Source organism: Pristis pectinata, chromosome 8 (assembly GCF_009764475.1).
Source record: "Pristis pectinata isolate sPriPec2 chromosome 8, sPriPec2.1.pri, whole genome shotgun sequence".
Lineage (NCBI taxonomy): Eukaryota > Metazoa > Chordata > Chondrichthyes > Rhinopristiformes > Pristidae > Pristis > Pristis pectinata.
In genome coordinates this window covers 15466445-15748186 of record NC_067412.1, presented here as the reverse complement: position 1 = coordinate 15748186, position 281742 = coordinate 15466445, and the positions used below count along the sequence as shown (strand labels likewise).

Genomic DNA, 281742 nt, shown 5'->3' with positions numbered 1-281742 from the left:
GGACGTGATTCCTGTCGGCACGGGCAGCAAACTACTAATGGTCCCACTTGTGCTCTCCGATACCTTTGCAACATCAAAAGGGCTGAATCTGGACTATGTGTTCATTGCTGGGCACCAGACTTTAAGAAGGATGAGAAGGCTTTGTTGTGGATTCTAAGGGCAATACCTCCAGGGATTGGGGCAGTCCAGGCATGTGCACAAACTGAAGGTAGCTAGATCAGGAGTTTAAGGAAGCAAATGGGTTTTCTTGCATTGATCAAGGCAGGTAAGAATAGAAGGCATTGATAGAACGCTATGAAATACTGTGTAGACCACATCTAGAACACTGCGCACAATTCTGATCACTGCCTCACAGAAAGGAACTAGAGAAGGCGCAGGTCTTGCAAAGGTGTTGCTGAGGCTAGAAGATTTTTGATGAGGAAAGGCTGGCATATCTGCAGTTGTTTTCCATGGAATAAAAGAATGAGTGAGTCAATGAGCGTAACTTTGAAAAACTACACATAATTAATGGGAGAACCTATCTTTCTTGGCATAAAGGTCAATTAATAGGGACACAGTTTTAAGGTAGCTTGTCGGATATTAGGGATATGAGAGAAATTTTTATACTTGTATGGGGCACTTGTTAAGGTTGGTGGGGAGGGGGGAAACGTTGTTCTGAAAATGGTACCTGGATGAGTACTTGAAGAATTGGAACCAAGAGGGCTATGGACTGAGATTTGGGAGTGTGCCATAAATTATTGTTTTATTGACTCATATGCTTTGAGGAAGTTGTGCTAGTTGCAGAATCCCAAATGATTTTTGCTCATTTTTTGATAAAAGCTTCAAGTTAAATAAAAGCCATCAACCCAGATGACAACAGTGAATTTGGAATGAACCAGATTGGGGATTAAACATTTTTAATGGTTTAACTGATCAATTGTCAATTTACTTATTTGCTCAATTATCTCAAAGAGAGAAACTAAAATCAATTTTACCAGATACTTCTAATCTCAATTTTTCTTAATTTGTGGTTAATCCCAGTGCAAAATCCCATAGAAATTCTGGGCAAATGCAAGTATAATAAATGGTTGATACTTTCCATTCCTGCAGCATAAAATACAGCCCAATGACCAAATATGTAAACATTTAATTTAAAATGTGTAGCACATTTTCACGTTTACTACACAACATCTTATTTCTATATGATTCAAATCAGAAAATGCAGCATCTGCAGAAAGAGAAAAATGACATTACAGGTCAATCGTCAAACTGAAAAGAAGGCCTGGAGTTTGCTGGTTTTACTGACTGTAACACATGGAACAGCCATCATTTTTCATTCTGTGTGCATACCTGTCAGGAATTCCACATGAATGGGAAAGTCCCAAACTTATTAGTCAAACTCTGCTAGTAATTTCCTGGCAGTTTTGTACTGCTGGACTGCTCCCCATGGTGTCCACCAGCAGAGCAAGAGTTGACTCTGATTTTCTAGCATTTATGCCAGGCAATCTGGTCTCAAATCTTATGTCAGCTTAGACCTGGTGCAAGATCTACAGGACCATTCATTTAAATGAGCGTTGTAAGGCTGTAGCAAGGAAATTAAGAATAAGGTCATTGCAAATCAAAAACAACTGAAGATGCTGGAAATATGAAATAAAAACAGAAAATACTGGAAACATTCAGCAGGTCTGGCAGTATCTGTCGAAAGAGAAACAGAGTTAACACTTTAGGTGGAAGGGCATTTATCAAAACTGGAAAAATGATCTGCTGCAGATTTTCAGCATTTTTATTTCAGAGTTTGAAAAAAATGGACTTGAGTTGGCACATATTTTCATTGGTAGCTGGAGATATTAATGACTTCATCCCCAAATCTGAATTGTGTACAGAGCTACAAAAGTCTGTTCAGGGATGCTGAGCCACATAAGGAGATATTAGTGTAGAAGACCAAAGGCGTGATAAAAGTGATAGGATTCAAGCAGAACCAAAGGAGGAGAGAGAGGTGGGGAGACAGGTGGAGGTGGTATTTCTAGAGCATAAGATCTTGGTAGCTGAAGGCACCTGTGGTGGAATGATGAACATCAGGGAAACCCACAAAGCCAGAAGTAGGGAGCACAAATATTGCCTGAGTATTGAAGGGCTGGAAAGAGATTGGTAGGGAGAAGATCTGGGGGGGTGGGGGATGGGGGGGGGGGGACGAGGAGGGAAGTGAACTGAAAATAACTGAGAGAATTTTAAGTAAAAGCAAAAAATGCAGGAGATACTTGGAAGCTCTGATGAAGGCTCGTCAACCTGAAATCTTAACTCCACTTCTCGCTCCACAGAAGCTTCCTGATTTGCAATTTCCAGAAATTTGATGCAATTATCTGTCCACTTACTCTCCCAGAAATTTTATTTCAGATTTCCAGCATCTGTAGTTTTTTGCTTTTCAATATTAATTTTTAAACTGTTGCCAATATAGGTCAACAAGCAGAGGTAGGAAAGGACGATTGAGTTGGGATATAAGATAAGATATCTTTTATTAATCACATGTACATCGAAACACAGTGAAATGCATCTTTTGAGTAGAGTGTTCTGGGGGAAGCCCGCAAGTGTCGCCACTCTTCCGGCGCCAACATGGCATGCCCACTAGTAGATATGGAGAGATCTGATAAGAGTTAGCACTGCTCTAATATTGCTGGATTGCAGGACTTAGAATTTTATGCCAATGACTTTCATCAAGGAGTTATAAGCATCGATGTTGCAGACTAAGGTAATTGAATTGCATTTCTGGGAGACTAAGTGGAGAGGTTGAAAAAAGCCCATTTAAGCAAGACAAAGCTATTCCTTGCATTGTAACTTCAGTGGTAATATGGTGGGGTATAGCTTTTCCTAATCAATGTTTGCTCTTGAGTTGGCAGATAAGGAATCTGCCAAGGAAAAAACGCTATCAAGGTGAAGCAATAAATCATTAAATAGTTACAAAAAAAAGAGAATTCAATAAACTATATGTGTCCTTTTGGCTTCTTTAAAAAGTAAACTAACAATATACAAATAGTTTTTTTCACCCCTGTGTCAGATGTATTTAATCATAGTAATTGTGTTGAGGACCACATTTGATTAAACTCTAATCTGCCAAGCCTGGGCATGTACAATTGTCAAAAGATAATGAAAGGATACTTCAGGGTGATTACTGGGTTGCAATCTAATTGAGGGCTTCAGACAACGTAAAAAAGGATGAGAGTGTAAATGAATGGTTTCAAACCATTATCCAAAAAGCAACATTAGATTACTACTTTGAAAGTAGGTATTATATTTTTATAATATATGTTGTTAATTTGTAATGCTGACGGTGATTTTAGGGTATGGTCACTGACTGTCAGCACACTATGGTTTAGACTTTATTTTTGAGTGTGCTTGAGTAGCTTTGCATGTCTCACTGCACTCCAGGAACCATTTTATTGCATTTGATAGTAGAAAACATCATTTAATAACTATGAAAATGCTAATTTTATTAGATTTTTAGTGTGTTAAAATTTGAGGACTTTCTAGGATTAGAAGCTCAATTGATCCATGGTGGTTATTTTTGTGAAGTTCATGGAAGATTTATTCAATTTTTGATTGTTTTTTTTAACCATTAGTTGTGATTAATGTTTGAAATTGAAAGATGACTCCATTTTGTTGATGCATGGTATTCACATTGAGAGTTTGTTCTGCGGTAATTAACAGATTATTAAGAAATCTTCTAGTAATGATTTAAATTTACAGGGACTGCTGGAATAAAACGAAATTCTGAATCTGAAAGAAATGCACAGAAGGCAATAAATTTTAACCCCATATTTCTAAATGTTAAAACTACATACAGTTCTAGATCTTGTTATTCCGTTACTTTTTCTGGAAGTAGCATGAATTGAGAAGGTTATTTTGTTTATGAGTTATATATTGCTATAATAGTTGATGCCTTTCGTTTGTAACTTGTGTCTTGAAAGTTATCTGTAGTAATATTTCTAATAGGCTCAATAGTTGTCTATTACTTCCATTAAATCATTCCATGTGGATATTTGAATACTGTTATACTGTTTATTGATTTCAGCATAATAAATTCAAAAATCTTTCACAGTTTCCAAATTTCCATAACTGTTTAATTTAGCTGAACTATATTCAATCTTGTATTTTATATATGTTCTTTATTGTTTATTCATTTAACAGTAATTTAGCTATACAAGCATAACTCAGAGCTGATGTATGTGAAAATATCTGTGGATTGACCAGTACTCCCCGAGCCACTTCTTGTTGTCAATTCATCTAAACACAATGCCATTCCCTCATAAATAATAACAAATAATACATACCTGATGGCAATTTCAAGTCTATAATCGTTTATGTTATGTTATTTTTCAATTAACTTTTGCAAACTACTTGAGCTTTCCTCTTACAATTTCATGAAATTGCTGCTTTAATGTTTCCAATGTGGCTACCCTGACAAAGAAATCAATGGTGAAGTAATCTGTTTTCAGATCCAACCTGGTGTAAGTTATTGGTGTAGATTCCTCACTCTATCTGGTGGGGAATTGCTTCAACTTTGCGATTGCTTTTTGGATTCCAAGAGAAGCAGCTTTGGGAAACCTCTTACTGGTTTCCACATACACAGGGAAATCTTGCAGTTGTTGACAGTTATGCAAAAAAACACACTGCAAAATTCAGGCCAGTATTTTATTGTTAGCTGTATGCACCAACTATAGTTTTACATTTTGAAGTAAAATAAGCACCAAATTTATTATTGAAAACTGTTGAATGGATCATATGCAATAATTGCAATAAATCTTGGGCTATTCAATCAGATTCAGGTTTTCTCTGAACCCTTTTTTAGCTAACTCTCAGCCCTGCAACATCCATATTTCAGTAAATAAAAACAGCCTTGTAAAAAGAAAAAGACCAACTATGTTGTACAAAATCGATCTTCAGGGCTGCTACCTGCATTTCAGATTATTGCTGGAGGTTGTCATTGTGTGTAATAATAGAGGTGAGCGTCTTCTGGCCCGATCAGCAGGGATGAATAAGCAGTAAGGCACATTCACACACACTCCAATAAGCTTGTTTCATTTCTATAATATTTTGAAGAACTCTTTATCAGTGGCTATAAAGTTTTACTGTTTACCTTGTACGTAAGCGGTTTATCATATTTTTTGAAAGGAATATTTCAGATTCAGTTCCATGTATCAAATTGCTGGAGCACAAAGGTATGTCCATCAACTTATATTTGAGGGCAGGATGCAATGACATGGTAATCAAACAATAAACCATATTTGCAAGCAGAGCCGCATTTGATTTGCATTAATTGCCTATGTGCTGTTCAGGTCCTTTTTAGGACTGCCCATAACCTTTGAGGCTGGTGAAACACCAGGAGTCTTGCTATTGGGCCTTGTATGTCAGTGTTACCCGTTCAGACTTTATTCAATTTGTCATCAATGTTGAAATTAATGACATAGGGTTACTGGGACATTGAAGGGTTCCTTAAAGCCATTGGCTTGTTGATGGGAGTTTGCACCTCTTAATGGATGTGAGGAGGAGTGGTATTTGACAGTAATGGGAACCATTAAGTTGGAGTTGACTGTAAGGTTCCTGTAACTGCATGGAAGCAAATTAGAATGCAGTACTTGATGATAGAGTATGTATTTGCAAGAGACAAGATCCTTGGTGTCCCCACATTGGCACCCCTTCAAATTTGCAAAATATATTAATTTGCATTTTGATCTTGGGCACTGGTGGCTCAGAAATAGGGCAGCTGCCAAGGGGCAGTCCAATGTATTTTGGTGTTGGCTCATGGTGAACTTTTCCTTGAAGTAACCTTAGGTATTGTGAATGAAGGAAAATTTGCAAGGTGAAATGTGGTGACCATAGATTTTTGCAAAGTTTGGTTGCAGCCTCCACTGTGGGAAGTATTCAGCCACTGCAGTTAGTTTCTCCTTCAGTGTCCTGCAGATGTCTAAAGGCTTTTGCTCATGTTGTGAGAGGTTGTTAGCAGAAGCAAATTACCTTGATGTTGTCATAGGCATTTCATTCATAATGATATTGAAAAGCTTTGGAATGAGGACTCTCCCCAGCTAGTCTGTTGTTGAGGGCACATGGTTTAACTGGACTGCCTCACACCGGCAGCCACCCAGAGAACTACTGATTGCCTTAATGGGATTTGAAGTTTACCCTGCCGATCTACTGATCACAGTCATCACCTCAGCGAATATCGGTTTACAATCAGATACAACATCGCAATTGCTATAGTGCTCTAGTAGTGCCTGACAATGCAATTAATCAACAACCCTTCAACTTGATAGTTGGTTTGGACCTTCTAGGTTTGGATAAAGAGGACAAACCTGACTTATAAAAATGTAATCATACTTGTATCACACTTCGGTGGGACCTTTGTCTTCGCTCCCTTCACACATTTAAATGTTGGCTTTCACAGTAAAAGTCCTCTTAATTCAGGTTCGTCTGGATGACTGGGATGTTCTGGATGTCCATCTGGCCTACTGCACCCTGCTTGCTGCGCCAGTTATTAGTGGAAATTGAAGGATTACTTGAGACCCAGGTCCATTAAGTGTTGAAGGTTTATTGTTTTACACCAGTGGGGAGCAAGCCACTGAAGATCTCTGGCAACTTCTCCACAGAACAAAGGAAAACCTCCATTATTATACCTTTTTCCTGTCCAACTCGCTACAGAACAATAATATTCCTGTTTGCTGCAGAACAACAATTGATTACATACTTTACATGCTTACCCAACCAGGTGTCTAATAAGGTATAAGGGAACTGCTTAACCATCTTATGGACAGACTCTGGAGAACTTTGGGTTGTCCCTAGGTTTTTACTAGACACTCTGTTCTGGCTCAGGGACAGTGAACAATGGCCATAGTATTCAGTGATCTTGTGTATCCAGCTTGAGCTGTGTCAGCACTGATACCAGAGGCTCAACTAGTCAGTCTGTTTGATAAAGGAGTGGATTGTGCTCAAGTCCCATAATACTTGTCAGATCTCCATTTTGTAACATAATAGGAGACTATTTTCCATTTTGTAACATATCTACCTATGTATTTCTACATGACTACATGTGCGATGCTGCTTTGGCCCTGACCACTTCAAACAATAAACATCTTCATGCTATGGCCAAACTCTAGCCTTACCTACTCCCAGGAAGGGCTCACTTTTAGCTGCTTAGCACTCCTTTTAGCCCATGCTTCACATTCCTTGTCAGATGAAGTGTTGTCAAATTCCATCTGCAATAGAGCTGGAGCATACCTGTCCAAGACTTGGATCACACACATGCCCTCATGGACAGAACTACTGTAGTTGCGGAACTCTCATCTTCAAATGGTTGTATTGTAGCCATCAAACTACTGTTTTCCATAACTATTTTATTCTCTAGGAACACATGATTGGCAAGAAAGGAGGAGGGAAAGCTAACTCCAGTGGAGTTTTCCACCTGATAACATTACTGGAGCATGATCTTGTTATAACTAACACCCTGTTTCATCTGAGAGACAAGGACAAAATCTCTTGGCACTCCCCAAGTCCAGGCATTTGAGGCCTGTTTTGTTTCATCATCAGAGTGAGAGACTGCAAGGATGTCTGCATCAACCAGACCAATGACTGTTGGGCTGACCATTGCCTAATCTCTCAGAAATATTGCTGCAAGTTAATGTTGAAGGTCTTAAGGACTCCATAAAGATAACTCTTCTCAAACAATATTTCACAGACAACCTGACAACCACTGACCAACAACAGTTGCAGAGTATCTGGTGACTGTCATAAAGTTCACCATAATTAGCACCTGTGAATGGCTGCTCTACCCAAAAACAACATGACTGGTTTGATACAAATGAGCAGGAACTCATTAACTGCAAATACAAGGCCTACTTGGGTTGGAAATTTCACCTTACCTCAAGGGAAAATAAATAGCACGAGAGACATGAACGCTGAGATCTAACAAAAAGCCTATGATTTAAAGAGCAGATGATGGTCAGAAAGAGCGCAGGAAGATCAGCATTTTGCTGATAATAGACACAGGTTCTTCAGCACTGTTAAGACCATTTATTACCCAAGCACCCATAGGTTTATTTGGAGCCAAGAATTCAGGAAGACAGAGATACTCAGTGCATGCTTTGAAGGATTACTCAACCATGAACCTGTCCATGACATGAGAGCCTTTGACTCCATACCACAGTGCCCTTTATTCCATCTTTTACAGCCTTGCTGCCAATGAGGTCAGAAAATCATTGTGCCAACTGAGAAAGAAGGTGATGTTGGAAGCAGATGGTATCCCTGCTGAAGTTCTAAATGTGGTGGGGAAGGATGTCTGTCACACATTGATAACCTCACCTCCCATGTCTGGGAAGAGTCAGACATGCCATGAGATCTCATTTCCTTGCAGGCTGGCGTCATGAATGGCTGCATCATTGTCCCAGCATTTTCCTGAATACTTCTTGCTACAATGTTGCACGTCACCTTCAAAAATATTCCCTCTGGAGTCTAGCTGATTTACAGAACAAATGGGAAACTGTTTAACCTATAGTGCTCCCACTCTAGAAGACAGGAGTATGTAGCTGAGCTCCAAGCCATCGTCAATACGTTACCAAAGCACACGAGGAAATGAGCTTTGCATGAATCTTCTACAAAACAAAGATTCTCTAACATCCTGCTCTTCTGTACAGTACTGGCCCCCAACAAAAGAAGTCCTTGATGTAATCCTGGAAAAAAATTCACAACTCGGGAGCCATTTCTTATCATAGGCAGATGTGGAGGACTAAATTCACCATTGCCTGTGATGTTCCAGCAGAGTCTTTGGAAAAAAACTGCTTGAAGATCATGATCTCAAGCTTGTACAAAGCTTGTGGTCTACCTGGAAGCAATGATTCCTGTCTTTACACTTTCAAGACATTTAGTACCTACACCTCGCAATTCAAAGTATTGGAGAGTTGCCACCAGTGTCTCCAGAAAATCCTCCAAATCCATTGGTAGGATAGGTGAAATGTCAGTATCCTCTCTCAGGCCAACATCACCAGCACTGAGGCCCTAATAACTGTTAGTCAGCTTTGATGGGCAGGCTGTTTCAGTTGTATGCCCGACTCACATGCACTTGTATAAGTTTGGGATATCAAGTAATTTTGTCTGAATTCTCTCATTCACTGATCCATATACAGTACTAAATGATCTGGCAATGCCTGATCTTGAAGGGTCTTTTTGCCAGTATCTTGAGCCTGATGCTGGAATCTGGAGCAACAAACAAGGTACTGGAAAAGAAAATGGCGTTCTCCAAGTAGAGCAGTGATAATCGATGGAGGGGCTTAGAGGGACCCGAACAGACAGACTGATGACCTTTCAGCAAAGTTGGCCAGTTCTCTTACAAGCTAGAAAGTCTGTTTATCTGCAATTGAAGAATTCATTGTTGGGTCCTGAGAATTGTAACATGCTTAATTGGAAGATGAGATAAGTTCAAGATGTTTCTTGAACTTATGTTAGCCTGACTTGTTGAGTATTTCCAGCATTTTCTGTTTTCCACACAGTTCTGTTCTCTTGGAGTACAAGATGTTCCATGTTTACTCCTTGCAGTGAACATTTGCATAATCTTGCCACTTTCATTGCATCTTGTACACTTTCGATTTACGGGTTTCACATTGTATCACAATTCTGTAGTATCACAGTCTTCAAGAAGCTCATGTCTGCCATTATGCTTATCTCCTTGAACATCTTATGACTACTTTTCTATTAGTCCCCATCAGAGAGGGTCACACATCACATGGCATTTGAAGGAGTTTGCCTAAAGGTCGGTTTAGCATCATCCTGCAAAATCCTTCCTTGCTTTTCACACTTCCATATCATGGCCAGTGCCTTTGCTGCAGGTTGGCTGCATATAATCTTGCAGTACAAAAGTTAGCAACTTAATGTTCTCACTGAGTCAGAACTATTGAATACACATGTCTTTCATGATTTTCAGGTAAATAAGTGCTAAGCAATGAAGATGTTGTCATTTTGTGGCAAGTACGTCACACTTAAAATAAGCAAATAAGTTAGAAATTTAACTTTGGAAAACCTTTATTGAGAGGAATTGGATAGTTTGAAACAATGGCAACATCATGCCATACTATAATGTAGGAAACCATAAGTTAACTTGCATTATAATTTATGCTTTAGGATCTATTACAGTTTTGTTTCTATTTCTCTGGTTACAGGTACAGTTTCTAGTTTCCAATAATCAGCTCTCCTCAATTATAAATAGTTTCAGATTTCTAATCGCCTCCTCATCTCAATTATTATCATAGTCTAATGATTTTATAAAGCCACTAAATATTATTATTGCTTCAGGTTTCTGTTCTACCCCATTTCCACTTTTTCCTCTCCCTCCTTTCTTGTGTTTATTTCTAAAGTAAATTAAATGTTTTTACTAGTTTAGAAATATATAATTTATGGAATTAAAACATTTTAATGGCAATAAAACAACATTGTCTGTTACTGTAATGCTGTTTCAAATGTCTCATAAACATAGCAATCTTCAATTGCGAGGTCTCCAGAAGAGTATTGTTAGGTTTCTCTGTGTAACTCCATGCTGTCAGTTTCAATGCTGTAAAATCTGATTTGTTTTTTTAAAAAAAATTATGATTAATTATATATCATGCTCAGCAATGAATCACTTCACTTGGCTGCTTTTCTTTATTCCCACTATAAAGAGTGTCTTAAAAATGAAATGCAATAACATAACAACACTATTGCAAGATCTCACAGCTGTGGTCAGTTAGCCTGGTAAGCTGTGATCTTGGAAACCAGGCCATAATGGGGCATATACACTATACAAGAAGGACTTTTCAAACTACTGGAGAATGCTGTAGCTTAAAAATGGATGCTACAATGATGACAAGTGGGAGAAATCTCCAGAGGGGCTTAGAGGGACCCGAACAGACAGACTGATGACCTTTCATCTAAGTTGGCCAATTAAAGGGAGTGGGATGGAGAATTAAAGTGACAGGCAACTGAAAGCCCAGAGTCATTTTTGGGGACTGAACGGAGGTGCTCTACATAGTGCACCCAATCTGCATTTCGTTTCTCCAGTGCAGAGGTATCCACATGGTGAGCTCTGAATGCAGTATACTAAATTGAAAGAAATACAAGTGAATTGCTGCTTCACCTGGAAGGGTGTTTTGAGTCCCTGAACAGTGGGAAGTAAATGTGTAAAAGGGAAAACATTGCATCCTCTGTATTTGTGTGGGAAGGTGCCGTGAGGAGGGTATTGATGGAGGTGGAAGAGTAAAGTAGGGAATTGTTCCTCTGAAGTACTGAAAGGGAAGAGGAAGGGATGATGAGTGAGGTGGTGCATCACATTGAAGTTGACAGAAATTACAGAGATAATCATTGAATATGGAGGCCAGTAGGGTTGGATGGTGAAAGCAAGGAGAACCCTATCCTTGCTCTGGGTGGGAGAAGAGGGTGTGAGACCAAAAGTGTGTAAAATAGTTCAGATGTGATTGAAAGACTTGTCAGCTATAGCAGAAGGGAAACAATAGTTGAGAAAAAAAAATGAAGACATTTTGGAAGGCAGTATGAAAAATGACATTATCAGCACAGATAAAATGGAGCTGGAAAATCTGTGAAAATGGAAGCATGTTGGGACATGATATAGTCAAGATAATTATATTAGTCTGTGGGCTTGTGGTGGAATTTTGGTTGCCAGCCTATCTCCACTGATTGAGATGGAGAAGTCAAGAAATGAAAGGGAAGAGGCAGAAATGGACCATGAGAAAATTAAAGCAGGGCATTGGTAGCAAATGTGATGAATCATTTGAATTCTTTAAAAGAATAGGAAGCTGCAGCAATAGTAAATTATGGATTCGAATCACAAAGGGACAGACATAGTTTGTACACTATGGTTTGCATAGCAATGGTGGGGGACTGATTGGGCATAAACTCAAAGAAGGTGCAAAGGCTCTTCATGCTGTTATGGTGTGGGTTGGAGGGGTAGAGGAATCTGATATCTATGTTGGTAGCAACTAGGAATCAGACCTATCATAATGGCAGATAGCGTCAGAGGTGTCCTGGATATAACATGGATATCTAATTCTTCTGAAGGCATTTACTAAGGAAAGAGATGTGTCTGTGGATTTGAGTTTTGGTCAATACTTTATTGAAAACAAGAATGGAAACAAGCCGTTAAGTGTGTACCAGGTATATTAAAAATGTGAGCTTTATCGTGCCTTTGAAGAAGTAAGTTATGAAGAGCACAAAGGAAACTGATAGGTTATGTGAGTGGACAATGATCTGGGTGTCCTAGTGAATGATTTGCAAAAGACTAGCATGGAAGTAATAGGGAAAGCTAACAGAAGGCTTTTTATTGTGAGGAAAATTGAGTAGAAATGTAGTGCGATTATGCTTCAGTAAAAGAGGTGGTGGGAATGCGGGTTTGAGGTTATAGTGAGCCTGCTCCGCCATCCAATAAAGAGGGCGAGTTACCTACTCGTGCTCCTAATTTGTATGAACATATATAAGATGATAGATGAAAAACTGCAACGCATTTTATATAGGTATTTGAGAAGTACCTACTAGAGTAACATTAATAGCAGAAGTAGTGGCATACATAATTAAGAATGTAACCACATTGGAATTTTAATCTAAAGTTGTTGTGATTAAATAAACAATATTATTGTTTAAAAAAAATGTAGTGGCCCTATGGGGAAGGGCCACAGTTTAGGACCTTCCTGCCAAGAGTTAAAATTTGTGGGGAAAAAAAACCCTGATCTATTTACTGTAAGTTTGTAAATGGATGATAACTGATGAACTGCTAATGTTAAGTAATGGAAAAACATTACTTGTTATGAAAATGTTGACTTGAATGTTCTGTATTTATATATGTTATTTTTTTTATGGATAAAGCATATCTTGAAATAAAAGAAAAAAGCCCAGAGGTGGTAGAGGGCCAAAGGGAAAGTGTTACAACAGAATTGTTTTGAGTTACTTTGGTTTTCAGCACACAGCCCACAAACAGGCAATACATTTGGAAGACTGGACAGGGAGAAAATTGACGAGAAAAGTATTTAAAAAAAATTGAAGATGACCACCTGAGGGTGCTCCTGTATAATGCAAGCAGGGTCACATGGTAGAATTATAATTTTAGTGATTTTCCAGTTGGATTAGTTGCTTTACCTCTTGAATATAGAGGATTTCTATTTAATTGAAGAAAAGTTGCAGTAACTAAAGGAAAGTAATAGTCCTTTTCTCATCCTTTCATCTCTGTATCTGGTTTTAATCCTCCAGCACTTTCTCTTTCAGCCACAAGGGTAGTGCAATTTGAACTACAGATGCCTCTAAACTACTGTCGGTTCTATCCTTCCAGACTGCTTGATTGGTTCTCTGGTATACCACAATCATTTTCCTGTACTCTCTTCCTCTTAACCCCACCCTTCTATGTTCCTTTCCCCAGCTCCTTTACCTGCCTCTCATTTCCCTTGGAGTGATCCACCCTGATATTCTATTGAGAAACTAGAAAAAAATTGTCCATAGGGGAACTTGATTCTATTGTGATTCAAGAATTGGTATTTGCTCTGGCAGTCATCTAATTGCAGTTCTTACAGACTGTTTCTAAGGAATAATTTTGGCCATTTCTTTTCAGACCTTGGACTTATCACCCTGTCCTAGTAAAACATCTGTCTTAGCTACTACAGCATGATTGAATATTTCAAGGTTCCTCCTCTGCTAGAGATTTATTTCATTTCTTACAACTCCCTTTCCCTCTCAGGCCTCAAGTGTACCTTTGTGAAGCAACACTATTTCAACCTGCTCATATGAATATAAATCATTATAATCCTGCCATGTCTATGGATGCCTGCCTTATTTACTTAAATAATTCTCTCTCAAGGACATGAGGTGGGGTTATTGGAATAGCAAACCAGTGGACAATTCTGCTTCCAATTCTCAAACCGTTCTTAGCAATGTTACACTGTGATTATACTTAATTGCTCATCATGTGTGAATCCTGGGTTTCTGAACCAGTTCTTTTACTTCTTTCCAACATCCTGCAAGTACTTCATAGTCTTTTTTTAAAATATTTTTTGCCATGCTTTCATAATATAGTTCCACCAATCTCATCTTGTCACTATGATTTTTTTTCACTTTTAAAATGCCAGGTTTCATAAAGTTGCCATACATCTCATGATGCTTGTGCATCCTCTTGCTATTGAAACAAACCATTGTCAAATCTAAATATATATCAAGATGGTTCATTCTTGCTGGAAAATTGGGGTGTTAAAGTTTACTTGCATTCCAGTTCATCAAATGCCATTCCAGTTGATAATGGTATATCATCACCGGAGCTAAAGGCTTATGCACTAAAGGAAACGTATCTGAGGCTGCTTTTATATGCAAGGAAGGTCAACCAATTCATGTTCTCATTATTAGATATTCCTACGAGCTGTGAAATATTAAAGGAAAATTGATCCTTTCAACAACCATTGATCATAACCAAGTGCAGACACATTAATATAAATGGAAAATGGTTACAGAAAGTGAGATTTGATCTTTAGTTTTGACTGATTATTGCAACCAGTGAGGGTTAAAAATCGGTTCCATTCTGCTGTCAATAAAAATATCTTGCAAGGCCCCTTATCTGTTAGCTGAAAATATCCCTTTAAATCAATATATTCATACTACTTTACCCTCCAGCAATCCTAACATTTTCACACCAGTCCAATTTAAAAGATTAATCCCACTACATCAGAAATTCAGTCACTAACCACACAATTATGAAGAAAAACTATCACAAGTGACATCAACAAATAAATTTTTTAAATTTCTAAGCAGGAGACCAAGCAGGGAAAAGAAAAATAATGTCCCCATTTTTAACTGAGGCTAAATGTAGAGAAAGGACAGCAAGCTTTAGGTTTGCACAGGCACTGACAAATGGTGAGGGGTATTTTAACTACTGGCCTTGTTTAATCAGATTGTCTAATTCCAGTCTAAGATTGACATTAATCCCATAATGCAAGCAGGAGCAAGTGAGTGGATCAGGTATTTACCAAATGTGGGATACTCTCTGTTAATAGCAATTCCACTGGGGGTAGGAGATGATGATGTGAAAACAGTCATGTATATGAGGGAATATTGGGATGTGGAAGGCCCTAAATCTCCTTGTGAGGCCCAGAAGGCCACACTTGCTCTTCCTGATCCATAAAGAAACATATACAAAAGCTTACCTTTTATTTTATGTTGCTCTTTGGTGCCTACAGTCACCACAAGATTAACACCAGGCACTTAATATGCACCACACATTAAAAAAAAGTATTATAGTCTGAGTTTTGTTATTGTACTTGAAGTAAATATAGCTGTGGGTGTGATAGGGATCCTCACATTCTCTGAAAAATCCAGATTTGAGGGTGAGTGTGGCATCAAGTTTGAGGCTGTTTTAATCTCTTCTCAGATATCTCATCCTTGCTGATGCTGACAAATAAAATTGTGCTACAATTTCTTCCTTATCATTCAAGCTTTCTTTGAAAATACACATGAAAGACCTGTTCAGGCCTCATAACCCTTGCCCCCTCCCATTAAAGTAATAAAAAAAATTAAACTTAAATGATTGCCTACTTCCAAATCAGGAAGACTTGCTGAATGAACTCTCCCAAGTGGCCATTTACATTTGTGAAAAATCTCAATTTAACCAATTAGTGAGAAATAACTGAATTGCATTTTCAACTATTTTCTGTACATTTTTCTCATTTGATTGCAATAGAATGGAGTGGAGGTTATGTAACTGAAGCTCATCTTCAAAAGCCAGGAAGAAATACTGCTGTTTTCTGCCAAAGTCTCGAAGAATTTCATCTCTCAGAGATGGTGTGTTTTTCAGAATGCTCCCTTGCCTTGTACTTGTATTTTATCGGTCATATTGCACCCATGACAGTTGGTCAATGCAGGTCAGAGCATTCAAGCAATTCGGTTTTACACTTTTCAAGTGAGAGAGGCTGGTGTAAAGATTGAAGTGCTGATGGTGAGTAATTTTAACTACAGTTAAACCAATATTATTTGAGCATAATGTATTCCTTAACCAAGTGTGTTCATCCAAATGGATTATTTGGAGATTCAAATGAGTCCTATTTTAGTTATGGGTAGGAAAGAGTTATCACTGGAACAGTAAACACTTCTCATTTCCTACAACTTGGTAAATTTTCTTCTATTGTTTATTTGATGGTAAGGGCCTTTTTTCAGCTTTGCCCATATAATGCAATATAGCAAATAAGCTTATTTGAAAAGATTGGATTTGAATAACTCTTGCAGCTGTTAAAGATTTTCAAATACAAAATGCACAGATTTTGTACAAAAAAGAATTATTGAACATACATGTTATTGAATTGTTGAATCCATTACTACCTGAGTCCTGCCGATCTTGCAAGATATGTGAGATTTTCTGCAGAATATCAAGTGTTGCAGTACTTTGAGGACCTTGAACTTAAACTTTAATGGAAACCTGACTCTGCCATCAGCAAGTTGGAAAAATGCGTCAGCTACCAGAAATCCATTTTCAGGAATGCACAACTTCACTATTTAGTGAATACATTTTCAAAGAGAAATATTGATGTTAATATAAAATAAGGTATCAGCAGATCGAGTAGCATCTCTGGAAAGAAAAATAGAGTTAACATTGCAAGTCAGTGATGTTTCATCAGGACTGAAATCAGTTTTAAACAAAAGAAGTATTAAAAGGGCCAGACAGAACAAACTTGAAGGTTCATTTTCAAACAGTATGTAGAAGAGATTATAAAAATAATGCTGCAAGACAAAAGGGACTAGAAGAAATCTGGAACATAGAAGGGTGACTGATGACTTTATAGATTATGAAATTATGAGGGCCATGGATAGGATAGATAGTCAAAACCTTTTTCTCAGGGCAGGGGAGACTGGAAATAGAGGGCACAGGTTTAAGGTGAGAGGGGAGAAATTTAAAGGGAGATCTGAGGGGTAGGTTTTTCACACAATTGGTGGTGGATATTTAGAACAAACTGCCAGAGCAGGTAGTGGAGGCAGATACTATTACAACACTTGAAAGGCATTTAGACGGGTACTTGAAAAGGAAAGGAGTACAGGGATGGGATGGGGGGAAGGGGGCTAATGTGAGATTAGCAACTAGTCAACCTTGCTGACTATGATGCCTAAGGGGCCTATTTCTGGGCTGTGTTTTCCTATGATTCTACGTTTATCTGGAAGTATTTAAAGTGATGTTGAGCCCTGAAAGCTATAATGTGTTTTATAAAAGGTGAGGTACAGTTCCTTAATGCTATCTTGAGAAGGCATTCCAACCCTGATCTTTCTCTGCCTTTGACTCCCTACATTTCTCCAATGATGCCTAAAATAAGTTCAAAAAACAGTAACTCATCCTCTCTCTGGGTATGTTGAAGACCTTTTTATTGCCTCTCCGAAGGTGGTTATACCTTTCTGGTTGAATTTGTTTCTTTTTTTGTCTTCATTGCTGTGTTTTAAAGTAATTGTTACCTTGAAACTTAGGTCTGCACTCTATTCACACATTATCTTGTTACTCCATGCCTTACCCTCTCTACAACTTCACACGCTTGTTTTCTCACTTTTTTACTTCTGGTGAAGGGCTGTTGAGCTGAGACATTAAGTCTGTTTCTCTCTTCTCTGATGTTGCTTGACCTGCTGAATTGTCTAGCATTTTCTGTTTTTGTTTCAGATTTCCAGCATTCACAGTTTTTCGCTTCATTTACAGAATTGTAATTTGGCTTTACTGTTAAAGGATATTCAAAGAAAAATGCAGGTTGAATAAGAAAAAATGCTTAGTTCATCATTATAGCCTCCTGGTTTTTGAAGAAGATAAAGTATCTTGGAAAGCTCTTTAATGTGATGACATTGTATTCCTGTTAAGTGAACCTGAAATAAGTTCTAAAGATTTAATGTACTTAACATTAAATGAACTAATCTTATATTTTTTCACAGAGACCAAGTGTTTTATCAGAAACTCGCATCAAGTTCTTGGCGCATTTGAATAGTAAACTTTAATTAGATGTGTTGGTGAAACTGCTGTCCTATGAAATTTTCATTTGTACCAAAAAATTCAACTATTTAATTGAAAATCATAAATGACATAACTGATTAATCATGTAAGTCACATGGAGTGATATTGTTGGTTTCATAGACTAACCAGAAATATTAGGTGGAATAAAATGTGCCAAGCATATTCATGGGATAGCACTGATAAGATATGTGGGATGGTAAGATATTATGGTATTACACACTTATTTATATTGCAGTCTCCATTTATCTATTTATTTATTTAAGATTTGTTTTTCCATTTATTCACAGTATGTGGATGCTATTGGCAATGGCTGCATTTATTATCCATCCCTAATTGCTCACAAATGGATGCAGCAGTTAACAATCAACTAAATTGGCGAGTCTGGAGTTGCATATTGGCTGGACTGGGTGAGGGTCATATTTTCCTACCCTGAACTAGATGGGTTTTAACAAATCTGGTGTTTTCATAGTTACCATTATGGAGACTAAATTTATTTCCATTCAAGACTTTTAAAATTGTTTTATTTCCTTTCATTTGAATTCCCCAGCTACCATGGTGATAGCCAAACTAATGTTGGTACATCAACAAACGAGATCATTGACTGTAAGTTCAGTAACTCAGCCATTATGTCACCATACCCCACAATGTCACACTCAGTGTTGGTGTTGCAAAAATGTTCTGTGATATCTCATCACCAGAACTGTCAATATCTTGGCACCAGAGTGCAAATAAATGAGCATTGTGTCAGCAAATGAGTTGGAGTTAGGATAGAACTTATAGGAGATGCTTATAGAACAATCTGTCTTGGAGCAGAATCTATTTCAATGGTGCACAACAGCAAATACTCTGCAGCAATTAGAACTCATGACAGAAATTACCACAGTGATAAGAGCAGACTGGCTTTTCCAGAAAAATGCAATGAGTGGAGGATAGTTAGATGAAACAAATTATATGTAATCTTAAGCACTTTGACAAGAGAATCACTCAATAATTTCCAATCTGGCTGAGGTCAATATATGCAACTAAAACTTTTTGACATAAGTACACAAGAGAAGTTAAACTCCTCTACAATGTCTACAACTTTACATTGTATTCCGTATCTTGCATCAGCACATATATTTCTATACTTTTTTTACAATTTTATCATGTGCCCATCTGATGGCAAAACTATAATACCTGGGAAACATGTTGGATGTAGTGTCTTGAGTCACATCAAAAATATCCTACTAACATGAATTGAAAGTTGACTGGGTGATAGGAGGAGAGATTGGAGGGGTAAATTTTTCACATAGAAGGTGGAGGTTATCTGGAATGAGCTGTCAGGGGAGGTGGAAGAGGCAGAGACAATCACAATGTTTAGAAGACATTTGGACAGGCATTTGAATAGGAGAGGTGTAGAGGAATATGGGCCTACTGCAGGCAGATGGGATTAGAAAGATTGGCACGGATGAAGTGGGCCAAAAGTACCCATTTCTGTGCCATTTGGTTCTATGCTTCTAATCCTTTTTCAAGAAGGGAGAAAATAAGAAGCCAATTTGGCCACAAATCAAGCTTGCGATCACCTTGAGGTCCGAAAAGCCTCCAATTATAAAAATATAAACTCAAGATCAATGTTCTTGAGGTAGCTGCTCTGTGATACAAAAGCTGAAATTTCAGTAGGTTATAATCAGTCTTTTAGATCCTCCTTCTTTCAATTATAAATCAAATAAGCACTGGGTATGGAGACTCTGTACTATCAGTTGCAATTCCATTTCTTGTTCCTGAATGCAGTTTAGGATAAATTAGAAGATAATGCACCATTTTATTTCCTATTTGTGATTTTAGTAACACCTATTTGAACATTACATGGAAATAGCCAGTTGCAGAATATTACATTGCACCCATGATTGCAACAAACTTGGAGGCAAACACGATGGAAAAATGCTCCAATTGTTATTAATTTGATTGGCATTAAAATAGTTACGTTTTTCATTTATGGGACAAAATTAGTACTTGAGTAGCATGTGACATAATTTATCACAGCAGCAAGCATGCATCTTCCTGATTATGTAATGTATACTATTTTCCTAATTCCCTTATGCATTGTAAAATTTAAAAAAATATGTTCCAGTGAGTTAAATAATCATATATTCCTATAATGATGACAGGAAAAATAGTCACATTTATTCAGTTATTTAAATACCCCTTTTAATTCCATTTACTTAGAATTGGTGGCATAGTTGTAGCCATAGGTGATAGTAAGTAGGAAATCAATAATTTAATTGTGCAATTCAAATGAGATGCATAAATCTTCAATTTTCATTTCAATAGTTGATGTAAATGAATCTTTGGAATAAATTCTAACGGTATTCTATGCAAATGTTATCTTCCCACTCAATTCTATTAAGTATATTATCTTTATTATTTCCACTGTATTGGTTGTATGGACTGCTGCTGTGATGTTATGTCTTTAATATTAAATATCTATTTCTTCTTTCTGTTTCATTATTCACCCAGAACAGAAAGAGTCTGCCTTTTGCTGAGCCTTCCTAAATTCAAGCATGGCTTACAGACAGAGATATGTATTTGCACTTCCAATTTTGTGCCCTGCACACAAAGGCAGGAGACTGTGAAGCCTTGGAGTTTCAGTTCTCACTTCACAATGCATCTTAGAATAAATTAGAAGATTATGCCCCATTTTATTTTCTATTTATGATTCCAGTAACACAAATTTGAAGAGGTAGCTTTGTGATGCTGAGAAAAATCAATTGAATGTAATGTAGTTTGTCACTGTGATCTCCTTTCTTTTTACAGTCACGTGTATACCAAGGACCAATGAACATTGGTTACTATGGACATATGTGGTTTCCCAGTCATATAATTCCCACAGAGCTATCACATTACTCATAATAACAATTATCAGGTAACAAAAAAGGCAGTATTCCTTAAGCATTGTGTTACTGAACTATTATTTACTTTGCCTTTTCCTTTATTGCCATTGCCCTACAGCACTGTTGATATTCAGAGTCTCTTGGCCACAAAATTCAGCAGTGCATTGCCTTTTATTGGATTTTAATTTGGATGCTGATGTATCCAATTTACACACAGTGTGTATGTGCGTGTGCCTGTTGGTAACATGAGTCATGCTGACATACTTCTAGGGAGGGTGCTTGCACTTGCAAAATGCAGAGTATACAGATTGTGGTGCTAATCGGCATGCAATGCAGACTTAAAGAGTGTACTGCTAGTTTAGACCTGCAACTGAAATTAGGCATTTAGGACACATGGAGGATCAAGTGCATGAAAGACCCCACATCTGTGCTACTTAACAGAATCAATAGTTCCATGCAGATTGGCTACTGATGCAAATGAAGTGGTGTTTGGAGTTTGCAGAATATGGGAGTGATGTTCCAGGAACTGCTGGAGTTTGTGTTGACCAAGGTTTTTACAATATCTGATTGCTTCCAAATGTGCTCATTTGTATTAGGCACTCTTCTCAGAGTGTAAGCAGACTGAATGCATACAGAGCAAAAAGAAGGTGGAGGACTGACGGGAAGAGCCCATGTTTATGAAGAGTTTTCTGTGAGAGGAATTCAGACTTCATTCTCAACATTGAATAATGCATGTGGGACCTGTGATTCAGCAAGGTGATTATCTCTGAAATACGTGACAAGCTCCATCCACAGTTGCAACTGCAGAGCTATGAGAAGATCACAGGTAGAAACTGTTGATGTCAAGGTGGTTTTCAGGCTCCTTTCAGATCACAGCTGAAAATGTCTGCAGTGTACCCCAGTTTGCTGTGAACTTTTGCATAAGGGAGGATGCAGAAACTCTTTATTCCTAGACAGCTGGATTCATTTCATTCCTAAAACAACTGTAGGCAGAGTGAGCATGCAGTTTCGTCATAATGCAGGCTTCCCAGTGGTGCACATTGACTTTACTTTCAAGGGATTACATATGAATTTGGCGATGTACCACAATTGGAACAGGTTCCATAAATAGTGAATCATATTAGTGAACACCTGGTGTCCAATCAGCGGCTACAATAATTTCTTTTTGTGGCAGTCTGCTGTGGTGTTGATATTAGAGCCTCTGTGGCAAGCAGTCTTGGGCCTATAAATCACAGCTTTGGTTTGTAACCTCATGATATAAGTGACAGAAGCCTGCTTGGCTACTTGATGAACAACAGCAAGTGCACCGATAAAGTGGCAGTGATCACAAATGGCTTGATTTGAGGAAACGGTAAATTTGTGAACTGTAAAGCCACCGTCACTGCTCCAGGGTGATGCCTTACCAGTCCTTATACCCTTTAGGAAGACATTGCTAGATTCCTGTGATACCTATAAGTCTCTCTAAACACTTATATCCAAAGCCATGAAAGCAGCAATCTGAACCTTTGCCATAGCACATGCATATATTAGAGTCATAGAGCAACACAGCACAGATACAGGCCCTTCAGCCCAACAAGTCCATGCCGACCCATCTAGTCCCAAGTTTCTGCGTTTGGCCCATACCCCTCTAAGCCCCGCCTCTCCACGTACCTATCCAAGTGCTTTTTAAATGATGCCTGCCTCAACCACTTCATCTGGCAACTTGTTCCATATACTCACCACCCTCTGCGTGAAAAAGTTGCCCCTCAGGTTCCTTTTAAATCTTTCCCCCCTTGCCCAAAATCTATGCCTCCTAGTTTTGAACTCCCCTACCCTGGGGAAAAACTGTACCTGTCCACCTTATCTATGCCTCCCATAATTTTAAACATTTCTATAAGTCGCCCCTCATTCTCTACATTCCAAGGACCTAGCCTGGCCAATCTCTCCCTCTAACTCAGGCCCTCTAGATCTGACAACATCCTCGTAAATCTTCTCTGCACTCTTTCCAGTTTAACCACTTCTTTCCTATAACAGGGTGACCAAAACTGTACACAGTACTCCAAGTGCAGCTTCACTAACAACTTATACAACTGTAACATAATGTCCCAACTCTTATACTCAATGCCCCTGACAATGCCCTATTGGGTGCAATTTGTTTATGCTGCAATGTCAGCCTTCAGATGGTGCATCATAGCTAGATCCCAAGTATGCTAATAGAATTGCTCATTACATATATGTGCTGGAAAGCATGGGCTCTGTTTCACGTGAGGCCCCTGTTTTACATGAGGCCCCTGTTTCACGTGAGGCCCCTGTTTAAGAAGGTTGGTTCTCTTTGATCCTTGAAATTACAGTAGACATCTGGTAGATCTGCTAATGCACCAAGCATCCCATTGGCTGTCTTCTCTAGTCTACCACATTGAAGTGCTCATCCACTGTCCACTGAGGGAAAGCTTGTGTATAACTTTGTCCAACAAGTAGAAGGATCCCGTGATACTGTTTCCTTCTTCTCTGGCTGCAGACTGCTTTTATCCATGGTTTCATCATGTGCATATTCTAGCTCTGAGTCATCCTCAAAATTGTCAGTATCTGAGCTGGGAGTGCTAAATTAGCCTATGGTTCAATTCCGGCTGCTGCCTGTAAGAAGTTTGTACGTTCTCCCCGTGTCTGTGTAGGTTTACTCTGGGTGCTCCGGTTTCCTCCCACATTCCAAAGACATATGGGTTAGGAAGTTGCGGGCATGCTATGTTGGCGCCGGAAGCGTGGTGACACTTGCAGGCTGCCCCAGAACACTCTACGCAAAAGATGCATTTCACTGTGTGTTTTGATGTACATGTGACTAATAAAGATATCTTATCATCTTACTCTCTGACAAGTTTTGCACCAATGCCTAAACAATTAGGAGTTTTTGGCTTTCAGAAAGAGAAAGAGACAAAAGTAGAGTCATAGTGAGGAGAAGGCAAAAGTAACTGTTAAACATCTGCAGCAACTGCTGCTTATTACATCAGGAGGGATTACAGGATGAGGAAAATAATAATGTCCATGTTTTTAGCCGCCACTTGCCTTGCCTTCAATCATAACTGGTTCCGTTATGTAAGGTGTACTCTCCTCCAAATGAATGATGCAGACTTTGTCCCTCTTGGTCTTGCAGCTGATACCTTGAATATCACTTTTTTTCTGCAGGAGGTAGGAATGAGTGTCAGTGAAAAGTAAGGCATGGGTGTTAAGGCTGTTATGGTTGAATAGCTCACAGATTGTGCACACTGTCAAATGTGGGTGTGTGGCTTGCAGTATTGTTATGTGTGTAAGGGTTTGGTATAACCCACGAATGTTAACTATGTGTCAGGAAGAATGGCTGGTGTTTAAATAATGGGAATGCTGTGCATTGAACAGTGTGTGTGATTCAAGATGCATTTGGTAGGATAAGCATGTGAAGATGTATTAATTGACCTTGATCACTTGTGTGATGCTATTGAACTTCTCACAGCATTGTTTCTGGCCTCTCACAGTCAAATTGTATCTCTTCTATTCTTCCACTAAGGCCTCCAATGCAGAATTGGAAAACCGTGGAGCCTGTTGTATACTTCATGCTTTGCCTGATTGACCCGGTTGTGCTTACCATTAAACTCAATCCCCACCACTTGGAGAAGATAAAGTACACTCTGTTTTAAGAGGTACGGAATGACTTTAAATCGTGCTTTCTCATGCTTTCTACTTCTGAATCGGTTCTTAGTTTGAGCACTGCCTAGTCTCGAATGAATGGGAAAATTTTAATTGTACGTCATGATCCTTGCACCAGTTTAGTTATTATTCAGTTTATCCTCCACTTGACTTAACCACCTCATTCTAAACGCTTTTGGACAAAGACATATTGGCTCCTTGCCAAGAACTATTCTTAAATTTATGTGAAAATTCAATGATTTATTATTATTTATTTTTATGATCCCTTGTCAGAGTGCAGAACGTGTGTGTGTGTGTGTGTGTGTGTGTGTGTGTGTGTGTGTGTGTGTATTTATTTATATATATACTGAGTATTTATTTCTGGGAATACAAGCATGGTTATGAATAAATGTAAATCTGCACAGCCCATTGTTCACAAGCAATCATCAAAGTTCATCGTACAGTGTGAAACATTTCAAAGTCTCATTGCACAAATCTTTGAGCAATGCTAAGTAACATCTCATGGCATATATAAATATTCATTAAAATGCCAGGTGGTACTTTCATCTACATCCTTCAGCAGTTAAATGCTCATTGAAAAACACAAATAAACTCATTGCACAGAGAGCCAAAATTCAAATGAGTTAAAACTTCAAACAAATGTTTGGTTTAAACTGGGTTATTCATTTTAAACCAGTAAGTGAAAGCATTGGTTTCACTTGACTTATGACTAGGGGCTAAGTATGTGTGATATTATTAGAAACAATTTCATAAAATAATTATACAAAGCTATATTTAAAAGTAGCTAAGAGATAACAGCTTAATATTTTTTGGAATATTTTAATTCATTTTACTCTCAATTTGTAGATGATATCAAATCGGGGATAATCAATACTGAAGAGAACTGCAATAAGGGAAGAATAATGAACTTGCAGACTGGCAAATAATTAGCAGGTGAGGCTCAACACAGCTAAATTATGATGGCGCATTTTTCTAGTAAGTATAGAGAAATGACTTATTACTTGGAAGTCGTGAATCTTGATCTAGTAGCGTACCAAAAGGATCTTGGAATATAACTACCCTAATCAGTAAAAGCTGAACCAAGCAATTGGGTTTATTTCTTGAGGGATAAAATTGAAAAGTAGGTAAGTTATGCTATATATGTATCATACCTTGGAGTACTGGATACAGTTCTGATTTCCAAGTTCTAAAAAAGATAAGGGACATTGGAGAGGGTGCAATTAAGATTTTCAAGGAAGCTACATGTCAGGAAAGGACAAACAGATTATGGCTCTTTTATTTTACTAAGAGAAAGCTGAGGGGTGAGGTCACTAAAATGATAAAACATTTTGATGGAGTAGATGCAGAGAAAATCTTTCTATGTATGGAGAAGGACATAGGCCAGGAAACTACAGGCCGTGGAGCGCATTAGTGGTGGGAAACTTACTGGAGGAGATTCGAGAGACAGGATCTACTTGCATTTGGAAAGACAAGGACTGATTAAGGATAGTCAGCACGTGAATGAGAAAATTTATTTTCATGAATTTGTTCAAATTTGTTGAAGAGGTGATCAAGAAGATTGAAGACAGGGCAGCAGATGTTGTCAGCGAGGCTTTTGACAAGGTCCCACATGGTAGATTGGTCTGGAAGGTTAGATCACATGGGATCCAGGGTGAGCTAGTCAATTAGATACAAAATTGGTTTTGTGGTAGGGGTCAGAGGGTGGTAGTGGAGGGTTAATTTTCAGATTGGAGACCTGTGTACAGTGCTATGCTGCAGGGATAGGTGCTGAGTCCCCTATTACTTGTCATCATATTAACTGTTTGGATGAGAATGTAGTTGGCATAGTTAGTATGTTTGCAGATGACACCAAAATTAATGGTATAGTGGATAGTGAAGAAGATTATCTAAGTTTACGTTAGGATCTAGGTCAACTGGGAAATTGGTCCAAGGAGTTGCAGATGGAATTTACCTTGGACAAGTGCAAAAGGTTGCATATTGGTAAGTTAAACCAGGGCAGGACTTACATAGTTCAGAAACTCTCTTCATTTCTAACTTTTGCTGTAGTAACAGCTCTCGTGACCCAACAACTTTGGCTGGAAAAACAACTTATATTTTCTGACATCCGTATTAGGTAGTTTCAAAAGCTGCTGATAGCCATTCTTTAAATCCTAATAGATTACTACTTGCTAATCTCAACTGAAAGAGAATCAGGATCTGCAAATATATAGAGAAGAAACATGTCTAACATCATTTGGTAAAAAGGATTATTTAAATTTACTTTAAAATTATCCCACTAATTTAATAATACCACCAACCATTAATGCTGCAGAAGGCAATGTTTTTTATTTCCAGCAAATAAAAAAACAAAGTCAGTGCAGATATTTTTGTGCATTTTTTTTGAAAGACCACAGTATACAAAACAGATTAGAGAAACATTTGGTAGAGTGCTAGCTCAGGAGCATATCTTAACAGAATGGAAGAATATACATTTAGAACTGATCTGTATTTGTAGTTTTATTTAACTGAATATTTAATTCAAAGCATAATTTTGTGAAAATATTGATATCCTGTTTTGAATGCTACATAATATTTTGACAAATATTTTAAGAAATAAGAATGAATTGAGGTCTCCCAGTGCCACAATTGGTTGGTTTATCAAATCACACTAATGGGTAAATGAATGATTTAATGCTTGTGGTTCTTTATACAATCTTGATTTTAGACAACTGGGAGGGTTATCGTTAAAGGTATTGGAAATTTACTTACATTGGCACAGGGAACACATTCTTGTGGTCAGTTGTAGAATGTAGAAATCAGTTGGTAGTTATAATACACAAAAAAAATGTTGCAGTTCCAAGAAGATGGTCCAAGGAGAAAAAGTGCTGAAACTGACACACAGAATTTATTGGAGTCATAAGAGTGACCTTGTTCAACCTGTGCTATATTACTCCAGGTATTTTCAGTTCAGCAGATGAATCTTGGCTGACATCTATTGCCATCTGCATGTGATTTAGAAATTTATTCTGAACCTTATAGCCTAGAATGGTTTAGATGACTGGAACCATCAACATTCTGGCTAATCATACTTTCAAAGCACATTCTCATATTTCAGCAGAAAGTAGAACAGCTACCCTAATGGAAATATATACAGCAGTTTGTACTAGCAAGATAAGTTTATTGATTCATACATGTCCAAAGAACATAGTGTCAGGAACAGGCAGATTATCAACAATTGCTTAGCAGTGTTAAATTTTCAATGATGTTGGTATTGTCATTTTCTGGCAAAAACATATACCTAATATTTATTTTTCTTTATAGCAATTCTGTGATTAAATTATTTTCTTTTGAGCTCTCACTTACTTTGGCAGTTATGCCAATGCATCTATCTGTAGAGCCACACTGCCCATGATCTACTTCAATGAAAAAGGGTCAGAAGATCGTCTATTTTTCTGTGCCACTTTGTAATCACCCTGGGGTGGATTTTCCAGCTGCCACTTTGAGCCTGATGTTATCCCATCCCAAATCATGTGGATGGGATTATAAACATAAAATTGTTTGATGTCTTTCTGGGTGTTTATCCTGCAATTACCCAGGAAGTTCAAGGTAGAACCTTATAGGGGAATTTTTTTTGATATGTGGTAGGGGAAGGAGCATAAGGCCTCAATCATCTCATTGTTATATTAAGTATTCTTTTTGCATGCCAAGGCACAACATTGGAACTGGTGCCAGCCCCACCTCTTTGAGCAACATTGCAGCAGGATAGGTTAAATACAAAATGTACCTGGGATCACTGTGGACAAAATCATTTCACTTAATAAATAGGAGCCTAAACGTAAGAACAAGCATAAGCATTTAACCTATAAAGCTGACTTTGTACTTGTACTTATAGTGATGTTTACACAATAAATATTAAGCTGAAAGAGTTGAAGCTAACTGGTTTCTCCCTCTCTCACTTTCTATGTAATGGAGTGACAGTTAAAAATCAAATGTAGAATTCCTGAATCAAGAGAAATTTGCAATATCATGAATGTATTTTTGAGATCTGTTTTAATACCATTAGAGACCTCTTATGTTCTGGAAACGAAGCCTTATTATTTTTCCTATTACTGTTATGGAATCCTATCTTATATATCATCACTTCTGCTGGACTTAAATCTTCTCTACAACTTGCAAAAATAAGGGGGAGTAGCTGCACTAAAAGTGAACTATAGTAGCATGATGTACTTCACTTATGAAGTTCAGTCCCATTGACTTCAATGAAGTTGAATTTTGGAAATGGATCACAACATGCACACAGTGTTGTGTTGTATGTTTATTGCATGCAACCAAAAGTAAAATTCTTCCCCAAGGAATTTTGACATCAAAATATCTTCAATATATTATTATATCAATTTCAAAACTTACTCATTTTAATGATTCATCCATGCATTTTTTGATGCATCCCATCTATCAAAAATAGCAGTTTGTAAGCCTGTGACCTTGCTTGTGTTCTGTATTCTATAAGTGCTCTTTTTTTGTTGTCCTCTAGAATATTACTTGAAAGAAAGTTCTGAGATCAAAACAGCATGATGGTTAACAGACTTGGGGAGATCAGTCATATCTGACCTTTATGGTGATTGACAACTATTTTTAATTGTACTATTAAGGATATTTCTTGAAATCCTTTCACTCTGGAGGCAGAAGTTGATTGGCAGCTCCTTGCCAAGGCAGCAAAGTATATTTAGCCACTTTTTATCAGTTCAACCATTATCCCTTTTCTGCTGTAGTGCTGTCAATGGAAAGCTGGAGACAAGGAATAAACTAGAGAGTAAGCTTTTGATCAGCTGTGATCACGGTCTAAAACATCACTGACAATTATAGTACAGAATTTACAGCTCAGCAAAAGGAAAATTATCCACTCACTCTATTCTTAACAGATCTTTGGTGTAATGAAAATGAGCTTTTCATTTCAGTCCACCACAGCACCTTTCCTCTGGATGCTAATATGCAGCATTAGTTGTAACAGTAACAAGATGCTATTCATTTACATTAAATCAGGATGGATAATATCTTGAATGTCTTTCCACATAACCTGGACATATGATCAATAGATCTAATGGCAGTATTATATTTGAATTTTCTTGCCTCCTACAGGGCGTAGGAAGTCTTTTGGAAATCTAAAAAAACCTCTTGATTGAGAGTTTTATTTTGTCCATTTCTACTGATTGATATCTTGCAGAATCCTAACCTTCAGTGATCATTCTGTGGGATCCTAACCACCTTTCAATTTGGCAGAGAGGTTTGTGATGGTGGGACCTTGTTGATCTCCAAATCTTGAGCCACACTCAGCTTCGTGTTCGGAGACATTTGCAGTTTTTTATCTTTCAGGCCCAGAAATGTACCTCTGGATTAGAAGAAGAAATATTTGAATGAATCCCAATGATAGAAAACCAGTGTGGGCTTTGCAGATATTCAACTGAACATAAACATTATAGTTCATCTGATTTGCCAAATAAAAGGAATCTGAGGATGAATTATAAATTGCAATATGACATTGTGTTAAATTCATAGGGCTAACATTTTCAGAATAATGCTGTGTAAATGATGCATGTCATTATTAATGAACGAATCAGTCAACTACTTGTGAGGAAATGGCCCCATGAATTGCAAATCAATGTAGGTCACAGTTAGCTTCACACTTAACTTCCCATATTAAACTTGCACAGAAAGTTGCCTTGCAATTGGTCGCATAAGTGCTCCATATAATATTGCTTTAATCATTCTCTCTGGGTCAGGAAATGAATAATTGAAAGTGTTACGTCTTCTTCCTTCAGGAAGATGATAATTAATTAATGATATCTGTGATGTTCCTCTGCTCCATGCTTGGAGGTATTTGGACTGGTGCAATGGTATCCGGTGGTACACAACATCACTAATGTGATTTCTGTGCACCAATGCCAAGCCTGCAGATAGTGCAAGCCACTCATACAGAGGCAAGGTTATTGTAAGTTAATAGGAGCATTTAAACTTGCATAGTTAAGTTGCTGAGCAAAAGAGGTAACATTATTAATGTGAGTCTTGGTTTCACTAAGAACCTGAAATGTTTGTAAGCATAAGCAAAACCATACAAGAAGAAACGTACTTTTGAGTCTTATTATTGTTTATGAAAGCTTCTTTTCAAGCCTATTTAATAGGTCTCTAAATGACATGTGATACCCAGCTGCAAACTGCCATGGCTTTTTACTTAGCTGAAGGCCAGAATGTGAACTTAGGAGAACCAAATGCCATTTGACACACATACATAGCATATTCCAGCTAATTGGTAGAGAGGATAAAATGTGAAAAAGACGATTTGGCATATTCCTGTGGAAGCTTGTGTGTGGTAATAGTGAAAAGTGTGGGTGAAAGCGGTTAATGTGAATTGTGTAGTGCATTGGAGTTGGTATTATAATAGGCAACTAGGCCAATATTCATAGGACAATATAGGAACAAAAATAGGATTGTTTTTCATTATATGCTTAAAAATAAAGCAATATTATATAAAAAAAATTAAAACTTTTTTTTTACTGTTTTAATAGTACAGAAAGCATTAATCAATGAAGGTAATAAAACAAGTATTGCTTTCATCTATCATGAAGCAGCAGCATCTCGAATGTTATTTCCCCTCTGCTGCAATGTTGAACACCTCATAAAATCAGGTCTGTGCTTCAGGATTTCAAATTAAAATTGTTCATCAAAAATACAACCAGCTCTATTTATTTAAATTTCTGCTCGAATAGAATAATTTAATCCAGCTGCTGATGACCCCTTGTTTTAACATTGGAAGTATGGTTGTGGTTACTTGGGACTAGATACAAGTACTAGGTAACAAAACAATGCAGATAGGGATGCCAGGGTTCTGGATCTAGGCTGTACAGTGGTGAATTTAGCAGTGAGCCTGGACTCCTGGCAGGCCTGTTGTTGAGAATGAGGAAAGTGTCAGAGTTGAAGCTTGTGTGAAGGTGTGAAGAAAGTTCTATACAGATGATGGAGAGAGTGTCAAAGTAGATGTTTGTAAGTTACTAAAGAAAAGTAGAATACATTATACATATTTACTCTGCCTCTTTTGCTATTAAGTTGTATGTTTCAAGGCTAGTTAGGAGTAGGTTTATGCACATTTCAGGCATATTGCTGTTAGATTTTAAAAAAACTAAAATGGTGGAGCATTAAACTCAATTAGTTTCCACTCACTAAAATTAGCACTCATTTCTTCAAGCCTTGATCACATTGGTCAACAGCCCTATTAATGTGATGCTGTGCACCAATAAGAAATTAGACTCAAAGTGCTTGGCAAGAGATCCAGAGGCGACGTGCAGAAACAATCTTTTACACCGCAAATTGTGGTGATTTAGAATGCATTACTTGATAAGGTGATGGAAACAGATTTAATTATAACATTCAGAAGAGTACACAATAAATTCTGATAGAAAAAGTAAAACAGTCACTTGAAGAAATGTTCCAGAAAAGTTATGTTGTATTGTGGCGGATCTGTTTGCAGCTCAGGGAGCAGTGTTTTTAAATGAGGAGTATCCCTTTAAGTGGTTAGTATGCTTATAAATAGTGGTTGGAATTTGGCATTACCAAACAGCTGGCTGTGGTTGGGAAGGTCATTAATTGAAGCACTAGCCAAACAAAAGATATTGCAACCTCTCAGAAATAACAGGTATTTTAAATGTATATAGCAAACCCTTGGGCTGCCTTTCCCAGTTCTGGCTTTATCCTTTACCAAGATGGCATCTTATGCTAAATGGGTTATGGCATATTTCTGCTTAAAACCTCTCTTGGCCACTTCTTGGGTCCCTGAGGTATATTTCAGCTTAAAGCCCCTTTTGGCTACCTTTTTGGTACCCTATTTGATAAAAATTGACCCAGATAACCATCTGTATAATTTTAAAAATATAAGAATAGTCCATTTCTAACCTGCCATATCTTGCTTCATGGTGTTTTATACTACCGTACTCTTGTGTAGGAAATATATCTGTATATATGAAACCATTAGTGATGTTATGCAGCGATGAGATGAAAACTAGTACTAAGTAGTCCTGCAAACTGTCACATTGTTAGGAGGCAAATTGAAAATTTAAATTATTAATTTTTTTTTATTTACTTTCATGTCACATTATCTTAAGGCATTGATAATGTAGGACAGAGTGAAATAATAAAACTCCTGATATTCTGAAGCAAATTACCCTCCTCTTTCACAATGTGCATTATACCTCCCATTAATCCATCTTGGATTGATTTGTTAATGTTGATGGGTTCTCAAAAGAAACTTGTAAAATACTGTTCCTGTAACAAGCACCTAGCTACCATGTAGTCCTTTTATGTGACTGTCAGGAAGGGCCTGATTTGATTAACACTGGATTGATATTTGTTATTTATTTGAATGCCTAGAATCTATCTCTTCTGTGTCCCAGTACACCTTACAAAACATCCTAATAATAAACCACTTAAGTAGAAATAGATTTTTATTTGTTTCTTTTTTTCCATAGGCAGTACACAAGATCTGAGAATACATTTATTTATTGCATGAAATGTCTCTTCGCCTTTGCTACCCTTAATAAATCTATACTTGCACAGTGGAAGCTTTGATTAGCTTACCATTTGTCACTCTGCAACCGCTTATCATTTGCCTGCCTGCCTTCCCGACTGAGGCACATTGCCAGCACTAGCATTAGCTACACACTTTTTGCACTGGATATCCAGTGTCTCTGATGCTACTTAAAGACAGCCAGCACCTCTCCTGAACTTGAGTGCGAAGAATTGTATTCTTGCAGCAGACAGCAGGGAAAGCTTATGAGCAAGCACCAAAAAGACTTTGGAGGCCTTGGTGCAAGGCTCCTTTACCCATTAAGAACCTCTTTGGGGAATAGTTTCCACGGAGTGGAAAGAATGAACAAGCTGGTCACTGCTGAGAACTTGGCTCCAATGCTGCTAAACTTCTATCACCCTCCCCAGAGATGGCTGGGTGAAATTACTGCTCTCTGAGACTCTGGTCACGTCACCTAGAGATTTGTTGCTAATAGTACTGCAGTACCACCAGTGTGATTCCCTTCACTCTTTTTCACATACTTTTGTTCTTCTTCATTCTTGTTCCCTACACCTTCACATTAGACTCTCACATTCATAGGTCATAGAGTTGTACAGCACAGGAACAGACCCTTCCACCCACCACATCCATACTGACCTTTTGCTCATGTATACCATTAGGTCTGTTTGCTTCCATGCATTGCCTATTCAAGTTCCTGTCTAAATGTCTCTCAAACATAGGGATTGTATCTGATTCCACCACCTCCTCTGACTGCAAATTCCAGATATCAACCACTCTCTGTGTAACAAAAGCTTGTCCCTCAAGTTCCCTTTTAAAATTCCATCCTCTCACCTTAAACCTGTCTGCTTGTTTTTGATACCATTACCATTAAGGGGAAAGTATCAAAATGGTTGTTGTCCTGGGATTGATTGGCCTCCTGGAAAAATTACAGATGGATACTAAGAATCCTCATAAAATTTCAGGTTCATTCCTGTTGTACCACAAATGGAATGTGGTGAGCTAGCTTAGTGAATTATTGGCAGTAAGCCCAGAGTGTTTGCTGGAATACCTTCTGTACTTCTGCTGTTCTGATCTCTATTGCCAAATCAAAAATCCTTCCTCATTGTCATATATCTAACTAAGGTAGTGAGCCAATGCTACTCCATGTTTGAGCTGCTTGGAAGCTTTAAAGTGGGATCAGTCTCCTAAATCTCAGCTAGATTAGTGAAGTTCAAGCTATGCTATGAAGTTCAGCATCTATACTTGCATGTTTTTATAAGATAAATTCTGTAGTAATGTTCTCTGTACAGTTCCTGTGGTTGATTTCCCCAGTCTGGTGCAGCATTCTCCTGTTGAGTGATATGAATGTTTCTCTCCTGTGCACCTTTAGTACCTCAAAGCTGTATAATGGTTGTGATTCTTAGTTATTTGACCTATGAGGTAATATTGCTTACATATTTTTGGTAGGAGTTTTGACTTATGGGAATGTATACTGGAAACTGGCATATAAACCACATGTTTTCTTTCATCAAGTACAAAGGATGTAAAATAGGGGCAAAGTTTCTACCAGATTCTCATTATGCATTCATGGCAGTAGAAATCCATCGCTGTCACCCAGATTTGTAAATTACCTTTTTTTTCCATTTTTAGCAGGATGGGTTAGTAAGTTTGCTGATGATACAAAGGTTGGTGGTGTTGTGGATAGTGTAGAAGGTTGCTGTAGATTACAACAGGATATTGATAGAATGCAGACCTGGTCCTGAGAAGTAGCAGATGGAGTTCAACCCGGAAAAAGTGTGAAGTGATGCACTTCGGGAGATTGAATTTGAATGCAGAATACATGGTTATGGCAGGACTCTTAGCAGTGTGGAGGAATAGAGGGATCTTGGGGTCCACGTCCATAGATGCCTCAAGGTTGCAGTGCAGGTCGATAGGGTTGTTAAGAAGGCTGTGAGTGTTGGCCTTCATTAGTCGGGGTATTGAGTTCAAGAGCCACGAGGTAATGTTGCAGCTCTACAGAACTCTGGTTAGACCACACTTGGAGTATTGTGTTCAGTTCTGGTCGCCTCATTCTATGAAGGATGGTGGAAGCCTTAAGGAGGGGTGCAGAGGAGATTTACCAGGATGCTGCCTGGATTGGAGACATGTCTTATAAGGATAGGTTGAGCGAGCTAGGGCTTTTCTCTTTGGAAAGGAGGAGGATGAGAGGTGACTTGACAGAGGTGTACAAGATGGTAAGAGGCATAGATCGAGTGACAGTCAGAGACTTTTTCCCAGGGCAAAAAATGGCTAACATGAGGGGGCATAATTTTAAGGTGATTGGAGGAAGATATAAGGAGGATGTCAGAGGTAAGTTTTTTACACAGAGAGTGGTGGGTGTGTGGAATGCACTGCCAGCAGAGGTTGTGGCGGCAGATACATTATGGACATTTAAGAGACTCTTAGATAGACACATGAATGATAGAGAAATGGAGGGTTATGTGGGAGGGAAGGGTTAGATAGATCTTAGAGCAGGATAAAATGTCGGCTCAACATTGTGGGGCCGAAGGGCCTGTACTGTACTGTGCTGTAATGTTCCATGTTCTAATTGAATAAATCCTACAAGACGACAGTCAGAAACAGGCAACAGCAACTATTTGCTTACTTCCATATCTAATTCTGTAACTCCTCTTACTACACAATTTTCTTTGTTTGTGCTGTTCCTTTGCAGCTTTCATTTTAAGTATTTCCAACTGGTTTGTGCATTTTAAGCCATTTTTTGCTACTAAAGGGCCTTATTCCAGTCCCAATAAATCTATACTCTGGAAGTCCAGTAATGAAGCAAGTGCTGCCTTTTGGATAAGATATTAACGAGAGGTTCCACTGCCTGCTCAGGTGCACCACAAAGATCCTATAGCACACTTTCAAAGAGGGTAGTTATGCCAAATATTCCATACAATATTTATCCCTCAATCAGTTTCACTAAAATAGATTGTCTGGTTGTTATTACCAGGAATTTGCTGTGTGAAAATTGGCATTTTTTTTGCATTACAATATTACAGAAAAATATTTCTCAAAAAAACATTCCAGTCATTAAAGGACTTTGGGGCAACTTGGTCTTTGGAAAAGATGCTATAAAAATAGGTATTTTTTTTCCCACTTTTTCTTTTTGATTTGTGAATGCATCATTCCATTTTAGTTGTCCACCATTTAATTTTGTTACTGTTTCATGCATATGCACCACAAAGGCAGCTTGGGTGTGTGGAACCTTTTATTTAAGCCTTAACCTTTCATGGGAAATACTGTGCTTCAGAGCAAATATTTTTTTATTTTAATTGTAAATATGCTACTGGACAATGTATATGATTTCACTTTGCCTAATATCAACTTTAAATGATTGATAAAATTCTATCACATATTTACATATTTATTAATAATTAGAATTATTTGGATGCAAGCAGTGTACATGAGGTATTGAAAGTCTGTAAACAGTCAGACAGCTCCCCACACATCATTGTTATGGAACTTTGGTTGTTTCTAAGAAATGTGTTCCTTAGAACACACTATACCTGAATGATACAAGTGTATGGCTACTAAATTGTAATGAGGTGCTATGCGCTGAGCTAAGAGTGAAACACGCAGTCGGAGGTCTGAACTTGAGACTGATTTATTTTCAACTTCCCGCTCTAGCTTTTAAACCCATTACGGATTCTGCCCTCTCCGGGCGGAAGTGAACGCCCGCGATATGTCACCAACTCTTCCCGCGCGTGGGCTTTCTCTCATCACTGTCGAATAAGAAGGCCCAGCGCCATTTTGTGGTCGGCCTTACTGCCAGCGTGCTTTCCGTTCTCGGAGCCGGTTCACTGCCTCGAAGGAAGGTCTCTACATGACCCCCCCCCCCCCCCTCCAGAACCGGCGATACCCCTCCCAAAAGGTCCACAGTTTGGGACAGTCGCTGTTTGGGCGGTCTGCCTCTGCGCCGTGGAGCCTGAGTCTTGACAGTCTGCGACAAGTCCACGTGGGCCGATTTGAGCCGGTCCACCGTGAACACTTCTTCTTTCCCCCCGATGTCCAGAACATATGTGGACCCGTTGTTCCTCAGTACTTTGAACAGTCCCTCATACGGCCGCTGCAGAGGTGTCCAGTGCGCGCCCCTTCAAATGGAAACAAACTTACAGTTCTGCATGTCTTTGGGTACGCAGGTTGGGGTCTGTCCATTTCGTGAAGTCGATACGGGGGGCCAGGTTGCCGAGCCACTCGCGTAGTCTGTCCAGGACTGTTGCCGGTTCTTCCTCCTGCCCCCATGGGCTGGTATGAACCCTCCTGGGACAACCAGGGGTGCTCCGTACACCAGCTCAGCCAACGAGGTGTGCAGATCCCTTTTGGGTGCTGTGTGGATTCCCCAGCAGGACCCAGAGGAGCTTGTCCACCCAGTTGGGCCTGTCAGGCGGGCCATGAGAGCCGACTTCAAGTAGCGGTGGAAGCGTTCCACCAGCCCGTTCGACTGTGGGTGGTAGGCAGTTGTGTGGTGTAAATGTGCTCCCAACAGGCTGGCCACGGCCGACCACAGGCTGGAGGTGAACTGGGCGCCTCTGTCGGAGGTAATGTGGGCTGGTAACCCCGAAGCGTGCTACCCAGGTTGCGATCAGCACTCGGGCACAGGAATCGGTGGTGGTGTCAGTGAGCGGGGGCCACCTCTGGCCATCTTGTGAATCGGTCGACCATAGTTAGGAGGTACCTCGCTCCTCTCGACACAGGCAGGGGCCCCACGATATCCACATGAATGTGGTCCGAACCTCTGGTGGGTGGGCTCGAACTGCTGTGGCGGTGCTTTTGTGTGCCGCTGCACCTTGGCTGTTTGGCACTGCACGCACGTTTTGGCCCACTCGCTGACCTGTTTGCGGGGTCCGTGCTACACGAACCTGCTGGAGACCATCCAGACAGTTGTCCTGATGGATGGGTGTGCCAAACTGTGTACGGAGTTGAAGACTTGCCACCACAGGCTGCCAGGACAATGGGGCGAGGTTGGCTGGTAGCTATGTTGCATAGGAGGGTCCTCCCACCTGGGCCTACTAGGAACTCTTGCAGCTGCAAACCTGAGACTGCGGTCCTGTAGCTGGGCAACTCGTTGTCCGCCTGCTGTGCCTCCGCTAGCGCTGCGTAGTCCACTCCCTGGGACTGAGATCCTTGGTCGGGATGTGCTGCCGAGGGGAGGAAAACAGCGGTAGAAGTTGACCATACCAACGAATTCCTGCAAGCCTTTGACCGTGTTGGGCCGGGCAAAGTGGTGGATTGCGTCTACCTTGGCGGGCAAAGGGAGTTGGCCCCTGTCTTTGGTAATTCTGTGGCCCAGGAAGTCGATGGTGTCGAGCCGGAACTGGCATTTGGCCGGGTCGATGGTAAGGCCGAAGTCACTCAAGCGGGAGTAGAGCAGGCGGAGATGGGACAGGTGTTCCTGGCGATTGTGGCTGGCTACGAGGATGTCGTCCAAATAGATGAACGCGAAGTCCGGTCACGTCCTATGGCATCCATCAGCCGCTGGAACGTCTGTGTGGCATTCTTCAGGCCAAAAGGCATCCGGAGGAACTTGAACAGGCCGAACGGGGGTGATGAGCGCTGTCTTGGATGTCTTCAGGGTGTACCGGGATTTGATGGTATCCCCGGACAAGGTATACCTTGGAAAAGATGCTCGCCCCATGCAGGTTTGCTGCAAAGTCCTGTATGTGGGGTACGGGGTAGTGGTCTGGGATTGTGGCCTTGTTCAACCGACGGTAGTCGCTACTCTGTCTCCAGCCCCCGGCTGCTTTGGGCACCATGTGCAGGGGGGAAGCCCATGGGCTGTTGGACCTCCGTACAATCCCCAATTCCTCCATTTGTTTGAACTCCTCCTTTGCCAGGTGGAGCTTGTCCGGGGGAAGCCGTCGTGCACGGGCGTGGAGGGGTGGTCCCTTGGTCGGGATGTGGTGCCATACTCCGTGTCTGGGTATGGCTGTTGTGAACTGCGGCACCAGAACCGATGGGAAATTCGCCAGGATTCTGGTGAATTCATTGTCCGACAGCGTGACGGAGTCCAGGTGTGGGGCCAGCAACTTGGCTTCGCCCAAGGAGAACGTCTGAAAAGTCTTGGCATGTACCAGTCTTTTCCCGCATAAGTCAACCGGTAGGCTGTGGGCCCGCAAGAAGTCTGCCCCTAGGAGTGGCTGGGCCACAGCAGCCAGTGTGAAGTCCCACGTGAACCGGCTGGCACCGAACTGCAGCTGCACTGTGCGGGTGCCATAGGTTCGTATTGTGCTGCCATTCGTGGCCCTGAGGGTGGGTCCTGGCTCCCTGTTGCGGGTGTCGTGCCCCGTCGGGGGTAAAACGCTGATTTCCGCTCCAATGTCGACCAAGAAGCGGCGTCCTGATTGTTTGTCCCAGATGAACAAAAGGCTGTCTTGGTGGCCAGCCGCTGTAGCCATCAGCGGCGGCTGGCCTTGGCGTTTCCCGGGAACTCACAGGGCGGGCGACACCGGTGGGCTTCTGCGCCCCACCGTTGATGGTAGAAACAGCACTGAATGTTGGCTCCCTCACTGCTGCCTCTAGGTTGTGTGCGCTCCGTTGCCGGGCCGGGCCTGGTCTGGTCTGCCGTTGGGCGCGTGTCTTGGTGATCTGTGCGACGGACGCCTCGCTTTCCCTCTTGGCCTTCCACAGCACGTCTGCCCAGGCCGTCACCTTCCGGGGGTCACTGAAATCTGCATCAGCGAGTAGCAGATGTATGTCTTTGGGCAGCTGCTCTAGAAACACCTGCTCGAACATGAGGCAGGGCTTGTGTCCGACAGCTAGGGCCAGCATTTCGTTCATTAGTGCAGGCGGTGGCCTGTCTCCCAAACCATCCAGGTGCAGCAAGCGGGCGCCTCGCTCCCGCCATGACAGGCCAAAGGTGCGGATGAGCAGCGCTTTGCATGCTGAGTATTTGCCTTCCTCTGGTGGCAACTGAATGAAGTCCTCGACCTGGGCGGCTGTCCCCTGGTTGAGGGAGCTCACCACATAATAGTAGCACGTGGAGTCGGAAGAAATCTGTCGAATCTGGAACTGGGCCTCTGCTTGATCAAACCACATTTGGGGCTGCAGCGTCCAGAAAGTTGGCAGTTTAAGTGAAACTGCGTGAACAGCTGAAGGGTTGATCATCTTCGGTCCAAATCCCGTTTTGCCCATCAGGGTGACCAATGTAGCGAGGTGCTACGCACTGAGCTAAGAGTGAAACACGCAGTCGGAGGTCTGAACTCGAGACTGATTTATTTTTCAGCTTCCCGCGCTAGCTTTTAAACCCGTTACGGATCCTGCCCTCTCCGGGCGGAAGTGACACCCGCGATACATCACCAACTCTTCCTGCGCGCGGGCTTTCTCTCCTCACTGTCGAAGAAGAAGGCCCGGTGCCATTTTGCGGCCGGCCTTCCTGCTGGCGCGCACTCTGTTCTCGGAGCTCGAAGGTAGGTCACTACAGAATCTCATTTATCTCCAGGTTCCCCAGTAAGATAAAATTTAGCAATTAACACAAGGAATGTACTGCTTTTTACATATCAAATTCTTGTGAGCAGCAGCCACTTGTCTTTAAGCCCTTCCTGTCACATAAAGGTGATCAGCTAAGTAATAGCGATAATATTTAAGGAACAAGGTTGACCAAGTGAGGGATCTGAAAAAGACTAAGTTTGATATGAGCTTCAACAAATTAATCCAATTTCAACACAATGCAGAACAGATACATTCATTCAAAGCCATGAATTGTTTTTTTTTTAATCAGAGGCAAGTAGTCTTCTGGCAGCCTGACCCTACAGCAGTTTTGTAATCTTAACTTAAACTCATCAAAGATATTTCACCCTTTCAGAAGGGTATTGTGGTAGTTAATCGGGCATCCAGATTTTTTTTTACAGGAGCTAAGCCAGCTCTCTGGCTTAATTGGAGAACATGTTTTTGAAGCACAGTGTTGGCTCAATGCTCACCCTGGATTTCTTTCATCAGATCTAATTAGAGATAATATATTTCCTCCCAAATATCCCAACATAACAGGGAAGGTATATTCTATGACATTTCACTAATGCACAAATTCTTTTGACATAGAAGGCCATTGAGTCTATAATGATTCTCAGAGCAATTCTGTCAATCCCATTCCACCACTTATTTTCCCCCATTGTCTCTCACATTACCATCAACTCCCCCTTAATTCTCCTGTCACCCGTTTACACTAGCGCAATTTACAGCAGCCAATTAACCTACCGACCCACATATCTTTGAAATGTGGGAGGAAATCAGAGCACCTAGGGAAAACTCTGTGCAGTCACAAGGAGAACATGCAAACTCCACACAGACAGCTCCAGATGTCAGGGCCGCTGGAGCTGTGAGGCAGCAGTGCTGCCTGCTACTATGCTGCATACTAATGGGAGTACATCATGTGAGGCATTGCCATCATTTTGTGCTCTAACAGTATTGTGGACTAGAAATGTGGGTTTGTTTCTGATATGCTGGTGCCAAAAGTCAAAGGTCAATTTATTATATGGACTAAGACAGATTTAGGCCAAAAGCTTTTCAGCTAGTCCCAGGATCTGCTGACCCAGCTACTCCCTGTTAGACATTCTAAACCAGCTACTGCTGTTTTTCATGTGCCTTCCTATCACTATCATCACCTTTTCATACCAGGCTGTCCCAATGAAGGTAAAGATCTTGCATGTGGCCACCTATCATGTAAAAGAACAAGCCACCAATAAGAATGCAAGAATTTCATGGATGGGTGCAAAACTGAGAGCCTACATGAGCCTAAAGCCTCTAAGTGAAACATGCTGGCTCTGAACTTAGTTTTCTTTCGTGTTTCTGCTCATGGGAGACCAGTGTAAATGAATGTGTTCAGCTATTTATATTTTATATTTGTGCATTTGACATAGTTCCTCATGGTAGGCTGGTCCAGAAGATTAAGTTGGTAAATTGGATTCAAAATACAGTCAGTCATAAAAGATAGAGGTGTGAGATGACACATTTTGGGATGTCAAATACAAGATTAAATAGCAGGATCCTTTAGAAGCATTGATATACTGAAGGATCTTGGGGTGCAATCCATAGTTCCCTGAAAGTGGCAACACAAGTGGATAGGGTCCTTGCCTTCATCGGTCAGAGTATAAAAGTCATGTTGCAGATATATAAAACTTTGATTAGGCCACATTTAGAGTATTGTATGCAGTTCTGGCACCATATTATAGGAAGGATGAGGAGGCTTTGGAGAGGGTGCAGTAGATGTTCAACAAGATGTTGCCTGGATTCGAGTATAAGGAAAGGTTGGACAAACTTAGTCATAGAGTAATATGGCATGGAAACAGGCCCTTCAGCCCAACTTGTCCATGCTGACCAAGTTGCCTATCTAAACAAGTCTTATTTGTCTGCATTTAGCCCATATCCCTCTAAACCTTTCCTATTCATGTACCTGTCCAAATGCCTTTTAAATGATGTTATTGTACCTGCTTCAACCACTTTCTCTGGCAGCTCATTCCATATATGCACCAGCCTCTGAGTGATGAAATTGCCCCACAGGTCCCTTTTAAGTCTTTACCTTAAACCTAGTTCCTGATTCCCTAGCCCTGGGAAAAAGACTGTGTGCATTCACTTTATCTATGCCTCTCTTGGTTTTCTACACCTCCATAAGGTCACCCCTCAGTCTAATACACTCCAAGGAATACAATCCTAGCCTGCCAAGCCTCTCCCTATAACTCAGGCCCTCAAGTCCTGGCAACATTCTCATAAATCTTTGCACTCTTTCCAACTTAATGATGTCTTTCCTATAACAAGGTAACCAGAATTGTACGCAATACTCCAAGTGCAGGCTCATCAACATCTCGTACATCTGCAACATAACATCCCAACTCTTATACCCAGTACCCTGACTGGTAAAAGCCAGCATCATCCTTGGCCCACTTATCCAGCTGATCAAAATCCCCTGTAATTATTGATAACCTTCTTCACTGCCTATGATACCACCTATTTTAGTGTCATCTGCAAACTTACTAACCATGCCTTGTACATTCTCATCCAAATCATTTTATATAAATGTCTAATATAAATGAGTAATTTATGTAAATCATTTATATATCGGATTGTTTTCTCTGGAATGTGGGAGGCTGAGGGGCGACCTAATAGAAGTATATAAAATTATGAGAGGCATAGATATTGTGGATCACCAGTCTTTTTCCCGGGATGGGAATTTCAAATACTAGAGGGCATGGGTTTAAGGTGAGAGGGGGACAGTTTAAAGGAGATTTGCAAGGCATGTTTGTACATAGTGGTAGGTGCCTGGAATGCACTGCCAGGGGAGGTGGTTGAAGTAGATACTATAGCAACATTTAAGAGGCATTTAAAATGACAATTCAAAGGACAGTGAATAGAGGAATATGAACTAAATGCAGGCAGATGGGATTAGTTTAGATTAGCATCATGGTCGGCTCTGACATAGTGGGCTGAAGGGCCTGTTCCTGTACTGTACTGTTCTCTGTTCTTTCTTCTATGTTATATCCTTTCCAGGATTCCAACAGTACTGGCAGAAGACTTGAAGGACCAACATTGAACTTTTTTACTGCCAACTTTCAATGGAGGTACCATCTGGAAGCTGTCAGGTATTTAAAACTGCTATTTAAAATTAAGTAATGGAAAATAATCAGGGAAAATATTATTTTATCACATATGCTTTAAAACTTATGTTTGATCTTTTGTACAAAAATAAGTTCTAGTTGCTTTCATTACCTTAAACCCTTTTCCTCTAGAAAACTTACTGTTGGTGATGGCAAGGTTTACAAACAACAAGTCCAGGTGTGCTTTGTAAATAGCCTGTTGTGCTTTCCATCATAAATATTGAAAGTTGGCAGCACAAATTTATGCTGGGAGCTCTAACCTACTGCTTGAGTTTTCTCACCATATCTTAAGGCTTAGAATGTAGGCACAGGTTTTTATCTGCATTCACAAATGAAAAACAGTGTTGTAGAAACTTAAAGCACAGAGAAATAATATTTGACTGTACATTGCCCATTTTTCAGGTGCCAATAGGTTTCATAAAAATAGATACGATTCTAATGCCCTTTACAAGATGAAAATGTGCTACCTCCTGTGTCATTTCTATCATGAGGGGTCAAGTGCAGCTGATGCCATAATGTGTTCTGTATTTGTACTGTGTGTTTATAAGCACATGAAATGATGTTTACTGGACACTTGAGTATGAAGTCTTCCCTGCTGGAACTGAGTATAATAATATCAGACCTTGAGGCTTTGTACCCTTGTTGTGAGGATGTATTTTGATTCCATTTTAAGTTGGTCTGCAGCTGCTGTAATAAAGCAGTGTACTTGCATGTACGTGAATAAGAAGGTAACTGCTGGTTCAAAATGTCATCCATTAGTGCATACCAAATCGAGCTTGAATGGATCATTTCTCAATGTGTATAACATTGCATTGTGTATTTTTATATAATTCACAACATTACATACACCGTGTTTGGAAAATCAGTTAAATAACCTGTTTGCATTAGGTATTGAACAAGTTGATTTTTGCCCTGGATTTTCTGGCCAGTAGGTCGAATAATCATAGGGTCCAGCTGTTAATAGCAATAATGAGTTTTAGTTCTTAAGCTGCTTTATGTTCCACATGCTTTTCTCTCCTAACATATGCAAAAACATAAAAGAAAATGACACTACATTAGTCTGCTACAGTTGCCTTCAAGCTTACCTGAGAGGAAGCATATGGCATTTCAAAAGTGATGGGTGTGAGCAATGTAAAGCCAACTTCAAGATGTGAACTCCAGCTGCGGTAGTTTTCTTGGGGAATGTATCAACCTATACATAGTTCTGATAAACTTGTTCATGGTATTCATTGATCTAACCAATGCTTTGACACTATCAATCATGAAGTCTTATGAAAACTACTATCTAATATTGGTTGTTCATTAAATTTAACCTTTCTCACAATGGAATGATAGTCACCCTACTTTGCAACAAAAGCATCTGCCATCCATGCTAGACTCACGTGCCAAACCTTTCTATCTGCATTTTAATTTTAGTTCTATCATGGTTGCTTTCCACCTGGATTTGGGATTGAGCACTGAAATGGATGGTCGACTCTTTATCCTGTGGTATTTTCATTCCTAAACAAAGACTACCAAGAGTGGTATCAGTGACATTCAGGATTTTAATATTTGCTTAATGAAGCCAATATGAAATGCAACTAAAACCTGTTCTCAGCTACCTAACATAGCCTGGATCTCCCTTACAATTAGGAAGGTTAAGGTGCATCACCAACTTGTCGCTGTATTGGTATTGGTTTATTATTGTCACTTGTACCGAGGTACAGTGAAAAACTTTTCTTGCATACCGATCATACAGGTCAATTCATTACACATTGCAGTTGCATTGAGTTAGTACAGAGTGCATTAATGTAGTACAGGTAAAAACAATAACAGTACAGAGTAAAGTGTCACAGCTACAGAGAAAGTGCAGTGCAATAAGGTGCAAGGTCACAACAAGGTAGATCGCGAGGTCATAGACCATCTCATTTTATAAGGGAACTGTTCAATAGTCTTATCACAGTGGGGTAGAAGCTGTCCTTAAGTCTGGTGGTATGTGCCTTCAGGCTCCTGTATCTTCTACCTGGTGGAAGGGGAGAGAAGAGAGAATGTCCTGGGTGGGTGGGGTCTTTGATTATGCTGGCTGCTTCACCAAGACAACGAGAGGTAAGACAGAGTCCAAGGAGGGGAGGCTGGTATTCATGATGAGCTGGGCTGTGTCCACAACTCTCTGCAGTTTCTTGCAGTCTTGGGCAGAGCAGTTGCCGTACCAAGCGGTGATGCATCCAGATAGGATGCTTTCTATGGTGCATCAGTAGAAGTTGGTGAGAGTCAAAGGGGACAAACCAAATTTCTTTAGCCTCCTGAGGAAGTATAGGCACTGTTGAGCTTTCTTGGCCGTGGCATCTACGTGATTTGACCAGGACAGACTGTTGGTGATGTTCACTCCCAGGAACTTGAAGCTCTCAACCCTCTCGACCTCAGCACCATTGATGTAGACAGGTGCCTGTACACTGCCCCCTCTCCTGAAGTCAGTGACCAGCTCTTTTGTTTTGTTGACATTGGGGGAAAGGTTGTTGTCATGACACCATTCCATTAAGCTCTCTATCTCCTTCCTGTACTCCGACTCATCGCTGTTTGAGATACGGCCTACAACGGTGGTATCATCTGCAAACTTGTAGATGGAGTTAGAGCAGAATCTGGCCACACAGTCATGAGTGTATAGGGAGTAGAGGGCTGAGGACTCAGCCTTGTGGGGCACCAGTGTTGAGAATAATCGTGCTGGATGTATTGCTGCCTTTCCTCACTGATTGCGGTCTGTTTGTTAGAAAGTCAAGGATCCAGTTACAGAGGGAGATGTTGAGTCCTAGGTCTCTGAGTTTGGTGACAAGCTTGCTTGGGATTATTGTATTGAAGGCAGAGCTGTAGTCAATAAACAATAGTCTAAGTGTCCTTACTGTCCAGATGCTCCAGAGCTGAGTGTCCTCTCCCCTTAAATTGCCTTTGGTGAAGAATCTCTGGAAGTTTTCAAGCAGTTCCCATCTCTCCTAAACAGTTGGCTGTGTAAGGACATCCTTCAGAAAACTAGTTTGTTGTGCCTTTACTGATAGAGATCAATGGATGTAAACTCAGGTCATGTTCACAATGCAGTGGTTATCCCTTCTCATCCATAGCTGTGAAATATGAGTGACAGATCAAAGCCATCATCAGTACCTAGAGTAGTACCAACAGCATTGTCTCACCCAGATTCTTTGCCTCTGATAGCAAGACAGTTGCCCTAATACACGGTGCGGTAGTGTATGGTACAGTACGTCAGGCACAGTAGTGTAGTGGTTAGCGTAATGCTATTACAGCGCCAGCGACTCAGTTTCAATTCCGGCTGCTGTCTGTAAGGAGTTTGTACATTCTCCCTGTGTCTGTGTGGGTTTCCTCTGGGTGCTCCAGTTTCCTCCCACATTCTAAAAAAACGTATAGGTTAGGAAGTTGTGGGAATGCTATGTTGGCGCCGGAAGTGTGGTGACACTTGTGGGCTGCCCCCAGAACACTCTACACAAAAGATGAATTTCACTGTCTGTTTCAATGTACATGTGACTAATAAAGATTTTGTATATTCGTAATGACAGTGTTCCCTGTATAGGAACAACTTTGAAATTTTGACAACTTTAAAATTTTAAATACCCTTGTTGAAACAAACTAGTTCACATCAATATTCTAAAATGATTGAGGACAAAACCCAGACAAACAGGGAACAGTCTTTTACGTCAGTATCAGCAAGGGTAGCTCTTTGGATATGCAAATTCCTCGGGTGGGCTGAGTTGTTGATTTCTTACTGCTATTCTCTTTCTCATAGACCACAGCCTAAATTCAGAGCTTTAAGCTTGGTTCTCTCAAGGCATGATGAGGAGAGGTACAGTATTTCAGCCTATTCATGGAAAATGTCACTGACTGTACATGGCCGGCACAGCCATCCATCCTGTTAATGTAGGTATAGTCTGGCACTCTATCTGCAGGCATTGCTATGGTGTGTGTGTGTGTGTCTGTCTGTCTGTCTGTGTCTGTGTGTGGCAGAGGGAGGGAGGGGAATCCAATGAAAGTACAATCATGCTCTACATTACCTTCCCCCCATAAGTGTGACAAATGCTTCCTAATCTGGAGCACAACCATTGTTCCCAATTTTTGAATATTTTCCTCAGTTTCTTGTTCGTGAGGATTTCCTTCAAAAGAAGCTGTAGTCAAGTGACATTATGAGAAAGAGAACAACAATAAGGAGTCAACAACTCAGCCCACCTGAGAAATTTGCATATCCAAAGAGCTACCCTTGCTAATACTGACGTAAAAGACTGTTCCCTGTTCATCTGGGTTTTGTCCTCAATTATTTTAGAATATTGATGCAAGCTAGCTTGTTTCAACAAGGGTATTTGAAATTTAAAAATTGTCTTATTACTTAAAATGTGCTCCTGTTGTAAATGTATAATTCTACGGAACAGTTCTTTCATAATCCAAATGTTGAAATAACCAGTTGTAGCAATTGAAATTATACTTTAATACCTGGCATGCAATTTATAATTATGATTTTATAATATTAAAGTTGTAATAGCTGGGACAGGAACGACAGGAGATAACACTGAAGTGTTCTTGGCTAAGGGAGAGGGAATATGAAAATACCTTGAAGTGAGACCTCTCATCCACAAAGTTACTGCCGTCAGGAGAGTGGAACTCCTTCCACCACAACCCCCCCCCCCCCGCCCCACCCCCAAAACATGCTGATAGACCACTACTGAGACAATGGCTGCAGTCAGGGAAGTGAACTGATCATTCATGAGAAGTTATTTCTCATGGTATAGTTTTTGTTGAATTGCCCACTGGAACAGTTGTGATATAAAGGAAGGGTTATCTCATTCTACAGTGGTGTAGATGGAAAGGAAAGGTGATCGTTGTGTCAGCTGTTACATCAAAATTGCTATAAAATCTCCACCTTAAATAAAGGCATTTCACTATAGAATAAGGAATTTTGGTTTGTTGTCATTTACTGAAAAAATCCCAATCAGGACTTCGGCAAGGCTGATAGTAATCATATTATCAGCTGAATGTAAATTTAGAGAGCAAGGAAGACAGTAGATATAGTAGATATCATTCTTTTATCAAAGGACAACTGGCGATGATTAATAAACAATTGCATGAGCCTGGAATGATTTAATACTGAAGTTAGTTGTTGCAAAATGCACGTAAAAAGGAGTACTATGGTTGAAATGCAATGTGTGATGGGCTGAAAGATCTCACCAGTCTGTCAATGAAGCATGGCATTAGTCCTAAACCCTGTAACATCTTGAGATAGGTCTCCTGTTTCCACCAAATTATTCATTCTGATAATGAGGAGGTGCTTTTAAAGGACAGAAGAGGTCACCAGATTTTCTCCTTGATTTGGTTTGATGTAGAGGCACTAAAAAGAGGGAAAGGGGAATAAGAACCATTTTTTAAAAAAATATAGATTTTAGGAATTATCTATAATTGGTTAGAAGATTAATTAAGCAGCATAATGCCAGCAATTTCATAGAGAAGGCTTATGAAAGATATTGAAGCTTGGAAAGGGTTAATATTGAAGTCTTTAAGATGCTGTATATCTCTCCGTTTCTCTGCAGAGCAGCAGTGTGCCTGTAGGTCCCTGTATCAGTGCTGTAAGTGTAATTATGTTCGGGCAGGGCCCACCATCTTTCATCAGAGGGAGCTACTGAGGCAGCAGCTGTGTGAAAAATCCTACAGTGAACGTTCGAGCCATGTCATTCACTCTATATTTGTTTGGACATGATTGGCTGCACCTCTTCTAGGAGCTTGTTGGCATTCTGTTGTGTAGATGTTGGCTATTGAAGGACATTGTGCAGAGAGGGCCTGGATCGGGATCGGTACTGCCTTGCAAGCTCTCCTCAGTGCCTGTGAGTGCTTGTGCTTCTATCTGAGTGCTGGGAGAGGCAGAGAATTCTTGCCTGGTGTGTGTGCAGCAAGCTCAAGGTTGTATATGGATAGGAGCTCTCTGCTTCAGCTCATACAGGAGCAGGTCAGTATGTCTTTAGTCACTCTCCCAGACTTGGATCATCCTGTTCCAGAGTTCTCATCTTTCATTACCATGAAAGCCGTCTCATACTAATGAATCACAATCCACATTTTATATGGCCTTTTACATTTTATCTGTCTGATTCAATAATTAGCTAATTTCAGGGCAACGTGACACTGAAGCTGAGGGGAGTAAATGCAAAAATGTAGGAAAGCAGGAGGCGACTTAGAAAAATCAAAAGTAAGAGGGAAGTCAGAGACCAAATTATTAAACCAACTGGACTTTACCCAGAAGGGAGACGGGAGGAGGTAAACAGAGGAGGGATGTCCTGAATTAGAAAATTATGAAAAAGAAAAACACTAAATTTAAAAGAAAGGGAAAAGGTCATTGATGTGAGGAATTAAAACAACTTAAGAAGGGAATGAAAAATAAGGGCTATAGATAAGAAAAGAGAAAGGAATCAGAAAGTGAAAACAAAAAATGAGAATCCAGTGAAGCAGCAGACTGATGGAGAGAATTTTGAGCAGAAGACCAGTGAAATGCAGACCCCCACTGAGAATAGGCTGAGGACTCTCAAACTCTTAATACTATTTTGGCATTGCTTGTAAATGAGGCTTTATTCAATTGTAAGGTGCCTTCTATATTAGCAAATGGGTAGAGTTTTTATGAAATTAAACAGAATTTAAGAAAAACCTGACTCTGCCTATTACCCTGATGCCTATTTATTATAACTCATGCTTGTTAACTCTAAATTCCCATACATGACTGTTTTTTTCCTTAATTTTACCTTACAATCTTTACAGTGCATTATATATTACTGTTTTGTATTGCTTCAAGAAGAGGGCCATGCCAATGGTAATTTAACAAAACATACAAATTAGACTAACCAAGCCACAAGTTAAGTGATCTTATGACTCCTTCAGCTCTGGATTAAAGTGTCAGAAATGTTATGCTAAAAGATTCATTAATACAGCAATTGCTGATCGTCGTAAAAAAATACTGTCTTCCAAGAAATATTATGCTTGAAATGATTGTTTTAAAAGGAATTTGTAATCCATGTATCTTGGTTCATTTAATCACTGATGCTACAACTGATTCTATTTTTGAATGCCTGATTATGCATTGTACAATTTTTACAAGGACTGTCAATGTGTGAAAGATGACTGACATGTTCTGGCCTGATATTTTTCAGCAAGCTATTACATAGGTGGGTAATTGGGGAATGTTTTATTCTGCAATCAGAGTTATGTTCTGATAGCAATGCCTCAATCAGAAATTGTGTGTAACGATAATAATGAATAAAAAAGCCACTTGGCCAATCCTAGTTCCTTGGAATGTGAATGAATAAGAAGTAATTTGGTAAATTGGATTTCTGTGTTATGGAAGTGAATGAATTCTGATTTAGTCCAAAGAAATTTTACACAGAGAGTTTATGGGAAATTACTTTGCCTGTTGAAATCTTTTGGAATGGGAATGTCAGGGAATTGACTTGGTTTGTTATAATTCTGGATTACAATAATAAATGAAAGGTGATCATTGGAATGTTTATCATTTTTGTAATATTCATTCTTAGGACATAGGTATCACAGGCAAGTTCAGCATCATCAGTTGCCCTTGTGATATTGGTGTTGGACAGCCGTCATGAATGATTATAATCCATGTGATATTAACAATGTTGTTTGCTAGGGAGTTCCAGGGTTTTGAACGAGCAATGGTTATGAAACAGCAATATATATATATATCCCACTAGGATGCCGTGTGACTTGGAGTTAATGGTCCTCTCATGTACCTGCTGCTATTTTCCTTCTAGTTGGTTGCGGTCAATAGCTGGAATTGAAGTAAGAAATTTGTTTGCTTTCCTTTTAAACAAAATCCTAAGTTGGTGCCAAGATACATCAAAATATCCCAATTATTAAAAAAATTGTCAATAAATTAAAATGTTATTGTACGTCCCATTACTTCTAACTCATTATGCAGGCTGTGTTTTATCAGTAGTTCTGGACCATGTGACATGAAGACGAAACATTTTGCACAGCGATATCATTTCTGGATAAATCCCAGATGTGAGATTTGTAGCTGCATACCCAAGGCAAAGACTTCACTTTTATTAAACTTAACAGCCCATCAATTCTTCTGCATTTGGGCTCAAACACACATGTAAAATGGGCACAAACAAATTGTGACTTAAATTGCAAAATTTTGAGTGTATTTGTTTTGTATATATGTTCCACGACACATTCACTCTCCTTAATCCTTTATGGCCATCCATTAAGTGTTTCAACAAATCTTCTTTTGTTCAAACATGTCTTTGATACTCAAATGTAAGTATCCCATAAATTGTCCCTGTTTATTGGTTATTTAACACTGTCTAAATTTTCAGATACAGCAAGAAAAAATAATAATTTCTCTTGACTTTTAATTGCAATTTTTTGAGGATTCTTTAAAAGAAAAATATCCTGACACCTGCTCCATTTTGTTTCTTTTAAAATATTTTTATGTCAAAATAGAACCTACATTAAAAATTTAGAAGCTAAGTCAATTGCAGGCTCTTGAAAATGCTGTGCCAGATGTGCACGAATGAATGCTTTGAAATTCAAAGGAAAACCATACAGATGTGTGTTTGGTATTTTGGTCTCCCATTGTTTCTGCTGATCTGAGCCAGTAGGGAAGATATGTAGGTGGTGGTATGGTTTGACACAAGCAAAACGGATGCGTCGTTGAGCAAATGTCAGGTGCAATTTTTGGATTGTACCTATGGAGCACAGTCTAGGCTGATACATGTGTTTTTTTCAGTATAAAGCTTATCTATCTGAAGTCACTAAAAAGAATACTGCATTTTAGCATGGGAAGAAATGCGCCAATCTACATTCCAAAGGTGATTTCAAAATAAGGAATAGAACTAGGAATCCCAAGCAGTATGACTAAATTTTCAGAGAGTAGAAAGTGAGTATACCACAAGCTGAACTGGATAAGGTAAAGGAGAATTTTCTAATTTTTTTTGGAATTGAATATATGGATGTCAATAATTTTAATCAAGAAAGGTATTGACAGAATTTGGGAACAAAGAAAAAGCAATAGGAAGGGATTATTCCTTAAAATTGAAATGATCTGTATGGAACAATAAAGACATTTGAGATTCCTGGTTGACAATACATTGAAACTGTTGCAAAAGTGAATAAACCCGTTCAGATTTTGGTCTGTGCTAAATTAAGCTAATATAATGGTGATCATGTCACTTTATAAAGTATGATTCTACTCTGTTGATTTCTGATCTGTGGAGTAGAGTAAGTATATGTAGTTCTAGAGAATATTCAAATCTGGGCAGCTAGAATAATGGAGCGAATGAATTGTGATAAATTGAACATGTTGCTATAAGAGAGTTGAGTGGCTTTTTACCATTGCTACTTTGGGGATTCTAAGGGGACAAGATAAACTAGGTGATGGTGAATTGTTTCACCTTGTCCAGAATAGTGGAAATGGAATGCTTTCATCTGGTGTTAATAGGGTGTTAATGGCCACAGAAAGGGAATGAATAGCTTTACCACCCAATTAATAGCTGCAGTGCAGCCAACTCCATGGAAATCAGAATCCTAAAACATAAGGAGAACCTAGATATGATTTTAAGATTAAGATCAGAGCAGGCTTTGATAGATTCCATTTGCTATGAAAGAGAAGAGATCCCCCAAAACTAAATGATTTGGTTAGATTTTTGATACAGAAGAACCTGAGCCACTGTAGCCCTGTGCTTCGATTGTGACTGTGATAGTAATTTACCTGGCAGCTCCAAATAATACATAGTGTTCAAGCTGGCAAGCAGCATTGGGATACCTATGTGGGCTTCACTTCCCTCCCTTTGGTAACAGTAAAAGTAGGTGATGCTAATTTGATTCAAATCAAAATCAGACCGATATATTTCCAAAAAGTAGTATCTTAAAAATAAGTGTACAGATAACTTGTGGTCTGATGTACAGTAAGTGTAGCATGCTTGGGTGGAAGAAGTAACTTTGGATCTGTAGTTCTCAATGCTTCCTATTACTGTGATTTCCTTCACCTCATGTCTTGCATTGGAGGTAGTAGACTAGTTGTTAGAGATTTATTTCCACAATTAGTCAACAATTTTATTATTATTGTAGCATGCTACTGCTTGTAAGTAAATGGCACATTTAATGGACCTTTATCTGTCCTGTTGCCAAGCAATTTATATGTTCTGAACCAACAAAGGAAAGAAAGTTTGGTTTTGGAAGTAGTCCTTAATGAGGAGATGATGGAGAAGCAAATGTGCCTAGAAATTGGATTTCACCTTTATTGGTGGTCTAAAACATTGCTGTGTGTTGTGCTAGCATCAAAGTTGGACAACCCCAAGAAGAGAATGGTTGCAAATAAGTGTGCAATAGCATTAAAGTGTTTTCCACTCAGTAAAAATTGTGAGCTGTTTTGGTTGCATAATAGCACTCTCAATTTATTGCAGCTGCTTCTACTTTGCTGCGAAGCAATCGGAGGAAAGCTTCAGCCCTTAAAGAAACAGATAAAGTCTTGTTGACAGCCAGACAGCAACAACACATGCTATGGTTGCTTTAGAGGAGAGAATGGCTAGAGAGGGCATGGATAAAGCACCTAGGTTCTCTGAGGAAAAACATTAGGGTTCTGGTGAATGAGATACACATCTGGAAACATAATCCAGAGACAAAAAGAGCAGTGTTGGAAAAAATATCATGACATTATCACATTAGTCAAGGTAACCTCAGTGTTCAATAATCACTGCTGTTTAAAGCTAATTCTCACACCCACACACACACCATATTACACCATCCACACAAGTACATACACACATCTTCCATCTGCAAGTGCATATACACATATGTACAAACTGGAAAAGCTTCCACCTGTGCGTGCACACACAGCCCTTCACCTGTGTACATACACACTCTCCATCCATAAGTACCACAATCCCCTCCACCTCCCCATAAATAGTTAACTCTCACACTTAGTCTACAAATGTACAAGAGAGAGACCATTCTCCTTTCATGCAAAAATTGCCAGGAGGAAGGCCATACAGACAGGAGAAGTGCACTCTTAGACACAGCACTTTACCAGGTTTGAGGAGAGGGATCTCTTCCTCATATGCAGAAAAAACAGAGGCACCCATTAAATGAGCTTCTCTGTAGTTAAATTCTCCAAGAAATACTATTCTTGTTTGAGCACATTGGGAGGTGTGTGAGCTGTCTCCAGTGAGTTTTGGAGCTGCTTTTTCAAGTATCCCATTGTGAGTTGAGTGGGCTTTTAAATGGCATTTAAACTTAATAGGTTATGCTCCTTTTTTTATTGTAACTGCTAAATGATAGCTCTGTTTTGAAACAGGGAACTCTATGTCAGAAAGACTTCAAATGTGAGTTGCATGACAATTGATATAATTGGATATACATCTGATGCTAGGAAAATATTGGACGTGGTATTGAAGTAATTTCATCCTGGAGTATTGTGTGTAGTTCTGATTCCATCAGAAAATCATGATGGTATAGGTAAAATCATATATAAAATCATGATGGGTATAGGTAAGGTGGATGGTCACTATCATTTTACCATGGTAGGAGGGTCTAAAACTAGAGGTTTAAGGTGAAAGTGGAAAGATTTAACAAGGACCTGAGAGGCAAGTTTTTCACATTATGGGTGGTGGTATATGGAATAAGCTGCCAGAAGAAGTGGTAGAGACGGGCACAGTTACAAAATTTAAAAGACATTTGTACAGGTTCATGTATAGGAAAGGTTTAAAGGGATATGGGTCAAATGTAGGCAAATGGCACTAGCAAAGGGAGGCAACTTGGTCAGCACGGGCAAGTTGGGCCAATGTGCCTGTTTCCGTGCTGCGTAACTCTATGACTCGGAAGTGATTGCTAACAAGATTTACACGAGATTGCATGTATTTTGGATCACATTGTCCCGGTTTTATCAGCACAATGTAATCCAGTTTCTAGAACTAGGTACCCCTTTCTTTGTATTGAGCCTGAGCAGCTGAAAGTACTGTCATCTATGTACAAACAAAAGGAGGAAAGATACATGAAGGAGGAACAGAAAATTAAAAGCAGACTGTGTATCTGCAGGAAGTCACAGAAATAATCTGTATAAGTCCGTATTTTCTCAGAGGTGAATAGATGCAGTTTTTTGATCCTAATTTATAAATCTCAGTGATCATGGTAGGTCAGAATGAATTCATTTTGTTGAACATAACCCCATTTTATAAGTGCACATTGGAGTTTTCACCTAGATGGAGGGATTCTGATCCATTCATATTAATGGCAGGTGCCCAGAGGATAGGATAATTTTATGAAAGGTAATTTCCTTGACTGTCTACCTGCAACCACAAAGATTTAAATTGGGGCCATAGCACTTCTTACAACAGAGTGTGCATACAATAATGGGAGCTTACCACTGCTTCAAGATAGCCAAATCACAACAAAAAAAAACAGAAATATCATTTTCAGAAAGCTCTTCATTCTGAATCTTAGAATGGCAAGATTGTTCAATGAGGAGAGATTAAGCAGAATTTAGAGATCTCTGAAATAGACTGAAAAGAAGCATTCACAGTCAATAATAAACTCAAAACAACACATTTCTTTTGGTGTGTATTAAGCCACTCCATATTAACATTTTAGTTTATTCATGAAACTGAAAGACTAGGAATAATATTTTTACCCATTTTGCTCAGCAGCTTAGTTATGTTTCTTTAAAGGCAGGATCCATTTAACATGCAGTGAACTTACTTTTGCATGAGTGGTCTGCCTCTCTGTGCGAGAAGCATGGGTGCATGAAAATCACAGAAGTTGCACACCGTTGGATGCCAGAGCACATGCCTGAGATCCTCCATGTTTAAGATGCATGGAGAACCCAGAAAGGAAAATCACACATTTTGTGAGGCAACAATAACCTACCTAAAAGAAGAAGACGGCACACCTTTAATTGTTCACTTTCTGAACCAGAGAGATTAACATATTGTTATGTGGAGCACTTATGTTACTAATTGCTAGGCACCTTTCTGCTTCATGTTTAATATGAATCAGAAAGGGAGTTTAAGTGCGAAGCTAACCATGACATGCATCGATTCACAATTTGTGGGGTCATTTGCTCACTACATAGTTGACTGATTTGTACATTAATAACAACAAGCATCATTTACACATTATTATTCTGAAAGTTTCAACCCTCTGTTTTTAATGTGTCCTGTCATATATTGTAACTTATGATTCTTCCTCACATTCCTTTTATTATACAAATCAGATAAACTGTTCTACTTTCATTTAGTTAAGCATCTGCAAAGCCCAGACTCTTTTTGTCATCATGGTTCATCCAAGTGTATATTTCTTGGGTTCAAAGCTAAAGGACTACCAGTGTCTGTGAACACCAAATACTCTAATTATTGATCAAGAATTGGAAATCTGCAAGATCCCACCATACAAAATTCTAATAGGCCTTGAGAGGGTAAATACAAAGATAATATTTCCCTTGACTGGGGTGTCTAGAACCTGGGATCTCATGAAACACAGTTATAAAATAAAGGATGGCCATTCAGTATTGAGATGAGATGTAATTTTTTCACTGAAAAGGTTGTGAATTTTTGGAATCCTCACCCAAAAGGTCTGTGGAGACTCAGTCACTGAAGTTGTTCAAGATGGGGATTGATAGATTTTTGGATATTTAGTAAATTAAGGGATATGTGTTTAGTACAGGAACGTAGCACTGAGGTAAAAGTATGCCATCTTCTTTCAGTATTGTTGCTTCACAATGTGTGATTTTCCTTTCTGGGTTCTCAATGCATCTTAAGCAAAGGTAGTTCACTGCAAGTCAAATGGATCCTACCTTTAAAGAAACATAACTAATCAGCTGTGATCTTATTAAAGTACACAGCAAGTGCAAGGGACCAAATGGCCTACTGCCGCTTTCTATTTCTTTTGTTCTCTTAAAATTTCCTTTCCCTGCCATTCGGAGATTATTCTAAATGATTTTTTTGAGTTAAACTCTCTTCCTACATACAACTTTCTTTTATCTGGGCAACATCTCTATTTTTTTAAATGTTTACTTCATTCTCCTTGTCTCTCCCCATCGGCCAATCCATGTTCTTTTACTTTCACTTCCAACTGACAGAATGTGTGCAAATGAACTCCTTTTGCACACATTTTTTGCACTTCATAATTTGATGAAGATAAAATCAAGATTTTCTGCACTACTTTTCAGCATGGGAATTGAGAGCTTGGATTTGCAATCCTCAAGCAGTGATTACTGTCAAAAGAGCATATTTGGATAGGCCTAGTTTCTACAGTATTGTGGGGCTCTAAATGGTTCTCATCTGTTATGTATCACACTTGAAATGCAGAAAGCTGATTCAGATTTTTTCCAGGTCTTATTAGTTTTAGTCCTAATCTTTGTAAATCATTTGTGTTTTTAAAATTGGGTTTAATTCTAATATGAGAAGGTTTAGCAATAATGGGGTTAGAAGGTTAAAATTCGGCTGTGAAACTATTCCCCGATATATTTTATAATTTTGAAGGACATTTTTAAGAACATGGGAAAGTCTGTTCCATGTTTAGTGAGATCAAGATTGATCTTTGACCTCAACACCACTTTCCTGCACTGACCTATGTCCCTTGATTCCCTTAATATACAAAAATCTGTCTTGATTGTACTCAGCGGCTGAGCCTCCACAGCCCTCTTTGGTAGAGAATTCCAAAGATTCACCACTTTCTGGGTGAAGAAATTTCTCTTTATTTCTGTCTTGAATGGCTATACACATGTTATGAGACTGTTCTAGGTGCCCCAGCTAGAGGAAATATCACCCGTGCATTTACCTGTTATGTCCTATATATTTTCTGTGGATTCTTCAGCAGCACTGCCTTTTCTTAATTAGAACTGATTGTAACAGACAACCTTGGATGTCAGTTAGCCTGTCGCAGGAGGCCAAGCTGAAATGCTTATTCTTCCCTATTTTACTAACTGAGATCAGTAAAGGGAGCAGAGTAGAATAATGAATCTCAGATAGGTGAAGAAATGAATTAGTTTAGAGTAGAGACTGCACTGGATTTATTTTTAGAGTATTGCTTTTGGAACTGGATGATTTATTAAAATGTAAATGGTTGAAAATTGTTAGAGACATAACTAATGATTGCTGAAGGGCAATAGAGGTCTTTAGCCTCTAATCAGCGGGGTCTTCTGGTAAATCACTAAATCTTAGCTCAAATTCTATTAGTTTCACACCTGCAAATTAAGTTACCACTTTGTTTTTCTGCTAAATTTAAACCAACAGACTTAGAATGGCTAAAGGGTGATGTATAGTCTAAACTGCAGCATGGTTATATACCACATGCTGGAAGGTTGATGTGCAAAAGATTTATTATTTTAAAGTGTTAGGATCCTTGTGATGTAATCATATAGGTTTTTCAATTGCTTGCAATTTCTGGTCCCTTGATCATACCGGATATTGCAGTGGTACGGGAGTTGACCAGGTCAAGTGAATGAGTGAAGGTGCCCACACACACAGGAAATTGCTGTGTCCCCCTCTGCTGCATTGTCTCTCACCTCCAAGGTAGCCTTTTATGCAGCTGTTTTGTAGCTGACATTGGCAGAGTAATTTTAAGGTCTGACACTTACAGAGTATCATAACTTCAATTCGCCCTTACGGAATTCACAAATCACAACCCAAAAAATTTGAGATATTGAATAAGATTCACTCTTGTGGAATTTAAGTAGAATAAAAAATAAATAAACACAAAATATATGTTTTTTCGACTTGCATTTCTTGATGAATGTGCAGACGACGCAGCTTTGCATTACGGAAAATTGCGATACAGACCGCTTTCTAGGAGTGTAATGCCCATGATGTGGGGGTTGCATGTACTTACAAGATTTACGTTAAATCAGCTTGACATTCCTTTATATATATTTGCTGAGCAGATAGTCTGAGGGCTTTTACCTGGGTTCTAGCCCCCCCAGTGTTCAATGGTGGGAGGGCCTTAAATTGCAGCCTTTGCAGCAGCTGCACCAAGCTTCTGTGTATCCCTCAGCCTGTCACCTTGGACCTTGGAATGCACCAGTCTGCAATATTCACTTGTGGACAGCTCCTTGGACTGGACAACCAGCAGATTTTGGGTAGACCAAAGGGATTTCTTCACCAAGTTGATAATCTTTCAGCAGCAGTTGGTGTTTATGAAATATAGCCTTGTGTTTCGCAGCTGCAGGTGATAAACTTCAACACCACGTCTTTTTCCAGACCTTGGTAAATACACATTGCAGAAGGAGATAGAGGACAATCTCATTTCCAGTATAGCTACCTTGATGGAAATGGGTGGTGGTGATGAGACTCGAGATGCACATGAACTATCTTGGTATTTGTTTGATGGTTCTGGCAATGAGACATTTTGCAGATGATTGACTAATGCTCTGAGAATCATCGAACAGGATCCACTATCTCTTTTTCATGCATTCAGTGTCTTCTCCACATACTTAATGGACAGGTGATATACCATGAATGGAACTCTACATCAAAATCCTTTGCAAAGCTGACAGAGAGAAATTCAGCACATAATGACACTGGGTGATTGTGCACCCACGGTCTCTGCATGGCTTGATACATCTGTGCACAAAGGTAGCTATCAGGATGAATACCTGAATGGGTACTTTTTTTTACCTTCTTTGGATAATTGCTGCTGTGCAGATACGATTTTGGGTCCGAGGGTAGGGAAATGGTTTTCAAATGTGTTTTGTGTACTGTTGGATGCCATTATGGATGTACAGGTGCCTCTGTGTGTTGTGCATCATATGCATGGAGGAACCAGCAGAAGTTCGCAAACTTTGAAATCAGTACAATAAGTCTCCGATCACAGTTAATGATCGGTTTTTCAGTGAAATTCTATCATGTAGCATAACACAATAGAATTTCTAGACCTATTGCAAGACTCGGTGGATAGAATGTTATTAAGAAACTTGGGCACAGTTACTATGGCAGTTCACGGGACTTGTTATTTTTTAGTCATTAAACTTGCAGATAGTAAAATGTTAGCATAACTTGCAGATAACTTAAAAAAAAGCAGGGCTTCAAACCTCAATAGATGTAAATATTGCAACAGTCTCAAACAATTTCTTGAGTCAGCATATCAGCCACTAAAATTATTGTAAGTAGAAACAAAGTATTTCTGCAATAAGTTGTTGTAAATTAGATGCTCACTGTATCATAGTCTATGGGAATGAAAGTGTCAAATTGAAGCATACTGTAAAGATCAGGATATTCAGCAGGCCCTCTGTTTATGTGCTGTCATTAAATTCGACATTATGCAAACTATGCTAATTGTATTTTACATCCAAAAAAATTACTTGCCTTTGCAAATCAAAAAAAATATCTGTTGATTAATGACTGTAGCATGTACAGGAAATATGTATGTGATGGAGAAGGTTGTTCTGATGTTTTCATTATTAGTCCATAGAATTAGAATTTAGTTAGTTGTAAATTGGACCGATGTGATGATGAGTCAAAATAGCCTGGGAGTGTGCCTGGACCATTGAATGTAACTTCCATAGCACTATATTGCCAATTCTATGGCTTAGATATAATTATTCATTTTTTACCTTATTAGGCAATATAGAAGCTTCTGCATCAAGCTCATTTACAAACTAGTAAATTTCAATGCAAGACTTATTTTTGAAATGATGCTTGGGGTTTATGTATATATCCCTAAACTGTTATGATTTCTGACTATCTCTGTGCTGTGATTATATTTGCCATCAATTGTGGTAGTTTACTATTAGTGGAAATTCCACACTCGATGTACTGTATTAGTCAAGTTTTGCTGAAATATTGAAATTGAATGTTGTACTTTTCAGTCAGAACCAAGGAATAAATACAAGAGGTGAAGAAGATAACAAAGGCAGCATAGGCCATATTAGAGACCAAAAATGTAACCACATCTTCTGCCTCAATAAACAAGTTATCTCTAACTGAATTCTTCAAGTTTTTTCTCACTATAGAAGGGGATGATGTGGGCATACTAGTTTCTGATAGAAATAAAGGAGAAGCATTATTGGGTTTAAATAGGTACATCTTTAGCTCTACATACAATGTATGCCAGGCTGTTAAAGAGAAGCAAGGCAGGAAATAAAGGCTCTGAGCAACCCAATCCCTTTTATCTACAGTAGAGTCAAAGGACAAAGACAGATAAAGTACCATTGTTTTAAATGGGAGGGAAGGATTGTCTGAGTAATTACAGGTAGTAAGTAAATTGGAAAAAATAGTTCTGAGGGGTATATAAATAATCATTGAGAAAGAAATTGATTAATGAAGGTGAGGCAGTTTGGATTTGTTGAGGAAAGGTCATTTTTAAGTAATTTGAATGAACGTTATGCTAATGTAACAAAGAGCACTGGACAGACTGCAGGGGAGGATTAGCACAGATTTGCTGAGGTTGTAGAAGCTTTGAGGAACAATTCACAAAGCTAAAATTGTTTTCTTTAGAACAGAGGAGACTGAGGGGAAGATTTAGACGTGTTGTATGGAGTTACAAGAGACTTGTATAGAGTGAAGAGGAAGGAACTTATTTCCTTTAGCAGAGCAGTCAATAACAGAAAGCATTCAAGGAGTTGCTGAGTGTTTTACAATCAAAGCATACTGGAACTTGCTGCCTTAAAGGTGATGGAAGGAGAAACCCTCACTGGTACTTGGATTTAACTGGTACTTGGACAAAGAATTGAAATGCCATAACTTACAAAGCTGTGGACCAAGAGCTGGGAACTGAAAGAAGTCTGAATGACTCCCTTCTTCAGCTGATACAAGTATGATTGGCTGAATGACTACCTCCTATGCTACACTTTTTTATATTTCTATGATAATGAATGTGGTTGAAGACTGTGATTTGGTTTTGAAGACATTTAAACATATTAAAAGACTATCTCTAATGATCTGACAACTTTGCACATGCTAATCTTTATGGGTCTTGTCATTTGTTATTTGAGCTGCTTCTTTGAGGTGGATTTTAAGAGACTGCAGATGCTGGAATCTGGACCAACACACAAGAGGTTGGAGGAACTCAGCGGGTCAGGCAGCAGCTATGGAGGGAAATGGACAGTCGATGTTTCGGGTCGAGATCTTTCATATGGACTGATGAAGCGTCTCAACTTAAATTGTAAACTGTCCATTCCCCTCCATAGATGCTGCCTGACCTGCTGAGTTCCTCCAGCATCTTGTGTCTTGCTTCAAAAATACTGCCAGACAAAAGCAGGTGGATAGACTGTTAAAATCCACACTTTAATTTGCCATTGATGTTCCACATGGATCTTGCAATTTCTTATACTCATTAGTCCCGAAGAAGCAGCTGAGTTATCCATCCCAAGCTGGAAGGTTCCTTTTAAAGTGGTTATTGAGTTTTGGTGATAGTACTGGGTTCCTAAATCTAAGTCTTATTTTAACTCCAGCATGCCACATAAAAGGTTAGTATATAAGATTGAAGCACATGCAATTGTACTGGCACAGAACAGGAACTGGCCGAAAGAGAGGAAATGAATAAACAGGTCATTTTCTGAGTGCTGGGCAGTGACTCGTGGAGTGCCACAGGGATCGGTGCTTGGTCCCCAGATGTTCACAATATGCATTAACGATTCAGATGAGGGACCTAAATGAGACATCTTAAGGTTTGCAGACGAAGCAAAGGGAGGGTGAATGTGAAGAACGCAAAGAAGTTCCAATGTGATTTAGATAAGTTAGGTGAGTGGGCAAATTCACACCAGATGCAGTTTAATGTGGATAAGTGTGAGGTTATCCACTTTGGCTCTAAATCAAAAAGACAAATTATAGGTGTTGCACTATGGGAGGACAACCTGGGTAGGACTTGCACAGTGAATGGTAGGGCTCTGAGGTGTGCGATAGAACAGAGAGACCTGGGAATACAGATCCATAGTTCCTTGAAAGTGGCATCACAGGTAGGTAGGGTCATAAAGAGAGCTTTTGGCACTTTGACCTTCATAAATCAGGGCGTTGAGTACAGGAGTTGGGATGTTATGTTGAAGCTGTACAAGATGTTGGTGAGGTCGGATTTAGAGTATTGTGTGCAGTTCTGGTCACCTACCTGCAGAAAAGATATCAATAAGCTTGAAAGAATGCAGAGAAAATTTACAAGGATATTGCCAGGACTTGAGGACCTGAGTTATAGGGAAAGGTTGAATTTGTTAGGACTTTAGTCCCTGGAGCGCAGGAGAATGAGGGGAGATCTTATAGAGGTATGCAAAATTATGAGGGGTATAGATAGAGTGAATGCATACGGGCTTTTTCCCCTCAGCTTGGGTGAGACTAGAACTAGAGGACATAGGTTTAGGGTGAAAGGTGAAATACATAAAGGGAGTCTGAGGGAGTGTGGAACGAGCTGCCAGTGGAAGTGGTAGGTGCAGGTTCCATTGTAACATTTAAGAGAGGTTTGGATAGGTACATGGATGGGAGGGGTTTGGAAGGATATGGTCCAGGAGCAGGTAGATGGGACTAGGCAGAAGATCAGGTCGGCATGGACTAGATGGGCCGAAGGGCCTGTTTCTGTGCTGTAGTTCTCTATGTCTATGTCTATGAGTGGGGAGATTGATGCAAGTATCCTGCTAGTTGATTTTCTATCAAAATGTTTGGAGAAAATTCAGAGAAATCGTCTATAAATCTCAATGAATGTGCATTTCATTGGGAAATAAAGATTTAATGGGAAAAGTGATCCACCATGTCTAACTAAGAATGTTAAGGTATTAGATTGAAAAGCTTACAAAAATGGAAAGAGTAACAGCTGACCTGAGGTTTAGTAGAATTTTAGATCGAAGGATGAATAAATGTTGATAGGGTGAGAAATAAGTAATAAAATTAACAAGGAGAGTAGAAACCAATTGTTGGCTCTTCCACAAGTAAGTACAAGAGGAAGAGTGTAGCGAAAAGCAAATGCTGTCTACCATAAGCTGAGACAAAGAATTAATAGGGAGTAAAGAAATGCCGGAGAGGTTTTTTTGGTGTCTGTTTTTCCAGTAGAAGACTCTAGAGGAATATCAAAAGGATATAGACACCAAAGGACGAGAGAGTGAGGAATTTAAAAACCTAAAGAAAAGCAAAGTGATTAGTCCAGGCTCACAGCGATGTTGTTGACTCTTAGCTGCCCTTTAGTAAGCCATTTTGTTTAGAAAGCAATTAGGATGGACAGTAAATGCTGGCCTTGCTAACAACATCTAAACAAATAAATAGAAGAATGCAGAGGCAATAAAATGAGATTAGTGTAGGATTAATGTAAATGAATACTTGATGGTTGACGTGGACTCAGTGTGTCGAAGGGTCTGTTTCTGAGTTCTATGACTCCATAAAAAATATTAGGCAAACTAATGGGACTAAGAGTTGACAAATTCTCAACTCTGATGGCCTACATTTTAGAGTTCTAAAAGAAATGACTTAAGTGGTAGTGAATGCATTGGTTGTCAATTTACAAAATTCTCTAAATTCTGGAAAGGTTCAAGCTAATTGGAAAACAATAAATATAGCACCACTATTCATAAAGGGGGTGGAGAAAGCAATGGACTAGTTAATCAATCATTCATCATCAGGAAAATACTGGAATCCCTTATTGAGGAAGTAATAATGGAGCACTTAAAAATGCATAACATGATTAGACCGAGTCAGCATGGTTTTGTGAAAAATAGATTGTGTTTAATATATTTATCAAAACCGTTTGGAGATGTCACTGTTAAGATAGATAAAGGGAGCCAGTTGATGTAATATGTTTGAATTTTCAAAATGCATGTGAAAAGGTGCCACATAAAAGCTTACAGCAGAATGTAGAGACTCATGAAGCTGACAGTAGCCTATTATAGATAGAGAATAGAAACAAAAGGTAGGGTTAAGGAGAATGAAAGAGGAAGGGAAATGTTTTTAATCTTCCGATAACTAGTGGGCCTCCCAACCTTGTCGATCAGTTGCGCTTAGTCCATGTGATTCTTCCAGTGTAGTCCCGGGCTCAGTTTTACAACAGAAGGTTATCTCCCAGCTGATTGATAAGGCCTTGTCCAGCCACTGTTTACCAAGCCAGCAAGTTGAGAATGAGGGCATTTAGAGAAAAAAAACAGAGACTTATAGAAGCTGTGAAATGCAGGGAATATGTATGGTGTCCTGAATAAATACTTTGTGCCAGTATTCGCTAGGGAGAAGGAAGGAGAGTTGGGGGGGTGTACTTGCTGGCCTGTACTCGCCTGTACTCACTGGAGTTTAGGAGGACGAGGGAAATCTCATTGAAACCTACCAAATGTTGAAAGGACTGGATAGAGTGGACGTGAAGAGGATGTTTCCAGTAGTGGGAGAGTCTAGGACTGGAGGGCACAGCCTCAGAGTAAGAGGACGTCCCTTTAGAACTGAGATGAGGAGGAATTTCTTTAGCCAGAGGGTGGTGAATCCATGGAGGCTAAGTCATTGTGTGTATATTTAAAGTGGCGGTTGATAGGTTCTTGATTAGTAAGGACATCAAAGGTTACGGGGGAATGCAGGAGAATGGGGTTGAGAGGGAAAAATAAGTCAGCCATAATTGAATGGTGGAGCAGACTTGATGGGCCAAATGGCCTAATTCTGCTCCTATGTCTTATGGTCTTATAGATGTACATTGATAGTCTGGAATGTGTGTATTAGGAAAGAGGAAGTGTCAGAAATATTGGTGGACAAAATCCCGGGGCTTGATAAAATCTATCCCAGGGTGTAATTGGGAAGCAAGGGAAGAGATTGCTGAGGATCTGACTGAGATTTTTGCATCATCTTTAGCCACGGGTGAGATAGAAGACTGGAGAGTATTTAATGTTGTTCCTTTTGATCAGGTTAACTTTTTGACCAGCTATTTGGGAATACATTATTATACATGGACATTCTAAACCTGTATGCCAGATTGAATAAGGTTCAAGTTTACCAGTTAGTCTGCTTACGAATACTTTTGTATATGTGTGAACACAATAGGTGATGTTGCAAAAAGAAATCCTCTTAACAGGCTCAACCAGAGTTTCTTTTTCCTTAGCAATTGAGTATTTTCCCATAACTCTTTGTTCCCTTTATAGCTTTATTCACTGTTTTCCTTTTCAAGTTGTATCCACTAAGTATTTATAACCTTTAGTTCACTAGCAAAAGAATGGGGTGATTACTAGATCTTGATCCTTTTCATGCCTTTCAGTGGAGCTTTTTTTCTTCAGTTGCATTGTTTCTTGTATTATTTTTAATAGCTTTTTCTTTGGCTCTGTAGCCCTTCTAAAATAACATGGAGCAATTAGCTGGACATCTTTTCATCATGGTGGCTTGCATGTGTATGGAAATCAGATCATCCAGGTATAATTCTATGACTTGTATCAGGCAACTGCATTATTTCCTGAAAATACTGATAATTTGAAATACAGGAAGTCCCCGGGTTACGAACGCCCGTAGTTATGAACTGACCTCTGTAAAGCCTATTATTTTTAAAAAATCGAGTTACACACAATGGTTCGTACTAACGAACAGGCAGACTACTTTGCTCGTTTTAAGTGGTTCATCGGCCTGAGGGAGAACAACGCCACGCCATAATCATGGCTTCAAAGCGTAAATGTATGATGTTTTAGGTAAAATATATACTAAGACAAACATTTGACTAATTGACGCTAGATGTGAACTGTACGTAACTGTTCCAGCTTACATACAAATTCGACTAATGAACAGACTCGAAAATGGAACTCGTTCATAATCCGGGGACTTCCTGTATTATGCATCAAGTTGTAAAGTTGGCTTCAGGTTTTTAAGGCCCTGGTCTCAATTCTTTAATTTGGAGTCTTTACTATTGGCCTACAACTTTCAAGAATTAAATCAAATGAATGGCATGAATCCTTGAGAGACACTATGACTAGAAACCATCCCTGAGATTACTTTTTACTACCATGAAATAGAAGAATACAGAAATAGGAAGATAATCAAATAACTTATGCAATTCTTTTCCCTTTGTTGTATGTGTTTCCTGTTTTAATCATGTTAGTTGTCTTGGTAAAATAATTATTTTCCCTAAGGTATTACTCATTAATTTACAAAATAAATTTGTGTAAAACAATTTAATTTTATTGAAATAATCTCTTAAAAGCTCTGCTATATTATCATTTTACTTTCGGCATTTGTAAAGGCATTGAAATTAACAGTTTCTCAAATGTAACATCTTTGTCCATGGTCTTAATAACAAAACTCAATTCTGTCCTTGAGTGTGGCCATGATCTCTTCAATCCAGTTAGAATATGGAACTTAGTGCCACATAGAATAATTGTGATTCCTTTAAAAGGAAGCAAGATAATTACATGAGGAAGAATAGGGTATGTTAATTCTTGCTTACTATGAACAGCATTGTTTGTACATTTGGCCTCCTGAAACAAAGATTTTGTTGTAAATGTCATTCTAGATATGTGCTGCAAGATGTACTACATAATTATATAAAGTCTTTTATATTCCAGATTTCACAACTGAGCTACTTATAAGAGCATGCATGTTGATATTATAAACATGTGTAATTCTAGCAACTGTAAAGACATCCTGAGAAAACCTATTCATGTTAATCAGATATAAGAAGATTCAGAAATATGCAATGTAAAATCTACTGAAAGCAGTGAGGTGAAAGTGTTTTTTTAAAAATAATCTATAGCAACTACACAACAACAATGATCATTGTTATGTTAAATATAGTAGAAAAATGCTGCAGCATGTTGAATTGCCCCAGAGAACAGCAACTTTATGCTACCTCACTTGGAGCCTTCTGTTGCCATTTCAAATGATGTGTATTTTGCACTTCACACAATCAAGGGCATGATGTTGACCAGAGAGCTGCTGGCCTGCCTAAGGGGATCCCAGTCAAAATGTTCAGCGTTTTGCAGAGCAGCCGTATGAACGCCTGGGTGGAAGAAACTAATGTGCATGACAACCCAAATGTTCGTGAATACTTCATGCAGAAATGTCTGTAACCTAGCCCAAAATGTGAGCCAAGCCAGTGTTTGGAAATGAATATTTTCCAGATAAAATGTCTAGAAATCAAGGTAAAAAGCAGACTGAACCTGAACTCCCATTTTAGTTAGACCTGGCCACAAACCAGATTATAAACTAGTTGTATCTTTACTAAAATCAAACATATATGTGAACTAAATTTCTGCCAAAATATCCATTTCATATTTAAAGTGTTGTATGCCTCATTTTAAACTCTTCATTTTCTTGCTGCTCATGTAAAGAAGAGCTCCTCCATGCCTTCTTAGATTGCTTGCGCAATATTTTTATCACTCTGGGCATAGAAGAATCTAGACCATTAGTTAAAAAAATAAAGACAATAGTAGAAAATGACTTTTATGTGGGTGGCGCTTTGTGTTTCTTGTCAAATACTATTTGTTGTCATGGTAATTGATGAATGAGCATGATTCTAGCTAGACCTACACAGCAAAATGAAATTTGTTAGGGCATTTTATCTCCTAACTTCCTTGCTTTCTCCTTTTTTGAAGGACATTCATATTGTGGTGAGATTTCATGGAATGTTATATTGGTATTTCACTCATGGTAATTACATCGTGATTCTTTCTACGTGAGCCTGGACTAAACCATTAAGGGTGTGTAATCACAGGCTATTATATCTAAGCTCTGCATTATCTAACTTGACATCTACAAGAATGACAACTTACACTTATATAACATCTGACGACTATTATCATACAAAACTTGATATTGAGGCAAATAAGGATATATTAGGTCAGATGGCTGCAGACTGAGTTGAATAAGTAGGTCAAAGGAGTAAAGAGATGGAACGATGGCAAGGTTTCTGGAGGGAGTTCTATTTAATACACTTCCATCAGTGTTACTGGAAGAACCCAGCTTGTTCTTTTTCTGTAACCTAGAGATGCTGAAACTAATTAAAATATGTCAGCTGCCACCCTGATTATCATTGATTAATTCATCACATTACACTGGTGATTCAAAGATGTTGCTTAGTATTACAGTAATGTAATTTAAAAAAAATACAAATTAAGTTTTGTGAGTTAGTTGAGATAGTGTGCATATTCCTCTCTGGCTCTGATGATATTTGTAAGTCATTCTTTCCTGTGTCTGTAGAGCATCATAGCCGAGGAGGAAGAGGGCATATACATATATTTCTTGCATAACTCATATGAGGATTTTTTTCCTCATGTTCTATTGATGAGAAAATAAGATATTCATTTTATTTATTGGTGATCATGTAATGGAGTATGGGCTTATGGTTTTTAGTGGGTGGGTTGTGTAAGTATAGCCATCCATAATTCCTTAAATTTGCTGATTAGTTGTTTTTGGGGAAGGATGTAGGTCTTTGCCATGATTTTCCACAAGGCCAGATCCCATTTTCAATTGGCTCTCCAGGGAGTGCCAACTGAAAGTGTTGTCTATCCCCAAGCGAAAAAGGAATACTTAAGAGTAAACAAAGCTGGATTGGGCACTAATTGGATATAACATTAACAAAGGCTTTTAAGATTTAGTGTATCATGTTACTAGCTGAAGTTGAAGGGAAGGAATGATTTAAAATTAGTCTTCAGCTTCGATGAGTGAAGTGGCAGCTTCCCGTGCAATAACAAGTCAGTGATAGTGAGATGACAAAGTTAAGCAAAATAACAAACAGTAACAGTCAAACATGCTTTAATAATTCCTCCTTGATATGTCTTTCAGCTTGATCCGGAGAATACTGGTTTCATTGCTGTGGAGCACTTTTCCAATCTGCTTCAGAGCCATGAATTACAGCTGGATCCTACGAAACTTGAGATGCTGTTTGCTCTTGTACAGAGCAATGAACAGGGCCAGATCTGCTACCACGAGTTTGTCAACCTGGTGAGTAACAAATTTATGCAGAAAATTTGGCACAGTGCCAAAGTGAGCCATGTTATTGATTGATACCACTGTGAACTGAATGTAGAGATACAAGTTATGAGCATGAGAGATGATATAGGATACCATAAAGTGAAAACAGACTTATGAAGGGTACAATTTTTATCTCCTTTCCTTGGTTGCTTTGTTTATCACAGGTGCACTGATGTGATTTTGAACTAAATTGGTTGATTTTTTAAAAGTTGCTGAATGGTGTGTTGTATAACTATGTAAGTGCATGTATTCTGACAGAAACATTCACTGCAATGATTTTAAACTGTTATTTGATACAATGCTTCCATTTGTTTTTATGGGTCTTACTGCACACAACTTGCTGTTGACATTTTTACCAGTGGTGATCTTCATGTCATCTGCTGGTTGAAGAGCTGATGAAGCAGGGAGCTAAGTGTAATGAAGCCTTCATTGCTTTAACTATATTGCTGGCATTTGAGGGTGAAATTGAACATTGGCAGGGAAGCAAAATGGGTGCTAGCAAATTATCTGCCAGCCCTAAAGAACAAAATTTCACTCCTCTGACTTAATGTGCAAGATTATAGAAAAATGATGTGTACATGATAGCAGAAGGTGCCTAATTCACAGGAACTTAATTTCCAGAAGGAACAGGGCAACAAAACAGCTTGTCTGTAATGTTACCGCAAGAGATGCCAGGGAAAAATTAAGTGAGGCTGAGCTCCTGAAAGAGGCTTAGCAGGTGGGAATGCCAGATGAAGATAAAATTGCACTGTAGCCCTGATTTTCTGATTGTATACCTAAGTAGCAAGGTTTCAATAGGAAGCATAATTTCACCAAGTTTGCACTATGGTATCAACTTCAAATGTTTGATTGCAGTGTTAGTGCTGGTGAATAAAATGGATTTTCACTCTTGCAACAGTAAAGGAAAGCTCCCTGTTAAATATCTCTCCTATTTGAACCTGATTGCCCACAGTTCTTACTGGTTTTAATATATTTTTCCTAGTTTCTTACTACATAGAAATAAAGTGATTTGGCCCATTGAATCTATGCTAGCTGTCAGAGCATTCTCTCCCACAATTAGTTTCCAATAACCTCTTGTCTCTCACATGCACATCAACTCCAACTTGATCTTCTTATCACCCAACTATACCGGGGTAAGTTACAGTAGGAAATTAATCTACCAATCAATACATCTTTGGTATGTGGTATGGGAGGAAACCAGAGCACCCAAATATTTGTTTTTGGTGTTGCCATGCAGTCACATGAGAATGTGCAAACATCACACAAACAGCACTGGAGGTCGAGTTTGAATCATGGTCATTGGAGCTGTGAGGCAGCAGTAGCACCTGCTATGCCACTACACACAACTTGAAGAACATTCTCTCTGTGCTGGATTTGCAAGTTTGTCTTGCAATTGCAATTTACTAAACCATTACACCACTGTCCCACCTTTTATGCATTCTCGATTGAATGGATTTTAAACCATTTTGTTTGAATGCATTCAGAAGTGCATTAATACTCAGGCAGCAGGCCTTGTGTAGTGCTCAGATTTACCACTAGGTAGAAAAGAGCTGTTGTCCATGGAGGAGAAACTGAATCATGTTATACACATATTTTGTACATTAAATCACCATTGGTGGTGCAGGGAGAGTAAAGAGAGCCAAACTTTGGATCACAATCTTCCTTGGAAGAGTGCAGGCTGCTGATTTATTTCCTGATGAATTCTCCATGTGCAAGGCACTATTTTTTGATGGGTTGCATAGCTCACATGCTGAACAGTTGATCTAGTTTTCATTGCCTAAATTGCCCTAAAGAGTGATGTTTGAAGTGCCTCCCCCCCCCCCTTTGAAAATGCTGACCATGCGCTCTCTCTTCCACTTTGCTTCTCAATTGCTCTGAGAGCTACCCGTAGGCCTGCTTGACATTGGAGCTGACAAGGCTTGGTCAGGTCTCAACTGGTGAGCTGCATTGGAATATCCAATTGATGTTTCCACTCCAATGCAAATGAAGCCCTAGGTCCAATTTCAGTTCAGCTTGAGGCTGAGATCATCAGCGTGCATTGGGATTGCGCTACCTGTTCTACTCCAGAAACTAGTACAAGCTTGAAATATCTTCACCCATGCCTGTTGGGTCTGTTCTGAGTAGCTATAATGTGTCTTTGAACAATTGCCAGCTTTTTAAAATTGTTTTTTTTCTTCTTCATATGGGTTAAGACTCCAGGAACCTCTCAGGAGATTGTTGCTAAAAGACTGAATCACATTCACAGTGAAGTACTGGAGTTCAGAATAGGGTCATTGTGAAAATCGGATTCTGCACTCCAAGCCCTGAAATATCCAAGGGTAGCAAAATGGGAAATGTACTTGTTAAATACAGAATCATACAGAATTGGGTATTATTAAAAAAATGTATCCTTTGCAAATAGTATTAAAGATGACTTTAAAGTGCCGATCAATAATTCATTAAATCAAAGAAGGCAAATACTCAGCTGAGGGAGAGAAGTGCATGATCCTCTGCATTCAGTTCTAAAGTTTGTGTTTGGGGAACTGAATGAGAGATGCAAGGCCAGGAATAGAAACAAACTGCAGTCGTCTCTTTTGTAATACACAATAGATCAATTGGATTGCACAGGGAAACCTCACCAGTCACATTCAACAGAGAAGTATTCAGATGCAAAACTTTACACATGTCTGGCAAATAGAAACCATTATTAAGAACACTTAGTTCCATTGTGAGAGTTGCTGTCACTGCAAAAAGTCCAAAAGAAGTTTCTTTTAAATTAAGGATTACAGTAATGTTAAACATCTCTTAAATAATTTACAGAAAATTACATACATTTATGCAGATAATAAGCTGAGAATAGAAACACTAAATAACAAGAGAAGACAGAGACACAAGAGACTGCAGATGCTGGATTTTGGAGCAAAAAACAAGCTGTTGGAGGGACTCAGCTGGTCAGGCAGCACCTGTAGAGGAAATGGACAGTCAATTTTTTCGGTCTTGACCCGAAACATCGATGACCCAAATAACAAGAGAAATTTAGGTTGTACTACCCAAGTCATCTTCTTCCGTAACATTTGGACTTAGATTGTTTTAGCTTCCTAGCTTTTGTCCCTAGGAAAAGTCTACTTACTCTTATTTATCTGATAATTTGAAGCTGAAACTGTGACATTTCAATATTTTTTTGCTGTTGCCTCTGTGACAATTATTTACTCAAGTTTGCTGCCTCTTGTATGTAATTTTGTACACTAGAGACTGAGGAGAAAAATGTTGGTAAGTAAACCTGTCTGGAGTGAGGATGTGCTCCAAACCCATATTGTGTAGAAACAGCTCCAATTCATTAAAAGGAGACATTATTATGCTTCTCCATACATTTGGTGGAAGGAGTACTCCAATATTCAGGCTTCTATCTCTGTAATGCTTTGTTCTGAACTCAATGTTGCATTTGCACACCAGGCACTCCTGATACATGGGGAGATATCATAAATAATATTGAAATGGGGCCTTGCCCACATATGGACATGACACAATTTTAAATATGATCTGATGCCAGAAAAGACCCAGAAATCAGTTATTAACCCTTTTTGTTTCGTCTTAGGCTAGGAAAAATGAGATTTTGGAAAATGAAGTTCAGTATTTTCACTAATGCCACTGCAGAACACATATCCACTGCCCTAAATTCCATGATGTTGATTTTCACTTCCCTCACTCAGTTGTAATGGGGTAGTAGTGCCACAGAAACGCAACAATATGCTTATTACCCCATTCCCATTCTAATTTATCCTGCTGCCATTTTGGTCAGAGTCCTTGTATCGGCAACCTACAGACCTATCTGCTTTAGGCAAGAACTTGCTTTTCATTTGCTAATGGTAGTACATGACGTACAAAGGGCTCCTGACGCAGTTTTGACAGATCAGTGAGTAGAGCATCCACCTGCATTTGAACTATCCATTGGCTACCAGATATGGAGCTATTTTCATGACATTACTGGAATTATTTTCCTTTGAAAAATTACTCCTTTCAAGGGGATGATCAAAGCACAGACATTCTGCCCCCCACCCCTGATTATAATTAGAGATCAATTAACACTTAAGCTGCCTTAAAATGTACTATAAGTGAACCACTGAGGTACAGAATGCATCAAATGCTTTTTGGCACATAAATTCTTCAGGCTTCGTTCCCTTGTATTCCTCTATTACTATGGTCTGGGATTTGTAGGAACTCTGGACAAATATTTGTCCTAGTTCTAGCTTTTTGCTGGAGCTATAGCTGCTGCTTCAAATGAACCAATTAGTACAGTCAATTTAGGTTGGATGCAAGAGGATAAAAGAACCTCTGCAGAAATTCTACCCCTTTTTTTAAACTATTTATCTATTTAATATTAGCTCTTTCTTTAGCAGACTAACACCGCTGCCAACATGCTGAATTAGACTCAGCTCTTCATGAGCTTTTGAACAAGTACAAATTGAATTTAAATGAATTCCCATCAGCATTCACAGTTTATTCTCTTTTTTAATGGAGAAAATATTTTTAGGCTATTTTGATGCCTTGGTTATTTTTTTCAACAATATAAGTTTATGACTTATGCTTTTTGCCTGTACCTCTGTTATTCAAGAATAGCTAAACATTTTAATGCTTGACCCAATTCTCTTGAATTCTTTCTGGCAACTACAAACTTTCCCATCTCAGACGCACACAGTTTTCCTTCCTCATCCTCTCCCTCAACTTCACCACGTTTCAAGTACGGCAATGAGACCTTCTTAGAGTTGCTGTAGAGATGCTTCTCATTGGGTATCTCATCTTAAAGGTTAGTTAGTTTATTCTTGTATCCAACCTAAATTGACTGTACTAGTTGGTTCATTTGAAACAGCAGCTATGCAGTTCTAAGCTCACAATGATGCTTTAGTGTGTAAAATTATTTTTAAAAATTTATTCTTGGGGATGGACATTGCTAACAAGGACAGCATTTATTGCACATCCCTAGTGATTTTAGAGAAGATATCAGCTAGCCTCTTTTTTTGAGCTGCTACCAGCCACATGATGAAAGGTACTCCTTCGAATACAGTAGTTGTAGAAATTTGATACAATGATCATAAAGGAATGATGATGCAATTTTCATTTGCCTAATAATTAGAATAAAAATTGGGAGTGATGGTGTCCCCAGTCATATGCTTCCATTGTTCTTGATGATGGGACTATGGCTTTGGGAGATGCATAGCAATGCTGCATTCTATAGTCACAGGACACTGGCACTGAACGTTATTAATAATTAAGCTGGTGGATAGCATGGGAAACAACGAGATTGTTTTGCCTTGGATGGTGTTGAGTTCTTGAGCATTTTAGCATCCATCCACCCAGATAATTGGACAGTATTCTTTACACTTATGGCTTGTGTCTTGTAGGTGGCAGGGAGAGTAAGAGAGTTGGGAAGAGGGGTTCCCATTGCCAGAATACCCATCCTCTGATTTGTTGTTATAAGTATGGCATTAATGTAGTTGCTTGAATTTCTGGTTAATGGTGACCCCTGCCCTCATCCCCTCCATCTCTCCTCCAGAACATAATGTCTCCATTGTTTCAGAAAACGTGGCTGCAGGGCAGGGCTGCAGGTAAAACTGAAACACAGGGACCTAAGGCCCCGCCTCCCTACCATCCTCCTGGCTAATGCACAGTCTCTGGAAAATAAAATTGAAGACCTCAGAGCAAGACTGCAGTATGAGAGGGACATCAGGGATGTTGTGTACTCTGCTTCACAGAGACATGGCTCACCCCCAGCACTCCAGACACAGCGCTCCAGCCCGAGGGCTTCACCATTCACCACATGGACTAGACCGCGGCATCAGGTAAGGGCAGAGGTGGTGACGTTTGCTTCATGATTAACTCTTCGTGGTGCACAGACGTGGCAGTTCTGTCTCAGTCCTGCTCCCCTGACCTGGAACATCTGGCGGTCAAGTGTCGTCCATTTTATCTGCTGAGGGAGTTCTCCGCCGTCGTCCTGGGTGAAGTACATTCCACCCCTGGCAAACATCACGCTGTCACTGGAGGAACTGAGCACAGTGATCAGCAGTCATGAGACAGCGCACCCTGAAGCCTTCCCGATCATCGCAGGGGACTTCAACCAGGCTAGCTTGAAAAAGTCTCTGAAAAACTACCACCAACATGTCACCTGTAGAATCAGAGGAGCCAACACACCTGATCACTGTTACACCACCATCAAGAATGCTTACCGTGCCATCCCACACCTGCACTTTGGTAAGTCTGATCACCTGGCTGTACTTCTACTCCCAGCATATAGGCAAAGACTGAGGACCTCCTCAGCAGTGGTGAGAACCAGGAAGGTATGGTCAAGGGAGGTGGAGGAGCGTTTACAGCACTGCTTTCAATCGGTAGACTGGACCATATTCAAGGATTCATCATCAGATCTAAATGAATATGCCCCAGCTGTCACTAACTTCATCAAAACCTGCGTGGATGAGTGTGTGCCTTCAAAAACATACCAGGTCTTCCCAAACCAGAAGCCCTGGATGAACCAGGAGATTCTCAGTCTGCTGAGGGCTAGATCGGTGGCATTCAAAATCGGCAATCCAGAACCTCAGAAGAAGTCCAGATATGACCTACTAAAGGCCGTCGTGAGTGCGAAAAGGCAATTCCGAGTGAAGCTGGAGATACAATTGGATGCACAACTGCTGTGGCAGGGTTTGCATGCCATTTCTTCCTACAAGGTGAAGCTAACAGCATAAATGGCAGCGATGCTTCACTCCCCAATGAGCTCAACACCTTTTATGTATCATTTGAAAGGGAAAATAACACTACACCTGTGTGAATCCCCACAGCATCTGGTGACCCTGTGATCTCTGTCTTGGAGGTCAACATCAGAAAACTGTTCAAGAGGGTGAACCCTTGCAAGGCGTCAGGCCCCAACAGTGTACCTGGCAGGGTACTGAAAATCTGTGCCGACCAACTGGCTGGAATGTTCAAAGACATCTTCAACCTCTCACTGCTGCAGTTGGAGGTTCTCACCTGCTTCAAAAGGGCAGCAATCATACTGGAGCCCAAGAAGAGCAGGGTGAGCTGCCTCAACGACTATCGCCCGGTAGCACTCACATCTACTGTGATGAAGTGCTTTGAGAGGTTGGTCTTGGCTAGGTTTAACTCCTACCTGAGCAAGGACCTGGGCCCACTGCAATTTGCCTACTGCCACAACAGGTCTACAACGGATGCAATCTCACTAGCTCTTCACTCGGCTTTGGTATAGTGAGGTGACCAGAACTGAACACAATACTCTAAGTGTGGTCTAACCAGAATCTTATAGAGCTGCAACATTAACTCGTGGCTCTTGAACTCAATCCCCCGACTAATGAAGGCCAGCCCACCATATGCCTTCTTAATCACCCTATCAACTTGTGCGGCAACTTTGAGGGATCTATGGACTTTGACTCCTAAGATCCCTCTGTTCCTTCACACTGCTCAGAATCCTGCTATTAACCTTGTACTCTGCCTTTAAGTTCATTCTTCCAAGTGTATCACTTCACACTTTTCCAGATTGAACTCCTTCTGCCATTTCTCCGCCCACCTCTGCATCCTGTCTATAACCCGTGGTAACCTATGACAGCCTTCCACACTATCCACAACACCTCCAACCTTCATGTCATCTGCAAACTTACTAACCCATCACTCTACTTCCTCATCCAAGTCATTTACAAAAATCACAAAGAGTAGGGGTCCCAGAACAGATCCCTGCAGAGCACCACTAGTCACTGACCTCCAGGCAGAATACTCTCCATCTACTACTACCCTCTGCCTTCTGCATGCAAGCCAATTCCGAATCCACACAGTGAAGTCTCCATGGATCCCATGCCTCATGACTTTCTGGATGAGCCTACCATGGGGAACCTTCTCAAATGCCTTACTCAAGTCCATATGCACCACATCCACCGCTCTACCTTCATGAATTTGTTTTGTCACTTCCTCGAAAAACTCAATTAGGTTTGCAAGGCACAACCTGCCCCTCACAAAACCATGCTGAATATCCCCAAATAAGACTATGCTTCTCCAAATGCTCATAAATCTTGTCCCTAAGAATCCTCTCCAATAGCTTGCCCACCACTGACATAAGAATCACTGGTCTATAATTCCCAGGATTATCTCTACTATCTCTCTTGAACAACAGAACAATATTTGCCATCCTCCAATCCCCTGTACCATTCCTGTGGCCAGGGAGGACGCAAATATCATCATCAACGTCCCAGCAATCTATTCCCTCACTTCCCATAGTAATCTGGGGTACATCCCATCTGGCCCCAGGGACTTATCTATCCTAGTGTTTTTCAGAAGCTCCAGCACTACCCCTTTCTTAACCTCAACATCTCCAGCACATTAGCCTGTTCTATGCTGCCTCACTTTCATCAAAGTCCCTCTTCCTCGTGAACACTGAAGCAAAGTATTCATTAAGGACCTTCCCTACTTCCTTTGCCTCCAGACACGTTTCCCCCTTTATTCCTAAGTGGTCCTACCCTCACTCTAGTCAACCTCCTGTTCTTCACGTATATGTAGAACAGCTTGGGGTTTTCCTTAATTCTACTCACCAAAGCCTTCTGATGTCCACTTCTAGCTCTCCTAAGTCCCTTCTTAAGCTCCTTCCTGGATACTTTATAATTCTCAAGAGCCCTGCCTGATTTTTGATTCCTAAACCTTAAGTATGCTTCCTTCTTTCCGTTGACTAAATGTTTCACCTCTCTTGTCAACCATGGTTCTTTTACCCTACCATCCTTTCCCTGTCTCAGTGGGACAAACCTATCCAGAACCCCATGCAAGTGTTCCCTAAACAGCCTCCACATTTCTGCTGTGCATTTCCCTGAGAGCATCTATTCCCAATTTACGCTCCCAAGTTCCTGCCTAATACCATTGTAATTAGCTGTCCCCCAATTAAAAACTTTCCCATATTGTCTGCTCCTATCCTTGTCCATGGCTATGCTGAAGGTCAGGGAGTTGTGGTCACTATCTCCTAAATACTCACCCATTGAGAGGTCTGTCACCTGACCAGGTTCATTGCCTAGTACTAGATCCAATATGGCGTCTCTGTAGTCGGCCTGTTCACAAACTGTGTCAGGAATCCTTCCTGGTCACACCTAACAAATTCTGCCCCATCTAAATCTTTTGCACCAAGTAGGTGCCAATCAATATTAGGGAAGTTGAAGTCTCCCATGACAACAACCCTGTTATTTTTGCATGTTTCCAAAATCTACCATCTGTTCTGCTCCTCAGTGTCCCGGTGGCTATCGGGGGACCTATTGAATACTCCCAATAGAGGAGTATTCTATACTTCTATAGGCCCCCCAATTCACAATACCCAAGCATAGATATTGTCCAGGTTTTGCTGCATGTAAGGAGTCATGTATGGACTGAACACTTTGGAATCATCACTAAACATTCCTACTTCTGATATAGTGGAGTGAAGATCATTGATAAAACTTGGATGCTACTGTGAGGAGATCTAACCTCGGAAGTAAAATGAATGGCTCCTAAAGACCACTATGAGCATCATATGTATTAAATTTAATTCCACTTAGTGGAGAATATTCATTTATTTACATGTCTTATTTGGTACAAGGCTGTAATAAATTCTAGAGCTGAGTGGTCCTGGCAGAGGCCAAACTGAACATTGAAAAGAAAGATATGTTGGTCATGGTCAGGATTTAGCTTTTCTGGAACTTGTATGTTTTACATATATATCAAAAAGCAGATAAAATAAATACTTAAGGAGTTAAAGTAACCGGTAACAACCACTTATAGCTCTGGCACAGATATTCCACTTCCCAGCTCAATAGAAATAGGGTTTGCGTGTAGTACTCTGTCCTCTCACTGGAAACTCATGTCTTTAAAGCTATCCCTGATCATCCTGAAAGGACCCAGGCAGCCTTTTCGAAAACATTGGAGGAAACAGGTATACTCGGTGGGAGTTTTGGCTGCAATCATTGTTAGTTGAAGGATTCCTCTGATTGAATGATTCTACTATATTAACACTCTGGTTCCACTCCACTCATCTCCATCAATATGGATTACTTTTCAGTTTTGAATGGTGAAAAGACTGTACCTAACTGGTATCATTTATTTCTCCTGCTGTCATTCATTTTGTGTTATGTAAAGTTACCTTTCGCTTCTTTCAGTTTTTGCCTGTGTATCTGTTGTACTTTTCACTTAACTAAATGATTCAAAGGCTGGGCAACTTACTTATGTGATCGACTGGAGAAACTGGGGTTGTTTTCTTTGAAACTGAGAAGATTGCAAGGAGATCTAATAGAGGTACTTAAAATCATGAAGGGTATAGATAGAGTAGATAAAGAGAAGTTATTCTCATTGACAGAGGGGTCAAGAACTCCAGGGTATAGAATGAAGGTGATTGATTAAAAAAAACTAAAAACGACACGGAAATTTTTTTTACATACATTGTGTAGTTATGTTCTGGAATGCACTGCCAGGGGTAGTAGTGGAGGCAGATCAATTCAAGCATTTGAAAAAGAGCTGGATAAGTATCTGAAAGGAAAGAATTTGCAGGGTTATGGATTGCTCTTGTATAGGACTATTGTGAACTCAGTCAGCTGAATGAGCTCATTTTGTGTGGCAACAGTTCTATGGAGTTGAAGTTATGTTAACGTTTCATGGAAATTGTCTTCAGCAAGTGCAGTTCTCAGGCCGGTTACTATGGAAATGTGTGAGGCACACACTACAATATTTTTTCAGGGGCTAACCACCCATGGAAATGGAATACTGACTAGGAATTCTTTGAGTGCTGATGGGGAAGAAGAGCAGGTCTCCTCCTTCAAAGAATCTAATCTAGGAGAAACAGAATAAATATAGAAACATGGACTATATGTTCTTTCAGCCCTGGGAATGGACAATTCAGGATCTTAAGCATACTGATTCTTGTGCTACTAAACCCAGCATTGCCTTACATAGCCAATAAATTTACTGTTGAGAACAAGTGGTACATTGTACATTGATAAATGAGGTACCTGCCATATTGGGTGGGACTTTAATAATATTGGGCCTTGTAACTGTATCCTCCATTTCTACTTCAAATAAGGTAGAAGAGAAAGGATTGTGTTAAATTAAAAAATAAACATTGAATGTTTAGTAAATGACTCTGTAAATCTGTGTCTACTTATGCTGGAATATTTGTATGGGCTGAAGTTTAACCACTGTGTACCGGGATTAGGCCAGGGGAGCCACCAGCTGGCAGGAAACCCAAAATAAGCAATGCTGTCTTAATCAGAAGCACTTTCTCCTAGCCACTGCATAAATAGAGTATTTTCAGCTTTCCTAATAAATTGGGTAGGTGTTTAAACTCTTTCGGGTTGGAAATGGTCATTGCCTGGTACTTTTCTGGTGCAAATCTTATTTGCCAGTTTTCAGCCCAGGCCTGAAAGTTGTCTAGACATTGAGGCATGCACCAGACAGACTCATGTGCTGAGCAGTTGTGCATGAGTTGAACATTGTGCAAACATCAAAATGAACAACCCCAGTTCTGACCTTATGATTAAAAGAATATCATTGTTTAAGTAGCTGAGGATGGTTGGGCCCAGGTCACAGACCTGAGGAACTTCTGAAGTGATATCTTTGTGTTGCAATGATTGACCTCCAGCAATGACAGCTATCTTCCTTCGTATATGGCATGACTCCTTGATGCCCATGACTTAAGTTTTACCAGGATTTCTTGATGCCACACTTTGTCAAATGCTACTTGGATATCAAAAGCAGTCACTCTTAACTTCAGCTCTAGAATGTAGCTCTTTGATTCTTTTTAGACCAAGATTCAAATGGGGTCTGGAACCAGAAGCACAAGGTGGCCATCCATTAGTAGGTGATTGGTGAGACTTGAACCCTGGTCTCTGGATATTAGTCTGGTAATTTAACTGCTGCACCATCACTGTACTGTACTTTATTTCTGGAATACAGTGATGTGCATCATGCAGGTTGGTAGAGGATCTCTTTCTTATGGATATTTTGTGTAGGGCCCATTTTCCCATATGCTTTAATGAATGAGTCAACAATCATTTGAACTTGACCTCTGTGCAACACAGATCCAATCCCAGTGCAGAATGATGTCAAGCAAGTCTGCCATTGCTCTAACCTTTCAGTCATCTTTTCTGCAATATTGCACATCACTTCCAACATGCTCCTCACTGGAATGGAGCAAGTCTAAAAGATGAATGGGAAACCTTTCAACTTTTGTTGTCTCCACTCTAGAACCAAGGTTTCTCATTGAGCTAGAATTTGCAGACCAACACTTGTTTATGTGATAGTTCAGTAGCTTTTTAACTTCTGTGAAATGGTGAAAACGTGCGATAAATGGCAGGTGCCATTTACTACATTTCCCTGGGATTTCCAGTGATTTCCCTATTAAAGAAGCAGCAACAAAACCCCTGTGGAAATTGCAGGGGATTGTGTTTCCATGTGATAATAAGATTTATCATGGCTGTGTTTATGTTTTGCACACTCATATTGTATTTCTCTGTATTGGATTTCTTGTTCTCTGATTGCATGTCTTTGCTTAACTTTATGCCACAAAATGTCTGCAAGAGTTCCCTCTGATTTCCAGCAAAAATTAGTTTTTTAACTTTGAGAAAACCCATTATAATTCCACGTACATATTTCTTATGTGAATAAATCTACAGAATTTTGTGTCCCTTCACAGCTCCTATTATATTATAATACCACCATCTCAGATTAGCTTTTAATTTACAACATCAGTTCAGAATGAAGTCGATATAAAGTTTGGCTGTGATATTTCAACTCGTGGCAATACCAAGAAGATATCATGACATCACTACAAAGCTAATGAATACATTAGTACCAGATGACATTAAGAAGCATCTCATGACTGAAATATATAGCTGCAGTCCTAATAGCACATTTATTAAAACAATACAAAAAAAGTGAAATTTGCAGCTTCCTTACTTTTAGTTGGAATAGCCTAGAAAACCTCATATTGATGTTGACCTTGGCAAAATAGCCTGCACTGAGGGCTCAGCAGCTGAAAAGCCATTGTTTCTCGGTCATTTCACCAAAAGATTATCTGTTTATTTATGTCATTGGTGTTAGTGTGTCCTAACTGTGTGCATTTTTGCCATGATTCTAAATACATCATTGATTAATAAACACTGGGATGATCTGACATCATGAAAGGCAATAAGTGAAAGGACAGAATGAGTGACCATCATATGTCTGAATGCAAGGCTGCATGGTGGTGTGACTGATGTTATATATGTGGAAAAGTTTGTAAGTGACTACATGTGTGTGAATGTGTGACTGACTATCTGTGTATAGATGGGTAGATGGGATTCAAGGCATTAAATTTATTTGAGTGGGAATGACTTTGGCTTTGTGTGCATGAGTATGTGTGAGATAGAGAGGGTGGTACTCCACTACCTATTCTGATCACCTCTGAGTTCTTCTGAACTTTGCACCACCACCACTACCACCTTCCACAATCAAATGATCTCTTTCCTGGGCCATTTTCACTTTCCCTTGCTCCACCCATTCCCCACATGGCCTATCGATCACCACCCATGCACATTGCTCTCCACTTCACCTCACCCAAAGCCTCTGGCATCTTTTACCATTGATTCTTCCAATCTCTTCCAGTGATTCCTGATTCCATCCTCTTATCCCTTCCTCCTCTACATGCCCAATTCTGGTCTGATGTCAGTGGCCTCTCGTTATGATTGGCTGAGGCTGGGAAAGGGAGACTGGAAAGCAGGTTCTACTGTTAAATTCAACAGACCCTGAGGGAAGCATGTTTATTCAGGTTTCCTAACTTCAAAACACCAATCCACCTCCACTCCTTGACTCTTTTTCCTTGGCTTTAAGCCAGCCCATTTACTCTTCTACATTAATCAAGCTTTTATCCATGTGTTTAAACTTCCATTTTTATCTAGAGCTGAATTGTTCTGACAAACTCCTTGTGTAATATCTTATTAAATGCCATCTGAGAATCTATATTTACTGGGTATAATTCATAGTAACCTTCAGAGAAATAGTGTAAGTGAGAAAATAAATTTTTTTTTCAGTTTCTCTGGGGCTACTAAAGGTGCTGGCAAAGTTAAGGTGAAAAATGGGAGAGACCCATAAGATTCCAGACATGTATACTGAGTGAATTCCTTATGTCTTGCCAATTGGCCATTTTCCTACATGACATACCTTACCAAACACACTATATACTATTTGTGGAGTACGAGCTGTGCAGACCATCACATGTTCTCAAAGCACCAGACTGTCTGGGAACATCACCCTGAAGGTGATTGGGGAGTACCTATTATATAAAGCACTTTGTTAGGGAATCTAATTCTGCTCTTCTCCAGAGTCTGTGGAACCTTGATTCTGAATTATTCAACTATTGTATCATTGTAAAAAGTTTTTGTAAAATTATCTGTATCTTGTCAGCAAGTTATGTGGCCCATTATCATTCCACGTCAGTAAATTGCAGATGTTCATTAAAATGTATGTGCAAAAAAGAAGTCTGTCAATGGTAAATCAAAGAAACACAGATCCTAAAATTATTATGTGTTGATTTTAATTCTTCTCCCCAGTAGATGGGCAGTTAAAAAGAGTATTCTAATGATCATTTCTGATATTAACCTGCAGGATTCTGTAGGCAGATGTGGCACGCATTTAAACCTGGCAGGAGCTTCATAAATTTTTGGCCAGTAAGGGGAGAAACTACTACAGCTTTCAAACCAGGCAGAAGTGTGTCTGCAGTTGGTCCGAGGACAGAAGACGCGCTTTAAATATTTCTGTTCTCACAAAGGAAATCTCGCTGGGCTAAACTGCTTCATTTCTCTCCCACAAAATCTTCCCTAAACAGTACCTTCCACTTATGGCTACTGTCAACTATTCTGCACCTGATTCCTCCCATTGTAAGAGTCAAGTGAGTTGGTTAAAATTGCCCACGGCTCCTGCTGCCTCTGCTTCTTGCAAAGTCAATTCATCAGAGCAGTTTCCTGCCAGAAATGCATTCTGTTTAAAATTGGGTTCTTTGATTTGGAATTCTTAAGAAACATTACTTATCTGATTCCAGTAAGTGCTATGGTAAATGTTTCTGTCTAAATTGAATGCCTGAATAAAATATTAACCTGTAATGTACATAAAGATTTTTGCTAATTATATTAACAGAATGAAATCTTGCAACTCTCATGAATATTGATAGATAAACCACATCTGGTTTTCTTTCCAAATGTTAAAATCTCTACTTTTCTTAGTGTCCATTCTGAAATAAATATTATTTGACCGATATTAGTGGTTTGGATATGTGATTTGTACTGTTCAGCAGATACCTTACAGGGCAGTCAGACTTAATCAGTCATTTTAGCTTATGGATTTACAGAACTGTTGTGCCACAAACAAAGCCATTTAGCTTATTGAATCTTTGCTAGGTCATTATACAGCAATCTATTCAGTCCCATGACCCTGCAAATTATTTTGCACACATTGCCATCTAAGTCCCTTTCGAGAGTTCTGATTGGTTTTGTTTCCACCACCTTTGTAGCCAATGAATTTCAGATGTGTTGCCACTCTCTGTGTAAAGAAAAGTATTTTTCCTTATAATGCCTTTCACCCATTACTTTGAATCTGTATCCTTTGCCTCTCAGACCATCTTCTAGTGGTAACAGCTACTTTCTATTTACCTGATCTAAATCTGTCATGATCTTTTATACTTCTCTGAAAATTCTTTTCAGCTTTCCTTACTCCATAGGACAACTCCACTTTTGTGCCTTTCCTTAGGTTTTCATATTCTTTTAAAGTATGCAGATGGAATAGGATGTCATATTCCAGTTATTGCCTAACCATTGTTTTATGAATGTTCAACGTGACCTCCATGCTTTTGCACCCTATGCCTTTTTTTTGTCTTTTATTTTGGGTTATTCTTTAGTTTTCTTTGGTATATGGCAAAAAACGATGATTTAAGTTGTTAACAAGATTATCAGTTAGTTGCATCAACTTTTGTATCTTTAAGCCTTTAAAAGTGCAACTAAATCAAAGTAATAATAAAGAAATTGGTTTTAAAAATTAGAAAATAAAATTAGGATCAACCAATACAATGGAGAAACAATTGACGCAATGGCCCTCCATTCTAATGGTCAGTTTCACAGATTAAATAATTTCCTATATTTTGCTGGTTACATACAGGTTGTTCACCAGCTGAAATTCCTGCAGCATGTAGTGAATTAAGCATCTGTAGGTAACAGTACATGTAGTCAGGAAGAGCTGAAAGGATTCCACAGCACAAACATTTGGGGTTACAGAAGGCAAGAACTTGTATTTAAATGACGCTTTACATTTGTTCAGTACAGACATTGTTGGCTGAAGGGCCTGTTCCTGTGCTGTACTGTTCTATGTTCTATGTGTAACCTGAAGACGTCTCAATCAATAAATCAAGGAAGTATTGTCAGTGTTGATGAAGCAAAAAATGAAAGGTTTTATGAAAGGCATTTGAAGGAAAGCGATAAAGGAAAAGTTTCAGAATCTTTACTCATACAAAAATATTTATTGTTATTTATCTCTTTGAGTGAGTGATGCGTGCATTGTATTCCAATTTTAACTTGTGTGGATATCTTGCATATTACATATAATTCTCTGTTTAGTATGTTGGATCGCAGTTAGTCAAAGAGCAACAAACAATTCCACATATTTCTATGCTTCTATATTCCCCTAATCCTTGTTCCCAAATGGAAGACAAAAAATGGAAAAATTAGTATCCAACTTCTACGCATATAAATATTCCTACCTTGGATGGTGCTAAGATTGAAAAGCCAATGAGCTGATGGGAAATTGAAGGAGTCTTTTATTGTTATAAATGCATAAATATGCATGGGCACAGTGGCACAGCTAGTAGAGTCAATGCCTTGCAGTGCTAGTTACCTGGCTTCAATCCTAACTTTTGATGGTGTCTGTGTGGAGTTTGCAAGTTTTCCCTGTTACTGTGTGCGTTTCCTCCCCACATCCCAAAGATGTTCAGGTTGGTAGATTAATTGGCCACTATAAATGGCCTATAGCATGTAGGTGAATGGTAGAATCGGGGGGGGGGGGGGGAGGGGGGGGGGGGGAGGGGGGGGGAAGTTAATGAGAATGTGGGGAGAATAATAAATGGGATTAATATAGGATTAGTGTAGGAATTAATGTAGGAGTAATATAAATGAATGGTTGATGGTCGGCATGGACCCAGTGGGACGAAGGACCTGTTTCCATGCTGTATTTTCTATGACTATAATTATGTGAAGTTTGTACATTTGGAATAATGACTGGTGCAGTGATGAGGTAACAGGAAGTACCAGAGAAACAAAGGACTGCAGATGCTGGAATCTAGATGCTGAAAAACACGATGATGCTGGAGGAACTCAGCAGGCTAGGCAGCATCTGTGGAGAAAACCAATTCTAAACAACTGCTGGAAACCCAATTCTAAACAACTTGTTTGCAGGAATGTTGAAAATGTAATTTTTAAAAAAGCTGGCAGTGTATGGCATTATACTGTTCCCAATGCAAGTTAAAGATTAAGTCCATTACTAGTTTTCTGTCAGTTATTTCTCTGTAATATATCTGGCTTGTATACTGATGGTGAATCTATAATCAATCTCCCAAACTATCTTTGCTTTGGACCAATGAATGAAGGCTAGTACTTCCGGGATTAAATTGGCAATTGAGGCACTTAGATGAAGTGTCAGAGGGCATAATCAGGTCAAATGGGGAAAATACTGAGAAAATGGTTTTTGTATGGAAAATTCTAATACAGATTTAGAAGGTAAATGTACTGACCTTGATGTATCAGTGATATTCTTAGTTGGCATGTATGTTAGTAGTAAAAGGTACATCAAATTTCTAAAGTTACTTAAGGTGATTAGATTTGCCTCCCAAACTAGTGCATTTAGTTCAGGTATGATAAACATTTATTGCTGTGCTAAACTCAGTTTGGAATGCACAGCATTGCACTAACACCACTAAAAGCACCATTACTGTCTAGAGACCAATTTTCCAACTGGTAAATGGGCTGTAAAATTGCTTTGGCTCTCCTGCCCCTGTATATCTCGGTATCTGTGTGCTTGTTTGTAAAATTCAGGAAGCTTCTGATGGAATATTTGAAATGTGTGGTGAAGGAGGTGGCTGTCAGTGGAAGTAGTTCAAGAGAAACCACCATTGTGCTGGATTCAAATCTTTTCTGATTGTTTGATGGAGCAATTTTTATTACTGTAGTTTGTGTCATCCAACAGAGCACTCTGTACAAGGGAGAGCTTTTCATTGGGGCCTGGGCTATAAATTCACAGAACTGACTGTGATTTCTGATCCTCCATTCCCTAAATGATTAGTGTGAGGGACTTACTGCTAATTAAAACAAAATATTTCCTTGATTTTCTGATGCAGTGTAATGATGTGGAAAATCTTTCATCAACTTTATTTCTGATGTCTTTTCTCCTAATTTCTGAGCTATAATTGATTTCATAAAATAGTATTTCTCTATAACTTAGTTGGCTAATGATGGGCACAATCTCTTCTTATTCAAGTATAAGACTGTTGTTAATCACTTCACTAATGTACTAGCTTTATAAACTTAGCATCCGGAGCACTTTGGTGTGCCAAAACCCTTTCATTAATTTTGCCAAGTTAGAACATAATGTCTGTGCTATTGCATTACAAATGTTGTGTTGTAGGCACATGTCCAGGAAAAATAGGAAAAACAACCAGTCATTAACAGACTTGTAGTTCTTAGGCTCGTTTCTGTAAGGAGGACCAATATTTTGCTTTCTTTTAACAGAGGATATACTGAGTGATGATTTCTCTTGCAGTTCCGCATTATTCTGTCGCAATATACTGTTCTGTTAACTGTATCTCTTCTACTCTATATCTCTTGTTTCTATATTCTGCATCATATTATGAGCCTTTCATTTTTTTTTACTCTTTACTTACTTATTCTCAGAATCTGAATTATTCTTAGGACCACTACAATTTTCTGTGCATAGTTTAGGATTCAGAGGAATATGAATCAATAAGTCATACATTAAAAGAAACATGTAAAGTTTGGATGGCAGGGTGAGAAAATAATTATTGAAGATAATTTTTGCCACAAATGCTAAGTATAAAATGAAGCATTGGGTAATCTGATACATTCAATTCTAAAGTGTTAGATAGGTATTAAAATTGTAGTTTAGTTTCTTTTGATACCTGGTGCCCAACCCAATATGGGCTGTGGCTCATTTCTTGAGCAAAAGAAGAATGTACTGGTGTGATAATGATTTGCCTCAGTTGTATCTCCCTTAGAACTTGATTTGCAACAACATACTTGGCATTTTTAAAGAAGTATTTATTTTTCAGGATGTGATCATTACTACCAAAGCCAGCATGTATTGCCAATACCTAATTGCCATTGACAATGTGGTGGTGAGCCACCTTTTTCTACTATGTTGATCCATTTGGTGAAAGTACTCCCACTGCTGAGTAGAGAGTTCCAGGATTTAGACCTGGTGATAATGAAAGAATGGCGAAATATTTCCACGTCAGAATGGTGTGGAAGTCATGGGTTTGCAAGGTGATGGCGGAGTAACCTTGATGTCAACTGTTTTGCATTTTGTAAATGACAAATACATTGCAGCCATGATATGCCAATGGTGGGGCTATTGTACAGTTAGGATGTATGGGATGCCAGTCAAGCAGGCTTTGTCCCGAATAGTGTTGAGTGTTCTCGGTTTTGTAACTGCACTCATCAAGGTGAGTGGAGAGTCTTCCATCACACTGCTGATTGAGCCTTGCAGATGGTGGGAAAGGCTTTGGGGAGTCAGAGTTGGAGAGTTGCTCATCACAGGATAGCCAGTCTCTGAACGTGCTCTTGATAATATTTATGTGGCTGGTCCAGCTCTGGTCAGTGGTGACCTACTAAGCATTGACATAGAGGACTCAGAGATGGTAATGCCATTGAATGTCAAAGGTAGATGGATAAATTATCTCTTATTGGAGATTGCCATCTGACTTCTGCCACCTTTACTTCTTGTGGATCTGTCTTGCTAGTGGGACATGGTATATCCAGGGATTGTGATGGAGGAGTCTGGCATAATTTCTTACAATTTTATGAGTATGAGTATGTCAGATTGTGGCTTGACTAGATTCCCAGTTTAGACATCGGCCCCCAGGTATTTGTGAGGTGGAGTTTGGAAGGTTGTTGGCTCTGGGAGTGAATTTGCAGTTTTTGAATTTGGTGCCTAGATTGTTGCTTGGTGGTCCATCTAGTTTTATCCTTTTACTGTTCCAACATCATAATTTGATATAACTGAATGGCTTGTTGGGACCTTTCGGGGGTAGTTAAGAGTCAAGCACATTGCTGTGGGTCTGGAGTCATGTATAAATTGGATCAGGTAAGAATGGGAGATTTCCTTTCCTGAAAGACAGTAGTAAACCTGGTAGGTTCTCATAATAATCCTACAGTTTTTCAGTCTCCATTACTGAGACTAATTTTTATTTTAATTTTGGATTAATTAATTAAGATTATTTAAATCCCACCACTACTATAGTGGGTTTTGAGTCTGTGTCTCTGGATTTTTAATCCAGCCTCTGGATTACCACCATACCCCTTCCATGCAGAATGCCACTATAAGTCCAGTCTCAAGCTGATTTTGTGACAAAATATTGAATCCCTTTAATGGCTGTAGGTAAACATTTATGATCATGTCTTAATCTTTCCAATTTAATACTTTGTGGGGAAGTTCTGCTTCCTTCTTTTCAAATTTTGAGAGGATCTCTGGTCAGGGAGTAAGAATTCTTCCAATTAGAAGTAGCAACATAGGAGTGTTTTCCTTTGTTCAATATTTCTAGCAGGATTGCTGTAAAAGAATGTTTTCATTGCTTTGTCAGAAAGCCTGAACAAAGGAAATCTTATATAGAGACATTCCCCACAATGCCCTACACAGCAACAACAAAATATTTAAAAAGAAAGATTTGCATTTATATAATGCGGTTCACGGCCTTTGGATGTTCCAAGATGCTTGGCAGCCAATAACAAGTTTTGAAGTATTGCCATTAGAGTCATAGAGTCATAGAGCAATACAGCACAGATGCAGGCCCTTCAGCTCAACGAGTCCATGCCGACCATGGTGCCCACCCAGCTAGTCCCAATTTCCTGCATTCAGCCCATATACTTCTAAGCCCTGCCCCTCTCTGTACCTATTCATGTGCTTCTTAAATGATACTATAGTACCTGCCTCAACCACTTGCTCTGGCAGCTTATTCCATATACTCATCACCCTCTGTGTGAAAATGTTGCCCCTCAGGCCCCTTTTAAATCTTTCCCGTCTCACCCTTAACCTATGCCCCTAGTTTTGGACTCCCCTACCCTGCGGAGAAGACTGTTACCATCCATCTTTTCTATGCCTCTCATAATTTTAAACATTTCTATATGTTCGCCCCTCATTCTCCTACATTCCAAGGAATAATGACCTATCCTAGCCATCCCCTCACCTATAACACAGGCCCTCTAGTCCTGGTGACATCCTCATAAGCCTTTTCTGCAATCTTTCCAGTTTAACCATGTCTTATAACAGGGTGACCAAAACTGCGCACAGTACTGCAAGTGTGGCCTATCCAATGACTTATACAACTGCAACATTATGTCCCAACTCCTATATTCAATGCCTTGACTGATGAAGGCCAGCATGCTAAATGCCATTTTCACCACTCTGTCTACCTGTGATGCAGCTTTCAATGAACTATGCACTTGTACTCCTAGGTCCCTCTGTTCTATTATATTCCCTGGTGCCCTACCATTCATAGCATAAGTCCTAGCCTGGTTTGACTTTCCAGAATGCAGCACCTCACACTTGTCTGTATTGAATTCCATTTTCCACTCCCCAGCCCATTTCCCTAACTGATCAAGATTTCCCTGTAATCTACGATACCCTTCTTCACTATCAACAACACCTCCTAATTTCGTGTCATCCACAAACTTGCTGATCAAGCCTTCTGCATTCGCATCCAAATCATTTATATAAATAACGAATAACAAGGGTCCCGACACTGACCCCTGCAGCACACCACTAGTCACCAACTTCCTTTCCGAGAAATAACCTTCAACCAACACCCTCTGCTTCTTACCTCCAAGCCAATTTTGAATCCACCTAACTAGTTCTCCCTGGATTCCAGACCAGCCTATCATGCAGGACCTTGTCAAAGGCCTTGCTAAAGTCCAAACAGGGAACATCCACTGCCTGACCCTCATATACCTTTTTGGTTACCTCTTCAAAAAACTCTATAAGATTCATCAAGCACGACTTTCCACACACAAAGCCTTGCTTACTCCTCCTAATCAGATGCCTTTCCAAATGCTGGTAGATCCTGTCCCTCAGGATTCCCTCCAGTAACTTCCCCAGACTACTGATGTTTGGTCTGTAGTTCGCTGGCTTGTCCGTGCTACCCTTCTTACACCACGGAATGTCATTAGCCAGCTTCCAGTCTTCGCAAACTTCACCAGTGGCTAACATTGAAGCAAGTATCCCCACAAGGGCCTCTGCAATTTCTTTTCTAGCCTCCCACTGTTACAAAATCAGTAACAAAAGAAACACACCGAGTCATGTATAAGTGTTTAAAAACTATTTTATTAATAACTACTTATGATAATAAGAAAAATAAAAGTAAAAATGTTAGAATGTTAGAAGTAAAAATGTTAGATCTTAAACATTAACCCCAAAAACTAAACTCGAAGTGTGTGTGTGGCAAATTCCCAAACTCCAAGTCCAGGAATAGTTCTCAAAGTTCAGTTCCACAAGCTGTAAGGTGAAACGTGAGCAAAGGCTTCTTCAACAATCGTCGTTGACTGAAGATAAGACGTAGATGTAGAGAGAAAATAGGGAGTAATTATGAAATTCAAATGTTCTACGATGGAACTCATACGACACCTCCGTGTCTATTCAGCAGTGACTACTCCACTGCTTCTGCCTCACCCCGAAAAGGCACTCGAATCGTGGCCGTCCACACAAATACCTGTTTCCTTCTACAGGTCAACAACAAAGTGAACCCCATTGCTTTCTTCCGAAGCACCTGCCACCCCGAAAGGCATCTGAGATGTAGCCATCCACACAAATACCTGTTTCCCTCTACAGGTTAACCGCAAAGTGGACTCCACTGGATTACTCCAAAAATCCATATGTGGATTGTAGTGACAGACACAGTACTGTTTTTCATCCATTGATAGAGACTAGCAGGCTGGTCTCCCTCTCTCTCTCTCTCTCTCTCTCCCCTCTGACTGATTCCGACTGACTGCTTCAAAAACGTCATTACATCCTTTATCTTCTGTTGTCGTAACCACGCCAACACACACAGACACACACCACTATGCTCTATCTTAAAGGGACATTCACCAATAGTAACAGTCTGTAACACCACAAAGTCTGAGGATGCACTTGGTCAGCCCTAGGGATTTATCCACCTTAATGCACTGTAAGGCTGCAAATACCTACTCCTTGGTAATATGAATGTCCTCCAAAACATCTCCACTTGTTTCCCTTATCTCTTGAGCAACCATGATTTTCTCCTCAGTAAACACTGAGGAGAAATATTCATTAACAATCCCACCCATTTCCTGCAGCTTGAGACATAGGCAGTCCTGCTGATCTCTAAGGGGACCTACTCTCTCCCTGGCCATCCTTTTAATATAGCTATAGAACCTTTTAGGATTTTCCTTAACCCTACCTGCCTGATCCATCTCATACCCACTCTTTGCCCTCCTGATTTCCCTCTTAAGAGTTTTCTTAATCTTCTTATAGTCATCAAGGGATTCACTCGACCCCGACCTCCTAAACGCAATGTTTACTTCCTACACTTTCTTGACCAGAGCCTCAATATCTCTCGTCAGCCAAGGTTCCCTAAACTTGCCAGGTTTACCCTTCACCCTAATAGGGACATAGAACAGTACAGCACAGTCTGGGCCCTTCGGCCCACGATGTTGCGCCGACCCATATAAACCTACTCCATGATCAATCTAACCCTTCTCTCCTACACAGCCCATAACTCTCCATTTTTCTTACATCTATGTGGCTATCTAAGAGTCTATTAAATGTCCCTATTGTATCAGCCTCTACCACCACCCCCGGCATTGCGTTCCATGCACCCACCACTAACTGCTGCTCCTGAACTCTTGATATCATACTCCCAAAAGCCTCCCACTTGCCATTCGTTCCTTTCCCTTCAAACAGGCTCACCCAATCGACCTCTGCTAGGTCCTGCCTAATTCCCCCAAAATTAGCCCAGCTCCAGTTTAGTGCCCTAACCTGTGAACCTTTCCTATCCTTTTCCATCGCTATCTTAAAACTAATAGAATTATGGTCACTAGAGCCAAAGTGCTGTCTGACTGCCACTTCAGTTATTTTTCCTGCCTCGTTCCCTAAAAGAGGAGGTCCAGTATTGTACCCTCCTGAGTAGGGCCCTCTATATTATTGACTCAGGAAACTTTCCTGGACACATTTCACAAATTCCACCCCGTCCAGCCCTTTACACTTCGTGTGGCCCAATCAAAACCAGTGAAATTCACATCTCCAACTCACACAACCCTATTATTCTTACAACTATGAGTAATTTCTCTTCATATCTGCTCCTCAATTTCCTGCTAACTATTGCGGGGTCTATAATACAGCCCCCACTAGAGTGACCCTCCCCTTCTTGTTTCTAGATTCTATCCAAATGGTCTCACTGGATGATCCCCTAAGAATGCCATCTCTAAGTACGGCTGTTATGTTCTCCCTTAACAAAAAGGTAACACCCCTCCTCACTTACCTGTACATCTGTCACGCCTGTATTATCTGTATCCTGGAATACTGAGCTGCCAGTCCTGCCTTTCTCTCAGCCATGTTTCTATTATGGCTATAACATCCCAGTCCTCAGAGCCAAACCACACTGAGTTTGTCCGCCTTACCTGTTAAACCTTGTGCATTGAAATAAATGCAGTCTAACTGAGTATTCCTTTCCCTCCCTTCACTGTGCCCCTCGCTATCCTGATTACTAAACTTGCTCTTGCTGGCTACTGCTTTATCCCATGACTTGCTCCTGCTCAGAGTCCCAACCCCTGCCAATCTAGTTTAAACCCTCCCGTGTAACACTAGTAAATTTCCCTGCAAGGATATTGGTCCCTTTGGGCATTGTTGTAAAGTACAAATATGACAGACAATATTTACATAACAGGCTTCCACAAATAGTATTGAGTTAATGATCAGATAATCTGTTTTAGAATTTAAATGAGCAACCAAAGCTGGAAAGAAGGAGGCTGCGGGTGACCTGATAAAAGTATATAAGATTAAGAGAGGCATAGATAGGGTAGATAGTGAAAATCTTTTATCCCATGGTAGGAGTATCAAAACTGGTTTAATCCATATGTTTAAAGTGAGAGGAAGGAGTGTTAAAGGGGATCTGATGGATAAGTTTTTACACAGATATCTGGAACGAGCTGTCAGAGGAGGTGGTGGGATCAGATACAATTACTTTGGTTAAGAAGCATTTAGACAGACATTTAGACAGGCAAGGCACAGAAGGATACAGTCTAAATGTGGACAAATGGGATTACTGTAAATGGGCAAAATGTTCGGCATGGACGTGGTAGGCTGAAGGGCCCATTTCTGTGCTGTATGACTTTATGATTCTATAATGAATATTGGACCAGTCACTGGGAAAAACTTCCCAGTTCTTCCTCTGAATAGTATGATGGGATTTAGGCTTAAATATTAACCTCCAGTTACTGGAGCAGACATGAAATCAAAAATATCTCACTTGGATTCAAGAGTGTTAGCTACTGAGCTGCAACTGGCCCCAACTCATTGGTCAGGTGTAATACTTAACAGAATTTCTGAGTCCCCAGTAAGAGATGGCAAGTGCTTACCTCTGATTTTCCCTACGATGGTGTTAGTTGATAGAAAACTTCAGACGAAGTAATTATCTCTGAGACCTTGCTGGTAGCATGGTATCTTAGAAAATTCTATCCATTGACTTCTGAAGTATCCAAACTCTGCAGAAATGTTCAGGGTAGGAGTCAGATGCTGACAAAGCTAGCTGCTATCTTCATAAATGTTGCAATACTGCTATACTTGTCATTAGGGAGATCTGCCAAAAGAGCTCATCTCCAAACTGGAGAGACAAAGCAGGAGATGAGATGCTGATGTGAAATGCTGCTATAAACAAAATGAAAACTTATTCCAAAGGCATAATATGTGGGGAAAAAAAAGAAGAGGTCTAAGAGAAAGGCTGATTTTCTTCACTGCTTGTTATGCAATATATGACTTAAAAAGAACTTTAAGTCTTGGTAATCTAAATATGAACAGAGAATGCCGTAAGTGTATATCAAGTCAGTAAGCTTCTGCAGCTATCTGCTGTTACTAATGAAGCTGTTTTTATGTGGGCTTACTCTGAACAAATGTGTACATTCCCATGGAATACCTGACCAATCATTGCACCTATCTGAACAGGTAATTAACATTTGTGGAACCGATAGGAAGGCACCTAAGTGATGTCAAACGTGAGCAGCTCGTTAGGTCAGTGTCGTAATTCAAACATACGGTTTCAGTCCCTTTCACTGAGACTATGGCAATATGGACACTCCACCGTCAAGCTTGAGGAATTTCAAGCCAGTAATTTTTTTTCAATAATGCCAAAAAATATAACAGCATTGAATAAGACACAACAACAATGACATTTCCCTCAGACTTAGTGTTAAGTAAATAGATATGCAAGTATGTTATTAGACCAGAGATCTTCTGAATGACATGCTTATTAATAACAAAATCCTTTTTCAAATTCCACACTCTCAAAATGTTCAATGCTCATAATTTGCCTTAATATGCATGACTACTGTAAGCAGGAACATTTTCTATTGTCTTTCCTCCCCAAATGCTAAACAACTCAAATTGTTGGTATGTATTTGGTACCCTTCTTGACAACCAGGTTACCTTTTAACCTCGAAGACTACTTAAAAATACTGTGTACCAAAGTTGGGTTAAACCTACCATATTTAATCACATATGTTCACTGCACCTTTTGTGTATAATAAGTGAGAAATCTCATTATCCAAACTGCATTTGCAAAATATTTATTAGAATATTCAAAAAATAATCACAGATATACTCCCAGAACTAGAAAGGGTTCAGAGAGTTACAATTTTTATAACATAATTTTAAATTATTTAAATTAAAAAGTATTTCTTCTTGATGTGAAATTCATGGTATTTAATTTATTAGAGTAAAGCAAAGCATTTAAAACATTTCCATTCAGTTTCATATTACCAGTGACTGTGTTGTCAGATTTGAGAACGGATTTCAGCTCATTTAGATTTCTTTAAACTTGAACCATAACAGCTTTACTTCTCCAACAGAAATAAAATAAAACAAAGTAAGAATTTGGCCTGTTTAGCAAGGCTCAGTAATACAGTCTCGGCTAATGATAGCAAGGAAACTTGGTGTCAAGGAATTGCTGCTGTTGATTGTTACTTCTAAAGTGCAAGCTTTGGATAGTATTGTGTTTGTGCATGGCTGTCCTCCAATCATTACATGGGCTGGCACTGCTCATCTGCAGGTGTTAGTGGTCTCTATCAGGATACTGGAGTGCTGCTGACACCTGTGGAATCGGACATCTGTACACATTCTCAGCATCTTGAGCAAGTTCAGCAAAATCTGAGGAGTGAAAATAGCTCAAAATCTTCTGCCAGAACTGGGATCAAGGATGACTATTCAATACTTCGCAAGAGTTTCCAGCTACTGATAATGAAGCAGACAGATGTTACTTAAAAATTGAGAGTAAACCTTTCTAATAATATTATTGAGCTGGATTCTCACCGGATTGTTGTTGGTCCTTACCAGCACCTCCTGGTCATTCCCCACACTACTGTTTCTTGCTGTGTCGTTCCCAGTGACATTGAAGTGTCACTGCAGAGCTGTTCTGCAGAGCAGGCCAGAAGTGATGAGTAGGCCTCAGGCAGCACAACTTGAGGCCCCAGTCACAGACTGCCCTGATGGCTTTCAGATAGTTCAATAATCTCTTTACTGTTTATGATAATGACGATAGGAAACAGTAGGAAAAAATTAAATTAAAAAAAACATTTATTTGGGTACAAAATGCCATTAATTAAATAAAATATAAATGTGTGAAATAAAGAAAAACAATTAACTTCCATATGTATACCTTTTTAATGAAGGTTGGTAACCCCATTTAAATGAATGGGACTTTGCTAGGTGGAGGAAATGAAAACTGAAGCTACCATAAGATGAAAGGGAAAGAAATTTAATGCCGAAAATGTGAGGCACAGGGCTGGAATGGCTGATCATCTGAAAATGTTGAATTCATTACTGAATTCAGAAGGTTGTAAAATTCCTAGTGCGAAGATGAGGGGCTGTTCCTTGACTTTACATTGACTTTCATTGGGAAAAATTAAAACAGGCAATTAGAAACTCAGGGTCAACCATGAAGACTGAACAGAGAGTCATCAACTGTACTTGACAGGCTAGATGCAGGGAAGATTGATCCACCTGGCTGAAGAGTCAAGGACTTGGAGCAAAGTTTCAGAGTAAGAAGTAGGCTGCTTAGAACTGAGACAGGGAGAACTTTCTTAGAGGTTGGTGAACTTTTGGAATTCACTAACATGGAGGGCTGTGGGAGCTCAATTGTGTTCTTTAGTCCAGGTAGCAGAGAAAGTGGGTATGAGGCCACTGAGTTAAGATCAGATTAAGCTTTGTCTGTAACAACAAACAATCTTCTGGAGGAACTCAAGCGGGTTGAACGCTATCTGTGGAGGGGGAAAGGAACTGTTGAAGTTTCGGGTCCAAACCCTGCACCAGGACTAAGAGTGGAGAGGAAGGATAGATATTGTAAAGAGGAGAGGGAGAGTGGTGATACAGGGGGCCAGTGGTTGACTGGTGGACTGCAAAGTGACAAGGGATGATGAGCTGATAGAGCCAGGTAGGAGAGGATGGAGTTGAGAGACAGGCAGGTAAAAAAAAGGCAGATGGAGTGAGGTGGTGGGAGGGGAGGTGAAGGTGGAGACAGCTAGGAGGGTGATAAGCAGGAACACAAAGGCCATCAGTGCCAAAATCTGATAAGTAAGGAAGGTGATAATGGGAACCATTAGGGGAGAGGTGAAGGGCATGTGGAACCAGAATGAGATGATGGGGAGGGAGAGGGCACCAATTCCATTAGTTCTGAATCGGTTCAATGCACATTGAGGTTTCTGTTGTGAATGATCTCAGCTATTATGTGGGGAACAATGCCAATGATCCTGAACTGGGTCACCTTTGCAGCACCAGTAAAGTAACAAGTAACCTTAAAACGGCAGAAGCAATCAAGGTTGTCAGAAAAGCTCCCACTGAAGCCTCTGAAGCAACTGGGTTATCAAAGGATAAGAGTAGGCTAAAATAGGAATCAGCAATGAGCGGGACAAGAGAAGGATTAACACCCAGAACCAGTGAGGTAGGACAGCTGATCAGCTGAAACATTGGGACCCAGTCCTGGGCTGAATAACTGAGACAGATAGACAGATATCTAAAGCATTGGATGGCATGTCCAGGCTTGCAAAGATCCAGATCTGCAGTTGAAAGTAGTGGAATCTGTGATACCAAGTCAACTAGATTGTTCCTGTGTCCTCTGAGCATGACGAAATTAAAATGAAATATTTTCAGGTACTCAGCACTGTCTCAAGTAATAGAATAGACTGAACGATTCCTTTTAAATTAAAAAAATTGCAGATGCTGGAAATAGAACATAGAACAGTACAGCAGAGAACAGGCCTTTTGGCCCACAATGTTGTGCCGACATAGCTATTCCCTCCTACCTGCAGAATGCCCATATTCCTTTATTTTCCTCTCATTCATGTGCCCATCCAAGCCCCTCTTAAAAGCCCCCAATGAATTTGCCACCACCACCCTATTAGGCAATGCATTCCAGACATCCACCACTCTCTCAGTAAAAAAAACGTACCCCTCACGTCTGTCACCCCTCAGCCTCCGTCGCTCCAGAGAATAGAGTCCAAGTTTGTCTAGCCTCTCCTGATAGCATATGCCCTCTAATCCAGGCAGCATCCTAGTAAACCTCCTCTGCACCCTCTCTAAAGCCTCAACATCCTTCCTATAGTGAGGTGGCCAGAATTGTAGACAGTACTCTAAATGTGACCTAACCAGAGTTCTATAGAGATGCATCATAACTTCTTGACTCCTACACTCATACCCTGATTAATAAATGCAAGCATTCCATAAGCCTTCTTAACCACCCTGTCTACCTGTGTAGCCACTTTCAATGAGTCATGGACTTGCACCCCAAGGTCTCTCTGCTCTTCAACACTGTTAATGGGTCTTGCCCTTAAGAGTGTACTGCCTCTTGACATTAGTCCTACCAAGGTGCAACACCTCACATTTATCCGGATTAAACTCCAACTGCCATTTCTCTGCCCACATCTGCAAGTGATCTATATCATGCTGTATCTGTCGCCAGTCTTCTACACTATTCACAACTCCACCAATCTTGGTATCGTCTGCAAACTTACTAACCCATCCATCAACATACTTATCCTGGTCATTTATGTACATCCCAAACAGCAGAGGTCCCAGCACAGCTCCCTGCGGAACACCACTACTCACAGGCCTCCAGCTCAAATAAGTCCCTTCAACCACCACCCTTTGTCTTCTACAGGCAAGCCAGCTCTGGATCCACACAGCCAATTCTCCACTGACCCCATGCATCCGAACATCCAAAATCTAAAATAAAAACAGAAAAGTGTGGAAATACTCAGTCCTCTCTCCAATTGGTCTGTGGCCCAATGCAAGCTTGAGGAACAGTACCGTATCTTCCGTCTGGGCATGTGCAGCCTTCTGGATTCAAAATTGAATTCTATAGCTGTAGGCAACTTGATTTCTTGGTCCTTATCAGTAAATATGATATTAGTTAAGCTTGTTTTTTTTCTCTCTCTGGAAGTGAAGGACATGCCCAACCTGACCTGCTGGTGTGTCCTCCTGATCTGCATTTCACAGCTCCCACATTTTTGTGTCTCTGTTATTTTGTCTATGTTCTCGCTCTCTATCTGCTCCCATTCACTCATTGACTTGATAGCCTTGTTTACAGCTTATCACCCTGGTTTCACCCTGTCAGAGACAACCCCTCCCCCACACCCCTGCAGCTTGACAAACTTCTTTTGTCTCCTTTTCAATTTTGATGAAAGTGGTTTATTGTTATTGTCATGTGTACCGAGATAAAGTGAAAAACGTTATAGGATGCTTTCTGTGGTGCATCTGTAAAAATTGGTGAGACTCATCAGGGACATACCGAATTTCCTTAGCCTTCTGAGGAAATAGAGGTGTTGGTATGTTTTCTTGGCCATAACTGGACCAGAACAAATGGGTGAAATGTACACCTAGAAGCCTGAAGCTCTCAACCATCTCTACCTCAGCACCATTAATATAGACAGGGGTGTGTACTCCGCCCCACTTCCTGAAGTCAATGACCGGCTCCTTTGTTTTGCTGATATTGAGGGAAAGGTTGTTGACACCATGCCACCAAGATCTCTATCTCCTTCTCATTCTCTGTCTTGTTGTTGTTTGAGATCTGTCCCACTATCGTGGTGTCATCTGAAAACTTGTAAGTGGAGTTAGAGCAGAATTTGGTCACAAAATTGTGAGTGTATAGGGAGTATAGTAAGAAACTGAGGATGCAGCGTTGTGGGGCATCGGTGTTGAGGATAATTGTGGAAGAGGTGTTGTTGCCTATTCTTGCTGATTGCAGTCTGTTGGTCAGGAAGCTGAGGATCCAGTTGCGGAGGGGGATGCTGAATCCTAGGTCCAGGAGTTTGGATGTGAGTTTGTTTGGAATTATGGTATTGCAGGTGTCATTGTTATCCAGTGGTAGGCGACTTGCAGTGGGTCGAGGTTGTCTGGGAGGCTGGAGTTGATGTGTACCATGACCAGCCTCTCAAAACACTTCTTGATGATGGATGTCAGAGCCACCAGGTGGTAGTCATTAAGACACGTTACCTTGACCTGAAAAGTTGACTCTGTTTCTCTTCCGTGAACAACTCCTTGCTGAAGTTCTATAATAGCTTCAACGAAAGCCAGTGGGCACTGATGGAGAATCTGCACATTTATCAGAAACGACTGCATGAAGAGAAAATCCGTTAAAGAAAGTGACAATATCATTGAATTATTATCTGTAATCTTAAGAATGTGTCTCCCTGAAGTCGTGTTAAGTTATTTCTTTGCAGTGATAAGAATAAGTATTTTAGCTGTTCTGATCTTCTGTTTCAGACATTGGATTGTTTGGGATGTTGTTGTCCTAAGTCACGTTCAGCATGTCATCTTCAGCACCGATTCAATGAGTGTTTTCTCATGTTGAAGTATTTCTGGCCCAGTGACTCTGAAACATTAATATATTGTTAATTAAGATGCCTTAAGATAATTTTCCACGATTATCATCAGATTTCAAAGGATTGATCAAACTCTTCCAAAAAAACAACCACCAGAGATTGGATGCATTTCTTCAGAAAAGAACTATAAATTGGAATCACAGAAAAAAATCTAATTTTTTTCATCTTTTTGAGTTGTGGGCATTGTAGGTAAAGCCAGTATTTATTACCTATCCCTAAATGACCTTCAGAAAATGCAGACCTTCTGGGGAAAGTACTCCCGCAATCTTGTAGTGAAGGGAGTTCTAGGACTTAGACCCAAGGAACAGTTTAAAGTACCTAAGGCAGGATCTTGTGCAAACTGGAGGGAACATGCAAGTATTGATGTTGATTATCAAGGATAGGTGGTTAGACTCTCTGACGGAGATGTTCCATGTCTGGCTCTTGTGTGGCACAAATGTTACTTGCCATTTATTTACCAACACATACGTGAATGATGTCTAGGTCTTGCTGCATATGGGCATGGATTGCTTTTGTTTTGCATATTTGCAAATGGAACTGAACATTGTGTAATCATCAGTGAACATCCCCACTTCTGACCTTATAATAGAAAGGAGGTCATTGATAAAGCAGATAAAGATGGTTGGGCCTTGGACATCACCCCGAGGAACTACTGTAGTGATGTCCTGGTGTAGGATTGTTGATTTCCAAAAACTACAACCATTTTCCTGTGTGCAAACTGTGACTCCATCCAGTGTTTTCCCCTTGCTGGCCAATGGTTTCAGTTTTACAAGGGTCTTTGATGCTGCACTCATCCAATGGTGCCTTGTTGACAAAAGCAGCCAGTCTCACCCCAGAATTCAGTTTTTTGGCCCTTTTAGGCCAAAGCTGTATTGACGTCTGTCCTGGTGCAACACAAACTGGGCATCAGTGAACAGGTTAATGAAGAGAAAGTGCCACTTCTTTCATTTTGCTGAAGATACAGAGTAGCCAGATTGAATTTGTTCTGCTTGTTGTGAACAGAAATTTTTCACGATGTTACATAGATTCCTGTGTTGTAATTTTACCAGAGTAGTTTGACTGGATATGCAGTAAGGTCTGGAGAGCATATTGTCAGTACTTACAGCCTGGATGTTGTCCAGTGCCATAGACTTTGCTGTATCCTGAGGTCTCAATGAATTAAATTGACTGAAGACTGGTTTCTGTGATGTTGAAGATTACAGGAGGAAGCTAAGATGGAAGGAAAAAAGCGCACTCAGGAATTATGTAAAAGGAACAGAAATTACCCAAACCTTTGTTGGGGAGTCTGTCATGGACTCAGAAGGACCAGATTTCTCACTGTTTTGTAGATGAAGCCTTCTGCTTCCTTTGAGGAAGGGAGCCACTTCCATTGTCTTGGTGTCCACCTGGCAACATGGTTGAAGAGGGTGCCCACTCATTTGTTTGTCCTGCCACTTTTGCTGTCGAATCACTTTAAGAATAAGAACTCTTCACCTAAACAAATTTGCACTTTGCATGTGACTCCCAACATGTGGTTAATGTGTATAATTGTCCTAAAGGCAAGATAATCACATTGTATATGTGCATGATGGCATATGTGTCATGTGCACACAAAACTCACCACTCGGTGTTCCTGAATGAAGTTTGTGTGGATCCTCCACACATGCCATTGTAGCACGTTTCATATGCTATAGAATTTTTTAAGCCAAGATATTTTGGAACTAAGTAATAAAACAATAGATAAATTGAGAGGGTAACACTACTCCTCAATGGGGTGGGGAGGGGTGTGGAGAAGAGACTAATTAAGGAGGGTGAATGAATGGCAGAGATGTTGACCCTTCAGGGATTTTCTCTGTAATCTTCACCAGGAGGCTAGGCAAACTGCCATAGAAATGGAGAAAAAGACTGAAAGAAGCTGTCTAAATAATTTGTTTCAGGGTTCTGATGGTTTTTTGTTAAGGTTAATGGGGAAGACAAGAGAAACTATGTGGAATTTTTAATCCTTTTATATACCCACAAATGATAGTGGATTTGAGGAGTATATATGAGATAATTGCAGAAACGAAATTGCTTCTGAACAAAGAACTGATCTCATGATGGTTAAATATCCAGGTTCCTCTGGTATGCACTAGGCATTGAAATATGGACTTCTGCCCGCAGCCTCCAGCACTTGATATCTCATAACTTCTGTTCCCTTTTTTTTCTAACAGCCAGTAATGATTCTGCTATTCATTTTATCATTTCTGAATTCTAGCCTATTGCAGATCTTCTCCTATTTTTTTTCTTTTCACCTCGTCTTTCCCTATCTTTCTACTTTACTAAAACCTGTGACATCTTTTCCAGTTCTGATTAAAGATAACTGGACTGCAGTGTAAGTGTTGCCTTTCATAGATGCTGCTATTTCTGCCCTGCTGAACATTTCCTCATCTCATACTTATATTTTAAGAAATAGAGGGTCCTGCCACCATATTTCAAGTAAGCAGTTGTGCTTTTGGACTGTAAAGTAGCTGATATTTTTTTAAAAAGCATATGTCCAAACATGAGGAGAAAGATAAACAGGTTAATTATAGACTGGTCTCATGTAAGCTGTGTATAAGTTTAGAGTTCATAAATCATGATAAAATTAGTAAGCTTTGCAAGTACATGGGTTAATCAGGAATAGCAAGCACAGATCTAATAGAAGCATGTTAAATTTAAGGCCATGATTTTAACTCCAGCCAGGTTTTGGTAGGTAGATAGTAAGATGAGTTGGCAACTCAGTTACTGGTGTAGATAACAGGTCTGAGCTTTTCTAATTCCCAGATCTCATTGACACACTAATGATTGACTTTGCACTTGGAATGGTGACACATTAATGGGCAGGAAGTGGCGGTTGCCCAAGGATGTTATAAACCACTTGATTGATTCTTAGAAAATTGTTCAGATCGGAAACACAGTCTGAAGGTCATAATACGTTTCTTTATTCAATAGCCTTTCTGTTTAAACAAATGTCATCAGAAGAGAGAGTATCTTAATTATAGCAGAGTGCTTGGTTACAGCCTGAAGAAATTGACTCAAATGATAGCATCCTCACATCAGATAGTATTTCCTGAACTGAACTTATATTCCTTTTCAAATTTTCTCTTACCTTTCTTACCATGTTGTACAATATTCTTCCATGTTTAACTTTTCGTTTTTCAAACTGACTGCTGGTTTGTTATCCATTTACAATGGAGTGTGTGAAAAACTCTTATTACAACTCGAGCACCATTTAGAGCCTCCTCAGCTGCTGCTGAGAAATCAAGCAGTGTTTAGTAACGCAACTAAATCTGATGATTATGTTCAAATCTCTTGTCAGCAGAATCCAAATTTAAAGAAGGAAAATACAGATACTGTAAATTAAAAATGGCTAGTTGGCTGCGTGCTTTCTTTTGTTGGGCAATGAAGGAGATGTCACTGAGGGACCAAGGGTCCCATTCAACGGTGGGCAAATGACAAATGATATGGGCATATTCCAAGGACTTTCAGCAACCCAATTGCTCTAAGCACTCCCATGACTGGGAGTAAACAAAAGGGGCCTACCTTTACAAGGGAAGCTTTTTTATTGACAAGTCTGCATAGCAGAGACTTGGGATGGATCTGGTAAATCACACTAATTATTTCAAAGTCATCAACAGGCAGGATTTTCTGCAATGATTCATCCTCACAGCAAGAGTTGACAACAGCCTCAGCTGTCAGGAATTGATGAAAGGACAGTGTTGTCAGTGTTCACAAGATGTTGCATTGGCAGCTGAGGGGAATGGGGTCGAGGAAGAGGAGAGACTGAGGGAAGCTTTTAGTGAAGCATCTTGAAATGTTTACATATTCCCTAGTTGTGAATCTACATGTATCTTTTGCACCCAGATATACATCATTCAAGCATACACACACAAGTCCTGATGCAGGGTCTCGACTTGAAACATTGACTTACGCCTTTCATCACCACAGATACTGCTTGACCTGCTGAGCTCTTCCAGCATTCTGCTTTTTGTTACACAGACCAGGTTGAATGCTTGAGTTCAAAGGGGTTCGGCTTCCATGGATATTCACCAAATTATTTTTTTTTAATATTGCAGTATATAAGCTGAAAATTTCTTGTGGAAGTTCAATCCCCTCATTAACAGTAACCCAAATGTGGTAATTTGAAGTTAAGTATTCACTTTGATTAGAGATGGTTGTACCAGGTCAGTTCTTTGCAGAAGTTTTGCTGCGTTCCCAACATGCTACCAATGAATTATGGATGTACAGAGTAGAAAATGGCAGATATTTGAGCTCCACAAGAGGTAACATTTGATTTTGACATCACATCATCACGCATCTCATCCCCTTAGGGGTGCCAGGCTCTTTGTAGTTACAAACATGCCATTCTTTTTATATACAAGTTACTTAAACAACTTGAAAAGAGAAGTGGAGAAAATATGCAAGATTATGTAGAAGGAAAAAAATAGCAGCACTAATTTTTGTAATTCTTCCAGGGATTCTACACAGGGATGAAATTTTCTTCCTGTGGTGCTATCTGAGATATTGGGATTTGGGCATTGACAGAGTTGGCAGAATTTATTGCTCTACCTATTGGCCTTGAGAAGATAGTGAGGAGCCACCTTCTTGAACTACAGTCTTAAGTACTCCCACAGCACTGTTTGGCTGGAAGTTCCAAGATTTAGACCCAGCGATGATGAAGGACTGGCAAACTATTTCCAAATTAGGAAGCTGTGTGACTTGGAGGAGAAACTACAGGTGGTGATGTTCCCATGTGCCTGCTACTCCTGTCCTTCTTAGTGGTAGAGGTTTGAGAGACACTGTTGATGAGTGTGAGTGAGTACCTGTAGTGATGGTATACACTATAGCCACTGAATGCAGGTAGTAGAAGAAGTGAATATTTAGGATGATTTATTTAGAATATTTAGGTGTGGATCTAGTAGGTTGCTTTGGCCTGGATGGTGTTGAGCTTCTTGAGAGTTTTTGGTGCATTCATCTAGCATGCTCCCTGATGGTGAAAAGGTCTTTGGGTATCAGGAGGTGAGAGACACTCACTGGAGGATACCCAGCCACTGACCTGCTCCGGAAGCCACAGTATCTATGTGGCTGGTGCAGTTATGATTCTATTTTATGATTCTGTTTTAAAATAATAATAGAAAGTTCTGCTGGAGAAATGGGTATCTTTGAGAAAGTTGAACCCTTTTCATTATCGATGATACCTACAAAATAAACATTGGGCACTTGATGGAATACATTGTTTTTACTCAGCAGGAAGCAGAATAAACTCATCTCTCACTCTAACATAATACACTCCAAAGCCATTAACACCAGAATTCATCACCAATATTGTAGAGATTTGAGCTTGGCTGAAAATCCTCAGTAGGTATTGTTTCACTGAACTCACACTTTCGTATTTGTGCGTGGCATAAGTCCCATTTCCAAAAAGATGGAAAGATGTCAGTAATTCACAGGATTGAGAAACAGCGATTTGTTTATTCACCATTTGGTGTCTAGGATTGAAAGTTGATCATTTAAATTCAGACCTATTTTACTGCTATGTTTATTTCTTAGATATAATCAGCAATGTAACTAGAATAAATGAAATATAGAAGAATTCGAAACACATATTAGCTTATCGTATTTGAACATATATCAGTAAGAGTAGTACGTTACTCAATTTACAGTGTAAACCTTGCTTGTTCTTTTCTAGAGTCAGCTATTGTCTCTATCCACAAGAAGACTTTGTAATATATCTTTTATCCACTTGTGAATACAACATGCTAAAAACAAGCATCCTTTTCTTACTTATCAAAAGCTATTTGTTTTATGTATGTTTAATCATTAAGAAATTAATGTGAATTACTTCATTGGAGGGGAGTTTGGAGGTGGTGTTTGACCCAAGGGGATACATATGACTGAAAGTAAAACAAATCTGAATTTCCACAATGTTGGCAGGAGATCAATAGAATCCTAGGGAAGTGAAGTAATCAGCTAAAATAGCCATCCACACAGTTTCTCTGGGCCTTCTGCTAGGGGACATACATTGGGTGATTAGGAGAATCCTGTGAGAATTATTAAAATGTTTTATTTCACTTTCAGTTTTCTTTTTATTCATTTACAGGATGTAGGCTTCACTGGCAAGACCAGCATTTATTGGCCATCCCTCCTTGCCCTTGGGAAAGTGATAATGAGCCACCGTATTGAGATATTACAAACTTTCTGGTGAAGATCTCACACTGTGCTGTTGAATAGGGAGTCCTAGGATTAAATCCATGTAATGTAGAAGGAAAATTGTTTCATGTCAGAACTGTGCATTGCTTGTTCCCAGGCTTCTGCTACCTTTCTTTCATTTCTAAGCAGCATAAGTCATGAAATTGGGAGTTGCAGCCAGAGCAGCCTAGGCAAGTAATTGCAGTGAATTTTGTCTATAATATACTGCATTGCAGCCAAGATGTGCCACAGGCAAAGGGAGGGAATGTTTAGGGTGATCAATGTAGGGTGGTTAGTCGGTGGGTCAGTTTTCTCAATTTAGACACCAGTCCCAGATGTTCACGAGGAGAACTTTGTAAGGTCAACTTGGCTGGGATCCAAATCTGAATGCAATCTTTGGTGTTTAGGTCAAAGCCACATGACCAGTCTGATTTTTGTTTTCTTCTTCTGCTTTAATTTAGCAATTTTGGTACTAAATGGCTGGTTGGGCCACTTCAGAATCAACAACAGTACTGTAGGCCTTGAGTCAGCAAAAGGTCAGAATGGGTAAGGGCAGCAGATTTCCTTCCCTGAAGGACACAAATGTAATCCAACGGTTTCATGGTTACCGTTAACTGAGATTGTTTCAGTTGCTTAATTAATTAATTAAAATTCTCCATCTGTCATCATTTGTAGCCACTTCCCTGTCCAATTAAGTATCACACTACTGTTTCCACTGTAATTTAGTTCAATCAAGCCCCCACTTCTCCTCAACCCCCACACCTCTTCACTGAAATAAGTCCCTCTAAGTTTTCTCTCTAATGCATTTTATTTCAAATCTCTAACATTTAAAAGTACAGTAATAATTTCAGTCAGGTCTTTGGTCCATTGGCTCACGACTACTGTCCCTCCATGCTGTGAGGCATAATGTTGAACTCTGTGAAATTATGTAAAATGGGCATGTCCTATTGGCAAGCAATTTAAGATCTTCCCTGAATTTTATTCCCATGGTGGGCAAACAAATTTATCTTGTTTTTTTTTGGCTACTTCACAATAACACATTAAAAAAAGCTGGTCTGAGAAAACATTGATTTAAAAAAAACACTGTGGATGCATATGTGCATTTGTGTTGCTGTTTATGCAGTGCTTCTGCATGTGCTGCAATGGTTTTGAGTTTGATCTTCCCCCAAAGCTCTGTTTGCACATTAATATAAAATTACTCTCCAATTTGGGGAAAAAAATGCAAGTACCAGAAAGTGCATAGCTATCATCTGAGATAAAGATACAGTTCAGAAGATACATTTCATACATGATACATTTCAGAATCTAAAATGTTAACCTTTCTCAGATCTTACTTATTTACTGTGCCTTATGTGTTTTTTATATTTCAATTTTATGACAGTGACATTTCTTCCTTCCATCACTATGTCCCATGGTCAAGATTTTCCAGTTGGTCACTCAACTGATGTGCTCAACAAATCCCTCGGTTCTTGATTCATCCTCATTCAGTACCAAGGACAAGCTATAAACATCTTCCAACAATCCTTGATGATAGCTCAACAATAGTTGGACAGAACAGTCGTCAAGAGGGGCTTTCTGCTCCACTGTGACCACAACAATAATGTCACTTTGTGAGGCAAAAGTGTACAAAATGAATAATTCTGGGACATTATTGTACAACACCCAGATTGATCTAAGAATTCAGTTTGCCAGTGGGTGTGCAAATGTGGCGGTACACACTGGTTTCAGTTGGTGATATAGGAAACTGCTGTTTGTCATAATCTAATAACTGCAGAAGCCTTGATTCACACAATAACTTGAAATGTAATACACTTAAAATTAAATAGAGTGAAAAACAAAAGATATAAAAGTTGAATATATTTAACCATTGAAGATTAAAAGGTATTGGTGTTCAGAGACACTTGAGTATTCTTGTACATGAATCACTGCAAATTAACATGTAGCATTTAGGGAGGCAAATATTATGCTGGTCTGTATTGCAAGGAGATTTGAACACAAGCACAGTAGTTTTGTTCCAATTATATAGGATCTTGGTGAGACCACAAATGGAATATTATGTGCAGTTGTGGTCTCCCTACCTAAAGAAAGATATACTTCTGATAGTGTTTATGCAATGAAGGTTCACTGGATTGATTCCTGCAATGGCATGTTAGTCATATGAGGAGAGGTTAAGCAGACTGGACTAGGGCTCTCTTGAGGTTAGAAGAATGAAAGGTGATCTCATTGAATTATACCAAATTCTTAAGCGACTTGACAGAATAGGTTCAGAGATGATATTTCCTCTGGCTAGGATGTCAAGAACCTAGGGTCACAGGGTAATCCATTCAGGGCAGAAGTGAAGAGAAATTTCTTCTGCCAGAGGATGGTGAAACCAAAGAAGGCTATGGAGACTCAGTCACTGAGTACTTTCAAGGCTGAGATAGATTTTTAGATAGTAAAAGAATCAAGGGATATAGGTTAGTGCCAGAAAGTGGTACTGAGCTAAAAGGTCAGTCATGATCTTATTGGATGGAATGGCAGGCACAAGGTCCAAATGACCTCCTGCTTCTATTTGTTACATTCTTATGAATTGTTAGCTCTGGCTGTGGTAGAGCTGAGAATATGAACCTATTTGAAAAATCCAGGAGTATCAGTTATGTGTTTCCTGGCTTTGCATTAATTGAATCTCTTGTTCTCTTGAATCTCTTGGTGGTTAAGAAGGCTTATGGAATGCTTGTTTTCATTAATCGGGCTATTGGCTATAGGAGTCAAGAAGTTATGATGCATCTCTATAGAACTCTGGTTAGGCCGCTTTTAGAATATTGAGTGCAATTCTGGTCACCTCACTATAGGAAGGATGTCGAGGCTTTAGAAAGGGTGCAGAGGAGGTTTACTAGGATGCTGCCTGGATTAGAGGGCATGTGCTATCAGGAGAGGCTGAACAAACTTGGGCTCTTTTCTCTGGAGCAGAGGAGGCTGAGGGGTGATCTGTCGGAAGTGTGTAAAATTATGAGGGGCATAGATAAGGTGGACAAGCAATATCTTTTTCCCATTATTGAGCGATCCAATACCAGAGGGCATGTATTTAAGGTGGGGGGGGGGGTAGGTTCAGAACAGACGTGAGGGAGACGTTTTTTTACTGAGAGAGTGGTGGATGCCTGGAATGCGTTGCCTGATAGGGTGGTGGTGGCAAACTCATTGGGGGCTTTTAAGAGGTGCTTGAATGGGCACATGAATGAGAGGAAAATAGAGGGATATGAGCATTCTGTAGGTAGAAGGGATTAGCTATGCCTGCACAACATTGTGGGCTGAAGGGCCTGTTCTGTGCTGTACTGTTCTATGTTCCTAACAAAGATCAAGATTCTTACATCAATAATAATTTCACTTCAAGCATTTCTACATTCTTCTACATCACTAGTGATTTTGTTGTCAGCGTTTAGCATCGATTCCAAACCAACCATTTTCACTCACTAAAATTAGACGAAGCAATTTCACAAAAACAAAGAAAGGAATCAGTTTGGTTAGGGAGACATAGTAATGCATTCACACTCTGCAGAATGTCAGAATAAAAGCTTGCAATAAACAATCTGTTTCTGGATAATTTCTAGATCTCAGCTAAACCATTTTGTAAAAGGAGGTAGGGAGAGATTGCAAAGTGAGTAAACATAATCTGGAGAGGGAAGGAAGTGAAAGTATCCCTAGTTTGAGTGATGCAACTTCCAGTAGTTGGATACTTTCACCAGAAGGATTGCAGCAGTTCAAGGTGGCAGCTTGCCAACACGTTCCTGAGCAAATAGGGGTGGGCAGTACGTGTTGGGCTTGCTAGTGACACGCATAGCTCATGCAAATTAAATTCAAACAAGATGTTGGAGGGGATACATGGGCAATTTCAGCTTTTGGAATAAAGACAGAAAATATTGAAAATACTTGACAGGCCAGGCAGTATCTCTACTGAGAGAAATAGACATATCTTCTCTGGTGAATGATCTTTCATCAGAATCAGACTTGTATTTTCATCAACAAAAGTTGCAAGAAGCAATTGTATTCATCTCTTAGCTCTTCTCCTCATTGTTCCAATATGGAAATAGCTTTGTACTCATCTTGAAAAACCTCCAGTGACTGGTTATGTTCTGAGCAGAGGCTTCAGATTTTGATCAAAGGTCTAAATACTTCAGCTGTACCCAACAAGTGATGTGTTTGTGGGCAAAAAGAGAAATGTTTGATGGTAGTGACTTTCTAACCTGGCCTCTGGCAAATCTTGAATGAGGTCAGGAAGAGGTGAACAAACAGTGCCTTCAGTGGCTTGTAGTTACTTTGTGATGCCAGGAAAAGTACCACAGTGTCTCTCTGCTTCTAGTAAAATATTTTTTTCTGTTACCTTTTTGCTGGTATCCTGCAATGGTTCTTTTAAAGACTGCTGAATTGGCTGCTTCAGGCTTTTGAAAACTCACTGCAGCAAACAAATTTTTGGTCACCTATCCTGATATCACTATCAAAAGTTCATTGTCAAATTTAATAACACTTGTGAAGCACCTTGGAATATTACATTACATTACTGATGCTATATAAATGTAAATTCTAGTTGTTGTTATCTGGATTCTGCTTTAACTGTATCTCTGATATGTATTTCCATAACATAATATTAAAAGTAAAATTAATATAATTAATCTTTGGTATTAGTACCAAACCCATGGAAGAATATTGGCCACCAGTTATACTCAGATTTCCATATTTGGTTGAATTAATGGTATCTAAATGCGTGGAGGTGCAAACAACTGTGCCTGATATCTTACATGAGATTATCATTATTGATGATTCATAAGTTTCTTCCTCTCTTGTTTGTTGGGTGCTGATCTTAAACTTGTAATGAGTAGTCAACAACTCAATGACCAATCATACCCTGAGGCAATGAACCATGAGACCAACTGCACAAAAATCAAGGCAATAACTTTCAGTGCATTGACTTTCATTTTTAATGTCTGAAGAATTCAAATTATTAAATTCAAATTATTGGAAACAAACAGTTAAGTTACCAAACTATTTAAATAGGTCACTATTGAGGAGCAAAGGCTCTGGATCTTCTATGTCTCTGCATAACTGTACAGCTTCATAAATTAGATTCAGAGTGGTGCAGTAGAAGGGGAATATATTGCTACTAATCTCTCCCATGTGAAATGAATTGGACTTTCACTTTCACTTGCACTTGCAAAGCAATAATCCTCCATTGATCTGTCAAGACTGAGGAATTGCTTTACATGCTATTTATGCATATTGAAACTCAGTTCTTTGATATATCACTACTGCAACAAACTAGACAGTGGACAAGCAACTGCAGGAGGTACAACACCTGTTCTTTCACCTTTTCTCTTCCCACCATCCAGGGACCCAAACAGACTTTTCAGGTGAAGCAGTGATTTGCTTGCACTTCTTCCACACTTGTGTACTGCATTCAGTGTTCACAGTGTCGCCTCCTCTACACTGGAGGAAGTAAATACAGGTTAAATGACTGCTTTGTCGAGGACCTGCATTCGGGAGTGATCCTGAGCTCTGGTTGTCTGCTACTTTAATTTCCCATCCCACTCCTGCTCTGACCTCCCTGTTTGTGGCCTCTTGCACTGATACAACGAGGTTCAATGCAAGTTTGAGAAACAACACCTCATCGTCTGTCTGGGCATGTTGTAGCCTTCTGGACTCAATATCAAATTCTCCAAACTTTAGGTAATTTGCTTGTTTTTCTGTCAGTATCAGAACTGGTTATTTCTGTCTGTCATCCGTCTGTAATCTTGGCTCAGTTCTTTCTCTTTCCGCTAGTATAGCCGAGCCTGCTGGGCATATCCCAAAGCCCTGCTATTAGTGAATGTTACACAGACAACAAAGCATAATCTGATTCTAACTACTACATTAACTCATTATATCATATCCTATTTACTCATTATACCCTATCATATATATTCCCCTTTATCTCCCCATTCCTCCCCCACTTTCTTTGCTACAGAAAAATAGATTTTTTCTCTCTTTTCCAGTTCTGATGAAGGTCTTAGACTTGAAATGTTAACTGTTTCTCCTTCCACAGATGCTGCCTGACATGCAGAGTGCTTCCAGCAGTTTCTGTATTTATTTTAGATTTCCAGCATTTGCAATTTTTTTGATTTTTGCAGAGAGTAGCCATCTCTTTTACATGGCATTATCCCCTAATAAAAGAAATGGAGCACTCTCCAGTCAATAGTAATGGGATTTGATTTAAGTTCATCAAAAATTTATGCACTGTACAACCAATGGAAAACATCAGCAACTAAACAAGTCCCATACCTTAATATTAACGACAATCCTTATGTAGTTCATTCTTAAATTCAGGAATCTGCTTACTTAATTGCCTAAATGCATTTGCAATTCTTGCCTGATCTAAACAAGGTCAACATTAACACTTAAAATGAAAGTAAGGATTTTTTGTCAGTCTAGAGAGATTTGCATTTTGGGAATTAGCTGTTTCGTCCATTTACAATGATCAGATTTCATTGGGTGGACTGAGAGGCAATAAATGCCTGGAGTCATTAAGCACTCCTAAATCAGATCTAGCAATTTAGATAAATAGGAAACTTTTAATTATATTTCCCTAAAAATATGCCTCAATTGCATCCTTAGATAAATACACTTTATTTCACAGTATTGTAAATTTTATATTTCTCATACTTGGCATTTTGAGACACGTATAGTACTTACCAAACCAGGGAAATATTTGTGTGGCGGACCTTCAAATATTAGATTGAAACAAGTTTCAATTTAGGCTTGATTTGATCTATTTTCTAGCCATTACAGGTTATTACTAAATGTATAGCATCATGTAGTCCTGCACTGGTTTTAATTATGTGCTCTCAAAAACATGAACATTAAAGAGATATTGGGTCAGCAATTGTAATATACATTTAAAATGCACCTTAAGCCTCTTGTGCTAGGAGGGGGACACCATCAGTTTTGTGTGAGACACCCAAGTACCCAAAGGCATCGTGTATGGTAAAGTAGGCATTGTATGAGAAACTTGCATATAAAGGCCTTGATCTCCCACAATGGGCACAAATGAAGATTGTGGAGTAATTGTGTAGGAGAACTGATTGAGGGATGTGGTTAGAGATGGGTATAATTGGGGGATGGTGTGGAGAAGACGGGGCATCGGATGAAGAAAAGATTATAGTGTGAGGAAATTGGGGGGAATACAGATGTGGATCTATAGGAAAAGATGTTTGGAGATTAGAGTTGGTTGGGAGTTGATTCGGTGAGGTGCTGATGATATTAGTGGTGGTATTCAGTGAAATAAAAACTGAAAGCAAAACCTACCTGGAAGAAGATGGATGCTTTAGAAATCCCGGCAGGGGCCAGAAGGAGCCGGGCCCTTTAGTTTGCCACCTGACTGGGAAATAAATTGCAATTCCTTCATCATCACTGGTCTTGATACTGGAACTAATAACCCAATGTTTGTGGGAGTAGCTTTACCAGATGGAAAGCAGCTGTGCAATAATGTGATGCATCTCCATCTTCACAAAGACAATTAAGAATGGACACCCCGAGTCATTAAATGAATGAATAAGACTTAACACTGAAGGAGGTCTCAACCCTCTGGCTCACATCTGCTTTAGTGTTCGAGGTGCATGCTCAGTGCCCTCTGTATGGACATAGCCCAAAAAAATGAAAGCAAGCATCTAATACGCAAAGTACCTGGTCCTTTTTTAAATATTTCACGATGAAGCACTTAAAAGTGTTGTGCTAAGTGATAGAATTTCTCAATCTTTTTTTAAAATATAATGTTCTTTACATTTACTAAAAAACAAAGACTTGATTTACATTGAACAAAGCTGGAAAGCTTTCTGTCACCATAAGTTTTCTAAATATGTAATCCAGATCAATCTGCAAAAGCACATTACTTTAGTAATGGTTAGATATAATGCACAAGGAGTAAACAGCTCTAAATTCATAACTGGACCTTTTAGTTCAGACCTTATCATCTCTCCTGGGAGAAGTATGAAGAGTGGAGAGAGTCCATGAAGAGGAACTCATTGATGTGAAGGCCAGAAACTCAACTGGACCAACAACATAAATGCTGTTCAGAAAGGTGAGAGGCAGGGTGTCCTTTTGCAAGTAACTCAGCTCCTGACACTCCAAGGTCTTTCCACCATTTACAAGCAAAGATCAGGAGTATGATGGTTGGTAGAGTGCATATTTAACACCATCCAGTACAAATCATTCTTCTTGATTGACACTCCTTTGACCATCCTAATTACTCATTCCCTCCACCACCAGTGTACAGTGGCTGCATGGTGTACCATCTACAAAATTCTTACTTCTCATGCTTCTCCAAAATCTGCAACCTCTGCCATGAAGAAGGACAAAGTTTTCAAGCATATAGGAACACCACCACCTGCATGTTCCCCTCCAATTCACACACCATCCTGACTCATTGTCGCTGGATCTTAATCCTGGGACTTCCTTCCCAACCAAACTGGGGAGAACCTTAACCAGAAAGACTGTTGCTCACTACCAGCTTCTTAAAAGCAATTAGATAGTAAGTTCTGACCTTGCCAGTAACATTCTGATCATGAAAAATGAAAAGATAAAAAAATTCTTTTTCTTAAAATAGCACACTGTCTTTGAATGGCTTTAAGAAGGGTAGAAGAAAGGAAGCCTTATTTGGTTCACGTATTGTTTTTCTGTTTCTTTCACCTGCCTTGGCGTTCTGTTATCTTGCATTATTCTGTGCAATGAATTGAATTGTTCTTGCAGTAAAATGGTATGTTACACAGGGAAAGTGCTGATACTCCACTAATCTCTTTGCAGCTCTTCCTGTCCCCAACCATGTTATTTGTTAACTGCTGCAGTGTACATGAGTTCCATAGGCTGCTTACCCTTCTCTGGTCAATCTGTGACTTAGTGTGGAATTTAGATAGGCTCTTGGTTTTTCTCATGTGGATCTTAAATATACTTTCCACTGCTAAATATTGTTTTTTTTGACATTGATTACAAAAATGTTTTCTTCCTTGCCCCTCTTTCTGTATCTTACATTGGTTATATGCAAGAAGACAGAAGGGCAATTAGCACCTAATATATTGCAGGTTATTCTTTGCAACTGATGATTAATGAGAAGCAGATAACTTTTCTAATAGTACTCCATACTCCTCTGTAGAGATGACTAGCCTTCACAGTTGCCGCCAATCCCATTTCCACCGAACACACAGACACACACACGATTTTTAAACCACCTAAGGCAGGGTTGTTAAAGGAATTACTCTGAAACTAATGCATCGGATCTCTTGACAACAATCGACTATAAATCCAGTTTAACTAACCCATACACATAAAGTTAGTATGTGCCAACAATTTCTGAGTGTCAGTATTATAATTGATTAAATAATTAAAATTATTCAATGAGGGGAAAGAGGAGAAGCTGGCTGCAATGTTTTCAAAAGAGGTAAAAAGGTGGATTAAGCACAGTAACTACAGACCAGTTTAACCTTAGTGTCTAGAAACAATAGTCAGGGGCACAATTAGCAGTAATTTGGACGGTATAGTTCAATATGGAAAAAGTCAGCATCTGTGGAGGGAAAGGAACTGTTGAAATTTCAGGTCAAAATCCTACATAAGGACGGAGTGTGGAGAGGGAAGATAGGTAGTATGAGGAAGATAGGTAATACAGTATAAGGAGGAGAGCGGGTGTGGTGAAACAGGGGTCAATAGGTGATTGTTGGACTGAGGATGGGTGAAGGATGACAGTAGATGGAGCCAGGTTGGGGAAGGGGAAGGGTGGAGTTGGGAGACAGAGGCAGGTGGATGATAGGTGGAGGCAGGCAAGTGTCAATAAGGATGACTGCCCATGCATTGAAACATTTCAACTCCCATTTGACAGATCACTTAACGTGATTTCAACAATATGATTCAAATGAACAGTTAAAGTAATTAAAATAATCAACATAATGTGAGCAAGTACCTTGCCTTATCCATCTAATTACTTTAGCTACTTGCATTAGTTATGATGGATTACTATGTTCATTGGGAGGATCCCACTCACTCTTCTTTTCTTGGTAAGGCTTTGGAATGGGAGGAACCCCTTATGTTCATGGGGACAGGAACCTGCTGGTTTATACTGCATCAACAGAAGGACATGTGCTGAAACAGACTTTTGCTCGTGGTTCAGTTGAGAGTAGTTCAGCATGTTCTCTAATGTAGTGTCGAAGTGCAGAATCTGCTGGTGGTCAGGTGGTGCTGTTGGACACAGCCGTAAAGCACAATGTTCTTGAACTCGGGCTCCATGCACTTTTTATCAGCTCTACACCATCCATGGTGTGACTGATCCACTTAATATCTTCTAACATAAAAAGATAAAGATTTTTTTTGACTTTTTAAATTATTTAACTCTATTTTCAACCTTACACAATGAATGCTGGGGCCCTGGGAAATAATGAGGATCAGAAGGATCTTGGTGATCTCTGCATGCAGCATTGCAGGTAGATAGATTGGTAAGAAGGCATACAGGGATACTTGCCTTCATTAGCCATGGCATAGAATATTGAAAATTATGCTACAAAATGTGAAACATTAATTAGGCCATAGCTGGAGTACTGTGTGCATATCTGGTCACCACACTGTAGGAAGGATGCAATTGCACTGGAGAGGTACAGAGGATATTCACCAGAATGTCACCTGGGATGGAGCATTTCAGCTAAGAGGAGAAACTGGATAGACTGGATTTGTTTTCTTTTGGAGTGGAGAAGGCTGAGAGGGTAACCTGACTGAGGTATACAAAATTATGAGGGCCATTGATAGGGTAGATAGTGAGAAGCTTTTCCCCTTAGCAGAGGTGCCGAGAACCTGAGGACATTGGTTTGAGGCAAGTGGTAGGAGATATAGAGGGGACTTGAATATGAGGGCATTTGAGAGGATGGTTGAAATCTGGAACACACAATCTGCGGAGTTGTGGAGGCAGGTACTCTCACAACACTTAATTAGTATTTAGATGAGCCATAATACAGAAGGCTAGGGGTAGAGTATTGGAAAATGAAATTGGTATAATTAGGTACTTGCAGGCCACCATGGATGCCGTGGATCAAAGGGCCTGTTTCTGTGCTGAATGATTTTATGTCTCTTTGACTCTATGTCTATCTGAGTCCTTCTTGGTAGTATGGTGGAGGGAACCTTTATCCTCTTTTTCTTCTTCCACAATGATGCGAAGGTTTGTATTTATAAAGTGTGTGTGTGTGGGGGGGGGGGGGGGGGGTGCATTCTCCCTCCTCAGCACTCGATCTCTTAAAGAAGTTTCAGCAGTGAACAAAAAGATGTACTTCCAGCAGTTCTGTGGTTTAGTACTGAGGCATCCCAACATGAATTGGATCAACAGGTGTGTAGTATTCTGCTCCTAATCATCTCAACCTACACATTAACAAGAGAAATTGCAGGAAACCAGTTTACAGCAATCTTGATTGAATATAGTATCCAATCTGCATTGGAATGAATATGCACAGGTTAACTGAGCACTACCTTTCATGCACCTATCTAACAACAATCTAATTTTTTTTGGTTGAAGGAATCTTACTAAAAGATTGGACTGGATCTAATCCTCCTGATGCAGCAGTTGAAGTTATGTATGGTACCCAGCAGAGGGTGCTAGTGTGTGCAAATGGCATTCAGAGAGTAGGGTCAGGATTTCAACAAAGAGTGGAAAATCTTGAACCATAAAGGGGTTACAGCAATGCGTATCTGACCCAATGTAAGAGAGAAATTACTAATTCAGTAAAAAATACGAATTTTGAGTTTGCATCCTTTGCCACCTAAGAATTTTAAGACCCACACTGAATCTGAGCCTGTCCAAGGAATAAACAACCATGGCCTCCAAGCGGTCAGTGCAATAGCCACATAGATTGTGGATGCATTCAATGGCACGTGCATTCTCAGGCTGGGACTCAGAATCACAGACAAACCCATTTTGGAGCTGGAACCAAAGACACATCCAAGCTGGGACTGAGAATCACAGACACATCCAATCTGGGAATGCAGCTACATTCATCTAGGAAGTGGTTAGTAACATGAGTGCAGGTACCTTTGAATGGTCAGAGCCTGATATATGTGAAATTTGCATGTATAAGTGGATTATGGAAATCTGAAATTAAAAACAGAAAATGTTAGAAAGGCAGCATCTGTGGAAAGAGAAAAAAGTGAATATTTTAGGTCAGAAATCCTTCATCAGAACAGTGAGATAAAAAAAGGTAATTTTAAGTTGCAGAAAATGTGGGGGGAATGGATAGGACAAAGGGAATATCTGTGATAGGATGCAACTTGGTGAAATTGGTTAATGGGGCAGTTAAAGGTGATTATGCTTCTTTGTCTGTGTTATGAATTGCTAATGGCAGGACCGTGGGACATGCTCAGCAGGTCAGGAGAGAGAAAAACTGAGACATAATCACAGGTTGCATAGCAGAAATGGCTACTTCTGATGCAGACAGAAAAAGTGAGATTTCTAAAGTTGGAGAACTTGATATTGTCCGGAAGGCTGCGATGTGCTCAGATGGAAGTTGAGATGTTGTTCCTCAAGTTTGCGTTGGATCTCATGGTAACAAGATAGTTCAGAGTGGGAGTGGGATGGAAAAATCAAAATGAAAGCAAAGGAAAGTTCAGGAACGATGCTGTGGACTGAATATAGGCCCTCTGCAAACCACACGATCTGCTTTTGGTTTCTCCAGTGTAAAGGAGACCACGTTGTGAACATCAAATGCAGTACTCTAGATTGGAAGAAGTGCAAGTGAATCACTGCTTTGCCTGGAAGGACTGTCTGGGTCCTTGGATGATAGGAAGGGAAGAGGTGAAAGGACGAGTGTTGTAACTCATGGAGTTAGATGGGAAAGTGCCATGACATGGGGAGTGGTTGCTGGGGACTAGGGAATTGCAAAGGGAAACGTCACTGAAAGGGGAGGGAAATGAGATATGTATCTGATTGTGTAACCTTGCTGAAGCTGGCAGAAATTGCAAAGGATAATCCATTAACTGCATAAGCTGGTGGGTGGAAACTAAGAACCAGGAGTACTCTATTCTTGCTCTGTCCAGGAGGAGAAGGGATGAGAGCAGAGGTATGGGAAATAGATGAATGTGGCGAAGGGTTCTGTCTGCTATGGTAGGGGAAAAGCCATGGTTTAGGGAGAAGGAGGCACCTGTGTGGAAAATCTCATCATCAGAGTAAATGCATCAGAGATGGAGGAAATGGGAGAATGGAATGAAGTCCTTACAGATGGCAGGGTGGTAGTAAGTATAAGCAAGATAGCTGAGGGAATCTGTGGACTTGTACAGGATGTTTGTGTCTACCATATCCATTGAGATGGAGGTGGGGAGATCCAGAAAAGAAAGTGAAGAGTTGAAGATGAACTATGTAAAGGTGAGAGCAGTGTGGAAATTGGCAGTGAACATAATGAAATGATCTTTTTACTACACTCTTCCTCATTTCTAAAGAAGGTCTCTGATCTTAAATGTTAACTCTGTGCCTCTTTCCACAGATGCTGCCTGACCTGCTGAGCATTTCCAATATTTTCTGCCTTTACTTTGGAATCCCCTGCTGAAAGAGGAACCAAACTATGCTGAAATAGAAATACTCCATCAATTTTGAGCATGTGATACATCTCAAGATTTCTTAAGCAAATGAATAACCTTGCACCAAGGTTGGATAAAAAGGGACTTTGCAGTGCGAAAACCATGCTCTCAATTACTTTTATTTCACAGGTTCATTGCATTACATAATAATAATTGTTCAAATGTATCACTTACTATCTCAAAGCTAATTTGATTAACAAGAACTTGAGAAATCTTGCAATTCTTGGGAATTGATCAGCCACATGTTAAGGTAGCAGTGTTAATTTATCCTCTGTGTTAAGAACTTAGTTCCTTCTCTCTCTGTGGAACTAGCGTCATTAATAATTCAGACCCGCATTACAGAAGCAATAGATTTTCTGTTCCATTGGGAATTATGAGGTTTGTTTCTATATTTGTTCCTTTTGGATCTCTGTGATCCTCACTAGTAATCTCCCCCAGGTATAACCTTGTGAATTTTTACAGCTGTTTTAACTGCTAAGTGTTCAGCTGCCATTTTTTTTGTGTTCTTCATGTGCCAATCAAACATGCGAGTCCTCTACATTTTATTCTGCAGAATCATTTAAAATAAATGAACAAACCAGCCATAAAGTGGCAGATCTTAACTGATTAATTTTATACTAGTAATGTAAAATAATTCCAATGTTTGTCAGGTTAACTGTTAAATGCCTTTTGGATTCAAAAAAGTAATAGTTAAATACATCAAGGAAAACTACCAGGCTAATTGTATGGTATGCACTTGGCATTTTAAACAAATCCAGCTGGCATAGTAAAGGTTGATTATGATACAAGTATCAAAAGCATCCACTAGAGAAGCAGCATACTGCTTTATTTAGTGGCAGCTGGATTAATGATATACATCTCCAATTTGAAAAGAGCCTGTCAGAGTAAAACCATATTCCCGTATCACTTAAATAGATTGTCCTTAACATCTGTTATATCCATAAACCTTGCATTTACAAAGCCTGTACTGGGCAGGAATCCAGGTTTGAGAAGAAGAGAGAAGTGACCACAACTCCCTGACCTTTAGTATAGCCATGGACAAGGATAGGAGCAGACAGTATAGGAAAGTCTTTAATTGGGGGAGGGCAAATTACGATGGTATTAGGCAGGAACTTGGGAGCGTAAATTGGGAACAGATATTCTCAGGGAAATGCACAGCAGAAATGTGGACGTTATTTAGGGACCACTTGCATGGGATTCTGGATATGTTTGTCCCACTGAGACAGGGAAAGGATGGTAGGGTAAAGGAACCATGGCTGACAAGTGAGGTGAAGCATTTAGTCAAGAGGGAAGAAGGAAGCAAGGCTTAGGAAGCAAAAATCAGGCAGGGCTCTTGAAAATTATAAAGTATCCAGGAAGGAGCTTAAGAAGGGACGTAGGAACACTAGAAGGGGACGGCAAGTAAAATTAAAGAAAACCCCAAGGCATTCTACACGTACATGGAGAACAGGATGACGACTATAATGAGGGTAGGACTGCTCAGGGATAAAGGTGGAAACGTACCTGGAGGCACAGAAAGAAGGGGAGGTCCTTAATGAGTACTTTGCTTCAGTGTTCACTAGAGAGAGGAACTTTGATGACTGTGAGGTCAGCGTAGAACAGGTCAGCTGGAGCATGTTGAAGTTAAGAAAGAGGTAGTGTTGGAGCTTCTGAAAAACATTACGATAGGTAGGTCCCTGGGGCCGGATGGGATATACCCCAGGTTACAACAGGAAGTGAGGGAAGAAATTGCTGGGGCATTGATGATGATCTTTGCATCCTCCCTGGCCACAGGAGTGGTATTAGAGGATTGGAGGATGGAAAATGTTGTTCCATTGTTCAATAAAGGTAATAGGGATAATCTTGGGAATTATAGACCAGTGAGTCGTACGTAAGTGGTGGGCAAACTATAGGAGAGGATTCTTAGGGACAGGATTTACAAGCATTTGGAGAAGCAAAGTCTTATTAGGGATAGTCAGCATGGCTTTGTGAGGGGCAGGTCATGCCTCATGAGCCTAATTGAGTTTTTCGAGGAAGTGACAAAGCAAATTAATTGAAGGTAGAGCGGTGGATGTGGTGTATATGGATTTTAGTAAGGCACTTGACAAGGTGCCCCATGGTAGGCTCATCCATAAAGTCATGAGGCATGGGATCTATGAAAACTTGGCTGTGTGGATTTGGAATTGGCTTGCCCACAGAAGGCAGAGGGTGGTAGTAGATGGAGCGTATTCTGCCTGGAGGTCGGTGACTAGTGGTGTTCTGCAGGGATCTGTTCTGGGACCCCGCTCTTTGTGATTTTTATAAATAACTTGGATGAGGAAGTGGAGGGATGGGTTAGTAAGTTTGCAGATGACATGAAGGTTGCAGGTGTTGTGGATAGTGTAGAAGCTTGTCGTAGGTTACAACGGGATATTGACAGGATGCAGAGGTGGGCGGAGAAGTGGCAGATGGAGTTCAATCCGGAAAAGTGTGAAATGATACACTTTGGAAGATCGAACTTGAAGGTGGAGTACAAGGTTAATGGCAGGATTATTAGCAGTGTGGAGGAACAGAAGGGTCTTGGGTTCCAAGTCCACAGATCCTTCAAAGTTGCCGCACAAGTTGACATGGTGTGCTGGCCTTCGTTAGTCGGGGGTTGAGTTCAAGGGCCATGAGGTAATGCTGCAGCTCTATAAAACTCTGGTTAGACTACACTTAAGAGTATTGTGTTCATTTCTGTTCACCTCATTATAGGAAGGATGTGGAAGCTTTAGAGAGTGTGCAGGGGAGATTTACCAGGATGTGGTCAGGATTAGAGAACATGTCTTATGAGGAAAGGTTGAGCGAGCTTAGGCTTTTCTCTTTGGAGCAACGGAGGATAAGAGGTGACTTGATAGAAGTGTATAAGATTATGAGAGGCATAGATAGACAGCCAGCACCTTGTTCCCAGAGCGGCAATGGCCAATACCAGAGGACATCCATTTAAGGTGAGTGGAGGAAAGTTTAGGGGAGATGTTAGAGGTAGGTTTTTTACATAGAGAGTAATGGGTGACTGGAGTGCACTGCCAGGGGTGGTGGTAGAGGCTGATACAATAGGAACATTTAGAAGACTCTTAGATAGGCACATGGATGTAAGAAAAATGGAGGGTTATGGGCTGTGTAGGAGGGAAGGATTAGATTGATCGTGGAGTAGGTTTATATAGGTCAGTGCAGTATCATGGGCTGAAGGGCCCATTCTGTGCTCTCATGTTCTATGTTCTAAGTAGTCAAAGGAAGGTTAGGCTCATTAGGAAGCAGCCTATCTAATTTATGTAAGAAATCCTGGTCAAAACTCTGAGGAATTCTGCAGCTATCTTGGGCATTCTACCCAAAATATTGCCTCATGGTGCAGGGAAAGATTATCAAATCTTTTGTTTTTTTCCATTCCTAACTCTATTATTTGCCATCAGACGTATATTTACAGGAGTTAAATTTAAGTTGTATTCAAGAGCATAAAGTATGGAATGAGCAAATGAAGCTTCCTGATTCCAAAAAGTGCATTCAATAAATGAAAATCTGAAATAAAACAGAAAATACTGTGGATCAGGCAGTATCCGTGGAAAGAGGAACAAATCTAATATTTCAGAATGAAGGGTCTTTGTCCTGAAACATTAACTCAGTTTCACTTTCTAAACATGCTGCCTGACCTGTTGAGTGTTTCCAGCATTTTCTGTTTCTACTTCAGATATACTCAATATGCTCTCTCAGCTATTCTACTCACTTAAATCTCCCAACTGTGTGAAAACTAGTTTGTATCCAATGAGGGAAAGATAAGTAAAGTTTGACACTGATCCAAATATAATTGAGGGAAAATTCCAGCAAGTTAATGTAATATTATATCTTTTATTATTCTGCACCTTTTCATTTTACATATGAGATTCTCTTGGTTTGAACATGATGAGAATTTTATTAGCCTGTGGCTCTTTCAAGTTTCATTCACAGAATGAGGGATTTCACTGGCAAAGGCAACATATATTGCCCATCGCTTGAGCCACTGCCATGAACTACTGCAGATGTCTTTGCTAAATGTACTCTCCTAAAGTACATTTGTAGATGGTTCACACTTCAGCCATGCTGCACTGGTGGTGGAAGGAGTGAATGTTTAAGATAGAGGATTTGTGTGCCAATCAAGCAGATTGCTTGGTCCTGGATGGTGTTGAGCTTCTGGAGTGTTTTTGGAACTGTGCACATCCAGGCAAGTGGTAAGTCTTCCTGATTTATACCCTGTAGTTGGTGGACAGTTTCTGAGGAGTCAGGTGTTGAGTCCATTGCCACTGGATATCCAACTTCAAGCCTGCTTTTTTAACCACAGTATGTAAGTTGCTTATTCAGTTAAGATTCTTGTCAATGGTGATCTCCAGGTTGTTGATGGCGGGAGGCCTCAGTGATGGTAATACCATTGTATGTGAAGCAGAAATAGTTGGGCTCTGTTGTTAAGGACAGTTGTTGCTTGAGAACTTATTTAGCATGTTACACATGCCTGAGTGGTCTTCTGGTCCTGCATTATACAAGATTGGATTGCATCGTAATCTTAGTAGTTGCAAAAATTGTGTAATCATCTGTGATCAGCCCTACTTCTGAAATGATGGACAGAAGGTTATTGATGTAATAGATGAAGAGGGTTGGACCTAGTACACTGTCCTGAGGTTTGACCTCCAACAACCACAACCATCTTCCTTTGTGCAAAATTTATCAAATGTGCATTCTATCAAAGAAACTATAGGCTTTCTGCCATGTCAAAGTACACATGATATTGATGTGAAGCCCCTGTTCTGTCTCATAAACAGTCCTTTGGACCGTTCATCTGACTGGGCCCATATTGGCATCTGAGGTGAAGAAATGCCTATTTTACATAAACTCAGATTGCCTTTACTTTGCAGAATAAATCATCTCATGGAGAATAAAGTGAATTAAAAATGGAGGCTACAATGTAGGATTAGTAATATAAATCATAAAACACACTATCCTGCAATATAGCATTCAAAATATAGCAAGGAACACAATGATAAATTCTGGCTGTGTTCACATTGAGACACATACAGTATGAGCCATAAAGTACTTGACACATTTTAGCTGTTCCCCTTTACCCAGTGGTGCAAAACCAGAAATAAAAAATAAACCTATCATGTAACTTCTGTACAGACACCTATGCTTAAAGGCTGTTTGCTGCTGCTTTATTGCATTGTCATCAGTCTAATTTGAGTAACACCTGAGGCGAAAATTTTGTCATTTGCTACTGCAGTCAGTCCCTGTTACACTATACATGTTGCCATTGCATCTTTTTCCTTTTATTCTCCTGGGTAGCATTCAAAAGTAGACATTCTTGGTGACAATAACATTATTGAAGAATAGGATACGTATTATTGGGGAATCACAGTGATTTTCCTTTGTTCTCAATTATCAAGAATTTAATGTCTACATTTTAAATTGTATTGAACCCAGTTAATTACTTGAGGCCTTAGCTGGCCATTTGGATAAAATGGACAGTTCCTTACATTAAAGGATCTTTTACCAAACCCTGGACAATAAGTAGCTTTGAAAATTTTCAACATTTGGTTTAGCTGTAAAATGTTAATCTAGTAAACTAATCACTATTGCTTGCAATAAATTCCTCTTGTGATTAGTTTAGTGATTAGCTTTCTAAATTGGTAAAATAGGCTAACCTAATCATTCAATTGGAAGTATTTTCTGCTGAAAACAGACCCTGCATAACTGTATACCATTTCAGTATCTTGCAGCTTTGTTTAGCTGGATCTTCATTATTATGTCTCTTTTATTTTAATAGAACTAACTTTCTTATAATTGTACAGAATTTTAGTGAACAGTGATTATAAAACTGATTTGGTAGTGGTTAATCATAAATTTTCCTAGGAATTATAGTGATCTCAACCCTGTACTTTTGAGTGCACTAATCTTGTTACATTGTCAGTTGTCCTAAAAATGTGTCAACTCTAGGAAACCTTGGTGGTCTTCCAGGTTCTGTTTTAGTCAGTCCAGTGCCATCAATACTGGGAAGGTCAGCTTGAGCCCAGAGGAAGCATGATGCAGAGAACTGATTTAGAACCACTCAATATCACTGGATGTAAATGACTGCATGCTTAGCTAGCAGTGGGTCTTCTGGGGATCAGTCAGCACAGAATCTGTTGCAAAGGTGATCCAAGGTCCTGTTTCCTTTGAAGTAAATACAACAAATCTGGATTGCTACTGCATGTCTCCATAATTACGATGTGAAATAACTAGAGAGAGAAGGAGAATCTAGAAAATCATTAAAATTCCAGTGGCACCTAATACTAAAATAAACAAAATTCAGAATGTGATTAGGAAGCGCTTTAACAGTCTTCATAACCTCAGACTTTTGTACCCCTGTAACGATTGCCCCATAACTGCACCTTCTATCCTTGTATCATTAAATTCAAAAGCAGCTGTTTGATCTCAAAACAAATATTAATAAACCACAGTGTTTTACATAAATTTAGTCACAGTACAATAACTTCACACAGAAACTCTTATGGCACTTAATGTCATAGAGAGTGTTATTAATCCCATGCCCAAAGGCTGTCCCTCTATTGAATCACTCCTCTGCGGATGATGTCTCATAAATCCATTTTATACATGCTCTGGAACCTTTACATAGATCTGCTCATCCTCAAGCTGTTGGCAGCCTCAATGAATGGTATTCAGAACTGACCCAGATGGTATTCACAGATCAGCTGTCTCTCTTATTCAGTGATTCTCTCAACAAAATGCTTTTTTTTAATTGGATTTAGCAGGGGACAGAGTGTGGGGTTTAGAGGAGTGTGTCCCGTAATTATGAGTTTTTTTTTCTCCCTGGTTGCTACATTATTTGTAGTCATGTCAACATGTTGAGCTGTTAAAATAATCTAATAGGTTGCTATGCTGAGACCTTAGCAACAGAGCAACCAATGGTTGTATTTTTTTAACTATAATTTCATCCAGATGGTATGGGGGGAAATCAACATATAGGTGGAAGGCTATTGTGCTGTAAAAGAAACAGCTCATTTAAAAACATTCCATTGCTTCCCTTTATTTTCTGAAGTCTGTAGCACTTATCTTTATAGCCATTATATACAATCTGCTACTGCTGAGAGTTAGCTTTTATTCCCAAATCTTTGGGAAGAGGAAATTAAATGTCAGTGACAGAACTGTAAAGTACTCACTGCAAGGTGTAACAGTCAAGCTTTGTGCTCAGAGCTGATTGTAATACCTTGCTTGGCCCTAATGTTCATCAGATCAGGAAACACAGACATAAAGCATGTTATTTTAAATGTTTTTAATAGATCTTGTAATTAAATCAGAGTTGTACATGATTTAAGTGCTAACTGTGAGAAATGGGAATCTGTAAGTGCCAATGAAAAATCAGTTGGCAGGACTATTTTCTAGATCAGTATGTTTGTAACACAACAATGAAGTGGTACTGAAGGGTTCAGTGCTGAACCCAACCATAGGAAATAATGGAGCCAAAGGGTAAGTATAGGTACGTATTTAAGAAACATCAACTGTGACACAGCTGGGTTCATTATAAAAATTGACATGCAGTGATTGATTGGAAAAGAATATTTCAGTGAGATATAAATTTAGCCATTGTGGATAAATTAGATAAATTAGAAAATTCAAATTGAAACTAATCTTAAAAGGATAGCATACATTTAATCTATGAGCAATAAAGAAGTGGAAGCAGAAACCAAAGAAAAACAAAAAACAAAACAAGCATGTAGGAAGGCAAGTCTTGTTAGGGGATGAAATATAAATGTAAGGGAATTCTGCCTAACTATACAGGATGTTAGCAGTACCACTTCTGGAGTATTGGGTGCAGTTTTATTCTTCCTACTTAGGGAGGGATATAGCTGCACTGGAGACAGTGCAGAGACGGTACACTGGATGGTGATAAGGTTGCTTTGTGAGGAAAGGTTGTGTGAGTTGGGCCAATACATTGTATTTTAGAAGAATGAGATATAGTCTTATTGAAACAAATAAGATCCTGAAGGGGCTTGATAAGGACATTTCCCCTTCTGGGGGTATTTAGGAGAAGGGGGCATAATTTCAGAATAAGGAGTTATAGAACATAGAACAGCACAGCACAGTATGGGCTCTTTGCCCCACGATGTTGTGCTGACCTATAGAAACTTACTCCACGATCAATCTAATACTTCCCTCCTACACAGCCCATAACCCTCCATTTTTCTTACATTCATGTGCCTATCTAAGAGTCTTTTAAATGTCCATATTGTATCAGCCTCTACCATCACCCTCAGCAGTGCATTCCAGGCACCCACACTCTCTGTGTAAAAAAAAACCTACCTCTGACATCTCTCCTAAATGTTCCTCCACTCACCTTAAATGGATATCCTCTAGTATTAGCCATTGCTGCCCTGGGAAAAAGGTACTGACTGTCCACTCTATCTATGTCTCTCATAACATTATACACCTCTATCAAGTTGCCTCTCATCCTCCGTAGCTCCAAAGAAAAAAGCTCTAGCTCGCTCAACCTTTCCTCATAAGACATGTTCTCTAATCCTGGCAGCATCCTGGTAAATCTCCTCTAATGAGGCAACCAGAACTGAACATAATACTCTAAGTGTGGGCTAACCAGAGTTTTATAGAGCTGCAACATTACCTCATGGCTCTTGAACTCAATCCCCCAACTAGTACACCATACGACTTCTTAACCACCCTATCAACTTGCGTGACAACTTTGAGGGATCTGTGGACTTGGAACCCAAGACCCTTCTGTTCCTCCACACTGCTAATAATCCTGCCATTAACCTTGTACTCCACCTTCAAGTTCGATCTTCCAAAGTGTATCATTTCACACTTTTCCGGATTGAACTCCATCTGCCACTTCTCCGCCCAACTCTGCATCCTGTCAATATCCCGTTGTAACCCATGACAACCTTCTACACTATCCACAACACCTTCAGCCTTCGTATCATCTGCAAACTTACTAACCCACACCTCCACTACCTCATCCAAGTCATTTATAAAAATCACAAAGAGCGGGGTTCCAGAACAAATCCCTGCAGAATACCACTAGTCACCGACCTCCAGGCAAAATACACTCCATCTACTACCAGCCTCTGCCTTCTGTGGGCAAGCCAATTCCAAATCCACACAGCCAAGTTTTCATGGATCCCATGCTTCATGACTTTCTGGATGAGCCTACCATGGGCACCTTGTCAAATGCCTTACTAAATCCATATACACCACATCAATTTGTTTTGTCACCTCCTCGAAAAACTCACTTAGGCTCGTGAGGCATGACCTGTCCCTCACAAAGCCATGGTGACGATCCCTAATCAGACTATGCTTCTCCAAATGCTCGTAAATCCTTTTGGGAATCGTTGGGACCGTACAAGAAAGTAGAGCTGTGGCCAAAATCACATCAGCCATAGTCTTACAGCAGAGCAGCTTGAGGGGTCAAATAGTCTCCTAATTCTTATGTTCTTAAGATTTGCATTTCTAGGGCACCTTTTTATGACCTTGAGTTGTCCAACAGTGTGCTGCAGTCAATGAACTATGCTCACAGTTGTGATGAAGGAAACATGGCAACCTATTTGCACAGAGCAAGCTGCCACAGACAGCAAGCTGAAAACCAGATAATCTGATTTGCAAGGTGGAGCTACAGGAATTACTTCAATGCTTTTCTTTGATATAGAGTCTTGGGATCTATTACATTCACCTGAGAGAGCAGACAGGTCCTCAGTTTAAGAATATATGCAAAAGGCATTCCTCTAAACTGGCATCAGTCCTTCAGAACTAATCTGGAGTGTCAACCTGGAGTTTTGGGCTCAGGTCTCAGAAGGGAGACTTGAGCTTAGAACTTTGAGTGAGAGGTGAGAGTGTTGTGTGGAAGCCTCAGACCAGTGTGGGATCTTCAGACTTCTATATGTGGGGCTAAAGGTAACTGACTGGGTAAACAGGTAGGTTGTTTGGGAGATTGTGTGCTACTTCCATAATTTACGCTGGGCTTCTATGTGTTCCTGATGAGTGGACTGAAGTTCTCAGTGCCATCCTGAATTCTTTCACCATTTTGTGTAATGGGGGGCAGATATCTTACACTTTTTGAGAACAGGCTTGAATTGTTTCATCTGACCAAAGTCTAACTGACACAAAGCTTGGGGTAAATTGTCTGTATTGGGGGTTTGGTGTTTGTATGCAATTGAAGTGTCCTGTTCATCAAAGCTAACTAAGTGTAAGTAGGACTTCAGTGCAGAGGATGTTGGCGTGTGAAAGGACACTGATACTGGTTCGTTTATCCTTCTAGTGAAGTTGGATATTTTGCAGTGACAGCATTGGTGGTGTCTTCCCAGTGTCTTGAGGTACCTGCTGTTGGTAATCTTTGTCTCAGAAGTGCACATGAGGATAGGGATCAATAGCTGCCCAATAGATGATAAGATTTTTTTTGCATGATTTTTTTTGCATGATTTGAAATCTTGATCATCAAATATTCTTCAGATGGTACAAGACTTCAGTGGTGCACTGAAGGTGATGGTGAATTTCATATTGATATCTGCCTTCATTGGGAGGTGAATATATATGTGTTTTCCAGGGTCATATCACAGACATTTATTATCAGTGAGCCATACTATACCATGGGCCTTTGTTCGGTTGATGAGTGTAAGGCACATTCCCTTATGTGCTACAGTGAACAAATCAATGATAATTTGGAGTTCAGCTTCTAAACATGCATAGGTAAGCATCATGTGGTCTGTAGCTCAATGACTTCTAGAAGAAGGTGTACTTAGAACCTTGTTCTTTGAGCTTGCCATCTCCTACCTGTTGTGTCTCACTCTGTGCAGTGATGTCAATGTGTCTGAGTTCCTGGGCTGTGGTAGTGAACTGCATTCAGGCTTGTTACTTGTGGGGCTGGCCATGAGAGTCCAAATGTACCAGGTCCTGAACTTCATATTGAGGAGTGGAAGTTGCCTGTGCATGGGTTCTTTTAACATGGAATGCCAGTTGCACACCAGCTGGCATAGACTTAACACAGTGAGGTCTTAATTCAGTGGCAAGCTGAGGGGTCCAAAATGACCAGAGACAAGGTGACCAGGTTCTTTTTCATGGTCATTAACACACAGACATGTGTGGTAGGTGAAAATGCACATAGGTGCTTGTCAGTGAACTTACATGTAACACACACATACACACACACACACACACTTGTGTGCCCTTGCCCAGTGCCATTGCCTTGCTTCCCCTCCACCCACCCTCATAGCAGTTTACCAACAACCGAAGTATGGCCAATTTCCTTTCATATTGCTGGATTGCATTTCCTATAAATCAGTATCAATATTAGAACATTGAACATTACAGCACAGTACAGGCCCTTTGGCCCACAATGTTGTGCCAACATTTTATCCTGCTCTATTATCTATCTAACCCTTTTCTCCCATATAGCCCTCCATTTTTCTATCATTCATGTGGCTATCTAAGAATCTCTTAAATGTCCCTAATGTATCTGCCCCCACAACCTCTGCCGGCAGTGTGTTTCATGCACCCACCACTCTGTGTAAAAAAAAACTTACCTCCTTATACCTTCCTCCAATCACCTTAAAATTATGCCCCCTTGTGTAGCCAGTTTCGTCCTGGGAAAAAGTCTCTTAGCTTTGTTTCAAATAAAAATAGCCATTAAGGCAGAATATCTACACAATTTTGGCCCCATTATTGGAACCAGTTTAGGTTCAATTTTTAAGAGATCAGGGCTTAAAAAATAGTGGAATTATGTATTTAAAAATTGGCTTACCTGGAATGAGTAAGGCTCCTTTAGATAAAATTAAAAACGCTTGGGAACAAGACTTGCAGATTTCAATTTCTGAGGACACTTGGAATAAAATTTTTAAATTGGTCAATACTTCATCATTATGCGCCCATCACTCTCTCCTTCAATTTAAAGTGGTCCATCTACAAAGTGATCACGTGTCTAAAGACAAGTTATCCTGTTTTTATTTGGATGTATCTCCTTATTGTGATAGACACAATAATGGAGAGGCTTCTTTAATTCACATGTTTTGGACATGTCAGAGTCTTAAAAAATATTGGACAGAGGTGTTTCAAACTTTTTCTGTGCTCTTTAAAATAAATTTTAAACTTAATCCTCTGACTGCATTATTCGGGATTGTTGGAGAAAAAGATATAAGTTTGGAGGCTTCTGACCTACACATTCTGGCTTTTATTTCTCCCATAGCCAAGAGGGCTGTGTTGCTTAAATGGAAGGAAGTCACTCCGCCTACTTGTGCTCAATGATTATGGGATGTTATGTCATACCTAAATTTAGAGACGATCTGTTGTTCAATTTCTGAATCTAACTTAGATTTTCAAACGCTGTGGGGACCTTTTTTGAATTATTTTCAAAACCTTTGATTTGGTGGCTAAAATACAGATATTGGCTGATATTGCCATGTGTCAAGGGTTTTTCCTTGTCCTTTCCTTTAGTAAACAGCTTCGGTCTTGGTAGTGGGTTTAGATTTTTTTTAATAATAAAATTATTCCAATTTGTTCATTATTAATTAATTATCATGTGTGATTATTAATATAGAGTATCGTGATTTCAAGTATGATTTAACACAATGTATTTAGTAGTACTTTTACCTTTTTGATTCATGTACTCTGTATTTTCTTTGCAGAATTAATAAAAATATTGTAAAAAGAAAAAAAATTGGCTTACCTGGTTTAGAATAATATTGTGCCATTCTGGACCTCTTAGCTTTCAGTGGGAGATTAAAATCTTGACTTTCTGATAGGATTTTTGTTAGGGCTACAAACAAGTGGAACACCCAAAATTCATATACAGCAAGATCTCACTGATCTGAAAGAACACCAACCTTCACTAACCCCAGATTAAACTCTTAAAAACTACAGATGCTAGAAGCCTGAAATTAAAACAGAAAATGCTGGAAACATCCAGCAGGTCAAGCAGCATCTGTGGAGTGAGGAACAGATAATGCTTTGGGTCCGGGAGCCTTCATCAAAACTGGAAAAGAGAGAAAAATGTTAGTAATAAAGAAGATGGGAGAGAGCTGGGTGGAACAAAGGGCGAGACTAACTGACTTAATGTAGCAGTAGGAATTGTTGTTTGAATCAGATTAAGCTTCTTTGTCTGTGTAATATACGGCTAATAGCAAGACTGTGGGACATTATCAACCAGTCAGACAATATAAATAGTAAAAGAAAAGTTGAGCCAAAATGATGACAAGCAGAACTAGCTATTTCTGCCTTTCTGTCTGTATCTGAATGTTTACTGTTTCTCCTTCCACAGTTGCTGCTTGTTCTAAGTATTTCCAGTATTTTCTGTTCTTATTTTGCTAATCCTGCTTCTCTGAAACTCTGCTTTTTAAGGGCCGGATTGCATTCTTTGTTCTCAATGAGATCTGTTACCTCCTGTGACCCAAGGTAGAGCCTCATATGTGTGCCTGGATGGTTTTGCCTGTGGTGGTCAGGATCATGGCCGTTCTCATCCCCCTACCTTCAGGATCATTCCAGATTGCTGCCATTGATCTCTGACATTTCACTGTTTGCTGCTAATTGCTATACTAGGCTAGACTCTGAGAGAAGACCCCATCTACTTTTCCTTCAGGAAGCAGAACAGACTTCAGGATTCACTAGAATTGCAAGCTTCGGTTTGCATGTGCATACTTGCCCATTGCCTTCTTCTTGCCTTCCTTCACCCTTGCTCATTCCTAAATTTCTTCTCCTTCACTGTCCCTTTGTGCCCTAACTTCCTCCCAACCTTCTTTAGCATCCCCACCCCCCACCGCATTTTCCAACCCTTCCTCCCCCCCGTCTCTCTATCACCCTGTGGTGTGGCCTCCTCTTTCCTCCCAATCTCTTTCCTTTTGTCCTCTGTTCTCCACATTTTGCACTTTTCCCCTCCTAAGATCTCTCCACACCCTTCTTCACTGTCCAGACCTGACAACCTCACACCTTTGTTGCTGTGCAGAATTTCTCCAACAATGGGTGAGATGGATGGGGAGGGGCAGTTGAAGTTGGCAGCCTTGAGTTAGTGGACATGAGCTGGGATGAGCCCTGGGCCAGTGCTGTGGCAGTAGGGTAGGGGATCAAGGTCCACAAAGGGGGCTGGACTGGTTGGTGGAGAGGAGTCCCTTCCCTCTTAGTTCTCTCCTCCACTCTCCCCCTTCCATCTTATATTCTCCACTCCCCCCACCTTCTCTCTTGATTCTCTGACTCTTCTCCATCCTGGCTTTAGCCAACTGTCCAGCAGCTTGCTGCCTATTCCAGACACTCCTGAACCTCTCCCAGAAATGCCTTTGGAGGTCCTTCGGCCAGTCTGTTGCCTGATGTTGGCAGGTTGTGGACTCCTGGTACTCTGTGGATGGGTTGGTGGATCTTGGTGCATGGTTTCCTAGCCAATGGAAGTGGATTCATCCTGCAGCAGTGGGACCATCTCACCTGCTGCCATCTTTAGCATCCTAATCCTACTCATTATGGCAATGATGTGCTATGATGGGATCAGCTTGTGTAGGACTGTGGCAGATGGGTGGTGGGCAGGAACAGAAGTTCGGGTGGCAGGATGTTTTCTGCCCTTACAAAAAGAAGGCATGATGAAAGAAGTAGCTGGGGGGGGGTCTCACGGAAGGACACAGTGATGTTCAGGTTGGTTTTTACCACCAGATCAGAAGAGTCAGTTAAAGTTTGGAACATCATGAAATAGATGCGAATTCATGGGTTAATTCATCCAATCATTTTACTTGTTGAGTTGCTATTGGGCAGGAAGGATTAAAATGGATCCCCATATCTCTTTTGTTGTTTCTCTTGAAAGTTGTTTTTGTATGTTTGTGTCAATGATCATATAGCACCCAATTTCTGAACCTGGTGCAGCTGGGTCAGCCCCGAAGCAAACAAAATAGATTTACCAAAACTAAACATTGGGAATTGCACCAATGATTTACAACCAAATGTTTCTGTAATTATGTGAACTCCCTAGATTTAGATTCACTGTCTAGTCATGCTTATCTATGAGTCTTGCCAGTATAGAATGATGGCTGTTTCTATATGAGACTACTGATGTAGGCAGTTTTATTTTAAGTGAGCTGGAAAACCATGCTTTCAGGGCCATACAATATTTACATGTATAATTCACCCATCCACCTGGTATTTATACATCAAAATGTGCCCGCCAGCAGTGTTCTCCCTTAATAGCATAATTAATTCAAGGTTCAACAGTTAGCAACTTAGTGTTAACAGGCATGAAGGCCCTGTGTACTGGTGCTATGTAGGCAGTATTTCCCATGTTCCAAAGAGAGAGTTCTAAATCCGATGACCCTGTTGAGAATAGGAAAAAAATTATGACAGTAGGACAGCAAGCAGGGTGAAGTCACTCTGTTTTGTTGCTGTTCATGTTCTCTTCTTGCTCCTCCCATGATGTGACTTACTATGATGAAAGAGTGGGAAAGGAAATTGATAAAAAAATAAAGATGTCTTTGGAAACACAAGAGACTGCAAGTGCTTGAATCTGGAGCAACAAACTGGATTGATTCTCTCCCATGTTCGTTAGTTTTTGTTTGTGAACTATAAATGTGCATCAAAACTATTATGGATTGAAATGAATACGAAGGGGAACATATTGAGGCAGATCTGAGCATCATACCTGAAGCTTGCCGTCTTTCATTGTTTTATTTTATTAGGCTGTAGACTCCATTAACTGCGTGGCACATTCTGTATTTATGTGTGCCTGATATATACTGATACTGTAAAGACTGAAGAAAGTTGTGCAGGTGTACATCAATTATCATGCTCGAGTTAATTTAAGTGTATCAGTTCAGAGCATATGTTCCGGTTGGTCAGGCATTATTTCCATAGTTACAGCTGCAGAGCGATGGGCTGTTGCCATGGAAATGATGGCAAGCTAATTAGAACTTGCTTTGATAAGGCATATACTGAATGAGCTTGGTGATTGCTCTCCCCCACCCCCTGCTGGATTCATCATATCCATATGAACTTGCTCATTATTTTCCTTCTTCCTCCCCACTCAAAAAAAATCAGATGATTTTCATTTTATTTCAGAACTCATTTTGCTTTAGAAATCATTGAACAAAGAGAAGTTGTTCATGTTTTCTAGATTGTGTCTTGCATGTGAAATATTTAGATTGCAGGTGCTTAGGAACAAGAAATTAGTATTTAAAGGGTACAATAAATAGGGAGCATTTTTTTCCTCATTGGAAGGATGGTACTCTAACCTGAAGGAGCTGCGGATACAAATTCTATCCCCTACATCAGTATATCAAGGCTGCTCAGAATTAACACACCATATTGACATTGAAAGAAGGAACTTACATTTTTCATACCTTACACAACTACAGCCCAAAGCACTTAATCATCAATTAAATACTTCTGAAAGATGATTAGTGTTGTAAGGAATGCATCAGTTTTCACATCAGCTAGCAGTCCATCTATTTTAGTGATGTTGGCTGATGGTAAATATTGGCCAGCAATGCCTCCCATATTTTTCTTTAAAGTAGTCCAATCGGATTTTTTTCCTTCTTATTTGGAGGGCAGATGGGGCCTTGAAACAATATCTCACTTAAAAGATGGCACCTCTGACTATACAGCATTCCCCCCCATGTTGTACTGAATTGCCAGACATGATTGTGTGCTCAAACCTCTACTGTAATTATTTGATTTGCAAGGATCAGAGACTTTTCTCCTTTGAACAGTGGACCGGCAAAGTTAAGACCCTATTCAGGATTAGGAACTTTGAAGGATCAGAGCAATGAAATACATCTCTAAAAATTCATATTTTGGTCTGAAGTATTTCCCTAAAAAATCATATTTTGGTCTGAAAAGGTTTGAATCTAAAAGAGTCACTGTTTATCGTCTATGTATTGGGCTATCCCATCCAGATGCTAATAACACAAGATGGAGCTACAGAATAAAAAGCTCATCCTGTATACCGGATACTAATCCTTTTAGATTAAATAAGAGTTTACTGTGTTATGAAAGAAATTTAAAATTATAAGGAAATTAAGCCTAGAATTCATTTGCACTTCACCTAAAAGGTATTGTGCAAACAAATATCAAGTTAACAAAGCCAGCACCAATTTTGCATGCACCCTGGGTGAGAAAGCTGGTGTTGATAAGGATATATGTCTTGATGACAGAAATTCATGTACCCCCACTGATTTCCTGAAGTGCAGGACCCAAAATCTGTTTACGGCAAGATTTTCAACAACATTAATATGAGTTACGACAGGAGCTGTTTTATTACAGAAAATAGCTGTTACTAATGCTGAAGGCTCAATCTAAGTGTTATTTGAAGGATTAGACACATCTGTTTTACAGTGCTAGGGAGAATGCTGCATAACTTCCTCCCAAACAAATTTTAGGCAGACTGATCCAAACTGGGATCCTGGTTACCCCACAAAACTAAGTGGTCAGAAGAAATTCTGTGGTTCCACGTTCATCCAATCAGAAATTAATGGAAAACCAGAGAAAGACATCTGACAAAAGAGACTCATGGCAGGAAGACGTCGAGGGGGTGCCTGTATGGGCATGAGTGCTCTTTGTGAACATTTGTATGTCTTGGAGTCCTGCAGCTATTTGCCCCTTCCATGTGTGAATGCAAAAGTTGCATTTATCTAAAAGGAATCCTCATCTTGCTGGCAGAGCTTCTCTTTACATTTGAATGTGTTCGATAATATCAAAGTGTTTTATGTGGTATACTCAGCAGAGATAGCCTGCAAGGAACTTGAGACAAAGTTTGAGAGTAAGGGTGATCACAACTTTGATGACGAGAGCAGTGCAGGCACTTGTGTAATTTGTTAGCAAACCTTAAAGGGCAACAAAACACAAATGACTGTACTTCTCTCAAAATCAAATTAGAGTTAATCTCACTCTAGATACCTTGCACATATGATGTTTTGATAGTCACCACTGCATTGCTGAAATCATGAAAAGCTCTTTTGGCAAAATGGGGAACCTTCAATTTTTGGTGATGGAACATATGCACATCCGGAACATCTGGAAGGGGCATTTAGCTGTAGTGCAGGACTCCCAAAAGCACAAAGATTCACAGAGGACACTCAAGCCCTTACAAACATCTCTCTGGAAAATTCCTGCCATTAGGACCCCTTGCTCAAAGAGGCTGCCACCTATACACACTGTACTTCAGAAGCATCCCAGCACCAACCCCACCACTCCTCCATCCCCAAGAGGACTCATGCACTCATTCCTTGCCAGTGCTGCCCAGTAGCTGAAAGAGTGCTGGTTGTATTGTGGTGTAACCCTTTAAGGACAACTTCCTAAGATCAGCACTGGCGGAAGAGTACTACTGACTGGTAAATTCAGTCTTTAACACCTGCTGCTCCTGAACCAGTGCAATGCCTTACAAGGTAGCCCACTAGTGCTGGATTGGAACTGGCACTGACAAGTTTAACAAATCTTGTGATTTTGTTTTAGAGCTTTTAGAAATATTGTTAAGGACATTGGTAATGGTATTCTCATGCCAAAAAAACCAGTGTAGATGAAATTCTAGGCCTATAACTTAAATCTTTCAGAAATAATTTCTTTGAAGCAAGGTTCAGATCCTAGCATGGCGATATTGGCACTTTAATTTGCAAATTGGAATCTATGGAAGCTTTCCAGCTAAACTCCTTGCCAGCAGCTGCTGATAGGTGATGTGAGCTGCCACATGAAACCTCAACAACATGGTTGATAGACGCTGAGTAATTAATGACTGCAGTTATGTAAGGAGAGCTGGAATGTGGCACCCCAGAGGATTGTGTTTGTTGTTCTGACATTTTCAAATAACAATGTTTGACTTGGAAAGACCATTGTGACACTTTAAGATATCTACAGCTTAAAGGGAGCAGGAACCCCTGGATAGCTATTATCATCTCAAGATCCAATTGATTAAATGAAGGTTTTGAAAAGCTTTAAGCACACAAAGCTCTACTTCCCAAAGAACAGAGTTCTTGTGTGTGTGCAAGCTGCTGTTCCATGTGAAGGTGTTTGAGAACCAAATGTTTCTTGGGCAATATGGAGGTATTATGTTTTTGGTTCCTTCCAAGGCCTTAGAATCAAATATAGATGTTGTAGGAAATCCTAAAAATATGAAAAGAAACTTTTTCACTCAAGAGACCATCTAGTAATTTAACTGGTTATTTTGACTCATGAAGCAGGGGCCCAGGTATTGGAACCATTAGTCAGAGATTATTTGTACTGTCTTCGGGTAATATATCCTTGTCCATACATTTCTGGATTCTAGCACAAGAAAGAATAGTGAAATTTCACCAGAAGTATGACATGACTTTCAGAACGATTTTCTCTCTACTTTTCTCAATCATATGGTAGTGAAATTGTTCTGATTGTTACCAAACTGGTAGTTATTCATTCTTTATTATCAAAATTAGCCACATTATTAAGCGTTTGAACTAACTGATATGTCTTGTAGTTTATACTAACACTCATTGTAGAGTAGGTATGAGGAAAGCATTGGTTTTCAGAGTAAGGGGTATGAGTGAAACCTGGAGGTCTTGCTCAGTACTTTAATTTCTTGAAACTGTCATGTAAAGATACTCATTGCCTGCTTGTTGATTTTAATATATTGGTACTGTGGAAAGTTCGATAGTTTATTTAAAGTTACTTCAGATCAGTCTAGAAAATTTCTACTGAGAAAGTATACCCAGCATTGGTTTGGAGTATGTGAGTGTTAATCCGTGTGGGGGATGGAAGATGAGAGTTTAAAAGATCCAGCGCCTGCATACTCCCATATGTATATATGGTGTGTGTATGTGTGTGTATGTGTTGTGTGAGAGAATATATATGTATGCGAGCATGCTGTGCACGTATTGATCTGGAATGCTGCCTTGGATGGTGGCTTGGTGTTCACATAATTGTGTCAGTTTGCACATGTTTGCTTCTGTCTGATGTAAATATGTTTGTGTCAGTCTACTGTGTGGATTAAATCTGATCTGTGTCAGTCTGGTCAGTGTACACTTGTGTCACTTGGATGTGTGCATGTGTGCCTGCACGTCAGTCTGGTGCCGATTTTTCTGATGTTTCTTTGTGATTTTGTGTTCGCTATTTTCACAGGCCCCCTTCATCTCTTGTTGCAGATGAGCAGCAAGCGCTCAAGCAGCTTCCGAAGAGCAATATCCAATGGACACAGGAACCTGCCACGTGAATTCTTGCTCGACGAACCTGGACTAACTTTCTACAAGCGTTTGGTGAGGCATGTAGCATATGAGATCCTGCCGTGTGAGGTGGATAGGCGCTGGTACTACAGCCAGTATCGAGGCTGCCCACCACCTCTCTTCATGACAGTCCTCACCATCATTCAGGTTAATATCAGGTTGAGTACAGTACCTCCAAAACATTGTTTCTATCTTTGTTCACACTCCATTTTTAAACTCAATATTGATAAAAGCAAACACTAGAAATTAACTCTAAAAAGACATTGCAACAAATTCCTGTAATCTTTTTGCTGTTCTATATGAAAAGATTAAAAAAATTCACCAATGCTTTAAATACAAAATGGGTTGGGAATGAAATTAGTTATCCTGGTAGCATGAGGAAATGAGTTGCTGATTCTCTACCAGTGAAGGTCAATCCCAACTCCTTTATCTTTTGCCATCACTTCACACAAATTCCAAAATCCATATTGAAATCCATAGCCGTATGTGAGGAATCAGGCTATTGTTGATTATGTAAGTTCTCTCATCTTGGAGTCATTGTATAATCCTGGGAGATTCCTCTTTTACGCGTGTGTGTGTGTGCACGCACGCGCGCGCACACACACACACACACACACACACACACACACACACACACACACACACACTTGTTGGTAACTGCTTTATAATTTGGTTAATGACTGCCAATCAATCAAGTAAGATGTAGTGTTTAAAGGACAGGAATTTCTTTTTAAAAGTTTTTGATTCCAAGTAATCCGAAATGTGGCCAGGTTCCTGCCAAGAAGTAGCTACTTGCCTTACAGTCACTTTTTTCCCAATTCAAATGAACAGATTGTTGGCAAGGAAATTTGAATGAGATGTGCAAGGGCTAAATGTCCCATAGATTTTTTTTGTCATCTCTACAGAGTTACTGTGTTGCAGTGGAAAAAACAGGGAAATAAGAGAGAATTGGAAGGTGTTATTCCTTTTTATTAAGAATGAAATTATTTTTTATTAATTGTGCAGAATTAATATGACAAAACTAATATGATCATTGAAGTTTGAATAATCTTAATACTTTTCATATTTGAAATTGTTTCTGTATCTTAATCTATCAACTGAAATTTTGCCCAACTTGAGAACTCTGGAAACTTTGAATATTGTATGTACTCTAAAGGATAAAGTAACTGAAACTGTGACTGCAGCCAGAATATATCCTAATGTAAGATATTAAATTAAAAAATGAACTTTAAATAAATAGGTGTTAGATTCCTCAGCAAAAAAGTATTACAAATATAGTAGATTATAAAATAATAATGAAGAACCTTTTTAAAACTAAAATGCTATTTCATCACTTAATCTTGTTTGTATGTTCCGGACTTTCTTTATCACTCTATAAAATATTTAGAAAAATAACTATGTGTTCTCTCATACCTGGTTTGTTGACTGAGATTCTTTACAATAATATATTCCTTCTACAACATGAATATGTTGAGGGGATGGCACTCAAAGAGAGTCTAAAATGGATAACCACAGATAGAGTACATTCAGCTTCGACAATACACAAAAAGCGCTGGAGAAACTCAGCAGGTCAGGCAGCATCTATGGAGGGAAATAAACAGTCAATCAGTGTTCACTTAGAATGAGACTTCTTTTGCCTACAGTGCAGAATGGCTATGCTTGTCATATTTAGTTCTTTTTATACTATATTGAAAATATTATTTTGTTATTAAGAACGTCATTTAACAAAAGCAATTATCAGCCTACAATCTATATTAAATAATATGTCATTTATTAAAAGTGGAAGACAAGAATTGAAACTAAATTAACAGCTGAGGTATGTAAGATATTTATTTATTAGTTACATGTACATCGAAACACACAGTGAAATGCTTCTATTTGCGTTACTGAGAGTGTGCTGGGGGCAGCCTGCAAGTGTCACCATGCTTCCAGCGCCAACATAGCATGCCCACAACTTCCTAACCTGTACATCTTCGGAATGTGGGAGGAAGCTAGAGCACCTGGAGGAAACCCACGCAGACACATGGGGAGAATGTACAAACTCCTGACAGACAGTGGCAGGAATTGAACCCGGGTCACCGGTGCTGTAATAGCGTTACACTAACCGCTACACTACCCGCTTTGAAACTATTTGCTAACTAAGTTAACTATCTAATTAATTCCTAGTGGATTAGGATAAATTGACATATGTTAAGTTTTTCCTCATACACTTACCACTGACTTTGAAGAGAGCTGCCCACAATTTACCTACTTTTGAATTTACTAATTTTTGATACCTCTTTCAGTCAGGCATCCCTCACATCCAACAGCAAGGATACCTCACATTCAACAGGTCTGATGTCGTTAAGCAGACTGAGCAGAAATGCACATTTTTAAAAATTCTCATTCAGCAAATGACACATTTTACAGAACACTGAAGACTGAAATATACATGTAAGATTAAGAAAAAAGATGAACTAGCATATTATATTTCTAAAGTTTTTTATTATTTTATGATTCATTATGTTCAGATACTTCTATCTGAGAGATCTATGACCTACGTACATAAAGTCATTTTTGTTTAGACCATTGAGTAATTATGGATTACTTTTTCATTATAAACTCCCTCATGCATCAACATAGGACGAGTTCATAAATATCTCAATATATCAACTCAGTTGATTTAATTATGATGAAGAACTCTCCAAAACAGCACAATTTATGAATGAAGGCAGATTTACTGATAGCAACTTTGGTGTTTCTATATTAAATTGCATGAACTTGGAAATCTCAAGGTTGCATTTGCTTTTGCATTGTAAGGGATGGTGAATGGCAATGAAATTCTGTAACAATGTGAAGACATGCATTACTTCAGAAAGATTTTGATCTTGCAAAGCATTTTATTGTAATCCCTTTAAAATGCACAATTTATTTTGAGGGCATTCAGCAGGATTAATTTGATTTTGAATGATAGTGCACCATTAGTGTTAATGATTCATCTGCCACATGTCGTACAATTGCCTTCATTTCTATTTCCATTGAAAGGATACACATGCCAATGTTGCCCAGAATCAAAATTGCCCTTTCTGTTTTTGTATGTATGCACAACAGGGTTCCACAAACAATAAATGAATAGATGATGAGTTCATCTTTGTGTCAGTTCAGCTTGAGATTGGAATTTGGCCAAAACATTCTTTTTACTTTTTCTAAGTGTGCAGGCAGTTATTAACGGAGTCCATGAGCTTTATATTTAATAAGTTTGCTTGGGGGTTGGACTGGGCAGAACACTTCCTTTTTATGAAGTGGCCAAAAAATAAACGACAACATTTAAAGGACATTTGGATAAGTACATGGAGAGGAGGGGTTTAGAGGGATATAAGCCAAGTGCGGACAAATGAGACTAGTTTGGTGGGCATCGTGGTCGACATGGATGAGTTGGGCTGAAGGACCTGTTTCCATGCTATTTTACTCTATGACTAAATCTTTCTGCTGAAGGCTGGAGTATGACACAAAGGAAAATGCAATATATAAGGTAATTTGGAAAGAGTTTAAAAAGTTAGTGAAACTGCAAATTATTATTTTGCTTTTATTTAAATTTATCTTTTATACAGTTGGTATTACACTCAGAATCAGAATCGGGTCTATTATCACTGACTTATATATCGTGAAATTTGCTGTTTTGCAGCAGCAGTTTTGCAAGACATAAAAATTGCAATAAATTACAAAATAAGTAAATCAAGCAAAAAAAAGGAATAACAAAGTAGTGTTCATGGGTTCATGGACCATTCAGAAATCTGATGGCACCGAGGAAGAATCTCTTCCTAAGTTGTTGAGTGTGGGTCTTCAGGCTCCTGTACCTCTTCCCTGATGGTAGTAATGAGAAGAGGGCATATCCCAGATGGCGAGGGTCCTTAGTGATGGATGCTGCCTTCTTGAGGCACTGCCTGTTGAAGATGTCCTCGATGGTGGGGAGGGTTGTGCCCGTGATGGAGCTGGCTGAGTCTACAACCCTCTGCAGCCCCTTGCGATCATGTACATTGAGCCTCCCTACCAGGCTGTGATGCAACCAGTCAGAATATTCTCCATTGTACATCTAGAGAAATTTGCAAGAGCCTTTGGTGACATACCAACTCTCCTCTAACTCCTAACGAAGTAAGAGCCACTAGCATGCCTTCTTCATGATTACATCAGTGTGTTGGGCCCAGAATAGATCCACCGAGATATTAACGCCCAGGAACTTGAAGCTGCTTACCCTTTCCACCGCTGACCCCTTAATGAGGACTGGTGTGTGTTCTCCTAACTTCCCCTTCCTGAAATCCACAATCAATTCCTTGGTCTGGCTGATGTTGAGTGCGAGGTTGTTGTTGCGACACCACTCAACCAGCTGATCAACCCCACTCCTGTATGCCTCCTCGTTGTAATCGGAGATTTTACCAACAACAGTGATGTCACTGGCGAATTTATAGATTACGTTTGAGCTGTGCTTAGCCACACAGTCATGAGTGTAAAGAGAATGGAGCAGGGGGCTAAGCATACATCCTTGAGGTGCGCTTGTGTTGATTGTCATCGAGGAGGAGATGTTATTACTGATTTGTCATATCACTTTTATAATTTTATAGATGGGGGCTTGATTTGTAGAGACTTTCTGAGTGAAGAAATTGAGTGAATGGAATACTAAGATTATCAATGATATTTCTCTTTCAGATTATTATATTTATCTGCTATGGGGCCATGCTAAACAAGTGGGTTCTGCAGACTTATCACCCAGACTACATGAAAAGTCCTCTGGTCTATCATCCTGGACATCGAGCTCACGTCTGGAGGTTCTTCACCTATATGTTTATGCATGCAGGGTAGGTTGGACAGATTTTGTTGCAAGCCTTAGATTGAGTACCTTGATTATGTTTATAGCCAGATGAATGGAATGTATGATTACAGTCAAAACACTTTTAAAATACATTAGAACACCAGAAAATCTAGGAGTTTCATTAGAAGCTACAATAAGCAAGATACTATCTGGACTTTGACTTTTTGCAGTGGTGTTACATGAGTGACTGTAGTAGAGTGCCTATTTTAAATCCTCCATTTTCATTTTAATTAAAGTTAAGGGAGAGATCTCTATCACTATTGATTGAGTTTTTTGAGGTGACAAAGGTGATTGATGAAAGTAGAGCCTGACTTCAGTTGTAGGGAAGATACTGGAGAGTATTCTGAGAGACAAAATCTACCATCACTTGGACAGTCAAGGCCTGATCAGGAATAGTCAGCATGGTTTTGTGCATGGGAGGTCATGTCTAATGAATCTTTTGGAGATTTTCGAAGAGATAACTAAGGGTATAGATGAAAGTAGGGCAATGGATGTTGTCTATATAGACCTTGGTAAGGCCTTTGACAATGTCCCACATGGCAGGCTGATCAGGAAGGTTAGGTCACATGGGATTCAGGGAGAGCTAGCGAGGTAGATTCAGAATTGGCTCGACGATAGGAAGCAGAGGGTGATTGTTGAAGGTCGATTCTCCAACTGGAGGCCTGTGACTAGTGGGGTGCCCTAGGTGTCAGTGTTGGGACCTCTGTTATTCATTATGTACGTAAATGATTTGGATATGAATGTACATGTCATGATTAGCAAGTTTGCTGATGAGACTAAGTTAGGGGGTCTTGTTGATAAGCAGGTTACAATGAATTACAAAGAGATCTTGATCAGTTAGGGAGATGGGCTGAAGAATGGCAAATGGATTTCAACTTTGATTAAGTGTGAGGTGATGCATTTTGGACATTTGGACCAGGGTAGGACCTATACAGTGAATGGCAGGGCACTGACGAGTGTTGTGGAACAGAGAGACCTGGGAGTATAAGTGCATGGTTTGCTGAAAGCGGCCGCACAAGTAGACAGGGTGATGAAGAAGGTGATTTAGCATGCTGGCCTTCATCAGTCAGGGCATTGAGTTTAGGAGTAGGGACATTATGTTGCAGTGATATAAGTCGTTGGTGAGGCCGCACTTGAGAGCATTGTGTACAGTTTTGGTCACTCTGTAATAAGAAAGACATTGTCAAGCTGGAGAGGGTGCAGAAAAGATTTCTGAGGATGCTGCCTGGACTAGAGGGCCTGAGTTATCGGGAGAGGTTGGCCACACTGGATCTTTATTCCTTGGAGCGTAGGAGAATGAGGGGTGACCTCATAGAAGTTTATAAAATAATGAGGGGTATGGGTAAGGTGGACGGTCACAGTCTTTTCCCCAGGGTTGGGGAATTCGTAACTAGAGAGCACAGATACAAGACAAGAGGGGCGAGATTTAAAAGAGACCTGAGAGGTAACTTCTTTACACAGAGGGTAGTGAGTACCTGGAGTGAGCTGCCAGAGGAATTGATCGAGGTGGATACAGTTGCAACATTTAAGAGGCATTTGGAGAGGTACATGGAGGGGAAGGGCTTGAAGGGTTATGGGCCTAATGTGGGCAGCTGGGACTAGCAGGGAGGATACTGTGGTCAGCATGGACCAGTTGGGCTGAAGGGCCTGTTTTCATGCTGTATTACTCTATAACTCTGGATGTTGTCTACATGGATTTTAGTAAGGCATTTGACAAGGTCCCTCATGAGAGGCTCATCCAGAAGATTAAGATGCATGGGATCCACGGTGACTTGGCTGTTTGGATTCAGAATTGCCTTGCCCATAGAAGACAGAGGGTAGTGGTCGATGGGGCTTATTCTTGCTGGAGGTCTGTAACTAGTGGTGTTCCGCAGAGATCTGTACTGGGACCTCTGCTGTTTGTCATCAATATAAATGACCTGGATAATAACGTAGATGGGTGGGTTAGTAAGTTCGCAGACGATACAAAGATTGGTGGTGTTGTGGATAGTGTAGAAGCTTGCCAAAGGATACAGCGGGATATAGATCAGTTGCAGATATGGGCAGAGAAATGGCAGATGGAGTTTGATCCAACCAAGTGTGAGGTGTTGCACTTTGGGAGATCAAATATAGAGGGACAGTGCACTGTTAATGGCAAGACCTTTAACAGTGTTGATGTACAGAAAGATCTTGGGATCCAAGTCCATAGCTCCATGCACAGGTTGATAGGGTGGTAAAGAAGGCATATGGCATGCTTGCCTTTATTAGTCAAGGCACTGTGTTCAAGAGTTAGGAAGTTACGTTGCCGCTTTATAAAACTCTAGTTAGGCTACATCTGGAATATCGCATTCAATTCTGGTCGCCCTATTATAGGCATGATGTTCTACCTCTCAAGTGTGTGTGGACATCCATCTCATTATCTGTCTACTCTCCCCTGCTGCCACAATTTTTATTCACTCAGATTCCAGCACTGGTAGCCTTTGTGTTCCTGCTTATCACCCTCTTAGCTGTCTCCATCTTCACACTCCCTTCCTCTCCGCTCCCCCTCCTCCTCCTGGCTCCATCTGCTCTTTTTCTTGCCTACCTCCATCTACTATCCATTTGCCTCTGTCTTCCAGCTCCACCTCTCCCCTTTCTTATCTGGCTCAATCTCCCCATCATCCTTCACTCCTCCATGGTCCACTAATCACCTACTAGCCCCTGTCTCACCACCCCCATTCTCCTTTTTATACTGGCTACCTTCCTTCTCCGTCCAGTCCTGATGCAGGGTGTCAACCCAAAACGTTGACAATTTCTCTCCCCCCACAGTAGCTGCTCAGCCCTCTGAGTTCCTCCGGCTGGTTTTTTTCACTTCGACTTGCTGCCCAACTTGGAATAGTCTTGTGTTACCACAAAAAGTTTATACAGAAGCCATTAGCACCAATTGTCCTGTAGCTTCAAATGCTAACAGAATGCAGGGATTCCCTGGGATACGAATGACCTGGCTTTCGAAAATTCGACTTTATGCAAATTCTTCTGTACATTTTTAAGGCATTTTTCAAGCTGGTAATAGTAATACACGTCCTCCCCAGCTTATGAACACCTGACATATGTACAGCCCATACATACGATTGAGTGTTTGGGAGACTGGTGGGATGCACTTGCTGGCTGCTGCAGGTCAGCAGGCATCTTCTGTCGTGTGGGTACTCGATTTGCAGCCACATTTCCAACTTGCGAACTGTTCAGGTTATGAACAGTTCTCAGGAACGGAATCCTCTCGTAACCTGGGAAGGACCTATAATAATAAAATGTTTCATGGTATTCATTAATGATTGGATACAGTATATATTCCATGGTTTAATTATGGGTGATTATTCAATGGAAAGGAAGAATTATAGCAAATACATATAGAGTGATACAATATGTGTAGCCATAGAAAAAGGATGTTTCTGACTTATGGAGAAGTCAGCTCACAGACATTTCTCAGGAATGGAACCCTTATGTAACCTGCAGACTGCCTGTGTATAGTATTCATCTGCAGGAGTGAACACAAAAAGAATTATCTGCAGATGCCCATCCAAAAGCTAAAAATTGTTATCACAAAAGAGCTATAACAATTCTTCAAGCCCATGCTGGCTTTTAGTAAGAGCAATCCACTTAGTGCCATTTCACTGTTATTTCTCTGCAAATTTGTATTTGAAATCCATTATTGAATCTGCTTCCACCAACCTATGATATGGTGCATTTCAATTCAGGACTGATAGCAGCATGCAGAAGATTTTCCTTACATCTCCTTTTGGTGTTTTGCCAGTCATTTTTAAGTATTTGTTTTCTTATTATTGACTTTGCACCAATTTAATGTTTCTTTTTATTTACTGTGTAAACTTATACTGATTTTGAACACACCTATCAAATTTCTTCTCAATCTCCCTTCTCCAAGGGGAACAACTCCTGCTTCTCCTGCCTGTCCAGATAACTGAAGTCCCTCATGCTGCAACCATTCTCATAGATCTTTTCTTGCCCTTCACTTGCTTTCATAACTTCAGTGGCTAAGATTGGGCACAACAGCCTAACTGCAAGTGAACCAGTGCTTTAGAGAAGTTCAATATACTTCCCTGTTTTCAGTGCCTTTAATTATAAAGCCCAGGATCCAGCATATCATTTTAACAATATCTCAACTACTCCTGCCACTCACGAGGACTTATGCATATTTTATGCATGCTTGTTGTGTGCTAAATTTTATCCATGTATTCTACCAGGTCTTTTGAAGTTTATCACTCTCTTCCTCACTGTTTAGCAAATGTCCAAATTTTTTATCATCTGCAAATTGTCATAAATCCAAGTCATTAATATGTACCAAGAAAAGCAATGGTTTTAGTACCAATCCCTAGGGAACACCATTACAAACCATCTTCCAGCCCAGTAAACAATCATTCGCCATTACTCTTTGTTTCCTGACTCTAAGTCAATGTCAAATTTACTTTGTCATTCCTCCTTCATTCCCCAGGCTTCAATTTTTCTGACAAGCCTATAATATGGCAAGTGCCTGATGAAAGCCCATATATACATCATCAACCATTTCTATTACTTCATGAAAAAAAACATTTATGTTAGATAAATATGATTTGTCTTTAACAAATTTGTGCTGACTTTCCTTTATTGATTCACACTTGTCCAAGTGACTATTAATTTTGCCTAGGATTATTGTTTCTAGCTGCTTTCACATTGCCAAGGTTAAACTGACTAGCCTGCATTTGTTGTGGTTATCCTTATAACCTTTTTTGATCAAGATAATAAAGTGAGAATGATATGTCAATGGGGGACATTTAGGGAACAATGATCGTTGCATTAAAGGTTTAGATTCGCTACAGAAACAGATAAGGAAAAATCCATAGTCACAGTACTTAAATAGGAGAAGGTTTAGTTAAGAGGATTAAACTATACTTGGCAGGATAAATTGGAATCAAAGATTTGGAGGCAAAAATATAATCTAACCTTTAAAAAGATGATTGTTCATGCACAATCTAGATATGTTCTTACAAAGGGTAAAGGTAAGTTAACAGAAAACAGAGCTTCCTAGATGATGAATGAGAAAGCAAATGTGATGAAGCAGAAAAAAGGGGTGTATGGCAGATGTCAGGTTGATAATGCAAGTGAGAATCAGACTGAATACAGAAATATCAGAGCAGAAGTGAATATAGAAGTCAGAGATGCAAAGAGAGAGTATGAGAACAAACCGATAGCAAAGATAAAAGAGAATCCAAAAGTCATAAATAGGTGTAAGAGGAGTAATTAGGTAGCAACAGGAGGGGCCATTGGCAATTAAGGAACAAAACTGAACAGAGGCACAGGGCATAATAGAGATTCTTGTATGAGGATGAAGATGCTACTAAAGTTAAAATAAAAATGGAGGTTGTTGAGATACTAGATGAGCTAAACTTTGCAAATGCTTTGTCTCACTTGTTCATCATGCATGGAGCTCTGCATTTTATTGATATACCCTCCCCCTTGTAGTAATGAACCTGGACGATACATGGACCCTCATCTCTTAAAAGGCTCCTGTTGTTTGTTTACAGTTTAGCCTGCTAATCTTTTGATTCTGCATTATCAGCAAAATATTTTTCAATCCATTGAAATAAGCCCTCCACATTTAAATCATGTATTATGGATTGTTCCTGATCTGTTTACAAAGCAATCTAAACCTTTCAATGCCATGATCATTATTCCCTAAATATCTCCCCAGTGTCATGTCATTTCCCACTTCAGAATTTAGCAATGCCTCCTTCATTGCGCCCATGCATACATGTACTTGTGCATATGACAATAAACTCGAGTTTGACTTTGACTTTGGGCCTGAAAGAGACTGATCAGGAAAGTTCTGGACACACTCTTCCATTTCTCATACGTCTGCTCTCACCACCTCTCACCCTTTTGAGAGCAGAAGTGCGGAAAATGGAATCTGGAGCAAGATTTTTAACTTAACCTTTCACCAACCTTCACATTCAACCTCTGTAACTCCTGCCACTTTCAGTGTATTGCCACCACCAGATACCTTCCTCTTCTCATTCACCATTCTGTTTGCAACTCCCTGGTTTACTCTTCCATTTCCATCAATATCCATTCCCCTTCTCACAGCATCTTCCCATGCAGCTGTAAGAGATACAACAACTGCCCTTTTACCTTTTCCCTCCCCACCATCCAGGGACCAAAGACTCCTTCAAGAGTCAGTTGTACATCTTCTAATTTAGTGCATTCCATTCAGTGCTTAGGAAGTGTTCTCTCTGCACTAGAGAAGCTAAATGCAAATTGGTTGATTGCTTTGCAGATCACCTCTTTTCAGTCAACAAGTTTGCCTATTACTTTAATTCTCTATCCCACTCCCACTGTGAATAATCTGTCTTTGGCTTCTTCCACTGTTCCAATGAACCCCAATGTAAACCTGAGGAACAGCAATTCATCTTCCAACTAGGGATATCACAACTATCAGGACTTGGCAATGAATTCAAGAATTTCATTACTGTCCATCGATGATGAAAGGTCATCAACCTGTAATATCAACTCCATTTTTATCTCTCTACAGGTGTTGCTGACCTGCTGGGTATTTCCAGCATTTGCTATTACTTCAGATTTCCACCAGCTGCAATCTTTTGTACCTCATGGTTCTAGCAGATTTTTTTCTCTCTCCCCTGTTCTCATTAATCTTTTTCTATTTACATATCATCCAAACAGATTAGCTTCAATTAACAAGCTTTTTCACCCTCTCTCAGTTGGCACCATCACCTTTTGCATCATTCAGTTTCTCTTGATCTCTACTGTATCACACACTTTTTTTTTGTTTCCATCCCTTCCTCATTTCTGCAACTTAAGACATGTTTTATTTCTAACTTTTCCAAGTTCTGATGAATAATCATTGAGTTGAAGTATTAAGTCTGTTTTTCCTCTCTCTACAGGTACTACCTGACCTGCTGAGTTTTTCCAGCAATTTGTTTTTCTTTGAGAAATTCTTCGTGCTCTTTGTTATTTATTCTATTATTAGCCCAGTCTTTATCAGGATTGTTGATCTCCCAACATTATTACTCCATAGTTTTTGCATTTATCGGTAATGTCCCTGAAAATTTGCTCCTCAATATTCTTCCTATTATAAAATATGTTCAATAATGTAATGACATCTATATTGTTTCTGAACTCTAACCATATGCATTTAGTCCATGATCCCACAGCATATCATCTCTCCACCACTTCAATATTCTACTTTTCTTCCCTCCTCAGAAATTTCTTTTCTTTCCTATCTTTCCCACTCACCAACCTTATTTTCCATGGTTTATTTGTCTACTCATGTGCAATGTAAACCTCTCTTTCATCTTCTCACATTCCTTCTTAGCCATATGCCATTTAACTGTACTGTTTGGGATTCCTGGACTTTCATTTTCTCTCAATCATTTTTAACATTGTCCCTTCTTTCTAAAGCTGTGTGCCATTGTCCATACCCCTGACAGATTGGATCAAAGCTTTAGTAAACACCTCAACCCTATGAAGCATTGAATCAAGATCTGTTGAGGTGTGGCTTATCCAGCTTGTGTTGATTTCTGGAACCAGGACTCTAAAGCAGTTTCTCCTGCAGGGTTCTTATATTTCTGCGATCACTAGCATGTAGCCTCAGTAATAATCTCAAAGTCCTGTTTCTTAGTCTCTTTCTAGCTCCCTAAAATTGCCTGCAAGACCTCATCCCTCTTTCTACCTATTTTATAATTGGCTTGGATGAGAGTCCATGTGGCAAAATCAGCTTTTGATCAAGTTTCAGAAACAAGGATTCAGACTCCTCTGTCTGATGACACTTTCTGCACTTGTGGTTGTTCCAGGTACAAGAAGCATTGTAATTATCACAGGGCACAGATGTGTATTTAACAGGACTGAGGTCCCCTTCCTTGCCTCACACCAACTGAAATTTTCCATCAGACTCCTGATATTCTGCTTCCAGATTCCCTGAATCCTGTCTTATTTAATTTCATGTCAGAGCTTTTATTTAATCAATTATTTTAGATATATTAATCAATTAGTTAATCAAGTTTAGATTATTATTCATTAAAGTATTGCCTGTTCTGTTATCTCATTTTCTTTAATGTTATCTATTGCTCTAACTTAGAGTAAAATTAAACTGTACTACTCGTCAACCAATGAACCCCCTCAGTCCTGTGATGTCATTCCTTTAATTTTTTTATCTGTCTTCAAATCTATGGTATGTATTTCTCATACACAAAATGGTGTGACATAGAAGTACGTAAAGCCTCTGTCCCATTTTAACCACCGAAAAGCATCTAGTTCCCACCAAGGCATGGGTTCCCGATACCACTGTACCTTAAAGAGTACAAAACACAAAGGACACTGAAAGACAATTATGGACTCTGTGCAGCACTGTAGGTCCCTAATTACACATCATGATTAGCTTTCAGAAGATATTCTGCAGCACACAAACTTTGTTCTATGCAGTAGAATTTCTAAGCTATTCCTATGTATAAAGGTAAACTACCACTCCATTCACAGAAGCAGATCTGAATACAAAAGCCAGCTGGAATTTATTGATGAACAATGAATCTGAATATCCATTCAGATTTAAAATATTTTCTATAATAAATAAATATTTTCTTTGTGCAGGATGCCTTGCCAACTGTGTACATGTAATGAAATCTGCAGAGTAAATTTAATATTCAATGTGTGTTGTCTGTTGCATTTGGTATACTAGGTAATTGTTTGAAAGCAGATACAGAGCTTTAATATGTGTTAAACAGAGAGGGCAAGCAGAGTGAATAAATGATGTACAGGCAGTCAATGGAGAATCACTCTACTGGTGAGAAAAAGATGACACATGTGAGAAAGAAACCTTGCTGCATGTGAGGTAAAATACTTGAGGAATCTTTTGTGTTGAGCCTGTTAGAGGTTTCATATGTATGGAATTCCTCATACTCAGTAACACCCTGAATGTGTCACTTTAAGGTTCAACCAGTGATTGATTGCAACTTTGACAGTTTGTAATTGAAAATCCTTCTACTGCTAGTGGTTCGGCTGAAACAACTCCACATTGTATCAGCATTATAGTTCCAGTGGAAGCCTATCTTTGTTCTCAGGAGAGAGATACTTTCAAACATACCTTCAATCTGCTTTCAAACAATTACTTTGTACATGGAAAGTCACACTGAATATTAAATTTGTTCTGCCAATTTTACAAATGCATATTGTTGACCAGGAATCTTATGCATAAATAATGTTGTTTATTGCTAATAACACATGCTTATAAAACAGAAGTTCACATATCCCATCAGATTTTTCATTCATTAATTTCTTTTTGTTTTTGTGTCTGAATTCCTCAATATGCACTCCTGCCATACTGGCCTCTGCAATATAACAGGGCTCGTAGTTTACCCCTCAATGTAAACAAGAATATCTTATACAAAAGTACTTAGGATTCAACTTTTAATTTTTAATTTATAGAAATCAAGCATGGAGTTGCCTGTCCCTACCCCATAATGATCTGTCTTTAATACAGTTTTAAATTGCAATCAGCAGGGACTAGTGTCCAAACTGGTCTGCTCCTCCAAATTTGGAAGTAATGCTATCTGGCCCTGATTTGACATTTTAATGAGGATGGAAGAGCAAAGCAATGGTAATTTCCTGCTAAGGCAAACCTATTGAGAACAGCAGCTAGAAACAAACAAGGACTGGTGAATTAGCTTTTAAAGCATATTTTTCTCAGTTTCCTTGTGGACCAAGAGGTGCAAACTTGAATTGTGCTGAGTCCTGGAATTGGTCTTTTTCAGCCCATTATTAAGGATTGGATACCTGAATTTTACCTGATTTACTGCTCAATTTGTTTGGGATGTTGGCAATTAGATTGATAATAATACCTAGTCATTAAAATGCAATCAAGTCTGTGTACTGTCACCCATGGATATGCACACTGCTGGCTCTACCTTGTTTTTGCCAGTGAGTTAACATCTAGCCTTTTGTAGATCATATTATTAGGATGGCAGGTGAAGGGGAGGAAATTCCTTGTTAAAACTTTTATCGGTAGAAAATAGGCCTATTTTGTATTTGTGCTATTCCACGTACCTGGTAACCATAATAACTATCAACTAGAATTAATAAACTTTTGGGAAAATAGGTATTTTCATAAAGAATTTAAATATTTAACTATTTGATTTTTGAGACACTTCTCATCCCCATTAAGAGAAAAGGTTTAAGTTGGGCTTACCTTGTTTTTTGAGGTCAATAGTTTGAGGTCACGTTGCTGATTGCCTGCTTTCCTGGATGACCTGGGAATATTTCATACAATATTAGTGGCTGAGGACCTTCACCTTACATTATAAAATAGCATGACTGTCTTGAAGATAGCTGTTGAAGATTTAATTAATTTATACTTATCATTTTATGCCCTGTGTTAAATCAAAATAGCAGGCAATTTGATGCATCCAAGGGCAAAAAGCTGTTTCAGCACTTCAGTGTAAATCAATGTCATCGACCCTTGTGAAGGGATGCTTTGTATTAACTACGTATGCTCAACCAAGGAATAGACTCAGCACATATTGTAAAAGGATGATTGCATTTTGAATTTGTACTTAATCTTCAAAATTATAATGTATATACTTAACAAATCTCTGAGACTTTGTTTCTGCTCATGTTTTCTGTTTTTAAATTATGGAGCATAATTTGTCAGCGATTAAGTGTTTAATGAATAGCATTTTACGGATGTTCAAAAAATGATGGCAAGCAGAAAACCTTACATTCCATCCATATTGATGTGATTCCTTATGCCTCCCAATGCATTCGTCCTACATCAACCAAGAACCATGTAATCTCCTCAGAGAAGCAAAAGAAATGATCTAGAAAATATTTCCCTGACCTCTTAGCTAATAACTCATACCCATCCTAATTAGTGTTACTTACTCTTTACTTCTGCTATGATGTAAGCCAGAAATAGGGTTCACTGTCATGATTATGGTAAAGGGAGAAACCTATCTTTGGCTTTGAGAATTTAAATCTCCAATAATGAGATAATGAGAGTGGAATCTAGTTACATTACTGCAGGAGAAAATCTAGATAAACTACATGCTTATAGCCTTCAGCCAAACACTGCATTGTAATGAGAAAGATAGTAAGGTACGAATTCGTGAAAATAAAAAAAATCTTGCAGATGCTGGAAATCTAAAATATAAACAGAAGATGCTGGAAGTATTCAGCAGGTCAGGCCACATCTGTGGGAAGAGAAACAAAGTTAATGTTTCAGGTTGAAGATCCTTCTTCAGAACTGAGAAGTAAAAAAGAAGCTTGTTAAGCTGCAGGAAGGGTGAGGGAGGGGGACATTTCTGAAAGGGTAAAACTGGGTGATCATGGGGATAAGCTGTAAACAAGGTTATCTGCTCAATGAGTGCGTGGGAGCAGTTAGAGAGTGAGAACATAGACAGAAGATGTAGTAATTATGAAATGCAGAGCAGGAAGGCTGAGCATGTTGTCCACTCCCAGAGAGAAAAAAAGGAAAAAAACACAAACAAGCTGAGCCGTTTTCACAGGTGGATGACTTTTTCCCATGGAGTCTTTTTCCCAGGGTGGAAATGTCAAATACTAGAGAGCATCGGTTTAAGATGAGAAGGGAAATTTTAAAGGAGATTTGCAAACGAAGTTTTTTTTTACGGAGAGTGATAGGTGACTGTAATGTGCTGCCAGGGCAGGTGGTAGAAGCAGATGTGATAGCAACATTTAACAGACACATGAACTGGCAGGACCATGTGATAGGATTAGTTTAGATTGGCTTCATGGTCGGTGCAGACATGGTTAGCCAAAGGGCCTGTTCCTATGCGCTGTACTGTTCTACATTCATGTTACCTGAAGTTGTTGAATTCAATATTAAGTCCAGAATGTTGCAACAAGTCCAGAGAGAAGATGAGGTGCAGTTTCTCAAGCTTACGTTGGTTCTCATTGTAACAGTACAGGAGGCCACAGACTGATAGGTCAGAGTGAGAGTGGGATGGAGAAATAAAGTGGCAGGCAACAAGAAGCTCAGGGATGGCCCTGCAGACTGAGCGCAGGTGCTCATTGTCACACCAGTCCTCACTGAGGGGTCAGTGGTGGAAAGGGTGAGCAGCTTCAAGTTCCTGGATGTCAACATCTCAGAGGATCTATCCCGGGCCCAACACATTGATGCAATCGTGAAGAAGGCATACCAGCTGCTCTACTTTGTTAAGAGTTTGAGGAGGTTTGGTATGTCACTAAAGACTCTTACAAATTTCTATGGATATATAGTGGAGAGTATTCTGACTGGTTGCATCACAGCCTAGTATGGAGCCTCCAATGCACAGGACCGCAAGAGGCTGCAGAGAGTTATAGACTCAGCCAGCACCATCATGGGCACAACCCTCCCCACCATTGAGGACATCTTCAACGGGCGGTGCCTCAGGGAGGCAGCATCCATCACTAAGGACCCTCACCATCCGGGACATGCCCCCTTCGCGTTACTACCATCGGGGAGGAGGTACAGGAGCCTGAAAACCCAAACTCAATGATTCAGGAACAGCTTCTTCTCCTCCATCATTAAATTTCTGAACTATCCATTAACCCATGAACACTACCTCATTATTCCTTTTTTATTTGCACTATTTATTTATTTTTGTAATTTATATATTTTTATCTTTTTGCACTGTACTGCTGCCACAGAACAACAAATTTCACATCATATGTCAGAGCTAATAAATCTGATTCTGATTCTGCTCCTCAAATGATCACCTGGTCCATGTTTGGTTTCTCCAAAATAGAGGAGACCACGTTGTGAACACAGAATGCAGTACACTAGATTGGAAGACATGCAATTGAATTGCTACTTCACCTGGAAAGACTGGTTGGGTCCATGGATGGTGGGAAGGGAAGTGGGGAAAGGACAAATGTTGCATCTCCTGTGATTGCAAAGGAAAGTGCTATAAGAAGGGGGGTGATTGGTGGGAACGGAAGCGTGGACTAGGGAGTTGTGGATGGAATGGTCCATGTGAAATGCTGAAAGGGAAGATGTGTCTGGTGATGGGGTCTCTTTGAAGGTAGAAGAAATTGCAGAGAAAGATCTGTTGAATGAAGAGCCTGGTGGGGTGGAAGGTGAAGACCAGGTGAACTCTATTCTGTCCCAGAGGAGATGAGATGAGAGCAAAGGTGCGGGAAATGGGTGAGATGCAGTCAGGGAGTGGTGGAGGGGAAGCCATAGTTCAGAAAGAAGGAAGACATTTCAGAGGCACAGGTATGGAGAGTACAAATAAGTGTTTGGGTTCCCCAGCCTATAAAAATTAATATCACTTGACAATTCTGATTTTTGTCCTGGCTCTTCTAAATGCAATGATCCATCTTGGGGTACAATCCTACAATATTTTCATTAAAGGCACCGTTTTTCATGTCTGGGATGGATGGTAGGCAGTTTGACTATTCAACACTTGGAAGGCATGCATGAGTTCAAACCTGAATAATCTTCATTGGACAGTGATCCAAAAAAATTCAGCTTTGCTTCCGGTGGGAATGTGTCCTGTTTGTTGTGTTCTCATTTTCTCCTCTTTGAAGGTTTCCCATTGTTTGACCACATCCTTTTATGACGACCAATTCTTCCTCCATAGAGCAGCAAACAATCTGCTGGAGGAACTCAGTGGGTCAAGCAGCATCTGTGGGAGGAAAGAAATTGTCAATGTTTGGGGTCAAAACCCTGCATCAGGACTGAGAGTGGAGAGGCAAGATGGGAGACAGCTGCTGGAGGGAGATAAGCAGAAACACAAAGCGCTACTGGTGCTTATAAAAGTAAAGGAGGTGACAATGGGAACCATTAGAGGAGAAGGGAGAGGTGAACGAAAGTTGAAACCAGATGTGACGGATGGGGGGGTAGTGGGAGGAAACCTGTGTATGAGGTGAGTGGATGGAGCCAGGAGGGGGAAGGGGACAAGGATGGGTGAAGGGGAGCTGGAGAGCCTTCCCTACCTCCCTACCTGGCACCACCTGCCTGTCATCTTACACCCCCCCTCAGTCCACCAATCGCCTGGGAATCCTTTCTTGCCACTCCCCTTCTCCCCTCTAAGCTAAAGGACTGCAGATGTTGAATCTAGATGAAAAACATTATGATGCCGGAGGAACTCAGCAGGACAGGCAGCAGCCGTGGAGAAAAACAGGCAGTCAATGAATACACCCATTTTCATTCACTCTCTTTTTCTGTCATTTCTCTATTTATTTATCAATCCTTAAATCTCATTAAGGAGATACATTGTTAGTTCAATTATTCACCAATGTCCCAGGTACTTAGCTGTCCTTGCCGAACCATTATCAGCTTGCATTTCTATCAAATTTCTGGGCGAAATAATTTGAAATCTACATTTTTAGCTGTTGGGCATATTGTGAAATAGTTAGTCCATCTCACTGAATACTTGAAACTGTATTGGCTCTTTGCAATTTAATTGTACTGCATGCAAAATATATGCCTCAATCTACCAATGAAATTGATCAACTGGAAATATGACTGTTTTTCAAATGAATTGCTTGAAAATGTAATGGCAAGACTATTGCTTTATAGCATGTTGATTGGCTTGTGAGAATAACTGCCTGCATTTCTTGTGATTTATTTTGACCTCGGATTGGACTTTGCTGAAACCTAAAATCTTAAATGTTTTTAGTGTAGCGGTTACCGTAACGCTTTACAGCACCAGCGACCTGGGTTCAATTCTGGCTGCTGTCTGTAAGGAGTTTGTACGTTCTCCCCGTGTCTGCGTGGGTTTTCTCCGGGTGCTCCGGTTTCCTCCCACATTCCAAAGACATATGGGTTAGGAAGGTGTGGGCATGCTATGTTGGCGACACTTGTGGGCTGCCCTCAGAACACTACGCAAAAGATGCATTTTACTGTGTGTTTCCTTTGAACATATAGCTGCTGAATATTTTAATTCTGCAGCAACATCTGCACATCAGATTATAAAAATACAGCAGGTAAAGAAACATGGAGTTTTAATAAGAATTAAACAAAACTGGGATTTGAGCTCATTGAATGCCAACAGTTACAATGTTCATAAATCCTGTAAAATTAAATGAGTTTCATTAAGTAACGAGTAATTAATACAAGCTTTCTGGTTACCACAGGTTGGAACAGCTGGGGTTCAATGCATTTTTGCAGTTGATGATTGGAGTGCCACTTGAGATGGTCCATGGGATCATGCGCATCGGACTGCTGTACTTGGCAGGTGTATTAGCAGGTGAGGCAGCAATTGATGAATCTACACACTTCAGTTTCATTCAGGTAAGGCTCATATACAGAAGTATAAGTAAACATAATAATATCACTCAGGTAAGGAAGCCTTTTTAAATACATTTTTGGGATATGGCTGGTGTTGGCTAGGCTATATTTATAGTTCATCTGGTTACTCTGTGATGGGGAACCAAATGAAAGTAGTAGGTATAGAATTCCAAAATTATACCCCAACGATAATGAAGGAATGTCGGTAAATATCCAACTCAGAATGGCACAGAACTCTGAAGGAAACTTACGGGAGATGATGTTCACATACTACTGCTCTTGTATTTTTGAGGTTCTGAAATTTTAAGTGCAATTAAGTACAGATCTTGTTGCACTGGATCCTGTAGACAGTAGTTACAACTGTGGTGGAGGTACTGGACAAAGACTTCATGGGTTGGTTCTGGAAATGAGGAGGGAGCTCTGATCAAATGGAGCATGATCAAGAAGGTATTGAGCTTCTTGAGTGCTGTCAAGGCTGTATTAATACAATCAAGGAGTCAATATTCTATCACAATCCTCAGTGCAACACTTGTATACCACTTTAAAAGCAAAAGATGGTGGATGTTGGGAATTTGAAATGGAAACAGATTTCCAACATCCACCAGGTAACATCTGTGGAGAGAAAACTGTTAAATTGAAAAAAAACATATTTTGCTCTCCGTGCATCTGCTGAGTATCTCTAGCATTTTCTGTTCTAATTTGCATGTCACCATAACACAGATGAAGTTCTGTTAGACGCTGTAAAGTACATAGTTCCTCTTTTATTGTGAAATTCAGATTGAATGCCAGAAATAATTACAAACAAGGAAAAAAATCACCAAGGAAACATGTCTTTAAATTAAAACAAGGCCAATTAGGAATCAAATCATATAGTAAATGATAATGGAAGTCTGGGACACCCAAAAATTGTGTTGCAGGGTCAACTGGAATTCAAATCTAAGATTTGTAGATGTTTTTGTTAAAGTACCAATGGAGAATAGGCTGATAAGTGAAACTGAAGTACTGATCAGCCATATTCTAATTTAAAAACAGAACAGACTTGGGATGCTGTTTGGCCTATTTCTATTCTGACATTCCCATGCAAAATACAAACAAAAGCAGACATTTCAAGTGGAATGAAACAGAATCATGCCACATTGTTATTGGCATATCATTCTCAAGGACATGCTCAGACTTGGTTCCATTTTGCATATCATTTCTAGTAAATCTTCTGATTGGTAATGCAACTATGTTACCAACTCAACTTCTTCCCCTCCGCCATCAGATTTATGAATGGTCCATAAACCCATGAACTCTACCTCATTATTCCTCTTTTGCACTATTTTATTTATTCATTTTTGGTAACATATAGTAATTTTTATGTCTTGCACTGTACTGCTGCCACAAAACAACAAATTTCACGTCATATGACAGTGATAATAAACCTGATTCTGATTCTTACATATGGCTGAGCCTCAAATTCATCCTCGAGCTGAAAGAGATGAACCTTGCATATTATCAGGATGTAATAGGTTTCCTTGTACAATAATAAAAATCCACAGCTTTCACCACATACAGTTCCACACTACTATGATATTGACAAGAACAACTATCCCATTACAATGACTATGAATGGATATTCATTTGGATGTAGTTAGCTCATAATCATTCTGCCTTTTAATGTGTGTCACTTAGCTCATCCAAGTGAACTACTTATCCATAGAAGTTCACTGGTCTGTAGCATCAATGCAAAGTACTCCACCTTCAAAATTCTTTACATTTAAGTAGGATTGCTATAAGAGGGAGTTTTGCACTTCTGAGGGGGCCAGTATTTATTAACATTAATATTTAGTTTCAACTGTTTATTTAGTAAAGCAGATGATATATCAAGTATGTTACATTTGTACAGTGTCTTTGATAACCTTAGAATGCCTCAAATCCATTATGGTTAATTAAATGGTTAGTCACCATTTCTCAGTGGTAAAGCCAACAATAAATTTGTGTACAATGAGATCCTACAGTCAGCAATGAAATACAAGACCACATCATCTGCTTAAGCTTTAGCTCAATTCTTTGCTACTTAATCAGATGATTGAAGCTACAATGGCAGCTTTTAGTTTTTTTTAGTGTTTATTTAATATATTGCATTGAGTCTGTGATGCAGGAGCAGTCCATTTGACACAACTGGTTTGAGCTCCACATGAACCTTCTCCTACTCACCCCCCCCCCCCCACAACTACTCCAATCAGCATGACAGTTACGGCTTCAAATGAGATTGCAAGATATAATCACACTTAGTATTTTCATGGGCCTCTCAACCCAGTGTTTTGAATGCACCTTTTAAAGCACAGATTCATACGTGTATTTTATGAAAAGCTTTGATGCACAAAATGAATAGAATTAACAAGGAGTAATCACTGAATTTTATGCAGAGAATCCATATTATGATAATTGCAGAAAAAAACTATTATAATCAGCCATTAAGCCAGCTCCTTCTGAGAAATTTATTAATCATTTATTTCTTGCATCCAAAAGCAATTGAGTGATATGAGTAAATTACTGAATATTGTCCAATTATTCTGTAACAATGACATTTCAATGATCTCAGTGAAACGTGAGTGGAACTGTAAGCCTAGAAACTACATTTGTAATATTAGTGGACAAATGCTTAATATGTTTGGATGAGATTCCTCTAACTATCACTTTAATATAGGTGTTAACCCCTTTATTTAAAATGTAGAACAGGGGCTGGGAAATTTTATTGTGTATTGCAACAATTTTGCATCACATAATCCAATTTCAATGAAAAACTTCCCTTAAATTAAAATCAGAGATTTACCGCATGGATCATAAAGTCAGTGACTTTCCTTCTAGGTCATGTAGGTGCCTAACATTTGGATGCCACTTCTGTGATATTATTGTGCATGTAGGGCTTGTGGATGCCATATGAGACCCATGCAGAAACAGACTATTAAAGCATATCTGAAGCCTGCATTGGTTTAAGATGAAAGGGATCTGTTTGAGTGGGTGCCAGCCCATGGAGCCTGATGCTAGGAACAGGTTTCAGGTACGTCCACTTTAACTTAAAAATGCAACCCTTGCAGCAGCTCTCCCTCAAGCTCACGATGAACTCTAACCCTTTTCCTGGCTACCTGATCATGATGCCGACATTCCTCAGCAGCCTCTGACATGTACCTAAAAGTCCTGATCACTAACCCCCACCACAACCAATTGACATCTTATCCTCCCCTACTTCCTAGTCCATATTCCCCACAATCATGAGCCTACCTGTTATCCTCTGCTTGGCTTAGCAAGTGGGGTCAAGACTTTGACTGCATCAGGTGAATAAGGCTTATTCAATTGTGCTCAATACTGGGGTCTTGAGCATAATCTAATTTTGCAGTGACTCATCCTTAAAACATTTTTTGGTCCATTGTATTGCAGTTCTTTAACAACTTTCTGAGTAGCTAGTAATTTCTGGCAAGGATGTCATATGATGCGTTAACTGTTCTTCAATATCAGCAGCAGTAATCCTACACTTCGAGTGTGGATTTTCTGAGACTGCAGTTCTTTCAGGCACAGATAAATTTTTTACAAAAACGTTGGTATTCCCTTGTCTCTCGTTCATTGAGAGTTAATCTCCAGTTGCTTGTTAAAAGCATATTACTACAATATCTGAAGTCAATTTGTTGATCCTTTCTAATTAAGCACATCTGTTCCAATTTTCTGTAAATGCTCTTAACAGTAGAAGGTATCTGTAATATGCGTATTGAATCTTTGATTCCCATGTCAACTTTCTTTAAGATTTTTTAAAAACAAGTAAGAACACTCAATTCCTCCCCAGTGACAAAGGAGACAATGTAGAATAGCTGCTCTCAGTTTGGAAAGAATAAGCCTGAGTGCTATTTCCACAGATGGTGTTTGGAATATACAAAGAATAACAAAGGCAATCCTTTCATTTTGCTTTTCACTTTTAAGGGTTCTGATTTTCTTTGTTTTATTTTTGTTTTTTTTAATACTGGGTTTAGGATGGGAAAATCAGTTTAACCAAGGCAGATGAAAATTTCTTTGATATATCAGGTTATCAAGGTTCTTGAATTTGGGAAACTGCTAAACTTTTAAAAATATCTGTCTGATTAAAGCATATTGTAGCCATCTCTGCTTTTCCCACAGTATAACCTGTCACATTTGATTCTGTTGAAATATTACACACATCTCCTCCTTTACTGTTCATTATTCTCATTAAAATTCTGCTTGCATATTTAAATGTTCTGTCTGCCTTTCAGCTTTGTTCTCAATTTGTCAGATACTGATTATAGTTCTTAAGAGAAATTGTCTTCACCACAAAGGCTGTCATGTCCCCAGCACAGGCTGCTTCAAAGCTGTACAGGAATCAACTGTTAATTTAAGTGGGTGTCTTCATCAATAGAAGAACTGTAATTTCAGTCACACTTGACATAGTTCATATTACACGGTGTGAGTGCTGCATATCTGAATAAAAGAAATGGCACTTTCTGTGCATGTGTACTGATTTCCAGTTTACTTCACTTTTCACTTCTTCCATGCTGAATGAAGTATGTTATATGCCATCAACAACCCTCCTGTGATTAGCCAAATTAATCATATCAAGGGTGGATCTTTACTGTTACACTGTTATGTAAAACAGCTGATTACCAGTAAGCAGACAATTTTATATATTCCTTAATTGTGAATTTATTGCATAAAAGTGAGATCAAATCTATGAGTCTAGATTGTGAAGAGGTATGTTTGATTTTGTATGATACCATAAAAAGGCAATACAGGATCAACTGCCTATTATATATCTTTCCAGTTGGACAGCTGACTTGATATTTTCCATTTTTCTCAATCACCCAAATCAAAATAACCCTCTGAATGTCAATAGATTTTTTAGCCAAGTCCATCCCACAGCTTTCAATGTTCAGATAGAACTGACCTTGCAGCATTGAACAACATTTAGGAGCAGAAACCCTGGCTGATTTTTCTCCTTTCTTAACATAGGAATGGAGAGGCCTCTCATAGCAATGCTATCTTAACCCCAGTTGAAGCCTAAGGATGAAACATGGAATCTTGCTAATTTGTATGACTCAGTACCATTCTGAAATATATTTCTAAGCATCAAATCACTGAGGAACCTAAATTGGTGCACGTTTTATGGATATAATATGTAGCTACATTACAGTATGTTAATGTATTTCGGAAGAATTTTTAAACAATCAGAGCACAACCTGCGAATATTCCACAAGATCTGAAGAGTGTATAATAATTTTGAACACAACTTCAGTCACTGCTCTGATGAAATGCACCATTTAAATTATCACACAAGCTTAAACTGATGCTGGCTGACAATGTTACTTTTGCAACTTTTTCTGTTTTATACCCAGCCATTGCTTACAACTGTCCATAACTATAGGAGTATTGAGTGAAGTTTCACTAGAGACTATTTCCATTGTAGTCGTTTCAGTGACTTAGTTTTCTATACATAGAGGACACTTCACTTGATGTGATTGGTATATGAGATTGTGGATGCAGTTGAATTACCTGACAGAGGAACAAAGTTTTACTAAGTCAATTTTGGAAGTATTGTATTGCATTCCTGTCCATAAATGGATGAATAATGAATAACTACCATTGATTTCATGCTCTGGTCTGATCAGGTGGTTTAAATATAGAGTAATGCAATTGATTACAAGGTTGCTTTGCTTAAAGCTGGAGTGTAAATCACTCCATATGTGTCAGCAATCACTTTCATTGTAGATGATTGCTGTTAATCTCCATGCAATTGGTCCACATGGGAATGACAATAGCGATATCAACAGCAATAATGTTAATTTATTGAGAAATAACTTGAAGCCTGTTCTTGGCAAAATATAAAAAGCAGATAATGGAGCTTGTTTTCATGGTTTCATGTAATGGGAACAGGTTAACAGATAACCAGTGATGTCAGTGCATCTCTAATTCCCCAGTTGCTGCTCAAAAAATAGCTGCTAGCAGTTTGGTTGGAGCTATCACAGGAATGACCTGACACCTGCTTATTTCAAGCGGGAGCCTACTTGTAATGTGCTCATTGTATTACTGAGAATTCTGGTGCAATTTTGAGATACCAAGGAGGGGAGCATGTTCTGCCCATTAGCATTTAGTGATCTAATAACCATTTCTTAAAAGTAATGTTGCAGACTGATCTGAAAATAAGGGGCAGGGAAGACTCCCAAAGCAATTACTGATTAGCATACACCCTTCCACTCACCCTTTCAATTGTGAGAAGGCAGGTAGCAAGCTGGACTAATTTTGGGGGGACAGTAAGCTGAATAAGTGATTCTAAGTGGCATCATCTCCCATTGTTTATCAATTTGATGTATACTTTACCAAAGTCTATTTTCTGGCCTTTGTTCCTGTTTCAGTGATAACTTCTAGAACTATGCTGACATAGCAAACATATTTTGTCTACAATAACAGATTGTAACCCGTGTGTGTAAAAGGGAGCTGGTCTCCTCACAACCGGCTTTATTTAATCTCATTTGTTATAATACTGCTTGGTAGGTTAATTGGTTTGGTGTGTAGGTGAGTGGTAGAATCTTGGGAGAGTTGATGGGAAAGTGGGGAGATTTTTTTTTAAACAAAAATGACTAATTTAGGATTGGGGCAGTTGGTGTGGATTTGGTGGGTCGAATAGTCTGTCCATAACTTCTTGGCTTTATTACTATGACTATTTCTTATGCAATTGGCAAGCAATTTGAACAGAAAGTTTGCATGCTTGCCTGCCACTGATCTAATGTGAAAACTTAGCTCTTTATTCTCCCCATTGCTGAAGCAGATTAATTGGTTTTCATTCAAATATTGTCAGCTTATATTTCTCCTGTTTATTATTTATTATTGGTCAGGCAAGATGTCTGTGAATCTAGCAGGTATCTCACAGAGTCCTTCACATCACAGGCAACCCTTGGAGGTCATGGTAGAGGGTTTAGGTACATCAAAACTCCCGTTAACATCAGTAGAGGGGGTGAGGGGGGTATGGTAATCTATAAATTCTCAAAACAGATTGGATAGGATTGTGGCAAAGCAAATGTAAATATGTGACACTGTCTTTCTGTCAAGGTTCCGAGTCCTGGCCCTCGATTCGGCTCCATTGATGGTGCCTTGTTGTAGAGCACATGGATTCCATGCTTGACTAATTGCATAATGACACACACCTGAGCCCCATCAGGGGCCTAGCATAAGTAACCGGGTTTCTCTAGCACTAGTTGCCAGAATATTAGTCAACCTTTGGGTATACTGTGTCTCCTGGCTGCTTAGAGCTGTCAACTCTAGAGCAGTCCCGGTTTCACTGTTCCTGCTGGGATATCCAGTTTTCGTGTTGGGACTCCACCTCAGATCCCCGAGGCAAGATTCCTTCCAGTTGCTGCCTGTGTTTGGTTCTGAGGAAGCATCCTGACTCCAGTCTCGTACCAGTGTGCTGTATTTGGGTTCTCTGCGGGCTTGCTTTTTGCTCAACATTGTGACACCTTCTGCAAATGAGGGGCAAATGTAGTACGCTGTTTCAGATCTGCCTTGGAAAAAATATTGCTGTCATTGTGATTGATCCATTCCAGCACCAGATAGTCATAAAAACACAGTGCATGCAATGGTTTTAGAAAAAAAATCCAACAGATGATAGGGTTTCTAAAACCACAGCACCCAGTATCTGCAGTTCTTAGCTTCTTATCTTGCTGAGAATGGCGGACTCATGAGCTGCCAATAAATCATAAAGGGCTAAAAGTTTGATACTTTAAGAAGAACTTTGTGACATCAAAAATGAAGAATAAGGTTGAGTTATACTACATGAATAGCCAAGTACAATAGATGGTTAACCTCAGTGGGTAACAGCAGCAGGCAACATTTTTTTTGTAAAAGTGGCAGAAAATAGTCTTCACTATTTGAAACAAGTTCAAAATAAGAAGACAAACCATTGTCTGCTGACATCATTAAATAGATGACATACATTGCTGAAAAAGGGTTCCTGTGAATGATGTTTTTAGATTTTTAAATCTAGACAATCACAAATTCAGGCTGATATTTTGCAGCATCATTACTGATGTATTTCGCTTTATACCTAGGGCTTTGCAATAGGGTTGAATTGTGTTCAATATGTTCACTGTGTATTTTGCTATCTTTGTTATGTAATTCAACTCAAATTAATTTATGTAGTGGAAGTGTTAACATTCTTGAATGCTTGGTATCATTAATGTTAGCGTTCAGTGAGTTATAGAAGAGATTACTGTCTGTTGATGCAAAGAAAGGTTGTAACTGTTACAAGGTGGATAAAAAGTTTCTTGAATTACAATAAACAATCTTAAATAAAATACAGGTATGTAAAATAGAGGAATTGGTTTGCTTTAACTCTTTTGCCCTATCACTCCTTGTTCTCTGTTGCATTATAGAAATAAATCAAAGGACAAAATATCTGCCCACCAAGTTATAGAGTAAACCTTTGTCTCATTGGTTGAAAAGAGAATCATCCACATGAAATAATTCTTCAGTTTCAGTCATTCAATAGAGTCTTAGTTATTTTGGATTAATATTTTAGCATTAAAGCCTTCAGTTGCCTGTTTTATTTGTATAATATTGACTCAAGGGGAATTAACAAAGGTGCACTGCAGTCATTTCCCATAGTTATTTCTTGCATGTGTCATAAGGGGAAGAAACTGACAGAAGGCCAAGCAGTTCCTTATAAGAAGGAGGGACAATTAGGGAGCGCTACCCATAGAGCTATGTTATGTTTAACGTCCTGATTAGTTATAAGTTGACACTTGCAACATTTAAATAAGGAGCAAGCCAAAATGTAAATTACAGTTGAAAAATTGTTCCCAGCTTAAGAAGGGGATATAGAAATATTCAAAGCAGGAAGGCAAAGTAACATTAAATACAAAATATCAAATGTTTGAATATTCAACCTGTGAGGCAGAAGCTACAGCATTCAAATTTGCCTGAAATGATGCCTTTTTTAAAAAGAAAAGCTCAGTATATGTTTAATTGAAATATCAGTATTTAGTGTGCACCATGCCACACTAAGATGACATATTTTATTTCATTTGTTGTTTCCCTGCATTTGGAACGTCCTTAATTTTTATTCCTGCAGATGGGCATCATGCTGACATTCCTTGCAAGTGAACAGGAACTCAGTTTCTATTGGAGAGCAGACAACTTTGTGCTGCAGCTGAACTTAATGTGAGAGTAAAAACTCCATTCATTTCATAACATTCTGCAGGTGGAGGCTTCTCACTATGATTAATGCAAGTCATCCATTTGATTCATATTTTCTGTTTCATCTTTGATTGAAATGTCAACTGCATTTGAGAAAGTAGGCATGCTGTGTTTGTAGGTACTAAGTGCTTCCTTGCTTCCTGACATTTTGCTGAAATATAAATGCTTTCAATTATATTGGAGAGTAATCATCATTATAATATTTAATTTCTGTGAGAGCATCATTTCTTTAACTTAATTGTCTGTGTGCTCATATTTTAATATTTGGCCCGTGTTTATCTGAGACTAATAAAAAGGATAAAATTGATTTTGTTAAATTGAGGTACAATGTAATGATCAATGATATTTATCTCACACTGAGCTTGCCTCCTTGATTAATAGCCTACTGATTGTGTGGCTTTAATAATGATGTACTCCAAGACTCAGTTTTGATGACATAATAATTAATTGCGTTGAACCTGTTAACTGACACATGCTGCTCTCCACGACATCACACAGATCACAGTGCTACCTGTGGCACTCGCTTGGCAAGAATCTCTTCAAAGTCATGGTCCAGTGCACAGATTTCAGTAGCTCACCATGTTCCACATTACTTAGACACCTTATACACAAAGAACTGACAGGCCTGTCACACACATTTATTTGCAAAGAAGAGTTCAGGACATAATCATCACACTGGAACAACATGCTATGTACTTTCTCATATTTTCTATGCCAGCAGTGCTTTACTTAGTGACTGTTGCTCATGCATGGAGAGCATTTGCAAGATGACATCATTTGTGAATGTCTCCCCAAATGCAAAAGTCCCAAAAATGCTGATGAATGAACATAATTTTATTATTGAGCACACCATTTGTTGATTTTAGCCATCCCTTATATGCTAATAGACCTTAATGCATGCTAAGGATCAGTGAGGGAAAATTAACTGAATCTGTTCTAAAACTCCTGCCTGTTTAATGGACTTAATCATTTATAGGCCATTGCTGCTTAATTTAATTAGCCAGCTTTCTGTTTTCTCAAGTGTGACCAGTGAGTAGGCAATCATTCTAAATGCATTCTTTCACTGATCCATAACTTTGACCAATATACCAGCATCATAGAAATGTGACTCTTACATTTCTTTTAGTATAATAATAAATGAAAATGTTTGTAAGGTTCTCAGAAGATAGACATTGGGTTCATTCATGAGGGAAGTAGTGGCCGGGATGGATTGCCAAGATAATAGTTGTTGGGATTGGTTTGGAGAGTAGGCATGGCTCAGTTTGGTCATGAGGGTAGCAATGGCGCCAAGGGTGGCAGTAACTCGGTGCCAGGGTGAAGTGATCAGGGAAAAAGGGAATAGTGGTTAGCTGATGGGGAGGTGAGGGTGGAGAAATGAAGGAAGAAGAAAATGTAGCAGTGGAAGAATGTAATGGTGGCCAGATAATGGGGAGAGGTGGGAGGAGGGTGGCTGTGGTTGGGGTCATGAGAGTTTGAGAGAGAGGCAAGGAGAATGGTAATGATCAGTAAGGGCAGAGAAGTTAGCAAGAACTGGGTAGGGGAACATAGTGGTGGTCAGAGTCGTGTGGGATATATGGAGGTGGTCAGGTCAATGTGGCAAGTACATCAAGTTCAGGGAATGACGGTGATGGCTGGGGATGAGTTTGGACAATAGTAGTGGCTGTTATCGGGGAGGTTAGCAGGTAGTGGAAGGTATTGAGGCTGGTTCTGGGTTGTAGATAATGGTAGCATGGGTCAGAGAGGAGCAGTCGGTGGGTTGAGGATATTAGCTTGTAATGACTAGGCTCAGTGGAGGGTAAACATGTGTTTACCCTTATTTTTTTTCACATGTTTAACTTGAGTCTGGTCACCTCTTCCTCTTGGAGCCCAGTCACCTCACCTGGCACCTTTTCCGGAACAGAGTATGTGAAAAAATGTTCTAATATCTCCGACTGAGTTTTCAGCTCCTGATGAGCATTTACTTGCTGTCCATTAGATAGTAGACTTAGTAGACCATTATAAGTGGCCAAGGTGTGGCATCGCGCAATTGAAGCTCTTGATCAGAGATTTAAAGTAAGTAAATAAATAAATGGATTTGCACCCTGTGAATTTTTACAAATAAGCAAGCCATTTACTCATTACATTCCTTCTGTTCTTTGCTTTGAAATATGAAGCATTTTATTTGTGGTTTGTCTGTCATTATAATACTAAAAAGCCAAAAAGTAATATTAAAAATGGTTAATGGAAGAATTTACTTAGTGCAGAATGCTTGTACTAAGTGAGGATTTCTTCATCTGGTGAATACTGTTTTCCATGTTAATGGCTAAAACACTGTAGTGTTTTGGCAGCTCTCCACTTTCATTTTTCATCTCATTGTGAGCAGACGTGATGGTGATGATTTCTTTTGCCTCATCTGTTAACGAGTTGAAATCACTTTCTACAGTTGTTGCCATGGTACATTGCACACCTGTAACTGAAGTCATTTCGGTATGAGAGATTAGAGTTAATAAGAGCAACTGAAAAGAGTTGCACCTCTGTGGCTGCATTATTCTACTGAGGCCCATTCAGTGGAATTACTTGTTCTAAAAGCTCTGCTGAACTGTCACCTGTCAAAGAACAGCAGGCATTATATTTGTTACCAAGGCAGCACATTGATATAGCTAGTAACAGTGCTGTATCACAGCTCCAATGACCCAGGTTCAATCCTGACCTCCAGTGCTTTCTATGTGACAGCGAGTTTTCAATCCACAATAACACATTTTCTCTAGTACCTTGGGCTCTTAGTTTATGTACCAGCTTCTTATGTGGCACCTTGTCAAATGCCTTTTGAAAATTTAAATATACTGTAGCGACAGGTTCCCCTCTATCAACTCTCCCTGTTACGTCTTCAAGGAATTCAAGCAAATTTGTCAAGCATGATTTACCTTTGGTAAAACCATGTTGACTAGGTCTGATTAAATTCAGCTTACCTAAATGATTAGTTATTTCATTTTTGATTATTGATTCAAGCATCTTGCCAAGTAGATGTTAAAGTAACCGGCCTCCTGTCTTCCCCACCTCCTGTCGTCTTTTTTGAACAAGCGAGCCACATTAGTTGTTTTCCAATCTTCTGGTACCCTCCCTGAATTTCTGAAAAGTTTAATCACTGGGTCCACTAACTCTGCAGCTACTTCCTTTAAAATCTTTGGGTGCAAGCCGTTGAGTCCTGGTGATTTGTCTGCCTTTAGACCTGTGAATTTCTCTAATACTTTACCCCTTGTGATTGGGATTTTTACAAGTTCCTCCCTATAATTTGAAATTAGACTATCTGTATCTTAGAGATATTTGCGGTGTTGATTGATGCAAAGATTGATTTAAAATATTTGTTTTCTTTGTTAGCTGTTATAAATTTACCAGCCTCGTTCTCTAGAGGTCCCACACTACCTTAACCATCTTCCTTTTTATACATCCATAGAAGCTCTTACTGTTCATTTTGATATTACATGCTGCTGGATCCTAAAAGATTCCCAGTCCTCTGGCCTACCTCCAGCACTTGCCACTTTGTATGCCCTACTTTTTAATTTAACATCATCTTTGACCTCTTTTGTTAACCACAAATTGTGCCTCTTTCTCATGGAATCTATCTTTCTGATTGGGATAAATTCCTGTTAAATGTTATGAACCAATTGTTTGAATATTTGCCACTATTCATCTATTCACTTGTCTCTTAGCTTATTTTCCCAGTCCACTTTAGACAACTCCACTTTCACACCATTATAATTGCCCTTATTTAAGTTGAAGACAGTGGTTTTAGCCCTATGGTGTTCATCCTCAAGCTGTATCTGGAATTCTATCATATCATCATCACTACCTCCTAGGGGAGCTTTAACACGAGAGCTTTTCCTCATTACTCATAACCAAATGTAAAATAGCCTGTTCCCATATAGCTTCCGCAACATACTGCTGTTAAGAAGCAATCTGTGATGCATTCCACAAATTCTTCTTCTATGATATCCTTGCCAATTAAGAATAGGGATGGAATAAACCCTAACCACTTATCAGAAACTCATCAAAGAACTACCTTCTTTCCCCAACTCCCAGCATTTTGAAAGCCTCATATATCCCTACTGATAGTTTATAAAGTGGAAATATATCAAAAAAGAAAGAAACTCATCAGCTGCTCACCAATCAGCTGTCTGACTTGCACTGCCATCGCACTTTCAAGCCAATGCCAGTGTTGAGTTGCCCCTTTTTCCCATGCTCAATCTTGCCCTACCTCACTGAAGTCAGCCTACTCATTAAAGCCCACGCTGCCTCACAGCTGATGTGACACAAGTTCAATCCTCACCTCCTGTGCTGTATGTCTGGAGTTTGCACATTCTTCCTGTGACTTTGTAGTTTTCCTCCAGCAATTTCCTCCAAATTGCTCTCAATTTCCTCCCACATCGCAAAAATGTGAAGGGGTTGATAGATTTATTGGCCACTGTAACTTGCCTTTACAATGTAAATTAAGGTAAAATCTAGGAGGTAATTGATGGGAATATGGAGAGAATAAAGTAAGTTAGGGTAGGATTAGTGTAAAATTGGTCGCTTAATGGCTGGCTTGGAATCAGTGGGTTGAATGGCCTGTTTCATGCTGTATCTCTCTATGACTTATGACAGAGACACACATTAACAAGTAGTGATGTAATCTCTGCTCTTTGAACAGGAAATATGCTTCAAACATATTCTTTGGTTGTAAAGCACTTAGGGGCAACCACAAGGTAAATAAAACCTACATTCATTACATTAACTGTGGAAAGTACGCCTGGCCATTTCAGACTGAAACCTCCTGCATGCAAATAATCTTTAGTTTGCCAACTGAAAAATAGTAAGAAAGACTCCGGTTTTTCTCCTTATTAATGACTGAATATTTACTAAGTGACGTATCTTCTGTGAGATCAATTTCTTTTCTCCTGATTAAAGCTGTTTTGGTTGGTCTAGCTATGTAGGCCAATGATTATAAACTGTCATTGATTTATGTCTTTAAACCTTTGCTAAAATCAGCTCTTATGCATAGGTTTGACTGAGGAATTATGATAAAATGTAATTTGTTGATTTTTTTTCAAGATAACTGTAAATCATACAAAATGGACAGACATCTAAATAGTGCAAGAGAGACAAGAAGAGAAATATTTAATTCCAAATCCCTCTCTCATATTATTCAGTGCCCCACCAAATTTTAAATCATTGCTTTTCTACACTAGGCTTATCTCTGTGAAGATCATAAGACTGCTCTTACTGCAGATGGACATATTAACAGACAGAGCAGTACATTACATTGAGTAGAAAATACAAGAAAAATAGTGCATGATTAGAAATAACAAATAGGATAACAAATGGATTAAGTATAGCTCACAACTTAATTTTCAGTGTCCAAGTTTGATAAATTGAATGTTGGAATGTTTTATTTTAGCATCGTTAATATTGCTATTTGAGAAAATTAGAGGGAATTGGTTTTAATCTTTTAGATATTAGCACTCTATTGAGCTATTTTTAGCACTAATAATCATAATGTTTGTATCTAACGTTCACATTGCATTTCATGTGTTTTAGTCTTGTCTGTTAAATGTGCTGAAACCTGATTGAAAGATGCAAGTAGTTTAACAATAATGATTTATGCTTTGTTAATATAATGACATTATGCAGAAATTTCACACATATAATCAAATTTTTATCAGTATTACAATCCAAAAAGTACTGTGCCCAAATGTACGTAGTACAAAAATGTGCTTTCGAAGTGTATAGCACATTAAAGGTATGGTGCATTCTTAATTAGTGGTTCGTGGTTGTTTAATAATAATTGGATATTTAGCTCTTCGGAGCTCACTGATTAAATGACCTTAGCTTTGGATGTCATGATAGCATGAATGCTGAGTCTCTGAATATTTAAAGTAAAAACCCAGAATAGAATTTCCCAGACGTGGAGCTTTGATATTGGTCAGTAATATCTTAATAGTAAAGCTATAGAAATTCTTTCCAATGGGTGCAAAGCATATCAATTCTGTAGTGTGACGGATTGATCTCTGCCTAACATATGTAAGTGACAATCTCTTTGCTAAATTCATGAGGACAACTTTGCATTAGGCCTCTTAAATACATTAATAACCTGCCATTATGTGAACTGATATCATAGTGCTTGCTATAGCAGGATCAATGATTTTGGTGCATGGATCTGGTATCTTGGACTCTACATAATTTGTTACTGAAGAGCGAGTCATCTTTTGAGACATCTCCTCTTGGAATTCTTCTGTAGCCTATACAGGTGGCCTAGTCATTGGTAATGCATCATAAAGCAGTACAGTGCAGGGGGCCATCACCTGTTTGTGGAAGCCCCACATCAGTGATATTTTTCCACATGAAGCCCAGGATGTTGTGTACAACAAAATAACTGCACAAATTCTCAGAATGGACTTTGTCCTGTTGTGAATCAGATTGTGGAAAAGTGGAGAGATGAGGGGGGAGGGGCAGAAGAAGGGGCTAATGTTGATCAGAGAGACAAGCCTGAGGACCAGCAACAAGAGATGGGTTGAGAATAACAATAACAAAATCACCTACCTGGAAAAAAGTGAACCCCTTGGTCTCTGCAACAATGGCAAGTAAGGCAGAGGTCTTTAATTAATACTGAAGCAGGTCATAACCCTCTGATAAATTTTGTGCAAGTATTATTAAAGTCTCCGAGTTGTCTCCAAACATATGCACTGTTAAGAAGAATCTGTATCAAGTTTTTGAAACAGATTACCAGTGCACTAATTATTAGATTGTGTTTAGTGACCAGAATTATGAAAAAATTCAACTGGTTATTGCATAAAATATTAGCTGCAGATTTTCCAAGACATTTTAAAAACATAATTTTAAAAAACTCTTTCTGTGGAGCAGTTGTGCTTTCTTCCCCTCTGATATAGTACTAGTATTGTTTACCTCTTTCTTACCCCATTTCCTGATCCATCCCCATTCCTTAGAATTTACCTTACAGCTGGTACAGCATTTTTCATTTGAAGTCTGATACCTGAAGAAAAACCGCTTGCTTGGCAGCAACAAAAGGATGGAAATGAGGCCAAAGACTTAATTCCTGGTCTGCCTTGGGGTGTTCTGTTGGATGTTCTGTTAGAGATCCAGTAGTCCTGCAGTGCCAGATCTGGATCTGAAAGCAGCCTTAGCCTAATTTAGTCCCCAATGTGCTTTTTGTTATTAAAAAAGAGCAGTTATTTGGTTAAAGCAGCAGAAAGGCCTTTCATGTTTTCTTCTTGATTTTTATGTTAACCATTTCTGTTTTCTTTGATGGATGGCTCATTTAAAATTGGATTTATTCACCATCCTACAGTATAGAATGTGGCTTTTAGGGCTCTAAGAGCTGCATCTGATTACCAAGGTGAAGTTTATCATCCTTCTGACAGGAGTAAGCATTTAATGGGCACTTACAGAATAATTGGATGAAATAAACTGAAAACACCCCTCTCCTGTAGTTTACTGTTGATTGGGAATTTTAATAGAATGGCCACTTCTATACACAAAACTAATTATTTCAGAGAGGATAGAGAATAAGCCTATTAAATATGGCATGATTTGGAATTTTATTTGTAAGAGTATCCTTTTTCATCTACTATGTGACACCAGTTGGACTTTCTACGTTTCTGTAATATGGTTTGTAGCAGCATAACCACCGGAAATTTTGAAGTGAAAAGTTCACTTGAGCCAATGTCCTACAATAGATTAATATGACATGCACAAATAAGTAACAGTGAGGGGCAAAATTCTCTCAGCACTTCATAAAAGGTGTGCCTTGATAATCATTGTTGATAATGCAACATTGGTGTAGTGCAATATCTTCCTTAAATCCAAGTGGAACTTCAGGATAAAATCTATGCAGCTCCTTGTGAGACGAGTACTGAGCTGGAGGCTTGGACCTCACTAACTTGGACCCTAGTGCAAAAGCCATTGTGTCAGATTAATTCTGAATAGTTATCAGCTAGAGAGTACATTTGACAGATTTATTGAACTAATCTGTCTGATAGAGTGAGTGAATCAGATAGGTTTGGTTAAAGTTGACCCCCTCCACCATCATCTCCTCCTCCACTCTGTCACCTTTGGTGGCTTAAATTTGGCTCTGCTCTGGAGAAGAGGTACTGAAGTGAAATATAGGATGGATTTCAACCATGCAAATCTAGTTAATCAAGAAGCAATCCTTGGATTGTTTTGCCATGATGTGAAATTAAATAAGCGTATGAGGGTACAGAATGAGAACAAGTGATTCAATGCATCAAACCATTCATTTCACAGACTGCACGGTTTGCTCTATCATGGGTTGAAATAAACCAACGTAATTTGTGTGGCTTTTCCTTCAGTCTCCCAATGATAAGTCAAGTAAATTCCAAGTTGATGTAAGACTTTACAAAGCCTTTCTACTGGTAAGGGTCTCCAGAGAATAGGTGGTCCATTAGTAAATCCTTGGAATTATCCACTCACTAATATTAATAAGGTAAAATCACCATGATATTCTGATGTTGCGGCTGTGCATAAGACTCAACAGGTGGAGTGGGCTTTATAAAGTTCCAGCCTGCTCAAATAACTTTAAATTCTGCTTGATTGTTGCTTTCTTGAAGTCAAAGTCAAAGTTGAGTTTATTGTCATATGCACAAGTACATGTATGCACAGGTGCAATGAAACACTTACTTGCAACAGCATCACAGGCACATAGCATCATGTAAGCAGCATTCACATGAGAAACATAAATTACTTATAAACACAATGCATTATTTTTATGGTCTCAATAATTCAAAAGCCATTGTGTCCCTACAGTTTTCAGTTAGCTCTATCAGAAGCTATTGTAATCATCAGTGTTTGGCCTAAAAGTTCTAATTACCCACTGATAGCTGAGTCTCCATAGGCCACACATTTGACTTTAAGTCTGTGCTACATTTACTGATTTTAACAGTGTTGAAATTGCCATTAGGTTCATAGAATGAATTAAAGAGGGAAAATTAACCAAAATTCCTACCTCTAAATTATAATTCAGAATCCAGTTGGAATTATAATCATGAAAAGGTCAAGGCTGACCATTATGTGCTAATGTATATACCTTTGCTGTCAAGGCTCATTCAGAAAAAATAGGCACTTTGACTAGACAGCATGCTGAGTTCATGGAGAAGAAGGAATGGGAAAGAAAAAAATGTTACTGACTGATAATTGGGCAGGGAAAAATAAAATTGTTGATCAATGCAGCAGTAAGTTCTTTATCCGCAAGTCAATTCTACATGTCTCTGAATCAATGTGGGCGAAGGAAACCTTTTAATCTCAGATTTTGCTGGAGGCTTGTTAATTTTAGATTCATGAATTCTAGCAACATAGCAAATGTCTGATGATGATTTTTTGAGAAAATTTTTTAGCCAAGAACCATTAATAGAGCCTTTCTCTTATGTGAACTTATGACACAATTTATTGCACATACTGACAAATATCTTATCTCCCCTTGTAACGTTTCTGATCTACAGTGATCCATGGTGACTTGGCTGTTTGGATTCAGAGTTGGTTTGCCCATAGAAGACAGAAGGTAGTGGTCGATAGGACTTATTCTGGCTGGAGGTCTGTAGAAGACTGCCAAAGGATACAGCAGTATATAGATCAGTTGCAGACATGGACAGAGTAATGGCAGATGGAGTTTAATTCAGCCAAATGTGAGGTGTTGCACTTTGGAAGATCAAATATAAAGGGACAGTACACTGTTAATGGCAAGACCCTTAGCAGTGTTGATGTACAGAGAGATCTTGGGGTCCAAGTCCATAGCTCCCTGAAAGTGGCTGCACAGGTTCATAGGGTGGTAAAGAAGGAGTATGGCATGCTTGCCTTTATTAGTCAAGGCACTGAGATCAAGAGTCAGGAAGTTATGTTGCAGCTTTATAAAACTCTGGTTAGGCCACATCTGAAGTATTGCATTCAATTCTAGTCGCCCCATTATAGGAAGGATGTGGAGGTTTTGGAGAGGATGCAGATTTGGAGAGGGTGCTGCCTGGATAAAAAGGCATGTGCCATAAGGAGAGGTTAGACAGACTTGGGTTGTTTTCTCTGGAATGGCAGAGGCTGAGCAGAGACCTGATAGAGGTTTATAAAATTATGAGAGACATAGACAGAATAGACAGCCGGTATCTTTTTCCCGGGGTTGAATTGTCTAATACTAAGAGGGCATGGATTTAAGGCAAGAGGGGGTAAGTTCAAAGGAGATGTGCAGGGCAAGTTTTTTACACAGAGAGGCCTGGGTGCCTGGAATGCGCTGCCAGGGATGGTGGAGAGACTCTTAGATAGGCACCTGAATGTGCAGGGAATGGAGAGATATGGACATTGTATAGGAAGAAAGGATTTGTTTAGTTAGGCATTTAATTTTATTACTAATATATTTGGTTCAGCACAACATTGTGGGCCAAAGGGCCTGATCTTGTGCTGTACTGTTCTATGTTCTGATGTCTATAATTAAAATACATCTTTAGAATACAGCAAGTTTGTGTTAAGTATATTTAGTGGGTTGATGTGAATGACCTAGTTTGCAATCTTAGCAGATAAGAGGAAAGTGAAATTAAACAAAGTTGTGTTGTGGTGCATTGAAAGCAAATAAGTCTTAAAAACTTTTAGCGTGGTAACTTTATGTCGAATACCTAAAGTGCTAAATGTATGGGTGTACCTACGGGCACTACTTTTTTAAGATTAAAAATTCAATCAAACATTTTAAAAATGTATTTACATAGTACCTTTCATAACCTCAGAATGGCCCACAGCACTGCAACTATTGAATGTCTTTTGAATGTAGTCACTTTTTAATGTTGGAAGTAAGGCAAACAATTTACACTTGGAAACGATGCTAGAAAACACCAAATAACCAGGTAGTCTAATGTATATGGCGTTGAAAGAAAAATTATGGTTGTGAAAAAAATTAATGTTAGGACACCAGGGAGGCCTTGCCTGATTTTTTAATAGTGCCATATGTTCTTTTACATCTTCCTCGGAAACCAGGAGGGGCCTTGGTTTAACATCTCTTTCAAAAGATAATAACTATGACAGTGAGGCATTCACTGAGTACTGCATTGAAGAGTCAAGGTAGAATTTGCACTCAGGACCCTGGTCTAAGAGTCTAGGCAGGCACGGTAGTGTGGCGGTTAGCGTAACGCTTTACAGCGCCAGCAACCCAGATTCAATTTCAGCCACTGTCTTTAAGGAGTTTGTACGTTCTCCCTGTGTCTGCATGGGTTTCCTCTGGGTGCTCTGGTTTCCTCCTGCATTCCAAAGGTGTACAGGTTAGGAAGTTGTGGGCATGCTATGTTGGCGCTGGAAGCGTGGTGACATTTGCAGGCTGCCCCCAGAACACTACACAAAAGATGCATTTCATTTTGTGTTTTGTACATGTGACTAGTAAAGATATCTTAAATCTACAATCTATTGAATTAAACTTTGTTATCACTGAGCTATTTCTAACACCTGAATACTTTTGCATTTTGTCATTTTGGATAGAATTGCAGCTTCAACCCATTGCATCTAGTCAGTCCATCAAATCTAATTGAATGGTATTAGATTATCTGCAAGCCAAAAAAACCCAATTAAAGAAGCAACGTGAAGAAATAGCCTAGATCAACATGTGAGAAACAAAGGACTGCAGATGCCTAGCCTAGGTCAACATGTGGTCCAGCAGCACAAAGTGGTTACGCACATTAGCAAATCTAGCTGCAGAACACCTGACTGTAGGGAGTTGTGGTTACCAGAAGCATGCTATCTCAATGCTGTCTAATTTGCTGTGTGCATTTCAGCTAGTTCACAAGATAATTACTTATTCAAAATAGTTTTATAACTTTACATTAATTGACTGGATGTTAGCTTTTGCTTAGGCTCCTAATGTTGCTGGGTATTAGCAGTTTTTTTTCGTGTCAATGTCTTATTTAGCAGCAGCTAACTAAATTCTTAAGAATTTACTTCATTGCTGCAATATATTAATTCTGCACATTTAAATTTAGTTTTAATGTACTGGAAGTTGATGAGCCAGAGATAGTGTCCACAGAGGGCCTTCCAGTGAACTCTGCAGTCAGCAGATATATCAAGTTGAAATCCTTGGGAGGAAGAATAGCAAAGACCATGAGTACAAAGGTTCAGAGACATTGGAGGCACTTGTACAGCTCTTTTAATGGAGCAATTATGCTATCACTGTGTAACCTACATAGTTTTTAGCAAGGAAGAGTGACCCTGAAATTCTGCTAGTAATGGTGGGGAAATGGTAAGCATCTATGTAGAATTTGGCTTTTGTGTAAGGATGTTGCAACTCAACATGGTGTGAATTAAAATGCTCAGCATGTGAGAAACAAGGATCTGTAGCTTTGCCCCCTGTTGTGCGTGATCTCCAACTTGTGTTAACTCTTGGAATAAGGCCTGCAGTGCTGGAGTAAGATCTATTTGGCGCTGCCAGTGAACTGAAAGCACCATCACATAGAGACTGTTGCATTAATAAAATTGATTTGCATCCCTTCTTTTTGCCTTTCATAGTGTGTTTCATTTGCATTAGAACTTTGCTTTGTTGAAACTTGGACAGTGGATCTTATTGTGCCAGTGCCAATGCTTGTGAAAGATGCTCCTTATGCATTTGCTATCTCTGTACCTCCAATCTCCTCTGCCAATGCCAATGATACCACTGCAAACAACTCAGTGGCAGTTCACAGAACAGATAGCTCATGCTAAACAACATAATTGGCAAGAACTTCTTCAGGATTTTCTCGTGATCAACTGCTGTAGTATTGTTGAAAAATTCTTTATTATATGGAGAGGGTTTCTGCAACAGCTATAATGGCTAATTGGGCTATTTACAACAGACACCAAAGGACATTACTGGACTAGTGAGAGCATGCAATTTAGTAAACTTACTGCCTCTTTGGCTTTGGTGCACTTAAGGTTCCTTGTGCCTATGTGAAGGGGATGACAACATTGCAGAGTGATGGAACAAGGTGCACCAAAATTTGGAAAGGCTGGTTTTGTTATACTACTGGCCACAAAGCAATTGACTTCCCTAAGGCAAGCAGTCTTACCTGCAACTGCCGTATATTCTTTCCAGTGTATTATCTCTTCTATATCCTCACTTGGCAGACACCCAGGTTGCATCAGAACTTGTGCTGAAAAACAAGCCAGTTGACGGGAATACCCTTAACACTGGAAATTCAGATAGGGTCAGGGATCAGGGGTCACTCTCTGTTGAGATGCTTAGACAGTGGCTGCAACTGCTAGGCTTGTGACCAAATTTTATCTTTGGGGCAGTTTTAGTTGAGTGAATTGTGGAGAGAATTAGAGGTTTACTAGCTGCTCCAGAATTAAGGTCTGTGTTCTTTTAACTCCTGGGCTTCTTTTAAATCCCACAGACAAACTTTCCATCTGTTCTGGATGGAAAGCTTGTGTGAAGCCATCGGAAATTGTACAGTATGGCATGGAGGACGCATGTACAAACTAGCAATCCATGCAGGATTAGCTGCCAGGTCTGTACTATGGGAATCTTGTAATCAGGGAGAGTGAGGCAAAAGCCACTATAAGGAAGTTTTTGCTTTCCTTGTAGGGCCACTGAGTCAAAATTGGATCACTGAGACCTGACAGACATAAGTAAGGGTGCTGCTACCTTCGGTACTGCTCAGTGCACTAGGTAAAAATCAGGTTCTGCCATTTCCCAGCCTTTCCACAACAACTAAGTAACCTGCGAATTTTAACAGTTTGAAGCCAAGCAAGTAGATTTTAAATTACCTTCTTTAACCCAGACCAACAAATAAAACTGTGCATGCCTTTTTCATTTATCTTTCTTCAAAAAGTTAACACTTTTATGACATTTCCTGTCTTGTGCCGAGTACTAACACAACACAGGCAATATTCATAGTAAAATGAAAATGATCTTTTGTTTTTATTCAATTAATGATTGACCTGACAGCAGGATGAATGCCAATTGCCTGACATCCATTAAGTTAAGCCTACATGTTTCACGCGGATGAACATTTATTATTCAAGATATAATTAAATATTTGAACTTTATTGACCTATAGCTGGGACTGATTAATTAACACTTCCATCTTTAGAGCAAAAAATTCTAAAGGTAAGGACTTGGCTAGCTGAAGTTTTCGATTTCTTGGCTTAAAACTATTGAGTATAATTCAGGTAAACTACATTATTGATTATTAATCCAGAAGCATAGACCAATACATCAGAAAATGTTCAAATCCTTTAATGACACTTTGAGAATTTGAATTTAGTTTAAAATCAACCTGGAAATAAAACATTGGCGTGAGTAAAAGTAACAATGAAAATCTGGACTGCTTTAAAGAGCAGTTGGTTCACTAATGTCTTGTACTGAAGGTATTTTTTGTCCTTGGCCAGTTTGGCTGATTTGGAATTCCAATTACATACCAACTGTTCTGTAAAGTGATGTGCCAAACAACTCTGCTCCACTAAACTACATGTGAAGTATGCTCATCATTCCCTCCTCAAGGCAAATGAGGGATGGGCAATAAATGATAGCCTTACTGGTGTTTCCCCATCCCAAGATGAAAAATATAAGTACTGATGACCAATGGATTATGGAGGGTTTGCATTCCTGTTTTCTATTCGTCATAGAAAACTGACCCTGTCGCAATTTTCTGTAACATGAAACCCTATTCTCCATTGAATCCCTTGTTATAAGTGCTGATGCACATTCCTACAGGATGTTTTTCTCTCAGTAGTAATGATGAGTACTGCAGCTGTTGGTTCACAGCTGGGGGCCACTGAAGTGATTTACTTTGGAAACTGACAAGACAATCTCTTAAGTGGCCAGCAGCTGCACTTGGAGACCCAAGTGGGTGCAGATGCTTATTACCTTCCAGCCTAAAGTTTGAATGGAGACAAACACTTTTACATGCATATCAAATATAGGTAAGATAGTTTAATGATATAACTCACAACAAATAACAGTGATCATTAGGTTTACAAATTGCACTTAAACTTGGCCTGTTTCTGACATCTTGAGGGTAAATAATATGGAAAACTCTTGAGGGAAAAGAACTATTAGCCAGCAAAATGAACCTACTGCTCTAAAAAAACACATTATCTGCACATATGTAAAGAAATTCAAGTTTAAAAAATAGACAAAGTTTATTGTTTCTTTAGCATTTTGTGTTTATTTACTTAATTTTCCCCCCACATAAATTCCATAAGAGTGAATTTTATTCCATATCTCAGACCTCTGGGTAGTTATTTGTGCATTCTGTAAGGGTGAATTTCTGCAACCTGAACAGCCGTAATGCAGAGATTGCTTATATTTGGGAAAGTCCACATGCAGTGATAACTCAGTTGTCTAGCAGGAGAGGAGATGATCAGGTAACTTGAAGGTTGGTGGTTGTACAACTTTATGTGATTTTATGCACACAATTGATAAATAACAATCTTCAACTCCGCATTTTCCTGAGGAAATTGCCCTGCTTTTATTGGGAGATGTTATTGTAGTTCATTTCCTTCGTTCCTTAATTCTGTTTTCTGAGTAAATTGTTTGGTGTCCTGTCCCCCCTCAATAAATATTTCATTTTAAATACTTACTCTTGCTTCTCTAACATTATCTTAAAGCTGGTTAACTTTCTTTAAACAAACCAGTACTAAGACATTAAAGACAGTAATACTTTATATTCTGGTGATCTGCTGCTTATAAAACAAGCTCATAATCCTTCACAGATGCTTTTCACAGAAAGCATCTTCTCTTTCAACCCTTTGTGGAGAGACATTTATGTAGAACCCCTGGAATTTACTTCTTAAATGCCTCTCATTGCTCTGAGACTGTCTTACCATCAATTAGCTGCATCTAGTGCATGCTTGCTAAAAACCTCTCACTCTGTTAGTGTTGGCCATGCCCAGTTTACAACCTTTGCTCCTATTTTATCTTAGTCTTTCACCATAATTATGTTAAATCTATCCAAATTATGATCTCTTCCACTAAAATGCTCTCCCTTATTAATACTTCTACCACCAGCCAAGCTTCATTCACTAAAACTAAATCCAGAATTTTGTCCCCTCACCTCACTGGTTGGGATTGCTACTTACTGATTAAAGATCATGTCCTGAAAATGATTTAAGGAATTCTGTGCCCTCCACATCTTTTGTACTAACCATGCTTGATTAACATTGGGGCAGTTGAAATCTCCCACTATTACTACCATGGAACTTGACACCAGTGTGATACTCAGAAGTCTGTAGTACTCAAAACAGTATAAATTATCTCACTTTTATTCTTTAGTCCAATCCATACAGCCTTATTTGATATTTTTTAACCTATGATCACAGTTTATTGCAATGATTGTTTCTTTAACCATTATCCCAATCCCACTCCTTTTCTATCCACTTTACTATCTCATTTGAAACCCTGTAACCTTCCAGTCCTTTCCTCTTTGAGGCATGTTTCTATAAAAGATATATCTGTAGCTTCTGCCTCCCTGTAGCTGTCTTCTTCAACCTGCAAACCGCGCCCCCCCCAACCCAATTCTCCTCCCATCACCTAAACTAGGGGTGATTTACAGTAGACCAGTAGACACTTATCAGGAAATCTCGGGAGGAAATGGAGTACCCAGGGGACACAGTCACAGGGAGGACATGCAAGCTGCACAGAGACAGCATCTGAAGTCAGGATCAAACCCGGGTCACTGGAGCTGTGAGAAAGCAGCACTACCTGCTGTGCCACTGTGCCATCTGGCTGAGACTCCCCAAAAAGTCTTCTGGCCCACCACGTCATTTGTGAAATGTTCTATAGAAAAACAAGTTATTTAAGTTTTTTTTCCATAACTAAAGAGATATGTGCTGCTTAATTTAAATATGATTTAATTAGGTGATGCAAGACTACACTTTTACTATCATTATAACATTGCTGCTCTATTGGGTGGAAGCTGACATGACATTGGAGCAGAATAGAAGTGTCCCTCCTTCCACTCTCCTCCAATATGCACTGCTTTTGCAGGCTCCAGTAGAGGAGTAGAGAGATCAGCCCAGGTGAAGAAGAAAGCTTGGTGGTGGTTGGAGTTCAGGTGGAGCTGTGTCTGTCAGGCCTTGGAGTCTGTGACACAAACATTGGCCCAGAGTCATTTGATACAGGTTTTTGACTGTCACCCTATCTACAATGCAGGATCTTTATAGACCCAATATGGGTGTATCGTTGGTTTGCCAGCCTTCCTTAATTGATTTGGGAATCTCCCAGAGTTGATCTCCTCGGATCTGCTGCTGACAAACTGCAAAGGAAGAACTTTGTACGCTTGGCAGCTTCGTGCCTTCAACAGCTGTTGTCTCAGTGTCTGGCCATTCAACATCATTCTTTCCCCTAGTCTTCAAGCCACTAGCTAGCTCAATTTAAAATCCTAGGTTGCTCAAATTGTCTCATGGCTGGTGCTGCCCAATTGCTCTATATCTGTATACATATACTGCCTGTCACACACAATAGGCAGAGTTACCCTGGGAGCAAAACCAGTTCTGATTGCCTTCTGAGAATTTCAACAGAGAACCACTGATCAACATCTGTTAGAGCTGCCATATGATTGGTTAGCATTTGGAACTGATGAAACTGATTCCAGTTCCATTTTCATTCACTTAAGAGAATTTTGTCAGCATACAGGAAGAATTGGTGAAATCAAAATTTAGAAAGAGTGGAATACAGACTGCAAATTCTTTATCAGCCGTCTTACACATCTTACACCCAAGTCAGGATCACCCTGCTGATTTTTCCCCTTTGTCATTGTCTAGGTAATTCCCCTATAACATCCCCATTACCATTTGATAGACCATAAGAAATTTGCAGTCAAAATTTGGGCAGCTGGGGCTTCCCGTGCAGAATGAATTGACTGAGTATTTTTTTTTGTTAGATCTTTGATTTAATGGAACTGAAGCAGCTTATATTTGAGACTTTTATCTCTGTAAATTTTTAAAAAAAATTTTTATAATCTCGTGTAGGTTAGGGCTTTTGGATATGCTAAGAACAACATAGTTATTATTCATAGAATCTCCACAAACTTTCTCATCTTTTTGGAATTAATTGATGTAGATTGGAAATAGTGCAACAGTTCTTTTTACTCAATGGGTGTCTCACACAACAAAAGGATACAATTTTCAGAAGTATCCTGGGGATGAAGGTCAATTAATATTTTTCTTTAACTTGTGAGGCCTTTAATAAAGCTAGCAGACAGGCACCCACAGTCTGGAAGTGCTGAATATTTTGCAGGACTGATATGCTTCTTTTTAACCTTTTTACATTGTGAAACTGGCCTAGGGTATACCATGTCTAATCCAGCTGAATGACAAATCTAAAAATATAAATTTAAAATGAGAAGTTTGTGACTAAGTTGTTTTACAATGGGACCTCCTTAGATAACTAGAGAGATAAATAGAGCCTCATGATGTATACAGTTAATGAATATTGATTGGGTCACACCTTAATGGGAAGTAATGAAGATCAATAATGATTTTTCTTAAACCGTACATCTGAAATTTCTTGTTGTATTCAGTCATGATAAGAGACTTGATTCACACCCACCAAATGTTGCCTGCTTGAAAGATGTCTTCATTCTTTTGGAAGTGAGCTATAAGAGTTGATAATAAATCAAAGAGCCATGGATATAACATTAAGAAGGAAAACCAAGCACAGTTTGTGTTGTTTATGGTGATTCAGGTAGATCATGACTTTAGACTTTACCCACTAGTCACTGAAAATAAAAATCTCAAGAGATGTAAAATGTGCTGCTGACTCAGTAAAGGCTATTTTCACTATAGCACAATCAAGATCTCACTAGGTGAACTGTTTACAAATATATTTAGGCTATCAAGAAGTTAAGGGACATAAGCCACAAGGATTCTGGCTGCAGACCTTAGCGTAGCCACATCGATACATTCACTAAGTTAGAATGAGGGAGAACTGCTAACATTCAAGAAATAATCAAGACAATACTAATCACCAGGAAATAAAACACAGGCACGAACCCAGCAGCAGATAACCAGGGAAACGTGATCTTCAATGGTCCAGGCACAAGTCCCAGTGGCATCAGGGAAGCAGATGGAGATTCAAAAATATCCACTAGGAAACCAAGCTTAGCAATCAAAAAGGCTATACAGACAACAGAGCTTTCATTTACAGTCATGGTGCAGAAAGGGTAAGTAACAATAACAGGGAAAGATCTAAACAATTTAATAGTAAGGAATGGAAAAATCCACTTGAATACGAACATAAGAAGTTGGAGCATGAGTAAGTTATCTGGCCGATCAAGACTGTTTTCCCATTCAGCAAGGTCAAGGCTGAAGTTGACTGCCCTATCTTTTGCTTATTTTGGTTGCTGTTCTCAGTCTAGTGTATACTCTTTGACTAAACATTCACATTCTGATTGGATAAAGAGTACCAAAGGTTCATAACCTTTAGTGTAAAGAAATTACTCCTCTGCTTAGTCCCAAACAACTGACACCTTAAATTGGGACTATGACTCTGATTCTAGACTTTCAAACCAGGGGATACAGATCCTCAGTAAACTGTTAAACTCTCTAATAATTGTGCTTGCCTAACTGTTATCACCTCTTTTTCTTTTTGAGCTGATATTATTTAGTTTCTCCTCGTAGGCCAGCCTTTTCATCTCAGGAACCAGTTCTAGCAAATCTTCACTGAAGTGAGTTCCAGACCACTACTGTCCCGCTAAGAGCTAAGAACAGAATTGAACTTCGCAAGGATAGAGAGGCGGTCAGCACCTACTGGAAGGCATGTGGAAGAACCCCTTAGCAATGACTTTGTCCTTGACATGATCATCCTTGACTTCACATAGCAAATCATCCGATGCTGACTGCCATCCCAGACTGAAAAGAATTCAGAAGAGCCATATGCCAAATGGAAAACAACAAGGCCTTGGGAGCAGATAGTATCCCTGAAGTTCTAAAACTTGAAGCAGAGGAACTTTAGTTGCATGTTCACAATCTTATCACAATCCTTGCATATAAAAGTTTTCACCATTTGTTTTGAAATTTCTTGTCAGTTTAGTTGTATTTTGTTTTCTCTGACCTATATTTCTTGGCCTTCTGTTGCTGATTTGTGGAAGTTTTCCAATCCTTGGGCTTTCTACTCTTTTTATTAACATTGCTCAAGGTTCTTTTTCATCTAATACTATACAAAAGTTTATGCTTTTTTAGTTAGCCATGGCAGTACCACACTTCTAGAGTTTTTTCTTCATATTTTTGTTGAGAATTAGAATAATTTTTCAACTGTTTTCCATTTCATATCTACCAAGAATTATTTCCCAATTTATCTTTTCCAGCTTGACCCAAGACCTAATTTCAGACTGTAGTACATCACATTTAGACGTAATCTGAAATTGTATATTATGATCACTCTGTCCAGGGATACCATAATATCACAAATGCTGTCTCTGTATGCAAGACTCGCTCTAAAATAGTTTTAGACAAAATATGTGTGGAAAAAGCTGATAGGACAGGGTAGACAGTGTTACCCAGCTAAGAGTTTTGTACATTGTTGCATGTAGCTCAAGAAATAGTGCAAATTAGTCAGAGGTCGGAAGGGAACTTGAAAAAATTAGAAATGTCTAATGAGTCACAAGTGTTATTTATAGGTGGAAATGTATGCTTTCTACTTAGAGAATCATTTTGCAAGTGTATTGGAAATACCATGCTGCTGACTGGATGGATGCAGTGAATTTTCTTGGATCTATTTACTTACCTATTGTTTGTTTTTACATTGCAGGATCCTTGACCGTTTCTATCACTGACATGAGAGCACCTTTGGTTGGAGCCTCTGGTGGCGTTTATGCGCTCTGTTCCGCACACTTGGCCAACGTTGTCATGGTAATAATTTTATTCATCCCTAGCAGTTAGACAAAATAATACAAATAAACCAAAAGTGTATTGAGCTACAATGAAGGTCAAGGACTATGCCATTCAGCATCAGGAGGTTTTTCCTTGGCGCAGTGCAAATCCTGAAATATGAAATATCTCGACCCATTAGAGAGTACTCAGTCTTTACCAAGTTGCCATGTAACAGTAATGCTGCACCTTTGCATTATAGCAGGTTCCAGAGTGTTAGAAACCACTTCTAACAGAAGGATAATTAGATAAGAAAGGGAAGAAACTCACCCTTGGTTGTTTGCAAAATGTTTGAGGAAGTTGCAGTTGCTTACTGCATTCCGCTACTAAAATTTGATTTAATTGACTTCAATGGAACCAAATTTGGAATATAAGTAGAACCAGCACTGGATCTATAATGCACATTCAGTGCAGGTGATCAAAGCCAGGTTTCTACCCCAAAAGTAGAAACCTTCTGGTCTGGCATTCTGTGATCCAGCAACTCCTGTGGTCCAGAATGTTTTGAATCTGTATTATAAATCTGTACTAATTAACTAATTCTAACAAAGAACTAACCAAGAACTAAAATCAACCAGGATCTGTACTAATCTGTAGCTAATTAACCTACCAGCGCAACTTTTGCAATCTTAGCTGACAGCGTTTCTGACTTGTGGAAATTTTGGGTTACAGGCAGTTTTTGGAACCTTCACGTAACCCTGGGACTGTCTATACTTAAAAAGAACATTTCTCCAGCTCAGAGAAAGATGATCGGGGGCAATTTCTGTGGTTCGGCACCAGTCAGCTCCCAAGGGTGCCGGACAAGAGTTTCAACCTGTATTCCAAAATCCAGTGTTTCTACCCTGCTTTAGACTTTATTGTGTTCACACTTCTTGGCCAGGTGGGGCAGCAAGCAGTGGGTTTCAGGACTCCTCCCAGCTATATGCTTTAACTAGGTGTCCAGATGTGTGGGAGCAGCTTGAGGATTTTGTCTGTAGAATGTATTCTTCCTTTCCTTTCCTCACCTCTCACTATCCAGATGAAACTGTATTGGAAGGCAGTTAAATAGGAGCAGGGAACCTACCCATTTAATAAATGCCTTGATCTGGATAAATGCAGTTTTAAATGGCAACCAAAGCTGACAGGATTCAGTGACAAGGAGTTAGGTGGGGCTGAGATGTGCCCAGGGCAATTTGCAGGGATAGTTTTGGCTGCACCTTTGATTGTATACATAACATTTTCAGATCAGGCGCATTTTCTAATTATTTGACTCAATTGCTCATCAATTGCAGCAGATACCAGCATGTTGGTGCCATCTGGTGGCTAAAGTCAGAAGGAGACTTTGTTGGAAATAAAGACAAATGCAGACACAAGGGACTGCAGATGCTGGAATCTGGAGCAAATAACTGCTGGAGGAAGTCAGCGGGTCAGGCAGCATCTGCAGAGGGAAATAGAGTGCTAATCAGCTCAAATCAGAAGCAACATCTGATGCAAGATGACGCCGGAGCGTGGTGACACGTTGCAAGCTGCTCTCTACAGATCTACTCATTACCTTTACTATTCTGCACTGTGTAATGAATTGACCTGTACAATCAGTTTGTAAGACAAGCTTTTCACTGTACCTCGGTACAAGTGACAATAATAAACCAATACCAATACCAATGAAGGGTCTTGACCTGAAACGTCCACAGTTCAATTCCCTCCACAGATGCTGTCTAACCCGCTGAGCTCCTCCAGCAGGTTGTTTTTCATTTGGAATAACATTAGCAACCTGATTTTGTATGATGTAAATTAGGTAACAGCTCAACCAACAGCAGCAACTTTACTTAAATCTAAGAAAGAATTATAGGTCTAGAATTCCAATGAAAACGTCACTGAACAATTTGCAACAAATAAATTGCCTTCAAAATTAAATTTAAATATCTGGTCTCAAGAAATTTAGTACTAAAATAGAGTCATAGAGTTGTACAGCGATGAAACAGGCCCTTTGGCCAACCATGTCCATGGCCATCAAGTATCCATCTACACTAGTCCCACTTACCAACACTTGGACTGTAGCTTTCTATGCCTTAGCGATTCAAATACTAGTCTAGATACTTAAATGTTCTGAGAGTACCTACTTCCATCATCCACTGATGTAGTGTGATCCATATTCCAACCATCCCCTCAGTGAAAAAGTTCTTCCTCAGATCCCCTCTGAACCTCTTACCCCTTACGCTAAGCCTGTGCCCTCTAGTTTTAGATACCTTTGCCATGGTCAGTCTTTATTATTTTATAATGAAGTTATTGTTTTGTATTGTTTTGTGACAAGAAAAAGATGATCTTGCAATTTCCTGACATCCAGATCATGATGTTATGTTATGGGATACCAGTATATGTGTTTACCCAAAATTCCTCCCTTCATTAATTTAGTTTTAATCCATTTACTTTCAATGTGCATCTATTTCTTGACTTAAACAAAGGCAGCTCGAGCAAGTGCTATCCAATTACGACACCCAACCATCTGTGTAAAATAAAAGTACTTCATTATTGGTGCATAGACAATAACCAGGTAATCGTGAAACTGAATTGCAGGTTACTGCCTCTTATCACTTGTATTATAAATATTAGGAAGCATGAGTGGTAATCAGCCTAACATTTCATAATAATCCAGATGTTGCAGTTAGGCCATTAGCACTCCCTATTATTAAAGAGTAAATCAGATAGGTAGAATATTCCACTAAATGTCCTTATGCTGTATGTGTTGACTGAGTTGCTCTGCTCTTCCAAGGTTTTGCTTCATTAGGATTATGTTGAGAGACTCTGCATTGAAAGGCGTGTGGAAAGGCATGAAATTGCTGTACTTAGAGTGATAATTACTCAATAAACACACTAGAAAATATAGAGGCTGATGACTCAGATGTAAATAGATTTTTAATGGTATATGTCCTAATTGTTAACAAATAACAATTAATTTTCAGGTTAGAGGTTATGAGTGTGGTGTCTATTTATAGGTTAGAATTATTATCCCCAGTGTTAAAAGCAAAAAAAAAGTTTTCTTTCTGTTTCACCTTTCTCTGAATGCCATCTTTTTCTCTCTTTATTTTGTTTTCTGAAGATGATTTGTCTTTGAATTAAATATTTTAATTTACAATTCCTGGTTTGGACTCTTTGTGGGTCAAGAAGGATTCTAAAATCTGATTGGTTAAGGAGATCTGCTGTTGGTTTCCCTGTTCACAAAGTTCCCAGATCCATTGTGGCAGTGCTTCAGATTCCTAATCACCATCATAAAAGTGAATACAAGAGCTCATAGAAAGCTTGTGAATAAGTGTAAGTATTGTGAATAACTAGCACCATTTATGAACAATGACTGCAAAATCCAGGCTATGGATTGCAATACTTCAGTTTATATCTGTACTAGGGCAGCAATATAGAATACTAAATAATGGCATTACCCCCAAGTTTACCATAAAAACCCAGGCTGCTCTAATCTGGAAACACAATTTACCCAAATGAATTTATATGATGCATGAAGCTGGGATCCATGAGGATGATCTTATTCCTGTTTTAAATTCTCACCATTGTTGACAGGAAATATGTTGAACTGGATTTGAATGTTACTCGTATTAAAAAGTATAAAAATATAAGTTGTGTATGCAGATTTTATGTTACTGTGTACTGGAGTAATAGAAAGACCTTGTATTTGCACAGACCTTTCATGTCTTTAGGGGATCCTGAATTACTATAAATCCAATTAATTTTCTGGATGTGGAAGCTAGTTTGTTCAAAGGAACTAAGATGAATAACCAGTTAATCTGTTTTTGATTGTATTATTGAGGGACGAGAGTTTCTCAGTTTACCAAAAGAACTTCTCCGCTCTTCTAATAGCACAAATGGTTCTCTTCTGTTCACTAGAGAGAGTAGATGGGGACTTTAGTTTAATGTCTCATCTGAAAGATTGCACTACCAGTGATGCAGCATTATCTCAATAATGGATTATGGTTCAAATCCTAGACTGGAACCTTGAACCCTCCTGACTTCGAGATAAAGTTGATCCAAGGATAATGTTTACAGAATAATGGACCCCAAGTTGTTATTTATTGTTTTTCAGAACTGGGCAGGAATGAGGTGTCCTTATAAACTGCTCCGAATGATATTGGCACTTGTCTGCAGTAAGTACTGTGACTTTAGGTAGTTTGTTTCCTGCAATAGTTGTTTACCTCCCTATCATAAAGAACCGTAACCGTAACACTAAGTATAAATTAAAACTATTGAGTATCCTGCCCTTTTCTATACAGGCTCACAAGAGTGTATATTCATTATTAAGACCATGGCTCTTCATTTTTTTTTAATGATAAACAATTACATCTATTGTTATTTCTCATTGACAAGCACCAAAGATTAGAAGCCAGCAACTGGCACATACAAAATCCCTGTGGCAGATTTCCACCCCTGTGATTTTTTCATTTGGCTCGCTGGCAAAGCATATTGGCTATCTGCCCATTACTAATGATAAGAGACCCAGTGCATTTTGTGTGCCAGTCTGTATTAACAAATAGCTGGCAACCTGCCCCAGAGAGTCCATCTATTAACAGAAGTCAGGGTCCAGATGTAGGTAGATTGAGGTTGGAAGGGCCAGGAGTGGTGAAACAAGAACTTGTACCATTGAAGGAACAGTACACTAGGTCATAATCCATTATGTTTGGGGTAGTGCCCATCCTGTTGAAGTGAATGCTATGTTTCGAAATCTCTCCCCAGCCCTCTCTCTTCCGATTATGTGGACTTAATAGTACTATAGCATGGTCCAAAGGGTAATTAAAAAATACTATATATCATTCATAATCAATGTGCAGAACTTCAACTAACTAGATTATTACAGATTCTCTCTTGTTAAAATACAAGGTTATCAAGCCCCTTCATGTTCACATAGGAAGGATTGCAGTAATGTAATACATGTTTCAAAAATTTATTTGTATAGTAAAAGAACTGTGTATAGCTTGGATTCTCTATTGATTTTGTTTCCAAGTGTTGAACTTTTAAAATTGTGCTCTATTCTGTTGGCAGTGAGCTCTGAGGTTGGACGTGCAGTATGGCTACGTTTCTCCCCTCCACTTCCCTCATCTGGCCCCCAGCCCAGCTTTATGGCACATTTGGCTGGTGCAGTGGTGGGAATCAGCATGGGACTCATCATCTTGCGCAGCTATGAGGAGAATCTCCACCAGCAGTGTGCCTGGTGGGTCATGGTTTTCTCTTATGCTGTCTTTGTCATTTTTGCAATTTTCTGGAACATTTTTGCATACGATCTCCTGGGTGTGCAGATCCCACCTCCACCATAGGTAGCCATTGGTCTGCTTTGGAACCTGTCCCAACAGAGGGGTTTAGTTGGCCGTGGAACCTCTTTGCTAATGAAGAAACATAAAATGGACCTTTAATGAACAACTGTTAAAACAGACCTTATGACTACTGAATTTTTATCATCATTGTGATTGACAGAATTTTTATCTCAATTACTTGACAATGAATATAAACAAGGGTTAATATCACTTGCAAATTATGCGTTTTTGAGAGTATAGATGGAAGATTGTTTACTTTAAGTGGTGAACAAGGTGTTGTGGAAATCTAACACTGTGCTAAAGAATCTTCAAGCCAAGTCACTGCAAAGTTCAAATTGGTAGAGCTGTTTAACCTGATTTGAAGGGCATATACTTTCCATAGCAGATACACCCCCAAATGCATATGCCCAGAGAATTAAGATGCAGGTTGGAACAGGCAGAGGTCACAGAGGAATACAGCTAGTGTGTTATCAGCTTAATGCTTTTGCAGATTATAAGTACCCAACACTATTGACTTCCTGGTGTTGATCCATTTGGGACAGTCTCAATCTGGAATGATGGTTTCTAAGGAATAATTTAGAAAGCCCAAATTTAACTCACATAGAATTCATTTTACTAGCTCTCAATTTTATCAAGAAACTCACTGTATTTTATGTACATTTCATCAAATGGGATGTGAAAGTATATTGAAAAAGTTTAAATGACAAAATTTATATTGTGAATAATGACTTACGCTATCCTTACTTTGACATATTAAGTCTAGTTAAACTGGTTAAGTCTAACATGTTACATTTCTTACGGATGTTTTCAAGCCAAATGTCTCAATAAATATTGACCTTGATCACAAATATCTATTTGTATATGTTTGAAAGAAGAACCACATTTATTGGTTATGTATGAAGAGGCACCCTTGGAAATAGAAAATATTTCCATTAGTGTAATACTATTATCACTAGAGGGGAAGATTCCCATTAGTTGTTTTTTTATTCCCACTGGAAATCTACAGTAGAAATATTATTTTACATTTCCATTTGTATCTCGAAGAAATTGAATACAAAGGTGTCCTGCAAATTGCTGAATAAGCCAACAAACCACTTCAAAAAAAGGAAACAGTTGCAAATTAGCAAGCAGCTACCTTGCATCCATAATTAGTAAGATAATAGAATCAATTATCAGGAGAAATCTCAGAATACTTGCGCAATAATTCAGTAACAGCCAAAGGAGAAACCTGTTTAACAGTTTTGAGGAACTGTTTTTTTAAATAAACTAGTGCATGCATGTGATGTACTTAGGTTTCATAAAAGCCTTTATGTTCCCTTCAAAAGATTGCTACTGAATTTAAGATTGTGGGATTTTCACAGAATAACTTGGAATTGGAATTATTTGAAATGGCAGGAAGTTACTGTCACGGCTACAGGGATGTAAATGGGACAACTATATTGTTTACATACACTAATGAATTAAACTTAAAACACATGTGAAAATTGCCCAAATTTGCAGATGCTGCTAAACTGGGAGTGGTTGGAGGTAAGTTGAATATGAGGAAGTGGCCAGGGACATTAAAAAAAAGTCTTGACTGAATTTGTAAATGAGAGCAGTGACTAAAACATTATGTATCAGAAAAACCTATGGATGTCTTGATGTAAATTTTAAATATAGCTAAATATTGAAGGTAAACGGAATGTCGATGTGACAGTGAATTTGGTATTTAACACTGCCTATTTTGTTTCCTGTTACATATTGCCAAAACAAGGTGAATGGGTCATAGCCCACATCGTCATATTTTGTAATAATGCAAATTCAATTCATTTGTATACTTGTAGTATCCTTAGTATGGAGTGTGTGGGGACAGTATGGGCTGCCACCAGCCAATATGTTTAGATCCATTAATCTTTTTTAAGAACTTACAGCCATTCAGGTTTTAGTTCCCTTGACCTGAACTTTAACCTAAGTGTAATAGGAATCATGGTGCAGGATCCCAGTCTTGCCCTAAATCAGGGGTCACCAAGGCCAGCTGTGGTACTACTAGTTGCATCGATTGTGGTAAGCCTTGCCCAACACATGCAGAGAATAGAAGCAAGAGGAATGAAGGCAGGTTTTGCATTAAATATATCACCCCACAACAAAATTCCACTTGCCCTGACCCCTAATATAAGCCCCTAGCAATTTCTGTTTCATTAAGGGGAGTTCCATTAATTTAATTGACTATTGACTTTTGAAGTTCTTTTGCTGCAGGATGCATCAGATATGGTCTCTCAGAAATAATATTGCAAGTGACCAAGGTATTTCAGCATGTCAGCAACTGGAAAGGAGATAACAATCTTTTATTAAGTGCTTTTCATGACTCAGGATATCCCTAAATGGATAATGAATAAAACCCCAGTCAATCTGCACCACAAACAGCAACATGATAATGACCAGATAATCAGTTTTCATGATCTTGGAAAAGGAATAAATATTGGTTGGAGAACCCCTGCTAGTCTTCAAACAAGTAACATGTAATATTTATAATGATAGGACAGATTGTACCTTGGAATTGTTCCTCTTTTAATTCTGCACAAGCTCATTTCCAAGTGAACGTATGACTACTGAAGCAAAATGACACTAGTAGCATAATACGCTATGTGCGGGTTGCGGTTCAGGTTTTGCTTTAAAGATCTGTGTATGTAATCTGGTAAAGAAAGGGCTGAGACATCAAGTAGAGGGTAAGGTAATAGCATCAGTTTCTAAAGGAAAAGAAAGGTGTTAATGGATTTGGTACAACTTGAACATATGGAGTTAAGACTTAATTTCAATGAGGCTCATGGGACCAAATGGCTTAGTCCTTTTCCTATGTTTCTGCATACCACATTCTCAACCAGAATCCCAATGTCTGTTACAGAAATTGGGAAAGGGAAGAAAAGTAGCAAGAAAAGGTGGAGGTTGGAATGGGGCTGAGAGAGGGTAAAAGAATACCATAAATGAAAAAAATAACGGTGCTGAGAGTTTGGTTTAGCAACTCAATAACAGGAATTTTTCAATTGCTCTTTCACAGGGATTCAATTGAAGCATCATTAGTATAGCGAGTACTCAGTGACAGTATTGTATTTATATTAATTACTTGTTCAGTGAAATGTTATTAAGAAACTGATTGAAGCAATCACCCTGTCATGCTGTAAAACAATAAAAATATCAGAGGACTATATATACACACACGAGTTAGAATGATGAAAATATACATGGAAGATAAATTTTTGTGAAAGAACAAACAATTCTGAAAGGAGATTTGAATTGTGTTAAGTAAAGGAGGAGGAAAGAAAGGGTAATTGATTCATCATTAACTAGATACACTACATCAGAGAAAATTGAAAATTCAGTACAGACTATGCCTTGAAACTGATAGAGGTCATGTGAAAAATAAGAGGCAAGATGAACCAGATCAGGAATTATATGTAAAATCTATTTGAGGTCTTAGAGGTCAGTTTAAGAGAAAACAGTGACTATTAAGGTGAAGAGAATGTAACCAAAGCATTAAGTATTGATAACGTCACACAGTATGACCAGTATATAAATTATCAAAAGTATTTGCATTAGTATTGAGATGCGGGAATAAGGAATTATTACAGGAAGCAAAATTAGATATAGTTTTCTTCTTATTGGGACCTAAAATGAACACAGAATATAAAGGAAAGCTTGAAAACAGACTAAGATTGTGCAGAAATGATCAATGATGCCAGATAGACCTAGTGCAAAGCTATTTAATTCAAATTAGCTTTTTTATTTAAATGCCAAGTTCCTACTTCATACGTGATTCAAAGTCATGGATAATTAGATTAATTAGAACAAAAATGTGACTTTGATTTATCAGGTTTAGATTTTAGAAACAACAGGCCTTCCTATCTGCTCTATTTTCTACTTGGTCTGGTTAGTGACAAATAGAAGATATACTGGGCAACTGAAAATACTTGATCAGATCCACTTAACCAGAAATGCACCAGTTAAGTGCCAAGAATAGTCTAATATTGTCCTGCCAAAATAGGAATTATATGGCTGCATTTTCCTCACATTACAGTATATAAGCAGCTGATCCTGGCTTTGAGCAATTGCACTTATCAATCCTTGCAATGTATAAACCGCTTTCAGATTCAAATGCAGCCTTCTGAGGTTTTCCTATCTCTAAACTTAGCATATACTTGCAATTCCCCCTCCCAAGTAAAATATTAATTCCAACTCTTTCTGAGATAGTTTTCCTGAAATGGTTTAGTTTAAAATATTAAAGGTTGTTTGCAGCATGTAAAGCATATTAAATGAAATTTGTCAAATTTCAAAGTGGAATCTTTCTATTTTATTCAGGAACGTACTTAAGTCATCATTCATTTGTCTTTGTTTTTGATTTTCAGTAAGAAATAATGATTTGTGCATAAAAATATACTTTTATTGATCTTCCTACTGTGAACAAGTAACAAACATTTCTTCCAAGAATGTTTCAAAAGAACAACTTGTTGTGCTGATTCTGATATCTTACAAACTTCTTTCCAAGTTTTTGAAGACAAGCACTCATTCCCACTTCCACACCACACCTGCTCCTCTTTACTCTGCACAATTTCATGGGAATTCTCATGGTTCCCATGCCCAGTTTTTGTTCATTGAAACTCTGTTGCTCTCACCACACTTTGCAGCAGCTAAAGCATTTTTCATCCATATGCACAGTGCTTTCTGCATTGTATTTTAAAATAGAAAGAAAATTAATTATTTAGAATTTGCAGATAAACTGCGGTGAATCTCTCCTAGCGACAAAGCACCTTTAACTGGCCCTAGAATCTCAAGTGTATAATTTCTCATTACCTTAGCAATTGCACTTCAGACAAAGCCAGCCTGACCTGCTATTAACCTGAATATTGATTTCAGCAATACAACACAATTAAACTCAATAGTCTACAGCCTGGCAGTAGGATTGTACAAGTTGCATTATGTGGTATAATATTCCTGCTACTGTCAAACAGGATATTCTGAAGCAATCCACGTATGTCAAAATATATTTTAAATGGAATAGGAGATTAAAGTCTCGAAATTGACTTGCTGCGAGGAAAAATAAAATTAAGCCTCTTTATAAATTCAGTAATAAATTAAGATAAAACCTTTCTGATCCAGTTCTCAATTGAATTATACACAGCAGTGCTTTATTAAAAAAAAAGTTTGGTGTGAGAATTTGGGTGAAAACAATGATCAAATATTCAGTAGTTTCTCTGAAGAATCATTTTGCTCAAACCATTAAGCTAAAATCTTCTGTGAACCAGCTCAACCAAGTACATTTTTAGATTTTAAAAAAAGTTGCATTAAAATAATTTTCAAATTTAAGAGTGGCAATCTGCTGCAGCCTAATACAACTGAAAGTAGTCTTAGCACAAAAAAACACTTAAGTCAGTGTTTAATTCCATCATCATCGATGGGTAAACTGACATTAAATAAATGCAAGTTTGAATAAAAAACAAAAATGGGTCCAATAGACTCAAGTGCAGGACACGTGCAAACCTATTGTACGTGTGGGACACACTGAGCGACAGATGCCAGCACATTTCGCTCAACTCCAGTTCAGATATGCTGAGAAATCCACCTTTCAATCCTTTATCAGCCATTATTTATTTTTATGTTTTATTCATTCCATACTGTTTTAATTAATGTTTTTAAAATTTTGTTTGCAGCAATCGTAATTTTTAAATTGTCTCCAAATACCCCTACATTTACAATAGTAAACACTTAAGAGACATTAAGACAGGCACATGAACAGGCAGAGATTGGAGGGATATGGACCACATGCAGGCAGATAGGATTAGTTTGTATTGGCATCATGGTCAATGCAGACATCATGGGCCGAAGGGCCTGTTCCTGTGCAGTACTGTTCTATGCTCTTTGCCTTCTGCCAAAAGCTATCAGGGCATTCAGGGGGCGGGGCCTAAATTGCACACGGACTGAGACCTATTTGCTGCTGAGCCTCTCTATATGCATGGCCAACTTACACCAACTATATTGTATGAACAGTCAGTTTCTTGAATATTAAAAAAAATTAAGTCTTTTAAGAAAGGTACCTATTTTACCTAAAACCCCCAGCTTAATTGTAAAAGCATTCTCAAATGCCACAGAACAGGCACAAAAGCCTGGTGATTAACTTTATCTGTGAGTGCAGTCAGTTTTATGGGCAGGGGTCCCTTTCACTGCAGTTATTTGTTTAAGACTAATGTCAAGGTTTACAGGCATTTGATTTGCATTGTAATTCTGTGCTGTTGCCAGTTTGTGGGCTTAGAGTGCTGGAAATCCGGATTGTCGTTTGTGCTATTGTGATTTAGAGCTGTAAAAGTTTGGACTAATTCCCCAATGACCATAAACTGAATGAAAAGGACAGTCTGCAAAGAAACTGACAAATTTCTGCCAGCACCCAACGGTAATTGAATTTTTATTGATCATTATTTTCTTTATGAAATGAGGAAGAGACAAACCCACCTGCCAGAGGAGAATACTTCACTGTTGACAACAGAGTTCAGACCTGGAACTTGTTGGGACTGTCTGGACCAAGCTCAGAGTCTGCACTCTGCTGCAGTCAAGAATAGCCACTAAACGAAAAGTGCACCCTCAGTGAACATGGCCATTACATTTGATACAGGTAGAAATTGAAAACCGCTAGTTCCTTATTCAGTTAGAATTATTACTTGCTTAAACATATAATTTTTAGCAACAGTTTATCTGATTATACTCTGGTGAAGGGCTTTGAGATGTTTTACTATGCAAAAAGTATTAATTGAATGCAAGATGATAGTAGTGTTGTTGAGTGTTCTGTGATAATGTTCGATTGGTTATGCCACTATTAACATTGATCCTTCATCAAGACAAACCTCTCTCCAATGCTTTGCTTTGAATAACTCCCAAATCTATTGTTATACAATGAACTTATATTAAGTTGGTGGGTCACTCAATATGAGTGGCAGTTATTCATCAAAGAGGTACACACTCTTTATATTCAACTATAACAATTTTATTAAAAAGGAAAGCATTCACTCCCCTATAAAAGACTGCAAAATAAGTGAAATTGAGGTCACCAAAATTAGTTTCTTAAAAAAAATGTTCAAAGCATCAAGCTAAAAAAGGGAGGATGTACAATTCAAATGTTACCAAGTCAAAATTAATTATTGTATATAGTGTGCAGAACACCACTACAGAGCTGCTCAGGAACATGGAGTAATATTAATCACCAATTCTAATTTATTAACAGATGGCAGGAACTAGGAAAGTACACTGAGCAAACAATAAAGGGAAAAATATTGTTGCACTACAAAACAAAACAAAGGAGGTTTGTAGAATAGAGAACAGTGGGTCAGGAATTTGAAGAAAATAGCAAATGCAATCCTAGTAAGCAGCATGACTAAAAACTGCTCAGTGCTTGGTGATGTCAATTCTAAAGCTGCAAGTTTCCAAAGCATTTCTGCCTTTGCCTTCTGTAACTTGAAGATCCAGAGACATCCCAGAAATACAATAAAATCATGCAGGAGTACTCCCTATGAAAATTATGTACCAATAGCCTGTTTCAAACAGATGTAATCTTCACATTCAGAGTAAACAGTTCGTCTAATGCAAGCATGTACTCGAGAAAAACGCAAAGCAAAACCAAATTTAACTGTGTAAAATAAATGAGCAAATATTGAAGGCATCAGGGGACATCATCAGTCCCTAACTTTGGTTGAACTCCTATTTATATTATGTACAGGATTCCTGTCAAAAATCACAGCAACTGATTGGTAGAATCCCCAAGGAAATGGGCGATTAGCTTTCAGAATTGACCACTCCAATAATACAGAATGTTTCCTCCAATTATGAGATCCCTCAGCTGGGTTCAGCAAATACAACTAGGCAAAATGAACTGTTATCATCAAATTGTATCTATGATACTCTTGACAAACCACCTCCTGATTGAACTTTAAACTTTTTATTTACAGCAAAACTCTGATGATCCAGCACCATTAGGATTTTGGTGGTGGTGAACTAGCAGATTTTCTGGACCATTGGATGTTAGTCTTATTACCTAGCACTTCTATTTCACTTTGTTTACATGTTACACAGAAATATGAAATATTTTCTAGTGATCCAGGCACATTTAAAGGAGATGGGAAACTGAATCCATGCGAGTTAAAAGGGAGCAAGGGAAACAGAACCTACCGAGTTTCAGCTTGCGAGTAGATAGATCCTCCAATGGTATGTCTGCAGATAACAAGAACTTAGTGTACTAACGAGGGAGCAAGATGCCAGGCCATTGGGATTTCTGAACAACTAGATACCCGATTATCAGTTTTACCAAATGCATTTTCTACACCCTCCAGTTCACATACTGAAACACCAATAGCCCATCAATACGTAATTGCTATAGTTTTTCTATACAAGCTTGCATCAAGTAAAGCATTAATAGACACCAAATGAAAATGAGGTATGATAGCATTTCTTCCCCTTCCTGCAGGTCCAACATCTCTCCTTAGTGTATGGCTTCACTGAATTGTTTCAGATTTCAACATTAATTGTTGCACCAGTTAGGCACTGCAAAGCTGGATACTAATTTCTCTTACTTGCAACTCTGGTTTTGATAAAGGGATTGATTTGCTTATCATTGCATTTTCTGTCTTTTCATGGGTCTCACTTCTGTGAGTTTTTCTTTATTTGATGTTTTGTTTTGATATGTCATGATACTCTTCAACAATGAGGGTTTGACATTTTGGGCTACAGCCCAGGTCCAAAGACACTGTTCTATTTTGTGAGGTGTCCAATCATTCACTGAGTCATCTGTAAAAGACAAGTGCACTATTACAGAATGGCAACACCAAAATACAGTCACATCACATCACACTGACACACACCAATAAGATTAAACCATTGGATTATTCACTGCATGACTCAATAGAAGACAAAAACTTCCAAGATTAAATGGATCTCATCAAACATTGACACAACATTCAGAACAACCCCCTCATTTACTAGATGCTACCTCCTTCACTAGATGCTACCTCCTTCATAGTTTATAAATTCTGAGTCACCAGATTCAAGTTAATAATGTACAATAATAACAGGAGTGGACCTAATACCAAAAGAAAGGAAACCAAACCTGCCTTTGCCTGAAACTCAGTCAGTCATTCAGAACTAGTGTTCTTCCCTTAGCCAATTCTGCATCCTTGCAGCTCCTGACCCTTTTATCCTTTGCACTTATTTTTTTTTAATAATAAGCCTACTAGGGGATACTTTGTCAAACACCTTTTGAAGGTTTCATTCATGTGATGGGGATGTTTCTGGCAATATCGCCATTTATTATCCATCTCCAGCTGCCCCAGAAGAGGAAGTCAAGAGTCAACCACACATTGGTGAGTCTGACGTTATGTACAATCCAGGAAGTTGTTTGTAAACTGAAGGGTTTTACTGACAATACAGTAATTCCACAGCTACCATCAGTCACACTATCTTTTATATTTTATTATTTGAATTCAAGTTTCCCAACTGCCATTGTGGAACTTTAACTCATTTATCCGAATTAATGGTCCAAATCCCTGGATACCATTCCAGTAACTTAACCACTATGCTCCTTTACATCGTACACATCTGAAAATGGACCAGATCCACAATCATCTTGATGACATCTCTCCAGTTAGATCAAATTCAATTCTATTTTCTAGTAAATAAGTCACTTCATTCAATAAAATGATATCAAGCTTGGGTAGGCTAAATTGTTAGTTAAATGGCTGAAAAATGTGTAACTTCTATGTACAGAGCACTTCTCATCATCTCTGGACTATGCAGCTTATCAATTATTTTTGAAGTATACTGTTGTAATATGGGAGCTACACATTAAACAAAACTTAAAATGCAGGACTAAAATTCAACACCTTACAATTTGTCTTCAGGAGAGCCCCCATACTTATTTGACTACTGTATAACAGTCTGGCCCAACTCTTAATCATCAAATTCCTTGTTAAGTCACTATATTCACCTTGTGTATTTGACATAAAGTAGGGCATTTGCAAGGAACCTCCTTCTGTACAAAAAACATTTCCATAGAATTTCCTTTGATACAAAAATAGTGCACATCTGTGTATATGTGCGTGAACTTACTTGTGTTGAGTTGTTCTACACACTCCCTCACCTTGTCCAGGTAAAGGATGTAGTGCTTTAGTGTATATTTAATGGGAACCAAGCCTGGGATTGACTCTACTGCTTCATCGGCCATGAAAGCAGCTTCCTGAGGAGCACCAGTCACCAGCACAGCTAAGCGGAAGAGAAAACTTTCCATTAGAATATAAATGACCCATATGAATAAGCAAAGCGAGTAATCTAATGAAAGTGCTTTCTTTCATACCTGATGCAGTGGCAGGTCCCACTGCTTTTAGCTTAGTGAGCTCTGTGATTGCAGCTGACACATCAGGAAGCAGCTTGAAAGCTTTCCGGGTGCATGACTCCACATTGCTCACAGAATTACTTGTGACCATCTTTTGTAGCATCGGACGGAATTTACCCCTCTATCAGAAGGCACAGGGAAAGAAAAGTCAAATCAGAAGTCATTCAATGTGACCCCACTACAATATTACAGATTTGAACCCTCCCGTGATGGCCAATTGCATGTGCAACACAGTGTCTTTGATCACAGCACATATATTATCCAAGTTGCCAACCTAGAGGTGATACACTCAGAAATAATGCACTTTTCCTTTCGGGCTAGAGCCTAAGTAACCTCCTAAAACTATACATTTGGGATAGAAACATTAAAAAAAGGTGTAGGCCATTTGACCCTTCAAGCCTGTTCTGGTCGCCTCATTATAGGAAGGATGTGGAAGCATTGGAAAGGGTGCAGAGGAGATTTACCAGGATGCTGCCTGGTAAATCTCCTGCATTATGAAGAGAAACTAAGGGAGCTAGGACTTTACTCTTTGGAGAGAAGAAGGAATGAGAGGAGACATAATAGAGGTGTACAAAATATTAAGAGGAATAGATATAGTGGACAGCCAGTGCCTCTTTCCCAGGGCACCAATCTCAATACAAGAGGGCATGGCTTTAAAGTAATGGGTGGGAAGTTCAAGGGAGATATCAGAGGAAGGTATTTTACCCAGAGAGTGGTTGGGGCATGGAATGTGCTGCCTGGGGCAGTGGTGGAGGTAGGTACATTGGTCAAATTCAAGAGATTGCTAGATAAGCATATGGAGGAATTTAAAATAGAGGGATATGTGGGAGGAAGGGGTTAGATAGTCTTTGGCGAGGCTTAAAGGTCGGCACAACATTGTGGGCCAAAAGGCCTGTATTGTGCTGTACTGTTCTATGTTAAGCCTACTCCCCTGTTCAATATAATCATGGCAGATCATCAATTTCAGTACCCTGTTCAAATTTACTTCCCATAACCCTTGATCCCCAAGAACAATATCCATTTATTTCTTAAATATATTCAATGGTTTGGCTTTAATGGTTTTCTGGTGTAGAGAACTCTAGAGATTCATCACTCTGAGGGAGAAAAATTTCGCCTCATCTCAGTCTTAAGGAATCAGTCTGGTGAACCTTCACTAAGCTCTCTCCGTAGCAAGAACATCCTACCTCAGATAAGGAGATCAAAACTGCACGCAATAATCAAGGTGTGGTCTCACCAAACCCCGTAGAATTGCAGCAAGACAACCCTGCTCTTGCAGCCAATCCTCTTGCTAAGAAGGCCAGCGTACCATTTGCCTTCTCCTCCTGCACCTGCATGTTTAACTTCAGCAACTGGTGCACCAGGACACCCAGGTCTTGTTGCACTTTCCCCTTTCCTAATCCATCACCATTCAGATGATAGTCTGCCTTCCTGTTATTGCCAACAAATCAGATAACTTCGCATTTATCCACATTGTACTGCATCTGTCGATTCCACCCACTCCCTCAACCCCCAAATCAACTGTTACTTTTCTGCATCCTCTTCAGTGCTCACCCTCCCATCAGTTTTGTGCAAACTTGGGGATATTCCCTCACCTAAATCATTAATATGTGATGAATAGCTGGGATACCAGCACCGATCCCTGTGCTACCCCACTAGTCACCATCTGCCACTTGGAAAGAGGCATGTTTATTGCTATTCTTTGTTTCCTATTAACCAACTAGTTCTTTATTCATATCAGTAGCTTAACAACCGCAACCTCCCCCCCTCCCCCACCACCACACACATATCCCATGTGTTTTTATTTTGCACACTAATTCCTTATACAAGACCTTATTGAAGCTTTCCGAAAGTCTAAATGCACTACATCCACTGGAGATTCCCTCTCATCAATTTTGGAGGGACTGGCTTTGCTCCTACTACAATCCTACTACAACCAGCTTTCAATAAAATATGGTATCATTTGAATTAGAATGACAAATCTGGTTGCAATAGTATGATAACTGAATGTAGCTATATCACATTTTATAACATACGAGAATGAAGCTCTAAACAGATTTCAAATGGGCCAAATTTTGGAAAATGGTATTTAACTAACGCGAGTTTATAAGAAACAGTTCTTTCTTGTAGTACATAAATCTCTAATGTTTCATAAACAATGCCAAGAAACAAACAGAGTATTAGGTTGTGATAATAAGACTACTAGATCTAAAACACAGGCAAATATCTTGATATTGCTGTTTGTACCCTTTGGAAAACAGTTCTAGTGCTCCCTCGCATTAGGTAATATAGAGGTTTTGGAAAAGGTTCTGGGAGGAAAGACACGACTAATGTGACAATGATATACGAAATAAATGAAGCACTAGACTGTGTTCCTATTGATAGAGTGAGGAAGATCAGTATGCATCCAAACAAATCAAATAAACACGAGTTTTTTTGTTGCTCATATAACAGTACACTATGGAACAAATTTCTGATTCTTGGCAAATCTTTAAATGAGACCTGAATCTGTTCCTGGCAGAGTTGTATCTTAACAAAGATGGGCGAAACATTAAGCAATGTGGTCTCCTGGACTTGTTTATGAAGAGGTGTTCCAAATTTATTTTCCGTTCATTTGGTTGGGTTTTGATATATTTTTGTTCTTTGCCTGGAGATTGTTTAACTGCTTTGCACAAAGATTAATTAGTGACAACTAAAAGGTGGATGCTCTCTGCCAACTCATTTTACAATGTCTTAGGAGGGTAGGATGATGGGTACTGTTCCAAAATTTAAACATCAAAACAAAACTCCTCCAAAGATCCAGCATCACATTAGGCAACAGATGCAAAAGTGTCAATTTTGATCTCATTCTGCATAGAGAAAGTGGATTGCACTCCGGGGACCACAACTTATCTTTCTACCAGGTTCAATAAAGAGGAGAAAAAAGAGAATAAAAACAGAGTTCCCACTCTTGAATGTCGAGTAAGAAAATGCAAACATGCGGAAATAATCTCAAATTTCATTACATGTAGCCCAACCCTGCCCACTTAACTTACTGTCAGCTTCCACTCCATCAACTGCACCAGCTCAGCATGAGTGAGAAATTTCTCTGTGCGGCTGCAAACAATTTCTGGTAACTCTTCTTGATACCTGAATTAGAATATTAAATTTCAGATTGCCCATAATTATATCAAAGAGCAATTAAGTTAACTTTTCTCATTCTCCACCATAAACCACACACCATTCCTACATGCATTAAACTGACACTCCACACATCCATTTGGATTCATATAAATGGTCTTGTGTTACTTCATTAGAAAAATAGATGGCTCTGCTGGTCTTCCCTGCCAATACCATAAAAGATATTGACTGTTTATCACATTAATGTTGGACAATTTAAACCTGAAGAATTGTCGAGATTGCAAAACAAAATAATTAGAAGTTTCAAATCCTAACCCAAACCATCCTCTTTTAATTTTAAAGGGAATAGGATGAGGGTGGGCAAGATGCTAACCAACTTCAGGAGATGGCGACTGCTTTGCTGAGCATATGTGCTCTGTCTACAATGGCCATTTGGAGCTCTCAGTTGCTAGCCATTTTAATTCCCCTTCCCATCCCCACACCAAACCATCTGTCCTCAGCCTCCTCCACTGCCAGGGTGAGGCCAAAAGCAAACTAGCAGAACAGCACCTCATGTTCTGCCTGGATAGCCTACAATCCAACGGCATGAACATCGAATACTCCGATTTCAGACAAGCTGCTCCACCTCTGTTCCTTTCCCCCTCCTGATCTACCCACGTCCTCTCACACACACCCTTCTTTCCAAACCCCCCTCTCAGCCAGTTTCTTTCCTCTCCTCCACCTGCCCATCACCCACACACTTGGCCCCCTATCCCTACCCCTCACTGTTCCCATCTGGCCACTATCCCTACCTTATTTGGTCCTACTTTTCATCTTCCTTTCTTATCAGATTTAACAAACTGCAGCCCTTTGTCGTCTCCAATTATCACCTCCTAACCTCTGTCCCCACCTTTCCACACTTCCCACCCCCACCTGACTCCATCTGTCAATCAACCCCACCTTGCCTGGATCCACCTACCACTTGCCAGCTGTTGCTCCACCCCTCCCCTCTTTATACTGGTGATCTCCCCTCTTCCAGTCCAGATGAAGGGTCTCAACCTGAAATGCTGACTGTCCATTTCCCTCCACAGATGCCACCTGACCTGCTGAGTTCCTCCCGCAGCTTGTTTATGTTTGAAATTCTTGACCTCTGCTTCAAATCTCCTCATTGCTGCTTCACCCTACCTATATGTCACCTACTTCCTGTCCTGTATGAGTGGTGGCTTAGCAATATCAACATATTTTTAATTTCCCCTCCTTAAACAACTGTCCTACAGCCATTTTGTTGCCCCTTTCTGAAATATGCACCTTCAACACACTTTATTGCTGCTTCTTTGTCTGGATTCAAAATTTCTTTATAAACCATTACCTTGAAGATCATTTTTCTATTTTCTATGCTTAATAATCCCCACCCATCAAATTTACTGCCAAATGCATACAGTTCCAAGAAATATTTTACAGGAATATTTTACAATAATAAAGCAATTTAAAATTTTTCTATCATAAAAAAATGTTATAATGAAAACATTTATTTACAGCATTCAGTGCAGCTTCAGGTTAAGGTGCATTTCCTTTGTTAAAGGGACTTTCAGCCATCATGCCCAATTACACAGAAAGTATGAATCAACAGTTCAAATGGGAACTCTGAGAAGTCACAGGTTTGGATGAATGGATTCCAGTTTTGTTTAAAAAAAGTAGAAAAGCATCTTAATTTCAGGGCTAGTACATACATTTGCCACAAAAGAACAGCAAAATAAAGCAGAATAATCCAAAGACATCTGCCTGCCATTAGCAAATTTGTGTCACTACTGCAGCTTTTTCCTTGTTTAAATTATTCAAGATCTACCCCTCACCATTTATCCAGTGCAGCCAGTTTGCCTGCTTTAACACCTTTGGATGTTGTTGCCTTTGCTTCGACTACATCTTTGTAGACAACAAGGACAGACCTCCATACAGCAGGATCCTTACAGTTATACAGTCCGCCATTTCCAGACATGGTTTCATGCAAAAGTATCTTCAACCTGTGGGGTTTCATCAATTTGTTATTTAAAGTGATACAAAACTTGATTAACATACTTAAAACATTCCTCTACTGGTAATCCATTAATATCTGGAAATTTAAAGATTTGTCTGGGATGAAAAAGTCTCAAAGTGCTCATACCCTGGAAAAATGTTGAACAATCAACATTTTTGCTGGAGGAACTCACGGGTTGAGCAGCATCTGTGGAGGGAAAGGAACTGTCAACATTTGGGGTCGAAACCCTGCATCAGGTCTGAGCAAGCACTGAACAAAATGTCAAACAAGTGTGGGCTGTCAATGCAATACAAATTGTGCCAGATGTGCAGTTTTCTAGATCAGAAGTTAAATTGAAGCTCTATTTTCTAAGAAATATCCCTGTTGACTGCTCTAATACTTATTCCTTGTCAGCATTGAGAGCAAATATATTATCTAATCACTACTGGAATGCTGCTGATCAGAATTTGATGTGTAAAATAGCCATTAGATAATTAAAAGTGAATTACAATACTTTAGCTGCAGAGCAGACCATAGGCTGGGTATTCTGTAGCAAACTCACCCCATAACTCCCTTTACACCATCCACAAGTAGGAAATGTGATGGAATTTGCCAGATGAGGGTAACTCCAACAAGACTCATAAATCTTGACATAAATCCATCAAAATGTAGAACAAAAAACGCCAACAAATACTGGAAACCCAAAATAAACACAGAAAATGCTGGAAATACCCAAGAAGCCAGACAGCATGTGTGTAGAGAGAAATGGAGTTAACGTTTCAGATCGATCACCTTCCCGATGAGCATTATTTGCTTTTATCTTAATCTACTTCGTTCTGTTTCTGCATGTTCGGAATTTGCATCAACTGGCGGGAAAACAAAAGCCAGAATAACACGAAGTGGACGAACGTGCAAGCGGATCTCAAAAAGGGGACAAACTTGGGACAAACTGGACACGATCCCACTTCAAAGTCGAGGTTACTGCCACATGCACAAGCCCATGTCTGCAGAGGTGCAATGAAAAACTTACTAGCAGCAGCTTCACGGGCACGTAGCATCAGATACACAGCATTCACAAGAAATAAAAACCCATTCACCGGCAGCAGACTCAACTCATCCTATGATTAAACACCGGTGCAGCGTTAACTCCCGGTGCACAGTCCGGCGCGGTCACCGACCTGTCTCCTTGGAAACCTTCAGCAAGATGTCGACCCTCACACGTCATCAGTCGCGCGCGCCGGCCTCTGCGATGACGTCACGCGACCGAAGCGAGCACCGAGGTTCAGCGGCGGCACATATCGATTACGTTGCCAGCTGCCAGACGTCACCAGCGGGGCAGCGATGGGTGACGTCACCGAGCGCTGCTGTTTACGTGCGTCCTGTACACAAACGGCGCTCGCAGCTTTCGGCTCCTTTCCAGCGGCACCGGGCCCCAGATCCCGCCGGGCCCGAGCCCCACCATCGCCCCCCCGTCTCTCGCCTCGCTGGGGCACAGGAAGCGGATCGTTCGAGACACGCCCCTGCTGAGTGAGCAGGCCCGGACTTTGGCCTGGGCCCGCTGCACGGTGTCGGAGTGTCTGCCAGCTGCTGCAGGACGCCGGCTTGTCCCCCGCGCCAGTGTGGCCCAGTCGCCGGGGATCCGGAGCAGCAGCATGTCCGGAAGCCCCGAGAAGAGCCTGACTGCCCAAGAGCTGAAGGAGCAAGGGAATCGCCTCTTCCTCGGTAGAAAGTATCAGGAAGCCGCGGCCTCCTACAGCAAGGCCATAGTGAGTATCTCACCTGGCGCCGGGGAGGAGGGACGGGGGTAGAGCCCAGCCCAGCCCAGCCCCAGTTCAGCCAAACTCCCCAATTCCGGCTAAAAGCACAGCAGGCACCAGAAATATCTTGTCGCCCTGTTATTCATTGTGCTTTGTCATTCCTGGCTGTGGCATTGGGAACTTCACGGCTATCAGAACAAAAATGCAACGGTTCATGCGACTTGTTCAGCATTAAAGCTGTCGCAGTTTTCACCGGTTTGTCCTACCGCATTCGGTATTGCTGCGACGTAAACCAGATACTTCAGCTTGATCTAGCGTGTATAACATTTATTATGTAGTCGGCGAAATATAGAAATATAAATTATATATTGCAAAATGAATAAAATTACATCTGGTCAATATCTAATGGTAATCTTAGGATGTCTTGAACTTGTTGCATAATTGTCAAGCTCTTGATAGAAGTTGTTTCTGAAGATCAACATTAAGTATGTGTGTTGGGATTCTGCGATCGTAAATTTGTTTATAAAATCGTATGAATTATTGTTATGTCATACAGGCCCCTAATTCTGCCTTTTTTCCTCAGTTATTTTTCTCCTATAGCAGTATATCTTCCACTAGCTAGCATGATACTGCAAAGATTAAAATATGGCTTTAGGTGGCATTTTATTAACTTTACTGGTGTGACCCAACTCCACAAATTATAATGTAAAAGGTATGATTCATTTTGCAAGATTTCCAGCTTTATAGAACGTAGAACAGTACAACATAGGAATAGGCCCTTTGGCCCATGATGTCTATGCCAATCAAGATGCTAATATAAATGAATCCCATCTGCCTGCACATAGTTTATATCCCTTCATCCACCATGTGTTCATGTGCCTGTCTAAGTGCCTCTTAAATGTTGCTATCACATCTGCTTCCACCACTTCCCCTGGCAGTGCATTCCAGGCACCTACCACTCTCTGGGTAATAAAAAAACATGCCTTGCAAATCTCCTTTAAGCTTTACCCTTCTTACCTTAAATCTATGCCTTCTAGTATTTGACATTTCCATCCTGGGAAAAAGACTCTGACTGTCTACCTTGGCTATGCCTCTCATAATTTTATAAACTTCTATCAGGTCTACAGTATAACCACATCAGAATGATTGCACCTTTCTTATTCCTGACTGCTACCCATATTGCCTCACTGGATGAGCCCTCCAGGTTCACTCTAAGTGCAGCTGTGACATTCTCCCTGATCACCCACCTCTTTTATATCCCTCTGTATAACATAGGTAAAAATCTAAACCCTGGAATGTTGAGCTGCCAGTCCTGCCCTTCTCTTAGTCAAGGCTCTGTAATAACCACAGCCTCATAGTTCTAAGCACTAACCCAGGCTCTGAGTTCATCTGTCTTACCCACAGTACACCTTGTAATAAATAAATACACTTCAGCCCCTCAGAGTCAAAGAGTAATACAGCACAGAAATGGGACTGGCAGCGCCCTTTCCACCCACCCCCCCCCCCCCCCCCCCCAAGTCTATTCCAACCCATTTACACTCATCCCATTTTATTCTCCCGACATTCACATGAACTTCCCTCAGATCGGAACAGTCACCTTAGTACTAGGGGCAATTTGCAGTGGCTGATTAACCTATTAACAAACACATCATTGGGATGCGTGGGGAAACCAGAGCACCCAGTGGAAACCCATATAGTCACAGAGATAGTGTACAAACGGCAAAGAAGTCAGGATTAAACCTAGGTTGCTGGAGGTGTGAGGCAGCAGCTCCACTGTGCTGCCATATTAGCACCTGTTACAAATTGTAAGATGTAAATTAATAAGTTCTTTCAGCATAAAATGTAACTTCTGGTAACAGGATATTATGTTATAGCACTGCTAGTTATGTATGATACTTAATCTTTAGATGTTGTTCTTGGTTTTAGAATTAAAACAATCTGATTAAAGCTATACTGTGTAATATTTATCTTTCTGAGTGATTACAATGAACATGAAACAAAAAATATGCAAGTCACCCAATTCTCCTTGATATTTAAAATCATAAAGGGTATAGACAAAGAACCTGTTCCCCATGTCAGCAGGGTCAAGGAGCAGGAGAAGTAGAATGAAGGTGATTGGTAAAAGAACCAAAACTAATGTGGGAAAAGAGGATCTGGAGTGCATTGCTGGGGAAAGTAGTGGTGAAAGCAGATTCAATTTTAGCATTGAAAATGGAGCTGGCTAAATATCTGAAAGGAAAGAATTTGCAGGGGAATGGCAATAGCTGAACTGGTGTTGCATGGTGCTAGGATGGTTTAGACTTCATGGACCAAATAGCTTCCTTCTGTGCTTTAGCCATTCTGTAAGTCTGCATATTAATAATTTTCAGGATACTAAAATCATTGGTACAGTAAAAGTTGAGTGTATGCAGCACTGTGGAATAAAGTTCTTGGCAAATCTTTTAAGCTTAAATGAATATTTGTTGTATATTTGTTTTTACAATTTCTGCACGTTCATTCCATCAACAATGCATTTTTGATGAAATCATTGCCTCTATTTTAAAATGATAGCTAATAATTTCATAATTAGAATAGATGGAATAACAGTCAATTTAATGAGTGTTTTACATGGAGCTCCGCTTCCACTCATTAGCTTATGTTTGAAGATCCCTTGGTGCCATGACTCTTTAATTTCTCTTCCCTCTGTTTTGCACACAGTATCACAGGACGATTATACTTTAACCTACATAATTTGAGCAGTTATTTTTTTTTGCCCTCATCTCTCAAGATTAAAACATGGGTCTGTTTTTTTAAGATGTTCTTGTGTCCTCCAGATTAGCGGCAGTGATGGAATAACGAGACATTTGTCTATAAAGCCTCTTAGAAACCTGTGGATTAGGATTAGGTTCAGGAGGATATGAATGTGATACTATTATTGCTTTTGAAGTTCACCTCTCAGACTTCAAATTGAAGGAATGGACACAAAATGTATTCAGCCTCCTCATAATTTCACTCTTTGATTTCTTTCTGTAAATCTGCAATATACCTGCTCTAAGACTGCCATGTATTGTCACATACAAATCTGAGTGTAGTTTGCTCTATAGGTTCCAACCAAAACACTGTACAATGAAACATCACTTCACCGTTTCTACATTCCAACTCCCTGGTGATTAAAATCTGAAGTTCTCTTTGCTATGTGTTAAAACCTGTGTGCTGGCATTTTACTGATTTGTGCACCTGAACATTTAAGTCCATTTGCTCTCCAAAGCTACAAGCCTCATAATTAATAAACTATTCTGGTTTTCCTTGCTCAGGTCTAAAATGGATGTTCTTACAACTCATCAGGTTGACTTTTTGCCATTCACTTGGTCTGTTCATGCTCCTTTTAGTATGCTCCTCCCAATTATGCAACTTAGAATGTCTTTTAACATACACCACAGGAACACGACAGCATGCATTCTAGTTAATTTTTTTTTCAAAAGCCTATGTTCAAAGTTTATTGTAGTCAGATTGTATCCTTGTATCTAATCAATTTGTCTCCCGAGGTCAGCAACCAAAGATATTGTGATCTTCTCAGTCACACTGCTAGGTAAGAACCAGCAATGTGGTGTTTTGTGTCAGGAATTCTGCTCTGATTTGACCTGGACTATGATCCCTATATGAATCTCTACTGCACAGTTGGTCAAATTTTATACCATTTAATGAAGTGGAATATTAAATTGTCATTCAGTGACAATTTCATCTGTATAACAATACAGGTGTAATGAATAGGTCTTCTTCCCTAGAGTGTGTCATCAGTACTCCCAGTGTGTAAATGGTTTGTCTTCAGCAAGTCCAAGCTTCTTTCTCCATGGCTCACTAGCACAATCAATATTAACATCTTTTGAAATCGGCAGGTCAGGAAGGAACTGAGGTGTAGAGAGTGTCCCTGTTGCAGGTGGAGATTGGTAAGGCTGCATGCAGGCAAAAATTTGCTTATTGTCATAATATTTAGACCAGAAAGACACTGTTAGTAATGGTGTGTAAATTGCAAATACATGGTCAACATTTTAGTCGGTGCTAATGTCCAACCAGCTTATGATGTGACCAAATCTGGAGGGAGAAGTTAAAAATAATCACGAGGATATTGCCTTAACATTTACAGTGGATAGTAGGACGGGATAGAAATTCTAAACAGTTAGAATGTTTCCCACATTACTCACTTACCTGATGACAAACCATTGACTGCGTTGTCAGCATTTGCAGAACTTGTCTTGATCTCATTGGGTATGTTATTTTTGAGGTAGTACCTATATCATCAATAGCAGTTGTATCAAATGTCAACACTGAGATGCCTGATATTAACCTTTATAATTTGAGAACAAGACACAATAACAAAGCATGTATTGACCTGCTAGTAATGACTTGGCAGCAAGATTTTCTGCAATGGTTTATATTAGCCCATTTGGATGAAGTAAATGTGCTTCTAAATATATTACTGGAATTTTGTTGGACAAAGGTCTGAAAGTCAACAGAATCAAAAGAGATTTGGTTAACATACTGATTAGTTGTGATTGCATTAGAGGCACTTAAGGACTGAGCGGTCTACTCCTGCCCCTTGCATGCCGAAACGCAGAAAGTAGTCTGGAGAGGATATTGGCAATAATTCTGTGCCTGAAGCTACTTCAGTTTATTTTGTTTTCAAATGTCTTTTTTTAAATTTTTGTATGGGAACTGTCATTTACCTTCTCTCCTCGGTTTCCTGTTCCCAGCATCTACTATCTTAGGAGAAATCCTTAGACTGCTATGACACTGTACCAACCCCAACCCCACCCCCATCCTTCCAAGTATTTGCAATGGATCTGCCCTAGAACGCATAGTGAAATATCCTCCATAATTAACATCACCAGAGCAGTAAAGTTCAAAGACCACCATGTCAGTAATTGGGGAAGGATGTTATTTTCTACTATTAAAAAGTGGAAGTAGTATGACAAAATGTCCCAATAACAACATTTTATTGCCTTAGGTGTGAGCCATGTCTCAGTTGAAAATATTCTTGCTTTGAATCAGAAGACTGTGGATTCAATTTCCACTCTGCGGGCTCTAAGGACGAAAAACTAAATTGACGCTCCAGGAGTGTTGGCAGATCTCTCCTACAGCTGAGGTGTTAAATCCATGTCAGTTCTTTCTCTTTTGTCTGATTTAAAAGACCCTATTGCACTTACTGGCCTGGCCAATATTTCTCCATTGATGAATGTCAAACAAAAAATGAGGATTATCTGGTCATTATTATGTTGCTCTTTGTGGGAACATGCAGTGTCTAAATTTAGATGCTGTTTCTAATGTTACAATGGTCAATCACATGTATTTCGTTGGCTTTAGGATGACATCAGGCTATGGAAGACGTGAATAAAGTTCATAAGTTTATTATATTTCCTAGACATCTGGGTAGTTTAAATTTATTTCTTATTATTTTTGTTTAGGGTTGATGTTCAGAATATAATTCTTCCATGTTTTAATGAGTGTGGTTATGAAACTCTTGGGGAGAGGCTGTTCTGGAATACAGACTGGTGATTCATGTGTTGGTTGTGTCATGCATGTGAATATAGCCTGTTTGTTACATTTAATGTCAGCTGCTCTTATTTAGTTGATTATCTGATGTCAGTAGTTTGTGTCCTTTGAATAAAAGCCATATGTCCTTTTATGTTAGCTAGCTTGCTTGTACAACATGATTCAGTGCAACCACCTGCTGCTGCCATGAATTCGATCCAGTGAAGATCTCAGCGGGATAGAGCTCTTTACCTTTTAGGGCAAAACTATGCAGGTCATCCCCAGGTTGTGGAAGGGTTCCGTTCCTGTGAACTGTTTGTAACCCGAACAGCTTGCAAGTCGGAAACACAGCAGTAAACCAAAATACCAGGCGGTAGAAGATACCTGCAGCCCCGCAGCAGCCAGTAAGTCCATATCTGTTGTCTCCCAAATGCTCCTTCATGTGTATGGGCTGTATATAATATAGTCATGGAGTCATAGAGCACTACAGCACAGAAACAGGCCCTTTGGCCCATCCAGTCCATGCCAGCCTGGTTTTCTGCCTAGTCCCATCTATCTGTACCCGGACCACAGCCCTCCATACCTCTCTCATTCATGTACCTATCCAAACTTCTCTTAAATGTTACAGTGGAACCAGCATCTACCACTTCCACTGGCAGCTCATTCCACGCTCACACCACCCTGTGGGTGAAGTGGTTCTCCCTCAGATTCCCCTTAAATATTTCACCCTAAACCAACGTCCTCTAGTTCTAGTCTCACCCAAGCTGAGGGGAAAAAGCCTGCATGCATTCATCCTATCTATACCCCTTATAATTTTGTATACTTCTATAAGATCTCCCCTCATTCTCCCGTGCTTCAGGAAATAAAGTCCTAATCTATTCAACCTATCCTCATAACTCAGGTCCTCAAATCCCAGCAACATGCATGTAAACTTTCTCTACTCTCTTTCAAGCTTATTGATATACTCTAAATTTGGCCTCATCAATGTCTTATACAGCTTCAACATAACATTCCAACTCCTGTGCTCGATGCCCTGATTTATGAAGGCCAATGTGCCAAAAGCTCTCTTTACGACCCTGTCTACCTGCGATGCCACTTTCAAGGAATTATGGATCTGTATTCCCAGGTCCCTTTGTTCTACCCCACACCTCAGTGGCCTACCATTCACTGTGCCAGTCTTACCCTGGTTTGTCCTTCCAAAGTGCATCACCTCACACTTACCTGCATTAAATTCTATCTGCCCTTTTTCAGCCTATTTTCTCAGCTTATTCAGATCACTTTGCAAGCTTTGATAGCCTTCCTCACTGTCCACTACGCCCCCAATCTTGGTGTCATCCACAAATTTGCTGATCCAATTTACCACATTATCATCTAAATCATTAATATAGATGATAAACAACATGGACCCAGCACCAATCCCTGTGGCACACCGCTAGTCACAGGCCTCTGATCAGAGCGACAACCATCTACTACCACTCTCTGGCTTCTCCTGCTAAGCCAACATTGAATCCAATTGAATACTTCATCCTGAACGCCAAGCAACTTAACCTTCTGGAGCAGCCTCCCATGCAGGACTTTGTCATAGGCCTTGCTGAAGTCCCTGTAGACAACGTCCACCGCCTTCCCTTCATCAACTTTCCTGGTAATCTCGTCGAAAAACTCTTCTTAGATTGGTTAGACATGACCTGCCACGCACAAAGCCATGTAGTAGTGTATTCAATAAGAAGGGTATTCATAAGCTGTGGAGAATCTGTACTTTCAAGTGACAAGTCAGCATTAGAGATTTATAATATTTGTTGCTTTGTTTACAGATGTTCTAGTTTTTAATGAGAGCTCATAAATCAAATTTCCAAAAATTCATCTAGAATTCTCTTTGAAAGGGTAGATAACATTAGATACAAAAAATCTGGCTGGAAAGTTAAATGAAATGAAAAATAATACCAGTAGCAAAAAGATATTTAAAAACAGAGTGAGAGCCAACAGAGGCAAAATGTGGAAAAATTCTTAAGGGATAAAAAAAACAAATTTAAAAACACATCAAGTTCACTAAATTGATGGGGACATAAGGCATGTCAGACTTCTGTGTGTTTCCAACATTTTACGTTTTTATTTCATTGATTATAGAACTTGCTGAAAAATGATGAGGTCACTTCTTGCATGAAAGATATAAATGGAGAATAATTATACCCAGTTGATTTTCCTGTAGTGTTGCCTGTGAGTCATTGGGTGCCAATCCTGAATGTTGTTGCGTATCCTGATTGTTGTAAGAGCTGTTCCCATAAAGTGGAGAATATTTCATCATATGCTTGTGACCTAGAGAGTTTTCTCAAGAACCACTTGCTGCAGAGTATCCAACTTATCTAGGTCAAGTAACCACAGCTTTTGTGGTTTTGTTTTCCAAATTTATCAAAGAGTTATAGATTAATAAGCACAGAAACAGGCCCTTCGGCCCAACTTGTCCATGCTCAACCAAGATGCCCATCTAAGCTAGTACCATTTGCTCGCTTTTGGCCCATTTCCTTCTAAACCATTCCTATCCACATCCCAGTCTAAGTGTCTTTTAAATGTTGTTATTGTCCCTGCCTCAACCACTTCCTCTGGCAGCTTGTTCCATGTATGTAGTACCCTCTGCATGAAGAAGTTACCCCTTGGGTCCCTTTTAAATCTTTCCCCTCTCACCCTAAACCTATGCCCTCTAGTTTTTTATTCTTTTTCCCTGAGAAAAAGGATATGTGCATTCACCATATCTATTGCCCCTCATGATTTTGTACACCTCTATAAGGTCACCCTTCAGTCTCCTATGCTCCAAGGAATAAAGTGCAACATAACATCCCAACTCCTGTACTGAATGTCCTGACTGATAAAGGCCAGCATGCCAGACGTCTTCTTCACCACCCTGTCTACCTGTGACACCACTTTCAGGCAACTGTGCTTGTACTCCTAGGTCTCTGTTCTACAACGCTCCCCAGGGCCCTACTGTTCACTGTGAAAGACCTACCTTGGTTTGACTTCCCAAAATACAACATCTCACACTTACCTGGATTGAAAATCATTTGTTCGGCCCATTTACTTAGTTGATCAATGTCCCCCTGTAATTTTTGAAAACCTTCTTCACTGTCTACGGTACCACCTATTTTAGTATTATCTGCATACTCACCATGCATTGTACCTCTATATCAATATATCCTTTATCAATATATAAAGGAAGCTTTCTTGGACACATTTAACAAATTCCACCCTGTCAAAGTGTTTTACACAATTTTTTGTTTAAGGTTTTTGTACTTTCAGATTAATTTCATATTTTGCCTCTGGATTTGCTACAACTTTTTTGAAATACCTTTTTGCTGCTGAAAATGTTTCATGCTGCTGACTTCACTAATTTTCTGGATGACATTTTTTTCATAAACATTAATTACTCTTTACAGAGAATTACTAGTGAACTTTTGGAGAGATTTATCTTACTGACTTAATTTTTTTAAAAAATGCTTGTATTTTCTTTTTGCTGACCCTGTCCTATTCATCCAGAACACAATTTGTGTTATGTATGAGCAAGTGGAAGATTAGACATTGTAAATTTTATCACCTAAATGTGTAGCTATTGCAGTTAAATTGTTAAAATCCAAAAATGAAGGATATCAAGACCATGTAGTGAGGGGGAGGGGAGGGGTGCAGGGGTGCTGGGAGCTGGGAGGAGTATGTTTAAGGATATTACCAGAACTGAGAGTTTGCCAGGAAATACTGAACATGCCTGGACTTTTATTTTGGAAAAGTTCACCACATAAGGGTGAGATGTAATGAAGTACGTTGTGAAGAGGTCTGGGAAGATGTATGGACCCATACGGTTTGGCTTAATAACCAATATTTTTGGTTTAAGTTCTGTGTAAATGTAGACATGTTCAACAAGAAAAAGGGACAGTTGGAATATGCATTTTGTAATGGAATACGGTGTCTCAGATATAGTAGTTCAGTCCTGAGGCTGAGTGAGCATTGCTTATCCCAATGCATTGTGTTGCAGTGCTTGAACAATTACTAATGGCTGATACAGTTTTTCTTTAGAACAGATAGAAGATAGAAATTCCATTTTGTGGAAGCTTAGTTGTCATAATGGATGTGTTTTTGAGACCATTGGAGAACTGACTTTACTGTGCTTGATACTGACACGAGAATAAGGGGACATCAACATCTTCAGTTCTTTACTGTCTGAGAACAAAGCGTACTTTTGTTTTCAACATGTGGGAACATTTGTCTCCTTTATATTATCAGTTTTGTAATTTCTGAAACATCTTTTTAGTCTAACATCAAAGTTATGTGTTATTATTTCTGTATATATTTGTTTTATAAACACACTGCTTAATAATTCAAGATCTCAACAAGTAAACAGTTTGATAGAGACTTTGATTTTTTTTTAACTATTTGGCCCTCTTTAAAATAATCAATAAATTATTTCAGCCTTTTTTCCCCTCAATTGGTAGTCCTGCAAAATTTTAACCAATCTCATTATCTCACTAATTAGTGGAGGGATATTCAATTGTTAGAAACAATGGATTGGTTACAAAGAATTTTATCATCGTCCTAGTAGGGCATATCAGTTTAAGAGTGTAAAGTGAGATCCACTGTCCTTGTTACATTTGCGCTGTTTTTAAATTAGCTCCTACATTTGTCCATAAAGTAATAACAGTGACAGATTTTGGAATTAATTCATTTGAGCTGTCATAACAATGTGAAAGAAGCTATATAAGTCTTCTTGATTTCATTCCCTTTCTTGTCAGTTTGTCTTTTTACTTTTTAGTCTTTTTATCCATGTTGATGTGATGGGGGTGGGGTGGGGGGAGGGGAGGTGAGAGGTAGCAATAATAGTGAATGGGACCTGGACACTGGCTAGAAGCAGCAGCTTTGGAATTTGGGTGGGTTTATGTCCCACTGCATGTGGGAATAGGGAAAGAGATCAGTAATGTTGCAGTGTGCTGGGGTGGAGCTGGAGAGGTTTGGCTGTGTGAGATCAGGGTGCATGTTCCTGAGCACATCCTCTATTAATCGGAATCTTTCATTTGATCTAAAGTAGGCTATTGCCCTTCGTTTCCCATCAACTAATGAAAAGTGGCCAATCTTGTCCTTTAAGAATATCATCGATCTGTTGGAAGATTTAGAGGAATTAAAAGAAAAATCATACACTGAAACTTTGGTTAGCAGGAGTGCAAGGGTTAATGGGTGGTTTCCACAATTCACAGTTCCGCTTCCTATTTTGGTAAGAGCTTTCGAGATGGGACTCAACTGCAAGTTGTAACTGTGTATTCATCAATTGTTGGCAAAGCAGCTAACACAGCTGGTAATTATTTCGTTGCCACAAACCTGTTGGCACATCTTGTTCCTATGGATGGGAAGGATCAAATGTACTGTGGACTGATTAAGGATGGACTTGTCTGTTTTGGCATGTGTATCAGATTGTAGGACCTGTCTCAGATGATACTTTAGATCACTGAAGATCACTCCATTGTTTGGATGTCCACTTTTGCGGCCAGGTACTTGAGCAGTGATTAGATGCAGCAGATTTGGGTGGTTTTTAGATGGCACTGCGTTTGTTAACAGGAAGTGAGACCAGCGGTAATGCAATGTGCTAGGATGGAATGGGAGAGTCTTGCTTTTTTCTTGTCAGATTGCACATCTTGATCTCGGACTCCGTCATAGAGTCGTACAGCATGGAAACGGGCCCTTTGGCCCAACTCATCCATGCCAACCGAGATGGCCATCCCTGTTAGTCCCATTTGTCCACGTTGGACCCATATCCCTCTAAACCTTTCCTATCCTTGTACCTATCCAAATGTATTTTAAATGTCGTTATTAATTATCTTACTGACCTGTCTTACCTTTTGACCTTTGGACACACATTCCAAAGTCCCTCTGTTGCTTCATATCACTTAATATCCTCCCATTTACTGTATATTCCTTTGCCTTATTGCATTGCTCTAAATGTATTATCTCAGACTTTCATAGTATTATACAGCACAGAAATGGGCCCCTTTGGCCCACCTCGTCTATGCTGATTGTGGTGCCAATCTATGCTAAATCCATTTGCCCACATTAGGTCCATATGTCTGTACACCTTTCCTATCCAAGTACTTATCGAAACAACTTTTAATTAAAGCTGCCTCTACCACCTTCTCTGGCAGCTCATTCCAGATAACCAGTACCCTCTGTGTGAGAAAACTTACCCCTCAGATCTCCTTTAAGTCTCCCTCCTCTTACCTTAAACCTGTGCCCTCCAGTTCTTGACTCCCCTGCCCTGGGAAATAGATTCTGTCTTCTATATGAACCTCATAATATTATAAACCTCTCAGCCTCCTGTGTTCCAGTGAGAATAACCCACCCTATCCAATATGTAAACCCATCCAGTCTAATTTATGTGGAATGATTTCTATTTGACAGTTTCCTGACCAGCTGACCAATCCTTTCATATCTTCCCACAGTCTAAAGCTTTCCTCTGGAGGACCTCAGCAGGTCGAGCAGCATCTGTGGGAGGAACAGAACCATTGACACCTCTGGCTGAAACCCTGCACTAGTCCTGATGTAGAGTTTCGAACCGAAACTCCGACAACTCCCCTCCTTCCACGGATGCCGCCTGACCTGCCGAGCTCCCCCAGCAGATTGTTTGTTGCTTCAGATTCCAGTATCTGCAGTCTCTTGTGTCTCTAAGACTCTCCTCCTCACAATCACACAGCCAATACTTTTGTCAGTATCATTCATTTGATCCAAAATGCTCTGTATTCATCCTCGCATATATCAAGCACGAATAGATATTGAATATTCCTGGTTTTCAGTGTTTTAAAAGGGATAGGGAGGGGAGGAGGAGGGGTGGCGATACTGGTCAGGGACACTGTTACAGCTGCAGAAAGGGTAGATAATGTAGAAGGATCCTCTCTAGAGTCAATATGGGTGGAAGTTAGGAAAAAGAAAGGGGCAGTTACCCTCCTAGGAGTATTCTATAGGCCCCCCGGTAGCAGTGGGGATACTGAGGAGCAGATTGGGAGGCAGTTTTTGGAGAGATGCGAAAATAACAGAGTTATTATAATGGGAGACTTCAACTATCCAAATATTGATTGGCACCTACTTAGTGCCAAAGGTTTAGACGGGGCGCAGTTTAAGTGTGTCCAGGACGGATTCCTGACACAGTATGTTGACAGGCCGACTAGAGAAAATGCCATATTAGAGCTAGTGTTAGGTAATGAACCGGGTCAGGTGACAGATCTATCGGTGGGTGAGCATTTGGGGGACAGTGACCATTGCTCCATAACCTTCAGAATTGTCATGGACAGGGATAAGAGCAAAAAGGATGGGAAGATATTTAATTGGGGAAAGGCGAATTATGAGGCTATAAGGCGAAAACTTGGGAGTGTAAATTGGGATGACATTTTTGAAGGGAAATGTACCATGGAGATGTGGTCATGTCAGGGATCTTTTGCAAGATGTTAGGGATAAATTTGTCCTGGCGAGGCAGAGAAGGAATGGTAGGGTGAAGGAACCGTGGGTGACGAGAGAGATGGAACAACTAGTTAGGAAGAAGAGGGCAGCATACATAAGGTGTAAGCAGCAAGGATCGGACAGGGCTCGTGAGGAATATAGAGTAGCAAGGAAGGAACTTAAGAAAGGGCTGAGGAGAGCGAGAAGGGGACATGAAAAGGCTTTGGCAAGTAGGGTTAAGGAGAATCCCAAGGCTTTTTTCTCATACGTAAAGAGCAGAAGGATGGCTAGGGTAGAGGTAGGTCCGATTAAAGACAAAGGTGGGAGGATGTGCCTGGAAGCTGTGGAAGTGGGTGAGGTTCTCAATGAATACTTCTCTTCAGTATTCACCAAGGAGAGGGGTCTTGATGATGCTGAGAACAGTGTAGGTGAGGGTAACGTTCTAGAGTTATGTAGATATTAAGAGAGAGGAAGTGTTGGAGTTGTAGAAATATTAGGACAGATAAGTCCCAGGGGCCTGACGGAATATTCCCCAGGCTGCTTCGTGAGGCGAGGGAGGGGATTGCTGAACCGTTGGTTAGGATCTTTGAGTCCTCATTGTCAACGGGGATGGTACCAGACGATTGGAGGGTGGCGAATGTTGTCCCCTTATTCAAAAAAGGTAGTAGGGATAGTCCAGGGAATTACAGACCAGTAAGCCTTGCGTCTGTGGTGGGTAAGCTGTTGGAAAGGATTCTTAGAGATAGGATCTATGAGCATTTGGAGAAACATGGACTGATTAGGGACAGCCAGCATGGGAAGGGAAGATCTTGCCTCACAAGCCTGATAGGGTTCTTTGAGGAGGTGCCAGGAAGATTGATGAGGGCAGTACAGTGGATGTGGTCTACATGGATTTTAGTAAGGCGTTTGACAAGGTTCTGCATGGTAGGCTTCTTCAGAAGGCCAGAGGCCGAGGGATCCGGGGAGGCTTGGCCATGTGGATTCAAAATTGGCTTGCCTGTAGAAAGCAGAGGGTTGTGGTGGAAGGAGTGCATTCGGATTGGGGGGCCGTGACTAGTGGTGTCCCGCAGGGATCGGTTCTGGGACCTCTACTTTTTGTGATATTTATTAACGACTTAGATGAGGGAATGAAAGGCTGGGTTAGCAAGTTTGCAGATGACACAAATATTGGTGGTGTTGTGGATAGTGTGGAGGGCTGTCGAAGCTTGCAGAGGGACATTGATAGGATTTGTCAGCCCAGCTCTACATCCTAGATGGAGTTCAATCCAGAGAAGTCTTGAGGTAGTCCACTTTGGAAGGACAAACTCCAAGGCAGAGCACAAGGTAAATGGCAGGATTCTGGGCAGTGTAGAGGAGCAGAGGGATCTGGGGGTCCATATCCACAGATCACTGAAAGTTGCCTCGCAGGTGGATAGGGTACTTAAGAAAGCTTATGGGATGTTAGCTTTCATAAATCGGGGGATTGAGTTTAAGAGCCGTGAAGTGATGATGCAGCTTTACAAAATTCTGGTTAGGCCACACTTAGAGTACTGTGTCCAGTTCTGGTCGCCTCATTATAGGAAGGATGTGGAGGTGTTGGAAAGGGTGCAGAGGAGATTTACCAGGATGCTGCCTGGATTAGAGAGTATGGATTATGAGGAGAGACTAAAGGAGCTAGGGCTGTTCTCATTGGAGAGAAGGAGGATGAGGGGAGACATGGTAGAGGTATACATGGTATTGAGAGGAATAAATAGGGTGGACAGCCAGCACCTCTTTCCCAGGGCTCCAATGCTCAAAACAAGAGGACATGCCTTTAAGGTAATGGGTGGGAAGTTCAAGGGAGATATCAGAGGGACGTTTTTCACCCAGAGAGTGGTTGGTGCGTGGAATGCACTGCCTGGGGTGGTGGTGGAGGCTGATACATTGGACAAGTTCAAGAGATTGTTAGATAAGCATATGGAGGAATTTAAGTTAGAGGGATATGTGGGAGGAAGGGGTTAGATAGTCTTAGGTGTGGTTTGAAGGTCGGCACAACATGGTGGGCCGAAGGGGCCTGTATTGTGCTGTATTGTTCTATGGTTCTAAGACCTAATCCTCAATATTACTTTCATGGAATGCTGACATGGTTTTGATGTCTGGTTTGTGGAAAAAATTGATTCTGATGAAATCTGTTGGCCACTTAATGGAACAGTTATGACAGTGGCACTGATGCTACCAGTCTCCTAAGAACCTACTTTCCAATGTTATTCAGCCATTGAATTAATTTTGTGGTATTTTTGGCTGCCTCTACTGCCAAATTGAGGCTAAACGCAGATTAGAGGAGAAACATCTCGTATTCTGTTTTGGTAGTCTCCAACCTGATGGCATCAATGTCAATTTCTGTAATTTCTGGTAACCACTCTCCCGTTTATTCACTACCCCCACCTCCCTTTGGTTTACCCTTATCCCTCTGTTCCCTTCACCCTTCTCTTTCCCCTCCCTACCCTCACAACCTGCCCTTCACACACACCTTCCTTCCCTTTATTCCATGCTCTACTGTCCTCTCATCTTGTTTAGCCCTTTGCCTCTTCCACCTATCATCTCTGAGCTTCTCACATCGTTCCCACTCCCCCTCACCTATCCACCTCCCCACCCCCCCGCCCCTTCCTCACCTGGATTCGCCTATCACCTGCTAGCTCATGCTCCTTCCCCCTCCCTCCGCCCTTTTATTCTGGCTTCTGCTCTTTCTTTCCAGTCCTGATGAAGGATCTCAGTCCAAAACGTCGACTGTCCATTTCCCTCCCTCTGACCTGCTGAGTTCCTCCAGCATTTTGTGTGTGTTGCTCCAGATTTCCAGCATCTGCAGTTTCTCTTGTGTCTCCATTTGAAAATGGGTCTTCTGTTTACCAATTTCTGGTATTTACTACTTTATTGGTTCTACTGGTCATTGTATGGTATATACTGTATAGTTAACTACCTCTGCCTATAACTAATATTTGTTTTGGAATTGTTGTCATTGTCTTACTATAGGCATTTGTTATTTAAGTAGAAAAACTCTAACATCTTCCAATTGTAGATGTATAATAAATTGTATAAATATTTCATATTTCCTATATCAAATTGCATTAATTTAAATACCACTACATTAGGTTTTACCTGTTATTAATTACCGCATCTATCTAAAGGAAAGGAAACTTGGAACACATTTTATTTCAAATATTGCTTTTAATATGCAGAATGTTAGTATTGGTGGCAAAAATAAAATATAACCTTGTCTTTAACTTATGATTAATGTGCTAAACATAAACTGTTGCTAAGCAGAGGAAGAGGAGGGAATGCGTCTTAATAGTGCTTGTTTTGACATCCACTCCTTCACTCTTCATTTTACTTTTAAAGTAAAGTTTTAGGAAATTCTAAGATGGTTTCACATTAGCCTGCGTAGTCATGAATACCAAATCTTAGCAAATGCCCAACAGTGATCCAAGTTTTACTATAGGCATTTGTTATTACAAAGCTTATTTTATGTTTGATATGTATTGTAGAAGTTAGAAATTTGGACAGATTTGCTGTAGATTGAACATCTTGGCTTTAATATGTTATGAGTTGCATTTATCTGTTATTGAATTTATAAAGGATTTGGTGGACCAATCATTATTACTAATTCTAAATGAACATAATAATGCAATATAAAATAGAATTAAGCATTTCCCTGTAATCTTTCATGTTCTCTCTCTTTTCTGCTTCAATGCTGGCCTATTGTGCATCTCTATTTGATTGCATCAGTAATTACCATGCAGTTACCCTAATCTCTAATTCCCTACCTTAAATCTCTCTGCTTCTCTAACTCTGGCACCTCTTTTCATGTGTTTATTTAAAACTTTTTCTTCAACCAAGCGTATAAACATTAGAAGTAGGAGTGAGCTCCTTTGGCCTCTTATGCCTGCTCCATCATTGGATTAGATCATGACAGATCTTTTTTTCACGAGACCATTTGATCACCAGCTCTAAAATCTTTCTACATGGTTTAATGTCAAATTTTGTTCAATAATTGTTCCAGTAAAGGATTTTGGAATATTTTAGTGTATTACATAAAAGCAAATTGTTGTAGTTGGTAGACTAGTTGTTTAATTTCTTGATTTACTTCCAATTATTTTTATGAACAATGAGAATATGCTGCCCAAGCACAATAAGGTTAGCAGGTGTAGGCTCAGATACTTGATGAGCTGCTAAAAATAAGAAAACACAATGTAGAATTGCCATAATGTCGAACTGAATGAGAACAATGGACTTTAGGATTGAATTGGAAGTTTGAACTGGATGTTCAGCATAATATATAGTCCCAGTTTGTACTCTCCTTGCTGTTCTAGTGTACAGATTATGACAGAAGTTGACTTAGAGGCAACAGGAGATAAATATCTTTTGGGATATATGCATCACTGGCAAGTTAAGATGGTGGTGATGTGCCACTTTCTTGAACTGTTGCTGTTCTTCTAGTTAAAGGTACTGCCACAGTGCTGGTATTATTGGGATTTGGACCCAGTGACGAAGAAATTGAGACATTTCCAAGTTGCTATCTTATGTGTTTTGGAGGCATACCTGCAAGAAGTGATGTTCTTGTGTTCCTGGTCTCCTTGTCTTCCTTGGTAATAAATCTAGCTTTAAGAGATACTCCTGTGAGTAACTGCAGTGCATTTTGCAGATGATGCTTGTTATGCTGTCTGGAGGAGAATGGGTATTCGGAGTGGTGGATCAGGTGCCAATCAAGCAGGCTTCTTTGTCCTGGATAGTGTTGTTGGAGTTGCATTCAGCCAAGCAAGTGGAGAATTTTCCGTCATGCTCCCAACTAGCCCCTTGTAGATGGCTTTGCAATGTCAAAAGGTGAACACCAAAGATTGTGATGGTTCAAGATAAGATATTTGCTCTACTTTCTGGAAGAAATTCTTTAGGACAAATACACTTTCTTCCCATTGTTTGTTCTTCTTTTCCAAAGCAAACTGCAGAGGAAATGTACTGATCTGGTTCTCAATGAAATTGAATTAAACAGGTTCTATGGCATTGTCAGATACTAGTTTGTCAGTTCTTGAAACTTTGATTAGATTAATAACTTATGCTGTTTAACTGATTTACATTTATTCATACTTTGATTTTTAAAATTGTCATTACACTGCTACTAACTCCTACTGCCTGAAAAAAGAGAAACAATTTCATATTGCTAAATTCTTTTTAATTAGGAATACATATGAATTAACTATTTTCTAATACAACATTGATCTTTCTGTTAGAGACACTACATTCATTGTGTAGTATTCTTTTGTTTGCTGAGTATACCTGTCAGTTTCTACTTTATTTTCATGTTTACTTGGCTTTGTTTTTCAGAACCGTAACCCATCTGTGGCTGTGTACTACACAAACCGTGCTCTGTGCTATGTGAAGATGCAACAGTTTGACAAGGCAGTAGCAGACTGTAAACATGCCCTGGAGTTAGATAGCCAGTCTGTTAAGGCTCACTTCTTCCTGGGACAGTGCCTGCTGGAAATGGAGAATTACGATGAATCTATCGGCAACCTGAATCGAGGTCAGGGGTCCAGCTTTTGTCCATGATCAGTCGATGCATAATTACAGAACTACATCAATAGGAAAGATGAGGGGATTTAATCTTTGCAGTTTTTTGGGATGAGGACTGCACTAGCAAGGACAGCATTTATTACTCATCCCTATTTGCCCTTGAAGGTGATGGTGAGCCACCTTTCTGAACTGCTGAAGTCCTTTTGGTGAAGGTATGCCCATAATACAGTTGAGGAAGCTGTCCCTGTGTTTGGACCCAGCAGCGATGAAGGAATGGCAATATATTTGCTAGTCTGGAAAGTGTTAGTGGTGTTCATATTTCATGAAAGTTGATCCAGAAACATTCAGTTCTTTCAAGTTTTCTGTTTTATTTTATTCTTATCTTTTGGGCACTGCTTAAGAGTGACTTCAGAGAGCAATTCCTGTTTGGCTCTTCCGTTTAATTAATTAGGCCATTATTGTTGAATTCGAGAGTCTTTATGTAATTGCACTGGCTTTTTCCACAGTGACCTCTGATTAATCTAAGCACAGTTCTGCTTAGGACATTTGAAGCCAATTGGCTGCGTTCATCAATGATAAATCTAAATTAGGCTGTGAAAATTTTCTCACTTTCATGTCGGTGTATGACAGTTTTTATAGATGAGTGATAAATGTAAAGCAGAGCTGTTTCAAATGTGATCACTTCTCAGTGCCAGTCACACGTTACTTCATTGAGGCTTTTTGTACATATGAAGGATTGTTCCAGAAACATATCCCTCGCTGATCAGTTGGAAAATTAGTTTGCCAACTTGCCAACCATTCATGTCGCATTAGGAGGGCGGAATGATGGAGAAAAAGCAAGCTATTTAGAAAAAATTAATCTACATTTTTTGAAATAAACTTTTAGGGCTTTATGATGAAGGTAATTCAGAAAATTTATTGTAATAGAATTTTACTTGTGCACAGTATGTGAATTTATTGCCCATAATTATTGCTCCTGAACTGTGTCAGTTGCCAGGCCATTTCAGAAGAATGGGTCTGGATTTGCATCTTGGCTGGATCAGGCCAGGTAAGCATAGCAGAATTCCTTCCCTAAAGGAAATGAGTGATCCAGTTGGGTCTGTACAACAACGTTGTAGTTTCATAATCACTGGAGCTGTGTTTAATTACAGTGTTATATACTGAATTTAAATTCCCCAGCTGTTGTGGTGGGATTCTGACTTAAGTTTTAGATTGTTAGTTCGGGCCTCTGGATACTAATCGAATAACATTAACGATATGTTCTTGTACCCTTATCTATGTGTGATATGACCTTAAGCTTTAAATTAGGTGACCATTCCAAGTAGCACCAGTGGTCTGAGGGTTAAATTTACTGCCTTTGCAAATCCTATTTTACTGATTTGTTAGATGCCCTGAGCAAGCTGCCAAAAGTCCTATTTATGTCAAAATCCTGGTGTTATAATCTGGTCTGGACATATGGAGCCACATGGTTATTCAGCTGCTGCGAAGCTTTGCTAAATTTTGTTTTGGAAGGGACATTGGTGCATATTGTCAACTGCCCAGTTTATCATTTAGGCAAGTAATGGTAGGTAGCCCAATGAGAGGATTGAGGAACTTAAAAGAAAAACATTCTGTCACAGTAATTTCATGAATAGAGTTTTCAACAAAAGCATTAAAGCATTTTTAAAATTGTATCTATATTGTGTGGTTGTTGTGTAGAAGTTTGTGAAAATTAACCATAGACCTCAGGACGTGAACAGAACTTCTTTTGAGCAAAGCCAGATTAATTTCCTTAGTTTGCAGCCCCTTTAAAATTACGAAAAATTCAAGATATGTTAAGTAATGGCTGCCCTTATTTGAGCCATGCTCACTCTTGGGAAGCGAGGGTAATTTGTTGCTTTTGTTTTTATAGTTGGTATACAAACTCCCTTTTTCCAGCTTACAATTTAGCAAAAGAACAAAGACTGAATTTTGGGGATGACATTCCAAGTGCCCTGAGGATAGCGAAAAAGAAGCGATGGAATAGCATTGAAGACAAAAGAATACAGCAAGAGAATGATCTTCATGACTACCTCACCAAACTGATCCTCTCAGAAAAGGAAAGGTTCGTTTAAGTGCTTCAGTTTACAGGCGGGAGAACTGCAAAGTAGTTTTAATATCTAAAATGGGTTACATTTAATGTTCATTAAGGTTAGGAATATTACTGAGAAAGGGTCACTGAAAGGCTCTCTTGCTACGTGTTGTTTCATGTGTGGAAAAGCATCCTCTACACTGAATAATGATCTGAACACTGTACATTGTGGAAACTTCTCTGTCAGTATTCATTTTGATTACTACTCTTCCCATTCTTATTGCCAGTAAGATAGATTATCTGAAAGTTAGGCTCTAAATTATCTCAAGCTTTGGAGCCAGAAGCTGCTGGTCCTGACTTTAAAAAGACATGTTCTGCGGTTTGTGGTGGAATCGCATGAGCACTTTTACTGTCCAAGGCATGTGGCTACAGATTATTAACCTAAGGATAGGGTAACTAGCCATCTTACCAACCTAGAACTCTATTAAATTGATTTATCTTTGTCATTTGAATTGTAGATTTAAGGTCTTACTTCAATCACACTTTTGCTGCCAGACTGAGAACTGTGCAAAATTTAAATTCAGTTTAAATTAACAGTCTTTTGGTTCTTCCCTCCAAATCTTTAACTAGGCTTTCCCACTGCTCTTTTGGTATTCATTTCAAGCATTTTATTGGAACCTCTGGAATGTAACTGGAATAGTAGATAAAATCGTTCAACCTTGTTTAAGCACCTTGACAACTATAATATGTTTCTGGGCAGCACATTGAAAGTAAGAGGCGTCCTGGGGTACTTCAGAGGAGTCAGCAGACAAATGTGTGCACAGTCAAACTAAAAAGTATGAAGTGAGGTGACAACTGTCGAAATGGTTTTTAAGGAGTTGTTGCAGGAGGACAGTGTTGGAAAGATTCAGGAAGAGAGTTCCAGTGGACCTGGAGTGCTGATGCTCCATTGATGACTGAAATGAGGAGGAATGCACAAATAGTTTTTCTGGAGGAAGGACTGGAGAGGGGTTACAGAGTCGAAGTGGATGATTTGACAGAGGGGCTTAAACTAAGTCAATTGCCTAAAATTTTGAACACCACAAAGTGGATCATTCTCTGTCAAGAGTTGAGTGTTCACAATACCTGATGTATAAAGTAGCACCTCCTCTGATCCTTTTGTAATGAAGCTGCCTTTATTTTAAAAAAGGATGAAAAATGTTTAAGACCTAAACTGTCAAGCCACCTGTGCCTGTTGAGACTGGCATACTGCTGCCTATGACATGTCACTTGATGGGAGGCTTGAATTATATGAAATATTTTTATCAGGGGGTCTTTGATCCCATTCCATTTTGTGTAGCTGATTTTCTAAGTAGTGAACAGCAATTTTTGATATCTTTACCAATTAATAGAGTGTCCATGTCCTTTAGGTGGCATTATGTTAGCTGTCAGTTGGGAGCCCACCAAAATAAGTTTGTGTTGGAAAATAAAAACTTGAAGACAGTTTTCAAAGACTAGTTCTTGTAAATGGTGATTTAATGATAGTTACCATATCACTTTTATCATGAACAGGGAAGTGGAACAATGTAAACGAAAACTCCATGAGGAGAACATGGATGATTCCCGAACTCGAGTGGAAATTGCAAAGATAGAAGCCAGACATGTAAGCCTTGAGTTTCGCTTCTTAGTTATGTAAACTCTTTGAGCACTAACTGCCTTCTTGAATCCGGTAAAGGAACATTTTGGTTCTTGATTGAAAGGCTATTCAAGTATGATATATTGACATCTGAATTATAGCAGAGTTTGAGAAAATTTGGAATGGTTTTGCACCAAGCAAGATTATTTTTATTATGTACAGACGATTTTCCTTTAAATAACCTACACCCTATTTCAGATCTAGGCAAATAGATCTATTGTTTTTTTAACTTATTTTAATAAATAGAAAATTAAGTGTGCAATACAGTTGGTTTCTCAAAAAAATTGAGATTCTTGGAAAATCTTCTCAAACTCTGCTATAATGTAGTTGTCAATAAATAATGTTCTTGGATAACTTTTTAATCTGGGTACTGTTAAAATATCTTAAAATTATCCATGGTATTAAAAATTGCATTATTGGATGAGAGGACTGGAATCATTTTATAGAGCATTGTTTAGAATTCTGCCATTAGTCATATGTCTTGTGATGAATGAGATGTATTTTCATGTATTTCTTGGTAAATTACATTATACCTTTTTGGAATAAGATGCTGAATCATTTGGATGTGTTCTGACTACAAATGGGGTATTTATTCAATGGTTGCTTATGAATATAAGGGCACATCTGTTAAGAAATCAAGCAACAAAACATTAAATCCTCCAAGGCAATGGAATTAAGTACATTCTCTTAATTTAACCAAAAGCGCAACACTAAAACAGCATTTCAGAAATGGACCAAAGTATCAACTTCATCCATGAGATTAAGAAAGAAAAAACTGATATGTTTCAAAACCTTGGGATATCTCAGTGTTGCACAATTATCACCCCTCCCTCTCACTTCTTTATTCAGAATCAGATTTATTATCACTGTCTTTCATGATGTGAAATTTGTTGTTTTGAGGCAGCAGTACAGTCCAAAGGCATAAAATTACTATAAATTATAAAATAGTGCAAAAAAAAAGGAACAGTGAGGTAGTGTTCATGGGTTCATGGACCATTCAGAAATCTGATGTCAGAAGGAAAGAAACTGTTCCTGAATCATTGATTCAGTCTTCAGGCTCCTGTACCTCCTTCCTGACAGTGGTAACAAGAAGAGGGCATGTCCTGGCTAGTGAGGCACCACCTCTTGAAGATGTCCTCGATGGATTTAACCCTTGCACAAGCACAACAGTTCTCATTCAAATGAGTGAGATAGATAGTTTTTATTTTAAATAATTTATTTGTTGGCTTCATTGATTTAGGTTTCATTTTAGTGTGTGAATGTGGTTTTGGTAACAAATGTAAAGCAGTTTTAATATTTTTAATTTTTAACTATTCTTTATGTACAAGCTGGTACTGAATGTTTGAAAGTTGAAAATATTCACTTGCTTCACCCACACAAACAACTTTGACCAAGTGTGTTTGGATGAGGCTGGAGACTCACTGAAACTCCAGTGAACTGGCTGTGCTCCTATGTTGCACTAGGCTATATTGAAGTGCTGAGAATCAGGCTCCCAGTGGAAAACTGAACTAGTGGAGCAAACAGTCCGGTTCGAGCAGGAAGCCAATGATTTTTGTGGTAATGGATGATCTACCCTTATATTCCTTCATATCTAAAATATTAATCAGTCCTTGGGGATTAGTTTTACTGAATGCTGTAACATTTCATTTTTTTTTGAAGTTCGTTTCTTGCTTCATTTTCCTAAGTAAAACCTAACACTGCTTCGTAGAGAATGTTTACATAGCTCTGATATGTTCTAGAAACCTGGGGGAACACAAAAAAGCAAACATATCTGTGATCTTTAAGGCACTAATTTTTATCTTGTGCCTTTATTGGATCCTAGATACCTTTGAAAACACCAGAATAATGCCGCAGTTGACTTTGCTTTAGGCTTTAAATACCAAATTACAGTGTTAAGCAGATGAATTGTACAGTTGAATGTTAGCATCAATGTAAAGTATGTATAGAGTAATTAAACTTTAAATTGGTTTATTATTGTCACATGTATTGAGGTACAGTGAAAAACTTGCCTTGCATACTGTTCATACAGATCAATTCATTACAATAGTGCATCGAGGTAGTACAAGGTAAAACAATAACAGTGCAGAATAAAATGTTACAGTTACAGAGAAAGTGCAGTGCAGGTAGACAATAAGGTGCAAGGTCATAACGAGGTTGATTGTGAGGTCAAGGATCCATGTTATCGTACTAGGGAACTGTTCAATAGTCTTATAACAGCAGGATAGAAGCTGCCCTTGAGCCTGGTGGTATGTGCTTTCAGGCTTTTGTATCTTCTGCCTGATGGGAGGGGGGAGAAGAGAGGGGTGGGTGGGGTAAATAGCTTACAGCTTATTTAATAAAACTTATCTGTGTTGTGTTCTTAAATAGAATATCCCTCTAGCTTCAGAAATGATCTGCTTTTTGCCTATTCTCTTCATATGTTCTGTTTTTAAAGGCTATGGATTAGTGTGAGTGATTTGATAAATACCTGGACTTAGTAACTGCAGCTACATAAATTTTAACTTGTATTAAAGGACTTTGAGGCAAGTAGTCTGTATTTATATGCAGCGTTGTTAAAGCCATTTTATTTTTAATTATTGGATAATGCAGAACATGTTACTGCAATTAAATAAAAACTCATCTCTAACTATCAGGTGTAATCAGACACAACATATTACACAGCCTCTCTTGTAATAAAATTGAAAATGGCATGGTTGAGAAGAAGAAAATGCTTGATATTGTTACCAGCCTTGTTGGCTTCAATCCTTTTCATATCTGACCTTCCCCTCTGACTCTTTAGAAGACTGCCCAGATGTGCTGACAGGCAAAGTTGGTTCTCATCCCTCCCTCATTTTCCCCTCACTGTTGGATTATGTTCCTAACTTTTTCACTGTTTGTTTACTCACTGTTCAAGGATCAAATGAAAGATCCCTTACTTATTAATATGCAACAATTTCTTTTTCTCCCTTTCTGCAAAATGAATCATAAGCTTTTTCATTACAGCTCATTTATTGCACCCATCCCTTGTATACTTTGATATAGCTAACAATTATGTTTGGTTTTATGCTTTTGTTCATGTTCAAATCCTAATTTTAGTTGTATTTTGCAGGACAAGTACATGAGTGAAATGGATGACTTATTCTCGCAGGTGGATGAGAAGAGAAAGGTACTTTGCTGATCAGGTTACTTACAAGTTGACATCTGTGTAATGAGACCAAGCTGTTGCTATTTTGTTACACTTATTATTTATGACACCAAATTTCCCAAATACATTTACGCCATGTAAAATAATGTTTAGTTATTGACGTAGACAAGTGCTGCATTACTCAATACATTCTATGTACCAGCAACCACATTGTTAAAAATTGAAAATAGTCTAACTTTTTACCATTCAAATTAAATTTGTAGTAATATGATGGGGAGTTACTGAAGGGTGGTGGCATATGTTGATTGCACCATGTTGTGTTGGGATACGATTGACAGGGATGAACTATGAGTCTGTTTGAATCTATTTAACAATATTCTCTACAATGGGCAGCAGTTGTTGTAATGAAAGGGGAATTAAATATTGGTGGGAAAGGAAAACACAACAAAGCAAACCTAAAATTAAACAATATATGTTTAAATTAAGTCATTCTATTGCAGATGCTGCTGTATTTTGCTGTGGAATGTGGAATACCATTCGGGCTTGCTAGTACCGCAGTCAAAGGACACAGCTGACTGCTGAGTAGTTTGTAGCTTGCGTATGTGAGGACGCACAGTTTGAAGAATGTAGGCAACCTTGCCCACATTCTTTCCCCCCTGATTTGCTCCCATGCCCTTTTTTCCCCTTCTGCAGTCACTTTTCCTACTTTGGTCACAGGCCATCTCTCCATTCCAGTCTCTTCTTCACCCTGGCCAAGGGCTGACCCTCTTTCCACTTCCCTGTGCTCCAGTTTCTCTACTCTGATTTCCAGGCAAATCACGGGCTGATTTTATAAAACAGGAACAGTTTTTAAAAACAAAAGTCTAGACATGTACAAGACAAAGGCAATGTACGCACTTGGATCTCATGGAGAAGAGGAATATAATACTGTTCAAATTCTGCAGACATATACACATGCAGTGAAATATCCTTTTCATGCTAGTAAATACTGACAGCTCACCAGTAGAACTGCTCGTCTGAAATACTTTTTGGAATCGTGGATGTTTTTTGGACACAATTTGCTTGGCTGGGGACCAGTAGCTCATCTACGAACTTGCCTAGGAAAATGGGAACATTTGGCCTCATTTACATGCTGCGAGACATGTAAATGACATGTGAGACATGGGCAATACTTCAAAAGCAGTTTGTTGGATATTAAGCATTTTGGATGCACAAGATATTAAATAAGAGGCTGTCTCTTTTTTAGGGGGGGAAATAATCCTACTCTCGGGGTAATTGACAAAACAATGTATAATTGGGATTATTGTACGTAGTGATCTAATTGAAGGACTCTAGTTGTATGGTGATAATTTGGAATGAGTTCAAAATACCAGTTTGATACGTAAAATAACAACCAAATATCTACTTTGACAGACTAATTAATATCAAATTCTTATTGAGTGATTTGGCAGATTATCATAAGGAAGCCAGCATGTATTACAAGTTCCTCTGTTGTGCTCTACTGTGTATAATTTGATCCTCTTCTATACAGAAACGAGATATTCCTGACTACCTTTGTGGAAAGATCAGCTTTGAGTTAATGAGGGAGCCATGCATTACGCCCAGTGGGATCACATATGACAGGAAAGATATAGAGGAGCACCTTCAGGTAGGGAAAGGAAACCTTGACAACTATAAAGATTTGGGGTCATTGACTGTATGTCAAAAGAATGCATTACATCTGTATCTTTTCTCTTTCAGCGGGTGGGTCACTTTGATCCAGTGACTCGAAGTCCATTGACCCAAGAACAGTTGATCCCAAATCTGGCCATGAAGGAGGTAATTGATGCATTTATATCAGAAAATGGCTGGGTAGAAGATTACTGAACTGGATTTAAGACCATCAGGACTTGCACATTTGCACTGCAGCAGCAACTTGATGATTGGACTAACCAGATGAATGAGAGTGAGCAAGCCACAGAGACTGACTGAAGAAGGGGGATGTGCAGCTATCATCTGCAGCTCTGTACCTGAGGGACACACATCTTTTTGCTTGTGTTTAAATTTCTTTTACATGCATGTATATAAATCTTACTTGCCAGAGGAACTCTGAACCTGGAACAGTTATTAAAGTGTTACTGGCTCTTTAATAATGCTTGGTATAGTGGGGGGTAATCTGATTTACACAGTTTTGGTTTCTTTGATCTTAAAGTTAAAGAACAAATGAATTGGCTCCTGTTCCATGCAATATTTGAGTGCTTTTTTTTTATTGTAAATGTTGGTATGTGATCTGATTGAAAAATGAAAACCTCCTGACATGAAAAGATCTTGAGCCACTTTGTGATTGAACAGGCAACTTATTTTATGCATAGTTCATATTTCACTCCAATGCCTTCTCTCCTTTAGATTGTCTTGCTGCCAAAATGTGCTGCCTTTCTGTTAGCAGGCTGGCTCACCAACTAAAATCCGAACTGCAGATTTCTCTATTGTCACTAAAGGTACTCCTCTCATCAGCTGTATATCAAGAGAGCAACACAAGATCAGGGCATGGAATTTATGACTATTGCAGTACTGATCCAAGGTTTACTGCAAACATTTGGTATTTGTCTACAAGTAGGGCTTGTCAGATGTGTGTGGGCTAAAGGCTTTTATGGAGATGTTCTTTGTGGCCACACACCCTAACCAGACACCTGCAGAGTAGGCTGAGGTTTTTGTCCTCATCTGTGCCAGTATTTGGTCAAGCAATGGACCTCTCAAGTCACAAGCTAAACACCTGTGAGTTGGGGATAGTGCATGAGTTTGTCTCTAGAATAGAAACCATATTTAAAATACGATAATCTACCTTACAAGTGTATATGGATTATTTTAAATTAGCAACTAATTTACCTATCCCAAAAGTAACACGGCTAGTACAAGCCATTCAGGTTGGAAAGTACAGACTAATCACTTGGAGCAAATGTGAATAGAGTGTCTCCATGCAGAAAGTAAATGCTGCGTTAGAAATGTTGGGATACAAAGTTGTGTAACCTACTCTTTTGCAGTTTGGTCATCTCCTTGCGTCCTCTTTCACTCCTCCACTGCCCCTCCCCTCCAACTGGCAACTTTAAGATAACTGTTGGTGAAATTTACATATCTTAACTCTCTTCCTTTGTAGTGTTTTCTTTCTCATTCTTTAAAAAAAATCTAAAAAAAAAAGTGTGCTATCAGTCTGGGACATCCCTGACTTGGGTGGCTTTCTATCAGTATTTCTGTAAATGAACGATTCCTAGAATTTTTTTTCCTTTTTGATAGTTTTCAGGAAATTAGAATAAATCCAGACCATCTGAATGCAAGTATTGAGATATTCATTTTTCCAAGGTTTTTAAGAGGCTATTCATTATGTTAATAAAGTTTATAAATAATTGGAATTTTGATTAACGTATATTATTCAGCTCAATGATTGTCAATACCTCTCACCCACTCCTCTCCTGTACAGGTCCTTAATGTGGTCTTGTAAACAATGTTGACAAACTTAAGCAATGTGTCTATGGGTGTTGGTGATAGTAATGTCAGGCCATAGTGAATGTGATGGAGATATATGACATACAAGATTCCACATTGGGAATGTAATGGTAATATTTTGCTTTTCCCTCCACTGGAACTTTGGTCACTGACTGGTCCATGACCAATATTTGACTGTGTGGTATCCTTGAATATGATCAGGAACTCAACTGCAAGTTATTATTCTTATGTACGTACTTTAGGTTAAATATTCTAACTTCATATACAGTTATTCTGTCAATGTGCTGTTGTATTGTTTGGTTTTAGTTCTTCATTATGTATGTTAAATACCCACTTTCTTTTAATTTATGTAGTGATGGTATAGTTGTCTAATGGCATGGAACTGTTATGATTTTCATTCAGTTTTACTTTGCAAATCAAATGGTTGTTGTAGTGGTTTTCTGCCAGCTGAGAGGTCTTCTCCTTTGTATTTGTGTGCACCTTATTAAATGGACAACAGAGTTAAATAGTTGTACAAATCATTGCACTGTGCCAGTTTACACTCAACAAAGTGTTGCTGTGGCTCAATCAGTGGCACTCTCATCTCAAAGTCAGAGGGTTATGGGTTCAAATCTCATTCCATTGACTTGAGCCCAAAAATTGAAGCCAGCACATCAATACTGAAGGAGTGTTGGAGCTGTGACTTTTGGGTGAAGTGTTAAGCAGAGGTCCTGCCTATCCTAACAGATATAAAGGATCCATTGGCACTATTTCAGAGAGCAAGGTAAATCCACCATTTCAACCATGGTGTCCCTGCCATTGTTTAGTTCACAATAGATTGTCATTTTCACATTGTCACTGCTGAGCTTGGTGTATTCAAACTGATTAGTGTACTCTCTCCATCAATGTCTACACTTAGAAGACTTCTTTGGCTCCAAAGTGCAGTAGGATGTTCTTAAGTCATAAGAAGGTCCTCCAGAAATTTAAGACTTTCTTATGTTTGGGATGGATTAGATAAAACCAAAAGGCTGCCTCATATTACCCTTATGAACCTTTGTATGGGGAACTACCAATCTCGATTCATAGTCAGTTCTCTGCAGTCCTGCAGCTGAGAAGAAGAATAGCCTGACTGATTATTTGCTCAGATTGCTTTATCCTTTTTAGGCATCATTTCCAAAGTAGAGCAGGCAACCTCACTACTTTTCCCAAACTCTTACCATTGCCTACCCTGATCCAAAACAAAAAGATGACAGCTCACAATTGGTTCGGCTTTATGAATGCAATCCTGACCATTGATCATTGAATGGGATTGGTGAACCTTGCATGTCTTGGCCCAGATGAGGGAACTAAGAATGTAGTGTGTGGAAACCAGCTAAGTATGCAAAAAGCTAAGTCCATTGCTTTACCAATGTGGTGACTCAAAGCTGCCCAAATGCAATCTTTCATGAATTGCATTTAGATTTAAAATTTTCCTTATGAAACATTTTAGACATCTAATTGTTGTGGATTTGGGACTACTTGGACAAAAATTGGATAGAAATCACCCTGGTATACTGGATTTAATGTCTATTAGAGTTGTAGGTCAATGTTCATTTAATAGTGTTTTGACTAGTCATGAACTCCAGAAGTTAATTAACAATGTGATCTGAGCAGTACCTGACTAACAGTGAAACCATGTGATCTAATAAAGTAAGTTTCTTGTCAATGGGAGACACTGCTTTGTTCAATGTGTTTTTTTTTCTGTTATGTGAGGAATATATCTGGAAACAGAAATGTTTTTTTTCTGAGTTACACAGGTCTTTTGGGTTGATTTCATTTCTTTTGTCCCTTACTTCATCATCAGCTAGAGACTAGCAAATAATCTGCCAGTTTTTTCTTTTAAAAATTCTAACCAATTCACTAAGATTCACAAGTGATCTGAAAGGAGAATTTTTTAGTTCTCTCTTGAAGGCTGTTAACACCAGTTACGAACAACGGAGTGATGTAGGAGATACATTGGCGTTAGAATGATTTAAATTGACATCAAGTTGTAACCATTTTCATTTTTTTTAAGGGGATACATTGGGTTGAGAGGAGGTTAAGAGTCTGTATATCGTGATGCATGATATAGAATTTTGTGGGAAGGACAAATGGATTGGATCTTGTAAATCATTGATAAAACTTCTCTTTTAGCAGTAAACAAACTACTGAAATTTTACCTGTATATACTGTGTATGGCCCAAATAATGCCGCAGACATGATAAAAATTCTTGTGTATCAATCAAGTAATGATCTATAGGAATTAAAAATAGAATTATAATGTGTGTGTATCCTTTCACATTAAAGGAATATTGGGTAAGTGCTAGAACACCCTGGAAAAACATCTTTATTGCATGGTGTGGGCGGGTGCAAAATTCTGCTGGAAGTTGCTAAATTTTTTAATTAAAATATCTGGATTTTGCAAAAGTATTTTTTCTAGTGAGATTATCTCACTCGTAACCTGCAGAACAATGGTTCTGTTTGTCATCAGTGTACAGTAATAAATATCAATGTACTACTAACTAAATGTGACTACATGAGGTGGTATTCATGACTTAATTGTATAAAGACACTCAGTAGTAGTTGTTTTACATTCAAACATTTATTTGTTTTTACAGGGGTGGTCCAGTTCAATTTTTACAACAATTTTTAACTTTTCCTGTAATCTTTCTCCTGAGAATAACTGTGAATCACATGAATGTCTGAGAACTGGCTCCATAGTCCATCAGACTCTGCCTGGTCTATTACTGTGCTCATTCTGGTGGATCTGAAACAGCCGAAGTTGAAATGCAAAAACACCAAGTAAAAAATAAAATAGATGCTTAAAATGCCATAGAAAATGTTCATGTATTCAAGTACTGAAAATCATCAGGTTGCAGTTTAGCCAACATTTTAGATGCCTGGAAGTACTCTGGAAAATATTGTCATAGGAAAATAATATCTTGTACTAATAAGCAGTGCAATGAAATATTAAATGTATGTAAACTCCCTAACATTTATCAGTCTAATATCTTGAATGGTCTACCATTACTTAAGCTGTCAGTTAGCTTCACTTTTACATTGTAGTTGCACTTAAATGGTTATAAAGACAGTCTTTTGGTGTAGATGTCAAATAATTTCAAGAAATTTATTTGTTGCTACTAAATTATTGCAATACCTGTAGTTTTTAGACTAAATTCTCTCAAAAGTTTGGCTTAACATTAAACTTTCATACATTTTAGTTTGTGCAAAACAGAAGGATTGGTTTTCAGACACTTTATAATGCAGGGATCACTGAGTAAGGAGAAAATGAATTGATAAGTATTGAAACAACTTTCCATTCTTGCTATTTCACTATTTACTGGAATTGAACATTTAATTTTGTAAGATATTAATTTGTTATCACAACACGAAGTCAACTTTCCCATTACACTTGAGGAATGAAAGTCAAAGCTGATTTGGATAGATCTGTTTTTTCCTTGATACTGATGCAGAGGTTAATAATAGGACCTTCACTAAGCTTCAATACTTCAGTCATTTGTCTGGCAGTTGACTATTTTACAACTATTGTGAATGTCCAAATTTCAGCCATAGGTGACTAAATTGCTTGGCAGGAGCTCCTTATAACCATTATTCAATATTTTGCTTTGTGAGGGTTTGAATTGGATTTGGTTCAGTTTGAGAATCACTAAAATTACTTGTGTTTGGGAAAACTGTTGAAGTTGGCTTGCTGGAATTTTGTCAGTGACAGCTTTTGGAATGTTAAAATTTGTGTATTGTTGGCATGGAGTTTGCCAAGTCAAGAGTCATTTTTCTTATTTGGTAAAAGGCAAAAGTTGTTAAATAACTGCACTGATGGCCATCTGCTCTATCACGTTACCACTTCATTTGGTTCCTATGCTATTTCTCATCTGGCACACTTGGTGCAAGTTTTCCAAAGTTCTTCCTTCAGCCTTTAGTCACTATTTCCACTCTTCTTCCAGGTAACTGTGAAACTAATTCAATCTTTTCTGTTGCACTAGTTACAAAGAGCATTTGACTAAGTGTCCATTCAACCCATCTGTACCTGGCTAATGCTTCCCTCGCTAGCCTTTTGCTCATTCACACTCGAACTAATTTGCAGCAAGTCCTGTTACTTGATGATCTACACAAGCTCTAATCTGATACTGACAGTATTTCTCCTCCTCGTTTTCCTTCACTGCAGGTATTTGAAATTGATTTATTTTGGTTTACATTTTATTTGTGCAGACAATCCATGCATTGTGGGTGTTATCTGTGTTCAACCAACTAGATCATGGGTCCAAGCCACATTCTAAAGACTTGGACACTGTATGTAGACTGATGTTCATGCACAATACAGGAGCACTGTTTTTTGGTTGAGATGTTAGACCAAGGCTTTCATTGCTCTCTGCTGGCATTATTTTGAAGAGAAGTTATCCCTATTGCACTGGCTACCATCTAACCCTCCCTCACCTATACTAAACATTATCTGGCTTATCTTATTGCTTGTGCTTAATGGTTTGCCATATTTTCTAGATATAACAATGACTACACTTCAAAAGTGCTTTATTGGCTGTAAAGTGTTTTGGGATAGTTGTTGCTCTAATCTGACATGGTATGAGAATAGGAAAATGGAAACATTTCATACCTTGAGGTAAAAAATGCTTGCAGGAAAATTGTACACTAGGGGACACAATTATAAGTAGCATCTCTTCTTGCACTGCAAATCAGGTACAATAAACTGTAATTATCAACTATTTGAATACTACAGGAAAAAAATCATAACTATTTCAGTGCTGGAATGTAATAGTGATACTTGTTTTCTTTACAAAGAATGTAATATGAGCAAATCCACATCTCAAGTATGAAACTTGTGTTCATCTGGAGAATCTTTACTTCAAACAATGCTGTTCAACATACTGATGTCTGGTGGTCCAGCCCCAAAGCAGCAACCTGAGCACCACTCCACCCCCAATGCAAAAGACACCTGGAATTTTTCATATGAGCTTTTCTTTCTCCTTTCATTTTTAGGGTGGGTTGTATGCTCATCTGCATTCATGTTTACACCATGAACAAATAACAGATACATGGGCTGGCATGGTTTTTTTTAGTCCTGTTCATCATTATGCCTGTTTGAGGCAGCTATTTTAGACTCTCAATTCAGGGAAGGTCGGGAAAAAAAGGCTTGGGTAAGCCATGTAATTTTTGAGTTCTCAAAGAGTTCATCCTAAAAATGTAGAAATGAAGACACTGGTGTCAATATTAAGGGTAGCGTGCCACCAGTGATTTGGAAAATACAGTATCTGCAAAAGGAAGAACAAGTTTCAATCAGTGAGGTCTCGGAGCACATAGAGTATGGTAATCTAAATAAGGTAGGTGTTTGGCTCACGCCCCTTTGTGTTTAGCAAAAAGGTTAACCTTTAAGAATTGAAATCCAGCTATTATCACTAGGTGAGTTTTGAAACAGAAGATAGAACATTACAGCACAGTACAGGCCCTTTGGCCCACAATGTTGTGTCAACATTTTATCCTGCTCAAATATCTAACCCTTCCCTCCCACATAGCCCTCCATTTTTCTATCATTCATGTGGCTATCTGAGAGTCTCTTAAATATCCCTAATGTATCTGCCCTCACAACTTCTGCTGGCAGTGCATTCCACGCACCCACCACTCTGGGAAAAAAAATTACCTCTGACAACCCCCCTTATATCTTCCTCCAATCACCTTATATTTATGCCCTCTTGTGTTAGCCATTTGCACCCTGGGAAAAAGTCTCTGTCCACTCGATCTGTGCCTCTTATCATCTTGTACACCTCTATCAAGTCACCTCTCATCCTCCTCCTCTCCAAAGAGAAAAGGCCAGCTTACTCAACCTATCCTCATAAGATATGTTCTCCAATCCAGGCAGCATCCTGGTAAGTCGCCTCTGCACCCTCTCTAAAGCTTCCACATCCTTCCTATAATGAGGCGACCAGAACTGAACACAGTACTCCAAGTGTGGTCTAACTAGAGTTCTATAGAGCTGCAACATTACCTCATGGCTCCTGAACTCAATACCCCAACTAATGAAGGCCAACACACCATATGCCTTCTTAGCAATCCTATCAACCTGCACTGCAACCTTGAGGGATCTATGGAGTGGACCCCAAGATCCCTCTGTTCCTCCACACTGCAAAGAGCCCTGCCATTAACCTTGAATTCTGCTTTCAAATTCAATCTTCCACTTCACACTTTTCCGGGTTGAACTCCATCTGCCACTTCTCAGCCCAGGTCTGCATCCTATTAATGTCTTGTTGTAATCTACTGCAACCTTCTACACTATCCACACCACCGCCAACCTTTGTGTCATCAGCAAACATACTAACCCACCCTTCCACATCCTCACCCAATCTTTTCCATTTTCACTGCCCAGTTATTTCCCTCGCCCTGGATATTCCCCTCAAGATCTTTTTAGTAGTCTTCCAAGAACAAATTTTTGGTCACTTTAAAAAGTCTTTTGATTTGGTACCCATTTTCACCTCAAATCTCTACATTGCTTTTTCTACCATAAAGGCTAGTAATAAATTCAAGATTCTTGTTAGTTGTCTGTGGGAGCAATCTGTAAAATGTGTAGTTTTTTTTAAACTTACTTCTCCTGGGTGTATGGTACACTCCAAGGGTTTGTCCACTTCTGCTAAATATGGATATATGTCAAGCATCCATGATAGTGTGGTCCTGTTTGGATGAAACTCTGGTGTTTTGTCTGGTGGATAAAGAAACCAGCGCTGGCCAAAACATTTAAAAAGAATTAGAGAACCAATGTACTGATCTAGAATACAATTATTTGCTATTTTTCTGCATTCACTTTAATGTAACCCTTTAAAATAATTTGCTCTAATAGAAACTGTTCAATATCTTAAGTTTCACATCATAATCAACTGTTGGAACAATGCTGTATTCTGTTTAAAAAGGTGCTCAAAACTGCACACAGTTTTAAATCTGTGGCCCAACCACGGCCTTATACAAATGTTGCTTTGTACATAAATAGCATTTTGGGTTTTTTTTTCATAAGTCACTTTATAAACATGCATTTGAACACTGGAGTCTCTGTTTTCTCTCTTGTTCTCCATCATCCTTACATTAAACTTCCAATCCTCATTTTTACTTTACAATGCATCACCTCACACTTTTGTAATAAACTATCTGTCATCATTTGTTATTTACAGGCTGTTATGGGCTGGACTGTATAGTCTGGGAGAGTAAAGGAATTCAACAGGAACTTTATACAGGGAATTGTATTTGAAGTAAAAAGTTGCAGAGCTATGGGTAAAGTATTAGACCTAATTCAATAGCTCAAAAGATCTGGTATAGCCATAATGGGCTGATTGATATTACTGATAATATTATGATAATTCTTATTCAGGTGATGAATTTCAGTTCTCAATTCTCACCTTTTGTCCATATATAACCTCAGAATATCCCGCTCCATGCCAGTGAAAAGGCACTCCTGTACCTGCACCTTAAAGGGAGACAACCAGAAAAAAAGCTTAATTACTGTTGTTGCAAATTATAAATAAGAGAATGAGAACAAACATGTTAACAAACCTATTTGTGTTGAACTGATAGCAGATTTTCATGTGCTTCACTATTTTTTCTGGTTATCTTTAGTAGATATGGTAGAATACTACATAATATGAAGATCTTCCTGCTCTCAGGATAGAATCAGTCTTTCAATGGAAGGTATAAATGACTGCAAATCTGCAGAGGTGGTTAGGCATCCTAATTAAAGGTCTGATTTTTTTAAAAATTGTTAAGATACTCCATCCTCATTGAACATTTTCTATCAATGACATTGTTCATATCAGACAACTTGTGCTCTGCTGCCATTGTGAGGAGGAGGGAAAAACTTCCCTCTCGATTTTGTCACCCTTTGTGACTGGTCTTGTGTGTTCACTAAACCACCTTGTTTACGTAGCAATCGTGTCCTGTGTATGTGTGCATGCACGTCTTATAAATGCCATCTATTCTGATCACTGGTGTATTTTTACACTTGTAGAAATGTAACATTACACATTGCTTTTAATGACCATTCAGCAACAAATTTGAATACTTCATAACCAGCCCTGTTGAAGCTATGGCCTAACCTGCTATCCCAAAGCTGTAAGCTCCTTTGGTACCAGGGAGTTGGTATGGAGGCTGGATGTATGTTCTGAAGAGGGAGTCCCACTCTGTAAAATTGTTATCTCCAAAAAAGTACAGTGTATCTGTTCAAACAAAATAAAAAGACACATACAGTTTTAGTAGCTCATGAGACCAGGCTTCAATCCCACTGCAATAATCCATTCAGCTAACTAGCTTACAAAGAAGAATTCATGGAAACATCATAATTTAGTTTGAAAAAATGCTTGCATCACTAGGTACTTTCTAGGCTGGAGACTGATTACAAATAGCTTCAGTTCAGTTTCGCCTGTGGCAGTAAGTGCCTAATTTTGACCAGTTGTAGTGCCTCCCCAAAAAAAAGTCAGAAGGGAGTCTCAGCTCAGGCTGTTCTCATTTTCAATTTCCATCAGTGCTAAATGGTATTGAGTGAGGGTTGGAAGCAGGTAAAAAAAACATGCCTTGATGTGAAACAAAAGTAAATCATTGTGTCTGTTTTTATCTTCTTTTGATATTGTTCTCTTTAAAAGTGGAGTTTAAGTTGACTTGTTATAGTATCAGATGTGAATGCCATTTTATTATTGATTCACTTACTGACACACATTTAAACAGTTTTGGAACTGTTAACTGCATTAACAGAAAACAGTCTATTTTAACAGAAAGCTTCAACTTTTTCACCTAATATTTTCTACATTGCTGCTTCAGTATCCCTCATAAGTAAACTCTGCACAAATGGTTAGGTTTTGGAATCAACAGTATTTTAGCCAGATAAAAAAAACTCACCACTGCCCAAAGAATCCAAAGACTGAGGCTTCATTATGTGCTCAACATATTCTTTAAAAGGAACATCAACTGAGAAAAGGGAATTGATTTAGTTAACAAAATCCAACTGCAGAGGAAAAACAGTTACAGTTAACAGTGCATTGCTTCACCTAGAGTACCAATGCATACATCCTGCATGGTGATGACCTGTGAGTCATTTGCACACTGTGTTCCATTCAGCTAAGCCTTGTGAATAGGACAGAATGAAAGTTGGAGAAATAAACTGGGTCTATTAAATAAGCTGAGTGTAGAGGATGGTGGCCCCAGGTGACGACAAAGGATGTTCTTTGGCTTATTTACATTGATTTTCATGGCAGGTGCAATACTTCCAATGATCCCCAATTTTCTAGTTTTACAATATTGTTTGCATATTGAACAACAGCTAATGTCCCTGCAATCCATTAGCAAGGGTGAATATTTTATGAGGTGGTCGTCACGCAGTTCAAGACAACACAGGCACAGCAAACTGGGTAACTGCCATACAGACAAAATGGAGCAAGCAGGTAGTTCAGGAGCACCCTCTCCCAAAGGGTATATCCTGCTCTCTCACCAGTACAGGCCTTCTCCTGGTTACAAACACCTGACTTATCAACACCCATACGTACGACTGAGCTCCCATAATATTAAATTCAAAAGTCTGACATACGTTTGTTCTTGCAATGGCAGAACTAGGTTCCTCTCTCTGTCCAGTTCTTAGTAATGGTTCTTTCTCATCAATCTTATGTACTTTTGATGCCATTCATTACAATGCTGATTTTTCTATATTTTCTGATTTATGGACAAGGTTGGTGTCATGACAACAACCTTTCCCTCCATGTCAACAAAACTAAAGAGCTGGTCATTGACTTCAGGAAAGGGGGCAGTGTACATTCACCTGTCTATATCAGTGGTGCTGAGGTCGAGAGGGTTGACAGCTTCAAGTTCCTGGGAGTGAACATCACCAACAACTTGTCCTGGACAAACCACGTGGATGCCATGGCCAAGAAAGCTCACCAGCGCCTCTACTTCCTCAGGAGGCTAAAGAAATTTGGTTTGTCCCCTTTGACTCTCACCAACTTTTACCGATGCACCACAGAAAGCATCCTATCAGGATGTATCATGGCTTGGTATGGCAACTGCTCTGCCCAAGACCACAAGAAGCTGCAGAGTTGTGGGCCCAGCGCATCACGGACATCAGTCTCCCCTCCTTGGACTCTGTCTTTACCTCTCGTTGTCTTGATGAAGCATAATCAAAGACCCCACCCACCCAGGACATTCTCTCTTCTCTACTCTTCCATCGGGTAGAAGATACAGGTGCCTGAGGGCACGTACCACCAGACTTAAGGACAGCTTCTACCCCACTGCGATAAGACTATTGAACAGTTCCCTTATACAATGAGATGAACTATGACCTATGACCTCACGATCTACCTTGTTGTGACCTTGCACCTTATTGTACTGCACTTTCTCTGTAGCTGTGACACTTTACTCTGTACTGTTATTTTTTTTTAACCTGTACTACATCAATGCGCTCTGTACTAACTTGACGTAACTGCACTGTGTAATGAATTGACCTGTAAGATCAGTTTGTAAGACAAGTTTTTCACTGTACCTCGGTACAAGTGACAATAATAAACCAATACCAATATCTGTAAAACAGAGCCTGTTCATTACCCGGGGATGGCCCGTCTTAGGTTTTGAATGCCGTTGCAGAAGGTGGTTCCCTGGGAAGTGTAGCCACAGTCAAGAGCATCGCACCATGGATAGCAGAATTGAACAAGGCATGAGAAGAAGGTCTAAACAGCAATGGGTACAGGACATTCTATCGCTCTAAAGAAACTGACAGAAGAAGTTTCTGTGGTCACAGGACTAATTCCAGGATGGTATGTTGCTTCCTTGATGCTTGGGTGCCAATATCAGCAAGCAGCTGCAGTGCATTCTGAAGGGGGAGAGTAAACAGCTAGAGTCCATGGTCTGTATTGGTACTAAAAACATAGGTAGATTTAGGGATGATGTCCTGATGTATTTCAGTGAGTTAGGAAAGAGATTTAAGAAGCACGAGTTCAAAGGTAACAACCCCCAAGTTCTTCACAGTGCCTGATGTCAGCGAGTACAGAAATATGAGGATGCTGAAGTGATGCAGTACTGAAGAGATGGTGTACAAGGGAGGGCTTTTGGATTTTGAAGCACTGTGTTTGGTTGTGGGGAAGGTGTGATCTGTATAGGCTGGATAGGGAAGCATCTCAACAGGGCCCAGACCAATATTCTTATGGGCAGGATTGCTATTGCTGTAGGAGAGTGTTAAACTAGTTCGGCAATGGGATGGGAAGCTGAGTTTAGATTCAACAATGGAGAAAGACAAAACTGGAAATGGTGGACAGAAAATTAGTAACAGTTTGGAAGTCAGAATAAACAAAGGTTGGAAAATAGCCAAAAACAGTATCAGGCTCTGCTTGATGCATTGGAAGAATGATATGTTCGCTGAACTGAACACATTGAAAGAATGATATTTTAGCTATTATCAAAAAGAGCAGCAGGACTGACAGAGAGACAGACAAGTTTGCAGGTGATTAAAAAATTGGTTGTGCTGTCGACCTGGAGGAGGAAGACTTTACATTGCAAGAAGTTACAGATGGTTTGATCAGCTGGGCAGAAAGTACTGCCTATGATGCTCACCACATTGCATATGCTCCCATCTTATCACCTCTACAGAGAAGGTTACAACAATGTTGCCAAGACTAGAACATTTTAGATATGAAGAAAGAATGGCTAAGATAGGATTATTTTCTTTGGAACAGAAGAGAATGAGGGAGAGTTCATTGGGGCGTATAAAGTTATGATTGGTCTAGATACAGTAAATAGTAAAGATATTTTTCTAAGCAGGTTAGCCAATCACTCGACATGTACATTTAAATTACTTGTCAGAAGGATTAGAGAGAAGGTAAAGAAGTTTTTCACCCAGTGTGTGGTGTAGGATTTGGAACACATTATTGTAAGATGGAAACCCTTACATTTGAAGAGAAATTGTTTGTGCATTTGAAGAACTGTAACCCGCAGGGATATAGACCTATTGTTGGTAGGTGGCAACAGACTAGATAGCTATTTTTTTTTAAAACTGGCATGAACATGGCTTCATAGAATTATACCACATGGAAACAGACCCTTTGGCCCAACTCGTCCATTCTAACCAAGTTGTCTACCTAAGCTAGTCCCATATCCCTCTAAACCCTTCCTATCCATGTACCTGTCTAAATGTCTTTTAAATGTTAAAATTATACTTGCCTCTACAGCTTCCTCTGACGCTCTGACAGCTTGTTCTACATATATACCCCTCAGGTCCCTTTTATATCTTTCCCCTCTCACCTCAAGCCCATGTCCTTCAGTTTTAGATTCCCCTATCCTGGGGAAAAAGACTGACCTCCTCTCCTCCTGTGTTGTATGTTTGTTTTTCTACATACTGCATAGCATGGATGTTCATAGAATCTCAGGAATTTATAGCATAGGAGTCTGTTTGGTCTATTCTGTTCACAAGAGTCATAAAGGGACTTTTTTTTGTCTCATCCCATGTTCTAGCTACTGGTCCATGGCTTTACAAATTACAGCATGTCAAGTGCCACACTATTAACCTCAATTAACCTTTAATTGAGACATTTTACAGAATCCCAATAGCCCTCTGTTATAATGGCCAGGCAGGGGTAGGACATGATTAGGTGAATGAACCCATAGGATTATATTTATCCAACTAAACATTAGGGAATGCGTTTACTAAAAGTACCTTTCTGATAGGAGTAAGTGTTTGCTGTGCTCAGTCTCACCAACCGATTTCCAAACTCCTGCAGAAGCCTTTGCTTAGAGCAGAGAGCCCTGAATTGCTAAAAAATATAAACACACAAAATGCTTAGCCACAGTTTTGCATTCAGGGAGGCTGTATCATTCATTTTATCCAGATGGTAGTTTGCATTATTAACGTCTGCTGTTGGCTTAATAATGCCATTCCTATTTTTCAACACTACAGGGCATGTGGAACAATAGATTGGCTTGGGAAAGAATAACAAGGCTACAATTTGTTTCAAAAAGTGAACACTGATAATATCATGATGACTGAGTTTGAGATTAAAAGTTAAACACAAGATTAAATTAGAACCTTGATATCTAGTACACAATGAGATGACAATAGTATGTGCAATTACATGCGTTTTTGGTAGCATAGCAAGTGGGTAGCGTTGGCCTGGCTCTGACTGCATCTTGAATGAGTCCTAGGAAAGTGTTTGCCATTTTCTTGAAAACCCAAGAAAAAAACTCCCATTACTGTTTTAGAGAAGCCAACTTTTCAGGACATCATGGGAAGTATAGGGAAATGCTTCTGTAGGTTCCAATAGGTTGTGTGAACATTAAAGAATCTGAAGTGTACAACAGCCAATGTTTGTCCCAAAACCAACACCAGAAAGAGCAGAATGACTGATCACTGTTTTCACTGACAATAATGACATTTTCTGGCACACAACATGATTATCATGTTCACATACAGAACCATGATTGTATTTAAAAGATAATTGTAATATATGAAGTAGTTTAGGAAATTTCTAAGAGTTTTTATGTCCACACAGCACAAATGCAACTTCTTTATTTTCTTCCAGGAAGAGAAGAAAGTTTGGGTAGAATATTATTGTTGCAATTTAAAAATAAGACATGCTGGAAGCACCCAGCAGGTCAAGCATCATCAATGGGGACAGAAACAGAGTCAACATTTTGGGTCTTGGACCCTTCAGCAGAACTGGATTTAAGACAGCCCATTTGTGAATTTTAAATCACCAATTTGGGAGACAAGGTAATACACCACACTGACATGAAGCTACATCAGTTATATACCATTTCAGCAATTGACATAACAATTTTCTCAATTGCCAAGATACCAATGAACTGGAGAACAACGCCAACGTAAGAGGGAAGAATGCTGCTTGACTGTATTTGGAAAAAGCCCCCTACAAATTGAAAGAACAGTATTCAGGAGAGCAGATATCAATTCTTCAAAGAAGGGATTTTCCTGTCATCAGCTAGGCCTTGTGCCAGAAGTACTTGTTGGGCCTTGGGCAGAAGATGCAACTAGTTCTGGGCAACACCCTTCAGGAAATATGCAAGGGGGACTAGAAGAGGTTTTCTAAACAATGGGACTGGAAAAGATGGGTTGTTCCTACAACCAAGGAGGTTGACAAATGTTCAATATCATGAACAGTTTTGATGGAGTAAATAGGAAAGGACTGTTTCCAGTGACACATGCATCAGTATTTGGAGGGCAAAGATTTAAGGCAAATAGTAAATGGACCAGAAGCAACATGAAAAAAACCCTTTCTCAACCAAATTACTCATTTTCCGAGAACGCATATGGACATATAAAACATGAAATATAATAGAATACAGCAAAATGCAGCCAGATTGCTTTTCATTCAGTTATGTTTGCTCAGAAAATAGCACATTGAATGTCACTCACCTCATTCTGCGTGAGTCCTCGAAAAATAACTGGCTTTGAATATGCGTACCTGTAAGGCGTGGACATATTAAGTTTACTTTTTTGCTTTATGATGATATCGTACAAACATTTTACCTCTTTGGCTGCTATGTACGAGAAGGGATGGGAAGGATGTCTGAAGTTTAAAAATCAATGCTCCAATTAATTTAAATTGTTGATACTAACTGAGATTCTTGCACTTGGAATTTACTGACCAATGAGGTGGCAGTAGCAAGAGTATCTATTTTCAAATATAGAGGCTACAAAATTGAAGCACAAGAAACCAGGAATTGTTCCAAGGACCCACTCAGTCCTTTCCTCCATTTCACAAATAAAACTGATTTTGCCAAGTTCAAATCATTGTCCAGGCTTTTAGATACATTGCGTACTATTCCCTGAGAAAACATCTGCTGCAATGGTGATAATGGCAACAACTGCCATCAGTTCGATTGTTATGTCCCTAATCTGTCATTGGTGAAATTATGGCAAAGTTTTCTGGAGAACAAATTGAACCATATCACTGCAAGTTAAAAGTAACCTGGTTGATGACCAATATATTGATCTTGTCAATAATTGCATGTCAAAGACATTTCTCACGTTTTCACTCTTCAAAGGATCTTGTTTAAACTATTACCTTGATTCCTGATGAACACAAAATATTTGTGCTTACTTGAATTACTAGGATGACTCATTAGGTAATTCAACAAAAGAACAACTTTTAAGAACATATGCTATAGGAGCAGGAATGAGCCATTTGGTCCCTCAGTCCTGTTCTGCCATTCAACAAATTGATGCTGATCCTTTACCCCAACACCATTGTCCTGCCATATTCCCATTTGTCCTAATGGCTCCAATATCCAAAAATCTATCCTTCTCAGAAATTAAAGACTGAGCTTCGACAGTAGAGAACTTCAATGATTCATGAGCCTCTGGATAAAGAAATTTCTTTTTATTTCAATCCTAGAATGGCTGATCCCTTGTTTTGTGACAGCGATCGAAGTTCTGGACATCCAGACACTGGACACACCTTCTCTGCATCCACCCTTTGGAGCCCTCAAAGAAGTTTATAAGTTCCAATGAGATCACCCCTCATTCTAGTCTGTTCAACCTCTCCTCTTGCAGCACACCTGCCATCCCAGAAACCAATGTATTGAATCTTTGTTGCACTCCTTCACTGGCAAGCATAAACTCTCCTTTAGATAAAGAAACCTAACCTGTTCACAAAACTTCAGGTGCAGTCTCACCAAAGCCCTATTCAATTGCAATAAGATAACGTTACTCTTGTATTCATATCCTCTAGTAATAAAGGCCAACGTATCATTTGTCATCCTAACTGACAGCTGCTACCATACATTAGCTTTTAATGACCCAAGTATATGGACATCCAGGTCCCTTTGAACATCAATACTTCCCAATCTCTCATTATTTCAAAAGAACATCAATTCTGGTTTTTCTACCAAAGTTGATAACTTCACATTTTTCCACAGTGGGCAACAACATGGCAGATGGTATACATTCATTCATCTTTTCTATATCCTCTTGAAGCCTCTCATCCGTACTCCCATTCCCATTTGGTTTCAGATCATCAGCAAACTTGGAAATGCCACATTTTTTCCCCTTAGCAAATTATTGGTGAAGCTTGTAAAGTTGGGGCCCAAACGCTGATCCCTGCAGTACTTCTCTCGTCACATCCTGCCAACCTAAAAAGAACCAGTTATTCCTATGATTTATTTTCTATATATTAATCAACTCTAAATCTACACTAATTCATTATCCCCAATCCCACGTGCTCTAACCTTGTTCAGCAACAGCCACTACAGACCTTATCAAAAGCTTTCTGAAAAATCGATATGCACCATGTCCACTGATCCCCCTTCATATATCTAACCAGATACCTCCTCAGAGAACTTCAGCAGATCAATCAAACATGATTCCCCTTTCATAATTCCATGTTGACTCTTTCCAGGCATATTATCATTTTAGTATATGTCGATATGACATCCTTTATTATAGATTTCACCATTTTCCAAACTACTGAGGTCAGTCTAACAGGTTGTTTGTTCTCTGTTTACTCTCTCCATCCTTTCTTAAATGATGGGCTCATATTTGCTACCCTCCAATCTGCAGGAACCAGAACCTATAAAATTTTATAAGATAATAACCTGAGCATCCACTATCTCCATAGTCATCTCTTTCAAACACTGATGTAGATCATTAGTGCTCAGTTTTTAGTTGTATTTCTTCATTAATATTAATTCTTCACTTGCACTGGACCTTGGTTCTCCAGTATTTCTGGGAGATTTTTTTGTGTCTTCTTCCATTGAAGACAGACAAAGTATTTGTTTAACTCCTCTGTCATTTCCCATTATAAGTTCTCCATTCTTTGTCTGTAAGGGACTCACATTTACCCTCGCTAGTATTTTCCTTTTTACATATGCATACTAGCTGCTAGTCTTTTTTAATGCTTCTTTGCCTGTTTATTTTCATATTCTTGATTTCCCTTTACCAAATTTCTTGATCAATCTTTGTTGAATTCTAAAACACTCCTAATCCTCAGATTCACTGTTTCTTCTGTCAATTTAATGCACCTTTTCTCCTATAATCTACAGTTGGACCAATTTTGTCCTAGAGGAATATATATTTGCTGTAAATCATGTAGCAGATGACTTGCCATTGTTTGTCCACTCTTATACCCTTTAATATAGTTTCCCACACTACCCTAGCCAAACTGCCCCTCATACCTTCCTGGATTTCAGATTGAACTATATCACTTTTGAACTTAAATGTTAAACTCTATAATATTATGGACACTCTTTCCTAGGACCCTCTTTACAACAAGACAATTGATCAACTTTTTCTTATTTGAATGGTATTTAATCTAAAATAACCTGTTCTTTAATTGGTTCCTCAACATACGGATCTAGAAATTCAGGAATTCCTCCACTGCATTGTTAGTACTAATTTGATTTGCCCAGTCTACATGTAGCCAAAAGATCCTACGATCATTGTATTACATTTGTTACATGCACCTCTAATTTTCCTATTTACAACATGCTCTACATCATTTCTTCTATTTGGAACCCTGTTAACAACTCCCACTGATTTTTATTGCCCTTACTGTTCCTTAGTTCCACCCAGATTGATAAATAACTGCTAGCACAAGGACAATAGTCAGTGATGAGGGCTTTATATGGATTTGTGGAGATGTGAGCATCTCATAAAACTTCAGACTACTTTGGAAGTTGGCAATTCTAATCAAGAGAAAAAAAACTGGCCTGTAGCTGGCTTAGATTGAATACCAATAATTAAATGTTAATTTCAGTCAATAAGCAAAAGTCAGTCTATGGCCTGCACCAAGATTCCCAACTCTGGGGAATAAAACAAGTTATTTCCTCAAAAATTTGTCCATAAATCATACTGTTGCCAAGCCTTTAATGCAATTATTTTGCAGCCTAGGCGACACTGGCATAAAGAATTGCTTAAATTCAGAAAACTTTATTACTATAGGTTTCAATGGGAATTCGCTAAGATAATCACTTTCTGTTTTCAGCAGAATGATGATAATGCAAGATATAAATTCCAGGAAATTGAAGTAGCTCAAGTCCCTCATGTATAATGCCCTGGAATATTGATAACAGTGTATACTGTACGTATGCCAGTACTATATTTTCATCAGTTTCGAGGTCAATAAGATTGAGATGCCTGGAGCATATCAGGCAATAGAGCCAAGCTTCAATGTGATCCAATCCTTAGTCCAGGAGGGGAGAAGGTGGAAAAGTGTGCTACAGCTGATTGTAAAAACATACCGGTGAACAAATTCAGAATAAGTCAAAGAGTCTCTCACTTCCACATTGCATGATCCGTTGCCAACCATCTGCATGGAGTGATCTGTATGCCTGCAAAAATTGAGATGTAAAAATGTCACTGAACATTTCAATTGGCAATTGTGATTAAAATATTCAAAACATCAGTCCACAAGACTGCAATATCATTTGGATTCACCTACCAAAGAACCATGGTTTTCGAATATCTCAGAACATGAATGTAATTATAACTGTCTTTCTTAGATATTCAAGAATCTCAAGTCACAAGTGGTTTTCATGTGACACCCAAACCTCAAAATCAAATCTGGGGCAAATTAACTTACTGCCAAATATATACATTTTAAAAAGCTATTCACATGAATATGCAGTCTATTGAATACATTTCTGTTATTTAACAGAAGTGTACACGTATAATTCATTCAGCCCAGGGGACTGGAACTATTTTCCTATGATCAGTCAAGTTTCCTGAATGCCACAGGCAAGGTATTCAAAGCAGCATTATGTAATAATCTGTCAGAGAACTGGTTCACATTTCTAGAATTGTGACTCACTGCTGCTGTGTAAAAATAAACTTAACGTTAACAGTCTGAAAGGTGCCAAAACATTTTGTTCCAAAAGCAGACCAAGTTTCTGATTGCTCTTTTATAAATGTACAAAATCCCATGACGTTATTTCGAAGGGGAGTTTTTCCCTAAACTTTATCAAACTCACCAAACTTTATCCCACATTCAACATAACTAAAACTGATTATTTGACATTATCATGTGTTATTTGTGGGAAATTGTATGTGAATTGACTGGAACATTTTCTTTAGAATAACAATCAAAAAAACTGCAGGTGCTGGAAATCTGAAATAAAAACAGAAAATGCTGGAAACATTCAGCATTTGGGGGAGCACCTGTGGAAAGAGAAACAGAATTAACATATCAGATCAAAGACCCTTTGACAACTCAGAATAACAGTGTCTGTTCTTCAAAAGTCCTTCACAGACTCTGTTTTGAGATATGTTGAAAGGGAAGTGAAGGAGGGACTATATTAATGCAAGTATTTTATTTTTCTTCCTTCATAATCCATTTTTCTTTTTCATCATTAGTTTTAAAGCACACATTGTTTTTCTGCTCCTCACCCCTTTTTAAAATCTTAGTTCAACATATATTCTCCAGTGTTCAATCTATTCACACTCTAATCTCTTGCAATTTTGATTACATAATTGAATTTATTAGGACAAAGTTCAATCAATTTGGTATAAAAATGACATTTTAATCTGTTGACATCAAATGTGGCTGAACAGTTCTTACACTACTACTCAAACCCAAACCTCAGTCTTTGCAGTTCTCTGCTCCTGACTACTTTCATATCTAATATGATAATACAACTTGTATTTAACATATCAAAACATCTTGAGCGTCTTTAGAGGAGTGTTAACAAACACAATCTGATACTGACTCACATCAGTGACTCACGTTTTAGGACAGTTGATTAAAAAGGGATGTTTTAAGCATGGTCTTACAAGGTAACAGACAGTATGAGAAATTGAATTACTGAGCTTAGGGCCTAAAAGGTGCATGCATGGCTGCCAGTGGCAGAATGATAATACACCACATGATTGACCAGTGTGTCTACTGCAGGTCAGGCTACATGACACCATTAGTGCAAGATAGTGACAGTGAAAGTTACACAAACACAGGAACATATGAACAGGGACAGACCATTCATCCCTTTGAACTAGTGACACCATTGCACTAAATCATGGGTGATCTGTGCTTTTACTCCATTTACCCATTTTTGTTCCTTAGCACTCAAAACTCTTGTTTTAAAACATTTATACATCTCTTTGAAATTCTCAACTGATCTAACATCAAAAGTTTTCTTTGGGTTGGAGAAAGTATTTCTCATTTCCAATATTAACAATGTGTGTTAATCTAGCATCTTTAATGTAGTAAAATGTTCCAAATTGCTTCACAAAAATTTTATCAAACAGAATTTGACACTAAGCTACACCATAAAGATACGTGATCAAAAGCTTGATCAAACAAATAGGTTTTAGGGTCTACCTGGGGAGTGGAAGAGGGGTGCATTGACAGCAAATTCCAGAGCTCAGGGCCCAGCAGCTGAAGGCATTGCCACAGTAGCTGGCAGAGATACTTCACAGCTCGAGCAATTTGGGTTCAATCCTGACCTCTGGTGCTGTCTAGGTGGAGTCTGCACAATCTTCCTGTGATAACAAAGGTTTCCTCTGGGTGCTCAGGTTTTGTCCCACATCCCAAAGATATGTGGGTTGGTCGGTTAATTTGCCATTGTAAACTGCCCCCAGACTGTAGGTCACTGGTAGAACCTGAGGGAAGTCAATGGGAATGTGAGGAGAATAAAATGAAACTAGTGTAAGTGGCTGCTTGATGGTCACTGCAGACTCAGTAGGCCAAAGGCTTGTTTCTGTGCTGGATGACTCCATAATTAGTAGGTGTGATTAAGATTGTGAATGCACACATCCACAGGAAGTCTGCTAAGTCTAGAACTGAGGAGCTAATATTGCAGAGGATCAGGAAGCTGGTACAGATTACAGAGACACAGAGAGAGAAGCCCAAGGAGGGATCTGAAGGCAAGGTGACAATTTTATGATGGAAGCATTGCCAGAGTAGGATTCAATAAGATGTTATGTAAACTAAGGTAAAGACAACAGAATTTTGGATAACCTCAAGCATTTCAGAACTTGGAAGATTGGAGATCCATCATGAAACCACTGGAATAGTAGAATCTATTGATAAAGGGATGGATAAGTGGTTCAGCTGAAGATGAGCTGTGGCAGGGATAGAGACAAGGTTATAAGGGCAAATCTTAATGATGAGTACTGCCCTAGTTTAATTGTGATATTGCAGAACTGTGGCTTCCCTCTTCACTGACTTTTGCAAATTATTACAATTAATAGCAAGAAAATATTACGTTTCTTTACTTTTGCAAATTGTCCACAACTCCACCACAAATGTTTGGAAATCATCCCACAATTTAGGTATGGCCTTTAATGACGAGAGTTTAAGTTGATAGCTCAGCTCAGCATTGTAAGTGATCCTGTACAGCATCAGTGGATGGATCCACTTACAAGAGACTGGAGTCTGTTGTGGCAACTAAAGGTAATTACACTGTTCTTTCTTCTTTCGTTGGAAGAACAATTGAAAAACTTTCATGCCTTTCAGAATGTCAGGATCTCCTAAAATGCTTGACAGCCAATGAAACATTTTTGAAGTGCAGATACAGTTTAAATATAGCAAATCCACATAAGGTCCCAGTTTTAGTGGCTTTGTTAAAGGATAGATATTGGTTAGGAATAATTGCCCTGTACAAATTCAAAATAGCCCCTTGAGATATTTTACATTCACCTGGAAGAGCAAGCAGGGCCTCAATTTACACAGCTCATCTGAAATGCTGGACCTCTGACAGTGTAGCATTCCTTCTGTAATGCAGATGTTACAACCAATGTGTATGAAGCAAGCTCCCACAAACTGCCAGATAATCAGGATTTTGTGAGAAATAAATATGAACCAGGGTAACATCATAACTTGTTTGCCCTTTTATGTACATCTGAAAGAATTAATGTCTCGTGTTTTCAAAAGACAGCACCTCTGACAGCACACCACATCCAAGATTTGCCTAGATTTTTTGAGTAGGAAAATGAATCCATAACCTTAATCTAGAATTAATCCGTAAAATTAATCCATAAGAGGCAATGCGCTATCCACAATTTCTACTCATCACAATACTGGACATCAGACTGGCAGTGTGTTAATGAGAGGGGTCAAGAATGGTGGTGATTAGCTTACGAAAACATGAAACATTAACTCTGTTTCTATTTCCATAGATGCTTGCTGAGCATTTCCAGCATTTTTTTGTTTTTATTTGAGACTTCCAGCATCTGCAGTTTTCTTTTGATTATTAGTGAATGTATTATTGGCAAATGTATGAAAAAGACATTGTACTTATTCCTTAAATTCTAGTGCTGCATGAACAGAGATGCATACTGATCGGGTCCACAGGATTCTTGAGCGGGAGGGAGAGCAGCCAGAAGTTGTGGTCCATGTTGGCACCAACAACATAGGTTATTAAGGGGAATGAGGTCCTGAAGAGCGAGTTCACGGAGCTAGGCAGAAGATTGAGGAACAGAACCTCAAGGGTAGCAACCTCGGGATTGCTGCCGGTGCCACGCGATAGTGAAGGCAGGAATAGGAGGAGGTGGCAGATAAATGCGTGGCTGAGAAGTTGGTGCAGGAGGGAGGGTTTTAGATTTCTGGATCATTGGGATCTCTTCTCAGGAAGGTGGGACCTGTACAGAGAGGACGGGTTACACCTGAACCAGAAGGGGGCCAATATCCTTGCGGCGAGATTTGCTAGGGTGGTTCAGGAGGGTTTGAACTAGTTTGTGAGGGGGAAGGGAACCGGAGGAGTAGGTCAGAGGAAGAAGGGGATGGGGAAAAGTTAGATCAAACAGGTAGAGAGGCTTTGGGGAAGGAGAAGCAGAATACAGGCTATAAAAGTAGTAAGGTAGATGGACTGAAGTGTGTTTACTTAAATGCAAGAAGTGTCAGGAATAAGGGGGATGAACTGAGGGCTTGGATAAGTATGGGGGACTATGATATCGTGGCTATTACTGAGACGTGGCTGACGTCAGGACAGGAGTGGATATTGAATATTCCTGGTTTTCGGTGTTTTAAGAGGGATAGGGAAGGGGGGGGAGAAGAGGAGGAGGGGTGGCGATACTGGTCAGGGACACTGTTATGGCTGTGGAAAAGATGGATGTTGTAGAAGGATCATCTCTAGAGTCCGTATAGGCGGAATTAAGGAACAGGAAGGGAGCAGTTACTCTACTAGGAGTATTCTATAGGCCCCCCAGTAGCGGTAGAGATATAGAGGAGCAGATTGGCAGGCAGTGTTTGGAGAGAAGCAAAAATAACAAGGTTGTTATAATGGGAGACTTCAACTTCCCAAATATAGACTGGAACCTGCTTAGTGCCAAAGGTTTAGATGGGACAGAATTTGTTAAATGTGTCCAGGAGGGATTCCTGACGCAGTATGTTGACAGGCCGACTAGAGGGAATGCCATGTTAGATCTAGTTTTAGGAAATGAACCGGGACAGGTGAAGGATCTATTGGTGGGTGAGCACTTGGGGGACAGTGACCATTGCTCCATAACCTTTAAAACTGTCATGGACAGGGACAGGTGCAGAGAGGACAAGAGGATTTTTAATTGGGGAAGGGCAAACTATGAGGCTATATGGAGAGAACTTGGGAGTGTAAATTGGGATGTCCTTTTTGAAGGAAAATGTACCATGGAGATGTGGTCGATGTTCAGGGATCTTATGCAGGATGTTAGGGATAAATATGTCCCGGTGAGGCAGAGAAGGAATGGCAGGGTGAAGGAACCGTGGATGATGAGAGAGGTGGAACGACTTGTTAGGGAGAAGAAGGTAGCGTACATGAGGTATAAGCTGCAAGGTTCAGACAGGGCCCGTGAGGAATATAGGGTAGCGAGGAAGGAACTTAAGAAAGGGCTGAGGAGAGCTAGAAAGGGACATGAAAAGGCGTTGGCTAGTAGGGTTAAGAAAAATCCCAAGGCCTTTTTCAAGAACGTGAAGGGTAGGAGGATGGCTAACGTAAAGGTAGGTCCAATTAAAGACAAAGGTGGGAGAATGTGCCTGGAGGCGGCAGAAGTGGGAGAAGTTCTCAATGAGTACTTCTCTTCGGTATTCACCCAGGAGAGGGGTCTTGATGACACGGAAGGGAGTGCTGGTAGGGGTAATGTTCTCGAGGTTGTAGATATCAAGAGAGAGGATGTGTTGAAGTTGTTAAATAATATTAAGACAGATAAGTCTCCGGGGCCTGATGGGATTTTCCCCAGGCTGCTTCGAGAGGTTAGGGAGGAGATTGTTGAACCGCTGGTAAGGATCTTTGAGTCCTCGTTGTCCATGGGGATGGTGCCAGAGGATTGGAGGGTTGCAAATGTTGTCCCCTTGTTCAAAAAAGGCAATAGGGATAGTCCAGGGAATTATAGACCGGTGAGTCTCACGTCTGTGATGGGTAAGCTGTTAGAAAGGATTCTAAGGGATAGGATTTATGAACACCTAGAGAATCATGGACTGATTAGGGACAGCCAGCATGGCTTTGTGAAGGGAAGATCTTGCCTCACAAGCCTGATAGAGTTCTTTGAGGAGGTGACTAGGAAGATTGATGAGGGTAGTGCGGTGGATGTGGTCTACATGGATTTTAGTAAGGCGTTTGATAAGGTTCCTCATGGTAGGCTTCTTCAGAAGGTCAGAGGCCAAGGGATCCAGGGAAGCTTGGCTGTGTGGATTAGGAATTGGCTTGCATGTAGAAAGCAGAGGGTTGTGGTGGAAGGAGTGCCCTCGGATTGGAGGGCAGTGACTAGTGGTGTCCCGCAGGGATCGGTTCTGGGACCTCTACTTTTTGTGATATTTATAGATGACTTAGATGAGGGGGTGGAAGGCTAGGTTAGTAAGTTTGCGGATGACACTAAGATCGGCGGTGTTCTGGATTGTATGGAGGGCTGTCGGAGCTTACAGAGGGATATTGATAGGATGCAGAGCTGGGCTGACAAGTGGCAGATGGAGTTCAATCCGGAGAAGTGTGAGGTGGTACACTTTGGAAGGACAAACTCCAGGGCAGAGTACATGGTAAACGGCAAAGTACTTGGCAGTGTGGAGGAGCAGAGGGACCTGGGGGTTCATATTCACAGTTCATTGAAAGTTGCCTCACAGGTGGAAAGAGCAGTTAAGGCGGCCAATGGGATGTTGGCTTTCATAAGTCGCGGGATTGAGTTTAAGAGCCGCGAAGTGATGATGCAGCTTTACAAAACTCTAGTTAGGCCACACTTGGAGTACTGTGTTCAGTTCTGGTCGTCTCATTATAGGAAGGATGTGGAGGCGTTGGAGGGGGTGCAGAGGAGATTTACCAGGACGCTGCCTCGATTAGAGCGTATTGAATATGAGGAAAGGCTTAAGGTGCTAGGGCTTTATTCACTGGAGAGGAGGAGGATGAGAGGAGACATGATAGAGGGTATATAAAATATTGAGAGGAATAGATAGACAGTCAGCGCCTCCTTCCCAGGGCACCAATGCTCAAGACAAGAGGGCATGGCTTTAAGGTTATGGGTGGGAGGTTCAGGGGAGATGTCAGGGGGAGATTTTTCACCCAGAGAGTGGTTGGTGCATGGAATGCACTGTCTGGGGTGGTGGTGGAGGCAGATACATTGGACAGGTTTAAGAGCTTGTTGGATAGGCATATGGAGGAATGTGAGATAGAGAGATATGCGGGAGGAAAGGGTTAGGTAGTGTGAGGGTGCTTTGATGGATGGCACAACATGGTGGGCCGAAGGGCCTGTTTTGTGCTGCATGGTTCTATGGTTCATACTTTCAGTCAGGGCATTGAGGTCCTGTCAGTTCTCTCAAAAAGATTTACTGTAAGGAATCCAATAATGAGGAATTTCAGCTGCAAAGTTCCCTTAGAGAAACTAGGTTTAGTCACCCAGAGAGCAAAGTAGGTTCAGAAAATATCAATACAGAAAATGATAATGAGTTTTGACAGGCTAAATAGAACAGAAGCTGTTCAAGGGCCAAGGGACCAAGATTTAAACTGAAGGCTCAGAGTGGAAATCTCAAAATAGCTGGGGCATTGAAGACAAGAGCAGGGAGGTTACGCTCCAACTTTGCAGAACATTGGTTAGACCTCAGATGGAGTACTGTGTACAATTCTGGTCACCATCCTATAGGAAAGGTGTGATAACAATGGAGAGGGTGCAGAGGAGATTCACCAGGATCTTGCCTGGGATGGAGCATTTCAGTTATGATGAGAGACTGGAGAGGCTAGGTCTGTTTTCCCTGGAGCAGAGGAGGTTAAAAGGGGACAGGATTGAGGTATTATAACAAAAATGAGGGGGATACAGTAGACTGCAGGAAACTTTTCCCCCTTAACAGAGATGAATATAACTAGATGAAATAGATTTAAGGTAAGGGGTAAGAGATTTAGAGCAGATCTGAGGGGTACCTTTTTCACCCAGAGTGTGACGAATACCTGGAACGCAATGCCAGAGAGAGTGCCATAGAGTTATACAGTACGGAAACAGGCCCTTTGGCCCAACTTATCCATGCTGACCAAGATGTATTCCTGAGCTTGTCCCATATCCTTCTAAACCTCTCCTATCCACGTGTCTATCCAAATGTCTTTTAAATGTTGTAAATGTACTCACCTTGGCCCCTTCCTCTGGCAGCTTGTTCCATATACTGACCACCCTCTGAAAAACTTGCCCCTCAGACCCCCTTTAAATCTTTCCCCTCTCACAAACCTGCGCCCTCTAGTTTTAGACTTCTCTATCTTGTGACAATCCATCTTATCTAGACCCCTCATGATCTAATAAACTTGTATAAAGCCTCCTATGCTTGCAGAAAATAGTCCCAGCCTATTCAGTCTTTCCTTATAACTTACGCCCTCCAGTTCCAGCAACATCCTTGTGAATCTTTTCTCCACCCTCTCTAGCTTAATCACATCCTTCCTAAAGCATGGCAACCAGAACTGCATTCAATATTCCAGGTGCATCTCACCAACACCTTATACAGCTATAACATGTCATCCCAACTCTTGTACTCAGTGCCTCGGCTGATGAAGGCAAGCATGCCATACGCCTTCTTCACCACCCTGTCTACCTGTGCCAACACTTTCAGGGAATTATAGAATTGTACCCCTCAGTCTCTCTGTTCTACAACACTCCCTTGGGCCCTGTCATTCACTGTGTATGTCCTGCCCTGGTTTAACTTCTCAAAATGCATCACTTCACACTTGTATGAGTTAAATCTGATCTGCCATTCCTTGGCCCACTTTCTCAGTTGATCTAGATCCTGTTGTAACCTTACACAGCCTTCTTCACTTTCCACAGCTTCACCAATTTTGGTGTCATCTGCAAGCTTACTAATCATGCCAGCTGCAGTCTCATTCAAATTAATATATATGACAAACAGCAGGGAACCCAGCACCTATCCCTGCAGCACACCACTGGTCACTGACCACAGTGGTCCAAGCAGAATTGCTGATAGCATTTAAATAATGTCAAGACGAGCACTTAAATCACCAACGCTTAGAGAACTATGGGCAAAGTGCTGGAAGATGGAATTAATACAGATGGGTGATCAGCATGGACATGGTTGGCCAAATGGCCTGCTTCCACACTGTGTGACTCTATAATGGACTAAAGATACAAGAGGGCTGTATGGAAATACGTTTTTAAAAAATACAGTGGCTGTGATCCAGAACTCAATATCAGTAGGCTGAAACAGAGTTAGACAGTGCTCTCAAAAGGGCAGCAAGGAAAAAGAATCTTCAGGGCTTGGGAACAGCGCGCATGCATTGTGAGGAGGTTCCTTCAGGAAGTCAACACAAGCCTTGATAGGCCAAAGGCCGATTTGGGCACTGGTACAATCCCAAGTGCATATAAAGAATCCCATCGTCATATCTTGGAAGTCCCAGGGGCAATGATTATAATAAGCAACTGAAAATAAAAAAGCCTGCAGATGCTAGAATCCGAAAGAGGAACAGAAAATGCTGGAAACGCTCAGCAAGTCAGGCAGCATTTGTGGAGAGAGAGAAACTCAGACAAACCTGAGGAGTTTAACTCTCTTTGGAGACACAAGAGACTGCAGATGCTGGAAATGTGGAGCAACACACAAATAATGCTGGAGGAACTCAGCAGGTCAGGGAAATAAACAGTCGATGTTTCGGGCCGAGACCCTTCAGGAGTCCTGATCAGAACTCAAGGGTCTCGGCCCGAAATAGTGACTGCCCATTTCCCTCCATAGATGCTGCCTGACCTGCTAAGTTCCTCCAGCACTTTAGACCATAAGACAAAGGAGCAGAAGTCAGCCATTCGGCCCATCAAATCTGCTCTGCCATTCTATCATGAGCTGATCCATTCTCCCATTTAGCCCCACTCTCCCGCCTTCTCACCATAACCTTTGAAGCCCTGGCTACTCAGATGCCTAGCAATCTCTGCCTTAAATACACCCAATGACTTTGCTTCCACAGCCGCCCGTGGCAACAAATTCCACAGATTCACCACTCTCTGGCTAAAGTAATTTCTCCACATCTGTTCTGAATGGGCGCCCTTCAATCCTGAAGTCGTGTCCTTTTATACTAGACTCCCCTAGCATGGAAAACATCTTTGCCACATCTACTCTGTCCAGGCCTTTTAACATTCAAAATGCTTCTATGAGGTCCCCCCTCATTCTTCTGAACTCCAAGCAGTACAGCCCAAGAGCCGTCAAACGTCCCCCGCGTGTTAACCCGCTCATTCCTGGAATCATTCTAGCCAACCATCTCTGAACTCTCTCTAATATCAGCACATCCTTTCTTAAATAAGGAGACCAAACACTGTCTGTGTGTTGCTCCACATTTCCAGCATCTGCAGGCTTCCCTGTGAGACCCTTCATTGGGTGTGGCGCAGCCTCCCCGCACAGGCGCTGCCCGACCCGCCGCGTGTTTCCAGCGACCTGTGCGGGCTCGCTGCGAGCAGACCGGCCGCTAGGTCCCCGCGACCCGCAGTACGGTCCCGACACTGGCGAGAGGCGCCTTTCCACCGCTCCCAAACAGACGGCGACATATGCAGTTCCCAGCTCTCACCAGCCCCCGTCCGTCTGCCCGTCCCCCAGCGAAGCCGCGCCCAGCAGCGCCGAGGCGAGCAGCAGCCGCAGCGCGCACGACTCCATCGCCGCTCTCCCTGAGGACCGGTGTCCCGATGCAGGGCCTCGACCCGAGACGTCGGCGGTCTCTCTCCTCCCGCGGATGCTGCTCGACCCGCTGAGGCCCTCCAGCGGGTTGATTCTCGCTCCGTGAGGACCGGCCGAACGGACGCAAGCCGCGGGATTCAGTCACCCCGGCAACCCGAAAGTACACTTCCCATCAGGCACCGCGCTGAACGGAGTCATATTACGGGAGCCCGTGACCTTCACTGTCGTCCCGCCGTGCCCCGCGCGGTGCAGGGGTCCAGAGCATCATGGGAACTGTAGTCCAGCCTCTCGTTCTTTATGCGATACAATCGCTTCTGAGCAATTTCAAGATCACAAGATCACAAGACAAGGGAGCAGAAGCAGGCCATTCGGCCCATCGAGTCTGCTCCAAGGAAAGGGAAATAGAAATGAGAAATGGGGAATGGGGGGGAGAAAAAAAACTATTCTAATCCCAATTTCCGGCCTTATCCCCATATCCCTTGATATCCTGACTATTTAGATATCTATCTCTCTCCTCCTTGAACGCCCCCACTGATCTAGCCTCCACTGCTGTACGTGGCAAGGAGTTCCACAAATTCACCACCCTCTGGCTAAAGAAATTTTTCCTCATCTCTGTTTTGAAACTGTACCCTCTAATTCTAAGATTGTGCCCTCTGGTCCTGGACTCACCCACCAAGGGAAACAGCCTAGCCACATTTACTCTGTCCTTTCCTATCAATATTTTAAATGTCGCTATGAGGTCCCCGTACTCAAGTTTAGAATCAACTGCATTGTGGGATTGTGGCACATAATTTACACTTATGATTGTGATAGTTTTTTTTTAAAACATTTTTTTATTGGTCACATGTACATCGAAACACAGTGAGATACATCTTTTGCGTAGAGTGTTCTGGGGGCAGCCCGCAAATGTCGCCACACTTCCGGCACCAACATAGCACGCCCATAACTTCCTAACCCGTATGTCTTTGGAATGTGGGAGGAAACCGGAGCACCTGGAGGAAACCCACACAGACACAGGGAGAATATACAAACTCCTTACAGACAGCGGCAGGGATTGAACCTGGGTCGCTGGCGCTGTAAAGCGTTACGCTAACCGCTACACCACCGCGCCTGTAGCAACTCCAATAAACTTCAAAACAGTGACATGGAATCTTTGATACAAGCGACCCTCATGTTACGGCTATTCGGGCAACAGAAATTCTCCCTTACAGAACTCACAAATCACTACCCAAAAATTGAAAAAGTAAATAAACATTTTTTTTCAACTCATGTTTTTTGATGCACAGATGAAGCTGCTTCACATTATGGAAGATCACAATACGGACCGTTACCTAGGACTGCAACCCCCCCCCCCCCCCCCCACATAATGCAGTGGTTGCCTGTATCCACCTTAGGATACATACAGGTTGATGGTTTATCATGGCATCTAAGGGCACACATCTTCCTCCCATTTCTACACACAAACCAAGAGGCCAGAGTAGTTATCTGCTCAACTGTCCATTCCCCGAGACACGAGCCATTGAAGCTACTGCTGCCGGTGGCTTGGCTGAACTCCGCCGTTTGCCATTGTTCACCTCGCTTGCATTGCACACAATTGCGTTATATTCCAGAATCGAAATAGTTATAATGGAAGTCATATAAACAGGCCAGTGATAGAGCCCATTCAGCCGTTTCTCTTTACATGTTTATTCCTCGGGATCAGGGCAATGCTGGCCAGCGTTTGGAGTCATGGATAGAGTCATGCAGAAATAGGCTGAGATTTATGACATTTCTCCTTAAATATCTGCCTCTGCTGAAATTCCATCTTACCCTCAGCCCTAAATATACACAAGGACTCTGCCCCACAGCTTTACTTGCACGGAGTTCTGAATATTCACAATCCTCTGAGAGAAGACATTTTTCCTCACCCCAGTCTTCAAATGGATGTCTCCTTATTTCTTCCAACCTCGTCTATTGTATTTGATGCTCGTGATGCGCCCCCCTCTACATCCACAAGACCAAGTGTAGACTTGGCGAACGTTCTGTGGAGCACCTGCGCTCTGTCTGCAATAATCATCTTGAGCTCCCAGTTGCAGGCCATTTCAACTCCCCTTCCTATTCCCACACCGACCTGCCTGTCCTCACCCTTCTCCACTGCCAGGATGAGGCCAAACACAAACTAGAAGAATAGCACCTCATATTCCGCCTGGGTAGTCAATAACCTAATGGTATGAACATTGAATTTTTGAATTTCAGGTAACCTGCAACCCCTGTGTTCCTTTCTCCTTTTGAGCCACACAGATTCTTTCATACCCCTTTCTTCCATAACATCAACCCCCAGCCCCCAGCTCCCGATTAGGGTAGTGGTTAGCTTAACACTATTACAGCGCCAACGACCCAGGTTCAATTCCGACCACTGTCTGTAAGGAGTTTGTACGTTCTCCCTGTATCTGCGGGGGTTTCCTCCAGGTGCTCTGGTTTCCTCCCACATTCCAAAAGTTGTAGGCATGCTATGTTGGTGACAGAAGCGCGGCGACACTTGCGAGCTGCCCCCAGAACATTCTACACAAAAGATGCATTTCACTGTGTGTTTTGATGTACATGTGACTAATAAAGATATCTTACCCAGTTTCTTTCCCCTCTCCACCTGGTTCCATCTGTCCATCACTCACACACTACACCTATTGGCTCTCCTAACCCTCTCCCACCTGTTACCCCCTACCCATCTTCCCTCCCTTATTTGGTTCTACTGATCACTTTCCTTATCAGATTCCAGCATCTGCAGCCTTTTGTGTCTCCACATTATTTACTAGCCTTTGTATGTACTTCCACCCTCCCCTTCCCCCACCTGGCTCTATTTCTCCATCATCCCCCTCCTCACCTAGTTATACCTATCACCTACCAGCTCCTGCCTCATTCCTCCCTCTCACCTCTACATTGGCTATCTCCCCTCTACACTCTCAGTCATGATGCAGGGCCTCAATCCAAGATGTTGACTGTTCCCTTGCCTTCACAGATGCTGCCTGACCCCTTGAATTCCACCAGCCCTTTGATTTTTGCTCCAGAATACAGTATCTGTAGTCTCTTGTGTCTCAGACTGTCCCATGAGAGGAAACATCCTCTCAGCATTTCCTTTCTTTCACCCCTTAAAGAATCTCATATGATTCAATAAGATCATCTCTCACTCTTCTAAACAATAAGTACCTAGGATCATCCGAGAGAATCCCACTGAATGTCCTCTGAACCACCTCCAGTGACTAATATCTTACCTTAAATAGGGGGGATGAAACTAGTGCCCTGTGCAGGTGCAGTAAGACTTCCCAACATTTATTCTCCAACTCCCTTGAAATAAGGGCCAGCATTCCATTAACCATCCCCATTATCTACTGCACTTGCTTGCTGGCTTCCTTTATTCCATACATATGGACTTCCAAATCCCCATCTGCTGCAGATTTTACCATTTTAGTAATACTTCTTTCATTCTTCCTTTCAAAACAAACGTTCATTCCCACATTATACTCCATTTGCCACTATTTGCCCACTCAATTAACCTGGTAATATCCCTCTGTAAACTGGTTGTATCCTCCTTGCAACTTACTTCCCACCTGTTTTTGGGTCATTCACAAATTTCGTTACTGGACATTAGCATTCTTCCTCCAAGTCAATAATCTGTATTGTAAATAGGTATGATCACAGCATTGAACCCTGTGGCACCCCACTGGTCACAAGTAACCAACCTGAAAATGACTGCCTTAACCCTGATGTGGTTTCCTGCTTGTTAGCCAATGCGTTATCCATGCCAATATATTATCTCCTATTCCTTGTGCTCTTATCTTGTGAATTAACCTTTTGTAGGGCAACTTGTTGAACCCTTTCTAAAAGTCCGAATATATCCATTGGTCCCCCTCTAGCCTCTGGTCGAAACATCGTCAAAAAACTCTGAACAAATTTGTCATATACAATTTCTCCTTCATGAAGCCATGGTGCCTCTACTTGATTAGATCATGAATTTCCAAACTTCCTTAATTACACAGTACCAGATCTAAAATAACCTGCTCCTTGGTGGGTTCCTCATTGTATTTCTCTAAGAAACCATCCCAATTAAACTCTGTGAATTTGTCCTCAAGGCTCCCCTGCCAATTTGATTTGTCTGACCTATATGATAATTAAAATCGCTCATGGTTATTGCAGTACCATTCTTACAAGTGTTTTATTTTCATCCCTGCAACATGGTACATTTCAATTCCTTTCTCAGATTTCCATGTACTGAAATTATTTCCTATGCTTCCATCAGTTCCATTGCTTTTATCTTTGGTCTTGCAATCCCCACTGCTTTAGGCTCTGACCCGGCAAAAGTATTCTATCTATCCTGTCCAATCAAGTCCTGTCTACTCTGCCACTCTGTTCTTGCTGATTAACATTGCCAATGTAGCCCTCAGTGCATCAAATTAAAAACATTGTGCTCCTGTTCAAATATGTCTCTATGTGCTCTACGCCATCAATCTATAATATTTACGTAACTTTTTAGAGGAATGTGGCCCCTCTGTATCTATTGACTTTTATTTGCCGCACAACCCCCCTCATTTTAGTCCACCAGCAAGGACAGAGGTTTGTATCACCTCAGTTCTACTCTCAGGAATGTCCACTCTAAATCCCAAGAGTTGCTTCTCTGTTCTTTAAAAGCATTCTTAAAATCTCAAGTAGCCTTCAGCTATCTTTCCCAATCTTTCTGTTGTCACCAGGCCTCCATTGCTGTCTTGCTCTAGGGTGTTTGAGATTTTTCTTTACCAAATAATTGTTATATAACCTTTTGTTGCTGAGGTAAGAGGTGTAGAAACTCTTCAATTCCACCAATGGGCACTCCTCCACCTCCTTGGTACAATGGTTGTGTAAAATGATGGATTACCTCTTCACCTTCTTTCATATCTACCCAAAATAGAAACAGAAATAATTGGAATTTAGTTGTCATTTCACAAGAGAAAAAGTTAATATCTTTCATCTGGACCTTTTGTAGAGTCATTTTAGGTTGAGACATATCAGCATTGGCACAGGTTCACTGGATCATACAAGCAATTTATATCACATTGTAACATCAGTTAAAGCCAAAGCTAACAGCCCTAAGAACATATAACAGTACAGCACAGGAACAGGCCCTTCAGCACATGATCTCTGTGCTGACCATGATGCCAAATAAAACTACACCTCTGTTGCACATGGTCTATATCCCTCCATTCCCTGCCTGTTCATGTGTCTGTCAAAATACTTCTTAAACATTGCTATCATAACCACGCTAAGAGCTGACCAGATAAGTAAATTTTATATAACTGAACAGGGCCATTGTGTTGTAATTAGTATTTGCACATTTAAGCTTACAACTCCCATTTCTGTGCTATAGTTATGCAACAGACCTTTTTATGACTCTCAATTATAATGCATCATGGATCACATTCTCCATTTGAACCATTATTATCTCGTGATTATACCTCACTTGTAACATTATCTCAGCATATTTCCGTCTCTCTTAATGATAACTTTGATACTATTCTTGTTGTAAAGTTTGATTCCAGTTTTTCAAGGTTCCATTTTCCACTGTTATGTTTTCAACATTGAATGCATGTTGGCATAACAACATAGTGCCCACGTCTGGCACTCAGGTGTGTTTGTATGTTTGAAATATCTTCTTAAGCTAGAAGAACAAGTCACAATTTAACAAGTAATGTTTAAACATGCAGCAAAAATAAGTTATTAAAGGAATGCTTACATCTGCCTGTTGTTATTTTTTCAGTATGTCTCCATTTCTCTTCCACTGACTTTGGTACCATTTTCTTCCCAGCTAATTATTAGGGCACCACAAGTTAACGCTTGTGCTGAAGTATGAGACAGTAAATGCTTCATTCACCATTTCTCTGTGAATGCCACTTGCAAAGGCTGTATCAGTCTGGCAATCTTTTTTTGAATCTCCTTGCAATATTACAAATAATGTCACTGCTGTTAACTTGTATCATGTTAATTATTAACATATATTAGCATTTCCTATCAAGTCCCTTTGGCTTTTCTGGGTTTGGGATTTTATCAGATAGGAATTCTCATTTTTCCTCAAGAATAAATTGTGAATATACCCTATTCTTACCAGCAATTCAGCCCATGATATATCTAGTGTTTGGCACTCAGTTGGAGACAATGTTACTGCTTTGTTCTAATTAATATAGTCTGGTGTGCTGCAGGGCACAAAGCTGCCAGTTGCATTGGAGTGAAGTCTAAAACACAGCAGGTCCTGATGCATTTTCACCATTTAAATTCTACAATAAACCATTTTGGGATTCTGAGTAATGATGAGTGCAAGACACAAGTTTCACATTTATGCAATGGTGCATCTCATTGATGCACCTCAGTAGCATCTTGAATAGTAGTAAGTTCTTCAGGAGCTTTAGAGAGGAGGTGTGGGGATGATGTTTGCCCTGGCAGGAGTGTCCTGAACCAAGGATCACAGTCTCAAAATAATAGGGCATTCGTTCAGAACTGAGAAGAGAATACATCTTCTTACCCAGAGGGAAAGAATCTTTGGAATTCTCAGTGAAGGTTTGGTCGCTGAATATATGTAGGCAGAGGGCAATACATTTTTAGATATTAAGGGAAACCTGGGCTATGACATTAGTACAAGAAAGTAGTGCTGACATAAAAAAGATCTTATTTTTATTGAGAATAAACTTTATTCATAAAAATATATACAAGTACAAAAACACAGTGCGTGGTTCTCTTGACATCTGTTGTGTCATTCAGTCTACATTCATAGTGTTATCTGATCTACTTGTTGGTGGTGTTCACACATTTTGTGTACAGAGCACCATTGCCACTCATGTGGCCTCCTGGGATGATACAAACTTCAAGTGCATGAGGGGCTTCTATGCCAGACTTAGCCCCTCAGTGTCTGGAGGCAGAAGGATCCTAGATTGCAGTCGTTCCCCACAAAGCCTTTGCACTGGCTGCACCAAACTTCAGTGCGTCCCTTAGCACGCACTCCTGCAGCCTGGAACGTGCCAGGCAGCAGCATTCCCTTATGGACATCTCATTGTACCGGAAGACCAACAAGGTTCAGGCAGACCAAAGAGCATCTTTCGCCGAGTTACATCAAGTTCCAGCAGCACTTGATGTTTGCATTGGTATGTGTCGCTGTGAACAGACTGTATATCAGAAGTCCATTGTTACACAGCTGCTTGGGGTGAACCACAACAAGGCACCCTGCATCCTTCTCCAGACCTTCTTTGTAAGTGCACAGTCCACAAAGAGGTGATCAACTGTCTCATCCTCATTGCAGCTATCCTGAGGGCAGAATGGGTTGGGAATGAGACTCTGACTGTACAGGGAGGATCAGCCAGGATCTTATTGAATGGGAGGTATGAAGGGCTGTATGGACTACCCCTGCTTTTACTTCAACATTTCCAAAAATATTCAAGTCCACCAACACACATTATGTTAAGACTGAACTAACCCTGACTCATTCCATTAGTGGAGTTGATTATCATCTCTCACTGTTATTATGTAAAGAGCCGAGGGGGTCTGCTAGCAGTGGGACCATGTGGCTACACTACAGAAGGCCAAGATTCCACAACAGGTCATTGAAAGGCTGATATACTTCACAATTCAAAAGTATACATTTACTTTAAGGGAGACGAACCGTGCAGTGAAAATTAACTGCAACTTATGCCCCTTGCTCACCAGATATTGCTGAATGAGATTTAAAAATCAGAATCAGGTTTATTATCACTGACATGTGCCATGAAATTCGTTGTTTTGCAGCAGTAGTACAGTGCAAGACATAAAAATTACTATAAGTTGCAAATAAATAGATAGATAGATAGATAGATAGATAGATAGATAGATAGATAGATAGATAGATAGATAGATAGATAGATAGATAGATAGATAGATAGATAGATAGATAGATAGATAGATAGATAGATAGATAGTGCAAATATTTCTTTCATGTTGCTGACATTTCTAGAAAGTGCATACTCTGTCACTTCTTGTCATTTCCTATTGTATTCAAAATATCTCCCAGCCAAATGTCAATCAGCAGTACCATAAGATCAAAAATATCACTGATGGATAGAAATGTTAGACTGACGTGGAAGCACAACTTACTACAGGACTGTTTTAAACTGCCGAAGTACCATTGGGTACCTCTGGGTGGCAGTGCTGATATGAGATCCCACTGAACTAGTTGATATCACCAGCAGTTTTATGGAGTCAAAATGCAAACACTTTCCTCCCCAGCAAATTCAACTCTGTTATTTTTTCTGAATTGGTTTAATTTAATTTAAAAA

The 281742-nt window shown here is 39.6% G+C and overlaps 4 protein-coding genes across 14 annotated transcripts; 2 read left to right on the top strand and 2 right to left on the bottom strand.

The window, feature by feature from the left end:
* Positions 1-43579: 43579 nt before the first annotated feature.
* Positions 43580-199143, top strand: rhbdl1 (rhomboid, veinlet-like 1 (Drosophila)). Of its 5 annotated transcripts, none has more exons than XM_052021843.1 (8): positions 43580-43674; positions 70356-70514; positions 142789-143013; positions 147550-147698; positions 162806-162918; positions 192931-193031; positions 197116-197176; positions 198069-199143. In XM_052021843.1, exons 1-8 carry the CDS (start codon positions 43648-43650, stop codon positions 198338-198340), a joined length of 1107 nt encoding a protein of 368 aa, XP_051877803.1. In that variant the 5' UTR covers positions 43580-43647; the 3' UTR covers positions 198341-199143. The 5 variants fall into 5 exon arrangements, with proteins under 5 accessions (XP_051877803.1, XP_051877802.1, XP_051877806.1 ...); XM_052021842.1 differs by lacking the exon at positions 43580-43674 and adding an exon at positions 49394-49660; XM_052021846.1 differs by lacking the exons at positions 43580-43674; positions 70356-70514 and adding an exon at positions 49394-49660 and having other exon boundaries at positions 142766-143013.
* A 6184-nt stretch (positions 199144-205327) lies between these two features.
* Positions 205328-215140, bottom strand: zgc:112496 (uncharacterized protein LOC541336 homolog). Of its 5 annotated transcripts, none has more exons than XM_052020975.1 (6): positions 215025-215140; positions 213686-213853; positions 211769-211862; positions 208698-208857; positions 208454-208606; positions 205328-207136 (listed from the first exon to the last, which is right to left on the bottom strand). In XM_052020975.1, the coding sequence occupies exons 1-6, from the start codon at positions 215069-215071 to the stop codon at positions 206961-206963; spliced, it is 798 nt and encodes a 265-aa protein (XP_051876935.1). In that variant the 5' UTR covers positions 215072-215140; the 3' UTR covers positions 205328-206960. The 5 variants fall into 5 exon arrangements, with proteins under 5 accessions (XP_051876935.1, XP_051876939.1, XP_051876936.1 ...); XM_052020979.1 differs by having other exon boundaries at positions 214960-215039; XM_052020976.1 differs by lacking the exon at positions 215025-215140 and adding an exon at positions 214877-215024.
* Positions 215141-215174: 34 nt separating this feature from the next.
* On the top strand, positions 215175-246107 carry stub1 (STIP1 homology and U-Box containing protein 1). The gene is made up of 7 exons (XM_052020974.1): positions 215175-215612; positions 233901-234099; positions 236007-236172; positions 237691-237781; positions 240903-240959; positions 242470-242586; positions 242679-246107. Exons 1-7 carry the CDS (start codon positions 215499-215501, stop codon positions 242802-242804), a joined length of 870 nt encoding a protein of 289 aa, XP_051876934.1. The 5' UTR covers positions 215175-215498; the 3' UTR covers positions 242805-246107.
* An 891-nt stretch (positions 246108-246998) lies between these two features.
* Positions 246999-273592, bottom strand: jmjd8 (jumonji domain containing 8). 3 transcript variants are annotated; one of them, XM_052020981.1, is made up of 9 exons: positions 273333-273592; positions 262644-262733; positions 258820-258868; positions 257107-257203; positions 253314-253382; positions 252518-252637; positions 251825-251892; positions 251024-251158; positions 246999-249697 (listed from the first exon to the last, which is right to left on the bottom strand). In XM_052020981.1, exons 1-9 carry the CDS (start codon positions 273416-273418, stop codon positions 249617-249619), a joined length of 795 nt encoding a protein of 264 aa, XP_051876941.1. In that variant the 5' UTR covers positions 273419-273592; the 3' UTR covers positions 246999-249616. The 3 variants fall into 3 exon arrangements, with proteins under 3 accessions (XP_051876941.1, XP_051876943.1, XP_051876942.1); XM_052020983.1 differs by having other exon boundaries at positions 251024-251136; XM_052020982.1 differs by lacking the exon at positions 258820-258868 and having other exon boundaries at positions 262682-262733.
* Between the last annotated feature and the right edge of the window lie 8150 nt (positions 273593-281742).

Bases quoted from the DNA above. Each gene is read 5' to 3' on its own strand.
- jmjd8 (XM_052020981.1), bottom strand. From the start codon at position 273,418: ATGGAGTCGTGCGCGCTGCGGCTGCTGCTCGCCTCGGCGCTGCTGGGC. The intron at 258,869-262,643 runs GTATGTTTTTAC...CACGCCTTACAG, and splicing joins TATTCTGAATTTGTTCACCG to GTACGCATATTCAAAGCCAG. The intron at 257,204-258,819 runs GTGAGTGACATT...TATATTTTTTAG, and splicing joins GAGGACTCACGCAGAATGAG to CAATTCAGGGCTCTCTGCTC.
- rhbdl1 (XM_052021842.1), top strand. From the start codon at position 49,460: ATGTTGGCTATTGAAGGACATTGTGCAGAGAGGGCCTGGATCGGGATC. The intron at 143,014-147,549 runs GTTAATATCAGG...TTTCTCTTTCAG, and splicing joins CAGTCCTCACCATCATTCAG to ATTATTATATTTATCTGCTA. The intron at 193,032-197,115 runs GTAATAATTTTA...ATTGTTTTTCAG, and splicing joins ACTTGGCCAACGTTGTCATG to AACTGGGCAGGAATGAGGTG.
- zgc:112496 (XM_052020975.1), bottom strand. From the start codon at position 215,071: ATGACGTGTGAGGGTCGACATCTTGCTGAAGGTTTCCAAGGAGACAG. The intron at 213,854-215,024 runs GTCGGTGACCGC...GAAACCCCACAG, and splicing joins GAAGGTTTCCAAGGAGACAG to GTTGAAGATACTTTTGCATG. The intron at 207,137-208,453 runs GTAAGTTCACGC...TGTCTTTTACAG, and splicing joins TGTAGAACAACTCAACACAA to ATGACTCAGTGAATGATTGG.
- stub1 (XM_052020974.1), top strand. From the start codon at position 215,499: ATGTCCGGAAGCCCCGAGAAGAGCCTGACTGCCCAAGAGCTGAAGGAG. The intron at 237,782-240,902 runs GTAAGCCTTGAG...TGTATTTTGCAG, and splicing joins CAAAGATAGAAGCCAGACAT to GACAAGTACATGAGTGAAAT. The intron at 240,960-242,469 runs GTACTTTGCTGA...TCTTCTATACAG, and splicing joins AGGTGGATGAGAAGAGAAAG to AAACGAGATATTCCTGACTA.